The sequence below is a fragment of the Ursus americanus genome, chromosome X (genome assembly GCF_024610735.1).
Source record: "Ursus americanus isolate L20-20 chromosome X, mUrsAme1.1.p, whole genome shotgun sequence".
In the NCBI taxonomy this organism is placed as follows: Eukaryota; Metazoa; Chordata; class Mammalia; order Carnivora; family Ursidae; genus Ursus; species Ursus americanus.
In genome coordinates, this window is record NC_142164.1 from 18618255 (window position 1) to 18906612 (window position 288358).

General features: G+C 39.0%; 2 protein-coding genes, 1 long non-coding RNA gene and 1 pseudogene across 4 annotated transcripts; 1 reads left to right on the forward strand and 3 right to left on the reverse strand.

Annotated features, from left to right (window-relative positions):
* Positions 1-55094: 55094 nt before the first annotated feature.
* Positions 55095-218934, forward strand: LOC123791295 (uncharacterized). Of its 2 annotated transcripts, XR_015723244.1 has the most exons (4): positions 55095-55717; positions 57525-57662; positions 212572-213435; positions 214778-218934. It is a non-coding gene; the product is annotated as an uncharacterized LOC123791295 (long non-coding RNA). The 2 variants fall into 2 exon arrangements; XR_015723243.1 differs by having other exon boundaries at positions 55110-55717; positions 212572-218934.
* On the reverse strand, positions 135132-135545 carry LOC123791285 (large ribosomal subunit protein eL30 pseudogene; annotated as a pseudogene).
* A 17909-nt stretch (positions 218935-236843) lies between the features above and the next one.
* On the reverse strand, positions 236844-237782 carry LOC123791293 (olfactory receptor 13H1). The gene has a single exon (XM_045795969.2). It carries the CDS (start codon positions 237780-237782, stop codon positions 236844-236846), a length of 939 nt encoding a protein of 312 aa, XP_045651925.1.
* A 12984-nt stretch (positions 237783-250766) lies between these two features.
* OR13H1 (olfactory receptor family 13 subfamily H member 1) lies at positions 250767-251693 on the reverse strand. Its single transcript, XM_087859751.1, has one exon. It carries the CDS (start codon positions 251691-251693, stop codon positions 250767-250769), a length of 927 nt encoding a protein of 308 aa, XP_087715877.1.
* Between the last annotated feature and the right edge of the window lie 36665 nt (positions 251694-288358).

Consider the following 288358-nt stretch of genomic DNA (forward strand, 5'->3'; position numbering starts at 1 on the left):
TGCCCTCAGGAAAATCTCCAGAAACTTCGAATGATTTGTTAAAAATAATTTTCATTACTTAAACTATTATTTGACTGGGGAGAGGGTAAACTGGAATCCTTAACTGCATTATTCCAGAAGTCCTGCCTCTCAAATAGTATTTTTATACATAGAAACTTCTCTAGAAAATCATCTTGCACCTGTCACCTTTCCTTATTTAGGCAAATTTGAATGTATCCGAAGACTCAGGCTCCCTAGAAGTGATCTAGAAGTTTAGAGATCAGGTGACATGAATAATAACCTCAGAAAGTGGTTGTGTTGAGTCAGTGATCTTCCTGGAATATTCCATTGTTTTGGGGTTTTGTTTTGTTTTGTTTTGTTTTTGACAAAGATCACCAAGGTACTTCTGTTGTCAGGCTAGATAACTTATAGTGTCAGTTGCTATCTATATGATCATGAAAGAACTGGAGGGTGAATGTATCTGTTTGGCAGGAAGGAACACCCTGCCTACCTGGTCTACCTTCGAGTTGCATCCACTGCACACATTTTAGCAATCTTGGCGGTAAATCTACATTTACCGCCAAATCTTGTCTTACATGACTCTGTATATAGGATCCTAGAAAAATCTGTGTTGATTTGGAAATGTTTTTAGACATGATGAAGAGAAAAGTCTCCTGCATTATGAATGGGGCTGTTATTGATTTGATGCCCAATGTCTGTTTTCTTGAAAAATTTATATAGTGCCTTCAGCAATCAAAGCATTCTGCTAGTTTATTGACCCCAGCTCATCAAGCACTTCTCTTCCCTTCTCAAGAAAAATGAGGCACTTTGCTTCTGATAAAGGACCAATTAACTGTGGTCTCTGCATAATATTTGAGAATTCTACTTGTTTCTATTACTCTATATGTATAAACTTCATGGAACAAGGATCTTCGAAATTTTAGCTATTTAAGGTCTTTGTGATGTTGCCTTTGTGTTGTGATGATAAGCCCATGTTAACAAAGATAAAATAATGTTTGAGTATGCTTCAGTGAAATTCTTTGGCTATCTTATCCCCAGCCAAGATGTCTTATGCTGATAGACAAAGTGCTCCAAGGGATCTACAGTGAAGAACTCCCATGAACAATATAGTGATTCATCAATTCCATACATCACCTAGTGTTCATCACAAGTGTACTCCTTAATACCTATCACCTATTGCACCCATTTCCCCACCCTTCTATTGTACACCTGAAGCTAATATAACATTGTATGTTAACTATACTGGAATTAAAATTTAAAAAAAGAAACTCCTATATACGTCAGAAATGTCATCACTTCCTGGGATCCGTTCAATAATACTTAAGGAAAACACTTCCTCCCCATTCCCCAGGCAATGGAAGACAGACTTCTGTCATCTTTTCTATCTTTAAAAGATAGGTTAGGGAAGGAAATTCTGCCCCTTTGTCCATTCTTCTACTTGCTTCTATCTAATGAAGGAAGGATATACTAATATGATTGGTGATTGCCTGACATCCATTGAGCCACACTTAACAAATGAGGAAAGTAACAGTGATTCCAAAACAGGATTAGTATTACTGTTTCTCTCTTTCTCCCTTTAACTGCCTTATTCATGGCTTGGTAAATGTGTAAGCAGTTATCTGCTACCATGTGTAAGCACACATACATGTAAGCATACCTGGGGCAGGGCCTACAGCATGCCTTCTGTATGGAAACTAGATCTTCTCTCACTCTCACTCTTGCTCTCACTCACTCACATTCTCTCTCTCTCTCTCACACACACACACACACGCACACACATGTTCACACACACTTGTTCGCACTGTTGCTGGTGACTGTGGTAACTATATGGGTAAGGCAGACCTCTGGTCTTTATAAATGGCTTTATAAGTCAGGATCTACCATATAGATACAGCTCTCTGCACAGACAGGTCTCAAAGTCTACTTTCAGCAAGGTAATAGGAAGATGCTGTTTTGATCTCAAGATCCAGCTACATTCTCCAACCTAGCTTTAGCAAGAAAGCTGTATGTTTGGGGGGTTATCGAGCACTTGCCCTGATCACTAATAAAGCTGATACTCTGATTCCCATTTAACTATCAGTCACCATGAAGAATTTTTTTTGCATTAGGCTGAACCCAGAATGGAGAAGGGGTGAGACTTAGTTCTTTCCTCCAATTAACAATGGTTACTAACAATCCATTCCATAATTCTCTGTTTTGACAGCCCTAGTAAACAACTTATTGAAAAGAGGACAAGACTGTATGGGTCTTTGAAATGGCAAGTCTTCGAGTTCCTTGACATCTTTACCTCTGCCCAGATCAATCATGATCTACTGTGGCTTTGTACTCACAAAATAAATTGAATCTAACATCATGATGGGGGCTGTTTTTATCCCACCAAGACTCTGACTCCAGCAACCTCCACCCCGGAGCCTGATTCAACCAAATCCTATATATCTGGTAAACAAACCTGGTATAAGATATGATCTCATCTGGAAAGTACTGAATAATGATAAGGATGATTGTACACAGCTGTACTCCTGACAGAGAAGACCTATACCCATGAGCTTATGGGTATAAGGCAACTTATAAACAATACCACCACTATGGTCCTTTCAAAATAGTGACTAAAGTCACCTAGACTTTTAGCAATTTCATGTTTTAAATGATCATTTCGAGTGACATCTTCACCAGGATCAGGAACAGGATGGGGTGACCCACGTAATCCTTTTATACCCCTTCCCTACCATTCTTAGAGGTCATTCTTGTTTTTATCGCCAACATTGCCTTTTCACACAGTGCTGGCATTTTTCCAGCAGTGATGGATATTCTTCTCATAACACATTTAATATCTTGCATCTGTCTTCCATAGCATCTGCATTACGAGATGCTGTAACAAATTACCACAAAATTGGAGGCTTAGCAAAACAGAAATTTACTCTGTCATAGTTCTGGTTTAGCTAGAAGTCTGAAATCAAAGTGTCAGCAAAGCCACATTCCCTCCCAAGACTCTAGGGGAGAATCCTTCCTTGTCTCTTCCAACTTCTGGTGGCTATGGGCATTCCTTAGCTTATCACAGCATAGCTCCAGTTTCTGCCTCCCTCTTCACATCGTCTTCTCCCCTGTGTCTCCCTTTGTGTCTTCTTTTCTATTATAAGAACACTTATCAGATTTAGGGCTCACCCTAATGCAGGATGATCTCATCTCAAAATTCTTACTTTAATTACATCTACAAAGACCCTTATTTTAAGTAAGGTCACATTCTGAGGTTCCAGGTGAACATATCTCTTTTGGGGGGGGGGAACGCCATTAAACCCCCTACAGCGACCAAGCACCATTTTGTATTTTCAGAAACTTGTTCTATGCATGGAGCCCCTGGTTTGTATTCTGAGTTTTGAGGGTGTTCTTTCCCATTTATAGTTACACTCAACTCTGAGATCTGCCACTTCATACTGTTTTTCTAGCTTTGATCTTTGGCTTCTGTATCAAGATTCTTTTGGCTACAAACATAGATGGCTTAAACAAGAAAGGGGGACTTACTGGTTCATGTTAATGAAAGTCAAGGTATAATAATGGCTTCAGTTGTAGCTTGATACAGAGGCTCAAGTGATAATATTAGGGCAACTTTCTGTGAATATCTTAGCACTGCTTTTGTCTTTGCTCTTTTTTCCAGATTGGCTCCTGTTTTTGTAACAAGTTGGCTGAAGCAGCCCCAAGTTTCACATTCTCATACAACCAAAGTCAGTGGGGGGAAAAAAGTAGTTCTACCTCTCAGAAATCTCAGTAAAGGACTCATGGCTTCTCATTGGTTCAGAGTAGGTCACATGCCAATCCATGAGGTAATCACTATGGCCAGGGATATGCTGATTTGCTTGGGCCAAACAAGTTCCACTCCTAGAACTGAGAGTGGAGGTCAATTCCAACCAAACCAAATAGACTGAAAGTTGGGCAAAGTGGATCATGAAGCAAAAGATGAAATTATATTTCTGTAAGACTGGAGAATGAATATTGTGGGGGTATCAGTGTCCACTGCAGCTTCCCTCTTAATAGTGACTTGGGTTCTGTCTTTGGCTAAGCTATCATTTGCAGTGCTGGATAAATATATCATTTCAGTCCATGACTTCATGGTATCTTAACGAAGCTGAGTCCTGAGATTTGCTTAGGCTTTCTGCCAGAATCACTGCCTATGGGCTACACAGTCAGTATGTTCTGCTCAGTGCCCCAAATATCACGCACGTATGAAGAGGATACCTGGTAGAACTTTTCTTCTGTCCTATGTTCAACAGGTGTCCAAAACACAGCCTGGCTTTCCTAAAAGTAAGGATTGAGTAGATTTTCAGAGCTAGTGCTCTCTCTAGCAGTATGTCATTTGGTTTTCTTTGTGGATGTGATTCTGGGATGAGCGTTAAAACCAAAAACTTTCTATCTGGGTTATCATGGAACCCTAAAAACCCCAAAGGACGTATCAAGTTGAAATTCTATGACAGAGCTAATCCTAAAAAATCGAGTACCGTAATCAGTCATGAGACAAGATGGTTCCTCTAGGCTCTTAATATTGCCTTATATTGTGTGAGCAATTCCTGCCTGCATCTATTTCAGCCACAAACTGCCTCTATAATACACATGCACCCCGGCCCAGGGATTCTCATGCACAAAAGAATGGCTCACTGTGTTGTGTCGGAAGTATGTGTCTGTATTCAGTAAGGGCAAATTCAATTAGAGTAAGCTAGGAGGGGGAAGATTTGAAGAGCATCTAAAAATACTGAAATGCCTCAATTGCTGCTGGCATCCAAAAGAGCAACATCTCCTTGCTTATTTGGTTAAGTGGGTGAGGGGTGACGTAAATTAGTACAATAAAATAATAATTACTGTTTATTAGTTAATGGCTATATGATAGGCAGCATACTAATGCCCCATTTAAATTTTTAGCAACCCTATGAGGTGGTTATAATTACTGTTTACTAGCCTGGACTGAAAGAGATAGAGATGGGACAAAATTGAGGAAGAATGACTTCAAGGCAGAGCGTGTATGCCAAGGCTAGAAAGGATTAGCCTACCACCCCCAAAGGGCTCAGAGGTCCTAATATTTACATGAATACCTCCTTTGAAGCCTGGTCATGTTGATGGTCATGTTGATGACCACAGTAGAGATACCTAAACTTTCTTGGAATTCTCAGAGGATTGGAATGGGTTTATAATGTAAGACTTGAAAACCCACCAACTGACTTTGTACTCTAGGAGGACCGGAGGCTACTCCTTCAATAAGGGATGCACTAGTGATGGAGACATTAGTATCTTTGAGTTCAGCGATGGTTGTTATTTGTAGGCTGGGTTTGATAGTATGAGATTCTACCGTGGAAGTGGGCTCTATAATATCAATGTGGATGATGAGATGCTGGCATTACAGAAGCTAGATGGTAACTCTGGGCCACCAACCATTATCAAAATAAAAGGTAGCAAAAATGGAATGGTAATCAGAATGCCTTGACACAGAAATCTCTGGCAATCAAGATAGATCATGCTGGTCCTAAATGGGAAGTCAATGAGAGTATTGCTTAATTTGGTTATAATAAAAAAATGGAAAGCTTCTAATTGAAAGGTTGCTGTCAGATGCCACAATGGAAGATTGCACTCCCTCACACAATTTCCAGATTAAATCAGTTCATAGACATATTGATTCAAATGATGCTGGGTCACCTCACATATAAACAGTGACTGTTCCTTTGATGTTTCCCCAAAGAGGCCGTTAGCCATTTTCCAGGATAGTTGTACACTGGACAAAAGGGGATATTTGGATTCTAAAACTGTCAGAGGTTTAAGCTGACATTGATCACAGAGGATGTAAAACATCCTTATGTTCCTCTGATTAGTGTGGAGTCTCTCCGAATCCACAGAAGGAAGGGAGTTTCAGCCCAAGCCCATCTCACAGTGGGTCAGTGGGTCCACATACCTACACTGTGGCTCTTATCTGATCTTTTAGAATATATATATAATTGGGCTACACGTTCTTAGATGCTGGAAGCCCCCTTCAGTTGTTTCTCTGATCCATGGATTAAGGATCATTATAGCAGAAAGGACCAAGTTAGAACCCATCGACCTTTCCCCACCAGAAATTTAAAACAGAAAATTATCATATTCCTAGAGGCACTGCAGAAATTAGTGTCACCATAGAAGATTTTGAAAATGTGGTCTTTTCTCTCAGTGGTCTCTGTAAAACCACATGGTTCATGGCCAATGACAGTGATTACTGTAAACTTAACCAAATGGAAGCCCTGATTGCAATTGCTGTGCTGGATGTAGTATCTTTATGAAAGCAGATCACCCTAGTTTCTAGCACTTAGTGTACAGCTATTGATTTGGAAGAACGCTTTCATCTTGATGCGTATCAGCAGAGAGGATTGACAGCAGTTTACATTGGAAAGACAGTTTCAAACACTCTCTTTCCTCAGCACTGTGTGAACTCATGTTCATAGACAGAATATAGTCCATAGGAACCTTGAATTATCTCAAAATTCCTGAGAAGTTATTTCTGTCCACATCATATTAATTGGACCTGCTGAGCTGGAGTGGCAATTCTCCTAGACAATTGAGTAAGACACGGGTCCAGAAGGTGGGAGATAAACCTCATAAGGATTCATGGTCTTGTCATATCGGTAAAATTATAGGATGGTCTGGAACCTGCTGGGATATTTTCCCCAAGGACAAATTGTTGAACCATGGACCCATACCACCAAGAGAGGAGGACCTCACTTAATTTGGCCCTAATAGGAACATAATAGTACAGACCTCCAGGGCTCTGGAGGAAGACCATGACATCCATAGCTCAGGAATGTTCTGTTTAAAAATGTATCAGAGAAGAGCCACAGTGTAGGTGTGTGGACTCACTGACCCACAGATTCCCACTGACTCTTGGCTCAGGTCTTGATCTCAGGGTCATGAGGTCAAGCCCCACGTCAAGCTCATGCTCAGCACAGAGTCTGTTTGAGACTCCCTCTCCATCTCCCTCTGTCCCTCCCCCTGCTCTCTCTCTCTCTCTCTCTCTCTCTCAAATAAATGAATAAATCTTTTTTTAAAAAAGAAAATAAGATATTGGAACAAATAAGCTTCCAAATTCTCATAAGATATTTAATTTCATGAAAGTACAAAGAATTTGATTTCCTAACAGCTATAATTAACTTCAAACATTTCTGATTTTCTAATTTTTATTTAATATTTGAAGTAATTTTATTTATATAATTTGTGGTGAACTCAGTCATGATTTTATTTTGATAAATAAATAACATGCTAACTAAAACATGTATTTAGGGAATGAGTATCTTTTTTCTATTTCACATAAAAGCTCTAGCTCTTGGGCTAGTGGTGGCCCTGAGTGGGTTACCTTTGGTGACACAGATAAGGAGATTGGATAAGGGAGAAGAGTACAGGTAGATGTAAATTACTGTTAATATTCTATTTCTTGTTTGGGGTGGTAGGTTTATTGGTGTTCAATTAGGAGTAGATATATAAATAAATGAAAACACATGTGTGAACTAGTGATGATAAAGTATCATGAACTGAAAGTCATAATGAATTAGGTTTTATGTACTAGAGGTCTATCAGAAATATGTTTGTGGAGCAAGATCTAAAGAAATTATGTTCCATGTGCAACAAGAGAAATGATACGGTACACAGGGACTTGTATCAATCCTAAAAGTTTAAACTTTACCTTTGCCCTCCTTTTGCCCCAATAAAGAAGGATATAAATGTAGAGCAGTTTACAAGAATCCCACCAAGCAGTCTGGGTGGGAAATTTATAGAGTGTGAGTAGCTCATGGGCCTGTTTCTGGCAGGCTGGGGAAGTGTTTCAAAGGAGCATCACACTGGACAGATGAACCATGAAAGGAGCCAAAGAGAGTAAGAAGGATTGGTGGATTGGTACCAGGACCACAAAACAAAGGAACTAATTAATCTCTATCAGAGATGGCAATATGTGGCAAATATCTCTTGTTTCCCTTGCACACATTATTAACCAATAAAATTAACCATTTTATCCCACTGCACTTGAAATGTGCCTTCTTAATTCTTTTCAACATAACACTCTGAGTGGTCAGAGTTAACAAATGAGGTGTAACCTATTTGCCATCTGCAGTCTGTAGACACTATATCAGATGATTACTCTGAAGAGATGATAAACCAATAAGCAGAATGCTAGCTAGATGTAGGATGTTGGAAAGTCAAGAAAGTTACATGGGGCATCATACTGGAGTAGTGTAGCAGAATAGGGCCATGGAACAAGGAAGAATTGGTTTCAAGTTGGTTAAAAATAAGGACTTGAAGAGAAGAGACCTAAAGATGGTAGCCCTACTTTCAGTGTGATTATATTGGGAACTTTTTTTTTTTTAAGATTTTATTGTTAAGTAATCTCTACCCAATGATGTGGGGTTTAAACCCACCACCCTGAGATCAAGAGTTGCACACTCTACTCTCTGAGCCAGCCAGGCACCCTACATTGGAAACTTGTAAATGAGCCCAGTAATCTCCACTTTAGTAGTATCTTATTTTGTGAAGATTACGTAAAATTCATGGCCACAATGAGGGGAATGTATAACCTAGTATGAACCTGTTTTTCTTCCTCCATCAAGAGAAGATGACCATTAGTTACTACTCTTCAGAGTTACATTGTTCATCCAAGATTAGCCTTAGAACCATACCACACTACAGGTGCAGTTACAGGAATTCTCCAGAATCATCTACAGGCTAACTTATAGAAGAAGGTAACTTTGGTCAGGTGGTGTTAGAGGGTACATCCTTGGTGAAAGTGAATAAGTGGGCCGAGACTATATATTTATGGCCTCTCTATGTAGTCTTTCTGTCTCTGTCTCTGTCTCTGTGTGTATGTCTCCCTCTCTCTGTATTTCTATACATATATAATATATATACATATGAAATATATATTATATACCATATATTTGATATATATGAAATATATATACATTATATACATGAAATATATAAATATACTATGTATATACTCATAAAATAGGGAAGTTCAAACTCTATAGCAGTGCTATTTAGTAGAACTTTGAGTTGAAGAAAATGTTCCATATCTGTGCCGTCCAATATGATACCCAGTAGCCACAGGTAGCTATTGAGAACTTGAATTGTTGTTAATGCGACTGAGAATCTGGAGTTTTAATATTATCTCATATTAATTTAAATATAAATCACCAACTGTGGCTACTGGCTGCCATATTAGACAACACAGCATTATAGAGAGTCATATCTGGTATCTTGAGTCCTTCTTGCATTGATTCACTTTATCGCCTTTTCCTAAGACCCTGATGGACTCTCTGAGATCACTAGGATTCTGGTAACTGAGTTAGAACATCACTATGTAACTATTCTGATGATTTATTTTGCTTCTTTTATCCCATGTTTTCGAAATGGTAACCACTCTCCTAACTACCCCTCAAGAGCATTCACAAATTCATGTTTAGTTTATCTATCCTGACCTTTCACCTGACAAACTTCCCTAAGAATGGTAGAACCTTTTTTGTGGCCAAGGCATTCCAGCAGCTCTAGATTTTGCTTAAGTTTTCAAACCCAGCCCCCAGCAACCTGTCTTGTCTACAAAGTAGGGACACATGTCCCCACCTGGGGAGCATCGACAATCTTTTTGTAAGACGATCTCAGAAGACTTTGGCCCATGCGTGTACATCTTGAAGAAGCCATTTCCAGCTGTAATCAACTGCCCTGCATATGAATGAGAATTGTTGGTTTTAGAGATTGGAGGAACCATTCCCAGGAGGCCCAGCAGTGGTGACCATGAAATCATAAGACAGCAGCCTGGAAAACTTCCAGGTGATGTGGAAGTCCAGCCAGTGCCAGATGTGGTAGACTCCCATGTTTGGGAACCCCACAGCTGCTTTCATTCTGTTGAGCATGTTTTCCCTTCCTTTCGGTAGACCACCAGCTGTTTTCTGTGCCTCAACTCAAGTTACAAGAGCAAAATTCACTTCAGCCCTGGGAAAACGATCCCTCTTAGCAACTCCATAGCAAATTCCTGAGGAGATGACCTCGATTACAAACTGTCTCAGTTAAAGTGGCCTTATTGGGCTTATTTAGAACAAAACTGTAACAGCTTCCATTGCATCTGTAAGTGGTGTAATTTGAGGAGGGGCTCCTCATAGTGTGAGTTCTGGGATTCTGGTTCACAGGGTGTAATTAGAGGCATAGCCACCTAGCCAGGGTTATTTGGAGGGCAGTCCCTGCAGGCACTAAGTGGCAGGTGTGAGTGATCTCAGTGACAGCTGCCCCTAAAATATACAGTGCCCATAAGACTATATGCACGTTATTTAGAAATTAACCGAATGCTCTTCTTTGTTCTCCACAGAAATCTTACATTTTCCCCATGTTGTCCTGGACAACTTCTTCCAAGTCAATAATTGGAAGTCGTTAAAGCAGTCCTTCAAAGATGTTCTTAGATCTTCAGTTGTTAGTGCTCAGTCTCACACATAGAGATATTGTAAAGAGCCACTGTGTACGTAGTGAAGCATGAGGGGCCTTGACTGCTAAGATTTTGCTTATCAGAGAGTCACTTTAGTGATGGAACTTGAGGGTCTTTTGAGAATAGATGAACCATAAGGGGGATTGGTTGGTGGGGAGAGTCGTTTTTGTCTTTAGACTTAAAGGAAATAGCCAGGCTCCTATGCATGACATGTAGTTTGTGTTCAGCCTAGTGGGACCTATATTAAAATTGGGCCACTACAGAGAAGATTAGCTTGTCCCCTGTCCACTGAACCATGTGATTTGGGGAGCAGGTGGTGCCATGGGCCAAGTTCATTCTAACATGTAGACTATAACGTATTCTTATGTTATATGAGAATGTTGCATATCCTCTTATGACACGTAAAAAGTTATGAGGTACATCTGTGCATACAACATGGCAACAGTTAAACACATGATCTGACAAGTGCTGTCTATGTGGTGTTGCTTCACTGGCTATTCAGATGTGGTCTAACTTGTGGGATAGCCTCTCCCATTAGTGTGTCTCTAGGGAGAGCTGACTCAATAGTGGGACTAGAAGCAGGGAGAATCCCCGTACTACCCGACTTCAGTGTTTACAGGTGAGACAAAATTCCTGCAATTGGCCACATAAGAACAAAACGTGTACATAATTTAACCACAAGGTGACAACCTTTAGTTGACATTAGACAGAGACAGTTAAGAGGCTGGAGACATTCAGAAGGTGACAGTTACCTCTTTAATATGGAAGCTTTTATGCATTGGTGCGGTAAAATGAAATACAGTAACTTATATGGAAATATTTGGGGAGTCATCTGTCTCCAAGGAGAATTGAGGGCTTGCCTTGTGTGACTTCAGTGAAAAAAAAGGCAAGAGGGGCGCCTGGGTGCCTCAGTCAGTTAAGCGTCCGTCTTTGGCTCAGGTCATGATCCCAGGGTCCTGGGATCGAACCCTGAGTTGGGCTCCCTGCTCAGTGGGGAGCCTGCTTCTCCCCCTTCCTCTGTTGCTCCCCCTGCTTGTGCTCTCTTGCTCTCTGTCTGTCAAGTAAATAAATAAAATCTTTAAAAAGAAAAAAAAGGAAAAAAAGGCAGGAGCAGGCTGTGTCACTACGAAGCCAGTCCCAGAGGGGGCAGCAGAGTCTGGCAAAAGCATTGCATGGTCATGGGGGAGCAGCTCCTATCTATCTATCTATCTATCTATCTATCTATCTATCTATCTATCATCTATCATCTATCTAATTTTCCAGCTTTACTGAGATATAATTGACATATAACATGGTGTAAGTTTAAGGTGTACAATGACTTAACTTGAAGCACTTATGTATTGCAATCTGATTACCACTGTAGTGTAAACTAACAACTCCATCACATCATGTAATTACCACTTCTTCTTTGTGGTAAGCACATTTAAGATCTACTCTTTTAGCAACTTTCAAGTACACAGTACAGTGTTGTTAGGTATAAGCACATTGCTACACATTACATCTCCAGAACTTATTCATCTAACTGGCAGTTTGTACACTTTGACCAACATCTCCACATTTCCCCCACCTCCTGTTAACAATGGTTCTACTCTCAGTTTCTGTGAGTTTTGCTTTTTCAGATTCCACATGTAAGTGAGCTCACACAGTATTTGTCTTCCTCTGTCTGACTTATTTCACTTAGCACAACGATTCATTCATGTTGTTGCAAATGGCAGGATTTCCTTCTTTCTCATGGTTCAATAATATTCCATTATCTATCTACCTATGTGTCTGTCTAATCTATCATTCATTTATTTAATCTTCCAGATTTACTGAGATATAATTGGCACATAGCATTGTGTAAACTTAAGGTATACGCATGTTGATTTGATAGACATATATTGCAATATGATTGCATCTCTATTCATCCATTGATGGACACTGAGGTTGTTTCCCAATCATGGCTCTTGTAAATAATGCTGAAATCAACATGGGAGTACAGCTACCTCTTCCACATCCTGTCTTCATTTCCTTTGGCTATATACCCAGAAGTGAGAGTGCATGATCATATGGTAGTTCTATTTTTTTTTTTAAGATTTTATTTATTCGACAGAGATAGAGACAGCCAGCGAGAGAGGGAACACAAGCAGGGGGAGTGGGAGAGGAAGAAGCAGGCTCATAGCGGAAGAGCCTGATGTGGGGCTCGATCCCATAACGCCGGGATCACGCCCTGAGCCGAAGGCAGACGCTTAACCGCTGTGCCACCCAGGCGCCCCTGGTAGTTCTATTTTTAAGATTTGAGGCACCTTCCTACTGTTTTCTACGTGGCTGCACCAGTTTGCATTCCGCCAACAGTGCGGAAGGGTTCGCCTTTCTCCGCATCCTCGCCAGCATTTGTTTTCTCTTGTCTTTTTGGTGATGCAGCTACCATCTACTGAGCACCAGCTAGGTACTGGCATTTCATTTAATCTCCTGTCATTTGCATTTCATTTAATTTGCTTGCCCTTCGTATTTGCAGCTCAGCACATTTCCAGCAAATCAACCCATTACCTCTCTAATTCTCCACACCTGGGCTGCTAAAAGCTACTTGAGAAAATTTTCAAAAACCTGTGGATTGGTGTTCAACCTGCGTTGAGCTCTCTTTACATTTTCTGGCAATTGCTCTCAATATCCCTAAGCCACATCTTAAGATGTGGTCCTCTGACCAGCAGCATCAGCATCACTTGAAACTTGCTAGAAATGCTTATTCCTGGGTTGCCTGGGTGGCTCAGTCGGTTAAGCATCCAACTTGGTTTTGGCTCAGGTCATGATCTCAGGCTCGAGCCCCATGTCAGCCTCCATTCTCAGCGAGGAGTCTGCTGGAGATTCTCTCTCTTTCTCTCCCTCTGCCCCTCCACCCCCCACAAAATAAACAAATAAATCTTAAAAAAAGAAATGCTCATTCTTAGGCCTTACCTCAGACCTGCTGAATCAAAAATTCTGGGGGTGGAGCCTCAAAGTCTGTTTTAACAAGCCCTCCAGGTGGGACCTCTGGGCGGCTCAGTCAGTTAAAAGTCTGCCTTCAGCTTGGGTCCCGGTCCCAGGGTCCTGGTCCCGGGGTCCTGGGATAGAGCCCCCATGATGGAGCCTTGCATCGGACCCCCTGCTCAGCGGGGAGTCTGTTCCTCCCTCTGCCTCTCCCCGCTACCGCTCATGCTCTTTCTCAAATAAACAAATAAAATCTTTTAAAAAACCAAAAAACAAAGAAAACCAAGCCCTCCAGGTGATTGTGATGCCCGCAAGTTCAAGAACCACCGTTCTTGAACTCAAGAATCAATTCCAAATTTTTATCAGTAGTTTCGGCCTCTCTCCAGAACTCCAGGCAAACATATTGACTCAATCAAAAAACATTTGAGTACCTATTCCCTGCCTCAGTATGACATCACTAACTTTAGCCCTAACACCTAGAAGTCATTCTTGATACTTCTCCGTCTTTATACCCAACACTCTTTGGAGTGAAGATTTCACACAGTAGATTTGGAAAAGACACAAACAAAATTCACAAAGGGGAATCGGGATAAAGATTGAGAAGGTTTGGTCAAGAAAGATCGCATTCACTCGAGACTGGATTAGTGTTGAGGAACAGGAATGGGACAAAGTAGGAAGGAAAAGACCTAGTTTCAGGTACACTATGAATGTGGCATGTCAGATGTCACGGGGACCTAGCTGGCTGAGAAAACAATGAACAAGAAGAGGGACATTATACAATGTATATAAGATCTCATGGGAAGAAGGATGAAAGGAATCACAATCTTGCCTATGAACTCTCAGGGAGAACAGAAATGCTAAGCTCATAAATGTGTATGAGGATTGGGAACAAAAATGACCAGAAGAGTTACTAAAGCACACCATGGAAGAGAAGGCAGAGAAACAGGGGAAGGGAAAGAATAATTTTAGTTTATTCTTTTTATGAAAAATTGATGTGATGGAAATTTAATATTTGTAAAAATGAGGTTTGAGAAAACATTTATTAATATTTATTACATGTAAAATACTTTAAGAAGTTGTAAGCTCAAACAAGAATAATTTATGCAATAGTACTTCTAAAATTATAAGTCATTTTCATTACAAAGGATAATTCCTATCATGAGATGGAATCACCTTAACATGGGATTTGCGAGTCTATTACACATTAGTTCAAAAAGGGTGGCTGCATATAAAATGAGATCTGAGGAAGAATTCCTAGATTATGGATGCACAAACCCTATCTTGCATATTAATTCCATTCATCTTGTGTGACAGTTCCAAGAAGGTGTAGGTCACAAAGAAATTGCAGTTCACACCCCAAAGAAGAACTTCTCACAATGGGCTGCTATGGTGGTTCTCCCCAGTGGTACTTATTCTCTGTGAACTATTTTGGGCACACTTGTGGCTCTAGGGCTCAAAGTGGTTTCCCAAAGTGCATATATCTTGCCGTTTATCAAGATAAATACAAATGAGTTCTCTGTTCCATTCTCGCTACAACTTTGGAGGGTTTGTAGCAACGTGTTAGGCTCTACTGTACATTTATACAATTGCTGTAATAAGGGCTTCCTTCTCTTTTCATCTTAGAACTTAAGAAAGCAAGAGAAGCTGGTAAAGTTGTTTACTCCATCCCGAAGAAAGGTATTTAAACTAGGTTACATTATGTCAATATTTCTGGTCAATTCAGCCACACATACAATTAAATAGTCCTGCTACTTTCATAAAATGACATAACTGGGCGATTGACTAAAACTTTGGCAGAAAGAAGCAGTTTTATCTTTGCCTATATGCTGTATTTTCCCCACAAAATAATTTTGCCAGTTTTTAAACAAATTGGCTGGCCAATCTATACTCTTTTTTTTTTTTTTTTGTAAATTTAAATTCAGACAACCAGTTATAATGTCAAGTGAATGCCTTGAATTACTTTTGCTTTTTAACCAGTTTTTCCAGCTGTCATTTTAGACACATCCTACTATGTTAATTAAACTATCTATATGCTGCTCAAACAGCCGGCCAATTCAGTGAAAGCCAAACTGGTAACTGTGGCATGAAATACACCAAACATCTGATGGATCCACTGAAATCTCACTCTTTACTCCATTGTTCTGTCACCTGTCTTCTCGACAAAAACTTAGTATGTTTAGAGCCTCCGTCTCCCTATAGGTCTATGCAAACTCTGATGAATCAAACTGACTTCACAGAGACAATGGTTACCAGAAATTATGAGGTTGGCCTAGGTAAGTTGGAGTATGCGTGGTCCCAGAAGCCTCTAGAAAAAAGTAAGACAGACCCAATCAGTTTTGCACGATTTAGATAGGTCCTAGAACAGATGGACCATCGATGAGCCTTTCAGCTTTAGAATTGTCTTATTTCGACATAGCGTCCAATCCCCTTAAGTTGCAGATAAATAAAATGTGGTATATGCACACAAAGGATTATTATTTAGCCATAAAGAGGAATGAAGTGCTGATGCGTGCTACAGTATGGATGAACCTTGGCAACATTATTTTAAGTGAAAGAAGCCAGTCACAGATGGGCTGGTAATACAGGATTCCGTTGATAGGAAATGCCCATAATTGGCAAATCTATAGAGATAGAAAGTAGATTCATAGCAGTTTAGGACTGGAGGGGGGATTGGTGATCTGGCGGTGATAGTTGAATTGTGCAGGGTTTCTTTTTGAGGTGATGAGAATATTGTAAAATTGTGGCAAGAGTTGCACAAGCCTGGGAAAATACTAAAAATCATGGAATGCTACAATTTAAAAGGGTGAATTCTATGGCATGTGGATCATTTGTCAGTAAACCTGTGATTTTTTTAAAATCCCCGAAAGTCATATAGTTGTAACAATGCTTTGTCCGACTGTATTCTTCTAGGCCTTTACAGGCTACACAGTCAAGTGGGAAAAGAAAACGGGAGATTGGGAGTCATTAGTCACTGGTTTCTCATACCTGCTCAGTTAGTTACTAATAAGCTGCACAATCTGGAAAAAGTCAATTTCCTCATATATGAAATGGGAATATCACCTAACCCCTTAAGGATTGCTTCAAAAATGAAATGAGATTCTTTCAATAAAGAGCCTAGCACAGTGCTTGGCACATTTATAGCCACCCAAGAAATTTTAGTTCCCCTTCCCTTTCCATTCCCGTGTGGAATTTCTCATCTGCTTAGATTTCCTACTTGTGAACGTGTGCCAAAATGTCATTTCATCCTGTCTTTCCTTGTGAGGTTACCACATAACCATCAAACAACAACCTGAAGTGTGAGGTTTGAATAACACCTAAAGAAAACTTGACCATGTAAGTCATTAAAATGTGTCTGTATATGAGTGGAAAAGACACAAAGAGAAATGAAAATCAGAACTGGAGGACCCCAGCAGAGGAGTGCACCTCATTGGTAACAGAAGCGTTTTGCAGTTGGCGACACCCCCACAAATGACTAATCTCCAAGAAGAAATTTGATTCCTTCAACGGCAGGAAAAGAAGTTTAACACAGGCAGCTGTGGCCATAAATCTTCCTATCAGTTGTGGTTATAAGGCTGGAAAATCTTGAGTTAACTGTGCTGGTGCATCTTGAGCATGTATTTCTACTGGTTTAAATACGTTTTTGCTTTATGTACACAGAGATAGCTTGTAATAAAGCTACCATTCAACACTGGTGTCAGAAAACCACCAAAAAGAACTCATTTTCTAGCATCTATGGTAATAATATAGATGCCAGTTCCTGACCCACAGTTTTCCTTTCTCTGTACAAATATTAAAATAATATTTCTGTCTGCAGTGTTCAAGATGGTGTCTCCTCAATCCCAGCCACAGAGAAATAAACTAACGAGAGGCCTTTTTGATGATTTGTACAATAGTTAAAAGTTAAGTAATTGTTAAAGTAGTCATATTTGCCAAAAATGTAGAGTCTACTGAGAGACCCCCAAATACTGAAGGAGGTTAAAAAGAATCCACAGTTCAAGCACAACTGTGGAAAGTCTTGTGGTGATTTAAAAATTGGTAGCTTCGGCCTCAAAGTAATGTTTCCCCTTTAGGAACATGAAGGAGTATGCCCTTGCTTTGCAGTTGAATTGCTTCCTACAAACATGACTTGGGGGGTGGAGGAGTGGAGAAAACAAAGGTGGTGGAAGACTAGACAGTTGCCTAACTAAACTAAAACTAACTAAAACTAGTTTACCTAACTAAAACGAATGTTCACTTCCATCCGAATGTGCTTATTGAGAATTTGTAAGAATGGTTACTTTGGCTATGATTCTGCATAAACAAGATCTGCTCTTTTTCTAAGAGAAACTTTTTTTTCTCTCTGGGCAGGTTTTGATTCATAAGTGTTCAAGTAGTTCCATGAGGAGGTCTTCTCTTTTTTTGTACTTTTTTTTCCGGCTTTATTGAGATATAATTCATAGATAACATTGTGTGCATTTAAGGGGTGTGATGTTGTGATCTGATACATGTATATGTTGCAAAATGATTAATACAGGAGGGTTAGTTTACACCTCCATGACCTCATGTAATCACCATTTCTTTTTTATGGTGAAAACATTTAAGATCTACTCTTTCAGCAACTTTCAAGTATATAATACAGTGTGGTTAACTCTAGTCACCATGCTGATCCCCAGAACTTATGCGTCTTCTAACTGGAACTTTGTACCCCTTGACCAGCATCTCCGCATTTCTCCCAGCCCCCCAACCCCTCACAACCACCATTCTACTCTCCGAGTTCAGCTTTTTTAGATTCCAAATATAAGTAAGATAGTACAGTATTTGTCTTTTTTCTGTCTGACATATTTCACTTACCGTAATGCCCTCAAGATCCTTCCATTTTTTTGCAAATGGCAGAATTTCCTTCTTTCCCATGGATGAATGCTATTTCTGTATATTGTATCTTTTTCATCCATTCATCTGTAGATAGACACTTAGATTGTTTCCGTATCTTGGCTATTGTGAATAGTACTGCAATAAACACAGGAGTGCAGATATCTCTTTGAGATTTTTATTTCATTTCCTTTGGATATATATTGAGAAGTAGGATTGCTAGATCACGTGGTAGGTCTATTCTTCTTTTTTGAGGAATCTCCATATTTCCCATAGTGGCTACACCAATTTACATTCCCACCAACAGTGCACAAAGTTTCTCTTATTCACAACCTTGCCAACACTTACTAGCTCTTGTCATTTTTTTCCTTTTATTTATTTATTTTTAAATCTGAGTATAGTTAACATACAGTGTTACATTAGTTTCAGGTGCACAGTATAGTAATTAAATAAGTCTATACATTACTCAGTGCTCATCACAATAAGTCTACTCTTTTTTTTTAAAGATTTTATTTATTTATTTGGCACAGAGAAAGACAGCTAGCGAGAGAGGTAACACAAGCAGGGGGAGTGGGAGAGGAAGAAGCAGGCTTCCAACGGAGGAGCCCAATATGGGGCTCAATCCCAGGACTCTGGAATCATGCCCTGAGATGAAGGCAGACACTTAACGACTGAGCCACCCAGGCGCTCCCATAATAAGTCTACTCTTAATCCCCTTCACCTATTTCACCTATCCCCTCCACCTCCCCTCTGGTGCCCACCTATTTGTTCTCTACAGTGAAGAGTCTGTTTTTCCCCCCTCTTTTTTTGTTGTTCTTTTGTTTTGTTTCTTAAATTCTATGAGTAAAATCCTATGATACTTGTTTTTCTCTGACTTACTTAGCATTATACCCTCTAGATCCAACCATGTTATTGCAAATGGCAAGATTTCGTTCTTTTTTTATGCTTGAGTAATGTTCCATTTTGTGTCTATCCCACCTCTTCTTTATCCATTCATTAATTGATGGGCACTTGGGTTGCTCCCATAAACACAAATATAGTCAACTGATCTTTGCAAAATGAGCAAAGATAATTCAATGGAGAAAGGATAGTCTTTTTAACAAATGGTGCTCAAACAACTGGATATCCACATGTGAAAAACACAATCTAGATATAGTCCTACACCTTTTACAAAAATTAACTCAGAATGAACCAGAGACCTAAATTTAAACATGCAAAGCATAACATTTCTAAAAGATAGCATAGAGAAAACCTGCGTTATGTTTGGTTTGATGATGACCTTTTAGATACAACGGGAAAAGCACAATTCATGAGAGAAAAAATGGATAAATTGCAGTTCATTGAAAGTAAAACTTGTGCTCTATGAAAGACACTGTTCAGAGAATGAAATTATAATCCACAGACTGGGAGAAAATCTTTGCAGAACACATATGTGATAAAAGACTTATATCTAAAATATATAAAGAACACTTAATACGCAATGAGAAGGAATCATATGATCCTCTCAATAGATGCAGAAAAAGCATTTGACAAAATACAGCATCCTTTCCTGATTAAAACACTTCAGAGTGTAGGGATAGAGGGTACATTCCTCAATCTCATAAAAACCATCTATGAAAAGCCTACAGCAAATATCATTCTCAATGGGGAAAAGCTGGAAGCCTTTCCCTTAAGATCAGGAACACGACAAGGATGCCCACTCTCGCCATTATTATTCAACATAGTACTAGAAGTCCTTGCAACAGCAATCAGACAACAAAAAGGGATAAAAGGTATCCAAATCGGCAAAGAAGAAGTCAAAATGTCTCTCTTCGCAGATGACATGATACTCTACATAGAAAACCCAAAAGAATCCACTCCCAAACTATTAGCAGTTATAGAGCAATTCAGTAATGTGGTGGGATACAAAATCAATGCTCAGAAATCAGTTGCATTTCTATACACGAATAATGAGACTGAAGAAAGAGAAATTAGGGAATCCATCCCATTTACAATAGCACCAAAAAGCATATGTTACCTTGGAATTAACTTAACCGGACTCATAAAGGATCTATATTCTAGAAGCTACAAATCACTCTTGAAAGATATTGAAGAAGACACAAAAAGATGGAAAAATATTTCATGCTCATGGATCGGAAGAATTAACATAGTTAAAATGTCCATGCTACCCAGAGCAATCTACACTTTCAATGCCATCCCGATCAAAATACCAATGACATTTTTCAAAGAACTGGAACAAATAGCCCTTAAATTTGTATGGAACCAGAAAAGGCCCCGAATCGCCAAGGAATTGTTGAAAAGGAAAAACAAAGCTGGGGTCATCACAATGCCGGATTTCAGGCTGTACTACAAAGCTGTGATCACAAAGACAGCATGGTACTGGCACAAAAACAGACACATAGATCAATGGAACAGAATAGAGAACCCAGAAATGGACCCTCGGCTCTTTGGGCAACTAATCTTTGACAAAGCAGGAAAAAACATCCAGTGGAAAAAAGACAGTCTCTTCAATAAATGGTGCTGGGAAAATTGGACAGCTACATGCAAAAGAATGAAACTTGACCACTCTCCTCACATCATACACAAAGATAAACTCTAAATGGATGAAAGACCTTGATGTGAGACAGGAATCCATCAAAATCCTAGAGGAGCGCATAGGCAGCAACCTCTACGACATCAGCCACAGCAACCTTTTTCATGACACATCTCGAAAAGCAAGAGAAAGAAAAGATAAAATGAACTTGTGGGACTTCATCAAGATAAAAAGCTTCTGCACAACCAAGGAAACAGTCAAAAAAACTAAGAGGCCGCCCACGGAATGGGAGAATATATTTGCAAATGATACTACAGATTAAAGGCTGGTATCCAAGGTCTACAAAGAACTTCTCAAACTCAATACACGAGAAACAAATAAACAAATCATAAAATGGGCAGAAGATATGAACAGACACTTTTCCAATGAAGACATACAAGTGGCTAACAGACACATGAAAAAATGTTCAAAATCATTAGCCATCAAGGAAATTCAAATCAAAACCACACTAAGGGGGCACCTGGGTGGCACAGCGGTTCAGCGTCTGCCTTCGGCTCAGGGCGTGATCCCGGCGTTATGGGATCGAGCCCCACATCAGGCTCCTCCGCTAGGAGCCTGCTTCTTCATCTCCCACTCCCCCTGCTTGTGTTCCCTCTCTCACTGGCTGTCTCTATCTCTGTCGAATAAATAAATAAAATCTTTAAAAAAAAAAACACACTAAGATACCACCTTACACCAGTTAGAATGGCAAAAATGGACAAGGCAAGAAACAACAATTGTTGGAGAGGATGTGGAGAAAGGGGATCCCTCCTACATTGTTGGTGGGAATGCAAGTTGGTACAGCCACAAACAATGTGGAGGTCCCCTAAAAAGTTAAAAATTGAGCTACCCTATGATCCAGCCATTGCACTACTGGGTATTTACCCCAAAGATACAGACATAGTGAAGAGAAGGGCCATATGCACCCCAATGTTCATAGCAGCTCTGTCTACAATAGCTAAATCGTGGAAGGAGCCGAGATGCCCTTCAACAGATGACTGGATTAAGAAGTTGTGGTCCGGGGCGCCTGGGTGGCACAGCGGTTAAGCGTCTGCCTTCGGCTCAGGGCGTGATCCCGGCGTTATGGGATCGAGCCCCACATCAGGCTCCTCTGCTATGAGCCTGCTTCTTCCTCTCCCACTCCCCCTGCTTGTGTTCCCTCTCTCACTGGCTGTCTCTATCTCTGTCAAATAAATAAATAAAATCTTTAAAAAAAAAAAAGTTGTGGTCCATATATACAATGGAATATTATTCAGCTATCAAAAAGAACGATTTCTCAACATTTGCTGCAGCATGGGCAGCACTGGAGGAGATAATGGTAAGTGAAATAAGTCAAGCAGAGAAAGAGAGTTATCATATGGTTTCTCTCATCTGTGGAACATAAGACCTAGGAAGATCGGTAGGAGAAGAAAGAGATAAAGAAAGGGGGGTAATCAGAAGGGGGAATGAAGCATGAGAGACTATGGACTCTGAGAAACAAACTGAGGGCTTCAGAGGGGAGAGGGTGGGGGAATGGGATAGGCTGGTGATGGGTGGTGGGGAGGGCACGTATTGCATGGTGCACTGGGTGTTATACGCAACTAATGAATCATCGAACTTTACATCAAAAACCAGGGATGTACTGTATGGCGACTAACATAATATAATAAAAAAATATTTAAAAAAATACGCAATGAGATGGAAATGCACAACTAAAAAGTGGGCAAAAGACCTGAAAGGACACCTCACCAAAGAAGATATAGAGATGACAAGTAAATATATGAAAGATGCTCAAACTATCATTGGGGGATTATAAATTAAAATAACAATGATCCACCACTACATATGTATTAGAATGGCTGACTCCTAAACACTGACAACACCAAATCCTGGGAGGATTGGTAGTAACAGGAACTCTTCGTCATTGCTGGCGGCTGGTAAAATTATTCTCTATGATACTCTAATGGTTGATACATGGCATTATACATTTGTCAAAAACTATAGAACTGTATAATACAGAGAATAAACCTAATGTGAACTGTGATCTTTAGTTAATAATAATATATCAATATTTGTTCATCATATTTCACAAATGTACCACAGTAATGCAAGATACTAATAGGAGGAACTGTGGGCCAGGGAAAAGGAGGCTATGGAAGCTCTGTATTTTCTGCTCAAGTTTTCTGTCAATGTAAACCTGCTCTAAAAAAAAATAGTCTATTAAAACATCAACAGTAAACACATGACAGACTAGGTTTGGCCTGCAGGCCATAGTTTGTCAACACCAGATTCAGAATCACCTTTATAGAAATATCCTCATCCATGTCTATGTGAATCCAGGAACACAGCTTCCACCCTCTACCCTTCTTTCTCCTCTGTTAAGTTCTCCCAGCTCTGAGCTTCCACACATAGGTTGGGATCCCCTTAACCTCTCTTTTGTCCTGGCTTCCTTTCAGGATTATTTCTTTAAACAAAAGATTTTGTTTGAGAGAGAGAGAGACAGAGAGAGAGAGCATGAGCGCAGGAGTGCAGGGAGAGACAGAAAGCATGATTATTACTTTTTTTAAAAGATTTTATTTTTTTTGAGAGAGAGAGCTCATACAAGCAGGGTGGCGGGGCAGAGGGAGAAGCTGAGTCCCCAGTGAGCAGGAAACCCAACACGGGCCTCCAACCCAGGACCCTGAGCTCATGACCTTAGCTGAAGTCAGATGCTTAACTGACTGAGCCACCTAGGTACCCCGGATTATTTCTTCCAATCTTTGTCTTTTATGATCTGAAACAGGGACTGGCTAACTTTTTCTGAAATCAGTCACTTAAGAGATAGGTTAGATTTGGCATGCCATAAGTCTCTGTGGCAACTACTCCGCTCTGCCGTTGTAGCACCAAAGCCGCCTTAGACATTACATAAACAAATAGACATAGCTGGACTCTAATAAAACTTGATCTAGGAAAACAGGTAGTGGGCTGCTTTTGACTCACATGCTGTAGTTTGCCAACTGCTGATCTAGATGGGATGCTGACTGGGGCACCTGGGTGGCTCAGTCGCTTGGGCGTCTGCCTTTGGCTCAGGTCATGATCCCAGGGTCCTGGGATCCAGCCGCATGTCCGGCTCTCTACTCAGCAGGGAGCCTGCTTCTCCCTCTCCCTCTGCCTGCCACTCCCCCTGCTTGTGCTCTCTCTCTCTGTCAAATAAATAAATAAGTAAATAAAAAATTTTATAAAAAATAAAATATATATATTAAAAAGTGGATGAAAGTAAAGTGAAAGAAATAAAATAAAAAAATAAAACAGTAGATGGGATGCTGATTATTCTTGAAATCATATCCTTTAGCCCACACACCAGATTGCATTTGTTTTTTGCATTATACTAATTGGGAACTACCCATCCCCTACGGGTCACAGCAAACAGTGGTTCCTTACACATCCATGGGGCTTGTGTCCTGTTTCTAACAGAACTCCTTTGCGGCACTCTGTGTCCTCTGAATCCTCATACAACTAAGGCCTAGAAACAACCTGTTGATCCATACTCTGTAGTCTCAGAGCCCTCCGAGAAGGTTGTTTCTGAGCTTGCCAGTTTTCATATCCCCTACTCCTGGAGTGAAATTTCTGCCACTTTAATTATGAGATGATAGCAATGGGCAAGGATTAGCACCCATGATGTGAAAGTTCAGGTTCTTTTCGTGAACCCAACTCTTACCCAGATGCATTGACAGTCATTTGCCAAAACAGTCTAATCTCCTTTTGCACCAGAGGTTATGAGCCTCCCTGGATGACTGAAGGCACTGCTGGCAATGGGCACTTGTTAGGAGCAGGCGACTGAGAGGAGAAACTAGGGAATAGGGCACGGGGGATCCCTGCAAGATGATGAGTGCAAATGACTACTCTAGCTAAAAGAAGGAGTAAACCTAGCAGGCATATTCATTGTTCATGTCCCCCCTTGACTTTAGCATGACTGCTACATTTGAAAAAATGCACAGAATTTGTATTTCACCCAAATTTCAGATTAACCAAAACATGAAATTCTACAGGCAAAGAGACAGAAAAGACACATGCTGCATGATCTCACTTAGATGTGGGACCTGAAAAGGCTGAACTCATAGACACCGAGAGTAGGAGTGGTTACCTGGAGCTGAGGGGTGGGGGGATTGGAGAGATGTTGGCCAAAGGATACAAACTTCCACTTACAAGATGAATACATGCTGGGGACCTAATGTGCAGCGTGGTGATTATAGTTTATAATAGTGTGGATATATTTGAGAGTTGTTAATAGAATAGGATCTTAAATGTTCCCACTGCAAACAAGAAATGGTAATTAGGTGTTGTGAAGGAGATGTCAGCTAATGCTACAGTGGTAATCATTTCGTGGTATGTAAGTGTATCAAATCATCAAATCGCACACTTTAAATTTAGACTGTGTTATATGTCAGTTATAAACGAATCCACATCCTGAATTTAAAGAACAACTTAGTCTAAAAGTTCTGAGGCGAGATTTCTTGTCCTGGTTTTGCCTGAACATGCTGGACTTTAGTTTCTATGAAACGAACGGATCTCATTAGACAATTATTGTTTCTAATCAACATTTTCTCCAGTCAACAGAGAAAACATGGAGGCCACAGAAAACCATAGGTAATTGAACAAGAATCACAGAAAATTCCACCATTTGGTTGTGACCATTAACTACACTTGGGCTCTTTTCCTATTCCTATGCTATTTTCAGTCATGGTGTCACAGTATACAAATTGTGAACTGCTTTACCACTGAAGAATTTTCCCATGGTACTAGGCAATTGTTCAGAACTCTTCTAGCTCTATGATTACAGGTATGTTTGGTTTCTTATGGTCGATACAAAGACCATCAAAAATCATGGTGAATAATATTTGTCGTTTTCCAATAAACAAGAATTTTAATATACAGCTTTTCATGGAAACTACATAGAATAACTGTAAAAACAAATTATTTGTACGTGTAGAAGGAATTATGAAAATCCTTTACTTATACTTGTTAGCCATTGATTGGGTTATGGCCTAAAGAACAGTCCAGGATGATGAATTGAAGAACAGATTGTACCATTCCTTTCTCCCCAGGGAGAAGTATATGATACATAAGGCTAGAAGTTACCTTTTATGAAAATTACTGGAGATGAACAAATATAATGTTTAGAAAAACTAGAAAACTCCTCTGATTTAGGAAGCTTAAAGTTATACGCAACTAACGAATCATGGACCTTTACATCAAAAACCAGGGATGTACTGTATGGTGACTAACATAATATAATAAAAAATATTATTATAAAAAAATTAAAAAATAAAAAGCTTGGGGAAAAAAAAAGAAGCTTAGAGTATAATTTTAGTACCCGGTAAAATAGTGAAACAGTATTGCTATGTGGAATAGAATGAAGATGGCTGACTTTGAGAATGAATTATGGCAGACTTTATGTGACAATAAAACAGTATTGAGAAATCAATAAAGCAACATTGGAAGTTTGGACTTTGGCCAAATATTGAACGAGCACCTCCTGCATGCAAGGCATTGGCCCTAGGCATGTAGCATCTAAGGAAAATCAAAGCACTGTTACTGCCTATAGGAACTCACGGGTGAGTAATGAGATGAAGGGTAACATTTGGACACAACTAGCCAGAAGGTGAGGCGCAGAGTAGTAAGTGTGCTGGCAGACAGGCACTTGAGGTGTTCTAGGAATTTCTTTCTTCCGTGGACTTGGAGCAATGTCCCAGTGCATCATTCCAGCCCAGGAGAGAATCCTTGGGCTGAGCAGTGTCACATATAAACAGAACGCGTGGTAAGCTTTCCTTCCATGTAGCAGAGACCTGACGTTAATTGCAAATGTAACTCAAGAGCAGCGGCACCTTTACTAAAACAGCGAGAGGAACACTCCTCAAGTCCAATTATTAAAAAGGCCAGGGAAGGAGGTGGAATCACTCCTGCCAGGGGACGTGGTACCAAAGGTTTCAAAGTTGCAAAGGGAAACCATTTCAAAGCCTCCAGGATTAGGTCCCAGAGAAGCAATTAGAAGGACTTTCACATGAAAGAGTTCAGAAGTATTTACAAGAACATGCCCAAGACAAGGGAGTTTATTTCTGGACTACGAACACTGAAGTTGCTTTCCTCCTTAATTAAGTCTCTAGATCTTTGGAAACATAAAGGATTTCATTACCTTCCTGGACACTTTGGCTCTAAATAGTGTGGGAATCCACCATTTTCATCTAAATGGCACCAAGTGCCAGGATAACAGGCCAAGCAAGTCTGCAACAGTCACCTGGGTGAGTCTAAATCTCTGGATGGTTGACAACAATTGATTTAGTTTGATGTCCACATCCTTACCTCAGGGTAACATACCTTGACTCCTCAGGTAGAACTCTGGTTCCTTTTCTTACGCTCACACTTATCCCTCTGTGCTTTACTTATCTGTTTGCTTGGGTATCTCCCCCACCGGGCCTAATTTTAGGAGGAGAGACACTGTGTCCTTGCTCACCGTGGTTTCCACAGTATCTAGCACAGTGCCTGGAGCATTACTACACAATAAATATTCATCAAAGGAAAGAACGCTAGGACAACCTGTGCTGGGCCATCACTAAGTGGCTAAGATATGCTATGATATGGTATGATAATGCCATGGGAAGGCAGTCGAGAGAGAGCTCTGCCCAGGGTCAGCCAGGTCCTTGGAGATTTGCCTAAGTTGGTGGCATCATGGCTAGAGCTGCCCTGCTATGCAAGGACTTTTTCCTTATTTCAGTTGAAGATGCTCAGGAGTGATGGGGGTGGGGAAGCCAACTTGATCGATATTCTGATACCATTTCCATTCCCAAATGAGGACCTTGGAATCCATGTCCTACAACTTCCACATTTTAAAGATGGAGAAACTGTGGCACGGAAGGCAACAGCTGCCGTTCCTGAGGCACTGGCTAGCAGAGGAGCCTTTCACACGCATGTCTCCAGACATCCTGGCCGGTGCTCTCCCCTCTGCAATCGGCTGCCTCTCCTAAGGCCTGGAACTCAACAGGCCAGCGTTTCAAGGGCAGCTCCACAAAGGAGGTAGCCCTGTGGCTCTGGGCGATCTCTTCCCCCTTTTCCCACTTCCGTGGCCCCAGTGGGGAAATCGGCCTTGTAACATATGCCTCCCGGGGCCGTGGTGAGCTGGCCTTAGAGGAAGCAGTGCTTGTAGTGTTCCTGATGGAGTGCCTGTTACATAACTGGTTCCCGACTCTTAAGTCCCTTCTCTTCCATCTGGGCACGTGGGACCTTTCAGGCCACACAGACATGAAGAGTGTCTTTAGTGGTTGGGAAGAGTCAGCTACGCAGAGGGTCTTGGCTGCTCAGGCCCATCTCATCCTTCAGGAGACACAGGTGGAGCTCAACCCTGCATCCGTGTGCTCTTGCTCTGAAGAGACTCTCGTCCTTGCTCACTCCTGACACCCCCCCCCCAAGGAAACACAGCCTTCAAAGCAGAGACTTTCCAATTTTCCTAGCAAAGTGAATGAAAGAACCTTTTGGGGGAATAAAGTGGTTTCTTTTTAGCTCCACTTGTTTACTTTTCCATAAGCTCCCAAGATGGCTTACATGTTAGCTGTTAATCACACCATCTGTTCAAACAGTACTTCAGTAAATGATTCAATTCATACTCTTCTTCTAAAAGAATCTTTTTAAAGGATGGTGTTTATGTCTCTGTTATCCTTCATTTGGCAACGTAGTATGAGCTATGTTAACTTCGCTCTCATCGTAAACACATATTGAATCCTCCACTTCTTAACTGTAGAAAACAAGACAACTCTTCTGCTTTTGTTCCACTTGACTCTCGGCTGAAGGGGAGAGGGTGCTATTTATCAGACAGAGATTCTGTATTTTCTAAAAAGAAAGAAGTGAAGACAAGAAGTTCCAGCCAATATTTTCTCGGCTATCTTGAATTTAGTAACAGTGACTAGGTTCCAAGCTACGTGAGACTGTTCAGGCCAAACCCAGACGAACAGAGCGTCCTTAGCCATTGGGAAGCATCCACTCTGCTGGGGAGCCTGGCTTTTCAACTGCATCTCATCTTTCAGGCAATGTTGCCACCGGTTTAGAGAGGTACCTGGGGGAAAGGGCCTGGATCTGCCCAGCAAGTCCAGGCCCAAAACTTAGGTGATAGCAGGCCTGGGCAGGAAGTAAAAGGTCTGGTGGGGCTTTTGGGAAAAAGAGAAGCCCTGGAGTTAGTAGGAAAGCAGGGGTGGACTCTTCCTATTGTTGCAAAATGCCCTCTGGACCCCTGAAGGCTCTGATTCCATGTGAGTGTCTGAGGAAGTTCACACAGCAGCATGGATTTGTCCTAGTGCTGGCCTATATAGAGGCCATTCTCTCCTGCTTTCTGAGATGTGTAGCTTCACGGAAGCAGGGCTACATTGTGCAATGCTTTACAAAGTTTAAGGCATGTGCAAAAGAGGCATATGTAAATTCGTGTGTGGGGACCTTGATGAAGGAGGAACTGACTCTCTAGGCCTTCTTAAAGCCTTCCAAGAACTGGACCCAGCCCATGTACACGATCTAACGCTTACTGATCCCGTGATATACACATACTACTGTTCCCATAAACAACTCATTTATTTCCCAATCTCTGCCCAGGATTGATGCGGTATCTGCAAAATGCACGTGGTTCTCAGCTAATGGAACTCCTATCCAGCCCTGGAAACTCAGCAAAAATGTGTCTTCTAATATGGGCCTTCTTCAACTGTGCTTATCTGGGCTGGGAGAATCAGTGCCTCCTTCATCAGTGCATGGATATTAACCTGTTGAATGCATTTACCATCCTCATCAACAGATACCATGAAGTCTACCTTGGAGAGAACAGGAGAAACTGCTTCGATTTCTTTATTTCCTTTCTCTGTCAGCTCTCCTGCTCGGTGTTATGAGATAGCCTAGAGGAGTCATCATTATGTTGATATCACTCAGAACATTGCACAGGACTCTTACGGTGATGGCATCATGCTAACTGGAGATGATGAGCAGAAAGTAGAAGGTACTCTAGATACCTTAGTAAGACACACGCATGCCAGAGAATGAGAGCTAGTTCCCATGAAATTTGGGAGCCTGCCTTATTAGCGAAGTTATTAGGCATCTAGTGGCCTGAAATAAGTAGCTGTGCCTTTTTGCAATACACACCCAAGCAAAGAGCATGGTATTTTGTAGGCTTCTTTGGATTTTGTAGAGAACAGATATCACATTCAGGTGTGCTGCTCCAACCCATTGACCAGGAAGTCTCTCATGGTGCCATTTTTGAGTGGGGCCAATGGGAGTAAAGGCCCTGCAGCAGAGCCGGACTGTCAAAAAAACTGTCCTACTGATTGGTTGTTGGGGTCCAGCAGACCCAAGTGTATTAGAGTTATCGCAGTGTCTGTGGCGGACAGAAATTCTCTGTGTAGTCTCTGGCAAGCCTCAACTGGAAAATTACTGCCACCTAGACCCCTAGAATTTTTGAGTAAGGCATGCCCTTTTTTTGTCAGCAACTCTCCGGTAGAAAAGCAAATCCTGGTTTGCTACTGTACCCTTGTAGAGACCGAACATTGGATTATGGAATACCAAATAACTATTTAACCTGAATTTCCCATCATGAAATATGGTTGTTAACCCATCAGATCATAAAGTTGGATCTTATAGCAGTATTCCATTGTAAAATGAAAATGGTATAAAAGAACAGAGCTGCGCAAGTATGGAAGGCATTAGTAAACTGCACGAACAGATGGTTTGGAGTTCCACTGTACATGCTTCACTGCTTTTCCTGCAGCCCTCATAGAATTTCCTATGACCAGTTAACAGGGAGAGTAAAGAATGGAACTGGTTTATGTATATCTATCTATCTATCTAGATCTAGATCTAGATCTAGATCTAGATCTAGATCTAGATCTAGATATAGATATCTGCATGGTTTGCTGCAACCAGGCAAAAGTGGGTAGATGGTACATTGCAGCCTTCCTCAGGATTAGCCTGGAAGGTCAGTAGTGAAATAGTACTACTGGTCAGAACTCCAAGGGTGTCCACTTGAAGGAGAAATGGCCTAGAATATTAATCTATTTGTGGACAGTAGTTAATAGCTTGACCAAACTGCTCAGGGACTCGGAAAGGTCAATATTAGAAGTTTGGCCCCTAGGAAGTGTGGAGAAGAATTAGACAGATGGGCCTCTCAGAGTGGGCACAGAGTATTAGGTATTTATGTTCCATGTAAGTGCCCACGTGATTATATCCACTGTAGACAGGGCTATCAATACTCAGCCAGACAAGGTGTGGTAGATTGCAAAATGACCACAAACTCTCCCCGTTCCTAAATGCATGCCTTTTAGCAATAGTGATTTTGCCACTCTCCCCATCAAGAGGTGGAGCCTATTACTCCACTCTGAGTCGCGGCTCGACCACACGACTGGCTTTGTTTAGTGCTGCTTTAACACATGTGATGCGTTCAGAATGCCGCGAACTGGTGCCTTCTCTCTCTTGCTGAGTTTGGAACTCTGAGACCATCTTCGCCTGGATGAACCTTAGGTAATTTACTGAAGAGGCCATGTGGAGAACTGGGATGTTTCAGTCAGCAGCCTTCCGGTCACCATATATGTGAATGAAGCCTTCCTAGATCATTCAGCCTCGTTGCCAACTGACCACACAAATCATGTGAGGTCACCCAAACCAGAAGGATCACCCAACCAATCCACAAAATCATGGGAAATAAGTATCTATTGTTTTCAGCCAGAAAACAGAAACTTTTTTGTACAACACTTAGTAAATAAATTTGAAAATGCAGATAATTTTTACTATAATTCAGCTTGCTAAATTGACTGCAGTAGAGAAGGAAAGTCTAGTAGGCCAATTGCGAAAGAAAGTTAAATAAACTTAGATAAGGATCTCCCTCCCTCCGATAAATGCCACCAGATTAAGAAAATTCTACAAAACCTTCAAAAATAATGTGATTCCAATGCAACTTAAACAACTTCAGAGCATAGAAAAAGAATCAATGCTTTCAGATTCATTTTGTAAACGTTTTCTTTTAAAATTATTTTGCCCAGAAATTTTGGAAGAACAGTACAAAAAATTATCATATACCCTTCATGTAGACTTCCCAATTTATTTTTTTATTATTTTTTAAAAGATTCACTTATTTATTGTAGAGAGGGGGGAGGGGCAGAGGGAGGGAGAGTCCTAAGCAGAATTCTGCGCTGAGTGCAGAGCCCCACGCAGGGCTCAGTCTCATGACCCTGAGACCACAACCCAAGACCACCACCCCAAGACCACGACCCGAGCCAAAACCAACAGTCAGATGCTCAACCGACTGCGCCACCCAGGCACCCCAGACTTTCCAATTTATTCTGCAGGAAGATGTCCTGCATTTATTTAGTTGTCGTGTCTCTTTATCTTTAATCTGAAACAGTTCTTCAGTCAGTCTTTTATGACTCAAATTTTTGAAGAATACAGTTCAGTTATATTTCAGAAAGTTCTCTCAATTTGGACTCATGTGATGTTGCCTCAGGATTAGATTCAGGTTATCCTATGAACTTACTTTGTTTCCTTCTCATGGCATACTATCAGGAGACACATGGTATTGTTTATTTCAACATTAATGATGTTAACATTGAATACTTGCTGATGATGATGTATGTTGGGTTTCTGCACTGGGAAATTAGTATTTTCCACTTTGGGACTGTGGAAATATCTTGTTTCTCATACAATTTCTATCTAATAGTTTTAACAAAACTTTCTCATATTATTAAGCATGATGGATTCTTAAAAACTTTTAAGCCTAATTTCAGACGTACAGAGAAATTGAAAGTATAGTACTTATCACCCAGATTACCAACAGCTTGTTATTACATCTGCTTTATCATTCTCTCTGTGTGTTTATGTATGTATATGTGTGTGTGATATTTTTTTCTGAACCACTAAAATAAGTGGCAGTACTTCAGTTTATATTCCTTAAGAGCAAGGTCATTCTCTTTTAAAACCACAGCACAATTACAAAAACCCAGAAATTAACATGAACACAGGACTGTTAGCTCAGCAACAGACCTAATGCAAATGTTACTAATTATCTCAACAAAGTCCTTTATAGGAAAAAGAAACTTGTAGATCATGAGTTGCATTCAATTGTCATGTCTCTTTACTTAGTCTCTTTAATCTGGAGCAATTCATCAGTTTGCCTTTGTCATACCTTGAAATTTGTGAAGATTACATGGCAGTTATTTTGTAGAATGTCCCTCAATTTGGGTTTATCTGATGTTTCCTCGTGATTAGATTCTCGTTATGCATTTTTGGCAAAAAATATCACAGAAGTAATGTGTTCTTCTCAGTGCATCATATCAAGATGTAGAAAATGTCTGGGCGCCTGGGTGGCACAGCGGTTAAGCGTCTGCCTTCGGCTTAGGGCGTGATCCCAGCATTCTGGGATCGAGCTCCACATCAGGCTCCTCCGCTATGAGCCTGCTTCTTCCTCTCCCACTCCCCCTGCTTGTGTTCCCTCTCTCGCTGGCTGTCTCTGTCTCTGTCGAATAAATAAATAAAATCTTTAAAAAAAAAAAGATGTAGAAAATGTCACTCTGTCCTGTTACTAAGGTTAACTTTGTGATCATTTTGATCATTTCCTTAAAGTGGTGTCCGCCAGGTTTCTCCACTGTGAAGTTATAATAATCCCCTTGTAAATAATAAATATTTTCTGGGAGATAATTTGAGACTATGGAATTAACTGGTTATACATCAAACGTTTGCCCCTAGTGTAAGTATACATTGTATACTGAATCAGTTATTATTATGATGGCTGACAAATGGTGATTTTCTAATTCCATCATTCCTTCTCTACTTCTTAGTTCATACTCCATTGTAAGAAAAAGTTTTTCCTTCTTCTGCATTTATTTATTTATTTATTTCAGGAGATAGAATTCTTATTTTTTTCAGTGGATTATAATCTGGTTTTGCCATTATTTAATATTGATGCTCAGATTGTCCCTGATTTGGCCATTGGTACACACTTTAAGCTGGCTCTTTGTCCTTCTGACATGAACCTGCCATTCTTTGGCCACTTTCTTCTTTTCTCAATAGCATGGTATGCAAAGGTCATCATGTGCTTTCCCAGTCCCAGCTCTGGGATCAGCCAGTTCTCTGAAGAATTTTGTTTCCTTGTGGTACAGAATGGTATCTCTGAAATAAGATCTGAACACTAAGTATGCCAATTGCCAGTGTGGTGTCACATTTCTAGGCTTTCTCCATAGACAGAGATAGGAAGCATGTGTATGTATATACATGTATGTACTTCAATGCTTGTATATCTAAATGTATATATGAATGTGTATATATATAAAGAGACATGCATCTATATCTTTCTATAACAGTGTATCTATCATCTTATCTATAGTTACTTCAAAAATGAATTTTGTGTAGGTTTCCCAGTAAGTTTGTTCTTTATAGTTACACATTATCAATTCTGAACTGTTTTTAGTAAATTTTAGTATTAAGCAAAAAGTAAATATATTTTGATGATAGAAGCCAAGTTTCTCGTTGTCAGAGAAGGTAGTTACAAATATGAAAAGGAGAACACTAAATAGAACCATGTTTTGTTAGATTAGTAGTAGTATGAGCTCGATGTTTTTTTTTTTTAAAGATTTGATTTTTTTTATTTGACAGAGCACAAGCAGGGGGAGCAGCAGGCAGAGGGAGAGGTAGAAGCAGACTCCCCACTGAGCAAGGAGACTGACACGGGGCTCAATCACAGGACCCTGGGATCATGACCTGAGCTGAAGGCAGACACTTAACCGACTGAACCACCCAGGCACCCCAAGCTCAATGTTTGATAGAAGATAGATAGATAGATAGATAGATAGATAGATAGCATTTCCATTGCTATGTCTTCAGGTTCACTAATCTTTCACCATGGCTAGGGTGATGTTATTCTCATCCAGTGTAGTCTTCATTTTAAATATTATAGTTTTTATCTATAGAATTTTGACTTGGGCTCTTTTTATATCTTCCATGTCTCCTTTTTGTTCTTTTGAATACAGACATACAGTTATAATAGTTATTTTCATTTCCTTTTCTACCAGTATTACCAACTCTGTCAGATTCAGGTCAATTTCATTGTTTTCTCCTTCATTTATGCGTTGTATTTCCCTGATTCTTTGCATGCCTATAATGTTTTGTTAGATATGAGACACTGTGACATTGTGACATTTTACTTTGTTGGATACTAGATATTTTTGTATTTCTGGAAATATTTCTGACCTTTTTCCTAGGATGCAGTTTAGCTACTTGGAAAAAATCAGGTTCTTTGGATTTGTGAGCACCAGAACCATGTTTAGGGGAGGAGTAATTATGCCACACTACTGAGGCAAGAACTTAATGAGGCCTGCACCCAATGCCATGAATTGTGATGTTTTCAAGGCTCATAGGTACGAATAGGTTCTATTCTCAGTTTCACATGAGTGCTGGGTACTGTTCCCTCTAGTCCTTTAGGATAGCTCTTTCCATAGTCTTGGGTGGTCTCACGCATCATACATATGTATCCCTGCAGATCTCCTAAGTTTTCTGTGTGCAGTCCCCTCCCTGGTAATCTGTCTAACAAACTTTAGCCACTTCATTCTTCCCAACACTCCTTCCCATCTCTTCAATTCAGGAAGTCCACCAGGCTCTGTTGATGAGACCTGGAAACTTTCTAGGCAGCAAACTGGGACAGTTGTGGGGAATATATTTTCTGTTAACTATCTTTATGGGTCATTGTCCCTTGTAACCTGAAGTCCAGTGTCTTGATAATCATTTTTCATTTATTTATACTTTTTGGTTGTTTAGGCATGAGAGTAAATTGGTCTCTATTAATCTACACTTACCAGAAGTGGGATTTCCTTCTTTATAACTTTACATATTATAAGCATAGTTGTTTTGTGATCTGTGTCTAATAATTCCATTGACTGAAATTTTGTGTGTCTCTCTTCAGTCTATTGTTCTGCTTATTCTTGCCCAGGTGCCTTGTTTGTTTATTTGCCTGGTTATTCTGGTCTATATCCTTTAACAATTATCTGTAGAAGGAACTTTAGGCTAGGATGAGGTCACGTTCCTCCAGAGAGGATTTCCATTTGCCTCTGCCAGGTGGAGTACTGAGGGGATAATCGGGTGTACTCTCAGTGGAGGACAACCTTAAATTTTCAGGCTTGAGATTGCCTAAATATCAGGGAAGTAGAGCCTAAGATGAACTTCTGTGTGAGGGCTGGGCCACAGGCTCGGGGCGGGGGGGGTAGTCTTTTGGGTGCCAGCTAATTGAAGGAAGGCAGTCATGTTAGACTCCCTCGTTTTTATACATCTCAACCTTTGGTTTATGCTTCTCTTATCCGAAGAGTTTATGTAAACAATGTTCTGATTTGGAAAATGTCTAGGTCTCTATTTTCTCTTTATTTTGTCCAGGTAACATCTTACTCCCTTTTCAGCTTTTCAACTGTTTAAAGAAGGTATTCTTTACATTTCATCCAGGTTTTTAAAAGTTTTTTTTCAGGGGCACCTGGCTGGCTTAGTTGGTGGAGAGTGTGATTCTCGATCTTGGGGTTGTGAGTTTAAGCCTCACGTTGGGTGTAGAGATTACTTAAAAAATAAAAATAAATTTAAAAATAAAAGTTTTTTTTCCTGAGGGAAGGCTGGTATGAATAACCTAGCCTATCTTAACAAAAATCTAGACGTTTGCCATGGATTTTTAGAGGATGTCTTAAGACATTGGTACAGAGGGAGTCGCTAATGAAACTGTTCAACCCAATCGTGCATGATCTGGTCACTTTTATCTTTGCAAGCACCCTCTTCATGCTGGGCCTTGTTTTTCCACTCACTGAAATTATTCTTGAAATACGTTCATTAGGAACACCTGGTTCTATTTCTTAAGTTTATATGTAATTTATTAGCACGAGTCATTGTGTGGACACATCTGGTTGATTATGCAACACAGTTGACAACTTCTGGTTTGGTGTGCTCTCTAATGGGCCTTCAGGCTGCTTTTTGGAGGAAGGTGCCTGATTCTGCTCTGAGGCTCTGCCCACGAGAGACTGTCTGCATTTCCAGTTTTCTTAGCTGTGGTTCAGCTAGCACAGTGAACAACTCAACGTGGTTAACATACGAAGCATTTAAGACATTCCTCAGTGTTTGCCTAGAAAAGTAGCTGAATGTGGGAACCTGGGAGCTGTGTAAGGTCTTCCTACTTGAGTAGGAAAAGCACAGTGCCTGCTGGCTACAAGTGTAACTAGTGTCCTAAGAGCAGCATTTTATGCATGGGCCCGGAAGCTGTGCTCTGAGGGTCAAATATTTACACCAGAGGGGAAAAGTTTCTATCTGTAGATCAAGGGAGTTTCTACTTTCTCTAACGTTCTTTCTCTGGTGTTCTCAGAGAACGTTGAGACTCGAATAATAATCCACTGTCAGGCCTGTCTCAACCCAGAGCATAACAGCAGCAACAGCAACACCAGGGACCAAAAAGAACTTAGCAACCACCAGACAGCTGATGAAGTGCGGGGCAAAGTCCACAGTCAGAACGTAGGAGCCCTACGTGGGAAATGCCGAAAAGATAATAATAATAAAGAAAAGGAAAGAAAAAGCTAATTACTGAGACCTTACTCCAAGGATCCAAGAGGACGAATTAGAATAGCTAACATATACTGAGTACTTACTATGTGCCAGGTATTATCATAAGTGTTTTAGAAATACGGAATCATTTCATTCCCATAATAGCCCCATGAGGTAGGTACCATTACAATTCTCACTGTATACACGAGGAAAGGTAGGCACAGAGAGGCTAAGTAATGAGCTCAAAGTCACACAGCTACTAAAATGTGGCCCATGTCCTTAGTCCTGCCCGCGGTACTCCCAGATGATGGGTTATGCTGAGGTCCAGAGAGAACCTGGCTCGCCATCCACTACCACCTGGAGAAGGGAGGCTGCAGGTTTGGGGAACACAGGGACGGCAAAGGCAGCTATTGGCGGCACCTATCCTACAGGATCCCTACGCACCGTGATCCGGCAGGGAGAGGATTGCCAAAGGAGAATGCCGCAGGTGTGAGCAGGGAGTAGCTTCCAGCCTTTATTCCCTGTGAGCGGTGTGTGTGGGGTTGGGGGCGGGCAGACCTGGGGCCACTCTTTTGTCCCAAGCCCTAATTTCACCCCTTGGGCAAGGACAAACTGGACCCGCAGAAAGGCTGCCCCCAGCCCTAGAGGAGAAGGTGAGGCGTCCTGCCCGGTCTCTGTCGGCATCTAGCGGTCACCGGGGCATAGGACACCCAACTTGATGCTGGCAAGTCAGGAGAACAGGAGGGCAGAGCAGGGGTTCTTCACCTGGGGGTGCAGGGAAGGGCGGGAGGCTCTGCGAAAGCCACCCCCACCCTCCCCTTGAGTCATATGTGAAAACAATGCTGGGGCCTCTCCCCGTAGCTGTCATCAGGTCCTCCGCGACCTCTGTGCCGGGCACAATTTAAGAACCACAGCTGGAGGGTCGGAAAGTGGTGTCCCAGGGAGAAGCTGGCTCTGGGCTGAGGGCCCTCCCATTGCGTCCTCACCCTGGTGGGCAGAGAGGCCGCAGCCGGGGCCCCAGCACTGCTCTCTCTGCTCCAAAGAGCAGCTCTGGGTGAAATGGCACCGATGGGAACTTCTTGGTGGCAGTGAGGCCCTCAGAGGACAGGGACAGGCCATCCCTGACAGAGGCCTCTTAAGGCCCCTCACCTTTTCTTGGCCATCCGGGCCTGGCCTGGAAACACTTGGAGCCTTTCTTCTGCTCAGCAGCTGGGTCCCCTCTCAGCCCCAACTGGTCCCACCATGCTCTCCTTCCTTACCTTTGGTGTCAGACCTGGGACCCTGCCCCCTCCCTTCTCTGGAGCTGCCACCTCCCACTCTACCCTTTGGGTTCCCTTACACACCCCCAAGCATGGCTGCAGAGAGGGCCTGCCACCCCAGCTCTTTCCTGCTTGGGCCCCAGATGGCTAGCACGCTGAGAAGTCTGCTTCCAGGGCTTCACTCTGTGTGAAGGCTAACAAACGCAGGAGCCACACACAGCAAAGAACCTTCCAGAGGTCTCAAAGTTACCATTGTCCGTCTGCAGGTTCCTGCTCTCTCTGGGTCAGTGTTGACACCTGGAAGCCCACTTGGGCTCCTGCCCTCTGCTCTTCTCTGAGGGTTGGCTCACTGTACCTTCCCTGCTCCAGTTTGCTGTCTTGAAGGGTAATTGTGGCCTAGCCAGGATATCCAGACAGAAAGCTAACTGGGTGCTCCCTGTGTCCAGTGTGCAGTAGTTGTCTCCAGTTTGGATGGAGGAAGACTCCAACAGCCCACAAGAATAGACGGCTGAGACCCAAAAGGCAAGCATTGATGAAATTGGAGAAGTAATCAGAAAGCAGGAGGCAGAAAGCAGGCATTAGGTTGATGGTTGTCACCTGGAAAAAATTTTTTAATACTGATGCCAGGGTTTCAACCCAAACATAAAATTAGAATTTTCAGTATGGAGTATAGGCTGTGTTGTTGTTGTTGTTGTTGTTGTTGTTGTTGTTGTTGTTGTTTTTCAAAAGCTTCCTATGTAATTTGAAGGGGCTTCCAGGGGTAAAAACATGGCACTAGGTGATCAGATGAACTCAATTCAAGGTGCAAAAGGAGGTCTGGTCAGGAAGTTGGCGAGGCCCTGAAGACATTGACCCAGGTCCTGAGTACTATGGTGGTACAATGGTTGGTGATGCAGCTCTGCTGAACCCCTCTCTGAAGCCCTTTTATGATTCCTGTCCCATGGACACCCTAATACAGAACTTTGAGAAGGTCAATGATGCGTGTGATCATTGGGGATGAGAAGCCTCCTTGAAATGTGGCAGCCTCCAAGGCCATCCTGTTGGTCCACACACTGTCCAATCTTCTGGGTCGTAACTTTACACCCATGAATACCTCTCAGTATAACGAAAACACAGAACGTCTTAAATGCTAGCAGGACATTGGAAGTAATTAAAATGGCTGTACATAGACTACCACGGAACAGGATTAAATCACTGTATGATTTCTCATCCCATTGCCAAGTAATGTGAGAATCAATCATTCATATCTTCCCCCATCGCATCTGTTTCCAATACCTAAAGTTCAGGCTTTTTCTGTACCTTCTTCCTGCAGCTTCTACTTCATTCCATCCCAAACCCAGACTGAGGTGCCTACATCATCCCTCTTCCTTTGTAAACAAACAAACAAACAAACACACTATTTTACTACCAGTTGATGTGCAAAACAATTTTCCTAACACCTCTTCTCAAATCCTCAAGGCATACATCCCCATGCCTCACTTTCCCTTTACCAAATATCTGCCCCTCACTTTGTCTCGCAACCCCACCCCATTCCTCATCCTATATAAAATCGCTTTTTAAAGACATATTACCAAGTAAGGTATAAACTAGGTATCTCTAAACCTGACATTCAAGCCATTTATAATCTTCAGCATATCTCTCAGCCCTACCCACTGAGTGCCTCAGCTTTTGTGATGTCATTTATTTTTTTTTAAAGACTTTATTTCGGGGGCACCTGGGTGGCTCAGTTGGTGAAGCATGTGCATTCTGCTCAGGTCATGATCCCAGCATCCTGGGATCGAGCCCCGCATCAGGCTCCCTGCTCAGCTGGGAGCCTGCTTCTTCCTCTCCCACTCCCCCTGCTTGTGTTCCCTCTCCCGCTGGCTCTCTCTCTCTCTCTCTCTCTGTCAAATAATAAATAAATAAATCTTTTAAAAAATTAAGACTATTTCAGAGAGAGAGAGAATGCACGCAGGAGCGAGCACAAGTATAAGCGGGGGAGAGGGGCAGAGGGAGAAGCAGACACCCTGCTGAGCAGGGAGCCCAATGTGGGACTCCATACTAGGACCCTAGGATCATGACCTGAGCCTATGGTAGACACTTAACCAACTGAGCCACCCAGGCGCCCCATTAAATAAACTTTTAATTTCAGAATAGATTTGTATTTACAGAAATGTTGCAAAGATAGTGCAGAGTTCACGTATCTCTGCACCCAGTTTCCTCTATTATTAACATCTTTAAATAGTGCAATGCACTTGTCACAGTTAAGGAACCAGTACTGATACATCATGTTCGCTCGAGTTCACACTTTCTTCAGATCTCCTTAGTTTTTACCTAGTGTCCTTTTTTTGGGGTCCAGGATCCCATCCAGGATACCGTTACATTTAGTCGTCATGTCCTCTAGGGCTCCTCTGAACTGTGAGCTTCTCAGACTTTCCTTGTTTTTGATGATCTTGATAGTTTTATAAAATACTGGTCAGATATTTTGTATAATGCCCCTGTGTTGGGGTTTGTGTGTTATTTTCACGATTAAACTAGGGTTATAGATTTTGAGGAAGAAGATGATGGAGCTCAAGTGCCATTTTCATCACATCATGTCAAGAGTATGTATTGTCAACAGAACTTAGTGTTGAAGTTCACCTTGATCACCTGGCAGGGGTTTTTCAGGCTTCTTCACGATACAGCTACTTTTTCCCCCTTTCTCTTATACTGTAGTCTTCAGAAGGAAGTCACCATGATCAGCCCGCATTCATGGAGCAGAGAGTTATGTTCTCCCTTCTTGAAAGCTGAAATTATTTGGGATTCTTTCCATGGGAGATTTGTCTCTTTTCCTTCACTTATTTATTCAATCATGTATTTAGATCAGTGTGGACTCTTGGATATATTTATTTTATATGTTGAGTTATAATCAAATACTACTCCATTTTGTTCCTGAAATTGTTCCCACTTTGGTCATTGGGAGCTTGATCTGTTGGCCTCTATATCCCTTAGACAACTCCCATCAGTGCAATTTTGGGAGAGAACTTTATTAGTTTCTGGCACTGGAAGATGCTCCAGGTTCATCTTGTATATTTCCTGCCCCAGTCCTAGAATCAGCCCTTTCTCCACAGAGTCCTGGTTCCTTTTATTGGAGAATGGTATTAAAAACCAAGATTGGGGCCCTAGGTGTGTTCATTGCTACTGGACTGCTCACTTTATTTTTTGAACAAGTAATATGCAATGCAGGTATCTCTGAACCTGACCTCAATCCATCCCTGACCCTCCATTTGTTCTGTAATCTAATTCCAACATAGACCCCCAAACCCATCCCTTATGTAAAAGCAGTGCTTTCTACTACCAAATAATATAGCAAACAAACATTCTGATGGTTGTAAGAGAATACCCTTTGATTATATGTAAAAATCACTGTATTTCACAGCCAACTAGACATCTATCCCCATCACTCCTTCTGTGACCCCACCCTATCTGTCCTATGCACTGTTTTCCTGACGAAGTAATATGTAAAGTATCCATCCTTAGCACATTCCTTATCCTAACACTTTTTGCAGTGTCTCATCCACTGCTGACTTGACCTCTGTCCCTGACCCCAATCCAATACCTTACCCTGTGTAAAATCAGTATTTTCAATGATCAATTATATAGAAAACAGATGTCCCCCATCCTTCACAAAATTCCAGATCCATCCCATTCCTGACTCTTAGCCTAATGCTCATGTGATTAGTCATGATAATAAAGATTCTGTTTTATGAGCAGCTAATCTGAAAAATGGACACACAACCCATCACTGACACTCACTTGATCCCTTACTGCTGCTAAGCCCTGTTTCAGTAATAAATTACTCCTTTTCAATGTCCAAGCAGTGTTCAAACAGCCATCCCCGATTTCATCCCATCACTGATCCTGATACCATCTTGAACTCTCACCAACTATTGGACACACCCCTGCTCCATTGTCCCCTGTAATACCTGTGATTGTGTGATAAGCAGGTTATATGAGAAAGACATATCCTTAATTTTGAATCCATCCCTAACCATCATCCTATTTTACATCGCTCTTTTTACTACTAGTAATGTTATAAACAGAAATCTCTGATCCTTATTCACGCCATCGACAGCTGCTGTGTAATTCTTCCATTTAAGTAAAACCACTACTTTATTTTATCAAGTAGTCTGCCCCCCGAAAAGCACTTCTGTGATGCTCACCATACACTTGACCGTCACCCATCCCTAAACCTTATACCACACCTGCCACTCAGTCTTCCTAATCTTCATGTCACCCCTGAGAACCATGCTATTCTACATGTTATATAAATTCCCCATTTTCCCAATTACCAAGTAACACAGCAGACAGAACTGATTCTTGTGTACCTGATGCTGACCTCACCCTAGGCCCCTACATCATCTGTTAATATAAAATTTAGAAATTAAGTGATGCTTGAAACAAATATGCCTGACCCTTACTGCATCTCTAAAACAAGATGATCTTACGCTCTCTGCAAAAATCACTTTGAAAACATTTGCAAGAAAAATGCAAAGCAGTCTTTCTTCAACCCTTATTCCATCCTTGACCTGTTCCCCCTTTTTTCTTTTTTTAAAGATTTTATTTATTTATTCGACAGAGAGAGAGACAGCCAGCGAGAGAGGGAACACAAGCAGGGGTAGTGGGAGAGGAAGAAGCAGGCTCATAGCGGAGGAGCCTGATGTGGGGCTCGATCCCAGAACGCCGGGATCACGCCCTGAGCCGAAGGCAGACGCTTAACCGCTGTGCCACCCAGGCGCCCCTCGTTTCCCTTTTCTGACACTCTTCATCGCTATTCCTTATCACATTGCTTCACTGACAAAAACCCTCAACCTCACCTCATCTCTACTCATAAACTCTTTTTTTAAAATAAAGATTTTATTTATTTGTCAGAGAAAGAGAGAGAGGCAGACAGAGGGAGAGGGAGAAGCAAGCTCCCTGCTGAGCAAGGTACATGATGTGGAGCTCGATCCCAGGACCCTGGGATCATGACCTGAGCCGAAGGCAGATTCTTAACCGACTGAGCCACCCAGGCGTCCCACCTACTCATAAACTCTTTTTTTTTTTTTAAGATTTTATTTATTTATTTGACAGAGACAGAGACAGCCAGCGAGAGAGGGAACACAAGCAGGGGGAGTGGGAGAGGAAGAAGCAGGCTCACAGCAGAGGAGCCTGATGTGGGGCTCGATCCCACAACGCCGGGATCACGCCCTGAGCCGAAGGCAGACGCTTAACCGCTGTGCCACCCAGGCGCCCCTACTCATAAACTCTTAATGAAATCCCCTATACAATAGCATATCCTATTTAAAAATTACTATTCTTAATTACCAAGCAATTTGGGAAGTCAGTCTTGATACACAACTAATCCCAGACCTTCTCTCTACCCCTGATCCTCTTACCTTGGAATATTATTTGTTTAAACATATATATATGTGTGTGTGTATATATATATATATGTATATATGTGTGTATATATATGTATATATATGTACATACATATATATATAAATGTGAGAAAGAGAAATCTCTCATTCTGTGAAAAATTGTGGTATCATTACCAAGCAATATGCATCATAGTTCAGAGACCAAAAGGGGGATTTGTAACACTGGGCCTGTTAAATGAATGGATATGAATAGACAACTTCACTTATAAAATGGTCAATTTCAGCCACTGGAGTCAAAGGTGGCACTTTCTGTCTAGACTTCTCTGTTCACGTTGGTGATTGTTGGTGGATATAATTCAGCTCCATAAATGCGAATTGGGAAAAAAGAAAACATTCTGGGAGAATGAGGTTGGAGGTGTTATCGAATGTGGGTCTGTGCATGTGTGCATGTGTGTGTGCGGGGGTGTGTGTGGGGGAGTTCACTTCATTTTTATTGTTTTGTGGGGGTTTTTTTGCTCTTTTTTGTTGTGTTTTTTTTTAATTGAAGTATAGTTGACAGACAGTGTTACATTGGTTTCAAGTATATGCCTCTTTCTTCCCTCCTCCTTTCTCCTTCTGCCCTCTCCACTCTTATCTTCCCTGTAACTGCCATTTATGGTCCTTCGCTCTCATCTTCCAAAACCTGGATGCAGACAGAGGTGTAATAATCACTCCCCGCTCCCTTCCCTGGTACCCCAGATGACCAGCACCCAGCCAACTCTTTTTTATTTTATTTTATTTTATTTTATTTTATTTTATTTTATTTTATTTTCAAGATTTTGTTTATTTGAGAGAGAGAGCACACGGGGAGGAGCAGAGGAAGAGGGACAAGCAGACTCCATGCTGAGTGTGGATCCTGACGTGGGGATCGATCGCAGAACCCTGAGATCATGACCGGAGCTGAAATCTAGAGGCCCAACTGACTGAGCCACCCAGGCACCCCCAGACAACTCTTGTTTTAAAGATACAACTATTGACCATGCTGGGAAACATCCAGTGCATAGCAGGGCTATCACTTGCAGAAAGAAGAGATTTAAATGAACAAACAGAGTTCTCAACATCAACACCCTGGTTCTGAAGTTCCCAGCTGCATGTTGACTCCATGGTAGTCCCCAAACCAAGATCCCAGTGATCTTTTGCATTCTGCTTTGTTTTCTCATCCTCTTAGCTTGCCTTTTGAGAGATGAATATCTGAAGATAGAAAGTAGTTGGAACTCCAGGAGGTGTCCCCTTGATTATGTGTGACAGTGATCTGAGAGGCTCTCCAGAAAGTGTGACCAACTACCCCCAATTCACCAGGCCTCTACCTTTCATTCAGGAATGAATTCTGTTGATTTCATATAAAATTATATCACAAATAAAGTTATAACTTATGTCTAGAGGTCATTCTAATATACTCCTGGGGCCTGGCCTAACATAAATACTAGTCTGGACCATCATATGATTACTTCAGTGATGCCATCCTCATGAAGAAAAGGTGCACATTTGACCACAGTGAGGTTTCTAGAAAATGCCCTTTCTTTAAGTAGGAAACAATGTGGGTGAAGATATATTCAGTCCTAGATGCAGGGGACAGCAAACTCTTTCTGTCAAGGGTCACATAGTGAATAATTTAAGCTTTGCAGGCCATATATAGTCTCTGTCACAGATTCTTTATTTTTTTAAACAACCCTTTAAATATTTGAAAACTATTTTTTAGCTTTCAGACCTTATAGATACAGGTCACTGGTCAGATTAAAGTGGTGGGCCATAGTTTTCCAACCCTTATATAGAGAGTCAGTCTAACCTCGTAAATCCGTCAAGGCCCTCCACCATTTCGTGGGCTCTCCACATTACCAGTAGAGGTTTATGATGAGTTTACCTTCTCTGACTACCTGAAAAGGGCCTGTGGAATTGCGTTTTGTGTATAGTGTGTGGGAGGCATTAAGTTTCATTTGTACGCATGGGTACTCAATAGCTCTGAGACCACTTATTGAAAAGGCAGTCATTTCCCCACAGACTTGAAATGCTACCACTGTCATACATTACATGCCTCATTCAGAGAGCAGTGGATTTCTCATCAGTAAATACAGAGGCTGGAAGACAATGGAAGATCCTCTGGAAAGTGTTGATGGAGGAAAAAATCAACTCAGAATTCTGTTATCTGGTGAAAATATCCTTCACAAATAAAGGTGAAATAAATGTTTTCAGACAAGATGAAACTGGGATTATTTGTCACCACCACGCATGCACTAAAATAAATGCTCTAGCACATTCTTCAGGCTGAGGAAGAATGACACCAGAAGATTACACAGATCTTCAGGAACCAATAAAGAACATTAGAAATGTTCAGGGTGCCTGGGTGGCTCAGTTAGTTAAGCATCTGTCTTCAGCTCAGGTCATGATCCCAGGGTCCTGAGTCAAGTCCTGCCTTGGGCTCCCTGCTCAGTGGGGAATCTGCTTCTCCCTCTCCCTTTGCCCCTCCACCGGCTCGTGGTCTCTGTCTTCTCAAATAAATAAATAAAATCTAAAAAAAAAAAGAAATTTTGAGTATTTGGGTAAATACAATAAACTATTTCTACTTAGTTCCTTTAAAATACATATGAATGATTAAAGCAAATATCCTAAGATTATTTTGTGGGGTTTATGGTGCATATAGATGAATTACATGTGACAACTACAGCATAAAGGACACTGGGGAATGGGACATGAACTATTATTGTTGTAGGGGTTCTCTATTCTACATGAAGTGGTAAAATTTGGACTCTAGGTACATTATGAAAAATTAAGGATATGTATTATCATTTCATTAATTTTTTCTATTTACCCATTTTATAATGTATTAATTTTTGCTCTTATATTTATTATTTCTCTTCTTTTGCTCTCATTGGGGTTAATTTGCTCTTGCTTTTTGAACTCCTTAAGGTGGAAGCTTCAATCACTGGTTTTAAAACATTCTATTTTTCTAATATAACCGTTTTAGAGCTATACATTTATACCTTTGTATTGCTTTACCTACATCCTACAAATTTGGACATATTTTCATCATTTGCAGTTCTACAGTATTTAAAATTTCCATTATATTTCTTTTTTTAACCCATGAGTTACTTGGAAATGTGTTGTCTAATTTCAAAATTTTTGGAGATTTTTCATATATCTTTGTTTTTTTAAATTCCTAATTTATTTTTGTTGTAGTCAGAAAACATATTCTGAATAATTTTAGTCTGCCTTCAGCTCAGGGCATGATCCCGGCGTTGTGGGATCGAGCCCCACATAGGGCTCCTTCGCTGGGAGCCTGCTTCTTCCTCTCCCGCTCCCCTGCTGTGTTCCCTCTCTCGCTGGCTGTCTCTCTGTCACATAAATAAATAAAATCTTTAAAAGAAAAAAAATTTGACACTTGTTTTTATTCCCAAGAAAATGTTTTTGCCGGTGATTGTTCCATGTGCATTTAAAGAGAACATGTATTTTCCCATTGTTGTGTGGTGTTTCTATAAATCAATTATATTGACTTGTGTGATACTATTATTCAAGCCTCCTCTATCCTTACTGATTTTCTGTCTACTTGGTTTTATAATTACTGGGAGAGGAGTATGAAATTGCGAACTATAATTGTGGATTTGTAGATTTCTTCTTTTAGTTCTGTCAGTATTTGCTTAATAATTTTGGAAACTCTGTTTTAGTCAAATCTGTTTAACAATGTCTTATTTCCTTGATGAATTAAGCTTTCATCATATGAAATATCCCTCTTTCCCTCTGATAATACGTTTTGTCCTGAAATCTGCTTTCATGACATTTATGTAGCTACTTTAGCTTTCTTATTAGTGTTCATATGATATAACTTTTCCCTTTGTTTAATTTTAGTCTGTCTGTGTTCTGCAGATTTTATATATATATCTATATAGTTCCTTTTTTGGGGGGGTAGATTTAACATATATTAAACATCGGTCTTATTGATGGGTTTTCCTTCCTTATCCTTATTGGCATTTTCTGCCTTTTAAATATGATTGGAGTTTATTCCATTTATATTTAATATTCATATGGTTGGGTTTGCATCTACCATTTTGCAGTCTTGTCTATTAGTCTCATCTGGTCTGTCTTCCATCTTCTGAATTATTTAGGTGCTGTTTAACATACCATCTTATTCCCTCTCTTGACTTACTAGATATACCACTACTTGTGGTAAATGCTAGAGATAAAGTCACAAAACTTTTATTATATTCTACATATTCTATATATTCTTTATATAGAATTCTCTCTATATGTAATACATATTATATAATATGTATTATATTATTTTATTATATTCTACTGTCAAATATTTTACAGTTTAGGTATAAAATAATGCAACAAAGTTATAAGAGGATACTTCCTTACTCAAATATTCTGGTTTTATTTACAAACATTTTACTGCTACATGTTTTATTTATTTATTTATTTATTTATTTATTTATTTATTTATTTATTTAAAGGTTTTATTTATTTGTTTGAGAGAGACCAAGAGGGAAAGCATGAGCAGGGGTGAGGGGCAGAGGGAGAGGGAGAAGCAGACTCCCCACTGAGTGGGGAGCCCCATGTGTTGTGGGGCTCAAGTCCAGGACCCCAAGATCATGAGCTGAGCTGAAGGCAGACACTTAACTGACTGAGCCACCCAGGTGCCCCCTGCTACATGTTTTAAATACAACAATGTATTGCTGTTGTTTTTATTTTATGTAGCCAATTTCCTTTAAAGAAATTAAGAATATATAAAGCCTGTTTTTTAATTTACCCACATGTTTAGTTTTTCCAAAACTCTTCATCTCTTCTTGTCGTCCAGAGTTTCCATACGTTGTCATTAAACTTCAGCCTGAAGCACTTCCTTTAACATTTATTCTAGAGCAGGTGTGCTGGTGATGAATTCTATCAGCTTCTGTTAGATTGAAAATGTTTTTATTTTGCCTTTACTTTTGAAAGCTGTTTTTTTTTTTTTTCTGGATAGAAAATTTGGATTGACGGAGTTTTCTAATAGCAATTTATAGATGGCATTCCTTTGACTACTTTGAATCAAATTTAATGAGAAATCATCTGTGACTCTTACAGCTGTCTGCCTCTGTAATCAGTCTTTTTATTCAGCCTACTGTTAGGATTTTCTCTTTATCAGTGGTATTCAGAAATGTGACTGTGTTTTTCCTTATTTTAGTCTTCTTTGTGTTACTTGGGTTATTTGACCTGCTTCAATCAGAACATTTACCATTTTTACTGAATCTGATAAATTACTTTTATTTCTGCAGATTTTTTTTCTGCCCTCTACACTTGCCACTTCTCCCTTTTCCTTCATTAACACAAGTACATGAATGTTGGTTTGATATTATCTCAAAGGTCACTGAGACTCTTTCCATCTTTTTAGCCTCATTTATCTTTGTGCTTAAGATTGGATGATTACTGTTATGTTTTGTATGCACTGATATTCTTTCTGCAGTGTTGAATATGCTATTCAGCATCCAGTGACTTTTTCATTTCATGTAATCTTTTCTTTTTAGAATTTCCATTTACTACTGATTTTTTGTTTCTTTTTTTTAAAAAAGATTTTATTTATTTGAGAGAGAGAGTGCAGAGTGGGGGATAGAGGCATACGGAGAGGGAGGAGCAGGCTCCCTGCTGAGCGGGGAGCCCAATGTGGGGCTCGATCCCAAGATCCTGGGATCATGACCTGAGCTGAAGGTAGATGCTTAATCGACTGAGCCACCCAGGCGCCCCTGATTCTTAGTTTCTGTTTGTTTATTTACTTTTCTGTTTTGCTCTCTTATTGTTGTCGGGTTTTCCTTTAAATCCATGAGTGTATTTATAAGCGCTCTTTTCTAATCCCTGTTTGTTCATTCAATTTATTTGGCTACATCTGGGCCAGGTTCTATTGATTAATTTTTCTCTTGGTTACGGGTCACATTTTCATGCTTCTTTGTACATCTAAAGTTTTGGATTGCACACACACACACACACACACACACATACTCCTGTAAACATATAAAGAAATCTTCAGACTTCATACAGACTAAATTCTAATCTCTGTATCTCATACCATTGATTTGGAGGAATAAATCAAATTATCGGATCTTTGAGTTCAAACCTTTCAGTTTGCCATGAAAAAGAAACAGAAAATAAAAGACTGTTTTCTCTACTTTATGATTGCCTACAACCATAAACACATTTGGATTCTAAAGAGTGAATATGCACGAAACAAAGGATCTGGCAGGCTTCTAAGCAAGCTCCTGCTAGGACCTACCTCTCAAGAATGCAAGGTAGATTATGTGTTAGTGGTATCTCAGCAAAGCTGGGAGGAAAATAAAGAATACAAAGTAGAACCTACATGTTTTAGGCCTGTGTCAAGGATTGAAATTTTGAACACAAATAAGAGTTACTTTGAAATGTACAGAAAACAAGAAAAAATGGTCCCAATATAAATTTAATGAAACTGCACGTTATAAAGGATCATTTATTGTAAGATGCTATTTTTCTATAAAAATAGATACAGTTCTATGTACATGCTGGAATGATTACATGTCCTCCCTTTAATGATCATGTGTTCAAAAGCTTTGGGTAAATTATTATTTAACATAAAATCCAGTTTTCTTAGGTATATTTAATAACCTTTGAAGTGGCCTTTCCAAAGAAGACTTGAGAAAAGCATGAAAAAGGGGAAAATTTCAAACCACAAGAAAATCCAATATATAGATCATGTCAGTTGAAATTTATAGCAAAAAAACTCCAGTGTACAAGCATGGACACACACACGCACACCTGCACGTAAGCACACACACACACACAAATACAACGCCTATAGAAGAAAGGGCACAGTGGAATAGATTGCCATATCAAGTGAGTTTATGTAATTGAGAGTATCCTCTTTTTCCTGTTTTATAATTGCTCAATTTATCATGTCTTTGCCAGATGCATATATTATCATTAGAATTTGATCAACAACAAAGGAAATTTATGAGTATACATTATCCAATGCTGAGTGAAGAAAACGATGTCACAGAACTCCACCTACAGTATAACCACAGTATAATTGAAGAAAATAAATAATGATATGTTCATCTGTGGGTGAATGTTTGTGTGTTTCAAGCACCTTGTGAGCAAATAAGGGAGTTTATTGATGAACAGTAGGCTACATTAATTTGATTAAATAATATCAGCTTTCATGAATGGTGGTACATCTTGTTTACAACATTTGAACACATGTACCCATTAAGCTGTCCATAGTGGTTCTCTTGGGATAGCTCAATTTGGGATGAAGTGTTTCTGTATGTCTTTCAGAGATTTGTGTATTCTGCAAGATTCTTCACAATGTTTATAATTCAGTAGCAAATCCAGAACCAATATGTACAGAAAAAATTATTGGTGGCAATTTGCTGCATTGACCACCTAAGACCTATATGAGCATACACAACAGGATTGAGGATACACCATATTTTACAAGTTCTTGTCTGTTTGATAAGGCATTACCTGTGAATTCCTTGTACTTCTTTATAAATGGCTGCCATACCTGGGCGTATTGTTAAGAAGCATGTCTAATTTTGAGGGGTGCCTGGGTGGATAAGTCCGTTAGGTGGGCGACTCTTAATTTTGGCTCAGGTCTTGATTGCAGGGCCCTGTGATCGACAAGCAGACTCCCGGCTGAGGGCAGAGTGAGTCCTGTGTCTGGCTCTGCCCTGAGCGGGGAGTCTGCTTGTCTCCCTTTCCCTCTGCCCCTCCGCTCCACTCACTCATGCTCTCTCTAAAATAAATAAATAAATCGTATTGAAAGAAGCATGTCTAATTTTGAGAAATTCTAAACATAAGAGGCTACTCTTTTAAAAATACCAATATTTCAAAGAATATTTAATGATGTTTGGAAAGTACTCCAGTTACAATGAGTGCAGAAAATAAATATGAATACCAGCAATATGAAGGAATTTTAATTTTACTTTTTAAGTTATTAGTATTTTGTATAAGTTAGAGGTGAGAATGACATTTTGAAAGTCTTTATTCTTGTTGGGATTGTACTGCCTTTATTTTCGGCCTTATGATTTCTTAAAATTTGAACGGTTTGCCTGCAGCAGGTATTCCTTTTGTAAATCTCTTGGATAATAAGGCTCTGCCCACAAGAGAATAAAGAAATTCCAAGTTCTCTAAATATATATGTGTATGAGCATATGAAAATTGTATCAAATAATGATGAACATTTTCTTCAAAACTACCTTCAGGGACACCTGGGTGGCTCAGTCAGTTGGCCGTCTGCGTTCAGCTCAGGTCATGATCCCCGGGTCCTAGGATGGAGTCCCACATCAGGCTCCCTGCTTCTCCCTCTGCCTGCAGCTCCTCCTGCTTGTGCTCTCTCTCTATATATAAATAAATAAAATCTTAAAAAAAAAAACCAACAAGCTACCTTCAGCATTCATTCAGTTATGTTTAAAGAGAAACACACATATTAGTACATTTGTATATATCCATCTATATGTGTACACACGTGTAAAAATTAAATGTATTTTTAATCATGGTGATTATTCCAGTAAGAATGCAATTAAACTTCACCCAGATTTCACCCTGTCTGTCCATATATGCATGGGTGTGAGTTTGGGCGTGTGCATGTGTATCTGTATATGTGCATGTGATGTATATACAGGCCTATCTGATTTTACTGTGCCAACCTCTGTTGAGCTTCACAGATACCGCAGTGTTTGCAAATCGAAGGTTCGTGGCAACCCTGCACTGAGCAAATCTGTAGGCACCATTTTGCCAACAGCATTTGCTCAATTAGTGTCTGTCTGTCACATTTTGGTAATTCTTGGAATATTTCAAACTTTTTCATTATTATTATCTTTGTTATGGCCATCTGTGATCAGTGATTCCAATTCATTCAGATGATGGTTAGCATTTTTTAGCAATAAAGTATTTTTAAATTAAGGTATGTACTTTTTTTTACACATAATGCTATTGCACATATAATAGACTACAGTATCGTGTAAACATAACTTTTATACGCAGTGGGAATCCAAAAAAATTATTTGACTCACTTCATTGTGATATTTGCTTTATTATGGTGGTCTGGGACTGAATCCACATCTCTGACATATGCCTGTGTATATATACATATATAAACTGATATTTCGCTTCATACACAACGATAAGTTTACATTAAAATTGAATTATTCATATATCGTATTTTGGATCATATTCTCATTTCTGTTTCCTAGACAGTTTGTCATTATCGTGAAAAATTTGCAAGACCTGAGTTTTAGTAAATAAATAAATATGAAGGGAAACATTGATGAAAGATTATTGATCACTATAAAAAACGCAAATGCTTTCACCTTGGAGCTTCAATAGAATACAAAGATTTGTATTTGATAGACTACACCTGGATCACAATGTTAGAATGATGTACACACGAGCTTTATTTACTTGTTCAGTAATGTAGTCTGTTATATTTTTAATAATAAAATATTAAGATTAAATTTTAATTTATTTTGTTTTGGGGTTGGGGGGGAAGGAGAGGGAGAGGGAGAATCTTAAGCAGGCTCCATGCCCAGCCCTCAGCCCAACGCAGGGCTTGATCTCACGACCCTGCAGTCATGACCTGAGCCAAAGTCAAGAGTTGGACGCCCAACCAATTGAGCCACCCAGGTGCCCCAAGATGAAATTTTAAATAAAAATGTAGGTTAAATTTTTGAGAAGGGGAAAAATCCCCTGTGTTTTCTGAGGCACACTTGTGTAGTTGTGATTCAGTAGTTGTTTAAGAATATATATGTATATAGATTATACATATATGTTGGCATAATAAAGATTAGAAAATGTAGATCTTCAGATCATGATACCTGAGGTGTGGCATTAAATTTCATGTTGTTAAATAAGTGTCTTATGAACTGAACATTTCTTCATTGAAATCCTAATATTTTTAGTGAATGTGGCAATCCACAAATTCTTTGCCCATGTTTTATTTACTAAAACTCAGGTCTTAAAAAATTTTAATGAAAATATGATACAAACCAGGACATACAAATACATCTCATTTTAATGTAAACTTGTTGTTGTGTATGAAGCTAAGTATACCTGTTTCTGTGTGTATATTGAAATGAATGCGTGAGTATATGGAAACTGAGTTTTTATGTGTACACTGAAACAAAATCCAAATGTTTATCAGTGGTAGTAACAGATACTGTTTATGACAGCACTTTACTCTTGATCAGCATGTGGTTATTTCCTTTGCAAGCACCAAGTCTTAGTTACTTATGAGAAAATGCTGTTTAACTGATCCAGAAGACATAATCACTGACATACACGTACACAGTAAAATCATAGGGAAGCCACTGAAGGCCATGTAATAACATAGGAACATGCCTGTGCTCCAATGTTAAATGATGAAACCATGAACCTAAATTATGTCCCCTCTGACTGAAATGTATACACACTTGAGTATGTGTATCATTCTAGATGTAGCATGCAGTCTTGAGAGCCATCTAGATACTTTTCTTGGGGTTCCTGACAAAGAATTGCTTTTCCCTCAATACACCAAGGACTAGTGCCCTTGCCAGAAAATGTAGGAAGACTTCTAGGGAACTTGGGAAGTGAGCCAGGTCAAGAACCACTTGTGTTGGTGCCTAGATTTGCTCTTCTCCAAGCCCTTAGGAGGAACCATTTTTTCCCCCTTAGGCCTAGATCCCTGAGCTTTGCTCCCTGATATCCCAAGACAATTTGGTACCAAGAGAAAACACTGGAGATACAGTGCTGAGTGAAGAAAAAAGTAGAAGGGCAAAAACTAGGTAAGTAGAAATTGAGTTCTTGAATGGGAGAGATGCCTGACGAGAATGTAGGTTTAGGCCCCAGTGTGACTGCAGATGGAAATCAAAATCAAAATCAGGATAGTGTGTGAGCAGGTTTTTTCACACTAGGCAAGAAGCAAGGAAGCCATATTTCCTGCCTCCTTTGTCTCTGGTCATATTTTTTTCACACCGGTGGGGCGGGAGAAGAGGGCATGTGGGCAGTCTTAGATAGAATATCCGGAACAACACTGCCATCGTGAGGAAATCTCTGGAAAAAGCCCCAAGGCCTCTCCTCTGAAATGACTTTTACTTTGGAAAGGTCCATTCAGTGGGGAGGCTGAGGGGCCGCCCCGAGCCTGAGACGAGTACCTCCTCCAGAGGCCTACCTGGAGCTCTGGATAAAGGTGAGCTCCAGGTGTAGGAGGTGGCTGGTGGGGAGGCAAGGCTGTGAGCAGCTGCCAGGAAGTCGGGGCACAGGAAGTCGTGGGGTGGGGTCTTGGTATTCGCCTTGTGTGGGCGGGACTAGAGGAAACCACTAACAGACAAAGTACTGTGCTTGTGGGTCTCACAGCCCCTCTGAGCACGTGGCGTTCCCTTGCCCTGGGCCCTGGGCCCTTTTTGGTAGCAGAGTCTGAGAGCAGAGGACAGGACAATCTCTGGTGGCTTATAGCACAACCCAGTGTGCTTGCTGGAGGTCTCAGGTACACCCAAATTGGAGCTGGAAGAGTGGAGACAAATGAAACTACCTAGCCAAGCCAAGAACTGTTAGCACTTCTGCTACAAGATCAGACTTTGCACAAACTGATGGGAACCAAAAACAAGTGAAGAGGATTGAAGATGAACCCACATTTCAAAAGTCCTTGTCTGCTGGAGGTGGCATTACCTGTGACCTCGCTTCACATCTTCATACATGGCTGTTGTAGCAGGTACATTGTAAAAGCATGATTGTTTCTAGAAATGCAAAAACAGGTGGCAAAATTTTAAAACATGTCGAAATTCCAAAGAATATTGGATGATGTTTTAAAAAGCATTCAAGGTACATGGCAGGAAAACTTGTTTTAATGCTTGAAGTAGAGGGAATTTGAACATTATTTTTTAGAAGTACATATATGTGCAAAGTGAAGAAAGATAAGGATGCGTGGCAAGGATATTTTTAAAGTGGTTATTCTGATCGAGGTAGCATTTGTTTTCTACTTTATAATTTCTCAAAATTTGAATGCTTTGAGAGTAGCAAGTATAACTTTTGTAATTTCTTGGAGTAGAAGGGTCTTCTAGGGTAAAACATAGAAACATTTTCAAGCACTCAAAAATACATTGATAGGCAAGTATGCAAGCGGTTTAAGGTGGTGCTCAAGACTTTGTGCACAACTGTACCCAGTATGCGTCCAGTTATGTTTAAAGAGAAGCATGCCTGTGTGTTTAACATTTATTTATATATGCATATATATGCATGTATTTAGATATAACATGTATATATGCAAACATTTTAAAAAGCAATATATTCACAACGATGGTCAGTTGCTTTTCAATGTGAAATTCTCAGTCAACATATTTATATCCGTATTTACATTTATATAAAAGAAGACTTTAGTGAAAAATTATAGCTGCATGCAAAGGGTGTGAATGTATCCACCTAAGAGTTTTCTTAGGATGTACATCTGGGTGACTGAATTTAAGAGACAACCAATTTTCAACCTTCACTTATTGAATTATATTTTTCTTTACAGTTTTTAAAGAACATTTTAAGGTTAAAAATTTGGTGTAAATTTTGAGAAGTATAAAAAAAGAAACCCTAATGTTCTGGGAAGTGAGTATTTAGTATCTGTTCCAATGGTAGTTTTAGAGCATATATATGGCATCATATTAATGATTAGATAAGGCAAGTCTCAAAATAAGATTCCTGAGTGGTGGCATTATAGGCATTTGATGTCCTGTGTTTGAATAAAACCAGATTAAGTGAGAACCTAATTAATATTCTTAAGTAATGAGACAATCGAGTAGTTCTTTGCAAGTATTGTCTAAAATCCAGGTCTTGCAAATGTTTCATGATAATTTCAAACTACCCAGGAATCAGAAGTGAAAATTTTGAATCTAAAACATGATGCCTACATAAATCCAATTTAAATGTAAATTTATTGTAGCTTATTGCATAAATACAGAACCATGTGTGTGTTGAAATAATGGAAGTAAATGTGTGAAAGGTTATCAGTGCTCAATACAAGATTTTATGACAGTCCTTTTTTTTACTCATGGTTATTTTTGGAATCATTTGCAAGCACCATGTTTTAGTTACATATGGGAAAACACTACAAGACTGATCCCTAACAATTAGTGGCATGTATAATGTCATAATAACATTTTACAAATCATAGGAAGCCATTGAAAGTGATACAATCATAAGCATTGGAACATGGTTGTGTTCCACTGTGAAATGATGAAACCATGAGACAAAATTATATCTCTTCTGACTGGAATTTGTATATGTTCCAGTATATGTGTCACTCCAAGTGGAACATTGTATGGGAATCAGACTTGAGAGTGCTCTGGACCCTAATCTTAGGGCTCTAGCCAGATGGCTCCCTCCTGCTCCACAGGCAAGGCCTGGTGCCCTCATAAAATGGAGGAGGATTCCCAGGGAACCAGGCAGTGAGCTAAGTCAAGAACCACGTGGCCTGGTGCCTAGATTTGCTCTTCTCCATGCCCTTATTCCCATCATTTTCTTCACTCTCTTAGCCCTGGATCCCTAGGAATTAACCAACTGAAGCAAATAACATGGGAAAATGTTGGAGATCGAAGCAGAGTGAAGGAAGAGCAGAGCTACAAAGCCTTGGTAGAATGGAAGTGGAATTCTTGAAAACACGGTTGATAAGGGTAGGTGGTTTAGGCCTCTGATTTTTGAGTGAAAATAGGAGCTAAAGTTCATCTGGTTCAGTAGATTTTCCTCAACTAGGCAAATGGCTAGACGACTTTGTTTCCTGACTCCTTTCTTTGTCTCTTGATGGCTTTTTTTTCGTATTGAATGGGCGGGAGTGGAGGGTGGAGCTGGGTTAATTGACTTTTCTAGAGCAATACTGCCACCAAGAGGAAGTGGTTTGACAAAACCCAGTGATGGTAGAACTGTGAGGCCCAGCAGTTGAGAAAGGTTGGCCTTTTAAGAGGTTGAGTGGACTCTGGCCTTGAGCTGGCCCTCCTTCTCTTCAAATCTGAAGCAGCTGGGTCTAGTTGTCCTTGAGGCTGTTCTTGGTGAAGGACAGCCACAGGGGGATTCGGAATCATTTGCGAAAACATGCTTCAATGGTCAGGTACCCTATGAAGGTATATAGTGCCCTCTGACCTCATTACTCTGCTTCAGCTAAGCAGATAGGTGAGAAATCCTGACGCAGATGACTAAGCTGCCTGTGTGGAGTTAATAGTTTGGCTTGCCCGTAGGCTAGACCGGGGAAGCTAGATGTGTGAAGATAGTGCTCCATTATCTGCATTTTGAATTGTGGGTGACAGGTGAGGTAGCCCTAGCCCTGGAATTCCTCAAACTGAAGAATTTTGTGTTTACATATTTTGGTTTACATGAAGAGAGAATATTTGGCCAGGGGATGGAAGCCTAAAGCAACAGCACCTTTCTGAGTCCCAGGAATTCAAGCATGACACCATGACCAGTAACAGGAGATTGTAACTATTGCCAAGCCTAACTACCACTCAGCTATTGACACTCCTCTCAGATCAAAAGCTGTTTTAACATGAAAAGTTTAAAAAAAAAAAAAAAAAGCACCCAGTAGGAAAAGTGGTAAAGAAAATAGCAGGCACTTCCCAGACAATAAACTCCCCAGTACCACATTAAATTGTGGTTCCACATGGTCTCCCATAATGCCCCTCATTCTTCATCATAGCCCTAAGCAAGCCACTGAAAAAGAAGCCATTATCACCCAGTTTGTGTAATGATTTGTAGAATTGGACAGGCTCCTACCAGGTGAGAGGCATTGTCAATTGGCTCAACTCTTTGGAGGTCAGTTGGTCGAGAGCAGTTTATCTTTCTTTCTTTTTTTTTTAATTTTTTTTTATTATATTATGTTAGTCACCATACAGTACATCCCTGGTTTTTGATGTAAAGTTCGAGGATTCATTACTTGCGTATAACACCCAGTGCACCATGCAATACGTGCCCTCCTTACTACCCATCACCGGTCTATCCCATTCCCCCACCCCCTCCCCTCTGAAGCCCTCAGTTTGTTTCTCAGAGTCCATAGTCTCTCAGGCTTCATTCCCCCTTCTGATTCCCCCCTTTCTTTATCCCTTTCTTCCCCTACCGATCTTCCTAGTTCTTATGTTCCATAGATGAGAGAAATCATATGATAATTGTCTTTCTCTGCTTGACTTATTTCACTTAGCATTATCTCCTCCAGTGCTGTCCATGTTGCAGCAAGCAGTTTATCTTTCACATGGGAATATCCTTTGTCCAGAGACTTTGACTTGCAAAAGTGATCACATAGCCACATTCCCACAGGAAAGCAGAGAGCTAGAGCCAAGGAGGATTGTTGAGGTTTCCTTTGCAAGTGTGGATAGCAGGGAGGGGCAAAGGGTCCATTTTCTGGGTTCAGCTATAACAGGTAGTCTTTGTAAGACCTTGGAAAGATTGAAATCCATTCTCTGAGTCTTTATCAGGAGAGATGTCCATAACTTTGATTCCAAGAAGAAAAAGCAAAGTGTTGGAACTTTGGGATCAAACCATCCTAGGAGTCTAATACAAATGAAATGGAAAAATAAAGCCTGTTTTTCTCTGCTTATTACCTACATGATTAATTCAAGTTGAAAATATAAATACATAAGAATTAAAAAAAATGAATGGGCACAAGGGAGGTATCTGGAAAGCATACAAACAGCTAACAGTGACTAACTAGAATTTCTAGAGTGATGTTTCCAGTGGCTTGCCTTCAAGTTTTAATGTTATGTTGTCTAATCTCCAAATGTTGAAAGTGGGAAAAGCTGATATTCGAAAATTAAAAAAAAAAAAATCAAGAAACCAACATTTTACTAATATGCAGTTAAGAAAAGAGGATATCAAAAGATCTATTTTTTTTTTAAATGTGCACAGGGCTATGTCCATGCAAGATTTAAAGGCCTCAGACTTAATTGTTATGCAAACTGAATGGTATTTCCAAATTCCACTTAACAGAAAATGCAAATTTCTGTAGCATATTTTTTTTTTAAGATTGATTTATTTGAGAGAGAGAGAGAGAGAGAGGGAGAGCGTGCACTAGCTTGGGGGAGGAGCAGAGGGAGAGGAAGAAGCAGACTCCTTGCTGAGCAGAGAGCCCAGGGAGCCTGGGGCTGGATCACCCTGGGACCTTGACCTGAGCTGAAGGCAGCCGCTTAACCAACTGGGCCAACTGGGCCACCCAGGTGTGGTTCAGCCACCCAGCCCCTCTGAAGGATATTTGATGTCGTATGAAGAGGCTTATGTGATATAAGACTTGAGAAAACATTAATCGAAGGAAGCAACTTAAATTACAAGGATATTCCATATGTATCATGAAGTTCAAATACCAGGAAATCCTGACAGTCTGCACACATGTGCCCACACATAGCCAATTATGTAATGAATAGAACATAAAAGAGCAGAATGCAATAGATCCAATATCAGTGACCTATTTATTGAGTTCCTGTGAGTTAAGAGTATCATGTCTTTTTTCCCTATTTGCTCAGTTTACTGATTATTTTCCGGATGCAAGTTATTCTTATAATTTGATCAACAATGAAGGAATACTAGGGGATTTAACCATGAAACACCCTCAAGTTGTTCGTGAATAGTAAATGCTGTTGGCAAGTACCCGCTGTGCAATGTTGAGTCAAAAATTCATGCTACCAAAATCCATGTACAGTGTGAAGAGGTTGGATTCGAAAACATAGAAACATTTAGAGTTTGTGTGTGTGTATGCGTGCATGCGTGTATGCGTGTGTGTGTGTGTGTATAGCATTGTGCTGAGGAATATAGGGATATAATGGTGAGATGTAGACTAAATCTATTTAGCTCTCATGAATAATTGTATATCACTTATAATGTTTAAACCAACATACTCGTCAAGCTGCTTATTAATAGTGGTTCCCTTGTGAAAGAGGGATCTGGGATAAAGTGTTTCCATTTGTTCTTGACAGACTGTATTTTCTAAGAGATTTTTCAAGAAGCTGGTAATATATTTGTAATTTGAGAGCCAATCCAGAACAAATATGTGCAGAACTTACTCATGTAAACCTGATTTGTTGGCCTTTTGAGACCTAATATGTTTATATCTCTAATTGCTCACAGAAAACAAGAGGATTCAGGACACCCTGTTTTGAAAACCCTTGTCTGCTTGTGTGACATTACTTGTGATTTCACTGCACTTTATACATGGCTAATGTATCTGGCAATTTTGTAAGTAGGAATGCTTAATTCTAAGAAATGCCAAAAGATTAGAGGCGACATTAGAAATTGGAAGTATTCCAAGGAATATTTAATGATATTTGCAAAGAACTCTATAATTGGTGAAGAAAGTATGTTTGCACATTGAGGTACAAAGGAACTGAGATTTTAGGTTAAAAAATATATGAGCACAGGAAGGATGTGAGAATGTATGACAAAAACAGTTTACAAATTGTTTCTTCTAGTTTTGATTGGTGCCATTGGTTTTGGCTTTATAATTTCTCAAAATGTTAACAGGTTGCCGACAGCAGGTGTCACTCTTTGAATTTCTTAGGAGACCTCTTGAATAAAATGTAAAGAAATTTCAAACTGGGGAAAATAATATATTGATATGAACCATACAATTTGCATGAGGTTATGCAGAAGATTTTGTGCAAAACTACACCCAATCTGAGTCAAATTATAATCAAGGAGAAACGTGTGTATGTGTGTGTGTGTGTGTGTGTGTGTGTGTGTGTGTGTAGTGTGTCTATTAAATAAATGGGGCAATAAAAAGCATTTTTTGTAATTTATTTACTGAACTGAAGACTTGCAAATGTTATATAATCTCAAAATGCCAGGAATCAGGAGGAAAATTTCTTATGCAAACCATAATGTACTAACATCCAATTTTAATATAAATTTATTGTTTATGAATGTAGATATAGTACTCTGTATTGCAAGGAGTGGAAAGACATCATCCAAAAGGTTATCAGTGGTCATAGTAAATTTTATGGCAGTGCTTTACTCTTGATCAACACATGGTTAATTTTGAATCCTTGGCAAGTATGTCTTAGTCACTGATGAAAGTGGTTTTCAGACTGATCTCTAAGGGATAAATGGTAACACACATACATCCTCAATAAAGTCCTAGGAGAACAACTGAAGGCCATTTAGTGACATGGGCAAGTCCTTGTGGTCCAAATGATAAATGGGAGCATGAGACAAAATTCTGAGTAACCTCTGATTGGAATATATATATCCTGCCATGTGGGGCAGTGGATGGCAGATAGTGATGAAAGCGATGTGGGCCACCCCTTTTAAGGCCCCAGGCAAATAAATGGCTGCCAACCATTGAACACATGCTTACATCTTTACCCAGAAAATGTAGAATTCCTTAAGAGCAGTAGAGATGAGCCAGGCAAGGAAACGTGGATTGATAGAGATGCCCTCCGGGTTGACTTTCCAGCATTTTCTTTTTCTGTTTAGGCCTGGATCCTTGAAATAGACCACTTGACAACGGAAAAATGCTGTAGATGTAATGCTGAGTGAACGAGAACAAAAATATGAAGATTAGGCCTAGTGGAAACTGAACACTTGAAAGAGAAGAGGCCTGATAAGAGTGGTTAGTTTTAGGCCTCAGTTTCATTTCGGATGAAAACCAAAGCAAAAGTGCCTCACTGTGAGCAGGTTTTCTTAAACTGGGCCAGACACTAAGTAACCATATTTTTGGGAGCCTTTGCCGCTTAGTAGCGTTTTTTCAGACAGGACGGGCGGGTGAAGAGGGCCTGAAGGAAGGAGGCGGCCTATTTGCCTGCAAAGCTGGTGCACTACTGCCATCGTGAGGAAATCGTTTAAAGACAACCTCCGCCGTTATGGCTGTTTTCCTGAGGACTTTCGGTTTAGAGAGGTCCCTTTGGTGGAGAGGCTAAGCAGGCCCTGAGCCCAAATTGGACCTCTCTAGTTTCTCTGAGTTATTCGAGGTGCTGTGGCCAAAGGCCTGATAAACCGTATGACAAAGCTGAGGTCCAGGAGTAGGAAGTGGTTAGTGGGGAGTCGGGCCTGACCGGGCCGCCACCTGGAAGTCCTGACACCGGAAGTCGTGGGGGCAGGGCTTTGGTTTCCTTCAAGTGTAAGTGAGCATTGGAAGGAGGGCCTGCGATGTCAGTGCAGGTCTTGTTGACGTTTGTTTCCTGTCCCTGCCCTTCAGAAGGTGAGGCAAGCCTATTCACAGTGTCCTGGAGCCTTAGAATTTGACTTCCTAGGGCTAACAGCCTTGCAGTGTATAAAACAGTCTTAATTTGAGGCAGATGTGCGTGCTGGGGGATCTCAGATACGAGATTCCATAACCTACTGCTTGAGCAAGGACAAATAGAGAAGCATTGGAAGCCATCCTGCCAAGCCAGGAAGCCCCCAAACTTCTGCTAGGGAATCAGAGGCATACGCAGAGTGGGCAAAAACATACAAGGAAGGCTAGAAGGAATTGTCTGAGCCCAGAGGCAGTAACAGCAATTGCTTGCATCTTGTTTCTCAAATCTTAGCGGAAGGCCTGCCAACAGAGCTCTGCTCTCAGTTCTCTTGCTGGGCTTGGGGCAGAGGGAGGACTTAAGCTTTAGTTGTCCCAGAGGATGATGAGGTCCTTGAGGCCTAGCTATTCCCCTCATACTTGCTCTTCTCTGTCACTGCTTCATAAGTTCCAGATGAAGATGCCCAATAAGCGTGACAAGAGTCTTTGGGGGTTGAACACTCTCACACCCATACTTCTTGCTTCCAAGATGGCAATGGATGCCTAGAATTTCTTGGGATTCTGCCCCAGTTGAAGACCACCCTGGTGCCCTTCACCTTTCCTTACTCTGTCTGCATTTGACCTTTTAGAGTAGTTGACGGTGATTTTGTCTTGTGCGTGGTGGTAGCTTCCTGTGACTGAAAATAATAATTTCTGTTCTGCTCCATTTAAACCAATGGCAAATGGGTAAAGAAATTAAAGAGAGAGTTTACAAAAGAAATCCAACTGTTCATAAGTGAAAAGACACTCAAATTTACTAGTGTTCAGGAACTGTAATGGTCAACAAACATTGTGTTTATGTGTATATCATTAGTTTATAAATATATGTGCCAATGCTTGTATATATTTATTAAACTACGCATACATATGTATGTTACATATATATATTATATGTGTATGCATATTAAGTTATATATAATTTCTAACTGTGTACAGGTATATGTATACATGTATGTGTACATACGTGTATGTATATATATATATATATATGTACATTAACACACACAATTAAATAAATTCTGTTAAGTCTTTTTTCCCCAAGGCCTAGAGCAAAGTCTGGAACTTGGCAGGAACTAGTTACATATTTTCTGAATGAATCTATGATTGCCTACACATATTGAGAGATCTGGAATGAAAAACATCAAAGTGCAAATAGTAGTTACCATACTATCATATACTGCTTAGGAATGGGTGATCATACCCCTTTTTAATTTTTATTATTTTGGTTACATTTTTTAAATAAGAAAGCGTGCTTTTTAAAAAAAATAAGGAACATTTATTTCAATATACTTAAAAATAAAATCCCAGGTTATTAAATATCATCAGTAATAAGTCATTTTTTTTTTAAAGATTTTATTTATTTATTTATTCGACAGAGACAGCCAGTGAGAGAGGGAACACAAGCAGGGGGAGTGGGAGAGGAAGAAGCAGGCTCATAGCAGAAGAGCCTGACGTGGGGCTCGATCCCACAACGCCAGGATCACGCCCTGAGCCGAAGGCAGATGCCCAACTGCTGTGCCACCCAGGCGCCCCAGTAATAAGTCATTTTAAAATGCACATCTATTTTTGTGTCTCTGTTTCTCTTATAGATATTTTAATAGTTTTAAAAATTGAGTATTGCTTTAAAAAATTGTCTTCTGAAGACTAATGACATTGTGAAAAGTTAATGATGTCAAGAGAGTGTGAAAGTGAAATTTAAGTTTTCCCCACAAATAATAATACACATCTAACCCACCCATACAGATAATATGTAAGAAAAGAATAGAGCAAAACAAAACCTGTCAGTGCCCATATTAAGATGATACGATCACGGGTGTTCTTTAAGTGCTCCCCGGTAATAACTTATTTTCATGGTGCCTATATTACATGTGCAATTTAGGCCAAATGTAAAGTGATTTCCAAAATAAAGGGATAAAAGAATTATTAAGCTTACAAAGGGTATTACATTACACGGGAAAGTACTCATGACACAATATAAGATGTAACCAAGGTATGATTTCTAGGTAATGTGGCAAGTTGAACACTGGCATCTAATTTTTCCTCCCAATTCTCCTCCAAAGTGAAGACAATGGTTTTTCTAAAAGGTATAAACTCAGTACAGAAAAAGTAAGAGAAGAGACCTCAGAAATATTTAGAAGCTGAAAGCAGATGGAAAATGATGAGGACAAGAGAAAAATTAATCCTGATATAGTAGAAGGGAAAGTAGAGAACTAACCTGATTTAAACCAAACCAGACTTTCACTGTGTTCAAATTATACCTCAACAAACCCGACAGTGCCTCTCCCAAAGAAGGAGGAGAAGAAACAAGATGAAGAAGAGGGGTAAGAAGGAGAGAAGGCAATTGTGACATAATGAGAAGATTCTCATATAATGAGAAGATTCTCATATAATGAGAAGATCAGAGTGCCTCCCTACCTAAAGAAAATACAGGCAAAAAGGCTAAAATAAGGATTCTCTGGACCGAGGACCAGCACACACAGTGGCGGGCTGGGTCACCTTACTGGAAACAGGATGAGTAAGTGCTAGATGCTAATAAACACAGTCCTCTTCTCCACGAACAACAAAGCTTTTCCACTCCAGAGGGAAGGATGGTCAAAGCCTTCTCTGGGGAATTAAACTTCCAAGCCAGATCACTCTACAGTGAAGTCCAGAAGCAGTGTATAATCACTCGGAGTTTCCAAACAGCATTTAAATCAGTCTAAGATTGAGTAGAAAACTGAGGACTCTCAGGTATCTAAAAGGAGCCATAACAAAAAAGATACAGACCGAGACATTGGAGAACTATCTTGGAGAAGACCAACTTAAAGGAAGAAGAGAACTTTAAAAATTAATTATTATCAGTACGGTCAAACGGGCCAGAGGTAATATTGCCACTGTGATAGGAGAAAAGGATACAATGAAAAAAATAAAATTACGATGAAAAGGAACACTACAAGTAAAAATGACATAGCAGAAATACAAAACTCAACAAGGCGTTTGGAAAAACACTTTACTTGTAATACCAAAAGAGAAAAAGAAAAAGAAAAGAAAATTAGAGTGTATCTGTAAATGTCATTGATTATCTCAATAATAGGAGTTCCCAGAAATTTCACAGGAATGGAATATGATATCCCACAGTGAAAGGGCCCATGAGGTTGCCAGCACCATGGGTGAAAAGTAGAGGACATATTGGGAAATTTCAGAACCCTGGTAACAGAGGGGAGATCGTATAACTAACATACAAACATGAAGAATCAGAATGACTTTGAAATTCTGAACATCAACCCCAGAATCTAGAATGTAGTGTTGTCTTCAAAATTCTGAAAAAACATTATTCACCTTAGAAATTTTATACACAGAGAAACTTTTCACTGAAATGTAAGGGTAAAGATATTCTCAAATATGCAAGGTCTTAAAGATTTACTTCCCATGTAGTTTTTTTTTTTTTAATGCTGCCGTAGCTTGTGCTTAAAAAAAGAAAAAAAGATTTAGAAACAGAGGAAAATACAGGTTTTATGAAACCAGAGATCCAATAAGGAGATATGAGAAGGGAATCCTCAGAATGTTGATGAAAGGAGTATCAGAATGATGGTTAAGCAGCAGACATAAGCAAAACCAGAACACATTGGAGGTGGTCAGAAAACTATGAGGTAAATTTTGCCAAGATCAAATTGATACAAATACTTAATATGAGTGAAACACTTGAGATATTTTAAATAGCTTGTATACTTTCATAGACTATGTAACAAATTTGTTATACTCACTATGCATGAATGAAATAGGATTTTGAATAACCTGTTTTCATCATCATATATACGAAGTATATGGATGTATATTTCTTTTAATTTTTAAATTAGGCTTCATACCCATCATAGGGTCAAACTCAACGAGCACGAGATCAAGAGTCACACCACTCTACCAACTGAGCCAGCCAGGTGCCCCATGGATATTTCTTAAATAATCATGATAAATTAATGAAACAAATGGATTTATGTGTTTAATGCCTGGAAGACAAAACCCTGAGAATAGGCAACGATTTTGACAAGATGTTATTTATACAATATGTGAACAAAAAATAATACAAAATACATATTAAATACGAACCCATTTTATGAATAAAAGCTCTAGGTGATATTTGCAAGGAAAAGAGCCATGAAATTTTAAAAATTCTAGTTGTTATTTATGAAAAGTAGAATTATGACAATTGATTTCTTACTCAGAATCTCTTTAGTTTTGAATATTTTAAAGTGGCCTTTATCTCCTTTATATATGTGGGGAAATAAAGCTATTCTCATAGTAAAAAATTAAGAAATTGGAAATTACATAAGGATATGGATTCATGTAAAATAATGAATATGTTAAAGATATAGGACAGGGGCGCCTGGGTGGCACAGCGGTTAAGCATCTGCCTTCGGCTCAGGGCGTGATCCCGGCGTTCTGGGATCGAGCCCCACATCAGGCTCCTCCGCTATGAGCCTGCTTCTTCCTCTCCCACTCCCCCTGCTTGTGTTCCCTCTCTCGCTGGCTGTCTCTCTCTGTCGAATAAATAAATAAAATCTTTAAAAAAAAAAAGATATAGGACAAAATTAGATTCAGTATGATCCAACACATATTTTTAAAAATTCACACATACACACACAAATATATCCACCAAAAGAATACATTTCTGTTGACAGAATTAAGTATTAAAAAATATGCCAATGTATGTAAAACTAAACAAATTACTAAACAAATATGTGTGAAAAACATTTAAAATGTATATAAAATAAAATGTAGTAGTTCCACTTGAAAAGCAGACATTGGAAACAACATGAAAATTCAAAATATAGACATGAATGCAGTTGAAATCTAGTATTATGCTCCCAAGATTCACTAGAAATAGAATAATCTTTTATCTGTTCTAAGATGGAGAAGCAGAAATTAGCTCCTGCTTGGGGTGCCTGGGTGGCCCAGTCAGTTAAGCATCTGATTCTTGATTTTGACTCAGATCATGATCTGAGGGCCATGAGATTGAGCCCTTAGTCAGGCTCTGTGCTTAGCACAGAGTCTGCTTGAGATTCTTTTCTCCCTCTCCGTCTGCCCCTCCCCCTGCTGAACTCCCCTACTCTCGCTCTCTCAATAAATAAATAAAATCTTAAAAAAAAAAGAAATTAGCTCCTGCTATAAAAGTAATAGAAATGTGGGAAAAATCATCAATACACACATTTTTTCATTAAAAAATTAATCTAAAGGTATATTTGGTACCCCATGTAGGATGTGTCACAAATCAATGAAGAGTTACATAGGTCTTCAGAAAAGAATCTTTGGAGCTGAGCCAAACAATAGCCTTCCACTAAGCATAGAAGCACTAGTGTGTCTTAAGATTCCCTGGGAAGCAAAGAAACCAAATAAAGGCCTGAAGAACAAGTGACGAGAGAAGGCCTCCCCTAGGCATGGAATTCCAGTATTTTCTTCTGTTTAGTCCTGGTTCCCTGAGACTTGTCCCTAGAAGACAACTTGATAATTGGGAAAATGCTAGAGAACTAAGATTGAAGAAGAGCTGAACTCTGAAGCCAAGATCTGGTGGAAAGGTAACGCCTGAGAAAAGAAGATATCTGATGGTAACGAGTGGTTTAGGCTTCAGTTTGGTTGTAGATGAAAATTGAAAGCTAATCACAGTAGTAGGAGCAGGTATCCTCAAACTGGGCAATAAATAAGGCAGATCTGCTTCCTGGTGCTTTTGTATTTTGTTAGCGTGTTTTCAGACTGGATGGGAGGGCGAATAAGGCTGCCTTGGGGGTGGGGTGGGGCAGGGCTGGTTGAAGTTTCTAGAGCGCTACTGCCATCATGAGGAAATCATTTGGTGAATTACCAAGTCGAGGGTATTTCCTTCCAGGAAGACCCAGAAGATGAAGGATATTGGATCCGTGGGGAGGTTGGGCATCCCCTGGCTCCAAGCATTGCATCCTTGCCTTCATTTCTGAGGCCTTCCAGGATATGTGGATAAAGGTGTGATATCATTGTAAGAGCTGGCTAGTGAGGCTCCAGGACTGTAAGGACAGCTACCAGGAAGTCCAGGCACAGGAAGTTGTGGGGAGGAGCTTTGGTGTCCACCCAGTGTGGGCGGGATTAGAGGAGGGGACTCGCAACCAAGTGCCTGGTTTATGATCTTTGCCTTCTTTCTCTGCCCCTTGTACATGAGGCAGACAGTCTGGGACATAGAACTCTAGCACAATCCATTTGGCAGCAGTATCAAAGCTGGGGTAGGGGAGAATAATCTCACTTACAGATCATCAACTGTTATAAAATTAAAAGCCAAAGGAAAATAATCTAGCAGCAAAGGGGAAAAGAATACCATGGAACTGAAGTCTATCGGCATAGATTCTCAAATTCACCAATACCCAAGTAAACTTAGAATTTAAGAAGTTCTCAAATACCTCCTCCCCTACTCCCCTACCCCCCCTACCGCCTACCCACCAATATATCCTGAGCAAACTGCTGAAAATGAAGCCATCAATATTGCCCAGTTTATGTGATCATTTGTAGAAACAGACAAGCTCCTTTGTGTGGGAAGCATTGTCAGTTGGTTTAACTTGTTGGAGTGTTATTTCTGTGCCCCAGTTAACTTTTCATATGAGTAATACCCTCTGTCCGCAGACTGCCTATCAAAAGTGACCACACGGACACATTCCCGTAGGAGGCATGTAAGCATTCAAATGAAATAAGTTTGGGAAACAGTGCAAGAAAGAAGATCAAAATACCAAAGCTTGTTTCTATGGATTGCTCAGCCTTTCTCTAAGGGTTGTATATTGAGATCATCTCAGATACAGAAGAATGAGTGGCACTAAAAGAAGCAAGGGTTAAGGGGTCCTGATGTGCTCAATTCCCCAGAGGAGGATATCTTGTCAAGTCTATAAGGAATCCTCACCAGTAAAAAGGCTAAGAAGCAGACACAGAATAATACTTGCTGACCTGAAGGACCTCATCTTCCTTAGGGGAAAATCAACTGTGAAAAGAACCGTTTCTGTCCTCTGTGAGTAATGAGATGAGTCTCTAAGTGGATAGGCCCTCACACTGAGCCCTAGGAAAAAGCTGAAAAGCCATTACCTCCTGGGTTCAGAAAATACCTCCAGGCCTTCTTCTCCAGTCTTGGTTTGCATCTGGTTTTGTGTTGACACTAACATGAATTGGAGGGTAAGCAGTTCACTCCTGTTGATGTTCTGGAGTTTATTGGCTTGGCATGGCAGAGGGGCATGCACTCCTGCTCAGGCTGTCCTTGCTTTAGGCAATGAGGGCACTAGACTTCTGTGTGTCCCTGAGAACTCCAGGTTGCAGACTGGCTGCTGTTAGATGTCACAGGGAATGAGATTTCTGTCCCCCATCCCAGCTCTGACTGTGTTGATACAGAGAGGGCCCAGGCCCAGAGTACAGGGACACTTGTGCCAGCCCAATTGCCTCATTTTCTAGGGGTCAGGGCCAGGAGACAAATGCCCACAGACAAATGCTCTGAGTGGTTTCCTGTAGTCCTGCCCACAGTGGGAGGAAGCTAAGGCCCTGCTACAGTCCTTGCCCCTCACTCAGCAGCTTTTCTTCCAATGTTCTTCCTTTTTCCGGAACTTCTAGAAAGCCTCAGAGTTCAAATAAAGGATACCCAGTTTGGTCACGATCAATTCAGCCTTTGAATTAGCCAGACCTTTCTTAACTGCTAGATCTCAACAGGAATTCACACTAACAGCTTTGGTTTTTGTAAAACTACTTCCTCGTGATGGCAGTATGGCTCTAGAAGAGCCAACCAGCCCTGCCCCCAGGTCTTCTTCTCCCACCCATCCAGTTTGAAAAAAATGTCACCTAGCGACAAAGGCACCAACAAACATGGCTGCCTTGAATCAAATCCAATTTGGGGAAACTGCTCACAGTGTTGCACTTTTGCTTTTGGTTTTAATTTGAAATCGACATGCACCCAGCTCCAGCTGTCCTGTCAGGGTGGTCCTGGAACATAGTACCCTGGGACTCCGAGCCTGTACCCTCACCAGCTCCAGCTATCCCACCAGGGTGGCCCTGGTGCAGGGTGCCCCAGGACCTCCAGCCCACACCTGCCACAGCTTCAGCCAGACAGCTTATTTGCCAGGCAAATGCAGTATACATGGACATTACTACATAAGGCCATTCCTTCAAGACTAGAGAGGTAGTTGGTTCACTTTTTTTTTTTTTTAAAGATTTTTATTTATTGATTCTACAGAGATAGAGACAGCCAGCAAGAGAGGGAACACAAGCAGGGGGAGTGGGAGAGGAAGAAGCAGGCTCATAGCGGAGGAGCCTGATGTGGGGCTCGATCCCAGAACGCCGGGATCACGCCCTGAGCCGAAGGCAAACGCTTAACCGCTGTGCCACCCAGGCGCCCCTGGTTCACTTATTTTATAGACGCACAGAAGGTGAAACAAAATGAGATAAGAATATGCTCCAAACAAAAGGACAAGAAAAAACTTCAGAAAAAGAACTAAATGAAACAGAGATAAACAATCTACCTGACAACGAGTTCAAAGTAATGGTCATAAAGATGCTCAGCAGAAATGAGAAGAGTGGATGAACTCAGTGAGAACTTCAACAAAGAGATACAAAAAGAACCAGAGTTGAAGAATAAAATAACTGAAATAAAAAATACACTAGAGGAAATCAACACCAGATGAGAGGATGCAGAACAGCAGTCTGGAAGACTGAGTGATGAAAAACACCCAAGCTTTACCAGTAAAGAAGAATTAAAAAGTAAAAGAGATGAGGATAGGCTAGGTTAAGGGACCTCTGGGACAACATCAAGTATACTAATATTAGCATTATATGGGGTCACAGAAAGATAAGAGAACGAAAGTGGTGGAAGACTTATTTGAATAAATAATAGCTGAAAATTACCTTAACTAGGTGAAAGAAACAGATATCCAGGTCTAGAAAGCACAAAGAGCCCCAAATAAGAGGAACCCATGGAGGTCCACACTAAGACACGTAACAAATAAAATGTCCAAAGTTGAAGATAGAGAATCTGAAAAGCAGCAAGAGAAATGCAACTAGTTGCATACAAGGGGAACCCATCCTCCATAAGGCTATCAGATTACTTTTCAGCAGAAATTTTGCAGACCAGAGGGAAGTAGCATTCAAATTGCTAAAAGGAAAAAATCTACAACCAAGGATATCCTACCCAGCAAGGATATCATTCAGGATTGAGGGAGAGATAGAGTGTTCCAGACAAACAAAAGTTAAAGATGCCCATCAACCACTAAACTGGCTTTACAGGAAATGTCAAAGGGACTTTAAGCATAAAAATAGAGGCCATAATGAGAAGAAGATTTTGGAAGGAAAAAAATTCTCTGGTACAAGCAAATATGTAGTAAAGATAATAAGTACACCAATCATTTATAAATTAATATGAAGGATTTAAAAAGTAGTAAAATCAATTGTTTTTTTTTTTTAAGATTTACTTATTTTAGAGAGAGAGCATGTGAGTGGGGGAGAGGGAGAGGAGAGAGAGGATCTCAAGCAGACTCCCTGCTGAGTGGGCAGCCTGAAGTGGGGCTCTATCCCTTGACCATGAGATCATGACCTGAGCAGAAATCAAGAGTCAGATACTTAACCAACTGAGCCACCCAGGTGCCCCAAATCAATTATATCTTAAAATTAGTTAAGGTATACACAGAATAAAAAGATGTAAAATACTGTACCATTTACATAAAACAGTAAGGAAGGAATAAAAAGGTAGTGCTTTTAGAATGTGTTCAAACTTAAATGAACATTGACGTAATACAGACTGCTACGTACATAGGATGTTATATATGAACTTGAGAGTAACCACAAACCAAAAACTTATAATGGATAGACAAAAAATAAGGAAAACGTAATCCAAACATAACACTAAAAGTCATCAATTATGAGGGAAGAGACCCAGAGAAGAAAGGAACAGAGGAGAACTACAAAAACAATGAAAACAATTAAAATGTCAATAAGTACATACCTATCAATTACTTTAAATGTAAATGGCCTACATGCTTCCATTGAAAGACATAGAGTGATGGAATGGATAAGAAAAAACAAGACCCATCTATATGCTGCCTACAAGACACTCGTTTCATACCTAAGGACATACAGACTGGAAGTGAAAAGATGGAAGATATTCCATGAAAATGGAAGCAGAAAAAGAGCTGGGGTAGCAATACTTATATCATGCAAAATAGACTTTAAAACAAAGACTATAACAAGAGACAAAGAAGGGCATTACATAATTATACAGAGATCAGTTCAGCCAGAGGAGATCATTATAAATACCTATGCACCCAACATAGGAGCACCTAAATATATAAAGCAAATCTTAACAGACATAAAGGGAGAAATTGGCAGTGATACAATAATAAAAGGGGACTTTAGCAACCCAGTTACATCAATGGATAGATAATCTAGATGGAAAATCATTGAGGAAAGAGTGGCTTTGGATGACACATTAAACCACATGGACTTAACAGATAAATACAGAATATTCCATCCCAAAACAACAGAACACACACGTTTCAAGTGCCCACAGAACATTTCCCAGGATAGATCACATGTTAGGCCACAAAACAAGTCTCATTAAATTTAAGAAGATTGAAATGATATCAAGCATCTTGTCCAACCACAATGATATGAACCTGGAAATCAATTACAAGAAAAAAAAAAAAACCTGGAAAAACAAACCTGTGGAAGCTAAACAGCATGGTGCTAAACAAACAAAGGGTCAAAGAAGAAATCAGAGGAAACCACTAAATGCCCAGAAACAAATGAAAATGGAAACACAATGGTTAAAAATCATGGGGATGCAGCAAAGCAGTTCTAAGAGGGAAGTTTATACAATATAGTCCTACCTTCAAAAATGAGAAAAATCTGAAATAAACTAAACTAATAAACTATAAACTAATAAATAAACTAAATCTAAACTTACACCTAGAGGAACTAGAGAAAGAAAACATAAAGCCCCAAATTAGTAAGAAGGAAAAAAATAATAAAGATCAGAGTGGAAGTAAATGAAGTGGAGACTATAAAAAAAACTTTAGAAGTGGTTCTTTGAAAGGATAAACAAAATTGAAAAACATTTAGCCAGACTCATCAAGTAAAAGAGAGGACTTGAATAAATAAAATCAGAAATGAAAGACTAGAAATTAAAACCAATAGCACAGAGATACAAAGGATTACAAGAGACTACTATGGAAAATTATATGCCAACAAACTAACTGGACAACCTGGAAGAAATATATGGATTCCTAGAAACATATACTCTTACAAGACTGAGTCAGAAAGATATACTAAATCTGAACAGACCAATTACTAGTAACAAAATTGAATCAGTGATTTTTTTCTTAAGATTTTATTTATTAATTAGAGAGAGAGAGAGCACAAGCAGGGGAAGAGGTGGAGGGAGAGGGAGAAGCAGACACCCCTGCTGAGCTGGGAGCCCAACATGGGGCTTGTTCCCAGGACCTGGAGTTTACGACCCATGCCAAAGGCAGACGTTCAACCATCTGAGCCATCAAGGCACCCCTTGAATCAGTAATTTAAAAACTCCCAACAAACAAAATTTCAGAGCCAGATGGCTTCACAAGTGAATTTTACCAAAACTTTAAGGAAAAGTTAACAAAACTATTCCAAAAAATAGAGGAGGAATGAATTGTTCCAAATTCATTCTGTGAGGCCAGAGTTACCCTGATAAAAAAAAAAAAAAACAGATAAAGACACTACAAAAAAAGAACATTACAGGCCAATATCCCTGATGAACATAGATGTAAAAATGTTTGACAAAATATTTGCCAACTGAATTCAACAATACATTAAAAAGATCATTCACCATGAACAAGTGGGATTCATTCCAGGGATGCAGTGATGGTTCAATATCTGCAAATCAAAAAATGTGAAACACCACATTCACAAAATGAAGGATAAAAGTTATATGATCATCTCAAGTGAAGAAAAAGCATTTAGCAAAATTCAACATCTGTTCATGATAAAAATTCAACAAAATAGATTTAGAAGGAATATACTTAAACATAATAAAGGAGGTATACAACAAGCTCACAGCTAACATCATACTCCGTGGTGAAAAGGTGAAAGAATTTCTTCTAAGATGAGGAACAAGAAGAAGATGTCCACTCTTAACATTTTTATTCAACATAGTACTAGCTGCAGCAATTAGACAAGAAAAAGAAATAAAAGGCACCCAGATTGGTAAGGAAGAAGTAAAATTATCATGATTTGCAGATGACATGATACTATACATAGAAAACCTTAAAAGACTACCAAAAAACTATTTGAATTAATAAATGAATTCAGTAAAGTTGCAGGATACAAAATTAATATATGGAAATCTGTTGTGTTTCTACACGCGAAAGCAAGATAGCACAAAGAGAAATTAAGAAAACAGTCACATTTACAATTGCATAAAAAAGAATAAAAGACCTAAAAATGAATTTAATCAAAGAGGTAAAAGACCTGTACTCTGAAAAATATAAGACAATGATGAAATTGAAGATGACAAAAATAAATGGGAACATATATGATGTTCATGGATTGAAGAATTAATATTGTTAAAATGTCCTTACTACTCGCAGTAATCTACAGATTCAGTGCAGTCTCTATCAAAATACCAAATAGTATTTATCACAGAACTAGAACAAATAATCATAAAATTTGCATGGAGCCACAGAAGACCTGGAAAAGCCAAAGTTATTTTTAAAGAAGAACAAAGCTGGAAGTGTCACAACCCCAGATTTCAAATTATACTACAAAGCGATAGTAATTGAAATGGTGTGCTAGTGGCAGAAAATAGACACATAGATCAATGGAACAGAAGAGAGAGCCCAGAAATAAACCCATGCTCATATGGTCAATTAATCTACATCAAAGCAGGCAAGAACGGGTAAAAGACAGGCACTTCAATAAATGGTGTTGGGAAAACTGGACAGCTACATGCAAAAGAATGAAACTGTTGTACTTTCTTATGCTATACACAAAAATAAACTCAAAAAAGATTAAAGATATAAATGTAAGGCCTGTAATGATAAAATTACTAAAAGAAAATGTAAGAAGTAATCTCTTAGATACCTGCTTTAGGCAATATTTTTCTAGATCTGTCTCAAGCAAGGGAAACCAAAGGAAAAATAAACAACTGGGACTAAATCAAACTAAAAAGTTTTGGTGCAGTGATCGAAACCATCAACAAAATGAAAAGGTGACCTAACAAGGGACGTCTGGGCGGCTCAGTCAGTTAAGCAACTGCTTTTGGCTGAGGTCATGATCCCAGGGTCCTGGGATCGAGTCCCACATTGGGCTCCTTGCTCAGCAGGGAGCCTGCTTCTCTCTCTGCCTGCTGCTCCCCCTGCTTGTGTGCATGCTCTCTCTCTCTTTCTCTGACAAATAAATAAATAAAATCTTTTAAAAAAGGAATGAAAAGGCAACCTAATAAATGGGAGGAGATATTTGCAAGTCATCTATCTGATGATGGGTTGATCCCAAAAACATGAAGAACTCAGAAAACTCAACACTAAAATACAAATAATCAGAATGGCTAGTATCAAAAAGATAAGAAATAACAATTTCTGGCACGGATGTGGAAAAGGGGAACTCTTATGCACTGTTGGTGGTAATGTAAACTGGTGCTACCCGTATGGAAAACAGTATGAAGCTTCCTCAAAAAATTAAAAATAAAAATACCATATAGCCCAGTAATTCTGTGTATTTACCTAAAGAAACTGGAAGACTAATTCAAGGAGATATATGTAGTTCTATGTTTATTGCAGCATTACTTACAATAGCCAATATATAGAATCAAACTGTGTGTCCATTGATAGATGAATGGGTGAAGAATAGCGTAGTATTTCTCAGCTATAAAGAAGAACAAAATCTTGTCATTCATGACAGCATGGATGGACCTAAAGGGTATTATGCTAAGTACAATAAGTCAGACAGCAAAAGACAAATACCGTGTTTTCACTTTTAAATAGAATCTAGAATACAAAACAAATGAACAAACAAATGAAATTTGAAATGGACTCATAAGTACATAGAACAAAATGGTGGTTGCCAGTTGGAAAGGGGTTGGGGGATTGGGTGAAATAGGTGAAGGGGATTAAGAGGTACAAACTTCTAGTTATTTAAAAAAAGTTACAAGAGGGGCGCCTGGGTGGCGTAGTCGTTAAGCAGCTGCCTTCGGCTCAGGTGGTGATCCTGGTGTTCTGGGATCGAGCCCCACATCAGGCTCCTCTGCTGGAAGCCTGCTTCTTCCTCTCCCGCTCCCCCTGCTTGTGTTCCCTCTCTCACTGGCTGTCTCTCTGTCAAATAAATAAATAAAATCTTTATAAAAAAAGTTACAAGAATGAAAAGTACAGCATAGGGAATATAGTTAATAATGTTGTAATAACTTTGTATGCTAATATATGCTAACTACACTTTTCACAGTATGCATTTTGCTACATATATAATTTGTTGAATTACTGTTGTACACCTGAAGCTGATATAATATTGTATGTCAGATATACTGCAATAAAAAATAGGAATGGTGCATTTTTAGTAAGGAAATTGGATAATTAAGTACAGAATATAAATTGTATAATCTACTTAAGTGATTATATAGTTTATTTTTCAAGTTGAACAACTGCTGTAAAGTGTGACTTTATGTGTGACATAAGAGGAATGTTCACCCTGTTTACAATTCCAAAGTCTTGAGAGAAACACTGACCACATCTTTATAATTTCCTTATCATGTTTTATATTTATCTAAATATCTTGATACATTTAAATTTACATATATACATACATATTTATAATAATTGTTTATTTTCTTGCATATATTTTTCATTTTATAGCTCTTTTGTATTTTATGAGCATTTTTATTGTATACTTTTGTTATCACAAAGTATCATTTAAAAATATGAACAAAAACTATTTTTCTATAGAGGAAATATAACCTTTTTTCTGTATGGAATATTTAGTTAATATGGAATTCTGATAAGGGAATACAAAGTGACCTAAAATACTACTGTAATCTGTGTTTGTTTTTTCCTTAAATATAACTTGGATAATAATGTATGTTGTAATTTTTTTTCTTGCTCACTTAATTTCCTTTTCTTTACACACTCTTCATATTCTCCACTTCTTCTCCATCCCTCAAATGGCTGACCTGTACTGACTACATAATCTCGCCGTATTATTATAGTCTGCCATAGAGGGTTCTTGCAGGGTTTCAAAGATAGGTTGAGTTATTTATTTAATCACATAAATGGATTTGGCTTCATGTCTTGATCAAGTATCACCACTGATCTTAGCAGTATCCCGGAGGAGTAATGGAATTATTTGGTAAATAGCCAGAATGAATACCGTAATAGCGTAGGGAAGAAAAATATTTTTCCATCTTGCCTTCTACGTTTGTGGCTGAGACACCCCTGTCATAAAAAGGAAAGACTAACAGGAGAAAAAAAAAGTTTAATAACGTATATACCCACCTGCATACATGGGAGAGACCCAGGAAAATCGAGTAACTCCTGGAAATGGCCAAAGCCATCACCTTAAATACCACCTCAGCTAAAGCCAAAAGGTGTTAGGGGTAGGGAATCGGTTGTGGTTTACCAGGAAACGCTCAGTAAACAAGGATATTGTTGTTATGCAGATTTAAGCCTTTGTTTTGTCCCTTGATAAGAGTTTACAGATTGAGTCAGACCCCTCTTACTGGTATGCAATAAAGATACCCTTACAAATGGTGGTTTTCCTTATAAATGTAAATAAATGTCTTTTACAAAAGGGTAACATCAACTTGGTTCTTAGAGTTTCTCTCTTTTTTTTTTTTTAAAGACTTTTTATTTCTTTGGGAGAGCAAGCGTGAGTGGAGGGGAGGAGCAGAGGGAGAGAGAAAGAGAAAGAGAAGCAGACTCCCTGCTGAGCAGGGAGCAGGACTCAGGGCTAGATCCCAGGACTCTGGGATCATGACTTGAGCCGAAGGCAGACACTTAACCGACTGAGCCATCCAGCCGCCACTCCTGTCTGTTTTTTTAAAAAAATAAAAATAATCCTATGCCAAAGAGGCATATTTGGGGTGTCAAATTATGCTCATCTTCAATAGCATACAGAAAAGTGAGAAACAATATCAACACACATGCATCCATTTATACAATTAAGCATTGTCGGTATTTTTCTGACTCTTGAAAAATTGGGAGGTGAATGTGGCTCCATTCCTCTCCATTTTCAATTCCAATTTATCTGTTCTTTCTGAGCCAGTTGAGTTGTTGGGTCTACAGGTGGCTGAGTATGTGTCTTTTCTGGGAATTTCTCCCTTGGGCTGCTTAAGTAAAAGAAAATCAGCTTAGGGGGACTTTGCAGTTTCAAGGCTTCCAGTGAAAAACAACAGCTTGTGGAAAGGGTTTGACCTAAGAAACAGGTAGACTAATGATTGAAGGTCAAACAACTCTGACTTATTTCTCCCTATTGTTCCTATATGCCAAAAATCCAAGATAGAACTGAATTTGTTACCTGAGCTTTCCCTGCACGCGAGGCTCAGAGAATGCAAGAAAGCCAGGAAAAGTTGGGAGGCTTCCTCAGGGTGTCTCAGAAGTGGGCTTATAGCTTGCCTCTCTGGTGCTTAATAGTGTGAGCTCTGAAGTCAGGCTAATGTGATTTAAAAATTTGTCTCTAATTTTTACTAGCTCTGTAACCTTTGACAAGCTATTTAAACTTTCTCTGCTACCTTTCCTGAATTACTAACTGGTAAGAATCGTACTACTTATCTAGAGGGATGTTGTAAAGAGTCAATTTAAGAATCTTTATCAAGATCCTTGAGATATTCACTGGCTCATCGTAAGTGCTCAGTAATTGTTAGCAGTTGTCGTTGCCTAGAAATGCGCTAATCCTGCCCTTGAATCTTCAGAATTTTCTTATTCCTTTTAAACCTGGCTCCTTGAGACTTGATCTGACTACTTGATAATTGGGAAAATGCAGGAAACGTAAAGCTGATATGAAGAAGAGCAGAACTAGGTCAATTTGAAATTGAGTTCTTGCAAAAGAAGATGCCTGATGAGGGTGGGTAGTCTAAGCCTCAGTTTTGATTTCAGTTAGCAACCAAAAGCAAAGAACAACAGTGGTAGCATCTTAAAACTGGGCACAATTTAAGGCGGCTATGTTTCCTGGTGACTTTGTCTCTTACTGGCATTTTTTTCAGACTCATAGGGCTTGGGAGATGAGGCCTGAAAGTCAAGGCTTTCCCCTCCTTCACCCCCCCCCCCCCCCACATCTGGAGCAATACTGCCATCATTAGAAAATAGTTTGAAAACATCATAAACCATTACAACTTCATTCCCTTTTGGCCAAAAGTTGAAGGTCAGGCCTATGCAGTTAGAACAGGCTTGGACCTAAGCTAGGCCTCCCTTACGTTCTTTTTTTTTTTTAAGATTTTTTTTTTTATTTGACAGAGAGAGAGAGCACAGGCAGGGGAAGTGGCAGGCAGAGAGAGAGGGAGAAGCAGGCTCCACACTGAGCAAGGAGACTGATGCTGAGTTTGATCCCAGGACCCTGGAATCATGACTGGAGCCAAAGGCAGACACTTAACCACTGAGCCATCCAGGCTTCCCTACTCCCTTGTGTTCTCTGTATATTTACAAGACAGTTGAACACCGGTGAGATCTTGCTGTACAGCTTGGAGAGGGAAATGCTAGAACTGAATCAGTAGCTACCAAGAGGTCCTGCATAGGAGGTCATGGGTAAAGCCTTGTTTTCCACCCAGTGTGGACAAGATTAGAGAAATCCATATGACATGAATTGGAGAAGGTGGGGAGAGAGAAAGGGGAAGAAAGAATAGTTGAGGAAGTAATGGCCAATGCACACATCCAGGAAGCTCAATAAACTCTGTAAGATAAAACCAAAGATGATCCACATTACAATCAAACTGGCAAAAGCCACAGATGAAGCGAGAAATTTGAAAGCATCAAGACAGTCTCATAATATGCAAGGTATCCTCAATAAGAGTAACAGCTGGTTTCCCTTCAGAAATTACAGAAGCCAAGACATTTAGAGAACATATTTAAAATTCTAAAAGGAAAAAAACACCAACCCTGTCAACCAAGGATTCCATACCCAGCAAGACAAACTTTCGAAAATCCCAGTGAAACTAAGACATTCCTAACGAAGAAAAGCGGATGGGAGTTTGTTGCTAGAGGACTTCCCATACCAGAAATACAGAAAGGAGTCCTCCAAGGAGAAATGAAGACTCCAGATAGTAACTCAATGCTGTATGAAGAAATAAAGAGCAAGGATAAAGGTAGCTACAAAGTTACATATAAAAGCCAGAAGCATTGTTTTTTTTTTGTTTTGTAACTCCATTTGTTTTCTATATGATTTAAAAGGCAAGTACACAAACAATAATTAATTGGGCACACAATGTTTGAAGAGGTAAATTTATGAAAATAATATAAAAGATGTTGAAGCTGTGTAAATGAGCAGGTTTGTGTAGTATAAAAACTATTTGTTATTTAAGTGAAATGATGGCTATACTGTTAAGATAGTATTTGCATTCCCCAGGGTAACCATTAAAGAAAACATTTTAACTATACAGAAAAGGAAATGAGAAAGGAATAGAAGTGCTACACTGGAAAAAAAAAATCAATCACAAAAGAAGGTACTAACTTAGGAGTTGAGAAGAAATATTTCTAAGATATAGAGAAAAAAATAGCAAAATGGCAGTAGTCTTTCATTAGGAGTAATTAATTCAAATGTAAATACATTAAAATCAACAGTTCAAAGGCAGATATTGGGAGAATGGATTTACAAAAATATGACCCAATTATATGCTGTCTAAAACAGAATCCTTTTACATCCAGTTTGAACATAGGTTAAGAATAAAATGATAAAACATTCTATGCAAATAGAATCAAAAGAGAGAACACCTGACATAATACACATTATTTTTTTTTAAGATTTTACTTCTTTATTTATTTAAGAGAGAGACAGCTTGTCCGACCAGGAGGAGGAGCAGAGGGAGAGGGACAAGCAGGCTCCACACTCAGTGGGACTCCATCCCACAACCCAGAGATCAGGACCTGAGCAGAAATCAAGTCAGAGGCTCAAGGAACTGAGCCACCCAGGAGGCCCTGACATACTAGACCTTAAAACAACAATTCTTTCAAGAGAGAAGGAGGGACATTATATATTGATACAGCTTTAGTATATCGTGAAGATGTAACAGAAACACCTGCACTTCACCAGCATCCCAAAATTTGTGAAGCAAAAACTGAACCAAACCAAAAGGAGAAATGAGTTCTACAAAACTAGACAGAGACTTCAATACCCACTGTAAATATGGGACAGAAGACCTAGGCTGAAGATAATCATGGAAATAGAGAATGTGAACATTGTTCTCAAGTACGCATGGAATATTCTCCAGAATAGATGGAATGTTAGACCAGAATACAAATCTCACCCAATTTTTTAAAAATCCCCCAGATTTGAAAAAATTAAAATCATACGAAGTATCTTCTTCAATTACCATGGAATGAAATTATAAATCAATAAAATAAGAAATACTGGAAAAGTCACTGTATTAGAGTTCTTCCGAGAAACAAAAACTATAATATACATAATTATATGATATGTTAATAATATATCAGTATATAAGATAGATAATGACATACTATAGTATGTAATATGTTAACGTGTATTTGACAAATAATCGTATTATTTATTAAAGTACATGTATTATGCCATAGATGTTATTGTATAAATTTGTTCAAGTTGAAATTGAAACCTGGAAAAGAGAAGATGCCCAATGAGGGTAGGTGTCTCAGAACTTCATTTGATACCTAATGGAAACCAAAAGCAAAACGCTGAGAGAATGAGCAAACCAAGCAAGGTACAGGGCAGCCATATTTTCTGGTGTTTCTATAGCTCCATGGTGTTTTTTCAAACTCGAAGGGCGGGAGAAGAATGAGTGGAAGCCGCGCTACTTGGCTTTCGTAGGGCAATACTGCCATCGTGCGGAAATAGTTTGATCAACCCCAAGCCCCACATGGTTCTTCCCTGCAAGACCGCGCAGTTGAGGGATTGCAGGCCAGTGGGAGGCTGAACAGGTTCTGGACCCAAGCCTGGCCTCCGTACCTTATTCTCTGTGGCCTGGCAGGATACGTGGACAAAGTCAGGGTCTTGGTGTGGCGTCCGCTAGGTTAGAGGCCAGCATCCTGCCAGCTGCTGCCAGGAAGTCCTAGCACAGGAAGTAGGGAGGTGGGCCCCGGTTGCCTAACAGTGTGGGCCAAGAGTTCAGCCAAGTGCAGGCCTTGGGGACAGTTGTCTTGAGCATGTGCACTTTGGGGGTTAGACAGGCTGGCGCTGCCTGTGTTGGTGGGTCTGGGCTCACTGTGACAGCAGCGACAGGGCACAGGCCACTGCCAGGCCCCATTTGTGGCCACCATCACTGATGGAGTTGAGGCACACTGGAAGTCTAGAGTAAGACTTGTCTGGAGCAAGAAGAGCCCGTATAGAAGGAACGGGGGTACACTGACATGCCAGTGTGGGCCAGAGCATCGTGTAGGAGACTGGATTTGGTCGAGTGGAGGAAAACCACAAATGGAATGGAAGGCCTTGAGGGATTATCTGAGCCCCCCAGCTAGCAGTTCCTGTGGCTCTGCAGGCTCATGGTGAGGTCCAGGGTTAATTCCTCTCTCCTGACAGGACTCTGATGTCATTGAGCTCTTGCAAGGAGAGCAGAGAGGTGGTGTGTTTTGGTTGGTATGCCCCTGAGAAGGATGGCAGTATTGAGGCCTGAGGAAACCATTCTTGACCTCATACTAGTTAGTGTTCTTCTCACTGCCAGCCTCATACATACCTGCTGATGGAAAATTCCTCAATGACCTTACAAGGTATCCGGCCTTTTGGTGTGGAGACCTCCAGATACCTCATTGATGAGGTACAGGTGAATATACGTGAGGTTCAGTGGGGTGGAGTCCGGAGCCCACGACCAAGAAAGAATTCTTGGGCGTCTTTGGTGCAAAATGGTGGCTTATTAAAGCACGGGGACAGGACCCGTGGGCAGAAAGAGCTGCTGCCCCGGGTTTGTGAGGAATGGCCTATTTTATACCTTCAAGTGGGGAGGGGGCTAGGGATAGCGTAAGTCTCTAAGGAATTTTGGGAGCAAGGTCTCCAGGACCTTCAGGGGGCTAGCTACTGTTGGGAAAGGGTCGTTTATTACCGTTTAATAAAACCTTAATCATGAGACCCTTCAGATGTGTTTCGGTGGGCCATATGCTTGGGGGATGATTGCCAACATGTATCTTGGGGGGGGGGTTAGAGATAAAGGAAGTTTCCAAAGGAATTTTTATACCTTAAAGTAGACTGACAGGATCTTGGTGGAGGGGAGGGACTCAGGTTAGGACTGCCTTTTGCCCTTAGCAAAGTATTAACATCCAGGCAGCTGAGTTCCTAGAGGAATGTCACCATGCCTGTTTCAAGGACTTGTCAATGGGCTGTAGGTAGTAAGGACTGTTTCTTTGTCCTTCAGGGCAGCCAGGAGTGCCTGAGGAATGTTGCATACATCCCATGGCGGGGGGGGGGGGGGGGGGGGGGGGGGTTGTTGCAGGGTGTCAGCTTCTGCTTTGTCCTCAGCTTGCCTTCCGTTCCCTCATCATCATGACTCATAAGTGTAGAGTAGAGAAGCGGGGCTACAGTGTCATGGGTGCCTCTCCCCTTGCGGTGGTGTTCTTCTCACGCTCTGTTATGTCAGTATCCGAATTCTTAAAGAAAGGAAATCGTGTTGGCTTGGTGCTCTGCTGTGACATTCCAGTGGTTCAAGATCTGTTTTAGGTATGGCCTCTACTGGCTCTGATGACCCAGGCAAGCACTCCACTTTGAAAGGTATGCTTCTGTCAACACGGAGAAAGAGAACTAGCTTTTGTGATAGCCCCCACTTTGCCTAGCTCTCTTGTAGGGTGGTCATGGTTGAGTTCACTGATGGTGAGTGGACGTTGGTGCCATTAGCCGCTCTAAGTTCCTCGGAGATCCTTTGGGAAACTTGCCTCATTTCTTGTGAAGGAGAGAAATGATCTCAAACCTGCCCCTGTTATTTCAGCCATAGAATCTGGACCAGAGGAGCTGGGCTGCCTCCTGTGGAGGAGTAGTTTGCCGTGACTGTTTTCTTGGAGGAGTTAGCCATGTGTGTGGAGATAGTGTCCCGTATCTGAAGGTAGAACTGTAGTTGCTCTTAGTCCTGGAATTTTTTAGGCTCAAGACTGTTGTGTTCATCTCTTGCTGACTATCTTTAATAGAAGCCGTGTGCCTAGCAGTGGTTGCAAGCCTAAGGCAATCACACTTATCCTAGTCCGAGTGATAGCACCAAGAAATTTCTTTGGCATTTCCTTTGTAAGCATGGATAGTGTATGTGTGTTGTGTGTGTTTTGGGGGGGCTCAATGAGTCTATCATTCTGGTTGCTTATGCATCAATTCAGTGGAGTTATATCAGGTATTCAGCCTTCATGAAGACTGAATTCCATTCTTTGTCCTGATAGACATTCCCTGCCTGTGATTTAGGGAGAAAAGCAAGCTGTTGGACTTTGAGGATCAAAACATAAGTTTTCTCACACCAGGTAACAGAAGTGGCAAACAAATTGCGTTTCACTCTACTTCTAACATATATGATAAGTATGAGCCAAATATGCAAAATTTTATGTATTCGAGAAAGCCAATATTCACTTTGGGATATATGTTTAAAAATTTGAACAACTAGGGGCGCCTGGGCGGCACAGCGGTTAAGCGTCTGCCTTCGGCTCAGGGCGTGATCCCGGCGTTCTGGGATCGAGCCCCACATCAGGCTCCTCTGCTGGGAGCCTGCTTCTTCCTCTCCCACTCCCCCTGCTTGTGTTCCCTCTCTCACTGGCTGTCTCTCTCTGTCAAATAAATAAAAATAAAATCTTTAAAAAAATTTTTTTGAACAACTAAAGGTGTCCCCTTTTATTTTCAATTTTTTATTTTAATTCTAGTTAGTTAACATATATAGTAAAACTGGTTTCAGGTATAGAATTTAGTGATTCATCCCTTATATGTAACACCCAGTGCTCCCATTACAAGTGCCCTCCCTAATCCCCATCACCCATTTAGCCCAGCCCCTACCACCTCCTTCCATCAACCCTCAGTTTTTCCCTATTGTTAAGAGTCTTATGGTTTGCTTCCCTCTCTCTCCTTTTTCCCCCTTTCTGTATGTTCATCTGTTTTACTTCTTAAATTCCACATATGAGTGATATCATATGGTATTTGTCTTTCTCTGACTTATTTCAGTTTGTATAATAGTCTCTAGCTCCATCCACTTCATTGCAAATGGCAAGATTTCAATCTTTTGATGGAAGGTGTCGTCCTTTATAAAGCCATGTTTTTGAGGGTATACATGTTTTACCTGTATATATAGTAAAGGTTTGAAATGTTGACAAACAAGGCTTGGTTTTGATAATGTTCAGTGTAATATTATATTTTTTACAAAAGACACACAGCACTGTGAACATGATGGGATGATTGAATATTTTGTTCTTCGTAGTCCAGGAAACTGGAAGCTTCTAATAAATCATTACTTAACACAAAATCCAATCATCTAAAGTATATTTAATGACTTTTAAGTAGCCTCTCTATGTAAGAGCTAAGAGAAATGATAGAAGGACAAATCTTAAACCACAAGGAAATTTCAGATAAATGATGTAATCAGAAATCTGAAAGAAATAAAGTTTTCATGTACATACACACCTGCTACAACCCCTACACAAATATAAGTAGAAGGAGCAGAATACAATAAATAAAAATACTAAGTTATTGAGCTTCTGTGATAGGGAATATCCCTTGTTTACTTTTTATAATTTTCAATTTTGCATTTCTTTGCCAGAGTTTATATTTAGGATTTCAGCAATAGGAAAGAAATGTTAGGAGTTTTTAGCAAGAAAGCACTATCCGTTACCTCACGAAGAGTTAATGCCAGTGGAAATTTCCCATTACCTAATAATACTCTGTGAAATATCCATGCAGTAAATTCTACCTATAGTGTGGCCAGGATGGAATTGAAGAGAGATTTGTTGTAATTATCCATATATGTGTGTGTTTGTGTGTTTGAACACTCCTTTGAGCAAACAGAGTATTTTGATGAGCCTTTAACTATTTCGTTAAAGGGTGTCAGCTTTCATGCGCAATCTTATAAGGTTTGAATGTGTGTATCTATCAAATTGCTAATGATGGTTGCCTCAGGAAAGTGGGATGTGGGATAAAGGGTTTCGCTTTGTCCTTCAAAGATTTGTGAATTTTAAGAGATTTTTCAAGAAGCTGTCACATGAAGACTTTGAAGAATGCCTAATGACATAGGAAAGTGTTGTTTTCTAATGTTAAATGATGAAACCATGAGACAAAACCCTGCATAACTTATGAGTGGACTTTATACACATGCGAGTATAGGTGTCATGCCATGTAGAGCAGTGTACGGATACAGTGATGTTGAGCTCTTTGGGCTTTCTTCCATACTGCTTCCAAACCTTTGTCTGTGATTCGGCCTATGAAACGAGAAAATGGAGGGCTTCCTGGTTGCCTGGGTAGGAACCCAAGTCAGAGACCGCTTGGATTTGTGAATTGGCAGCTGGAGATGATCTGCAACAGACTTCAGGCAATGTCTTCTCCCTTTTCTGCCTGGATTCATTCAGCGCTTGAAGAGGATGATCTGATACCAGGTGAAAATGCTAGAACAGTAATGTTCAATCAGGAAAAACTGCCACACATAGACCAGTTTGGGTGGGAATTTCCGAAAAACAAGATGCCTGACCACAGTTAGTCGTTTTAAGACTTCAGTTTTATTTCCGATGGAAATGAAAATCAAAAATGCAGCAGTGTGAGTGATCTCTAAATCCGGCAAAATGCAAGGCCACCATGCTTTTTGGCGCCTTTGGCTCTTGGCGTTTTTTCAGACTCAATGGGTGGGAGGAGAGGGCGCGTAGCCAAGGCTTGCGGCCATATCCAGAGTACTACTGCCATCGTGAGGAAATAGTTTCAAACACCCAGTGTTGTTACAGCTTTCTTTGTGAGGCCTACCAGGTGGCCCAGCAACTGTGCTTGCCAAAGGTCTCAGCTGCGCCCAATTGTCTGGAGGCCCATTGCTTGGAACCAGGAAGTTCTGAATAGAAGTTGAATCAACCAGTCAAGTGAAGAAGGGTTAGGTATTTTTCTTGTGGAGCAGATTTGCATAAATATGAGCACCAAATCAGTGAACAAGACCAAAGGTTAACCTACATTTTAAAAGTCCTTGTCTGCTGGAGGTGGCATTACCTGTGATCTTGTTTCACTTCATACATGGCTGTTACAGCATATAAAGAAGTGTGATTGCTTCTAGAAATGTCAAAACAGGTGGCAAATGTGACATCAGTGAAAATGGTGGCATTGGAAACTTGAACTCTCTATCCTTCCACAAAAACACTCAACAAGCTAGTAGATGGGAATTTCCTCAACGTGATAAGGGGCCTTTGTGAAAAACCCACACAGCTGATGGTATACTCAAAGGTGAAAGACTTTACCCCGAAGATCAGGAACAAGATAAGAATGCCCACTGTTGCCAATTCTATTGAACATTGTAGTAGAAGGTTTACCCAGGGTAATCAAACAAGAAAATATATTAAATGAACGCAAATTAGAAAGAAGTAAAATGATCCCTTTTCACAATAACATAAGTATATTTAAAGATAATCCTAAGAAATCCACAAAAATAATATTAGTACTAATTAATGAATTTAGCAAGTACTACAGGATAGAAAAGCAACTCACAAAATCAGCGTATTTGTATACACTAGCAAGGAACAATCCGAAAATGAAATTAAGAAAACAATTCTGTTTACAATGGCATCAAAACGAGTAATATACTTAGGACAATTTGCACGTTGAAAATTGCCAAAGGAATTAAGGATGAACTAAATAAATAAAAAGATGTCCTTTGTTCATGGGTTGGAAGACTAAATATTGTTAAGATGGCAGGACTACCCAAAGACATCTATAGATTCAATATAATCTGTTATCATTATCCCAAAAACTGGTTTTGCAGAAAATTTTTATGGAATTGCTTAAGACCTCGTTAGCTGAAACAGTCTTAGATAGGCAAAAACCAAGCTGGAGGTTGCACTTCCATATTTCAAAAATTACAACAAAGCTACTTTAATGAAAGTAGTTTGGTACTTAAATAATAGACACAAGGGAGCACCTTGCTGTCTCAGCTGGATGAGCGTTGGACTCTTGAACTCTGGATTGTGCTTTCGAGCCCCATGTGGGGTGTAGAGATTACTTAAATAAATAAAACTTAAGAAAGAAAAAGAATAGAAACATGGGTCAATAAACAGATTAAGAGTACAGAATAACCCCATACACTATGGTCAATTGATTTTCAACAAAGGTGTCAAGATCATTCGATGGGCAGAGAATAGTCTCTAACAAATGGTGCTGAGACAACTGGATATCCACATACAAAAGAATTCCTTTAGACCCCTACTTTACACCATATGCAAAAATTAACTCTACATGGGTCAACGTTCTAAATGTAAATGGTGAAACTATAAAACTTTAGAGGAAAATATAGGGGCAAATCTTCATTACCTTGGATTGATAATGGTTTCATGATAAGCCACCAGAAGCACAGGCAACAAAATTAAAAAAATGAATTTCATCAAAATTAAAAAACTTGTGCGTCCAAAGACTCTATCAAGACAATAAAAAGACTCTGCATAATGGGAATATATATTTGCAATTCGTATATCTGACGAAGTTCTAATATCCATATATATAAGGAACTTACACAACAACAAAAAGACAACTCAATTTTAAAAAATAGGCAATGGACTTGAATATATATTTTTCCAAAGGAGATATATAAATGGCTAACAAGCACATGAAAAGATGCATTAACATTACTCAAAACAAAAATGCAAATTAAAACCACCAAGTGATACCCACTCCATGCCTAGTAGAATGCCTATAATAGCAATAAAAACCCTACAAGTGTTGGTGAGTATATGGAGAAATTGGAGCCCTCATCCAGGTGCAGGAAATGCAAACTGTGCAGTGGCTATGGAAAACAGTTTAGCAGGGCTTAAAAAATTTAAACATAGAATTACCATAGGGCACAAAATTCTTTCAAGAATTTTACTATTATAGCTTTGTGGCCAAAGGTAGGATCCTTTCATTTGATGATAACAAGAATTGCAGGTTAACTGTGAAAATAAAATACTATCTGGAGTTCTTGTAGACTTTACAAACCAAATAAAATTAAATATTTAATGAAATGTCAGTTTACTTCCAACCAATGCAAGCAAAAAAAAAAAAAAAAAATGCCAAGAAGGTTTGTAAACAATCCTTAACCCTAGGTCACTCACCCAGTGAAACTGCTGAAGGTGTAACAAGTAAAGCAGAAGGACTAAAAAAAAGAATTGCCATATGACCCAGCAATTCCACTCCGAGGCATATATCCAAAATAATTGAAAACAAGCATTCAAACAAGTACACGTATACACATGTTCATAGCAGCCTAGTCACAATAGCCAAAGGTGGACTCAAGCAAAATGTCCATCATTTAATGAATGGATAAACAAAAGATGCATACATACAATAGATATTTTTTTTTGCTGTGAAAAGAAATGAAGTACTGAAGATGTTACTACATGGTTGTATCTTGAAAACCTGCTAAGTAAAAAAGGAAAGACACAAAAAAACCACATGTGGTATGATTCCATTTACGTGAAATAACCAGAATAGATAAACCCATAGAGGCAATAAGCAGATTAGTGTTTGCCAGGAGCTGAGCAGAAGAGGGAATAGAAAAAGACTACTTAATGGGTCTAGGGTTTCCTTTTAGGGATAATGAAAATGATTTGGAAGTAGAGATAATGCTTGCACTGCATTGTGAATATACTAAAAGCCGCTGAATTATATACATTAAAATGGTATAATGCATGAATTTTACCTAAATTTTTAAAAGTGGCAATATTTTTAAACATGTCAGTATTCCATAGAATTACTAATGATATTTGACAAGCATTCAAGCGTAGTAAAGAAAATTTGTTTTAACAGTTATGGTACTGGGAGGCTAAACATTATTGGATAAAAGTGCATATTATATGTGCATAGGGAAAGGATGATGGCAAAGACGTTTTAAAAGCGGTTATTTCTTCTCACCGATAGACCTACCATATAATTTTTTTAAAGAGTTTTTTAAAAAATTTATTCATTTGAGAGAGAGAGCACGAGCAGGGGGAGGAGCAGAGGGAGAGGGAGAAGCAGACTCCCCGCTGAGCAGGGAGCCTGATAAGGGGCTCCATCCCACCCCCCTGGGATCCTGGCCTGAGCCAAAGGCAGACGCTCAACCCACTGAGCCACCCAGGCACCCGCTACCATATATTTTTGACTATAATTTTTTAAATGTGTTCTAGAATAAAATATAAGAAAAGTCAAGCACTCAAAAATATATATTGATATATTGATGAAATGATATAAGGTGGTGCTAAAGACTTTGTCCAAAGTACAAACAAGCTCTGTGTCTTAGTTACTAATGAGGAAATACCCTGATGCTAATAATCCTTAAGCAAAAAATAGTGACAAACATACAAAATAAAGTTGTAGGAAATCATCTTAAGGCCATTTAATGCATGGAAAATGCTTGTTTCCCAATGATACATGATGACACCATTAGACAAAATCATGTGTCCCATCTGGAATTCATAATAATTTAAGTATGTGTCACTCCTCCTAAGTATTGCCTGGTATTCAGGCATGAGAGATATCTAGACCTTACTCTTAGAGCTCCACCAAATGGCTGCCTCCAGCTCAACACACAGGCCTAATATTTGGAGACCCCAGGGAACTTGGGAACCGAGCCTGGATAATAACCACTTGGCCTGTTGCCTAGATTTGCTCTTATTCAAGCCCTTAAGTATAATCATTTTCTTTTGCCCCATACCACCTCCCCCCAAATTTGATAGCTTGAGAAAATGCTGGCAATATAATGCTGAGTAAAGAGCAGATATAGGAAAACTTCATCAAGTTGAAATTGAAATCTGGAAAAGAGAAGGTGCCCAATGAGGGTAGGTGTCTCAGAACTCCATTTGATACCTAATGGAAACCAAAAGCAAAACGCTGAGAATGAGCAAACCAAGCAAGGTACAGGGCAGCCATATTTTCTGGTGTTTCTATAGCTCCATGGTGTTTTTTCAAACTCGAAGGGCGGGAGAAGAATGAGTGGAAGCCGCGCTACTTGGCTTTCGTAGGGCAATACTGCCATCGTGCGGAAATAGTTTGATCAACCCCAAGCCCCACATGGTTCTTCCCTGCAAGACCGCGCAGTTGAGGGATTGCAGGCCAGTGGGAGGCTGAACAGGTTCTGGACCCAAGCCTGGCCTCCGTACCTTATTCTCTGTGGCCTGGCAGGATACGTGGACAAAGTCAGGGTCTTGGTGTGGCGTCCGCTAGGTTAGAAGCCAGAATCAAGCCAGCTGCTGCCAGGAAGTCCTAGCACAGGAAGTAGGGAGGTGGGCCCCGGTTGCCTAACAGTGTGGGCCAAGAGTTCAGCCAAGTGCAGGCCTTGGGGACAGTTGTCTTGAGCATGTGCACTTTGGGGGTTAGACAGGCTGGCGCTGCCTGTGTTGGTGGGTCTGGGCTCACTGTGACAGCAGCGACAGGGCACAGGCCACTGCCAGGCCCCATTTGTGGCCACCATCACTGATGGAGTTGAGGCACACCGGAAGTCTAGAGTAAGACTTGTCTGGAGCAAGAAGAGCCCGTATAGGCTCTTGCCAGTGTGGGCCAGAGCATCGTGTAGGAGACTGGATTTGGTCGAGTGGAGGAAAACCACAAATGGAATGGAAGGCCTTGAGGGATTATCTGAGCCCCCCAGCTAGCAGTTCCTGTGGCTCTGCAGGCTCATGGTGAGGTCCAGGGTTAATTCCTCTCTCCTGACAGGACTCTGATGTCATTGAGCTCTTGCAAGGAGAGCAGAGAGGTGGTGTGTTTTGGTTGGTATGCCCCTGAGAAGGATGGCAGTATTGAGGCCTGAGGAAACCATTCTTGACCTCATACTAGTTAGTGTTCTTCTCACTGCCAGCCTCATACATACCTGCTGATGGAAAATTCCTCAATGACCTTACAAGGTATCCGGCCTTTTGGTGTGGAGACCTCCAGATAGCTCATGACTCATAAGTGTAGAGTAGAGAAGGGGGGCTACAGTGTCATGGGTGCCTCTCCCCTTGCGGTGGTGTTCTTCTCACGCTCTGTTATGTCAGTATCTGAATTCTTAAAGAAAGGAAATCGTGTTGGCTTGGTGCTCTGCTGTGACATTCCAGTGGTTCAAGATCTGTTTTAGGTATGGCCTCTACTGGCTCTGATGACCCAGGCAAGCACTCCACTTTGAAAGGTATGCTTCTGTCAACACGGAGAAAGAGAACTAGCTTTTGTGATAGCCCCCACTTTGCCTAGCTCTCTTGTAGGGTGGTCATGGTTGAGTTCACTGATGGTGAGTGGACGTTGGTGCCATTAGCCGCTCTAAGTTCCTCGGAGATCCTTTGGGAAACTTGCCTCATTTCTTGTGAAGGAGAGAAATGATCTCAAACCTGCCCCTGCTATTTCAGCCATAGAATCTGGACCAGAGGAGCTGGGCTGCCTCCTGTGGAGGAGTAGTTTGCCGTGACTGTTTTCTTGGAGGAGTTAGCCATGTGTGTGGAGATAGTGTCCCGTATCTGAAGGTAGAACTGTAGTTGCTCTTAGTCCTGGAATTCTTTAGGCTCAAGACTGTTGTGTTCATGCTTTGCAGTCCATCTTTTTTAGTGGCCAGGTACCTGGTAGTGCCTGTAAGCATAAGGCATTCCCACTTACTGAAGTCCTGGGTGGTAGAGCCAAGTTTTATTGATATTTCCTCTGTAAGCATGGATAGTATGTGTGTGTAGGGATGGGGTGGGGGAGGGATCCCTCATTCTGTTTATTCATGGATCAATTCAATTGAGGTACACCAGATAGTCCCTTTAGCCTCTACAAAGCCTGAATTCCATTGTCTTTGTCCTGATAGGCAGAGACATTCCCTGGAGTGATTTAGGGAGACAAACAAACTGTTGGACTTTGAGGATCACACCATAAAATTTGCTGATAGCAGGTAAGAGATATGGAAAAGTAAAGGGTATTTTACTCTACGTCTAACATATGTGGTAACATTGAATGAAACACATTAACCCATGTTCTAGAGAGCCAAAATTGTGTATATAACAATTCAAACAAAACATCTAATGTTCTTAGGTCCAACACCTTACTTTGCAGATCAATCTTTTCAGGGTGTGTTTCAAGTTTTTGTACCATATATATAATGCATGCTTGAAATACTGAAAAACAAGTTTTTAACTGATAACATGTAAATTCATTCCCCTCAGAGTAAACACCTGGTCTGATCCAAACCACAGTGTAATATATAAATCCAATTTTAGTACAGATTTTTTATGTGTGTGTGTGAAAGTAAATCTGGAAACATATGTATTGATATATGATATAAATAATCCATTGTGATATAAATAATCCGTTATCAGTCGTCTTAACAGGTTTTAAGATAGTGTTGTTTTTTTTTTTTAAGCTCTTGGTCATCACATTGGTTATTTTCTGGATCTTTGGATTCACTCTTCTTTAGTTTACTAAGGAGAAAATATGATAATCCTACATCTAAGAGATGAAGGGTAACACATACAAACATACACGGAACACCATAAAGTCACAGGAACTAACTAAATAATGTTTAATGGCATGGGAAAGACTGTCCTAATGTTAAATGATGAAATCATGAGATAACTGTGACCTCTATTTGGGATTTATACATATGTAAGTGTCTGTATCATGCTATGTGTGGCATGCAGTAATGACAATTGTCTGGTCCCACCTTTTATGGCTTATGCCAAAGGGTTGCCTACAATTCAACACAAAAGGTGACAAAATGAAGAAGGGCTCCCAGGTTGTCTAGGAGGTGAACCAGGTCAAAGATCACTGGAATTTGTGAATTCTTGGCTTGAGATTCCAGCCTTCAGGAAATTTCTTCTCCTTTTTATATCTGAATGTACCAAATTTATCCCTTTTAAAAAAAAGATTATATTGGGGTACCTGGGTGGTTCAGTTGGTTAAGTGTCTGCCTTTGGCTCAGGTCAGGCACAGGTCATGATTCTAGGGTCCTGGGATGAAGCCCCATGTCAGGCTCTCTACTCAGTGGGGAGCCTGCTTCTCCTTCTCCCTCTGCCTGCCACTCTCCCTGCTTGTGCATATGTGCTCCCTCTCTTTCCCTCTCTCTCTCCCCCCCTTCCTCTGTCAAATAAATAAGTAAATAAATAAAATGTTTTGAGAGAGAGCACACAGGTGCTGGAGCTCAGGAGTCGGGGAGGGGCAAAGGGAGAGGGAGAAGCAGACACCCCCCCCCCCAATTTATCCCTTGAAGAAAAATATTTGATGTCATGGGAAAATTCTGTACATGTAAATCTGAGAGAAGTGAAGCAGACCAGCATAGACAAGGTTGGGTGGAAATGTCATTTCTGACAGAAGAAAGTGCCTGATGATGGTAGGTGGTTTTCTCTATCAGTTTCATTTCAGATAGAAAATAAAAGCAAAAGTGTGGCAGTGTGAGCAAGTTTCCTCAAACCAGACAACTTGCTAGTAGCCATGTTTCTTAGTTCTTTTGTCTCTTTGTGGTGTTTTTTCAGACTGGAAGGGCGGGGGCGAAGAGTTCTTTGAGGATGGGCCTGTTGGCATATCTGGAGCTCTACTGCCATCGTGAGGAAACAGTTTCAAAACATCCCAAGTTGTTATAGCTTCCTTCCCTTGAGGCCAACCAGTTAAGGAAGGTCTGACCTATGAGGAAGTAGAACAGGCTTGAGTTCCAAGCTGGACTCTTGACTACTCCCCTAAGGCCTAACAAGACACCTGGACATTGGCAGTATCTGGATGTAGAACCTAGAGACCTGGAGAATGAGGGGACTACAGTGAGCTAGCAGCTTCCAGGAATAGGAAGTCATGGGGCAGGACTTAATCTTCAAGGGCAAGACTAGAAGAATCCACCCAAAGACAAATGTAGGCTCTTGTGGGCATTTGTCTCCTGTCCTTGCCCCTTGCAGCAACAGTTAGCAGGCTTTCACATGATGTCCCTAAGCTATGGTGCTTAAGTCCCTTGTGGCTGAGGTGTCAGAGTAAGATGGACAAACTTGTTTCAAGGGAAGTTTAGCAGCATTTGGTATGATTGCTGTGGATCTCAGATCACACAAAATTCTGGAGCCCCACTGCCTGATTAGGAGTAGAGGCTAAGCCATTCAGTCTAATTTTGGCTAGTTGAAGAAAAAAAAAAAAAAAAGACCTACCCCACCTTGATTTTTCAAGTATCAGAAGAGGGGAGGGCATAAAACTATTTATTGGCTTTTCCAGGGGAAATCAAAGTCCATCATAGGGGCTCCAGCTGCCCCTCTGGTCCCTCCACCACAGGGTTGCACTTTAGCACACTAATGATTTTGAATGAGAAGTTACTTAAGAAACAGCTGGTGTCAAAAGAACAATCTGACTCCCCTTTGTCTCCAGAAATCAGGAAAACATCAACTATGTGTAAGGTATCCTCCCTGTATCAGGTGAAAAGATGTCCTTATACCAAAGATAAATATTCAGAGCCAAGAAGCCTGTGTAAACAAACTTTGTTACTTTTAACTAATTTACTACTCCAGTCCAAATTCTCTTTAGAATTCCTTACTGATTGAAGCTCCTGAACATGTTTTCTTTGTCTTGTCAATTCCTCACAGATTTATTGTCTTTGTCTAAAAAGTATAAAAACTGCCTGCCTGGTCATTTCTTTAGTTCTCAGTTTCATTATTGGGCCTCTGTGAGCACATAATTCAACTTATTTTTTCCTCCTATTAATCTTTCTCATGTCAATTTAATTGTTATACCAGCTGGAAGAATCGTGAATGGCATATAAGAATTTTCCTCCCCAACACCTTGAAGTCTGCAACCACTAATCCATTATACCAATCAATGTTCTCTATTCTCTGGTTTATACCTGGTTGGAGACAAAGATGTCTCATAGGCTTGTCTTGTGATACCTGAGATTAGATGAAGACTCCCATCAAGTTTTTTATCTAGGCCTGAGTAATCGGCTACAAATCTATTGTAGCTGGTTCCTCCTAGACTTAAAAGAATTCTTCCTGTTCTTCCTCTCCATTTGGTATTCCCATTTATGTGTGTGCATCTGTTCTGCTAGCCAAAGTTACACTGGGCTCTAGTATTGTGTGTGGTCTGTGATCCATAAGCATACCAGATGTTCCTAAACTTCCCTTGAAACAAGCTTGACCGTCTTACTCTGACACCTCAGCCACAAGGGACCTAAGCACCATAGCTTAGGGACATCATGTGAAAGCCTGCTAACTGTTGCTGCAAGGGGCAAGGATAGGAGACAAATGCCCACAAGAGCCTACATTTGTCTTTGGGTGGATTCTTCTAGTCTTGCCCTTGAAGATTAAGTCCTGCCCCATGACTTCCTATTCCTGGACCTCCTGGAAGCTGCTAGCTCACTGTAGTCCCCTCATTCTCCAGGTCTCTAGGTTCTACATCCAGATACTGCCAATGTCCAGGAAGAGTCCAGCTTGGAACTCAAGCCTGTTCTACTTCCTCATAGGTCAGACCTTCCTTAACTGGTTGGCCTCAAGGGAAGGAAGGTATAACTTGGGATGTTTTGATGAAACTATTTCCTCACAATGGCTGTAGTACTCCAGATATACAAACAATTCCTGCTGCTAGTCCTTCTCTTGCCTTTACAGTCTGAAAAAACACCACCAATACACAAGGCATCAGGAAACATGGCTATTTAGCTTACAGTGCCACATTTTTGCTTTTACTTTTGCTGAAAAACGAAATTCAACTGAGTAAATGTGAAAATCTAATTGGGTTTATTAAGTGACTCATGAATCAGGCATCATCCCATCCAGCAAGGAGAGAGTCTGAGGAGTGGTACAAAAGGGAAGGTTTTTTATAGCCAGGTGGGTGTGGCAAGGAAATTATTAGCAAAAGAAAAGAAAGAATTTTTTTGAGGCTAAGACATCTTTTTTGGGGAGAAGAGAGACTGGCAGTATTTCTATCATGCAGATAACCTCATTAGTGCTGATCTGGAATTTCAGATAGAATGTTAAAAGGTTACATTCCTGAGATAAGTTGAAACTACAATTGAATCTTGGTTTGCTGTCCTGGGGGTAGGGTGCAAATGACTTCATTGTGGGCTTCTTCTTCTTTTTTTTTTTTATTATATTATGTTAGTCACCACACAGTACATCCCTGGTTTTTGATGTAAAGTTCCATGATTCATTAGTTGCGTATGACACCCAGTGCAACATGCAATACGTGCCCTCCTTACTACCCATCACCAGCCTATCCCATTCCCCCACCCCCCTCCCCTCTGAAGCCCACAGTTTGTTTCTCAGAGTCCATAGTCTTTCATGCTTCATTCCCCCTTCTGATTACCCCCCTTTCTTTATCCCTTTCTTCTCCTACCAATCTTCCTACTTCTTATGTTCCACAGATGAGAGAAATCATATGATAATTGTCTTTCTCTGCTTGACTTATTTCACTCAGCATTATCTCCTCCAGTGCCGTCCATGTTGCAGCAAATGTTGAGAAATCCTTTTTGATAGCTGAATAATATTCCATTGTATATATGGACCACATCTTCTTAATCCAGTTGCATGTTGAAGGGCATCTTGGCTCCTTCCACAATTTAGCTATTGTGACAATGCTGCTATGAACATTGGGGTGCATATGGCCCTTCTCTTCACTACGTCTGTATCTTTGGGGTAAATACCCAGTAGTGCAAAGGCTGGATCATAGGGTAGCTCAATTTTTAACTTTTTAAGGGACCTCTGCACTGTTTTCCAGAGTGGCTGTACCAACTTGCATTCCCACCAACAATGTAGGAGGGATCCCCTTTCTCCATATCCTCTCCAACATTTGTTGTTTCTTGCCTTGTCCATTTTTGCCATTCTAACTGGCGTAAGGTGGTATCTTAGTGTGGTTTTGATTTGAATTTCCCTGATGTCTAATGATTTTGAACATTTTTTCATGTGTCTGTGAGCCATTTGTATGTCTTCATTGGAAAAGTGTCTGTTCATATCTTCTGCCCATTTTTTGATTTGATTATTTGTTTCTTGTGTATTGAGTTTGAGAAGTTCTTTGTAGATCTTGGATACCAGTCTTTTATCTGTAGTATCATTTGCAAATATATTCTCCCATTCCGTGGGCTGCCTCTTAGTTTTTTTGAAATAAAAATGATATCAACCTGAGACCTTAAGTCATCCACCCTCATCAGACATCTTTGTCTTTCAGAAATTAAATCTCTACTGTACCTAGCCTGTGCATTTCTGCTTTTCTTCATTTAGCATTTTATATCCAGTATTTTCCCTTGGCATCATGTTTTCTGCCTGAAGGGCCACATCTGAGACATCCACTTTTAAGAGAGAGAAGAAATTGTTGGAAGTTACTTTAGAAGAGGGTATCTCTAGACATCCCCCTTACTTTGGAGGCTTTCAGAGATTCTGATTTCATTTTGTTATCAAGCTCTGATACCTTCTTTTTATGGGAAGTAACCTTTTACTAAGTGCCACAATAAGGCCTAATTAGTTGTCCTCACTATATTCAAAACAATATTTCACATAGAGTGACACATTTCTGTACATTCCTTTCATAATAGATATGTTTTTTAATGTAGTGTATACTTGCTGTGGGTCTCATTTAAATCGCAACAGAAATACTTCCCAATTTCATTAAATAGCTTTCTCTTCCTTCTGTACCTTAGGATCTTTTCTTTATTATTCATTGATCTGTGTTGCCATTTTTTGAGTAGAAAATACCTTCTTTTTGTAAATGAATTGAGAAAATAAAGGAATGCTCTGCAAAAAAGAAAATCACTCATGTAAATGTTAAAATAAGTACTGATTAGATTCATGGATATTCACTTCTGATTCTTTTGTGTTACATATACACCAATCTTTAGGTTCTTGTAGAGGACAGAATCAAATTATTTGATCAATAAACATAAATTATTTATTAAACATAACATCTTATATTCCCACAATTAGAGAATGAGAATTTATAATAATTTCTCAGAATATTTCTATAACTTAATCATTTGTCACAAAAATCATTTAATATATCAAAATAGATATTTTGTAGTCTACATTGTCCATTGACCAATAATTTTAGAAATAAGTAGTGAAAAGTTACCAAATCTTAACCTAATATGAAATTAAGTAACATGACTTAGATTTCCTTTGACTTAAATAGGAAATAAAAAGGGAACTTACATAACAGCCTGGAAAGAATTAAAGAAAAAAGATATCAAATCAAATTTCACTGTTTAGATGCTTTACTCAAAGGAAAGGTTTCCAGGTGCCGGGCTGGCCCGGTCGGTAGAGCCTGCAACTCTTGATCTGGGGGTTGTGAGTTGGAGCACCATGCTGGGTGTGGAGCCTACTTAAAAAAAATTTAAAAAATAAATACAAAGGAAAGTTTTCATCTATATAGCATTTTACGTTTTTTTTTAATTAAAGAAATAAGAAAAGAATGAGCTTATTTTACTAAATGTTAATATACAAAGAACCCCCTCCCAAAAATGGAAGGGTTGAGTCAATCACTATAAAAATCAAGGTACAAAGACAGAAAGCCAAAAATGCAATAGAGATAATAAATGAATTCCAAATTAATTCTTTGAAGATAGCAGTAAAATATAACGACTTATTGTAAATATGATAAAGAAATAAAATGTTTAATATTCATAAAATAAGATTCAAAGTTAGGCTTCCTTAAATAGGCAATGTTAACTTTGAAAAAAGCACTTCTAGCCCTGGCCAAGTGAGGATATTAGAAAATTCTCTAAACTACAAAGCTGTACAAAATTGACAAAAACAACCATTTTTGTGCTCTGGAAATCAACTAAAAGCATTCAAGAATATTAGTCTTTGGGTAAGGAATGTTGGAATCTGTGTTATTCTGGCCTGGACCGTTCTCATCCACCTCCTGCTTAGCTCCATCAGTAAGAAGGTTCTACCAAAGTGAAATAAAGAGCTTCCTAGATAAAGACCAAGAAAAGTCCATGCTAGCAGACCTGTATTATAATAAATACCAAAGGAAGTCTTTCAGTCTGAAAGGAAATGACTGTGGATGGTGACCTGAATCCAGGAGGAGAAATGAAGAACACAGGAAATAGTAAATAGCTAGATTGATGTAACAGACTCTATATTTTTTTCTCTTTAATAATTTAAAAGACACAAGACCATATAAAGCAATAATTATTACACTGTGTTGTTGGCTATGTATCATATATTGATGTAATATACATAATAAGTACAAAAGTTCAGGGGTATGAAACTGTATAGAAGGAAATTTCTCCATTTTACTGGAAGTAAGTTAGTATTAATCTGATGGATATTTTCATAGGTTCAAATACATACTGTAGGAGAACAACCACTAAGAAACTAAAATATATAGTTCAAAATTAAAAGAGAAATTAAGGGGTCCCCAGCTGGCTCAGTTGGTAGAGCATGTGACTCTTGATCTCGGGGTTGTGAATTCAAGACCCACATTGGATGTAGAGATTACTTTAAAAAAAATCCTAAAAAAGATATAAAGGAGAAATTAAAATGGTACATGTAAAAATAGTAAACATAAATGAAGGCAATGAAGGTAGAATAGAGCAACAAAAAAAAGGCAGTAGACAGAAAACAAATAGCGCAGTGACAAATTGAAATCCAACTATATCAATAACTACGTTAAATTTTAATGGCTTAAACACCCAAATTAAAAGGCAGATATTATTAGACTGGATAAAAAAGTAAGATCCAAGTATGTGGTGTTTATAGGAGACATTAAATTCAAAGACACAAATAGGTTGGAAGTGAAAGGATATAAAAATATATATCATGTTGATGATAACCGTAGTAGGGTTGGTGTGTCTATAGTAATATTGGAAGAAATAGATTTAAGACAAGACTTTGAGGGGTGCCTGGGTGGCTCAGTTGGTTAAGCATCTTCCTTTGGCTCAGGTCATGATCCCAGGGTCCTGCTCAGGGGGGAGTCTGCTTCCCCCTCTCCTTCTGCCCCTCCCCCCCACTTGTGTGCTCTCTCTCTCAAATAAATAAATAAAATCTTTTTTTTTTTAAAGACAAGACTTCAAGACAAGGAATATTATGAAACACAAAGAGGGAAGTTACATAATGAGAATAAAGTCAATACAAAAGGAAGATATAACATTTATAAATGTATACCTATCTAACAAAATATACAAAGCAAAAAGTGGCAGAAGTAAAATGAGGAATAGACAGATCAACAAACAATAGTGAGGTATTTTGATACCTCATTCTCAATAATTGGAAGAATTAGACAGAAAATCAAGAAAATATCAGAAACAAACTTAACTAACTTGACCTAACTTACCACACAAAGCCTGCAGCATATACATTCTTTTCAATTACACATGGAACGTTCTTTATGGACCAAAAAATAAAACTCAGTGTTCCTAAATATTGAAATCATACAAAGTATATTCTGTGATCACAATGGAAATAAATTTGAAATTAAAAAAATAATCATAGGATAGCCATAAATATTTGGGAATTATACAGCACATTACTAAATAACTGATAGGTCAAGGAAGAAATCATAAAATTATAAAATATTTGGAAACTAAGGGAACGTTTAGAAAGAAATTTATAGCTTTAAAGACCTACATCAGAAAAGAAGATTCCAAGGCAGTAATTTATCCTTTAAGAACCTAGATAAAGAAGAGCAAAATAAGTCCAAAGCAAGAAAAAGAAAAGAAATAATAGGGATTACATTCAAAATCAGGTAAATATAAAAGTAAAGCAAGAGTAGAAATCAGCAAAATCAAAATTGGTTCTAAGAGGAAAAAATCTACAAAGTTGAGAAATCATTAGATAAAAAAAAAAAAAAAGAACAGGCACATAGTATCAAAAGTAGCAATGACATTGGTACATCACTACTGATCCTACATAAATTAAAAGGATTGGGATGGAATATTATGAATAATAGTATGCCAGCAAATTAGACAACTTATGTGAAATGGACAATTCCCATGAAGATAAAAATCAAAAACACATTTAAGAAGAAATAAAAAAATATGAATAGACCCATGACACAAGTAAATAGTTTAAATTAGTAATCCAAAATATCTCCACTAAGCAAAACCCATATTCAGGTGGCTTAACTGCTAAATTCTAGTAAGTATTTAAAAGAAGTAATACCAATACTTCACTAATTGTTTCAGAAAATAGGGGCTAAGGAAACATTTCTCGACTCATCCTGTGAGATCAGTATTCATCCGATGCCAATGCCAAAGACCTCAAAAGAAAAGACTATAGACCAATATATTTTTCATGAACATGACACAATGATACTTAAAATATTAGTAAACAGTGCAACAACATATAAATAGGATGACATACCATGAACAAGTGGGCTTTATCCTATGAATGTAATGTTGGCTTAATCATCCAATGATAATGTGCGGTACAATAGTAATAGAATAAAGGATTAAAAGTACATGATTTTCTCAGAAGATGCAGAAAAGTGTTTGATAAAATCCAACACGCATTTATAATAAAAAGGCTCAAGAACCTGGGAATAGAGGGAAACTGTCAATCTGATAAAAGGCATGTATGAGAAACTCAGAGGTAACATTATACTTAATGTTGAAGAAATGTATTATGTTCCCTTAAGATTGCTAACAAGGCTCAGATGTTTCAACACTTTTTCCAGATCTGTTTCAACACTTTACTGGATGTTCTAGCCAGTAAAAGAAGGGGAAAAAAAAAGACATTAAATATATCTAGATTGGAAAGGAAAAATTAAAATTGCCTTTGTTCTAGAAAAAAGTCAAGGAACAAAAATTACTAGATGTACCAGTGGAGTTTAATAAATTCACATGATACAATATCAATATATAAAATTGATTATATTTTTACATATTAGCAATTAACAATCTGAAAGTTGAATTAAGAATACAATTCTAGGGCACCTGGGTGGCTCAGTCAGTTGAGCGACTGCCTTCAGCTCAGGTCATGATCCTGGAGTTGCAGGATGGAGTCCTGCATCAGGCTCCCTGCTCAGTGGGGAGTCTGCTTCTCCTTCTGAGCCCCCCCCTTCTCATGCTCTCTCTCTCTCTCTCAAATAAATAAAAATCTTGAAAAAAAAGAATACAATTCTGTTCACAGTAGCATCAAACAGAATACAATACTTAGGGTTAAATTTGACATAAGAGTTGTACACTGAAAACGACAAAACATTCCTGAGAGAAATCAGAGAATATCTGAGTATATGGAGACACATTCCATGTTCATGGAGTGAAGTACTTACTGTCAAGGTGGCGGTCATACCCAAATGATCTGTAAATTCAAGCCAATCTCTATTTAAATCCCAATAGATGTTGACAGGGTGGTCCTAAAATTTAGATGGAGATGCCAATGACCTAGAATAGCCAAAACCAATTCTAAAAAGTACGATGTTGGAGGACTTACACTAATTGCAAAACTTACTATAAGACCACAATAATCCAGACAGTGCCATATTGGCAAAATTACAGGCATATGGATCAATGAAATGGAATTGAGATTCCAGAAATAAATCCTTATATCTACATTCAACTGATTTTGGCAAAGATACCAACACAAATCAGTGGGGAAAAAGATGGTCTTTTTAATGATTCATGCTCGGACATTTGGCTAGCCACATCCAAAAAACAAATTTAAACCCTTACCTCACATGACAACTACAGAGAAAAGTTAAATGTATAAGCAAACTATATAAAACTTCTAGAAAGAAACAGGAGGAAATCTTTGTTTTGGGTTAAACAAAGATTGACAAATTGGACTCAGATTTCATAAAAATTAAGAATTGCTTTTGAAAAGACACAGTAAATAGAATGAAAAGGCAAGCCACAGTTTGAGAGAAAATATTTGCAAAACATATTTAGTACAGGACTTGTATGCAAAATATATAAGGACCTCTCAAAACTCAGTAAGAAAACAAAAAATTAAAATGGGTATCTTAGTTTGGGCTACTATATCGAAAGTACCATAGATTGGGTGGCTTAAACAACAAACACTTATTTCTTTTTAAAAAATATTTTATTTATTTATTTGTTAGAGAGAGAGAGAGAGAGCACAAGCAGGGAGACTGGTAGAGGGAGTGAGAAGCAGACTCCCTGCTGAGCAGGGAGTCCGATGTGGGGCTTGATCCCAGGACCCTGAGATCATGACCTGAGCCAAAGGCAGATGCTTTTTTTTTTTTTTAAAAGATTTTACTTATTTATTTGACAGAGAGAGAGACAGCCAGCGAGAGAGGGAACACAAGCAGGGGGAGTGGGAGAGGAAGAAGCAGGCTCCCAGCGGAGGAGCCTGACGTGGGGCTCGATCACAGAACGCCGGGATCACGCCCTGAGCCGAAGGCAGACGCTTAACAACTGAGCCACCCAGGCGCCCCCAAAGGCAGATGCTTAACCAACTGAACCACCCAGGTGACCCCAAACATTTATTTCTAACAGTTCTGGAGGCTGGCAAGTCCCAGATCAAGACACTGCAAATCTGGCATCTGGTGAGGCCCCTCTTCCTGGCTTGTAGAAGGCTACCTTGTCATTATATCCTCACATGGCCAAAAGAGAGAGATCATCTCGTGTGTAGTGTGTGTGTGTGTGTGTGTGTGTGTGTGTTTAAGATTTTATTTGTTTATTTGAGAGAGAGAGAGCAAGACCACACAAGTTGGGGGGAGGGGCCGAGAGAGGGTCCCAATGCTGAGCATTGGGGGTGCTGAGCAGGGAGCCCAACGCAGGGCCCGATCCCAGGACCCTGAGATCATGACCAAAGCCTTAACCGACTCAGCCATCCAGGTGCCCTCTTGTGTGTCTTACAAGGGCACAAATCCTTTCATGAGGGTTCCACCCTATGATGTAATTACCTCCCAAAAGCTCCACCTCCAAATACCATCAAGTGGAGATTAGGCTTCAACATATAAATTTGGCGGAACAAAAATATTCAGTCCAGGGACTCCCTCTGCCTTCAGCTCTCTCTGCTTGTGCTCTCTCTCTTTCTCTGACAAATAAATAAATAAAATCTTTAAAAAAATATTCAGTCCATAGTAATGGGCAAATAAGTTAAATATTTTACTAAAGAAGATATATTTATAGCTGATAATTACATGAAAATATGCTCAAACTTCACTAGTTGTTAGGAAAATGTAAATTGAAACCATAATATTATGCCACCACAGACCCATTAGAATGGCTCTAATTTTATTTTATTTATTTTTAACAATTTATTTATTTATTTGAGAGAAAGAACAAGAACACATGAGTGAATGAGGGGCAGAGGGGAGAGAATCTCAAGCAGAATCCCTGGTGAGTGTGGAGCCCAAAACAGGGCTTAATCTCACAGCCCATGGGACCATGACCTGAGCCGAATGTTTAACTGACTGAGCCACCCAGGTGCCCTGGAATAGCTATAATTTTAAAATAGATAATTCCAAGTATTGTTGAGGGTGTGGAGAAACTAGAACTCATACATGCCAGTGGAAATGTAAAATTATATTGGCACTTTGGAAAATTGCTTGACTATTTCTTTAGAAAGAAAATGTGGGACACAAAAACTAAAACAAGTGGGACTACGTTATATTAAAGAGCTTCTGAACAGCAAAGGAAACAATAGATTGAAAAGGCACCCCACAGAATAGGAGAAAGTATTCACAAGCCATATATCTGTTAAGGGGTTAATTCCAAAATATATAAAAAAACTCTTACAACTCAATAGCAAAATTAAAAAAAAAAGTAACTAATCCAATTAGAAAATCAGCAAAGGTCCTGAACAGATATTTTTCTGAAGACATACAAATGACTAATAGGTGTATGAAAACATGCTTAACATTACTATCCATCATGGAAATGAAAATCAAAACCACAATGAGATGTCACCTTATACCTGTTAGGATGGCTGTTATCAAAAGGACAAGAGATAGAAAGGTTGGCAAGGATGTGGAGATAAGGGAACTCTTCTATACTGTTGGGGGGAATGTAAAATACTATAGCCACTATTGAAAATAGTATGGCAGTTCCTCTAAAAATTAGGAATTGAATGACCATATTATTCAGCAATTCCCTTCCTAGGTATACCACTCTGAATAGGCTGATTTGAATTTCTTCAGAAGATATTTCTTCTTCAGATATTTCTAAGAGATATCTGCACACCCATGTCCGTTGTAACATTGCTCACGATAGACCAGGTATGGAAACAATTTAAAAGTCCCTCAAAGGATAAATGGATAAAGATGTGGAATTTTATTAAGCCATGAGAAAGAAGGACATTCTGCTAATTGTGAGAACATGGATGGACCTTGAGGGCGTTATGCCAAGTGAGATTAGTCAGAGAAAGACAAATATCGTATGACGTGACTTAAATGTGGCCAAACTCATGAAAACCATAGAATGGTGATTATTATAGATTGGTTGGTTGGGGAATTGGGGAGATGTTGTTGCAACTTGTAGAGAAATAAGTTGTGGAAATTGAATGCACAGCATTGTCTTTTGTGCTGGTCTCAGCCTATTGATAGTGATGCTATTGGTTTGAAATGCCTGGGGCACTCTTGTGCAACCCTGGCAAGCCCCCACAGATGTCTTCCCTTTTGGAACCAATGTTGTGGCTGGACAGGCCCTTGTGGTTCTTCGCATGATTGCGAGATGCACTGCAGCAATAGCCATCAGTAACCTGCCCCGGGCTTACACTACGCACAGCTATGATAGTCAACAGTACTGTTTTATAAACTTCAAAGTTGCTAAGAGCGTAGATCTTAATTGTTCTCACCACAAAAAAAGGAAGGGTGATGATGTGTCATGACAGAAGTGTTAGCTAATGCTGTAGTGGTAATCCTATTGCAATATATACATGTATGAAACCAATATATTGTACACCTTAAACTTACACAATGTTATATGTCAATTATATCTCAATTTTTAAAAAATAATAAAAAACTAGAAGTTTAGGATATGGCCCTGCTATTCCCTTTGAAGGTATCTACCCACAAGAAATGAAAATATTTGTCCACACAAGGATATACATGAATTTTCATAGCAACATTATTGAGAGCAGCTACAAGCTAAACAGTCTAATGTCTATCACCAGGTAGATGGGTAACCAAAATGTTGTATGTGTCTCTAATGGAATATGAGTCAACAATGAAAAGGAATGAACTACTAATAAATATTACAACATGGATGAACCTCAGAAACGTTTCACTAAGTGAAAAAAGCCCAATTTAAAAGAAAGCATATTGTATGATTCCGTTTTATTAAATGTCAAAACAAGGCAAAGTTATAGAGACAGAAAGCATATAAATGTTTGTGAATGGATGGAGTTGGGAGTGAGAAAGTAAACGCAAAATTTGCAAATTAATTTCAAGTTTAATTGCAAATTAATTGTGCAAGTTGCAAATTAATTGCAAGTATAAGGAAACTTTCAGGTGATTGAAATGATCTAAAACTAGATTGTGGTAGGTGTATAACTATAAATTTACTAGAATTCATTTGAGTTTTATACTTATAATTTTATGTATGTAATTTTATGGTATGTAAATTACCCTCTGATTAAGTGGTTAAAATTTTTAAAAAATGAGAAAATAGAATAATTACACATACAGGAAAGGTAAAAGTGATGTGATTTCCTCTAGAAATTTTTTTGTCATTGTATTTGAAAAATGAGAGGAAATGGATGATTTTTTACAGAATTCATTTATTCATTCAATAAATCTTTATTGAGCACCTATTCCATTCTAGTGATATTCTGTTTTCTGCTGTTAACAGAATGAACACAGTCTGAAATTAAAGGGATCCCACTATGTTATGGCCCAGGGAATTATTTTAAGGAATAAATCAGTAGGCAATTAGTAGAGACTTGCTGCTGGGTGTGATACCACCAAGGGCAGACAGCTTAAGAAGTGAAAAGAAGTGAAAGAGACTGACAGCCTAGCTAAGACTGCTGTCATCCTAGGGTGACTGTGTGTGTGTGTGTGTGTGTGTGTGTGTGTGTGTGTGTGTGCCCAAGGCTGAGCCTTTGGGGGAGCGATGTCACAGGCTGTGCATTGCGGGAAGAATCAACTTCGCTGAACTCGTCTAGCCAAGGCACCAAAGTGAAAAATAAACAACGATAAGTAGCCCAAGTCTATGTGTGGGGGATCAGTATCCAGAGTTGATACAAAATATTATTAACATGTTCAGTTTTCATCAAAAATAAAAGACATGGAAACAAACAGGGACGTGTAACCCATTTGTAGGGAAAAAAGCATGGGTGAGAAACTGCTTTTGCGTGGGCCCAGATGTTGGACCCATTAGGCAAAATCTTTAAAGCAGGTATTATAAGTATGTTAAAAGAACTAAAACCATGTTTAAAGAATTAAAAGAAGGTGTGATGACAATGTCTCATCATAGAGAGTATCAGCAAAGGGAAATGATAAAAGAGATCCAAAGGGAAACTGGAGTTGAAAAGCACATTCACTGAAATGAAAAATTCACTAGAATAATTTAACAATAGATTTGAGCTGGCAGAAGAATGAATGGGGAAACAAAGATAGATCAATAGAGACTATGCAATCTGAAGAGAGAGAAAAGATGGAAGGAAATTAACAGGACCTCAGAGAAATGTGAGACACCATTAAGTACCCTTAAGTGTACCAACATACACATAATAGAAGTACCAAAAGGAGAGGAGAAAAAGATACAGAAAAAAACCAATAATAAAATAATGACTGAAAACTTTCTAAACTTGATGAAAACATTAACCTACATACCAACAAGGTCAACAAACTCCTAAGAAGGAAAAACACGAAGAGATCCACAGCTAGATACTGTCAACACAAAATGAACAAAGTTTTTAGAATTTCTAAAAAAGCGAAGAGAATTTTAGTTGAGCCCAAGTGAGGACACCTGTCTGAGATACACAATTTTGGCAAAGAACAGAGTGCTCTGGAGAAGGAATGTTTAATATAGAGTTATATATGGTTTTTTTTGTTACATCAAGAGACAAATTATCATGACAAAGTACATTCCAGAAAATTACAGACTTTATCTTATGCTTTTAGTGTGTGTGAGGTTACAGGCTCCGGAGGTATGGGAATGGAATTTAGGGAGATATTTATTCTTAGCTTTAGTTTGAAATGTTTTTTTTTTTTTAGGTTATTTACTAATGAAACAGATGTACAATGTGTGCTTGGGGCAGAAATAGAGCCCATGCTTTGACGTCTGGTGATGTCATTCTGACCTTGGTAAAAGTTAAAGTATAGCTTCCCTGGGAGCCCAGGAACAGGGCCCACAAACATTAAAAGAGTTATAAATTTCCTTTATTAATAAATCACAGCCGAAGTGTTGAGAGACAAAGAGAAAAACTTGAAAGAATCAAGAAAAAGATGACTCCTCATACACAAGAGAACACTGTGTAGTCGTACCCTAGCAGACTCTAAGCCACGGGTGGGTGATGGTCTGGTGGGACCAAAGAAATGACCCAGAAACAGCAATGGAGAAGTCCACTGCTGGAATCTACATGCAACAAGCTTTTATAGTGTAGCAACTTAGCCTAGCAACTATCTGTAGCCCTTCCCCTCCTTGTACAGCCAGTGTTCCAAGGAGATCAAAGCCTGCCATCTGAACATTCTCTAAGGGAGATGCTTTGGGTTGGCCATCCCTGAAGCCCTGACCTTGAATACAAAACAACACATTTTTCTACATGTTCTGCCTGATAAGAATATAGAGGGAGGACAAGATCGCAACATTCTCAAGATAGTGATTAACAGGGACGTTCAGGGTGTGCTTGCACAAACCGGCCTTCCAGTATGTACTATACAAACCCCAATAACCTTAAAGGCCAAATTTTTATCAGAAAATAAAAATGCAACATGCAAAATCTTATGGAATGCACCTAAAGCAGTGCTTAGAAGGAAATTTATGGCTGTAAATGACTATATTAAAAAAGAACATACTCTCAAATCAATAACTTAACCTTTAACCTTAAGAGACTAAAAAGAAGAGCAAACTAAACTACATCAAGTATAAAAAAATAAAGATTAGGGCAGAAATAAAATAGAAAATAGATAAATGACAGACAAAAACCAATGACACTAAAAGTGGTCCTTTGAAAAGATCAACAAGGTTGATCTTTTGTTTAGCTAGATTGATCAAGAAAAAGTAGACAATTCAAATTACTCAAATCAAAAATGAATGAGGGACATCAGGACGAACATTGCTGAAACAAAAAGGATTAAAGGGAATACTATGAGCAGCCTGATGCCAACAAATTGTGTAATGTACATGAAATAGACAAACTGTAAGAAAGACATGAAAGACTAGAATTGACTGTAGAAGAGAGGAAATCTGAATAACTATAACAAGTAAAGAGATGGAATTAGTAATCAAAAAATTTTCTACAAAGAAAAACCCAGGGCAAGAGGCCTTCACTGGTGAATTCTACTGAATGTTTAAAGAAGATTACCAAAGTTTTGCAAACTCTTCCAAAGAATAACAGAGTGACACTTCCCTACTCATTCTATGAGGACAGTGTTACCTAGACACCAAAGTTAGATGAGATGTTACAAGAAAAGTAAGTCCAGTATCTCTTGTGAATATAGATGGAAAAATACTCAACAAAGTACTAGTAAACTAAATCCAGCAGCATATTAAAAAGGGTTACACACCATGACCAAGATGTGGGATGTATCCCAGTAATGCAAGTTCGGCTTAACATATGAAAATAAATGAATGTAATACATCATATAAATATAGGATAAAGAGTTATAGAATAAACTACAAAAAATAGGTCATCTCAATAGATAAGGAAAAAGCATGTGAGAAAATCTAGCATTCTTTCATGATAAAATCATTCAACAAACTAGGAATATAAAGAAACGTTCTTAGCCTGATAAAGAGCATCTACAAAAAAAACCACTGGTAGCATATTTGATGGTGAAACACTGAATATCTGCCCCCCCCAAAGATCAGGAAAGCAACAAGAATGTTCATTCTCACCACTTTTATTAAACGTTGGACTGTATATTTTAACCAAGTTTATTAGGCAAGGCAAAGAAATATAAGGCATATAAATTAAAAAGCAAGAAGGAAACCTGTGTCTATTTGCATATGGTGTGATCATGTATAAAGAGAATCCCAGGGTAAATCCACTAAAAAACCTACTGCTCTAATAAACCAATTCCAAAAGATCATAAGACATAAATTTAATACATAAAAATTTGAGTTCTATACACCAGCTATGACATTCTCAAAACGAATGGAAAGCAATTCTATTCATAATAGCTTAAAAGATTAAAATAGTTATAAATTTAATAAAAGAAATGCAACACTTGTATACTGAAAATTGCAAAACCTTATTGAAAGATATTAAAGATCATTATTAACAGAAAGTCAACCCATGTCTGTGGGTTAGAAGATTTAATATTGTTAAGATGGCAGTATTACCCAAATTAATCTTCAGGTTCTGTATGATCCCTATTAAAATCCCAACTGAAAGAGTTAAGATGGCAGAGGAGTAGGGGGACCCTAAGTTTGTCCCGTCCCTGGAATACAACTAGTTATCAAATCATTCTGAACACCTAAGAAATCAATCGGAGATCTGAGAAAACAAATGCTGCAAGTTTACCGGTAGGAAAGCGACCACTGTTTCAAATATACAACCTAACCTTACATCTAAAGGAGCTAGAAAAAGAACAGCAAATAAAGCCTAAATCCAGCAAGAGAAGAGAAATAATAGGATTAGGGCAGAAATCAATGATACAGAAATCAAAAAAACAGTAGAACAGATCAATGAAACTAGGAGCTCGTTCTTTGAAAGAATAAGATTGATAAACCCCTAGCCAGACTTATCAAAAAGAAAAGAGAAAGGACCCAAATAAATAAAATCATGAATGAAAAAGGAGAGATCACAACCAACGCCGAAGAAACACAATTAGAATATAATGAGCAATTGTATGCCAACAAATTAGGCAATCTGGAGAAAATGAATGCGTTCCTAGAAACATATTAATTACTGAAATTGAAACAGGAAGAAATAGAAAACCTGAACAGACCCATAACCAGCAAGGAAGCAGTAATCAAAAAGCTCCCAACAAACAAGAGCCCAGGGCCGGATGGCTTCCCAGGGGAATTCTACCAAACATTTACAGAAGAATTAATACCTATTCTGAAACTATCCCAAAAAATATAAAAGGAAAGAAAACTTCCAGACTCATTCTATGAGGCCAATATTACCTCGATCCCAAGACCAAAGATCCCATCAAAAAGGAGAATTACAGACCAATATCCTGATGAACACGGATGCAAAAATTCTCACCAAGGTACTAGCTAATAGGATCCAACAGTACATTAAAAGGATTATTCAACATGACCAAGTGGGATTTATTCCTGGGCTGCAGGGGTGGTTCAACATCTGCAAATCAATCAATGTGATACACCACATTAATAAAAGAAGGGATAAGAACCAGATCATCCTCTCAATAGAAGCAGAAAAAGCATTTGTCAAAATACAGCATCCTTTCTTGAGAAAAACCCTCTACCATGTAGGGATAGAGGGAACATACCTCAACTTCATTAAAGCCATATACAAAAGACCCACAGCAAATATGATCCTCAATAGGGAATAACTAAGAGCTTGTCTTCTAAGGTCAGAAGCATGACAGGGATGTCCATGCTCACTGCTGTTCAACATGGTACTGGAAGTCCTAGCCTCAGCAATCAGACAACAAAAAGAAATAAAAGGCATTCAAATCAGCAAAGAAGTGAAACTTTCACTCTTTGCAGATGACATGAAACTCTATCTAGAAAACCCAAAATACTCCACCAAAAAATTGCTAGAACTGTTAGAAGATTTCAGCAAAGTCACAGGATATAAAATCAACACACAGTTGTATTTCTATACACTAACAATGAAGCAGCAAGAAAGGGAAATCGAGGAATTGATCCCATTTACAATTACACCAAAAATTATAAGTTACCTAGGAATTAACCTAAGCAAAAAATTAAAAGATCTGTACTCTGAAAACTATAGAACACTTATGAAAGAAATTGAGGAAGACACAAAGAAGTGGAAAAACATTCCATGCTCATGGATTAGAAGAACAAATATTGTGAAAAGGACGCTGCTACCCAAAGCAACCTACACATTCAGTGCAATCCCTATCAAAACCCCAACAACTTTTGCAAAAATAGAAAAATCCATCCTAAAAACTTAAATGGACTCTCAAGGGACCTTGAATAGTCAAAACACTCTTGAAAAATAAAACCCAATTTTATGCTTTAATAATTCCTGATTTAAAAACCTATTGCAAAGCTACAATAATAAAAAATGGTGGTACTGGCATAAATACAAACATATAGAATAGAAAGCTCAGAAATAAACCGTTGTATATATGGTCATATGATTTTTGACAATGTATCGAGACCATTCAATGGGAAAAGTGCAGTCTTTTCAATAAATGGTGCTGGGAAAAGTGGATATCCACATGCAAAAGAATAATGATTCTTACCTTATGCCATACAAAGATTAACTCAAAATGGATCAAAGACTTAAATTATGAAACTCTAAGGAGAAAACATAGTGGAAAAATCTTCATGACGTTGGACTTGGCGAAGATTTCTTAGATATGACACCAAAGGTATAGGCAACAAAAGTACAAATAGATAAATTAGACTATACTGAAATGTAAATCTTCTGTGCAGTTAAGGACACCATCAACAGAGTGAAAAGGCAATCTACAGAAGGGGAGTAAACATTTGCAAATCATATACCTGAAAAGGGGTTAATATTCAGAATATATATGGAACTTCTAAAACTGTAGAAGTTCTTCTAAAAATGTAGACATGCTAAGTGAAATAAGTCTGTCACTCAACAAATACTGTATAATTCTAATTATATGAATTATCCAGAGTAGTCAAACTCATAGAAACGGAAAGCGAAATGGTGCTTGCCAGGAGCTGGGGAGAGGGATAAATGAGGAGTTGTTGATTAATGGATATGAAAAAGTTCTGGAGATTGGTTGCACATCAATGAGAATATACTTAGTACTGAACTGTACACTTTAAGTGAATAAGTTGGTAGACTTCATATTATGTGTATTTTACCACAATTAAAAAAAGTTATTCTTATGCATCAAGACTGGTGAATTTAAATCATGTTCTGGAGATAATATAATACGTTGCTAGCCTAACAAGGTGATAAAACTGCTTGACCACTCACTTTGTATTGCTCACTCTAAGTATAAATACTGTGTTTTTTGTGTTATGCATTATGTCATAGAATCAAATTTGAATTAAATTCTTGTTCTAAGATTTCAACAATAATTAGAATTATGAAGTCATATTAAGTCTGAAGTAAAAGGGACCATAGTGAGTCTTATCCTTCCAGGGACTAAGCCCTCTCTGAAAGTGAGTATGGCCCTTCATACAGGGCCCCGGCTCTTGCTGACTCACTGAATGCAGCAACAGTAGCCAAGTAGATTAGTGTAAACAAATAGAAATTTCAGATATGGATCCCAGTGTATATGAGTTAATATATGACAAAAGATGTGTTTTGTGTCTGCCTGCCAGACACAATGTAATATAATGTATATAATGTATAATGTATATAAATGTAAATATAAATAAAAATCACTTATAAATGATGCTAGGATAATTGGATATTTATGGGATAAAACTAAGCCAGCCTTTTTTCTTATACCTCTAGAAAAATAACATACAGATGGATTGATGCCTTAAATAAAACAATACAATATTGTAAGAAAACTGGGGATGCTAGTTCATAATCCTTGTATAGGAAAGGCCTTCATAAGACAGGTGACCCAGAGGTCACTAGTCATGAAAGCATGGGCACATTCAAATCCACTAAAATTAACAACTTTATACATCAAAAATCACTAAAGACAAAACCAAAAGAGAAACAGTAAACTGAAATCCATGGTGTACATGTTACACAAAGACTAACGTATCTTGATCAGAGTAAAGCAAACGAACCAGTGGAAAAATGGATAATGAACAAGATATTCTCAGAAGAGAAAATATAGATGTCTCATAAGCACATGAAAAGAGGGGGCGCCTGGGTGGCTCAGTTGGTTAAGTAACCAACTCTTGATTTTGGCTCAGGTCATCATCTCGGGGTCCTGAGACTGGGTTCCGTGCTCAGCTGGGAATCTGCTGGAGATTCTCTCTCTTCCTCTTCCTTTGCCCCTCCTCCCACTCAGGTACTCACTTTCTCTCAAAAAATTCTTTTTAAAAAGAAAACACATGAAAAGTTGCTTCCTTATCGGTGAGGGGCATGCAAAATGGAACAATAAGTGAAGGAAACAAAACATCCCCTGCTGGTGAAAATGGAGAGGGAGAGAGCCATGCGCATGCTGTTGGGGTGTGTATGGGGTGGGGGGTAAATTACTGAAAGCTTTTTATGAAATTGTTATAGTAATGTCTGACAATAGTAAAAATACACGTGTTCTTTTATGCAGCACACTTACTTTGGGGAAGCAATCTTTTGGGAACAAAAGCACTAATGCACAGTAATATATGTACAAAATGTTTATTGCAGCTTTATTTGTGCTGTCAAAAACTTGAAACCAAACTGAAGTTTTGCCTAGAAGGGAAAGGAATAGTTGAATAAAATTTGATTCAATCTGGTATCAATTATTAGGCAACCGTTAAAAACAATTATGTATATATAATATGTAGAATCAGTTGACTTGGATGGGTATCGATCATATACTAAGAAAAACGATCCACAGAGTAAATGATTGCAGTTTTGCAAAAACAAGCAGTAATCACCTATTTCTGTTTATACAGCATTATGCTCACTTTGAAGAAATGGAGAAATTACTTTTTCTTCATACATCTTTTATAGCATATATACTTTTGTAATTACATTTTAAAATAAATACAATTTTAAATTATAAATAAATGTTAGATACTTGTCTTTATGTTCGTATTTTTTTTCTTTTTTGCAAGAGGGAATTATCATTTACTAAACTTTGACTTAACATCATAGTTCCGCATTTGTTCAGTGGAGAGAGGTGTTTGTGAGTATATGTTAAATTGCCTGGGATGGGTTTTGTTTTTGTTTTTGTTTTAATTTTTTTAAGTGTAACTGCCTCTGTCGTTTTTTCCTCCCACCCTTCCAAGGATGGTGGGTGCAAGTGGGCAGGGCATTTGTATTTTTTAAGTTTCTTAAGTGTTTCTGCTCTGTCCCCTGCCCCACAGTCCCTGCTTGACAACCACCGAGTCCCTAGCTGCTGGTGCCCTGATTGAAGCTCGAAATTGTGGCTGGGTTTTAATAAAATAATGCATTTTCCTAAGTAAGAAAAGTCATGTCTTATTTTTTTTGGAAGTGTGTTCTCTGGAGGAAAAGAATACCTTACAATTTCCACAGTTTGTTTTGTAATTTTGTTCTCTGTGAGAGACCTTTTGGCATTTTTAAAAGCACCTGTAGGAGAAATGCTTTTAAAGCATTAACCAAATGGACGCCTAAGAAATAACGTTTCTGAATCTCATTTTTATTTTTAAAAATTTTTTAAAGATTTATTTATTTATTTGAGGGGGTCGCAGAGGAAGGAGTAGAGAGAATCTCAAGTACGCTCCCGGCTGAGCTGAGTGTGGAGCGAGGGTCCCTGCGCAGGGCTCCATCTTAGGCCCCAAGATCAAGGATTTGAGTGGAAATCAAGAGTCCGTGGCTTAAGGGACTGAACAATCCAGGTGCCCCTCTGAATCTCATCTTCAGTGAAGTTACCTTCAACAGTTCTCAACACACTGGGTCGTTGGTACCACGTGAAAGCAGCCCTCTAACTCCTTTGTGGGGTTTAGTCTCATTCATTTCGACCAGTCCTTGTTCCCGGTTTACTTTGGAATCTTCCTGCTTTCTGGACTGAACGTTGCATTCCCTCGGGTTACAGCAGTGTCCCTTCGTTCAACTGAGCTACTGTCAGACCGGATGTTTCATACGGCTTTTGAAGTTCTGATCTTTGCTACTTGGTTGCATCGGTTCTAGGAGCATTGTGAACATACTCCCGAAGTCCCTCACCCAGAGCTGCTCTTTGGAGCAGAGAGAGCAGTGCTGGGGCCCCGGCTGCGGCCTCTCTGCCCACCAGGGTGAGGACGCAATGGGAGGGCCCTCAGCCCAGAGCCAGCTTCTCCCTGGGACACCACTTTCCGACCCTCCAGCTGTGGTTCTTAAATTGTGCCCGGCACAGAGGTCGCGGAGGACCTGATGACAGCTACGGGGAGAGGCCCCAGCATTGTTTTCACATATGACTCAAGGGGAGGGTGGGGGTGGCTTTCGCAGAGCCTCCCGCCCTTCCCTGCACCCCCAGGTGAAGAACCCCTGCTCTGCCCTCCTGTTCTCCTGACTTGCCAGCATCAAGTTGGGTGTCCTATGCCCCGGTGACCGCTAGATGCCGACAGAGACCGGGCAGGACGCCTCACCTTCTCCTCTAGGGCTGGGGGCAGCCTTTCTGCGGGTCCAGTTTGTCCTTGCCCAAGGGGTGAAATTAGGGCTTGGGACAAAAGAGTGGCCCCAGGTCTGCCCGCCCCCAACCCCACACACACCGCTCACAGGGAATAAAGGCTGGAAGCTACTCCCTGCTCACACCTGCGGCATTCTCCTTTGGCAATCCTCTCCCTGCCGGATCACGGTGCGTAGGGATCCTGTAGGATAGGTGCCGCCAATAGCTGCCTTTGCCGTCCCTGTGTTCCCCAAACCTGCAGCCTCCCTTCTCCAGGTGGTAGTGGATGGCGAGCCAGGTTCTCTCTGGACCTCAGCATAACCCATCATCTGGGAGTACCGCGGGCAGGACTAAGGACATGGGCCACATTTTAGTAGCTGTGTGACTTTGAGCTCATTACTTAGCCTCTCTGTGCCTACCTTTCCTCGTGTATACAGTGAGAATTGTAATGGTACCTACCTCATGGGGCTATTATGGGAATGAAATGATTCCGTATTTCTAAAACACTTATGATAATACCTGGCACGTAGTAAGTACTCAGTATATGTTAGCTATTCTAATTCGTCCTCTTGGATCCTTGGAGTAAGGTCTCAGTAATTATTTATTTTCCTTGGCATTCCGCGTTTGTAGCTCCTAGTTTTTGATTACGGATTGTAACTTTTCTTTAAATTCGTTGGCTTGTTTAATCTTATTATCTGTTAGAATGGGTCTGCTCCGATAAAGGACAACTTTGGGTCTATAAAATTCTATGCAAGCTCCTCGCTTTGTCAACTGTGTCTGGGTTGTGACAGCTCTGACAGTATATTCCTAGAGTCAGTATTTTCTGGGACAAACTAGAAGCTTATCTCTTCACCCACCCCTGTGGTATAAATATTTGACCCTTGAAGTGCACGTTCAGAGATCATGTAGAAAATGTTGGCTCAAGCTTTCCCCAGAAGATCCTGTGTCCACTCAAGTGCGCAGTACTGCTTGATAATGACCAGTCGTGGGCCCCAGGGTTCCCCAAAGCTGACCTGCCGTGCAGAATTGTGCGCAAAGCTTGGGGTGACCCAAGATTTCCTTCTTGATTCTGTCCTTAATTTTCTTATTTGTCTTTTTAAAAATTGAGATATAATTCATATACTATAAAGTTCATCCTTTTAGAGCACATGATTCAGTGTTTTTAAGTATATTCACAAAACTTTGCAGCAGTTACCACTATCTAATTCTGGAACTTTTCATCAACCCCAAAAGAAACCCCATGCCCATTAAACACTCATTCCCAATTTCCCACCCCTACCTCTAACTCCTGACAACTACCCATCTGCTTTCTGTCTCTATGGTTTTGCCTGTCTTAACATCTCATACAAATGGAATGTGACTTGTGGCATTTGTATCTGACTTCTTGGACTTAGCATCATTTGTTCAAAGTCCATCCATGTAGCCACAGGTATCAATACTTCATTCCTTTTTCATGGCTGGTAAATGGAAAAACAAAATGTGGAAAGCCTCCTTTTTGAGGCCTACGAGTAGGTAGAACAAACCTGAGTTTCTAGAATTGGTAGAACAAGTCCCCATACAACCTGTGCCTTCTGTTTCAAGACCAGAACCCCATGTTCTCTCAGTTTTGCCATTTTCAGAGCGGAGCCCTTTTGTTTGCACACTGTGGCGGTATGGCAGCTCAATTCCTCACCTCCACCCCAACTGGCTCTCATTGCTATTGAAACGATCTGGTGGGGATTTACGTGGACCCTGTTCTCTGAACTCTGAGATGGCCTAAACTCCTCAAAAGGACTCACTTTCTCAGCCCAGCTCCAGCCAAGAGATGTGTCTTTGTAAGCAGGGGATAGGCTACTGAGGCTCCTGCCTATGGGTCAGTGTTCCATCACTTTGTCCTGGGGGACAAAGCCATCAAGGTCAGAGCCAGTCCTGCCCTTAGAGAATGCTTGCTGTCCTGCCTCTACCTGCCACTCACCACCAAGCTGCTTTTCTGGTCTCACCACCTGTAAAAGTGAATTGCTTGTCCTCAGTCCTATTTCTGGGGCTGGGTGTCATGTGTACTTATAACCACAAGAGGTCAATAGAGAGCTTGGCTGGACGTCGCCTTTGTCTCCGGGGGCTGACCCCAGCTGTTTCATTCCTCCGAATTATATTCATTCCACAATACTTAGGAAGCCCCTACTATGTCACGTCCCTGGGTGAGACTGGGTCACAGAGTTCACAGAATGACTCAGGCTACAGTATGTGCAATCTGAACTCTATAAACAAGTAGCTTCCAAATACCACAATCTCATTCTTTTCTCCAAAGAGAGAAACTAGAGAAATGGAACCTCCTATGGTGAACATTCTAAAGACCCCTAGACACGCTTAGGTCACTTTGATTTTCCACAGCCTTGTCCCCTCCCTACAAAGCCACATGTCACAATGCTCTCCGTATCACATCATACCTAATTAGCTCTCCTGTGTTATTTCTGTGGCCCCAGAGATGCTGTATTATTGTGGAACATGAGTTTATCCATGGGCTCAAGATAAATTCTCCTGAGGCCCAAATATTGTGTATTGCAATATTTTCCAAGGCAGGGGCCATGCATTTGTCATGTTTTATTCATATATTATGTCAGTATTTGTGAGTACCTACTACTTGCCAAGCACTCTGTTAAATTATATGTATACAATAATGAGTTAAAACAGAATCCTCACGCTCATGGAGTTTCTATCTGTGCCTTGTGCAATGCTTGGTATATATTAGAAGCTTAGTCAATGTTTGCACCATTGTTTCTTTATACTTTCATTGTAATTATATTCAAGATGTGATAATGGTTTTAATTCTGGCCCACTCTAGTAAAATGCCTGCATGGCAAAACACATTAATAGCACTTTCAGTGAGCTTCCAAGATTTGGCTGAAGGACATATATTTAATGGATTTAAATGTTAGCAAATCTTACTAAGAGGATTACCACGGGCAATTTCAAAAGATTATGATTTAGGGTTCCTAAGGGAGGTGAAGGAGCCTTAATACCAAAGGTAAAGACTTTTGCAATGCTTGCTACTACTTTAACATACTGGAGATCCAATACCTTGGCCAGTATGGATTGTAACTTTTCTTTAAATTAGGTGGCTTGTTTAATCTTATTTTCTGTTGGAATGGATCTACTCTGATAAAGTATAACTTCGGTCTATAATATTCTGCCCAAGTCTGGTTATCTTCTTAAGGAGTTTCACAGATGTGGGTGTTTTTTAACCTAGCCCTGAAAGAATGAGAAAATTCAATTTTTCCCTCATATTTCAACATATGTCACCCAGAAATTACCAGGTGAGCCAATATATACAATGAGGTAAAGCATTGGGTTTTGTATAAAAACATTTGAGTTTAAGCCTTGCCTATTCCATTTACTAAATGTGTAACCATGCTAAGAAGAAATATTTTACAGAAATATTGGAAGTACCAAATGAGGTGATTCATGGGGAAATGTTTTAGAAAACGGCACATGTAGGTCTAAGATCTGTCAGTCTCAAGAATCATTATCAGATTAATTAATAAATTCAGTAAATATATACTGGGGACCTACTTTGCGCTGGGTCCTGTGCTCTGTGCTAGGCACATGGTAAACATTTCAACATCTTAAACCCTAGCGAGTAACAGTCTATTTGGGAGGCACTCCTATGAACAAACGAGGTAATCATGCATTGTCAGGGCTGTGATAGGCGAACACAGAGTATAGAGCATACCTGGCCAGGCCGACTTGTATAACGGCAAGGCCAGAAAATGTGATTGTTAAGAGCATGCTCATTTTTTTATAATAATTTTTTATTATGTTATGTTACTCACCATACAGAATATCCTTAGTTTTTGATGCAATGTTCCATGATTCATTACTTGTGTATAACACCCAGTGCACCATGCAATACGTGCCCTCCTTAATACCCATCACTGGCCTATCCCAATCCCCCACCCCACCTCCCCTCTGAAGCCCTCAGTTTGTTTCCCAGAGTCCATAGTCTCTCATGGTTCATTTCCCCTTCTGTTTACCCCCCTTCATTCTTCCCTTCCTTCTCATACCGATCTTCCTATTTCTTATGTTCCATAAATGAGTGAAACCATATGATAATTGTCTTTCTCTGCTTGACTTATTTCACTTAGCATAATCTCCTCCAGTCCCATCCATGTTGCTGCAAATGTTGGGTAATCGTTCTTTCTGATGGCTGTTTTCCACAGTGGCTGTACCAACTTGCATTCCCACCAATAGTGTAAGAGGGATCCCCTTTCCCCACATCCTCTCCAACATTTGTTGTTTCCTGCCTTGTCAATTTTTGCCGTTCTATCTGGCATAAGGTGGGATCTCAGTGTGGTTTTGATTTGAATTTCCCTGATGTCTAATGATTTTGAACATTTTTTCATGTGTCTGTTAGCCATTTGTATGTCTTTATTGTCTTTAGTTTAAAATCTAACCTGTCTGATATGAAAATTGCTACCCCATATTTCTTTTGAGGTCCATTGGCATGAAAAATGGTTCTTCATCCCTTCACTTTCAGTCTGGATGTATCTTTAGGTTCAAGATGAGTCTCTTGTAGACAGCAAATGGATGGGTCATGTCTTTTTACCCGACCTGCAACCCTGTGGTGTTTTATGGGAGTATTTAGGCCATTCACATTGAGACTGATTATTGAGAGAGATGATTTTAATGAGGTCATGTTTCCTGTGAAGTCTTTGTTTCTATAGATTGTAAATTTCTGTGCTGTATCACTCTTGGGGCCTTTTTACTTTTATAGAACCCCCCTTAATGTCTCACGTAGGGCTGGTTTGGTGGTTACTAATTCCTTCAGTTTCTGCCGATTCTGGAAGGTACTTATCTCTCCATCAATTCTGAATGACACCCTTGCTGGATAAAGGATCCTTGGCTGCGTGTTCTTCTCAGATATAGTTTTGCTAATACCGTGCGAGCCCTTCCTAGCCTGCCAGGTCTCTGTAGACAGGTCTGACGTTATTCTGATATTTTTCCCTCTGTACGTAAGAATTTTCTTCCACCTGGCCTCTTTCAATACTGTATCCTTGGATCTAATATTTACGAATGCACTATGACGTGATGTGCTGTAGGTCTGTTGTCATTGACCTTGGGAGGGGTCCTCTCTGCCTCTTGGACACGAATGCATTTCCTTTGCCAGATTACGGAAGTTCTCAGCTACAATTTGTTCAAATATCTCTTCTAGACCTCTCTCTTTCTCCGCCCCCTCAGGGATGCCGATGATTCTGACATTGGAACATTTCATTGAGTCAGTAGTCTCCCGTAATCTACATTCTTGAGATTGGATTTTTTTGAGCCAAGTTTCTGTTTTAACTTTTCTCTTCTACCATCCCATTCTCCAATTCACTAATTTGTTCTTCTGCCTCATTTACCTTGGCTGTCAGAGCGTCTAGTTTAGACTGCATTTGATTCATAGTATTTTTAATTTCTGCCAGATTTGCTCTCATCTCTGCCCTTAGAGATTCTATATTCTCGTTAATATTTTCCTTAATATTTTATTTCCAGCCTACACAACATCTTGACCATTGTTCCTCTGAACTCCATTTCTGACAATTTGGTTATATCCATATCCATCAGTCTGTGGCAGAGGCCACAGAGTCATTATCTTTTCTTTGTTGGGGGGATTTCTCCTCCTCGTCATTCCGATGAGGAGAGGTTGCGGGGATGCACAGAGCTCAAATTATTGACCGGGACCCATGCAGTGTGCACTTGTTTTATAGGGACCTTAGGAATGTAGGCTTCCCAATTTTTCAGCCTGCCTTCTGGGGGAGAGGTCTGCCACACTGATATTCAGGCAACCCTGTTTGGGTAGAGTTGCCCTGCCCCTGCGAGGGGGAATGGGGATGGGCACAATGCGAACCAGAATTTCCAGGCTTTTGTTCTTTGGCGGCTTTCCCTGGCAGTTTTCTGTAACTCTTCCGAGAGTCAGAGCAGAGTCCTAGCCTCTGTCTCAGAACAGAGAGATCGCAGTCTGCTCTCCACTGAGCTTTCTGGCCACTTTAAGTCTGTTTCTGTCGGTGCTGCTAAAAACCGTGAGCATCCGGGGTTGTGCGCCCCACAGCCGCTCTCCCAGCCCTCACTTCCAGGGCCCGCATGTCTCTGTCCTCTGTGTTACTAACACCGCCAGCTGCCCCGCCCGTGCGCGCTGCCGAGCTCCCTGTTTCAGTGTGGTTCGCGGGTGCTCTGGAGCGCCGGCCAGTCTCACGCTCTCAGTCTGCTTTCTCACGGGTGCCTATCGGCTTATCTGACCAGCTCCCCAGTGCAGGTGGCTACCGCTTCCCAGCGCCCGAATGCGGTGGCTCCCTCCCCCTTCCATTTATCTTCCGATATCTGTGCACAGATTCACGGCTCCCTGCTTCGTACCTCAATACTCAGCCCTGGAGATGTTCGTTTGTAGAGATCCAGATGTATCTTCCTGCGTCTCAGGCTGATTTCCAGTGTGCTCATTTAAATACTGGACTACCTATGTGACGAAAGTTCTCTGTGTTTCAGTTTCTTTACCTGGGAAAGAATGGATCATAGTGGTACTTAATTTATGGGATTGTTGTGAGAACGATGTGAGTGTGTCACATGCAAAGCACCCAGGACAGTACGTGTTATGGAGTAAGGAATACATAAATGTTAGTTGTGTTTTTTTTTCTTTTTCTGTCCCTCTGGCCGCAGTGTCAGGTAGAGCTTCTTAGAGGCTATGACCCATGGACTTCATCTTGAGTGATGAGCATTTTCTTACCAGGTGGACATTGGGAATAAGGGGGATGCTATGACCAGACAATGGTGAACTTAGGAGGCTCTTGAGAAGATGTATAGAAGGAGGCATACAGCATCCTGCAAGAAGATCGCAGTTCTTGAGGGGAACCTCACAAGAAGGAAAACCACAAGTGGAGTGGTGGAGATGGCAGGAGCTGCAACATGGAGGTCATCAGGTTTCAACATTGAGACTTGGCCAGGTGGCTGATGGGGAGAAGATATGCAAGTTGAATAAGAGGGAAATGTCCAGGAAGAACCTTCAGGTTTGTGACCTTGTGGAATTGGGATTATGGTGGGTGCCCATGACCAAGGGATATAGGAGGTGTGTCCTAGCCTGAGTTCACTACAAAACAGAGACTGAAGTAAAGCTGTTGTGCTAACGGTTTCTTGAAGGCTGCAATGACAGAGCAGCTAGAATGAGCAGAGAAAGGAAATGAGGCAAGGAACGAGAGAAAGCAAATACAAAGCAGCACATCACAGATATTTCTACAGCTTCTTGAGAAAACACAGCTGGTTGCTTGTTCACATTGGATGTGTCTGGGTAAGCACTATGAAACCACCTTGGTTCAGCTGATTAACTCCCTTGAACTTCTAGGTTGTGTCACCTCACTCCTTTAAGTAATCATCTGAAAGTTGGAACCCATAGCCCATGTTATGGCACTACATTTGAGGCTAGAAGTGGGAAAGCCAAACTTTCCGTGAGTCTGATAGGGTCAGAACTTTGATGAAGCTGTTGTCATTGGTTTTTCTCTTTTAATTTTTAAATTCTACACTAGTAAAAAATTTTAAATGTTATAGTAGTTTCAGGTGTACAACACGGCGATTCGACAAGTTTATACATTATGCTATGCTCGCCGCAAGTGTAGCTGCCATCGGTCAGCATAGAATGCTATTACAATACCATTGACTGTATTTCTTACACTGTGCCTCTTATCCCTGTGACTTATTCGTTTCATAACTAGAAGCTTGTCTCTCTCACTCCCCTGCACCCATGTTGCCCATCCCCCTCCCGCCTCCGTTCTGACAGGCATCAATTTTTTCTCTGTATTTATAGATCTGATTCTGCCTTTTCCTTGCTTGTCTATTCATTTGCTTATTTATTTATTTATTTATTTATTTATTTATTTATTTATTTTTTAGATTCTACATATGAGTGAAATCATAAGGTATTTGTCTTTCTCAGTCTGACTTATTGCACTTAGCATAATACCCTCTAGGTCCATCCATGTCGTTGCAAATGGCATGAGCTCATCTTTTATTTTATGGCTGTGTAATTCTCATTTTCATTGCAACAGTCATAAAGAAGGATCTGCTGGATGCGCTTCTGGGTGTCTCAGTCATTAAGCATCTGCCTTCAGTGCAGGTCATGATCCCAGGGTCCTGGAGTCGAGCCCTGCATCGGGCTCCCTGCTCAGTGGGGAGCCTGCTTCTCTCTCTACCCTTCCCCCTTGCTCATGACCTCTCTCTCTCTCATGCTCTCTCTCTATCAGATAAATAAATGAAATCCCTAAAAAAAAAAAAAAAAAAGAAGGATATGCTGGAGCTTGGATCTCAGCCTAGGGGATTCCATGAGAACTGAGGTTATTAGCAGACAAGGTGACAGTGGTGACAGCTAGATATCTCGTTTGAGCAAGTGGCCAAGGACCTGGCAGGCCAAGGACTCCTCTTGTGTAAACTGAAAAGGGCATAAATACAAGATGCTACAATCTACCCCTCGGTACTATAATTTGGAGCCTCCATTTTTGAGAACAACGTATTCTCATTTCTTTTCTGGTTGAAGAAACAGTCCTTCACATTGGTGGCCAATTATATTCTCCTGAAAAGGATGATTATTCTCCTAATGACAGTTAGTACGCCAAGATACAGTTCCTGCTATTGTATCTGGTCTCAGAACCATAACTTATATTAATCATCTCCCTCTCCAACCATTATGTTTATACTTTCCTCATAATAAACTAACACCTTGGCTGATTTAGGTTGCTTGCTTGGTGGTGTGACCCAGACCTTCATCCCAGAGGGGTTTGAGCAGTTAGTTGCTTTTCCCTTTTTGGGTCCTGGGTTGCTGCAATTTGATATTTACAGTTATCATTGGGATAGATTCATTAAGAAATGTTGAGTTTCAAACAGAATTCTCCCTATCTGTGTGCATAGTACAGCCCTAACTCCTGATAGAAATTAGGGTAATTACCTCAGTAAGTATAAAAGTTTCTTTCTTTGCCTGTTGTTCCACTGGCATTAAGATCCCAAAGTTATAAGATGGGAGTTGCAGCTTCTAGTTCATTGAAACATTTACCGTGTCATCAAGTAGAAGTTGCTCCCAACCTTGGAACCATTATCTCAAACCCAGCATAGCTTAGGTTTGCAGGAATGGGGAAACATAAGTTCCACAAGTGGGTCACTGGAGTAATAGTCAGAGGAGCCACTCTTACTACTGCCCTTCAGTTCCTGGACCTAAATTTTTAAGCTATTCAAGAAAATAATATATTGGCTATGATTTCAGTGATTATACTACATCTTAAGATATTGTGACTGAGCTGGTGCCTTAGCTTATCCTTCAACAGGTCTGTCTACCGTTGTCTTAGGCTTGTTGATTCTGGGTGTTGAGATACATGACAACTCCCGGGATTCTCATGTCCATGAGCCCATTGTTGAACCTCCTTTGCTGTAAAGTGGTCCCTTTGATATTGGGTATTATCATGCATAGTTCAATGTCAGTTGATCAGAATTTTCTCAGCCTTTGCATGGTGGGGATGCTGGAAGTTCTGCAGATAGAGAAGGCAAACACATACCTGCTTTATATATCTATTCAGATAGAGATGAATTGCTGTTTTCCCCGCATTGGAAGGGGTCTGATGTAACTGATCTTCAACTAGTTGTCTGGCTGATCTACCTGAGTAATGGTGCCATACTGGGGACAAATACTCTCAATTTCTGCTGCTGAAATTTTGGCATATTCTGCAGTTGTTGGGTTCACGTGTAGCTGGTATATCCTTTTTCCATGAGCATATTATACAAGTACTGGGGTAGCTGAGAAGGGACATGGGCTGAGATCCACTGAATGAGTCTCTTGTGCACATGGTTGTTAAGAGATTTCTCTGTGATGTATATTATTTGCTGGGTATTAACTTGAGACAAATATCTGTATGTTTTGTGTCCATTTCCATAGATCCATCCATATACCTCTTCCTTATACTCAATCTTCCGGTTTTGGCCACTTGAATGAAGTTGTAATATGGCAGCAGCCATCTATTTCTGGCTAGTGCTAACATACTATGCTGACCGATCTGTAAATCAGGCAACAAAATTAGGTGACATGGGCATCTTGGCCACCTATTCATGTAGTTGATTCATACTTTCTGGACATGCTTGAAGCTGGTCCCAAATGCATTGCTTTGGTGTACATGGTGGACTTGTTAATGCCATGATCTTATTTATGGACATTTCTCTTTGCAAAGTCTCTTGGTATCCTATGGTCAGATGCCCAGTGTTGACTGGACATAGTAACATAGCAGATGTTTGGAAACAGAGTAGTTCTCTCCCACAGAGGGCTTGTTATTCTCTAGAGTTCTAGGTGTCTATTTTATGACTGTCCTACTGGGGACAAATAAATGCTGCTCCTCTCTTGGTGGTAAGAGCTACAAGGTGCAACAAATTGTTCTTTAGAAAAATACTAGTGTCTTCCAAGACATACCCTGCCTCTGTTAAAACTTCACCAATATGGCAGGCTGTGAAACTTTATGTGGTTTATTTACCACTTTTTGGCAGACAAGTGAACCTCTAAAAATTTCAACAGTATGGTAGGTCCACAAATCTTATAAAGCTTACTTCCCATCTCTTAGTATATAAGTGTCTTATCCAGGCATCTCAGGTATCTGTCATTTCCAGCTCAACAGGTCCAATTAAAATGAAGTGGACCAGAATGATTTTCTGAAGAATTTCAAGATATTCAAGGTCCCTGTGGACAATATTATGTCAAAGAGCCAGAGAGTTAACATACCACTCAGGCAAGAGGGTGTGTGTACTCAGCTATTCCTGACATCCAAAAGTAAGTTGCTTTCAATCCTCTCTACTGATGTATGTCACAAAGAAAGTATTCAGCCAAATCAATAGCTTTGTACTAAGTGCCTGTGATGATGTTGATCTGCTTTTATAAAGAAAGTACATTTTTTAAAAAAGTACATCCAACATAGCAACTGCAATCAGGCTTCTATTTTGTTAAGTTTATAATAGTCCCCTGTCACCAGGCATGAACCACCTGATTTTGCAAAGGCCAAGCTGAAGAACTGAGAAAAATGTAAGTGGATCTGTCTAGTCCATCTTTTTTAAATCTTTGATGGTGACACTAGTTTCCCTAGTGCCTTTAACAATGTAATATTTCTTTTTATTTAGATTTCTGGAAGGGGAAGTTCTGGGGGCTTTCACTTGGCTTTTTCTATTTAAATGGTCCCTTGTCCACAGATCAGAGAAGCAATGGGAGAGATCTTGCAGAATCTAGGAATGTGCATCCCAATTATACATTCAGAGACCAGAGAAAGAGGAACAGTGTGGGTGTGTGGACCCGTTGACCCGCTATGAGATGAGTATTACTTTCTGGACCAGGGTTTGCATTAGATTGAATCACATGAAATATTCTTAGCTTGAAGACTTTGAAGGACTTTTAAGTCCTACAAATTTGTACCTAAATATCCATGACCTCAAACCATCAAACCAATGTCCAGAGAAAGTATGTGAGTTAAATATAGTACTTGAAGAGTATATACATTTCTATGCACTTGTCTACAAAGGATATCCTCTTTGAAAGCCATTAGGAGTTTCATGCTTGCATTTTGCATCATCAGCCATCTCCATTTTGACATCAAGCACTGGTCTATATCAGAAGGGATTACATGATCTACAGGATGACCTTGAGCTGGGCTGAGGATCTTTCTGTGATTTCTATCTACAAGTACTGCTAGCCAGTGTAAACCATTGAGTAAGAGATTCAAGCTGGTTCTTCTGTCACATCTACTACACCTGACCTTGTTGCAAATTCTAGGGCCAGTCCTAGGTTCATTCTAAGTTAGATAGGTTACAAAACCTACCACATTTCACTTCCAGCTCGTCATTTCTTTACATATAGTCCCCAACTTCTTATAACCACCTTTCATAGAGCTCACTCATTTTTCACACATTTATATTCCATCTGAGTAATCAGAGACAATAAACTGGAGTATTTATGGCAGAATATCTGTTTCTTGCCACCTTTAAGACCCACTGGCAAAAGGACTGAAACTGATATGAATAGTGATGTTGATTCCCATGAGCATTCTTCTAAGGTATGATTGTGCCATATGGCAACTTTCTGTGTCAGAATGAATTTCAATCCAATCCTACCAGAAATATAACTGTTTTTTTAAATAAATAATTCAACTTATTTCGATTTTGACAGAGGAGCAGAAATGCAATTTTCATCACTTTGGGCTTTTTTCCCTTTTTTCCAAGATTACATCTATGTTTGAAGGAGGGGTTTCAATACATTGGGTAGGAAACTAGTCTCAGTAATTTTCTGGTCCTTGGATATTTGTCACTCAGATTTTTGCTGAGTAAACCTCATTGCTGTTTTAAAGACCCCTCCATATCTGAACTGTTCATACTACTTTCCCCTGTATATGCATTTAATTGTGATAATAAGAATACAATAACTCACAAGTAATAATGATATTATTTGTAAATATATTCTTCTGTATTATCTTGAAAAGAATGAATTTGAAGTTGGGTGTCTTAAACTGGAAGAATATGATCCTCAATAATAAATTGATGCAAATAAAATATTCAAAATGTCAATGTATTTTAAAAAGTTTTAAATTGTGGCAAAAATACATAGCATGCAATTTACTATCTTAGCCATTTTAAAGTGTACGGTAAAGTATGTTTAAGTATATTCCCATTGTTGTGCAAAGATTTCCAGAACTCTTTTCATCTTGTAAAATGGAAACTCCATGCCCATTAAACAATAACTCTATTTCCCCTACCCTCCAGGCTCTGGTGATCATTCTTATACTTCTGTTTCTAAGAGTTTGACTACTCTAGATACCTAGTATAAGTGGCATCAAACAATATTTGTCTTTTTGTGACTGGATTATTTAACAGCATAATGTTTTCAAAGTTCATCCATGCTGTAGCATGTGAAAGAATTTTCTTCTTTTTATTTTTATTTTATTTTTTTATTATAATAATATTTTTTATTATATTATGTTAGTCACCACACAGTACATCCCTGGTTTTTGATGTAAAGTTCGATGATTCATTAGTTGCGTATAATACCCAGTGCACCATGCAATACGTGCCCTCCTTACTACCCATCACCAGCCTATCCCATTCCCCCACCCCCTCCCCTCTGAAGCCCTCAGTTTGTTTCTCAGAGCCCATAGTCTCTCATGTTTCATTCCCTCTTTTGATTACCCCCCCTTTCTTTATCCCTTTCTTCTACCAATCTTCCTAGTTCTTATGTTCCATAGATAGGAGAAACCATATGATAATTCCCTTTCTCTGCTTGACTTATTTCACTTAGAATTTTCTTCTTTTTAAAGCTGAATAATATTCCATTGTTTGTATCTACTGCATTTTATTTATTCATTTATCTGTTGCTGAACATTTACGTTGTTTTCACCTCTTGGCTATTATAAATAATGCTTCTATGAGCATGGAAGTGCACATATTTCTTCGAGACCTTTCTTTCAGTTCTTTTGGGCATATACCCAGAAGCGGGATTGCCAGATCATATGGTAGTTCTGTTTTTAATTTTTCAAAGAAACACCACCCAGTTTTCCATAGCAGCTGCACCATTTTACATTCCCACCAATGTAGGGTGGGTTCCAGTTTCTCCAAATTTTTGCAGTCATTTGTTATTATTATTATTTTTGATAGTAGCCATCCTAATGGGTATGAGGTATTCATGCTACTTTTGTTTCTCCTTTTCAGTGCATGGGAATAAACCTCATTGCAGAGTCTGTTATGGGAAAATTAGAGTTGTGGTTAAGCCTTCAACTACATACTTACATTATCTGTATCCTAGTAAACCATGCAGTGTTGGTGCCATAGTTCACATACCTCTGTATTTCCCCAATCTCAAAGACACACCAGGGGGATTACAGCCCAGGCACTAGCATTGCCATCTTGATCTGGGTTCACATTTATGCCCATGATTAGGATGAGCAAAATTTGACTAGAGTACAAAATGAGGATTTCACATTCAGTTATAGATACTTTTTAAAGTGTTCTCTAAAGCAATGTACACATATTTATAATATTTGCTACGTTCCTACTGTGCAAAGTGCAATATCTGAAATACATAAACTGTTTAATGAATATTTGTCAGTGTAGGTGGAAGAGAGGGAGAAATGATAGGAAAAAGAACTAAGGAGAATGAGAGAAGCAAGGAGGAATAGGGGAAAGAATAAAATAAGAAAAAAGAGGAAGGAAGGAAGAAATGGAGGAAGAGAGGGAGAAGGAAAGAAGGAAGGAAAAGACGTCTACTGGTTATAATTTTCAGGTATGGAGTATGGTTAAAATTTTTTTTTCATATCTTCTGCCCATTTTATGATTTATTTGTTTCTTGTGTATTGAGTTTGAGAAGTTCTTTGTAGATCTTGGATAACAGCCTTTTATCTGTAGTGTCATTTGCAAAGATATTCTCCCATTCTGTGGGCTGCCTCTTAGTTTTTTTGACTGTTTCCTTGTCTGTGCAGAAGCTTTTTATCTTGATGAAGGCCCACAAATTCATTTTTTTCTTTTGTTTCTCTTGTCTTTGGAGATGTGTCATGAAAAAAGGTTGCTGTGGCCGATGTCGTAGAGGTTGCTGCCTATGCTCTCCTCTAGGATTTTGATGGATTCCTGTCTCACATCAAGGTCTTTCATCCACTTGGAGCTTATCTTTGTGTATGGTGTGAGAGAGTGGTCAAGTTTCATTCCTTTGCATGTAGCTGTCCAATTTTCCCAGCACCATTTATTGAAGAGACTATCTTTTTTTCCACTGGATGTTTTTTCCTGCTTTGTCAAAGATTAGTTGCCCAAAGAGCCGAGAGTCCATTTCTGGGTTCTCTATTCTGTTCCATTGGTTTATGTGTCTGTTTTTGTGCCAGTACCATGCTGTCTTTGTGATCACAGCTTTGTAGTACAACTTGAAATCTGGCATTGTGATGCCCCCAACTTTGTTTTTCCTTTTCAACAATTCCTTGGCGATTCGTGGCCTTTTCTGGTTCCACACAAATTTAAGGGCCGTTTGTTCCAGTTCTTTGAAAAATGTCATTGGTATTTTGATCAGGATAGCATTGAAAGTATAGATTGCTCTGGGTAGCATGGACATTTTAACTATGTTAATTCTTTCAATCCATGAGCATGGAATATTTTTCCATCTTTTTGTGTCTTCAATGTCTTTCAAGAGTGATTTGTAGTTTCTAGAATATAGATCCTTTACGTATCTGAACAGACACTTTTCCAATGAAGACATACAAATGGCTAACAGACACATGAAAAAATGTTCAAAATTATTAGCCATCAGGGAAATTCAAATCAAAACCACACTGAGATACCACCTTACACCACTTAGAATGGCAAAAATGGACAAGGCAAGAAACAACAATTGTTGGAGAGGATGTGGAGAAAGGGGATCCCTCCTACATTGTTGGTGGGAATGCACGTTGGTACAGCCACTCTGGAAAACAGTGTGGAGGTCCCTTAAAGAGTTAAAAATTGAGCTACCCTATGATCCAGCCATTGCACTACTGGGTATTTACCCCAAAGATACAGACATAGTGAAGAGAAGGGCCATATGCACCCCTGTGTTCATAGCAGCATTGTCCACAATAGCTAAATCGTGGAAGGAGCCGAGATGCCCTTCAACAGATGACTGGATTAAGAAGTTGTGGTCCAGGGGCGCCTGGGTGGCTCAGTCGTTAAGCGTCTGCCTTCAGCTCAGGGCGTGATCCCGGCATTCTGGGATCGAGCCCTACATCAGGCTCCTCTGCTAGGAGCCTGCTTCTTCCTCTCCCACTCCCCCTGCTTGTGTTCCCTCTCTCGCTGGCTGTCTCTCTGTCTGTCAAATAAATAAATAAAATCTTAAAAAAAAAAAAAGAAGTTGTGGTCCATATATACGATGGAATATTACTCAGCTATCAGAAAGAACAAGTTCTCAACATTTGCTACAACATGGACGGCACTGGAGGAGATAATGCTAAGTGAAATAAGTCAAGCAGAGAAAGACAATTATCATATGGTTTCTCTCATCTATGGAACATAAGAACTAGGAAGATCGGTAGGAGAAGAAAGGGATAAAGAAAGGGGGGTAATCAGAAGGGGGAATGAAACATGAGAGACTATGGGCTCTGAGAAACAAACTGTGGGCTTCAGAGGGGAGGGAGGTGGGGGAATGGGATAGGCTGGTGATGGGTAGTAAGGAGGGCACGTATTGCATGGTGCACTGGGTGTTATACGCAACTAATGAATCATGGAACTTTACATCAAAAACCAGGGATGTACTGTGTGGTGACTAACATAATATAATAAAAAAATATTATTATAAAAAAATTTTTTTAACAAGCTGTGGCCAATTTTATTGAAGAAAAATTTTGCGTGATTTACTTTTCCCCAGTGTGTTCTGGCATGCTTCTAATGATATCAGAATCACCTGGATCAATGATAACCAGTGTGCTTACTCTGTATTATTTCCCACATGCTGTGCCCAATTCAATATTATTGCCACTGTAGTGATGGACACCAGTTTTGGCCAACATGGCATAGTATTCTATTTCAGATTTCCTCAAGGCTGGGCAGTTGTTGGCGAGGATGACCAGTTTTGCTTTGCCGTGTCTGATCATTTTCAGAGTCTGCTTGTAGCCCAGCATGTACTTCCCACTTTTCATAATGAGCTGGAGCCTAGTGTTGATCGACTCCAGCGACTTTTTCATTTTCTTTGAGGCCACCATCTTCCTGCCTTAGATGCGGGATGGCCCCAACCAAGAGCAGCCGCCACGATGGACCGGAGAGAGAAAGTCTGCTTAAAATTTTTTAAACAAATATTACGCAGGTAATTTTGAAGCATAGTAAGTTAAGAATAACTGGTATAGTCTAAGAAAATAAGAAGTCCTGGGAAGGTCAGATCATGAGACATACCAACATTTAAGTAAGGGAGAGAGAAAGAGACTCCGGTAAAGAGAAGGAAAAGCAACAGATAAGGAAATAAGAGTAAAACCATGAGATTGTGGCATAACGGAGCTCAGGGAAGAGAAAACTTCTAGAAAGTCATATTTAACACCATCTAAGGTTGTGAGAAGTCAAACAAGGTTAGACCGAGGCATGCTTAATCACAATGACAAAGTCGAAGACATTTCTGAACTTTTCCAGAGCTATTATTGTGGAAGTATAGGTGTTTAAGTTGTAGATTTGAAGTAAATGGGAATTGAGTAACTTTAGCAAGTGTAGACTTCTTGTTGAAGAAGCCAGTACAGAGTGACAGGTTGAAATTATAGGAAATAAAGCAAGTAATTAATGAATAGAAATCCCAGAAGAGAAAGGAGGTGGTGTGACTAAGAAGACAAGTAGATCTATCTATGTGAAAGAAAGAAAGAAGATACAGCCATGCAGAACCAGGTGTTGCAGGTGCCTGAGTTTAGAGTTAAATAGGTGGCAGGTGGAAGAGTATAGAAGGGGTTAATATTTATTTGTTTTAATTGTATTAATGGCTTAATATTACACAGTTGTTGGGTGAGAACGTAGGAGGTAGAAATTGGGCTGGGGGGGCTTGAGAGAATTCACAAACATTTGGAATGTTGGTTGCTAGAATGCTAGAAGGGAATGGAAACTGACCTGAAACAAGTCAAAAGAGAGGACCAATTAGGCCCAGCTGAGTTTGGAGGCCCTGAATCAGAATCAGGCTTTTTCTCCAGCAGTGTCCAGAAACTCAGACACAGGAAAAGAGAAATATGGGTATGAGACTAACACTGGGGTTTGATTTTGCAAGGGAGGTGTCCTTTAGCCTGTTGGAGCAGAAAAGCAGTTGCAAATGTATCAGTGAGTATGTGCAGGTGAACAACTGCAGGCTCCAGTATCAGGAAGGAAAGGCTGGCAACTGGGGAAAATGGAGGGCGGACAAGGGACTGCAGGGGTCTAATGTGGTGAAAGAGCCGTGTGCTAAGTCGTTAATGAATGTTGACAAGGGCTAAGGCATAACCATGAAGATGGGTGACGAAAGTGGTAGTCAACTGCTGATAAGTCCAGCAGTTGATATGGAGGGATGGAGTGCTTAGACTGATGGATTGTACAGTAGCAGAACTAAGAACAAACCCTGTTAGCTTTAAATTCCCAGTGCATCCCAAATCCAATTTCTGCTGCAGGTTCAAATGCAGAAAGTTTCATGAAACTGTCACTCTTATTAAAAACCAAAACAAACTGAGTAAAGTACACAATCATAGTGGTTTTTTCAAAGATTTTATTTGTTTGAGAGAGAGAGAGAGAGCACAAATGGGTGGAGGGGCAGAGGGAAAAGGAGAAAATCTCAAGCAGACTCAGCGTTGAGTATGGAGCCCGACGTGGGGCTTGATCTCATGACTCTCAGATCATGACCTGAGCCGAAACAGTTAGATGCTTAACCATATAAGCCACCTAGATGCCCCCACCATCATAGTTTTAAAAAACATGTCAGCGGGCTGAAGACAGAAAGTAATCCAATGAACTAAACTCCAGAAAATGAAGAGCCATTTGCAGAAGGAAAACACTTATTGCTGTGCTTGTCTCTGGTGGAATTGCAGTAGAAGGAGGAATTCATTATAGACAGTGTAGGGAGAATAAGGTAAAAATACAAGTTTTTAACAGCTCCTGTGAAATGACAGCATCAGAGAGGCAGGGAAGGCCAGAGATTTAATCCATATCTAGGGAATGTGTATGTATTGGATATTTTTCCTTTTTCTTTCCAGATTCATTTTCCATTCGTCTCCACCCTGCTGTACACCCAGGAAGGATGGCTTCTATTGTCTACAACAAAGGACTTCCTTACCTTTTGTTTCCTTGTTGGGTTTGGCCAAAGGGAGACTTAGGTAGGATATTGGAACATGGGGAGGAATTGAAGTCAGAGTGATTTGTTCCTCTGGCTCCCTCCTTGTGGAGTCACTATTGTTGACTTCCATTTGCCTACTGAAGGCCGCTACTCCTGTTAAGTTACCTGAATATATAGCTACCCATTCTGGGTTCCAGTTACCACCCTCTTACATCTTCAGGCCTAGGTATGGTAACCTCTTCCCTTTTGTCAGTAATGGAACACTGCTCTAAACCAGGTACATTTCTCTAAATCTTGCCCACACTTTTATTCATGGTCACTTTATGAAACTATTCTCAAATAATCCACTGTGAGTGTGACATCTGTTTTTCTCAAGGATCCTGACTGATATGATAAGGCATCTAAGGTCAAGAGTAGTCTTGAGCAGTGTATCCACTATGACAAAGTAGAACATAGCCCTAGATGGAATGAAAATAGAGTTCAGGGAAAGTGTTGCCTAGGGGCCCTTGGGGACCATAGTTGAATAAATTAAGTGTTTGGGTTCTTTCCCCTTCATGTTTGTAGATCATTCATTTCCATAACTTGAACAAACTGTGCTAGATGCAGGCCACCCAGTCTCTGTACATCACTTGAATATTTTGAAATTTAGTTACTATAGCAGTGGCTCTTTCTCTCCCCTCCTGCTTTATTGATATATAATTGACATAAAACATTGTGTAAAGTTAAGGTGTACAATGTGATGCTTTGATACACATATATATTGCAAAATGATTACCACAATAAAGGTTAGTTAACACATTCATCACCTCACAGTTACCTTTTCTTTTTTTGTGGTGAGAAGTTTTAAGATCTACTCTCTTAGCAACTTTCCAACTATACAATACAGTGTTGTTAACTATAGTCACCATGTCATATATTACATTTCCAAAGTTTATTTGGTTTATAACTGGAAATTTATGCCCTTTGACCACCTTCACTCACCCCCCCCTCCTGGCAACCACCAATCTACTGTTTCTGTAAATTTGGTTTTTTAAGATTCCACATATAAGTGAGATCATACAGTTTGTCTCTCCATGACTGACTTATTTAACTTAGCATTAGGCTTTCAAGTTTCACCTGTGTTGTCACAAATGGCAGAATTTCCTTCTTTATTATGGCTGAATAATCCATTGTATATACATACATTTTCTTTATCTGTTCATTTGTTGATGGACACTCAGGTGGTTTCCATGTCTTAGGTGTTACAAATAATGTGGCAATGAACATGGAAGTGCAGATATCTCTTCAAGATAGTATTTTCATTTCCTTTAAATAAATACCCAGAAGTGGAATTGCTGGATCACATGGTAACTCTGTTTTTTTTTTAAAGATTTTGTTTATTTGTTTGACAGAGAGAGACACAGCCAGTGAGAGAGGGAACACAAGCAGGGGGAGTGGGAGAGGAAGAAGCAGGCTCCCAGCAGAGCAGGGAGCCCGATGTGGGGCTCGATCCCAGGACCCTGGGATCACACCCTGGGCTGAAGGCAGACACTTAACGACTGAGTTTTTAATTTCTTGAGGAACCCCCATACTGTTTTCCATAGTGGTTATACTATTTACATTCCTACCAACAGTGCACAAGTGTTCTCTTTCATCCACATTTTTGCCAGCACTTACCTCTAGTCTTTTTGATAATAGCCACCCCAACACATGTGAGGTGAAACCTCACTGTGGATTTGATAGGATCAGTGATGTTGAACACATTTTCATGTACCCGTTGACCATTTGTGTATCTTCTTTGGAAAAATATCTATTCAGATCCTTCGTCCAACTTTATTTTTTTTATTTTTTTTAAACATTTTTATTTTTGTTTATTTTTTTTATATTTCTTTTCTTTTTAAATTTTTTTTATTATGTTACATTAGTTACCATACAGTACATCCTCAGTTTTTGATGTGGTGTTCCATGATTCATTGTTTGTGTATAACACCCAGTGCTCCATGCTATATATGTGCCCTCCTTAATACCCATCACCGTCCTATCCCAGATCCCCATCCCCCCTCCCATCTGAAGCCCTCAGTTTGTTCCCAGAGTCCATAGTCTCTCGTGATTCATTCCCCCTTCTGTTTACCCGCTCTTCATTCTTCCCTTCCTTCTCCTACCGATCTCCCTGCTATTTCTTATGTTCCACAAATGAGTGAAACCATATGATAATTCTCTTTCTCTGCTTCACGTATTTCACTTAGCATAATCTCCTTTTAAAAATTTAAATTCAATTAATTAACATAAAATGTATTACTGGTTTCAAAGGTACAGGTCTATAATTCATCAGTCTTATATAATACCCAGTGCTCATTACATCACATGCCTTCCTTTATGCCCATCACCCAGTTACCTCATCCCTCCACCCCCTTCCCCTCCAGCAACCCTCAGTTTGCTTCCTATGATTAAGAGTCTCTTATGGTTTGTCTCCCTCTCTGGTTTCATCTTGTTTTATTTTTTCCTCTCTTTCCCTATGATCCTCTGCCTTGTTTCTTAAATTCCACATGTCAGTGAGACCATATGATAATTGTCTTTCTCTGATTGACTTATTTCACATAGTATAATACCCTCTAGTTCCATCCACATTATTGCAAATGGCAAGATTTCATTTTTTGATGGCTGTGTAATGTTATATATATACCACATTTTCTTTATCCATTCATCTGTCGATGGATATCTGGGCTCTATCCATAGTTTGGCTATTGTAGACATTGCTGCTGTAAACATTGGGGTGCAGGTGCCCCTTTGGATCATTACATTTGTATTTTTGGAGTAAATACCCAGTAGTGTGATTACTGGGTTGTACGGTAGCTCTATTTTCAACTTTTTGAGGAACCTCCTTACTGTTTTCCAGAGTGGAAACTTGCATTCCCAGTAACAGTGTAGGAGGGTTCCCCTTTCTCTGCATCCTCATCAACATCTGTCATTTCCTGACTTGTTAATTGTAGCCATTCGGACTGGTGTGAGGTGGTATCTCATTGTGGTTTTGATTTGTATTTCCCTGATGCTGAGTGATTTTGAGCATTTTTTCATGTGTCTGTTGGCCATTTGGATATCTTCTCTGGAGAAATGTCTGTACATGTCTTCTGCTCATTTTCTGATTAGATTATTTGTTCTTTGGGTATTGAGTTTGATAAGTTCTTTATAGATTTTGGATACCAGCCCTTAATCTGATATGTCATTTGCAAATATCTTTTCCCATTCTGTCAGTCGTCTTTTGGTTTTGTCGACTGTTTCCTTTGCTGTGTGAAAGCTTTTTATCCTGATGAAGTCCCAATAGTTCATTTTTACCTTTGTTTCCCTTGCCTTTGGAGACATGTCTAACAAGAAGTCTCTGCTGCCAAGATCACAGAGGTTGCTGCCTGTGTTCTCCTCTAGGATTTTGGTGGATTCTTGTTTCACATTTAGGTCTTTCATCCATTTTGAGTCTATTTTTGTGTATGGTATGATGAAATGGTCCAGTTTCATTCTTCCTCATGTGGCTGTCCAATTTTCCCAACACCATTTGTTGAAGAGACTGTCTTTTTTTCATTGGATATTCTTTCCTGCTTTGTCAAAGATTAGTTGACCATAGAGCTGAGGGTCCATTTCTGGGTTCTCTATTTGGTTCAATAGGTCTATGTGTCTGTTTTTGTGCCCAAACCATACTGTCTTGATTACATCTTTGTAATAGAGCTTAAAGTCTGGAATTGTGATGCCACCAGTTTTGGTTTTCTTTTTCAACATTCCTTTGGTTATTTGGGGTCTTTTCTGGTTCTGTACAAATTTTAGGATTATTTGTTCCAGCTCTGTGAAAAAAGTGGATGGTATTTAGATAGGGATTGCATTGAATGTGTAGATTGCTTTGGGTAGCATAGACATTTTAACAATATTTGTTCTTCCAATCCATGCACATGGAATGTTTTTCCATTTCTTTGTGTCTTCCTCAATTTCTTTCATGAGAAAGAAATAGTTCTATAGTTTTCTGAGTACAGATCCTTTGCCTCTTTGGTTAAGTTTATTCCTAGGTATTTTATGGTTTTGGGTGCAGTTGTAAATAGGATTGACTCCTTAATTTTTCTTTCTTCTGTCTCATTGGTTGTGTATAGAAATGCAACTGATTTCTGTACATTGATTTTATATCCTGCCTCTTTGCTGAATTCCTGTATGTTCTAGAAATTTTTGGAGTGGAGTCTTTTGGGTTTTCCACATAGAGTATCATGTCATCTGCGAAGAGTGTGAGTTTGACTTCTTTGCTGATTCAGATGCCTTTTATTTCTGTTTGTGTCTTATTGCTGAGGCTAGGACTACTAGTACAATTTTGAACAGCAGTGGTGATAGTGGACATACCTGCCATGTTCCTGGGCCTTAGAGGAAAAGCTCTCAGTTTTCCCCATTGAAAATGATATTCTCTGTGGGCTTTTCATATATGGCTTTTATGATATTGAGGTATGTTCTCTCTATTCCTATACTGTGAAGAATTTTTTTTTAAAGATTTTATTTATTTATTCGACAGAGATAGAGACAGCCAGTGAGAGAGGGAACACAAGCAGGGGGAGTGGGAGAGGAAGAAGCAGGCTCCTAGCGGAGGAGCCTGATGTGGGGCTCGATCCCATAACGCCATGATCACGCCCTGAGCCGAAGGCAGACGCTTAACCGCTGTGCCACCCAGGCGCCCCTACTGTGAAGAATTTTAATCAAGAAAGAATGCTGTTGTTTGTCAAATGCTTTTACTGCATCTATTGAGAGGATCATATGGTTCTTGTCCTTTCTTTTATTAATGTAGTGTATCACATTGATTGATTTGCAGATGTTGAACCACACTTGCAGCCCAGGAATAAGTCCCACTTGGTCGTGGTGAATAATCATTTTAATGTACTGTTGGATCGTGTTGGCTAGTGTCTTGGTGAGAATTTTTGCATCCATGTTCATCAGGGATATTGGTCTGTAATTTTTCTTTTTGTTGGGGTCTTTGGTTTTGGGATCAAGGTAATGCTGTCCTCATAGAATGAGTTTGGAAGTTTTCCTTCCATTTCTATTTTTTGAAACAGCTTCAGAAGAATTGGTATTCTTCTTTAAATGTTTGGTAGAATTCCCCTGGGAAGCCATCCAGCCCTGGGCTCTTGTTTGTTGGGAGCTTTTTGATTACTGCTTCCTTGCTGGTTATGGGTCTGTTCAGGTTTTCTATTTCTTCCTGTTTCAGTTTTGGTAGTTTATAAGTCTATAGGGATGCATCCATTTTTTCAGATTGCCTAATTTGTTGGCATGTAGTTGCTCATAATATTCTCTTATAATTGTTTATATTTCTTCAGTGTTGGTTGTGATTTCTCCTCTTTCATTCATGATTTTATTTATTGGGTCCTTTCTCTTTTCTTTTTGATAAGTCTGGCTAAAGGTTTATCAATCTTATTAAGTCTTTCAAAGAACCAGCTCCAAGTTTCATTGATCTGTTCTACTGTTCTTTTGCTTTCTATTTCATTGATTTTTGCTCTAATCTTTATTATTTCTCTTCTCTTGCTGGATTTAGGCTTTATTTGCTGTTCTTTCTCTAGCTCCTTTAGGTGTAAGGTTAGGTTGTGTATTTGAGACCTTTCTTGTTTCTTGGGAAAGGCTTGTAGTGCTATATACTTGCCTCTTAGGACTGCCTTTGCTGTATCCCAAAGAGTTTGAACTGTTGTGTTTTCATTTTCATTTCTTTCCATGAATTTTAAAAATTCTTCTTTAATTTCCTGTTTGACCCATTCATTCTTTAGTAGGATGCTCTTTAGCCTCCATGTATTTGAGTTCTTTCCAACTTTCCCTTTGTGATTGAGTTCCAGTTTCAAACCACTGTGGTCTGAAAATATCCAGGGAATGATTCCAATCTTTTGGTACTGGTTGAGGCCTGATTTGTGATCCAGTTTGTGATCTACTCTGGGGAATGTTCCATGTGCACTGGAGAAGAATGTGTATTCTGTTGCTTTAGGATGGAATGTTCTGAATATATCTGTGAAGTCCATCTCATCCAGTGTGTCATTCAAAGCCCTTCTTTCCTTGTTGATCTGCTTGGGTGATCTGTCCTTTGCAGTGAGGGAGGGGTGTTAAAATCCTTTACTATTATTGTATTATTATTCATGTGTTTATTTGATTTTGTTATTAATTGGCTTATATAATTGGTTGCTCCCAAGTTAGGGGCATAAATATTTACAATTGTTAGATCTTCAAGGGGGACAGACCCTTGAATTATGATATAGTGTCCTTCCTCATCTTTTATTACAGTGTTTGGTTTAAAATCTAATTTGTCTGATAAAAGGATTGCCACCCCAGCTTTCTTTTGATGTCCATTAGCATGATAAATGGTTGTCCACCCCCTTCCTTTAAATCTGGTGGTGTCTTTGGGTCTGAAATGAGTCTCTTGCAGGCAGCATATTGATGGGTCTTTCTTTTTTGTCCAATCTGATACTCTGTGTCTTTTGATTGGGGCATTTAGCCCATTTACATTCAGAGCAACTATTGAAAGATAGGAATTCAGTGCCATTGTATTACCTGTAAAGTGACTGCTATTGTATATTGTCTCTGTTCCCCTCTGGTCTATATTACTTTGGGGCTATATTACTTTTGCTTAGAGGATCCCTTTTAATATTTCTTGTAGGGCTGGTTTGGTGATCACAAATTCTTTTAGTTTCTGTTTGTCCTGGAAGATTTTTTATCACTCCTTCTATTTTGAATGACATCCTAGCTGGATAAAGTATTCTTGGCTGCATATTTTACTCTCTTAGCACCCTGAATATATCATGCCAGTCCTTTCTGGCCTGCCAGGTCTCTGTGGATAGGTTTGCTGCCAATCTAATGTTTCTACCCTTGTAGGTTACAGACCTCTTGTCCCATGCTGCTTTCAGGATTTTCTCTTTGTCTCTGTATTTTGTAACTTTCACTATTATATGTCGGGGTATTACCTATTTTTATGAATTTTAAGGGGGGTTCTCTGTGTCTCCTGGATTTTGATGCCTGTTTCCTTCCCCAGATTCGGGACGTTCTCTGCTATAATTTGCTCCAATATACCTTCTGCCTCTCTCTCTTTCCTCTTTTTCTGGTATCCCAATTATTCTAATATTGCTCTGCTTTATGGTATCACTCATCTCTTGAATTCTCCCCTAATGATCCAGTAGTTGTTTATCTCTTTTTCTCAGCTGGTTTATTCTCCATTATTTTGTCTTTTATATCACTAATTTTCTCTTTTGCCTCATTTGTCCTCGCAGTTAGAGCCTCCATTTTTTACTGCATCTCACTAATAGCCTTTTGATTTCGACTTGGTTAGATTTTAGTTCTTTTGTTTCTCCAGGAAGGGATTCTCTAGTGTCTTCTCTGCTTTTTTCAAGCCCAGCTAGTATCTTTATCATCATTATTCTGAACTCTAGTTCCGACATCTTATTTATGTCCATAGTGGTTAGGTCCCTGGCAATCAGTACTGCCTCTCGTTCTCTTTTTTGAGATGAGTTTTTTCATCTTGTCATTCTGTCCAGAGAAGAATAGATGAACAAGAGAACAAAATACTAAAATGGCAACAATGACCCCAGAGAAATATACACTAAGCAAATCTGAAGAGACCTGAAACCAGGGGGGAAAAGAAAAGAAAAGAAAAGAGAATATAATCAGACAGGTGAGCAGAATAGAGCAATACACTGGATTCTGTGTGTATTTTGGTCTTTTTTTTTTTTTTTTTAGAAAACTAGGTCCTAAAATTGTAAAGAAAGAAACACTTATATATGTACAAAAATAAAATTAAATACAATGAAAGGATAGAATGTAACTGTAAAAATGGAAATTAAAAGACAAGAAAAAACAAAAGAGAAAGCAATAGCAACAACAAAAAGGAAGGGATATAAACAGACAGGTGAAGAGAACAGAGCAATACACTTTCTCCTAAGTGTATTTTGGTCAGTTTGTAAGAAGAAACTACATTGCAAAATTGTAAAGGAAGAAAAACATATATACAAAAATAAAATTAAATACATTGAAAGGATAGAATGTAACTGTAAAGATGAAAATAAAAGAAGACTTTAACAAAACAAAACAAAAACAAAAAAAGGAAGAAAAAAAACAGAAAAGAGAATATGATCAAGCAGGTAAATAGAACAGAGCCATACACTAGATCTTGGGTGTATTTTGGTCTATTAGAAGAAACTGCATCCCAAAATTATGAAGAAAGAAAAACGTATATATACAAAAATAAGATGAAATACAATGAAGGATAGGATGTAAGTGTAAAAATGAAAATTAAAAAAGATTTAAAAAAGGAGTTGATAAAATAAGAAATTGGTTGGAAAAGAAAAGAGAACAAATTAAAGTTGAAAGACTAAAGACTCATGGGGGAAAAGCCATGAATTCTAAGTGCTGTATTCAGCGCTGGAGTTTTGCCATTCTCATTGATCAGTAAACTTGGTATTGGCTGGATGTTCTTGCTGATCTTCTGGGGGAGGGGCCTGTTGTGTTGAGTCTCAGTTGCCTTTGCCCCAGGCGGAATTGCTTCCCCCTTGCCAGGGGGCCCCCCCACTAAGTAATCTGCTCCAGTTTTTTCTATGTGGCTTTTGTTCCCTGAAGGCTTTCCATACAGCTTTAGAGGATGAGAACAAAAATGGTGGCCTCCCAGTCTCTGGCCCCAGAGCCGAAAGCTTGGGACCCAACGCCTCAGTGCACCCTCAGGGAAAAGCAGTCAATCACTCCTGTCTCCCTGGTCTCTGGCCACACTCTGAGCTCACCCAGCCTGTGACTGAGCATTTCCATCTCAGGCACATGACCCCGTTTCAAGTCTTCAAACCCTGCAGACTCCTGCGCTGCACTCATGCATCCTGCTCCTGTGCTGCTCCTCCCAGGGGCTCTCCCTGGTTCTGCCCCTTGTTGCGCTCTTGCTCAGAGAGCAGTCGCCCAACTTTGCCGTGGTTCAAGGTTTATGTCAACCCCGAGCTGAGAGTGCACTCGGGCTCACTCTTTGCAGCCAGCTTCCCCACTCCAATGCCTAGGAGCTCTGCTGCACTCGGGCACCCCCAGTCTTCCTGTGACCCCCCAGGATCCTGAGACCACACTGTCCCAGTGAGGGTTCCACCCCCACTTAGCCACCTGAATGACTTCTCTCACCGGAGCAGACTTCTAAAAGTTCCGATTTTGTGCTCCTCTGCTCTATTACTTGCTGGTAGCCAGCTGACAGAGGCTCCCCCGCAACGTGGTCCATCTTCCCATATATCACCTCGGATTCACTTGTCTGCACCTCCTACCTTGCAGAAAGTGGTTGCTTTTGTATTTGTAGAGTTTCAGCTATTCTTTTCTCAGATCTCCTGTTGAGTTCGTGGGTGTTCAGAATGGTTTGATAGCTATCTAGCTGAATTCCTGGGACCAGAAGAAATTAAGGTCTCCTACTCCTCTGCCGTCTTGGACCAGGGACTCCTTTGCCCAATTTAAAAATCTAATTATTTGTTTCTTTGCTATTGAGTTGTATGAGCTGAGTGCTGCTTGCTGTAAGCCCTGCCCCCTTTCTCAGTCTGTCTGATCTCTGGTAGTTGAGCCCCAGAGATTCCCCCAGTGATCCCCATGATGTGAGAATTGAGTGGGCCTCCCCGGAAGTGTCATGCTAACTCAGGGAGCTCGATATCCACCTTGGGCTCTCTTTTCCCACTGGAGAAACCATAGGCCCAGGGGAGCTCTGTCAGTGTACCACTGTGTTGGCTTGTGGGAAGGGTGATGTGGTCAAAGTGAAACTTCTCTTTCTACCTTTCCAATGTGCTCTTTCTCAGTCTCTGTGGTCAGAGAGGTGCCTTAACCTCATCCCTGGGGTTTGGGATTTTCACAATGGAGTCTTTTCTATGGATAGCTGCTAGTCAGTTTTCTTATAAGGGAGACTGAAATCATGAACAACCTATGTCATCATCTTGATGATATCACCTCAACAGTGGCTCTTTCTAAAGCACTGGGTAACTCAGTCCCAAGGATGTTTACATAGAAGAGAGGCAAGCACAATATAACAGCGCAGATTCTTTTGGCACCAAATTGTTTCATTTATGAATGGATGAATGGGCCCATGAGTCAGGGCATTTCATGCTTGGGTGATGGAAAAAAAAAGCCATCAGGGGCACCTAGGTAGCTCAGTTGGTTGAGAATCTGCCTTTGGCTCAGGTTGTGATCCCAGGGACCTGGGATCAAGTCCCACATTGGATTCCCTGCTCTGTGGGGAGCCTGCTTCTCTCTCTGCCTCTCTATGTCTCTCATGAATAAATTAAAAAAAATAAATATTTTTTAAAAAGCCATCAATTCTCAAAACTTGTTCCCCTTTGAGAGTTAGCTAGTTGAATAGCAAGGAAGTTTGTGATAATACTGTCAGTTGGTAGTAGCATGGCAAATTGAGAAACTTCAGGGTGACTTTTGATGGTTGGCTGGGGAAAAACAAGTCCATCTAGGACTTAGCCTGTATCACTTTTACTTGAGTCACTTTCACCTGCATCATTCACCATGGAAAATATATATGCCACAGGGACTTGACCCCAGGCTGCTCAAAATGCATACTTTTTCTGGTTTCCATGGAGATGGTTGCAGTGAGGCCAGCTTGGGTCATGTACAAGGCTGTGTCTGGGGAGTACATTAGAATTGTGTCTGTGACCAATTCCACTCCCTTTCCAGGCTGGAGTGTACATTACTCTTATTTGGTGCTAGAATAGTTGGGGGCATGGAAAAGGCCAAAGGGCATGCTTTGGTTTTTGAAATGGCCAAGCCTTCTCTGAATTGTAGAGGAACACTAGTTAGAATATAGACATAAAGCAGAAATATTGACAGATGAAAAGGTGGGTAAATTTTGTCATAAACTGGAAAAGCTAAGCAGGAGAGGAGCCACAGACTGTGAGGTGCAGTGCGAGCAATAAAACACCCAGAGGCTTAGTGATCAAGGGATTACTCTGTCTGGATTGCCTCAGAGACACCTGCCACCCACTGGGGAAAGGGACATTCAAGGCACTGCATGAGTTCCATCTTCAAGATGAGAACAGGAGCTTTCAAGGGGCATAAGATATACCTGGAGGTGGCAATTAAGAAATTGGGGATGGGAGGAAAGGAGGAAGTGCCACCCAACTCAGAAGGGAGTTTTGAATGATAGAAAATGGGGATGGTGAAAACTCTGTTCTATAACACACTGATACTCCTCCAGGTCTATTAAGGTTCATATATTCTATTTTCCAGTGTGATCTCCAGTAAAACCCTTAAACAGGGAAAATCCTGTTTCTGCAGTATTATCTTGCCATGCTTGAAGGTAGAAATAGAAGACATGGGAGAGAGAGAGAGAAGAAAAGAGAGAGAGGAGAGAAGACTAAAAACCCCAAGGTCTTAAGCCAAAGAAGGGCATGTACCCAGAAGCAGTTGATCAACAAAAAGACCTCATCAGATTACACTGACAGCTGGTTAATAGAAGAACCATGAGACCAAGCTGCTATAAAGATATAGAAGAGTTAATCAGAAACTAGTTTTTATGAACACAAACCAAAAATCTATCCTTTTCATGAATGGTCTATGGTGCTTTGGTGTGCTGAAAAGTACCTTCTTGTAGATCTGTGTGAAAGTAGACACTAATGTGAAGCCAAATAGCTTCATATTTGCTAATTCATTGAATTCCAACAACAGTTCCAGGAAATGGGTACTGTATTTATATTATCACCTTAGATATGAAGAAAGCATCATCAGATAGGTTAAGAGTCCCAGATAGGTGAAGTGATTTAAGGTAAGTGATATAATTATTAAGTGACAGAGCTGAGTTTCTCTGGACATTTTTTTTTTGAAGGTCAACCTTTTTCTTTCTCCTTTATTTTTTGTTAGTCATGGTTAGTGGCTGAATTTGTATTTTATTTTAATTTTTTTAAGTAAAATTTTTTTATATTATGTTAGGCATTTTTCTCTGGATTCCTGGTTAAATGCTCTGTCCTTTTGACCATAGCCTCCTCATATTGTTCCCTGTAGAAATTCCAAATGTAAAAGGCACATTTAATGAAAAGACGTTCCAACTGGCATAAGTGGCAGAAAAGAAACCATTGCCTTGCTTCTTTTTTCATGTTTAAGACCTTGCCTTACCCGTCAGACTCAATGATGGGTGCTGCTTTTCTGGCTCTGACTTCCAGCTTTCCTCATTGATTAGAGTTTAAACTCTTCTTCACTTCTTTGCTTTAGGCTGCTCTGGGTAAACACCTCATTGGATCCAGATGAGTCTCAGAGCTCTACAACTTAAACACACTGGCTCCTTTGGCCATGAGCTCTGCTGGATTCACTCCAAATCCATATGTGGTGGTGGGGCCTTGGTAGACATGCATCTTAGGTGACAGGTAAGCTTGAGTTGTTCCTGACTATGCTATTGAGGTTTCTTAGAATGATGAGGTATACACGCTCTCCATAGCTACTAATTAATCAGGGATATCTGAGATCTAATGTGGAAGCAGCTCATAAATAAGAAATAAAATAAATAGCTAATTATTAATAATTAGCTCATAAACAAGAAATTAAAATATGATGCTATAGGGATGGGCATGAGTGAAAATTGGGGAAAAGAGTGTCTAAGAGGAATGGGGCAGGTTGTTATATATTTTTTTAAGTTTTTACTTGAATATCAGTTAGTTAACATACAGTGTAATATTAGTTTCGGGTGTACAATATAGTGATTCAACACTTCCATACATCTCCCAGTGCTCCTCACAACAAGTGACCTCCTTAATGTCCATCACCTGTTTAGCTCATCCCCCACTCACCTCCCCTCTGGTAACCATCAGTGTGTTCTTTATAGTTAAGAGTATGTTTCTAGGTTTGCCTCTCTCTTTTTCCCTTTGCTCATTGGTTTTGTTTCTTAAATTCCGCATATGAGTGAAATCATGTGGTATTTGTTTTTCTCTGACTGACTTATTTCACTTACATAATACTCTCTAGCTGTATCCATTTCATTGTAAATGGCAAGATTTCATTCTTTTTATGGCTGAGTAATATTCCATTGTATATATGCCACCTCATCTTTATCCATTCAACAGTTGATGGACACTTGGGCTGTTTCCATAATTTGGCTATCATAGGTAATGCTGCTATAAATATTGGGGTGCATGTATCCCTTCGAATTAGTGCTTTTGTATTTTTTGGGTAAATACCTAGTAGTGCAATTGCTGGATCATAGGGTAGTTCTATTTTTAACTTTTTGAGGAAACTCCATCCTGTTTTCCACAGTGGCTGCATCAGTTTGCATTCCCACCAACAGTGCAAGAGAGTTCTTTCTCCACGTCCTTGCCAACACCTGTTTCTTGTGTTTTCTAATTTAGCCATTCTGACAGGTGTGAGTTGATATCTCATTGTAGTTTTGATTTGCATTTCCCTGAGGATAGGTGATGTTGAACATCTTTTCTTGTGGTAAACCTGTATGTCTTCTTTGGGAAAATGTCTATTCATGTCTTCTGCCCATTTTTAAATTGGGTTATTTGTTTTTTTGGTTGTTGAGTTTTTTAAGTTCTTTATGTATTTTGGATACTAACTCTTTATCAGAAAAGTCATTTGCAAATATCTTCTCCCATTCTGTAGGTTGCCTTTTAGTTTTATTGATTGTTTCCTTTGCTCTGCAGAAGCTTTCTACTTTGATGTAGTCCTAATAGTTTATTTTTGCTTTTGTTTCCCTTGCCTCAGGAGACATATCTAGAAAAAGGTTGCTATGGCCAATGTCAAAGAGGTTACTGCCTATGTTCTCTTCCAGGATTTTTATGGTTTCAGGTCTCACATTTAGGTCTTTAATCCATTTTGAATTTATTTTTATGTATTGTATAAGAAAGTGGTCTAGTTTCATTGTTTTGCATGTTGCTGTCCAGTTTCCCCAACCATTTGTTGAAAAGACTGTCTTTTTTCCATTGGATATTCTTTCTGAGTAGGTTTTATATTAATATATGAATACTGTAGTAAATTCTGTGTGTGCTGTCCATATACCCCGTTTCCCCCCTCAGGACCAAGGTGCTTATTACTCTAGCTGCCAGTAGTCTCGCATGTTGACAGCTCAGCTCTGAATTCCTCCTCACAAATTGCTTTCAAACAAATGGAGTGACTGGTTCTAATATTATGACTTCCTCTCCAGGGTTAACCTGTATCCACTGACTGGTTGAAGTAGGAGTCTATAGGCCCAGCCCCCCTGCCCTTTGTGTGCCAACTTTCCAAGTCCACCCCAACTGTAGAGCACCCAATAAAATTGGCTGAGTCCTCATTGTGACTGTATCACAGTTCAGCTTTTCTCTCTCCTCAGCATGTTTTCCTCACTCCTTTGCAAGGGTTGTTAAGCACACTCCCCAATAAATGTCCTATGTGCAAATCACCTTTTCAGAATCTGCGCTCTGGGGAACCCATCTTGTGGAAGTTAGTTCCAGGTGTGGTCCTGGGAAACAGCACTAAAGTAGGATTTTCAGTTAGATACTTGCTGGCTATCTGACATATAAGAACCCATCACTGATGGTAGGTGGAACACTGACAGCCTCTGTCATGCATTTGTTAAAACTTCTGGCAGTGGTGAACTAGGAATGGATATCAATACAAGGCACTACTAGTAGGTACAATGTCTTCAATATTTAAGAGATATGGAGTAAATAGTAAATGTGAAGACTAACATGGGATGGCTATTATTGGAGTTATTGATGTTTGGAGAAAGATACTCAAACGCTGAAAATGATTAAGCACTAATTAAAGGCTGCAGTGCCTAGGTGGCGCAGTCGGTTAAACTTCTGACTCTTGGTCTCAGCTTAGGTCATGGTCTTGGGGTTGTGAGATGGAGCCCAGCGTGGGACTCTGTGCTCAGGGTGGAGTCTACTTGAGATTCTCTCTCCCTCTGCCCCCCCCTCAAAAAAATAATTTAAAAAACCTCTAAAGGCTGTGCAAGCCAGAGATCCTCCTTAGCAACATATAAAAAAATGTCCTCATTCAGCCTGAGGACAGACAAAAACTGAAGATCAGCCCAGTACTGAATTATAAAAGTAACAGAACAGAGAATGTTGAATTCTCAGCCCTGGCAAGTTTGCTCTGCCATACTCAGGGCCCTGACTCAGAGAGAAACTCAGAGGAGGTTACTGGTGTCAATATACACAAAAACTTTACATCTAAAGACTCCCCTGCACATTCTGAGTATGCAAAAGTGACCCAATCCTCCATGTTAAGGACTGATGTTTGTGGACAATCACAGAAAGGCAAACTGTGCCAACTCCTCCCCCTCCTAGAATCTACACTCACCTCCTCTTTTTACCACCAGACCAATAACTAGCATTAAAGTCACAACATAACCCAGCCAGGGATTTGCTAGTCTTGCTAGGATAAAGAAGGAATTATACCACAAAGCAGTTATAGTACCTAATCAGTATTTATTGATAGTAGCTAAGAGAATATGTATGGGGCTGGATTCTGATGGTGCTGGATAAGGTGTAGGATGGAACATAAAGTTGGAGAAGGGATATTTTTAAAATATGGGAGTACTCCAGTGATACAGTATTTAATATCTTGGTAAAGATACCAAAGACCAGTGCTAAAATGCTGCTAGTAACTTGAATAAAGCAGTGTAAAGTAAAAAGGCCTGAACTGCTGTGGCAGATGGCAAAAAAAAAGGAATCAAGGCTCAAAGAAATGAGCATGCTAGGGTACATTGTACATACACTCTAGAGTATACATGTTATGTAGGCTGGAAAACTTATCACATAATTATGTTCTTTAGGAGAACCCTGAGAACATTCCATCAACCAAAGCAAAAAGAGTTGCACTCCTTAATACCGGTGATGAGTATTAAGGAGGGCACATATTGCATGTGCACTGGGTATTATACGCAAATAATGAATCATGGAATATTGCACCAAAAACTGGAGATGTACTGTATGGTGACTAATATAACAAAATAAAAATTATATATATATATAAAGAGTTGCACTGACAGCCACTTTGAAAAACAGTATGGATGTTCTGAAAAAAATTAAAAATAGAATCACCATATGATCCAGTAATTCCACTACGGGGTATTTACCCAAAGAAAACAAAAACACTAATTTGAAAAGATATATGCATCAAAATCATTAGCCATCAGGGAAATTCAAATCAAAACCACACTAAGATACCACCGTACGCCAGTTAGAATGGCAAAAATTGACAAGGCAAGAAACAAAAATTGCTGGAGAGGATGTGGAGAAAGGGGATCCCTCTTACACTGTTGGTGGGAATGCAAGTTGGTACAGCCACTCTGGAAAACAGTGTGGAGGTCCCTTAAAAAGTTAAAAATTGAGCTACCCTATGATCCAGCCATTGCACTACTGGGTATTTACCCCAAAGATACAGATGTAGTGAAGAGAAGGGCCATATGCACCCCAATGTTCATAGCAGCATTGTCCACAATAGCTAAATCACGGGAGGAGCCGAGATGCCCTTCAACAGATGACTGGATTAAGAAGATGTGGTCCATATATACAATGGAATATTACTCAGCTATCAAAAAGAATGATTTCTCAACATTTGCTGCAACATGGACGGCACTGGAGGAGATAATGCTAAGTGAAATAAGTCAAGCAGAGAAAGACAATTATACGATTTCTCTCATCTATGGAACATAAGAACTAGGAAGATCAGTAGGAGAAGAAAAGGATAAAGAAAGGGGGGTAATCAGAAGGGGGAATGAAGCATGAGAGACTATGGACTCTGAGAAACAAACTGAGGGCTTCAGAGGGGATGGGAGGTGGCGGAATGGGATAGGCTGGTGATGGGTAGTAAGGAGGGCACGTATTGCATGGTGCACTGGGTGTTACACGCAACTAATGAATCATCGAACTTTACATCAGAAACCAGGGATGTACTGTATGGTGACTAACATGATATAATAAAAAAACATTAAAAAAAGAAAAGATATATGCACCCCTATGTTTGCTGCAACATTATTTACAATAGCCAAACTATGGAAGCAACCCAAGTGTCCATCCATAGATAAATGGACAAAGAAGAGGTCACATGCACACACTGGAATATTGTTCAGCCATAGAATGAATAACATCTTGCCATTTGCAACAACGTGGATGGATCTAGAGGGTATAGGCTAAGCAAAATAAGTCAGTAAGAGAAAGACAAATACTATATGATTTCACTCATACGTGGAATTTAAGAAACAAAACAAATGAGCAAAGGGAAAAGAGACAGAGAAAGAGAGAAACAAATCAAGAAACAGACTCTTAACTATAGAGAGCACACTAATAGTTACCAGACGGGAGGTGGTTGGGGAGGATGAGAGAAATAGATGCTGGGGAGTAAGGAGGGCACTTGTCATGATGAGCACCAGGAGATGTATGGAATTATTGAATCACTATATTGTACACCTGAAACTAATATAACACTATGTGAATTATACCATAATTTAAAAAATTAATTAAAAATAAAGAAAAGAATGTGGGGGCGCCTGGGTGGCTCAGTCAGTTAAGTGTCTGCCTTCCACTCAGGTCATGATCCCAGGGTCTTGGGATTGAGCCCCAGGGAGCCTGCTTCTCCCTTTCCCTCTGCTGCTTCCCCTGCTTGTGCTCTCTCTTTCTCTCCCGTGCTCTCTCTCTCAAATAAATAAATAAAATCTTAAAAAAAAGAATGTGTGTTCTGCAATCATTGTATGTAGTGTCTTATAAATATCAAAGCTACTTCATTGACAATGTTGATCAAGTTTTCTATATCTTAATGAATTCATGTATTCTTGTTCTATTAATACTGAGATGAGACTCTTGACATCTCCAAATATATTTGGGATTTGCTTTATCTCCTTTCAGTTTTGTCAGTTTTTGCTAAATATATTTTGAAGCTTTGTTTTCTGGGTGTATACACATGCAGCATTTCTGTATCTTCTTGATTAATTTACTCTTTTATCATTATGAAATTCTCTCTATCTCTGGTAATAATTCTTGTCTTGAACTCTATTTTGTCTGACTTTAATACAGGTGCATCAACTTTTTTGAAAAGATAGGGGTATGAATAGTTTTTCCACCCTTGAAGTTTTTTTTTTTTTTTGAGGTATGATTGACATACAACATTATATTAGCCTTAGGTGTGCAACATAATGATTTGATGTTTGTATATACAGCAAAATGATAATCACAGTAAGTCTAGTTAAATATATTACTATATATATATATATATATATATATATATGCGGAATTCTTTTCCTTGTGATATGAAGTTTTAAGATTTACTCTCTTACCAACTTTAATATGCAGTACAGAATTAACTATAGTCACCAGGCTGTACATTACATCCTTGAATAACCTGTGTCTTTATATTTACAGTGTGTTTCTTGTAGATTGCATATAGTTGTCTTTTCAAATCCAATCTTAAAATAGCTACCTTTAATTGAGATGTTTAGAAAATCTACATCTAACATCATTTCTACATTGTTAGCTTAATTCTTACCATCTTGCTGTTTCCTTTCTAATTGTTTTGCATGTTCTTTGTTCATTCTCCTTTCCTTAATTTTTCTTGATTCTTTTTTACTACACTATTTTATCTCCAATTGGCTTATTACCTAAAAAATTTTTAGTAGTATCTCTGGTTAAATATGCATCTTTAACTTATCATAACCTACTTTCAAATACTATAATACTATGTCACTTCATGTATAAGAAACTTGAAACAGTGTATTACCAACTCTTCCTTCACATCTTTTGTGTTATTTTGTATTATATAGTTACACATGTTGCAAATTCAACAATAAATTGTTTTTAGTTTTGATGTAAACAGCCAATGAAATGAAAAAACACCCCACCTTTTTTTTTTATAGTTACTCATATAGAGGTGACCCCTAACTTCTGATGGTATGACTTAGGATTTTTTGACTTCACCATAGTGTGAAAGTGATATACCTTAAGTAGAATCTGTACTTCAAAATTTGAATTTTTATCTTTTCTTGGGCTAGTGATATGTTGTACAATACTGTCTTGTGATACTGGGCAGAGGCAGCTAGCCATAGCTCCAAGTCAGCCACGTGATCTCCAAGGTAATCAATGAATACACAATCATTCTGCACCCATCCAACCATTCTGTTTTTCACTTCCAATACAGTATTCAATAAATTACATGAGCTATTCAACACTTTATTATAAAGTAGGCTTTATGTTAGATGATTTTTGCCCAGCTGTAAGCTAATGTAAATGTCCTGAACACATTCCAGGTAGGCTAGAGTAAGTTATGATATTCTGTAGGTTAGGTGTATTAAATGCATTTTTGACTTACAATATTTTCAACTTATGATGGGTTTATCAAGACATAACCCCATCAAAAGTTGGGGAAAATCTATACACTATTTCTGGTGCTGTTCATTCCATTGTATATATCTGAGATTTTAATCTGCTATCATTTCCTTCAGACTAAAGGCCTTCCTTTTATCATTCTTATAGCTCAGGTCTTATGGTATCAAACTGATTCAGTTTTTGTTCATCTGAAAAATTTCTTTCTTTTTGCCTTCACTTTGAAAAATCAATTGTATTGACACATAATTTACATACCATAAAGTACATTCATTCAAAGGGTTCAAAGAATTTTGATGAATGTATATGCCTGTGTAACCAACACTGCAATCGATATATAGTAAATTTCCATAATCCCAAATATGCCTTTTTGCCCATTTGCAATTAATGATACCTCCAACCCCAGGAATGCATATCCATCGATCTACTTTCTGTCACCATAGATTGTCCTTATTTTTTCTAGAATTTTACACAAGTGAAGTAATTCACTATGTGAATTTTTCTTTTCACAAGCTTCTTCTACTCAGCATGTTTTTGGATCTACCCACATTGTCAAGCATATCAATACTTGCAGTAGATAGAATTTCAAAATGAGCCCCAAGATTCCTGACCCCTAGTATACATACAGCTTTTTCTAAGTTATGCAATCAAGCCCTCATCTAGGTGCTACTTTCAAGGGATTTTGCAGATGTAATTAAAATCCCAAATCATTTCACTTTAAGACAGGGAGATAATACTAGATGAGCCTGTATTTAATTTAAATTCCACTTTGATTCCAATTGACCATTGTTAGTATATAAACATACCATTGATTTTTGTATATTCAACTTGTATCTTCTCTCCTTATTAAATTCACTTGCTAATTCCAAGAATTTTTTTTTTTTGGTAGATTCTCTAGGATTTACTACATTCCCAATTATGGGGATGTAGACATTTTACTTCTTCCTTTCCAATCACAATGACTTATATTTCTTTTTCTTGTTGTATTACCCTGGTTAGAATGTCTTGTTGACTGCTGAAAGGAAGCAGTGAGAGTGAACATCTTTAGCTTTCCTGATTAGGTGGACAGCGTAAAGTCTTTTATCATTAAATATGATGTCAGCAGTACATTTTTTTATAGGTATTCTTTATAAAGTTGAAGAAGCCTCCTTATATTCCTAGTTCACTGAGAGTTTTTGTCAGGAATAGGTGTTGAATTTTGTTAAATGACTTTTTTATCTTTACAGATGATATTTTTTTTCTCTGCCAATGTGGTTGTCACAGTCAGTTTGAACTGCTATGACAAAAATATTACAGACTCCATGGCTTATAAACAACAGAAATTTATTTCTTATAGTTCTGGAGGCTAGGAAGTCTAAGATCAAGGTGCTGGCAGATTCTGTGTCTGGTGAGGACTCACTTTCAGGTTCATAGATGACTGTCTTTTTGCTGTGTTCTCATGTGGCAGAAGGGGCAACAGAGCTCTCTGGGGTCTATTTTATAAGGGCACTAATTTCATTCCTGAGGGCTCCACCCTCATGACTTAATCACTTCTCAAAGGGCTCACCTCCTTACACCATCACAATGAGGGTTAGTTTTCAACAAATTAATTTTTGGGAAGCACTGCCATTCAGTCTATAACTATGATGAATTACACAGGTTGATTTTTTGTTGAGATATAATTCGCACACCACAAATTAACAATTTTAAAGAATACAATTCAGTGCGTTTAGTATATTCACAATATTGTGCAACTGTTATAACTAATGCCTAAACATTTCATCACCCCCAAAAGAAATTCCATACCCATTAGCAGTCGCTCCCCATCCCCCCATCTCCCACTCCTTGGCAACCACTAATTTACTTCTTGTCTCTGGATGTGCCTATTCAGAACATATCATATAAAAGGAATCATATAATATGTAGTCTTTTAAATTTTTGATTTCAATTTATGTTTTAAATTATTTTTGACATATGAAAAAATGCACATAATATATACACCTTCATGAGTTTAGAGGTAATTATACTGTGAAACAATCACAGTAATCTATCCAGCTCATCCTTAACCATTTATCTGTTCATGGACACTTACATTGTTTCCATATCTTGGCTGTTGTGAACAATGCTGCAATGAACATGGGAGTGCAAAATGCTCTTTGAGATACAGATTTAACTTTCTTTGTATAAATACTCAGAAGTGGGATTGCAGTATCATATGGTAGTCCTATTTTTAATTTTTTGAGGAACCTCTATACTGTTTTTGATAAGAGCTGCAGCAGTTTTCATTCCCACCTACTGTGTGCAAGGATTACCTTTTCTCCTGTCCTTGCCAATACTCGTTATCTTGTGACTTTTTGGTAAGAGCCACCCTAGCATGTATAAGGTGATATCTCATTATGGTTTTGATTTACACGTCCTTGACGATGAATGATGTTGAGCATCTTTTCATAAAGCTGTTGGCCATTTGTATGTCATTTTTGGAAAATGACATATTCAGGTCTTTTCCCCATTTTTTTTGATGGGGGAGATTATTCCTCTTACATATTTTTCGTGCATATGGTTGACTAACCATTACAACCATTACATTAGTATTTAATAACCAATGTATTCTGGTTAAAAATGTGGAAAAATACAAGCAAAACAATCGGCTAGGCAGTCAGCTCAGTATATTATTATACTCTGATTTCATTATGGATTATTTTGAATGAAAGTGGATACTACAGAAATTCTCAGTTAACTTTGGCTTTCTTATTAGAGTACAACTGACTTTATTCCCCCACCCCCAGGTTCACTGAGATATAACTGACATATAACATCGTGTATGTTTAGGGTGCACAATGTGATGATTTGATATGTGTATGTGTTGCAAAATTGTTACCACAGTAAGGTTAGTTAACACATCCATCACTTCACCTTGTATAGTTACCTTTTCCCGTGTTTGGTAAAAACTTTTAATATTTACTCTCTGCAACTTTCAAGTGTACAATACAGTATTGTTAACTATCATCACTATGCTGTACATTACATCCCCAGAACTTACATATCTTATAACTGGAAATTTGTATCCTTCAACCAGATCACCCATTTTCTCCACCCCCATGCCCCAGCAATCCCCAATCTACTCTCCGATTCTATGAGTTTGATTGTTTTAGATTCCATATATAAGTAAGATCTTATCTGTCTTTCTACATCTGACTTATTTTGCTTAGAATAATGGCGTCAAGGCCCATCCATGTTGACACAAATGTCAGGATTTTATTTTTTTAGTGGTTGAATATTTTACACACACACATATGTGTATAATCACATTTTCTTTGTCTCTTCATCTGTCAGTGGGCACTTAGGTTGTTTCCTTGTGTTGGATGTTGTAACTAATGCAGCAATGAATATGGAGGTGCAGATACCTCCTTGAGATAGTGATTTCTTTTCCTTTGGATATATATTCAGAAGTGGAATTGTTGGATCATATGGTAATTTTATTGTTGATTTCTTGAGGGACCTCCGTAATGTTTTCCATAGTGGCTATACCAGTCCACATTCCCACCAACAGTGTACAAGGATTCCATGTCCATTTTTAAATTAGGTTATTGTGTTTTTTTTTTTTTTTTGTTATTGAGTGGTAAGAGTTACTTATATATTCTGGTATTAACCGCTAATCAAATTTATGGTTTGCAAATATTTTCTCCCATTCTGTAGGATGCCTTTTCATTTTGTTGATGGTTTTCTGTGCCATGCAGAAACTTTAGGTTGGTGTAGTCCATTTTATTTATTTTTGCTTTTATTGTCTGCACTTTTGTTTTCATAGAAAATTGAGTAAATTATTTTTTAGAATGATAACAAGCATTTATCACAAGTTCAAAAGAATGAGTTAACTTTTGTATAAAGTGTGAGTCTTTGGTTGTGGTTCACTTTTTTCCCTTTGGATTTCCAATTGTTCCAATACTATTTATTTATTTATTTATAATTTTTATTTTGTTATATTAGTCACCATAGAGTACATCCCCAGTTTTTGATGCAATGTTCCATGATTCATTATTTGCATATAACACCCAGTGCACCATGCAATATGTGCCCTCCTTGATACCCATCACCGGCCTATCCCAATCCCCCACCCTCTTCCCCTCTGAAGTCCTCAGTTTGTTTCCAGAGTCCACAGTCTCTCATGGTTCATCCCCCGTCTGTTTATCCCCCCTTCATTCTTCCCTTCCTTCTCCTACCAATCTTCCTGCTATTTCTTATGTTCCATAAATGAGTGAAACCATATGATAATTGTCTTTCTCTGCTTGGCTTATTTCACTTAGCATAATCTCCTCCAGTCCCGTTCATGTTGCTGCAAATGTTGTGTAATCGTTCTTTCTGATGGCTGAGTAATATTCCATTGTATATATGTGTATATTTACCTCAAAGATACAGACGTAGTGAAGAGAAGGGCCATATGCACCCCAGTGTTCATAGCAACATTGTCCACAATAGCTAAATTGTGGAAGGAGCCGAGATGCCCTTCAACAGATGACTGGATTAATACTATTTATTTTTTAAAATGCTATCTTTCCTCCAATGAATTGCTTCTGCACCTTTGCCAAAATCATTTGGGCATATTTGTGTATATCTATTTCTGGGTCCTCTATTTTGTTTCATTGATCTATGTGTCTATCACTCTGCTAATACCACACAGTCCTTATTACTGTGGTTATATAATAAATCTTGAAATTGGATAGATTGATTGCTCCCACTTTGTACTTTTTCAAAACTGTTCTTAAGCTATTCTAGTTCCTTTGACTTTTCATATAGATTTTACAATAATTCCTACCAAAAACGTAGGCAAGATATTTTTGTAGATATATTGTTTATATCTCTATATATAGTAGATATAATCTACAAAAGATCTTGCTTGGGTTTTTGGTAAGAATTATGTTACATACGTATATCAATTTGGGGAGGATTAACACCTTTATTCCTTTGAGTCTTTCAATTCATAAACATGCCATATTTTTCTATGTATTTAGATTGTTTTTTTATTTCCTTCTGTAGTTTTCAGCATACAATTTCTTTACATGTTGTTAGGTTTACATCTAAGTCTTTCACTTTTTTCACAATAGTAAATGATACTATATTTTTAAATTTAAATTTTGATATCCACTTGTTCACTAGCTTATTTGATGGCAAGTTGATCATGAAATGAACAGTGTTTTGTCCTTACTGGAATAGACACTCTGGATAAAGTTTGCCTTCTCTGTATGCCATGCTTCTGCCAAAACTACCATTCATGGACTTACAGAATTCCTCATGTACTGTAATGGAATTCCACACATCATTGCTTCTGATCCAGGAACTCGCTTTGCAGCAAAAGAAATGTGGCAATGGCCCCTGCTCATGGATTTCACTTGCCTTATCATGTTCCTCACCATTGTGAAGCAGCTGGCTTGATAGAATGATCAAATGGCCCTTTGAAGCCTCAATTGCAGTGCCAACTAGGTGGCAATACCTTGCAGGACTGGTGCAAGGTTCTCCAGTAAACTGAATATGCTCTGAATCAATGTCCAATATATGGTGGTATTTTACAGGTAGTCATGATTCACGGGTCCAGGAATCAAAAGGTGGAAATAGGAGTTGCACCACTCATTATTACCCCTAGTGACCCACTAGCAAAATTTTTGCTTCTTGTTCCTGTGTGCCAAGCCTGGAGGAAAAGCTATGGTACTTACCAACCTAAGCTGCTGTCTGTGTTTTACTTAGCCTACTAGACTGTGATGGACCCATCCAAATTCCAAGACTGGCAGGGTAGAAGTCAGTCCTCTGGGGAGGCCTCTCAGGAAAGCTGGGGTGCTGGATGTGCAAACCATCTTTTTCCCTTCCCCCAGAAAAGCCAGGAATGTGAGGGTCTCTTTTGATCATATGGCATTGCACCAGGGGCAGGGACTTGGGCAAGGTGTCTCGAATCTCCTCACCAGCTTCAATGAGTCTGGTTTCACAGTCACTCAGAGTACAGGAAACTTTCACTTCATTTCTGGATTTCTCACAAATCAAATTTATCCATGAATAGTTGCTAAATTGGTATGTTTGTCAGGGGAAGGATGGTCCAGGGCTTCCTACACACACACACACACACACACACACACACACACACACACACACGCACACACAGAGGAGAAAGTGATGTGAAGATGCAGGCAGAGATTGGAGTGATGCAGCCACAAGCTAAGGAAAGCTGTCATCTGTTAATCACCAGAAGCTAGAAAAGGCAAGGGACATACTGTATAGAACCTCTGGGGAGAGAGCAGCCCGATGGCACATTGATTTTGTGCTACTGGCCTCCAAAATTATGAAGGAATAGATTTCTATTGTTTTAAGCCATCAAGTTTGTGATAATTTTTATAACAGCCATAGGAAACTAATTCTTCTGAAATCTGAGTGCTCCAGGTTTCAGTAATACTTATCCACTTAAGCTAGATGGAAGTCAAATGTGTCCCATCCTTGTGTGTGAGCACTAAGAATTATTCAGTTGAAATCTCTTTATTAATGTTATTTGCCTAGCCTTTTGGCATTTCAGTCTATGAACACACATCTTAGTATGCAACAGAATAGTCCCAGGGAACCCTTAGCAGATTTCTGGTGTGATTTCTCTGCATAGTTTCCCCTCTCTCATACTCTGCTTTGAAAATTCCCGCTGTCTTAACTTCTATAAAATACAGTCTCTGTCTTCTCAACTTATTCATACTGTTTCACTCTACTTGGCTTCCCTCTACATATGCCACACTTCAGAAAGTGCCTGCAGACAAAAAATAATGGTGTGATTATAGGGCTTATCTTGGGGTCGGTTGGGGAACTTACCTTATAGCTTGAAAACCATCACATAATGGAATTATAGCAGAGATATGCAAAGTCATCTTAAAGAGCAAAAATAGGCAGAAAACTTAACTGAAGGCATTAATAAGGGAAAAAAATGTGTCAACCCAGAGTTGGTTTGATCCTGTTGAGAGCACCCAGAAGAAGATGAATTAAAAAGGAAAATGTTGGCAGGGAGAATTCTAAACTTGTTCAGAAAGAATGTGTCCAAGAGTTATATATCTTAACTTCTGGTAGTTGTAACCAAAATGAAAAACCAAGAGCTTCAGGGACCAAAGATAGCTAATGCAAGAGGAGGTTATTTGAACTAGATTCAGATGCTTGCTGTGTCTCCCCGCCCCCAGAGCTCTTTGATGCAGTTACAGACGTGGTAGGTAGGTAGCACTGAAATATTTTGACGTTATCACACTACTTCATTACCTTTTTCTTTGGTAGAGGCAGGTCAGAAATCTGACTTGTGGAAAAACAGTGCCTTCTGGAAGATTTTTCTGAAAGTGTGTTTCTATGGCTGCTTCTGTGGACCATAGTGTTCTCATTTGGTTTGGTAGTTTTCCTGCCAAAAGTCTAGCCCTCTCTCTGTGATGTACTCTGGTTCTCCTTGCTAGTTTGTTGGGTCTGTTTGGGGGTGGGTAGTGAGCCTAGGTCCACAGTTAACAGACATTCTAAAGAATGGTGGAAAGTAAAATATATGCAAATGAAGAGGGCAGTTGGAATCAAGAGAGCGTGGTAGTTGACTATCACCTCAAAAAGTCCCAAGTAATCATCCCTCAGCACGGATGGTAGGTACTTACCTATATGAAGTTATATAGAATTTCTCATATGTATATCCTCCCCCAATATATATCAGTCCTTGGCTTCAAGCCCTTGTGAAGATCTTGCAGTTCTCATAGTACTGACCAGTTAGTGAGTTTTAGTTGTTTTGGGGATAGAAAACATGGTTGCTTTGTAGGAGGTGTTTCATGTAAAAGAATGTTTTATTTTGCAGTCAAACTCTTCTGAGTTGTCAGTAGATAGAACATCAGAAGTTATTCCTCAAAAATTTGCTGTGCTCCATTTAGTCAATAATAGTGGATGCCATTATGAAGGGACCTCACTAGTACTCTTCAAACTTGACTTTAGAGTTGGAAACTTCAAAGATCCTGGAAGCTAAATAGATCAGTAATTTAAATTATTAACGGATACTAAAGGATTGAGAACCAGAATAGGGATAAAGTGTGCCATCTTCAGTGAGGAAATTCCATAATGACCACACTGAAGTTATGGCAGTGGAAAGGGAGCAAGTTAAAGGTAAATTCTAATGTTGTGGAATCCTAGAGACACACATAGGGGCTGTGGGCGGTATATTATAACCTCGACTTACCAAAGGTATTTTTATTTTAGCCACAGGTCTCCCAGATGCTATCATATTGGAGGATGTTATAGTAGGTATGGATTCCCCAAAAGTCTATGTAAACTTTGATCAGTATCTTGAGTGATCATTGGACATAAAAGTGTCTTTGCATAGTCATGGTATTTGAGGAGAGGCTTTCTTTCTTTTTTTTTCTTCCCCCCCAGCTTTATTGAGGTATGATGGACAAATAAAAATTATATATATTTAGGTTGTACCATGAGATTTATTTTAAAGATTTACAAAGTGATATATATATATATATATATATATATATATATATATATATATAAAGTGAAAAGATTACCACAATCAAGTTAATTAACACATCGTCACCTCACATGGTAGCCTTTTGTTTTAAAAGCTCTAACATGTGCAAGGTGTTCTGCTAAGCCCTCTATATGTATGATGTTATCTACTCCTTCATATTATATTACCCATTTACATCCTTTATGTTGTCTCATTTACTCCTCACACAAATCTATGGATTAGGCACCATTCTTTTTTATATATATATATAATAATTTTTTATTATGTTATGTTAGTCACCATACAGTACATCCCTAGTTTTTGGCGTAAAGTTACATGATTCATTACTTGTGTTTAACACTCAGTGCACCATGCAATAATGCCCTCCTTAATACCCATCACTGGCCTATCCCAATCCCCCACACCCTCCCCCTGAAGCCCTCAGTTTGTTTCCCAGAGTCCATAGTCTCTCATGGTTCATTCCCCCTTCTGTTTACCCCCCCTTCATTCTTCCCTTTCTTCTCCTACCGATCTTCCTATTTCTCATGTTCCATAAATGAGTGAAACCATATGATAATTGTCTTTCTCTGTTTGACTTATTTTGCATAGTATTATCTCCTCCAGTCCCATCCATGTTGCTGCAAATGTTGTGAAATCATTCTTTTTGATGGCTGAGTAATATTCCATTGTATATATGGACTACATCTTCTTAATCGAGTCATCTGTTGAAGGACATCTCGGCTCCTTCCATGATTTAGTTACTGTGGACAATGCTGCTATGAATATTGGGGTGCATATGGCCCTTCTCTTCACTACGTCTGTATCTTTGGGGTAAATAAATACATAGTAGTACAATTGCTGGATCATAGGGTAGCTCAATTTTTAACTTTTTAAGGGACCTCCACACTGTTTTCCAAAGTGGCTGTACCAACTTGCATTCCCACCAACAGTGTAAGAGGGATCCCCTTTCTCCACATCCTCTCCAACATTTGTTGTTTCCTGCCTTGTCATTTTTTGCCATTCTAACTGGCGTAAGGTGGTATCTCAGTGTGGTTTTGATTTGAATTTCCCTGATAGCTAATGATGTTGAACATTTTTTCGTGTGTCTGTTAGCCATTTGTATGTCTTCATTGGAAAAGTGTCTGTTCATATCTTCTGCCCATTTTTTGATTTGATTATTTGTTTCCTGTGTATGGAGTTTGAGAAGTTCTTTATAGATCTTGGATACCAGTCTTTTATCTGTAGCATCATTTGCAAATATCTTCTCCCATTCCGTGGGCTGCCTCTTAGTTTTTTGACTGTTTCCTTGGCTGTGCAGAAGCTTTTTATCTTGATGAAGTCCCACAAGGTCATTTTTTTTTCTTTTGTTTCTCTTGTCTTTGGAGATGTGTCATGAAAAAGGTTGCTGTGGCCGATGTCAAAGAGGTTGCAGCCTATGTTCTCCTCTATGATTTTGATGGATTCCTGTCTCACATCAAGGTCTTTCATCCATTTAGAGTTTATCTTTGTGTATGGTGTGAGGGAGTTGTCAAGTTTCATTCTTTTGCATGTAGCTGTCCAATTTTCCCAGCACCATTTATTGAAGAGACTGTCTTATTTCCACTGGATGTTTTTTCCTGCTTTGTCAAAGATTAGTTGCCCAAAGAGCCGAGGGTCCATTTCTGGGTTCTCTATTCTGTTCCATTGGTCTAGTTGTCTGTTTTTGTGCCAGTACCATGCTGTCTTTGTGATCCCAGCTTTGTAGTATAGCTTGAAATCCGGCGTTGTGATGCCCCCAACTTTGTTTTTCCTTTTCAACAATTCCTTGGCAATTTGGGGCCTTTTCTGGTTCCACACAAATTTAAGGGCTCTTTTTTCCAGTTCTTTGAAAAATGTCATCGGTATTTTGATTGGGATGGCATTGAAAATGTAGAGTACTCTGGGTAGCATAGACATTTTAACTATGTTTATTCTTCCTATCCATGAGCATGGAATATTTTTCCATCTTTTTATGTCTTCTTCAATGTCTTTCAAGAGTGATTTGTAGTTTCTAGAATATAGGTCCTTTACGTCTCTGGTTAAGTTAATTCCGAGGTAACGTATGATTTTTGGTGCTATCGTAAATGGAATGGATTCCCTAATTTCTCTTTCTTCAGTCTCATTGTTCGTGTATAGAAATGCAACTGATTTCTGAGCATTGATTTTGTATCCCGCCACATTACTGAGTTGCTCTATAGCTTCTAGTAGTCCAGGGCCTGATGGATTCCCCAGGGAATTCTACCAAACATTCAAAGAAGAAATAATACCTACTCTCCTGAAGCTGTTTCAAAAAATAGAAACAGAAGAAAAACTACCAAACTCATTCTATGAGGCCAGTATTACCTTGATCTGCAAACCAGGCAAAGATCCCATCAAAAAGGAGAATACAGACTGATATCCCTGATGAATACGGAAGCCAAAATTCTCAACAAGATCCTAGCTAATAGGATCCAACAGTACATTAAAAGGATTATCCATCAAGACCAAGTGGGATTCATCCCTGGGGTGCAAGGCTGGTTCAACATTTGCAAATTGATCAGTGTGATAGATCACATCAACAAGAAAAGATTCAAGAACCGTATGATCCTCTCAATAGATGCAGTAAAAAGCATTTGACAAAATACAGCATCCTTTCCTGATTAAAACCCTTCAGAGTGTATGGATAGAGGGTACATTCCTCAATGTCATAAAAACCATCTATGAAAAGCATACAGCGAATATCATTCTCAATGGGGAAAAGCTGGAAGCCTTTCCCTTAAGATCAGGAACACGACAAGGATGCCCACTCTTGCCATTATTATTCAACATAGTACCAGAAGTTCTTGCAACAGCAATCAGAAAACAAAAAGGGATAAAATGTATTCAAATCGGCAAAGAAGAAGTCAAACTGTCTCTCTTCGCAGATGACATGATACTCTATATGGAAAACCCAAAAGACTCCACCCCCAAATGATTAGGCACCATTCTTACGCCTATTTTGCAGGTAAGGAAACTGAGATACAGAGTGCAATAGACTTGCCAGGTACTGTGTTAAAGACTCTATACCAGTGGCTATCAACCAGCAGTGATTTTGTGCCCCCGTTCCCCTATGGGAACATTTGACAATGTCTGGACATATTTTTTGTTTGTCACATGATGTTGGGAGTGTTGCTTGTGGTATATAGTGGGTAGAGACCAGGGATGCCACTAAACATCCTACAATGTACACGACAGCACCCCAGGACCTACCCCTGACAAAGAATTACCCAGCTTGAACTGTTACTAGTGCCCAGGCTGAAAAACCTTGCTGTATACAAGTGATCTACTTACTTTTAAATTTTTTTGTCAGAAAAGGCTATTTTTTTTCTTCCAAGATTTTATTTAAATTCAAGTTAGTTAACATACAGTGTAGTATTGGTTTCAGGAGTAGAATTTAGTGATTCATCACTTACATATAACACCCAGCACTCATCACAAGTGCGCTCCTTAATCCCCATCACCCGTTTAGCCCATCACTCACCCACCTCCTTCCATCAACCCTCAGTTTGTTCTCTATTGTTAAGAGGCAAAGCATAAGAGACTCTTAACTATAGAGGATAGGCTTTCTAAATAGAGGGAAGCCTATTAGTCTGTTCTTTCCAGTTTTGTTTTTGGGTATACCCGACTTTTAGTCCAGCACCAGCATGGATTTCCTCTGCCAGATTATTTTGTTTAATTATAGCTGGAGATGGATGCCCCTTAAAGTTATCAGTTTGGATAATCTACCAGGCAGGGCCTCAAAACCTGACAATCCGGGCTGTCTGGTAAAATCAAAGGATTCCAGGAATGTGATCTACCTAGCATTGTACCAGTGCCTGATACATAGTAAGCACTCTATTAATTGTACAGCTGGTGCAAGCTGGGCTTCTCGGTCTGCCTAGTCCAGGGTCCTGATGTACTTCTGCCACAAGTTATTATCTATATATAATTGGAAGGACTTGGTCTCAGGCTTAGAGAAACAATTCAAGTACTTGATGTAACCATGAGCCTTAGATCCCAGATTAATCATACTCCCATATAGTTTTGCCTTAAATTCTGAAAATGCCTTTTGGTAAGTGACATATTTGTCTGGAATCCCAGGTAAGGAAGTGACACATGGTGTAAGGCCCTAATGGGCATAGCTAGAACTTAAGGTGGAAGTCCAGTATATGGTGAAGAACATAGATTTCCTTATGATATAGTGAGGTACTTGAATCTTACTCTGTAAAGGCAATAGACAAGGAAGTGGATGTGAGCAGCAACACACTGATAATAATATTTTTTTCATGTTATCTCATGAGTATGTCAATTCAATTATCTCTGTCCCTCCCAACATGAGACATCTAAGAGAGTGTCCATTTAAACTAGGATGACCTTGGTATCTGGTTACCAGTATAAAGGCCAAAGCATACCACCCAGAATTCTGTTATAGAATGCCTTCCTCATTGCCTTTCACAGGTAAGGGTAAAAGATGAATCTTTCACTCTCACCTGAGACCCTGGTTAGTATACCAACGAGTTTCCAGTGGTGGAGGTGGTACCTGTGAACAAAGTGATTAGCCATGTAGTAGGTATTCAGAGGCTAGTGTGTTCAGGAGGTCTGAGGCATGGGTTCCTTTCTTTCTCTAGTTTTGCAGACACATTGGTGTTCATACCCTGAGACTTGTTATTTCTGAAAAAATAACAGGACTCTGATCAATCCATCTTGTAGTTTCCCCTGAGACTTGCTGAGAATCCAGACCCGCAGGGCTTATTCTTTCCACTCAACAAATGGCATTATAGGTTATCTCCTACCTGGTGGGGCTACTGAAAAAATATTTCGCAAGCTCAACTCTCCTCATTCCCTGCCAGAATCGGAAGTACCTATAGTCTCTCCTAATCTGGGGTTCCATGTTGTTTGTGAATTTCTCCAAAAGTGAGAATGGCAGGGCAGCGGTGCTGGTTGAGAGCAAAGGTCCCTAATTCTGTTCTCTCTTTGCCCCTGAATGCATCATGCTGAGCACTTGAGGGCACCCTTGTGCCATTAGGAGTTCAGAGTTCCAGGTTTCAGTAGAACCTGCAATAACTCCTGGAATGAGGAGAATTTTCTCTGGTCTCCTGAAGGATTTATCAGATGGTGCCATTGAGGCCTGGGCTGGGTTAAGCGACAGGAGGAAGAAGATTAACTACTGCTTAGGAATTCAGGTAATGGTGGCCTAACTTTTTAGGCAGAGCTCCTTGGGCCACAGGCATGACAGAAGGCATTAAAGGAGCCAATTAACAGGGACATATATATTTTCAACTACCATCTGCCTGCAGATTTCAAAATATGTATTTCCAGATTTTTCTTCTGAACTTCAGGTATATATGCAACCAGCTTCTGGATCTATAGTCACCTGGATGTCCACCAGACATATTCAACTCAAAGTTTCCAAAATGAAACTAGTGTTTTCCTTACTCTCCTCACCACCCACTCTCCTCATACTTATACCCCATGCCAAAACCTTACCTATCATACTCCTTCTTTGCCTCACAGACTTGCTCATTTTCCAGTATTCCCCATCTTAGTAAATAGTACACCTTGTTCATGTCCTCAAACTGGTGGTATCATCTTTGACACATTCGTCTTCCCGTCTTCTTTCTCATCCAACCCCATTCGTTTAATTCTATTTCCTAAGTATTTCTTGAATTCACATACTTTTCCAAATTCCTCATCACTGGCTACCATTTTCTCTCACCTGGATTACTGCAATGGCCTTAAAGACATTCTCCTCAAATGCAGTTTTGACTTCTCCACCCAGCAACCAGAGCTTATCTCAAAGGTAAATCTAACCATGTTACTTCTCTGCTTGAAATCATTTAATGGACATTCTTAGCCTTCAGGATAATGTTTAAATGCTTTAACATGAGATTCATTCATATTTCCTTGGGAGCATCTATTCTGTGCTGTGTACTATGTTAGAGACATTGAGAATGAATTCATGAATGGAACATACAATCTCTGCTTTCACAAACTTCATTATTACAGTCATAACATGTGTGGAGCTTACAGTATAGTGCCACTAAAGGCCACATGTGATCTGGTTCCTGCTCCCTGCTCCAGCTTCTTATCTTGCCATTCTCTCTTCTGTCCTATCTCGCCATCTCCTCACTACTCCTTCAAACTCTGTAGTCCAGCCAAGCAGAGCTACTTGCAGTTTGTACACGCTTCTCCTCTTTCATGCCTTCACTCCTTTGGACAGGCTATTTTCTTTCTATGTGGAATACCTGCCACAACTTCTCCATCAGATAAAATCTTATTCATCCTTCAAAGCTCATTTCAGATGTCATATCTTCTAGGAAGCCCTCCTCGGTTCCCCTTATCCTCCAAGCCCCTGTTGGATGTTACTGTAATGCCATACTATCTTGTGTTTACTGTCGTAGCATTTTCCATACTGCATTGTAATTGTTTACTTCTTTTTCTTTCCACTTTTTGTGAGAACCTATTTCACACAGACCTTACCCCAGAGTATAAGTAGAGAGCTACTTTAAGTTTCTCATGTTTGCTGTCTCTTAATTTTCTTTGTTGCCAGCTTACTTGGCCTTATCCCACTCAAGGTCTTTAACCCAGTTGTAACTTGTGGCCCTCTGTTCAGTGTCTTTCATTTTAAGTTACTTCCCCCAGCACTGTTTTTTAGAAGTGCAAGGGGTAGACCAATAACAGGCTGTGGAAAAGATTTATCTGCCTGCTTTTCAACATTCCAGTCTGGGGACACTTTTCCCAACAACTAGAAATTGAACAATGATGATGTAGGGCCAAAAATGGTATGCCTTATCTCTGACTTTCTAAACAAGCTCTGGGAGACCCAGTTGTTCTTCAATTTGGAATTTTAAAAGACTAAAGATGAAAGCAGACTTTTCCATTTCAATTACAGTGTCATATCCTTTGGCCTATGCGGGGTTCCAGTCATATTTTAGTATTTCTTGAATGATATTCTGTATGATCTCCTAGAATTGGGACCAAAGTTGTGTTTGAATGACGTGCTCATTCAGACTTCCATGTACAGTCTCACACCACCTTCTACTCCAGCTGTTTTTTTGCTGCCCTTCCACTTTAGTCCTTTCTCTATCCTTACCTAACATCCAATGTATTCAAGAAATTCTGGCAAGTGTTTGATGACTCTGGAGTGGAAGTGCTGTGTAATTTCATAGATATTAGTGGTTATTTAACTTTGGTGCACAGGAGGGGCACATGATTCAGCCTGGAGTGAGGATAGAGAGCCACACTCAGTAGAAACTCACTGCTCTAGTTCCTATAGGATCCTGCCTTGTTTTTACTTGTTAGTTACTATGTACACACATGCATGTCTACATACACATATCAAACATACATGTAGACACCAGAAAAGCCCAAAGGGCCCATTTTATGGTGAGACACAGCCACAAGGTTGTGCCAGAGTTGCTAACTAGCATGCATAAATGCTCAAAATTCATTATTATGCCCAGGTGCTTCACACTGTACACTAGCAGGAAACAAAATGAAATGACTTGTACTGGGGAATTGTTAGGTGGTGACAGACGAGGCCTGATGTGCCTCAAGGGCAAGGAAACACTGGGAACTGAAAGAAAGCAGCACAAACATTCTTAGGACTAGAGTGGAGACCTTCCTTGCCGAAGCTTACATGTCCTTGCCACTGAGAGTAGCCTCGTGGATTGTTTTTTGGTTCTTGTTTACAAAATGTATTCAAATTAATAAAAGAGTCTCTTTGAATCTTATATTCTAGAAACATTTATTCAGCCTCTTCAAATGGTAAGATGACTGGGTGCAGCTGTCATAAATATCCTTGAAATAGACCTCACAGAAGGTCTATTTGCTTTTACCTGAACATGTATTCCTAACTTGTTGCTTAAAACTCTTTGCTCTTCCTATCATAGCCAAGATTTTGGAAAATCCCTAACATTTTTGTCTCCTTTCATGCACAAACTGTTTTGTACTTCTGACTCAGGTTATCATTTAAAGTTGAACCTTAGTTCCAGAAAAATCATCCTGTAGAGCAACATTTCCATAGAGTCCTGAGGAAAGAACCCTGAACACACTACTTCTGTTAAAGGAACCATAGTAGACTTATTTGGAAGAAAACAGTAAAACTATTTTGATTATGTCTGTACGTGTGGCAAGATTTCTGTCATTCACAGGGTGTAATGAGAGGCACAACCACATAACAAGGGTTATGCGAAGGGTAGTCTCTGAAGGCAGACACCCATTTGGCAGATGTTATTTCAGTGACAACTGACCATGATGCAGTTCAAAGGATCTTGGCTGTCAAGATTTTGCTTTTGGAGGAGCTCCTTACATGATGGGATTGGAGAGGCTTCTTCCACCTGGTTCTTTTTCAGGTAGTTGTATGTGACGCACATCTGGGAAAATATGGATATAACATATTCACATATGACATATAGGATGATATGAGGTTTATTTGTACATACAGTATGGCAACCATTAAACACATGATTTGAGAAGCTATTTATGTGTGGTATGGTTTTATTTGCCAAGCAAATGCAATCTTATTTGAGGGACAGCTTCTGCCACTGGCGTAAAGCTAGTGCCACTCAGCTCAGTGGTGGGACAAGAGGCAGGGAAGGTCCTCCACACCATGTGATCTAAGGCACACAGGGTACTTAAAGCACAGTGGCTTATTTAGTGATATTTGGAGAGTCACATGTCTACAGTGTGGGTTGGTATGACTTCAGTGCAAAGGTAGGAGCAGGCTGTGGCACTATAAAACTAGCCCTGGAGGAGGGCAGCAGAACCTGGCAAAAGCACTACATGAACACTGAGATAATAGCAAAGATGCTATTAGCAGCAAAACAATGGAAACAGAACTAGCTACCACTTATTGAGCATTTACTATATACCAGGAAGTGTTCAAAGCATCTACCCCCTATACATGTTTTCAGTATTTCACTTAAACCCAACAACGGCTCTGGAAAATAGATATGATCCTCTTTTTGCATAGAAGAAATTAAAGCTCAGTGAAGTTAACTATGCCAAACTGTGCAAATATTAAATGGTGGACGTGGGTTTAGAACCCAGGACTCTCTTACTCCAAAGCCCATGCTCTTTCTGTTAGACTGTACAAGTTTCAAGAATACTCTTATTAGTTTTAGATCAATTTAGTTCTAATCTTTTTTCTCTTGGCTTTTACCAGAAGAAGGATCACTTATCAGCGGCAGAGTAGAGAAATACTGATCTGTAGGAAGAAATACAGCAATTCGAATAAACTAAAATCCCATTTAGTCACCAAAGTTTCTCAATTACCCTCAATCAAATGTCTCTGTAGGTCTCTCTAATCCATTTCCTCTTCTTTGTGACCACCTCTGTATAGGTCCTCTTATCCATACTATTGGAATAACTTCTTAAGTAACCTCTCTGCCTCCAATATCTCCTCCTATTCTACCCTCCACAGATATTCCCTAGTGATATTTTCAAATCAAGTCATTCTCATCCTCAAAACCCTTCAATGAATACCCTTTGCCAAAGGAATTGAGAACACCAATAATTAGGTTCCTCATAAACTTTTCCAGCCTCATATACTATGCTTTCAGCCATAACAAACTCCTATAGTTTTTCAAGCACAACATACTCTATTGAGACATTGGAATCCATCTCTACCTTAATTTCACCTGAATTAATTCAACTCTTTTTCTTTTTTTTAATTTTTTATTATGTTATGTTAGTCACCGTACAGCATATCCTTAGTTTTTGATGTAGTGTTCCATGATTCATTAGTTGCGTATAACACCCAGTACACCATGCAATACATGCCCTCCTTAATACCCATCACTGGCCTATCCCAATCCTCCACCCCCCTCCCCTCTGAAGCCCTCAGTTTGTTTTCCAGAGTCCATAGTCTCTCATGGTTCATTCCCCCTTCTGTTTACCCCCCTTTCATTCTTCCCTTGCTTCTCCTACCGATCTTCCTGCTATTTCTTATGTTCCATAAATGAGTGAAACCATGTGATAATTGTCTTTCTCTGCCTGACTCATTTCACTTAGCATTATCTCCTCCAGTCCCATCTCTATACTTAGACCTTATTCAGGCCATTGTTTCCTACATGTAGGCTTCTAAGTATTGCTAAGATGAGATATCACAACTATATGGGTTTGTGCTTCTTAATACTTATGGCTTTTGAGCTGTCTTTGACCTCCATGCTGTGTGATCATCTGATGTTTTCCTAGAGTACTCTCTTCTCCATTTCCCAGAATAGCTTGTTGGAACCTCCAAGAGCCTCCTTCCATCTTCTACTTCATCACTTCTACTTTCACTTCCAGTAATTGACCTCCCTACTATTCCAGAGAATAGAAGTTTTTCCCTTCTTCCTACAAACATGTACACATTTGACCCATCACTGACTCCTTCCCTCCTGCCTCAGTGGAAAAGTATCCTCATTATGCCTAAGAAAAATCCTGCTACCTGTGCTCTGGGTTTCATTTCCTTCAATTTGCTCTAGAATTAAACCATTTGCTTTGTTTTGTTTTGTTTTGTTTTTAATATGTCACTTCCTTTTCTACTGCCTCTTATCCCATATATTTTCAAGTTTTTTCCCACTATGCTATCCCTTCTCTGGCATTCACTTTCTATCACAGTTCAACCTTTTGAGAAATGTAGCAGTCACTAGCTATAATCTTCACTAATCAGGAAAGTCTGTGAAAAGGAGTTAGAGATTCAGGAACTTTATGCTGAGGGAGAGAAAAAAATGGATGTTAGGTAAGGATAGAGAAAGGACTAAAGGAAACTAGTAAAAGTGGAAGGGCAGCAAAAAAACAGCTGGAGTAATATATATATATATATGTTATACATGATACACACACATTTTCTTTGTCTATTCATCTATCGATAGACACTTGGGCTTCTTCACATCTTGGCTATTGTAAATAATGCTACTATAAACATAGGGGTGCATGTATCCCTTTGAATTAGGGTTTTTGTATCCTTTGGGTAAATACCTAGTAGTGCAATTGCTGGATCATATGATCGTTTCATTTTTAACTTCTTGAGGAAACTCCTGTGAGGTGATATCTTATTGTAGTTTTAATTTGCATTTCCCTGCTGTTGAGCAATGTTGAGCATCTTTTCATGTGTCTGTTGGCCATCTGGATGTCTTTTTTGGAACAATGTCTATTCATGTCTTCTGCTCCTTTTCAATCGGATTACTCATTTTTAGGGTGTTGGGTTTGATAAGTTCTTTATGTATTTTGGATACTAATCCTTTATTGGATATGTCATTTGGAAATATCTTCTCCCATTCAGTAGGTTGCCTTTTAGTTTTGTTGATTGTTTCCTTCACTGTGAAGAAACTTCTTATTTTGATGTAGTCTCAATAATTTATTTTTGCTTTTGTTTCCCTTGCCTCAGGTGACCTATCTAAAAAAAAGTACTCTTCTAGGATTTTTTTATGGTTTCAGTTCTCATATTTAGGTCTTTAGTCCATTTTGAATTTATTTTTGTGTATAGTATAATAAGTAGATGTTTTCCAGTTTCATTCTTTTGCATATTGCTGTCCAGTTTTCCCAGCACCATTTATTGAAAAGACTGTCTTTTCCCCATTGGATATTTCCTGCTTTGTCAAAGATTGATAATATTGACCACATAATTGTGTGTTTATTTCTGGATTTTCTACTCTGTTCTACTGAACCACGTGTCTATTTTTGTTCCAGTATCATACTATTTTGATTAATACAGCTTTGTATTATAATTTGAAGTCCAGAATAGTGATGCCTCCAGCTTTGCTTTTCTTTTTCAAGATTGCTTTGGCTATTTGGGGTCTTTAGTGGCTCCATAAAAATTTTAGGACTGTTTGTTCTAGCTCTGTGAAAAATGTTGTTAGTATTTTGATAGGATTGCATTAAATGTGTGGATTGCTTTGGGTAAACAATTTAACAATATTTATTTTTCCAATCCACCATAATGGAATGTCTTGCCATTTCTTTGCATCATCTTCAATTTCTTTCATCGGTGTTTTATAGTTTTTAGAGTACAGGTCTTTCACCTCTTTGGCTAGGTTTATTTCTAGTATCTTATTATTTTTGGTGCAATTGTAAATGGGATTGTTTTCTTAATTTCTCTTTCTGCTGCTTCATTATTGGTGTATAGAAATGCAACAGATTTCTGTAGAATGATTTTGTATCCTGTGACTTTGCTGGATTTGTTTATCAGTTCTAGTAGTTTTTTGGTGGCGTCTTTCAGGTTTTCTATATATAGTATTATGTCATCTGCAAATAGTGAACATTTTACTTCTTCCTTACTTATTTGGATGTCTTTTATTTCTTTTCTTTTCTTTTGAGAGAGAGAGAGCATGTGTGAGCAGGGTGGAGGAGTGGCAGATGGAGAGAGAGAATCCCAAGCAGGCTCCACACCCAGCACAGAGCCGAACACAGGAATCAATCCTACAGTCCCGAGACCATTACCTGAGCCAAAATCAAGAGTCAGTGCTCAAGCAACTAAGCCACCCAGTCGCCCCTACCTTTTAATTTTTTTTTAATTTTTAAGGCTCATAGTGGTGCTATTCATGATGCATGAAATGCAATAGTATGTCTAAAGGAGTAACAGGTGATGAGTGAACTTCAGAAATCATGAAAGGAGCCAGAGGACATTCATTATATTTAAATAAACATTTAAATAAACATTAAATAAATGTTATATTTAAATAAACAAAATACAATTTTATATGCCACACAAAGTTATACTGGGTCAGAGAAGGGAGCTGTCATACATGAATAAAACATAATTATGTGACTCTAGACCCTGCTCTCTTCGTATCTCTGTGCTCATTAAATGTTGAAAAGAAATTAATGATGTTCAGGATGAAATCACCTGACCCTTGAGGCCCTTTATTACATCTGTGCTAAAGACCCTGCTTCTGAGAAAATACACATTGAATGTAAATGAAATTGCATGTAAAAATGAAAAAGGAAAGGGTACTCTAATGACCCAAGTTTCTTTCAAATCCTTATTGCTAAATCCTTAGTTCAGTTCTACAATAGGTCTCAGATTATTAACAGCCTCCCAACTGACCTTATGTCCAAACTTATACCTCTTCAATCAATATTATACTTTTGTTGTAAAAGTGAGCTTTTAAAAACACAATTCTGCACATGTTACTGATCTGCTCAAAAAATCTTTAATGATTGCCCACCACTTATAGCAAGGCTCAGCAAACTTCTTTCTGTAAAGGGCCAGATAGTAAATATTTTAGGCTTTGCAGGCTACACACAGTCTTTGTAGCATAGGCTTCTTAGTTGTTGTTGTTTTTCTTACATCACTTAACAATTTAAAAACCAATCTTAGCTCATGGGCTGTACAAGCCAAGAGCTGGATTTGGCCCTTCAGGCCATAGTTTGTTGACCTGCAGAGTAAATAAAGTGCTAGCTCCTTAATATAGCATAGCAGTCTCCCCGTAATCTGGCCTACTGTTTTCTTCTCAAGTTTTATATATTGCCAAAACACTTCACACACCTTCTGCTGTGGGAATTAAATTGTTGGCAGTATCTGAAAGTACAGCAAGCTGGGTTTTGTACCTCTGTACTTGTTCATATTGCGTCTATTAAAATTGTCCTCCTTTATTCAACTGGCAAGCTACTCCTCTCTCAAGACTCTACTAAAGGTGTCATCTCTTCTATTAAATATTTCCTGACTGCCCATTTAGAATTGGTCTCTGTAACCTGTACAAATATGGATCATAGTATCTTCAGCACGTCACTGTGCTTATTTACTCCCCAACTCCAACGCAAATCTCTCAAAGGCAGAAAACGACATACTTGGGTTTGTATCTCTAACATACAATAGCCATTTAGTAAATGTTTGTTAAATGAGTGGCCCCAGGCATTGTGTTAGCAAGTCATCTAACACCAGCAACAACATAAAGAGAAATGAAGAGAGATCAGCAGTCCTCTGAATTGTGCATGTCCCACACAGAGAAGCAGGTTATTACTTTTGTTGTTTCTAGAGAAGCTCCCTGATTCCCACTCTTACATCTTGTGGAAATTTCCACATACACTCATCAGGGCATGAGGGTGGTTACACAGATCCTCATGGCAGACTTTTTCTTGAAGCAGTAATGCCATATAACAGTGCCTGTGTTTTTAGAATCCAACTGTGGACTCAAAACCTATCTTCCAATAAACATACTTTAAAAAATATTCCTAAGGCTTTTAGTATTATTAGTGATAGAATGGTGACCTAAATAGGTGTTGGTGAACTGCCTTTGGAATGTAGCTACTCTGTCTCAGTGGGGAAAACGTGCTCTGAGTTCCAAGTTGATGACTTATGAGTTAACTTTTGGACATAACCCATTCCTAAGTTTGGGGCTGTCTCTACTTAAAATATATCAAGCATAGGTCAGAGGAACTGGAATAGGAGTCAACCAGATTAAAAGTAAAGCCATAAAAGTGAAAGCCAAAGAGAAATATGATATAACTGTGTTTCTAAAACTAGAGAATGGGGTGGTGAGGTTCCTTGTTGTACACTCTGGAGAGGACAATGCATAAGGAAATTGACTTTAAAAAACAAATTATAGGAGTATTTGGGAACTTTCAGACCATTGCAATAATATCTTAGCAATTTATGAAAAATTGCTATTCAATAAATAGCAATTTATTGAATTCTTACTATGTACCAGGAACCACTCTAAGAATTTTATGTAGATTATCAATCTCTCTCTGTCTCTCTCTCTCTCTCTCACACACACACACACACAGAATGATTTCTTTACCACTTACCAGGGGTAAATGGAGTGTGAAGCTTACTCCCTGATTATTATAATTTTCTGCCCAAAGATTTTATACACACACACACACATACACACAATGATCAACCTTTGGAAAGTAAAGAAAGAGGCCCAGGATAGAAAATAGTGTGACCAGATATCTATCTACCCAAGAGAAAAGTGTGAGAGGAAAGAAAACGTTAGAAGCAAGAAATAACTACCTTCTCAATGTGCTATGACAGAAAAATTCCAGAGTCAGTCAAAGTTAAGATGAGAAAAAGAATCAACAAATTACCGTAATACAAAGTATACAATACATGTTGGCTGCCAACAATAGGAAGTGCATATGGCATCATATTAAATAGGGAAGAAGAAGAAAAATAATAACAATCTTGGCCATGAAGACTCTTGGGTAGAGCAGAAATGCTAAAGCTCATGAATGTGTATGAGAAGTGGGAGTAGAAATGGCCAGAGGGTCACTAAGGCACATCATGGAAGAGAAAGCAGAGAAATAGGAGAAGTCAAAAGAATAACAATTTCAGTTTAGACATTTTTGTAAGAAATTGATATGATGGAAATTTAATATTTGTAGAAGCAATGTTGGTTGGGAAAAGATTTATTAATATGTATAATATGCAAACTACTTTAAAATAAGAAATTGTAAGTATAAACTAGAATAATTTATTTAAAAATGCTTCTTAAAGGATAAAGTGCTTTATACGTACAAAAGATACTTCTTGTCATGAGATGTTATCACCTAAATATGGGAATTAAGGGGTTATTTGTCCATTACATTCAAATTAGAGCAAACACCTATAAAATGTGATGTGAGGAGCAAATGCTATACAATGGTTGTATAGCTAGTGTGATATATATGAATTTTATCCACTTTGTGTGGCAAGAAAGATGTTTGGTCACAAAAAAACTTTATACCTCAGAACAGATGACTGGATTAAGAAGTTGTGGTCCATATATACAATGGAATATTACTCAGCTATCAGAAAGAACGAGTTCTCAACATTTGCTGCAACATGGACGGCACTGGAGGAGATAATGCTAAGTGAAATAAGTCAAGCAGAGAAAGACAATTATCATATGATTTTTCTCATCTATGGAACATAAGAACTAGGAAGATCGGTAGGGGAAGAAAGGGATAAAGAAAGGGGGGTAATCAGAAGGGGGAATGAAGCATGAGAGACTATGGAGTATGAGAAACAAACTGAGGGCCTCAGAGGGGAGGGGGGTGGGGGAATGGGATAGGCTGGTGATGGGTAGTAAGGAGGGCACGTATTGCATGTGCACTGGGTGTTATATGCAACTAATGAATCATGGAACTTTACATCAAAAACCAGGGATGTACCGTATGGTGACTAACATAATATAATTAAAAAATATTATTATAATAAAAAAAGAAAGAAAAGAAAGGAACCTGTCCCTGATGGACTACTATAGATGTAGCATTCACCTTTGCCTATCTCCTATGATTATTCTCTCTCTGAACTATTTTGGGCACATTCATGGCTTCAGGTCATGACTTGACAGAATGTTAACATTTATGGTAAATTTATTAATGAGTGTCTAGTAGTGACCTTGTAGAATGTTCACCAAGATTTTTAATGTTGTTTGTTTTAAAAAAACATAAATTGAAATTTTATGGACCAAGTTTTCGTTGTTTTTCCTGCACATTGAAGAGGTTTAAAGAGAGCCATTAGGATTTTTCGCTTTCTCTGGCTAACTTCTTAAGTGTAGCTTTTACATCCTTGCTTCTCGGTGTAAATGAGGGGAATTAATACGGGAGTAACTGCTCCATAAAATATTGAGAAGAATTTGTATTCTTCCTGAGATTCCTTTGATTGAAATTTCAGGTACATGTAGATAGCTATACCATTAAATATGGTGACCACAGTTGGATGGGGTCCACAGGTGGAGAAAGCTTTGAGCCTGGCCTGACAGAGTGGATCTTCAGCATGATAACTACAATGTAGAAGTAGGAAATGAAGACAAAAGTGAAAGGCAGGGGCAGCGTGACCACCAGACCCAGACTCAGACAGGAGCATCAGAGCAGACGAGCTTCAGCAGGGCCTGAATCTCACAGGTAAAATGGTTGATGATATTCTGTCCACAATAATAAGCAGGAATTGCAATGATTGGTAAGACTGCTACTAAAAAGGCACTGGCCCAGGTTCCCAAGGCCAACTGCACGCAAACCAGATTATTCATAATGGTGGTGTAATGCAGGGGATTGGAGATTGCAACAAACCTGTCATAAACCATGACAGCAAGGAAGAGACATTCTGTCATCCCTAGAAAGAGGGATGTGGTCATCTGGGCATAACAGCTGGCATAGAAAATGATGGGGAAGTCCCTGAAGCATTGGGCCAAGACATATGGTTCCCAGATGGTGGAGTAACAGATACCAAGGAAGGATAAATTACTGAGGAAAAAATATGTGGGGATATGAAGTTGAGAATCCCATCTCACTACAACAATAAAGCTGTTCCCAAACATTGTGATCAGGTATAAAAACAGCAGTCCCAAGAAGGCAGCCTGGATTTGAGGCCGTTGGGAAAATTCAGTGAGCAGTCATCTTAGAGGCATTGTCTCTAGACTGCCCATTTAGTCATCTCAAGTACTGGGAAAGACAACAAAACGTAATGTCACCTATGTTAGGAAGTAAGAGGAATAGCATCTTAGTAGCCTGATCATGTTCTAGACTTCTGATTAATTATTGTGTGTCATTTGTTTTACTGGGTTAGACTCAGCTGCTCAAGTATCCAATGATGAAAATACAGGTTCTCTTTGCTTTTCTATCTTGTAGAAACATGTAAGATTAAGTTGTTCAGACTGTGTTAGATCCCAATAGAGGTACTTAATATCTGATCAAGTAAGACAGTCATTAACATTCAGTTAAACAAAATTATTTCACTCATAAAGGGGCATTGCTAGATGATTGACTTTATTCTTGACAAAAAAGAGGCAAATATGCTATATCTTCCCACCAAACATGTGCATTTATAGACAGCTTTATTGAAGTTGGTTCACTGATTAACAAACAATAATTTTTAACTTTAAGCTCAGTGATCCAATTGTGAATGCTTGAAATACTTATTTGCTTTTCAACTCCTTTTTTTTGCTTCTTCTGTGTCATATTAAAACCACATATGGATGGCAAATTAGAAAGTGTATATGTAGCTAAAGCAATCAGTCAGTTCAATGGTAAAACAGCACCAGCCAAAATGACATGAAATAAATGAAGTGACTTGTGGATTTACTAAAATCTCACACTTTATTCAATTGTTCTGACATCTGTCTATAATGACAGAAGCTTACTATGTGCAGATCCTACCATCTCCATATAATTCCAAACAAGAGCTTAAAGAGTGATGGGAAAATCTTATTAGATAAAGGATTTTATGAAGACAACGGTTACCAGAAATTCTGAAGACAGACAAGTCAAATTTTAGAATACATGTTTCCAGAAATGTAGAAAGAAAGAAAGAAAGAAAGAAAGAAAGAAAGAAAGAAAGAAAGAAAGAAAAAGAAAGAAAGAAGAAAGAAAGAAGGAAGGAAAAGACAGAGCCCCGTCAGTTTTGTGTGATTTCGGTAGGGAGTGCAACAGATAACCCATTGAAATTTATTTCAGCTCTAGTATTTTCTTATTTAGACATAATTGTGTCTTTTTTATGTATTGTTGTGTTAATGCTGCATATAATTGGGTAATACTTCATACCCAAAAGGCAGAATGTTAAAATACAGAAAGAAAGTGAGAGAGTCAGTAGGATCTAAGCCTAAATTCTGGTTCAGCCACTAATAAGCTGCACAACTTGAGAAAGTCAGTTTCCTCATATATGAAATGAGAATATCACCTAGCCTCTTGCAGGGTTGTTCCAAGAATTAGATAAGATTATGTCTATAAAGAACCTAGCACAGTGCCTGGCACAATTATTAGCCCCACAAGCTATGTTAGCTCTGTTCTCACTTTCACATCCCATGTAGACCTTTCCTTCAGCTTGAATTTCATCCTTGTAAACATGTGCCAAAATGCCATTTCATCCTACCTTTTTTTTTTTGGTGAGATTATCATGTTATCAAAAACAATACCATCTGAAGTTTTAGGTTTGAGTAACAACAGAAGAAAGTTTGACTGTGTAAGTCATTAAAATTTGTTCCTGATGGTAGGCGGGAAAAGACACATAAAAAGATGAAAATTACTCACTGACTTAGGGCTGGAGGACAGCAACAGAGAAGTATACCTCATTCATAACAGAAGCACTTTGCAGTTGGCAACACCCCCACAAATGACTAATCTCCAAGAAGAAATTTGATTCCTTCAACTGCAAGGAAAAGAAGTTTAATACAAGCAGCTGTGGTAATAAATCTTCCTATCAGTTGTGGTTATAAGGCTGGAAAATCTTGAGTTAACTGTGCTGGTGAATCATGCACATTTATTTCTACTTGTTAAATATATTTTTTCTTTTATTTACACAAAGATGGCTTGTAATAAGGCTACCATGAAAAGTTGGTGTCCAAAAAACAATAAAGAAATTCACTGTCTAGCATACATAGTGATAATATAGTTCATGCCAGTTCATGACATGCAATTTTTCTTTGCCTGTACAAATATGAAAATGAAATTTCTTTTTGAGGTGTCCAAAATTCTGTTACTTTGTTCCCAGCCACAGAAAAATAAATTGAGAAGATGTCCTTTCTGAATACATGTAGATATTTTTAAAATATCGGTGTTTGCCAAAAACGTATATAGTGTACTTACAAAAATATTTAGGTAGCCTTAAAAGAAGACACAATTCAAAAGCAAGAAGGAACTTTGGAAATTTGGATAATGGTGTGGTGGTTGAAGAATTCATGACCTCAGTCTTGAAGAATAGTTTCCACTTTCGGGATTTAGGAAATATCCCTGTTTTGTAATTTAGTTGCCTAATACAAACATAGAGAAAACAAAGAAGGAGGAGAAAGCTTCTGCTATATTTCACTTATTAAAATAGTGCTCACTTTCCTTCTAACCTGGTTAATGAGAATTTCAGTGAATGTTCCGTATAGCAGTCATTCTGGTTGGTAAATATGGTGGTGTTGGGTAACCACAGCCAGCCTTCCTCAAGGAGAAACTTTCTTCTGTCTGAGCAGTTCTTTTCTGCTAGCGAATGAAATTTTCAGGTAGTGCTATGAAGAATTTATATTGAGGAATTTTGGAGAACAAGATGTACATCATAGGATGATTGCATAACTTTTGTGTTTGCTGGGTTCTGCAAATGATATGTTGTGTTGGTCAGTCCAGTTCCCTTCCAAGTATGATTGTGGGTTCAACAGAGATTAAATTAAGTTTTATTTTTGTTTAGTTTTTTTTTTAACTTAAGGGACTTTGGACCCTATATAATGGAAGTAAGACTGAGTGTACACTTTAGAGACTGTAAGCCCCTAGATTTAGTGACCATATCTGAGTTGCCTCTGCTTTGTCTGGCATTCTACTTTACACAGAGGAAAGTCTTGGAAAATGTTTGCTGAAATAAAAGCTCCCGATGTCAGTTTGACTGAATGGATTCTTCCATTAAGGTATTTTTATATTGCATTTAATGATACTGTTTGGGGCCATCTGACCCTGAATAACTTTTTCCCAAAATTTGTACTCATCAATTTTTGGTACAAAAAAAAATGTGTTGATTGATAGAGCAGTGCTCTATAGAAAGATGACAGAAGAGGTGGACTTTCAGCCAGACAGTCACTTCCTATTGGGCATTTGTGGTTCACTCCTTCCATAGAGGGTTGATGGTAAGGGTCTGCCTATGTGAGTTACTCATTCCTCAAGAATTTTCTTTGTACATATATACAATGGAATATTACTCAGCCATCAGAAATTATGAATACCCACCATTTGCATCAACATGGATGGAACTGGAGGGGATTATGCTAAGTGAAGTAGGTTAAGCAGAGAAAGGCAATTATCATATGATTTCACTCATATGTGGGATGTAAGGAATAGAGCAGAGGACCATAGGGGAAGGAAAGGAAAACTGAAGGAGGGGAAATCAGAGAGGGAGACAAACCATGAGAGACTATGAACTCCGGGAAACAAACTGAGGGTTTCAGAGGGGATGGGAGTGGGGGGATGGGGTAACCGGGTAATGGACATTAAGGAGGGCACGTGTGGTGATGAGCACTGGGTGTTATATGCAACTAGTGAATCATTGAACACTACATCAAAAATTAATTATGCACTATACAGTGGCTAACTGAACATAATAATAATAATAAGAAGAATTTTCTTTGTGATTCTATCTTAGGGACCTTCTCACCCCAAAATATTAAAAATATATTGAGCTTGCATGGAAATCCACAAAATATGAAGGAGGATAAGATGGAGAACATTTACAAGAGCATACAAATTGAGAGAAATTGTAGTGCCGTCCAGGAAATATTTCACAAAGGACATGGTTGATGCTTCCCTAATGAAGATTACAGAACTGGCATAGATGCAAGCTACAGTAGGGATGGAAGGCATCAGATGTCCAGGCATCTGATGGAAGTCTCATTCTGCTAAAAGCAGAGCATCTGATAAACTTGGGATTTGCCTTACTGAAAATTTCATTTCTCAGAAGGTTAAAGGAGCTTTGAGGGGAAATGATGCTATGGACTTAATTATGATAGAATGGACCAGAATCTTGGGAGAAAATAACCATATCGTCTGGGAGCTCATAAAATAAAGGAATTCTATGGCTAATATTTCTAAAAGGAAAGTTGGCTGTGAGGCCATAGATCTCTTTTCTCTAAATCTTTTAATTTCAAATTTCTTGAAGTCTCTTACGATAGACCAGAGACAGAGAATCACAAAAAATTTAAGATGAAAATAGACCTTTTCCACTTTAAGTACACAGCACAGAGCATGAAAGCAGCACAGACTCAGCTCTCCTGGGTGAAAGCAATACTTGTCTAGCAATCTCATATGGCCTAACTGACAGCAACTTTCTTTCCTTATGATCAGTCTACTAGATCCATCCCTATTGTATACTGATCTGTGTGGCCTACTCAGAAGGTTTACCAGGTAACTAATTTTTACTTATCTTGTGGATATTTTTTCTTCAGAGCTTTTTGATGTTTATATGGAAGGATTCAAATCTAGGCTTCATGGTCATGCAGAACAATTCATTCATTTATCTATTCAACAAATATTTATTGATTTCTTACTATGTGTCAGTTCTGTTCTATTTGCTGAGGATATAGCAATGAACAAAAGAGACAAGACTTCCCTTCTTATTTAACTTGTATTCTATGGGGATGAGACAGAAAACAAGTAACAAATACAGTGATTCAGATAGTAATAACTGTTAAGATGAAAATAAAACAGGGTGATATGAAAGAGCAATGGAACAAGATTGTTATTATAGGTGTTTGCTTTCAAGGAAGGTGATGTTTGAGTGGGGACAAAAATGACACAAAGTAGCTATGTGAAAATTTAAGGGAAGAGAGTTTGAAGGAGAGGTAACAGTAAGTTCTAAGACTAAGGCAAAAGCAAGTTCAACTGTTTGCCAGATAGGAGGTAAGTGTAGCTGAAGCACAGTGTAGGGTGACCAATCTTCCTGGTTTGTCCTGGGCTTTCTTGATTTTTACCACTGAAAATTTCATGTCCCCAGAAACTCTTCAATTCCTATGTCAGGTTTAGGATTACCACAGAAATTCATTAATGATATCAACCTCACAGAATATTTTTCTCCAAGCTAACCATGCTGTGGTCCTTCCATCTCAATTCAGATGATATAGTTCATTCCAAGACCTCTCAATAACAAATTCAGATTTACTCCTGAAAATACCTAGATCTACTTCTGATTTTTTTCCAGTTTCCTCTTGAAGAGTGGTCCTTTGAACCAGACACCCTTCTGAAAGCATGGAATGACCAATGTCCATCATGGAGAAACTACAAATTGTGGCAGCATTCTTGTACTAATCTTGTACATCCTAGGATAGCCAATTATTTTTAGTGGTATTATGTTTAGCAAGGAAGTAAGGCCCCTAACCTTGATTTTTCCACACAAACTACTCTGAAACCAGTTACCTCATTTTCTCTGTGACTGTACAACTGATTTTCTTTCAACCTCAAGGTTCAGCTTTATGCTTTGCTAAACAATGCTTTATCTTGTTCAATTTGGCTTGGAGTTCCCTTCCACTGAGGTCATCTTGGATGCTAATTCTGGTATCCAAAACTTTACCTAAGCACTTCTTACTTTCTTCGTATCGCTCAAAATTTGGCAAATTTGTCTTCTGGGTTTTTATCTACGTCATTTGACAAAAATGTTGAACAGAGCAGGGCCCCAGGCATGTCACTGGAGACATCCTTCCAACATAGGATTAATCCATTAATCAATATGTAGGGAAATTTGCTTAAGCAGGTATTAAATCTTAAAATTTCAAGTCTACTATGTTACCCATGATTTGGGATATGGCATGTAATTATGAGGTCAAAATATTGCCTAAAGATAAAGTTCCTCTCATTTGCTCTTGCAGATTACTGGCAATAAAAGATGATAAGACTGGAAATGTGGCTGAAACAGCTGAAGGACAGTAGGTACACCTAGGAGGGAGAAAAAGAACCCTCAAAGCTGGTTCACATGGGCTTACAATTCGGGAAAGACCAGAAGAGGAGGGGGCTTGAGGAGAAATGAAGAGTTAAATGTCTGAGCCTGTTATTAAAGTTTTTTGTAATAATGCTACAGCCATAGATAATATACAAACAAATGGGTGTGATTGTCTTCCACTAAAATTTCAATTAAAAAAACACAGGGCACCAGATTTGATGGCCAGGCTGTGGTTTGCCAATTTCAGCTTTAAATGATTCAGAATCAACTTTATAGAAATATCCTCCGTGTCTATGTGAATCCAGGAACACAGCTTCCACCCACCACCCTTCTTACTTCTCTGTTAAGTTCTCCCAGCTCTGAGCTTCCACACATAGGTTGGGATCCCCTTAACCTCTCTTTTGTCCTGGCTTCCTTTCAGGATTATTTCCTTAAACAAAAGATTTTATTTATTTGAGAGAGAGAAAGAGAGAGAGAGCATGAGCGCAGGAGTGGGGGGAGGGACAGAAGGCAAGATTATTATTTTTTTTAAAGATTCTATTTATTTGAGAGAGAGAGAGCTCGCACAAGCAGGGTGGTGGGGCAGAGGGAGAAGCTGACTCCCCGCTGAGCAGGAAACCCAACACGGGGCTCCAACCCAGGACCCTGAGCTCATGACCTCATGACCTTCTGACCTTCTGACTCATCTGACTTCAGCTCATGACCACCAAAGTCAGATGCTTAACTGACTGAGCCACCTAGGTACCCCGGATTATTTCTTCCAATCTTTGTCTTTTATGATCTGAAACAGGGACTGGCTAACTTTTTCTGAAATCAGTCACTTAAGAGATAGGTTAGATTTGGCATGCCATAGGTCTCTGTGGCAACTACTCTGCTCTGCCGTTGTAACACCAAAGCCGCCTTAGACATTACATAAACAAATAGACATAGCTGGACTCTAATAAAACTTGATCTAGGAAAACAGGTAGTGGGCTGCTTTTGACTCACATGCTGTAGTTTGCCAACTGCTGATCTAGATGGGATGCTGACTGGGGCACCTGGGTGGCTCAGTCGCTTGGGCGTCTGCCTTTGGCTCAGGTCATGATCCCAAGGTCCTGGGATCCAGCCGCATGTCCGGCTCTCTACTCAGCAGGGAGCCTGCTTCTCCCTCTCCCTCTGCCTGCCACTCCCCCTGCTTGTGCTCTCTCTCTCTGTCAAATAAATAAATAAGTAAATAAAAAATTTTATAAAAAATAAAATATATATATTAAAAAGTGGATGAAAGTAAAGTGAAAGAAATAAAATAAAAAAATAAAACAGTAGATGGGATGCTGATTATTCTTGAAATCATATCCTTTAGCCCACACACCAGATTGCATTTGTTTTTTGCATTATACTAATTGGGAACTACCCATCCCCTACGGGTCACAGCAAACAGTGGTTCCTTACACATCCATGGGGCTTGTGTCCTGTTTCTAACAGAACTCCTTTGCGGCACTCTGTGTCCTCTGAATCCTCATACAACTAAGGCCTAGAAACAACCTGTTGATCCATACTCTGTAGTCTCAGAGCCCTCCGAGAAGGTTGTTTCTGAGCTTGCCAGTTTTCATATCCCCTACTCCTGGAGTGAAATTTCTGCCACTTTAATTATGAGATGATAGCAATGGGCAAGGATTAGCACCCATGATGTGAAAGTTCAGGTTCTTTTCGTGAACCCAACTCTTACCCAGATGCATTGACAGTCATTTGCCAAAACAGTCTAATCTCCTTTTGCACCAGAGGTTATGAGCCTCCCTGGATGACTGAAGGCACTGCTGGCAATGGGCACTTGTTAGGAGCAGGCGACTGAGAGGAGAAACTAGGGAATAGGGCACGGGGGATCCCTGCAAGATGATGAGTGCAAATGACTACTCTAGCTAAAAGAAGGAGTAAACCTAGCAGGCATATTCATTGTTCATGTCCCCCCTTGACTTTAGCATGACTGCTACATTTGAAAAAATGCACAGAATTTGTATTTCACCCAAATTTCAGATTAACCAAAACATGAAATTCTACAGGCAAAGAGACAGAAAAGACACATGCTGCATGATCTCACTTAGATGTGGGACCTGAAAAGGCTGAACTCATAGACACCGAGAGTAGGAGTGGTTACCTGGAGCTGAGGGGTGGGGGGATTGGAGAGATGTTGGCCAAAGGATACCAACTTCCACTTACAAGATGAATACATGCTGGGGACCTAATGTGCAGCGTGGTGATTATAGTTTATAATAGTGTGGATATATTTGAGAGTTGTTAATAGAATAGGATCTTAAATGTTCCCACTGCAAACAAGAAATGGTAATTAGGTGTTGTGAAGGAGATGTCAGCTAATGCTACAGTGGTAATCATTTCGTGGTATGTAAGTGTATCAAATCATCAAATCGCACACTTTAAATTTAGACTGTGTTATATGTCAGTTATAAACGAATCCACATCCTGAATTTAAAGAACAACTTAGTCTAAAAGTTCTGAGGCGAGATTTCTTGTCCTGGTTTTGCCTGAACATGCTGGACTTTAGTTTCTATGAAACGAACGGATCTCATTAGACAATTATTGTTTCTAATCAACATTTTCTCCAGTCAACAGAGAAAACATGGAGGCCACAGAAAACCATAGGTAATTGAACAAGAATCACAGAAAATTCCACCATTTGGTTGTGACCATTAACTACACTTGGGCTCTTTTCCTATTCCTATGCTATTTTCAGTCATGGTGTCACAGTATACAAATTGTGAACTGCTTTACCACTGAAGAATTTTCCCATGGTACTAGGCAATTGTTCAGAACTCTTCTAGCTCTATGATTACAGGTATGTTTGGTTTCTTATGGTCGATACAAAGACCATCAAAAATCATGGTGAATAATATTTGTCGTTTTCCAATAAACAAGAATTTTAATATACAGCTTTTCATGGAAACTACATAGAATAACTGTAAAAACAAATTATTTGTACGTGTAGAAGGAATTATGAAAATCCTTTACTTATACTTGTTAGCCATTGATTGGGTTATGGCCTAAAGAACAGTCCAGGATGATGAATTGAAGAACAGATTGTACCATTCCTTTCTCCCCAGGGAGAAGTATATGATACATAAGGCTAGAAGTTACCTTTTATGAAAATTACTGGAGATGAACAAATATAATGTTTAGAAAAACTAGAAAACTCCTCTGATTTAGGAAGCTTAAAGTTATACGCAACTAACGAATCATGGACCTTTACATCAAAAACCAGGGATGTACTGTATGGTGACTAACATAATATAATAAAAAATATTATTATAAAAAAATTAAAAAATAAAAAGCTTGGGGAAAAAAAAAGAAGCTTAGAGTATAATTTTAGTACCCGGTAAAATAGTGAAACAGTATTGCTATGTGGAATAGAATGAAGATGGCTGACTTTGAGAATGAATTATGGCAGACTTTATGTGACAATAAAACAGTATTGAGAAATCAATAAAGCAACATTGGAAGTTTGGACTTTGGCCAAATATTGAACGAGCACCTCCTGCATGCAAGGCATTGGCCCTAGGCATGTAGCATCTAAGGAAAATCAAAGCACTGTTACTGCCTATAGGAACTCACGGGTGAGTAATGAGATGAAGGGTAACATTTGGACACAACTAGCCAGAAGGTGAGGCGCAGAGTAGTAAGTGTGCTGGCAGACAGGCACTTGAGGTGTTCTAGGAATTTCTTTCTTCCGTGGACTTGGAGCAATGTCCCAGTGCATCATTCCAGCCCAGGAGAGAATCCTTGGGCTGAGCAGTGTCACATATAAACAGAACGCGTGGTAAGCTTTCCTTCCATGTAGCAGAGACCTGACGTTAATTGCAAATGTAACTCAAGAGCAGCGGCACCTTTACTAAAACAGCGAGAGGAACACTCCTCAAGTCCAATTATTAAAAAGGCCAGGGAAGGAGGTGGAATCACTCCTGCCAGGGGACGTGGTACCAAAGGTTTCAAAGTTGCAAAGGGAAACCATTTCAAAGCCTCCAGGATTAGGTCCCAGAGAAGCAATTAGAAGGACTTTCACATGAAAGAGTTCAGAAGTATTTACAAGAACATGCCCAAGACAAGGGAGTTTATTTCTGGACTACGAACACTGAAGTTGCTTTCCTCCTTAATTAAGTCTCTAGATCTTTGGAAACATAAAGGATTTCATTACCTTCCTGGACACTTTGGCTCTAAATAGTGTGGGAATCCACCATTTTCATCTAAATGGCACCAAGTGCCAGGATAACAGGCCAAGCAAGTCTGCAACAGTCACCTGGGTGAGTCTAAATCTCTGGATGGTTGACAACAATTGATTTAGTTTGATGTCCACATCCTTACCTCAGGGTAACATACCTTGACTCCTCAGGTAGAACTCTGGTTCCTTTTCTTACGCTCACACTTATCCCTCTGTGCTTTACTTATCTGTTTGCTTGGGTATCTCCCCCACCGGGCCTAATTTTAGGAGGAGAGACACTGTGTCCTTGCTCACCGTGGTTTCCACAGTATCTAGCACAGTGCCTGGAGCATTACTACACAATAAATATTCATCAAAGGAAAGAACGCTAGGACAACCTGTGCTGGGCCATCACTAAGTGGCTAAGATATGCTATGATATGGTATGATAATGCCATGGGAAGGCAGTCGAGAGAGAGCTCTGCCCAGGGTCAGCCAGGTCCTTGGAGATTTGCCTAAGTTGGTGGCATCATGGCTAGAGCTGCCCTGCTATGCAAGGACTTTTTCCTTATTTCAGTTGAAGATGCTCAGGAGTGATGGGGGTGGGGAAGCCAACTTGATCGATATTCTGATACCATTTCCATTCCCAAATGAGGACCTTGGAATCCATGTCCTACAACTTCCACATTTTAAAGATGGAGAAACTGTGGCACGGAAGGCAACAGCTGCCGTTCCTGAGGCACTGGCTAGCAGAGGAGCCTTTCACACGCATGTCTCCAGACATCCTGGCCGGTGCTCTCCCCTCTGCAATCGGCTGCCTCTCCTAAGGCCTGGAACTCAACAGGCCAGCGTTTCAAGGGCAGCTCCACAAAGGAGGTAGCCCTGTGGCTCTGGGCGATCTCTTCCCCCTTTTCCCACTTCCGTGGCCCCAGTGGGGAAATCGGCCTTGTAACATATGCCTCCCGGGGCCGTGGTGAGCTGGCCTTAGAGGAAGCAGTGCTTGTAGTGTTCCTGATGGAGTGCCTGTTACATAACTGGTTCCCGACTCTTAAGTCCCTTCTCTTCCATCTGGGCACGTGGGACCTTTCAGGCCACACAGACATGAAGAGTGTCTTTAGTGGTTGGGAAGAGTCAGCTACGCAGAGGGTCTTGGCTGCTCAGGCCCATCTCATCCTTCAGGAGACACAGGTGGAGCTCAACCCTGCATCCGTGTGCTCTTGCTCTGAAGAGACTCTCGTCCTTGCTCACTCCTGACACCCCCCCCCAAGGAAACACAGCCTTCAAAGCAGAGACTTTCCAATTTTCCTAGCAAAGTGAATGAAAGAACCTTTTGGGGGAATAAAGTGGTTTCTTTTTAGCTCCACTTGTTTACTTTTCCATAAGCTCCCAAGATGGCTTACATGTTAGCTGTTAATCACACCATCTGTTCAAACAGTACTTCAGTAAATGATTCAATTCATACTCTTCTTCTAAAAGAATCTTTTTAAAGGATGGTGTTTATGTCTCTGTTATCCTTCATTTGGCAATGTAGTATGAGCTATGTTAACTTTGCTCTCATCGTAAACACATATTGAATCCTCCACTTCTTAACTGTAGAAAACAAGACAACTCTTCTGCTTTTGTTCCACTTGACTCTCGGCTGAAGGGGAGAGGGTGCTATTTATCAGACAGAGATTCTGTATTTTCTAAAAAGAAAGAAGTGAAGACAAGAAGTTCCAGCCAATATTTTCTTGGCTATCTTGAATTTAGTAACAGTAAATAGATTCTAGCTACATTAGACTGTTCAGGCCAAGCCCAAATGAACTGAGCATCCTTAGCCATTAGGAAGCATCTGCTCTGCTGAGGAGCCTAGCTTTTCAGATGCATCTCATCTTTCAGGAGGCCAAGCTGACCCTGGTTTAGAGAGATACCTAGGAAGATGTGCCTGGATCTCCAATTTTCCTAGCAAAGTAAATGAAAGAACCTTTTGGGGGAATAAAGTGGTTTCTTTTTAGCTCCACTTGTTTACTTTTCCGTAAGCTCCCAAGGACTCAGCAAGTCCAGGCCCAAAACTTGGGTGGTACCAGGCCTGGGCAGGAAGTAAAAGGGTGAGTGGGGCTTTTGGGGAAAAGAGAGGCCCTGGAGTTAGTAGAGTGAGAAGTATAATATAGTAGAGGTAGACTTCTTATTGTTGCAAAATGTTCTATGGACCTCTGAAAGTTCTGTATCCATGTGTGTGTCTAGGGAAGTTCACCCAGCAACATGGATTTGTCCTAATGCTGGCCCATATAGAGGCCATTCTCTCCTGCTTGCTAAGACTTTAGCTACATGGAAGGAGTGCTACATTGTGCAAGCATGTACACAATATAAGACTTGTACAAAGTCAGCATATATAATCTTGTGTGTGGGGACCTCAATGAAGAAAGGATTTTTTCTTCATGCCAAGAGATAAAAGATAGTTGAAGCAGGCTCAGATTAGAGGAGATAATCTTGCTGGGTTTCCAAGGTTGGATAGTTCACTAGTTCTAAATACACACATTTTGCAGAGACTACATCAATATTGTGCATAGAGTTGGAAATAAATGTAGTGTTTGTGGGAATGGTAATATGTTTGTGTGGTTGGATCAGCAGCAGTCAGGACACCTGTGTGGGCTAGGTTCAGATCTTTGAAGGTCTTAAGTGTCACAATGAAGAGTTTAGCTTCTTGCCTTCACATAACTGGACATCACTGAGGACTCTGACACAATCGCAGAAAGATGTGTGACACCATAGAGTAGAGCCTATTTTGGAGTGGGTTGCCCATGAGACCATGTCTCACGTTATTGCAATAGTCAAAGCAAGAAATGATGAGGGCTGAAGTTAAGGAAGAAGCAGTAGGACGAGAGACTAGGGATGGATTTGAGATTTATCACAGGCATAGAATAGGCAGAACTTCAAGGATAATTGAGGTTGTAGTGAGAGAGGAAGAAGATTAGAAGATGTCTCTTAGGTGGATTGTGACACCATTCAATGAGATCCAGAAAACAGGATGAAGGGGAGATTTGGGAGGATAGGTGAAGCTGTCTGTTTTTAAATGGTCTGATTTGGGTTGTCTGTAAAACTCTGAGGTAGATATGGGTCCATTTTCCATGAATGAATGTGACTGGAGTTCAGAAGAGATGTCTGAGCAGTAGGTAGAACTTTGGTAGTTATTACTCTAAATAATTATCAGGCAGTGTCCATGAGTTTGACTTGCTCCAACCAACATCTTCTGCTCAGCTTGCTTGGAAAAGCCATGTTTAACCCAGGCCATGATATTTCCTCTCCTCATGGTTTGGGGTGGAGAATTAAATTAATTATAAAGCAATAATCACCAAGTATGCAGTGAATAATAATAAATCAGTATGTAGGTAGTAAAGGAATTAACAATATGGGTTTCAACAGTAGGGTTGAAAATTCCATAAATATCTATATTCCCTAAATATGTAGGAAGGTATCCTTATTCAGACATGTTGAATATTGAAACACTGTAGGATTTAAGAAAGAAAAAAAATGAGCAACGGGAAAAAAAAAAGAGAGAGAGAGAGGCAAACCAAGAAATGGACTCTTAACTATAGAGAACAAACAGGGTTACTGGAGGGGAGGTGGATGGGAGCATGGGTTAAGTGTGTGATGGGGATTAAGAAGGGCACTTGTCAAGATGAGCACTGGGTGTTATATGGATGTGTTGAATCAATATATTGTACACCTGAAGTTAAAAACTTAAAAAAAAAATAATAAAAATAAATATTATGGAGCGAGGCATAGTTACCTTCAAAGGGACATGGCAAACTGGTAGCGACAATGTATCCGAATCAGTCTCAGCTTCAAGGGATAAAAAACTTAGTATTGAGGGGTTTAAACAAGATGGATGATTTTTTTGTGTCTCACATAACAAATAACTGAAGATGATAGGTCCAGAATAGCTATGGTAGTCCTACAATATTCATGGATTCATATCCCTTCCAGCTAACCATTCTGCCCTCGTCCTCACAGAACAAAGAAGGTTCCTAGAGCTCTAGGTATCACATTTACATTCTACACATCGGGATGGAGGACAGGGAAAAGATGGGGGCTGATTTGCTTCTATTTAGGACTTTCTAGAAAGTTCCCACAACATTTTTACTTCTACTTCATTGATAAGAATTTGGTCACCCAGATGCACTTAGCTTCAAAAGAAGCTGGGATCTACAGGTTTTTTAAAATTTTTTTTTAATTTAAATTTTAGTTAATTAACATACAATGCAATATTGGTTTCAGGAGCAGAATTCAGTGATTCATCAACAATAGCCAAACTGTGGAGAGAGCCCAAATGTCCATCAACAGATGAATGGATAAAGAAGGTGTGGCATATATAAACAATGGAATATTACTCAGCCATCAAAAAGAATGAAATCTTGCCATTTACAATGACGTGGATGGAGCTAGAGAGTATTATGCTAAGTGAAATAAGTCAGTCTGGGGACTATAGTTTTTTAGCTAGATATGTTGCCACCTGAATACAATTCAGTAATCTATAACCAAAGAAGATTGGGAGAATAGATAATGGTATAGATAACTAGCAATCTCTGCCACAGGACATAATACCAATTTGGCCCCATTTGGTGTAAAGAAATACTGAAAGAAAGAATCAAGAAGTGCCATGGGAAGATTTCCAGTCAGTCTGATAAGCAGAACATAATATTTTAAGAAGGGTTGTCCAGGAAAACACTTGACATCAGAGAGATCCAACATGATTTATCAGGGTTGGTCTCACAGGCACTTAAAGAAGAGTAAAGATGGGGCACCTGGGTGGCTCAGTTGGTTGGGCATCTACCTTCAGCTTAGGTCATGATCCCAGGGTCCTGGAATCGAGCCCTGCATTGGCTTCCCTGCTCAATGGAGAGCCTGTTTCTCCCTCTCCCTCTGCCTGACATTCCCTCTGCTTGTGCTCTCTCTCTTTCTCTTTGTAAATAAAAACAAAAACCAAAAACCCTTAAAAAAGAGTAAAGAAAAATATGGGAACAAGTAATGTTTGGAAACTAACCCAATCAAGTTGTGTATACCAGACAGGTCAATCAATACATAGAAGGGCCCCAGTCATAGTATCCCATTGCAGGATAGGCTGCTAATACATGGATGGTGGTGGTGATGGTAGAGGACATTGACTGACAAAAGCACAGCAAGGTCTGAGTCCTAAAAGGAGTGAGGTACTAAGCAGATGTCTAAGGCAGAAGCATAAGTCCAGAACTGAGACACAAGTTAAGAGTGGATTATCAAAAAGACAGACTGGTTGTGAGTCCCTAGGAGGGACCTTAGAAGAGTGGTTCCCAAAATTTTGGTTTCACATGCAAAGTACATTTTTTTTCAAAGTGAACCTGCCATAGTGTTGGCAACTTTGTATTTGCTAAGTAAGGATATATTAAAAACAGAACAACCAACTTTCCACAATTTATAAACCTTATTATTTCATTGTAAAGACTATTTTCAGGTAAGAAATTAGAAAACAAATTCAAAGCAAAGAAAAACTCTTGTCCTAAATTCAAAATGTACAGAAGGGCAATAAAAAGGCTCCCTCCTACCCCTCTTCCTTCATCACCCAGTTTCCTTTTCTGGAGGCAGCCACCATTATCTGTTTTTTAGGCATCCTCCCAGAGATATTCCATGTATAAGTAAATAAATACATGTGTGTGTGTAATATTCTATGCCTGCTGTTTCTACTAAAAACAATATCTTGAAAAGCATTGCATGTCAGTACATAGAGAATTTTCTAATTCTTGTTATGTCTTCATAGTAGTCCATTGTATGGACTTATCAAATTTAAGTCATTTATTAAAGGACATTTTAATTATTTCCAAGCATTTGCTATTCTAAACAGTGCTTCAGTGAATTGACTTAGAACACTCTTTGAAATGGAATGAAACTAAATCTGAAGAGCGCATTACTTTACTTTCATTTCTTTTCACTTCCACACAGACTGGTAAAAACTTTATCAGCACCAGCACCTTTTTATGTACTTGGGAAACACTTTTCTGCAGTTCTCCACATCCTTGAAGTCATTCAGGCTTGTGAAATGGGCCGTTTGTTTTTGACTGTCAGTCACTTCCTTTATGAAAAAGTGGAATCCATCCACAAAAGTGGTCTAGCTCACCAAGCAGGGTCTCTGTTTTTGTTTCCATCTGCTTGTTATACTGTTTTCCCTGTGTTGAAATATTTTTCCTATTTGGTTTTTCCTATTGTCTTTTGCAACCAGCCACTCTCCTAACATGAAGAGATTTGATATGGCTAGACATGGGATAATTAAAGATGCCAGATGTAGCAACAAAAGGACAAGACTTTGAATACTACTCAGGCATTTGGGTGGATTTGGCACAGGGAGAAAAGGCCATCCTCTGGTGTTGGGATATATTAAGCATCTTTTTTGTACATCCTGGTTTCACTTATACATTATTCTAGCTGTCACTATGGTGATCAGCTATGTGGGTTCCAACATACTTCATGCAGGTGCAACCAGACAATACCTTACCTTATGCCTTCGTCATATGCCTCTTAACTCCTGAGCTAGGATTTACTAGTGAACACTACTATGAGACCAACTTTGGTGCCTACATATATATGTACAACCTGAAAGCATGAAGGACTGGGTGAATGGGTGAATCTTTATCCATTGGGAGATAAGAGATAGAGACTAAATTCATCCCCCTGGAGGCAGTGCCAAATAGTGGCTAAGGGTCCTGGAATCATGCAGTTTGAGCTCAAATCCTGGTTCCACCATTTATATGCTGTGTGACCATGGGCAAGTTGCTTAACCTTTCTGGGCTTCAGTTTCTTCATTGGCTAGTGTGGAGAAGAATACTGCCTACCTGAGAGGGTTGGTGTGCGGATTCCACAAGATGACATATATAAAGCATTTAGCATAGAGCAGGGTATGGAGTAAGTACTTAGAGAAAGTTGGTTAATTATGATCTATTCACCACATCACTGTCTTCCAATTTGCCTTCAGAAATTTGGAAAAAAAATTCATCCCTCTGTTTCCACCCATGAATGGGATGGGGTTTATACAACATCTTAATTCAACTGGATTAAGCAAAGATTCTCACTTAGTGGAGGTCAGCTTGAATCAGCTTTCCCTGCTTTCTTGATTCATTATCCATGTCCCTCTTTCTTACTCTCTGAAATTGTACTCCCAATATAACATCTGCCCCCAATTACTCTGCCTCAAATCTAGGTAGTAATATGAGATAAGACCTTACAGGTAGACAATCACCACTCAGGAATTTTGACAGCAGAAAGGTGTACTCTAGGGGTGCCTGGTGGCTCAGTCATTAAGCATCTGCCTTTGGCTCAGGTCATGATCCCAGGGTCCTGGGACTGAGCCCCACGTTGGGCTCCCTGCTCAGTGGGGAGCCTGCTTCTCCCTCTCCCTCTGCAGCTCCCCCTGTTTGTGCTGTCTCTCAAATAAATAAACAAAATCTTAAAAAAAAAGAATGGTGTACTCCAGGTCAGGTAGGGTTCTAGTCTCTGGATGGAGGAGGGAACATTGCTTGTAAAAGTAAGGCTGCTCCTGAGTCCTAGAAGGCCTTGACTACTAGGCAGCTGACCATGACCTAAAGAACTAATTGGAAAAAAGTAATGGAAATTAACTGGGATACAGGCTTAAATATGGAATAGAAGTTGATTGTCCTGATATTGAATCAAAAAAGTATTTAGATTTTATTATATACTTCTTGCCTAAGTTCAAGATTGAAATTAGGGTGGGGCTCAATATGTAGACAGGTAGGCAAAGTAATCCCTGCTGTGTGAAAAAAAATATTTCACAGACCAAAGATTGAGAATGACATAGAAATTGACAAGAAAGGCAGCATTCCTAGTTTGATGATCCCCTGGTAGATGGGATGAAACAAATAATATACTTCTCATGCAAACCCCATGTTTCTTGGTTTAGCATTTCACTTTATGACCCATATGAATTTCTTCACCTGTTTGATTAGAATACTTGAACATGCCACCAAAACGAATGGCAATCAGTTTGCGTTACAGTTTACTTTAAGGCACAATCTTAGATGTACCGTGGAAAGTGGGGCTAATATTTGCCTTATCTATCTCATAAGCTGGCTGTGAGTATGAAATATTATATGTGAAAATAATGTGTAATTTGCTGTGTTATGTAAATGCTAGCTACCATTACAAGAAAGTATCTTTAGTACTGAGGGGAATAGAGCTCCTTATATGATTTGCCTTAAGTTTTGCATATGTTACAAATGCAATAATGTTGGTTTCAGGGTGGGCAAATTTCATAGATTTATGATGTTAGGTTACTGGGCCACTACTTTGTCCTTTCCAGCCTGATGCCAAAAATATGGCTGTTAAGCCCCTGTCTAGGCATCAAATGCCTCATTTATCCTCTGGGGAAGTCCCAGTTTAGATGTCATTTTGCAAACAACATCATTAAGGATAAAGAAAAGCATCACTAAATCATTTGCATGTAAGCTATAGAGTCCTGAATGATCCAAGGCAGAAATCTGTTCTCTGTGGAAAACTTTATTCTTTATTCTCAATGTTATAGCAAAACATAAGAATTATAAAATAAAATGTCTAAATGTTTAAGGACTTCTTTTTTAAGATTTATTTATTTATTTGAGAGAGAGAGAGAGCACAAGCTGGATTGAGAGGCAGAGGGAGAGGGAGAAGCAGACTCCCCACTGAGCAGGGAGCCCAACGCAGGGCTCGATCCCAGAACCCTGAGATCATGACCTGAGCCAAAGGCAGACGTTCAACCGACTGAGCCACCCAGGCACCTCAAGGACTTCTGTGTGATTTTATGTACATAAATTTTTCTCTATCCTCATCCTCATTAAACTGTTACCTGATACTGAAAAGTGTGGTCAACCTACTGATAGCATTGGAATCACCTGGAAGCTTGCCAGAAATCTAGAAATACAGAATTTCAGATTATAACCTTGACCTATTGAATCAGAATTTGCATTTCATCAAGATTCCCCATGTGATTCATAAAGTTTGAAAACCAGGCTCTACGCTAACCTGCCCTCTTAAGTCAACCCACTTCAATCTTCTTAACCCTTTAGGTTTTATTCCTGTGCTTCATTCTGCTATGATCTGGGATCCTTACAGCAATCCCTGACTCTAGCCCTCTGGACAAGTGTTTCCTTGTAGTATATGTGTGCCCCCCACGTGTCTGAAATCCCACTTTTCCCAATGCATGTTGATTTACCAACCAATTTGGTGTCCCTGTTGCTTTCAACATATAAATATATACTGTGTACATTGCAGCTCCCTACCTCTTTAGAACACAATCTCACACCCCTACCCATTCAACTCAGCCAGTACTGAGTAAGCCAGACCAACTCCATAGGAAGGAAGGGAATAGGAGAAAGCCAATTTGGCAGTACCCTAGAGGTTACCTAGAATAGATGGGGTATGCACATCTGAATCTTGTTAAATTTTTTATTCCTCTAGTCTTAGGTTTTCAGCAGCCATCTGGTCCTTTTCAGAATATAAGTTCCTGGAAGATATGCAGAGATCTCCCTTTATTTTTGCACTCTCATTTCTGTTTGTGGGCAGGGATGTGCTAGGGTAGAAAAAAACAAAGCAATAGCTGATCTAAAAGTTATCCTAATCTGGCTCTGGAAATTACAAACTTGTTGCAGCAAACATATCAAGATAAATGGCATACCCAGGCAGAATGTGGAGTGTGCCTTCCTGCCATATCTTCCCTCCCCCCCATCAGGTGAACACCATGGCTACCTAGCTGGTTAAGGGCTAGTATGTGAAATTTGTTGCTTAGTGGGTTAGCATCACAAGTGTTTGTGACTATCCTTTCTCTGGGAAGGGGCAATTTATAAGCAAGGGCATACTGTTTCATTTGTATATAAAAGAACAGTTTCCCTCCTTATGTGGTACCACAGAGATTAGACTGTCCACTCTATTGCAAGTTCTAGCACCCACTTTTCCTTGGTTATGATTATAATCAATGAAAAATAAATTCATGCACTAGAGAAACATCTTCAGGATCCATGTTCTTAAAGATGAAACTGTCATGGAAAAGAGTCTTGACAAAAACTGACCTCCATTCAACTGGGTCCGAGATAGGTTCATCTTTTATTCAATTCTGTTTTGTGGACAATTGTGAGGGAACAAAGGACTGGTGACTCATTGAAAAGGATGCTGGACAAGATCCCTGCAGCCATCAAACGGTTATCCTTACTTTGATCACCTTCATTAGAGCATCTTTCAACATCCTGGTTTTTCATTTTTTTTCTTTTTTATAATTTTTATTTTGTTATATTAGTCACCATACAGTACATCCCCAATTTTTGATGCAATGTTCCTTGATTCATTATTTGCATATAACACCCAATGCACCACACAATATGTGCCCTCCTTAATACCCATCACCGGCCTATCCCAATCCCCCCCCTCCCCTCTGAAGCCCTCAGTTTGTTTCCCAGAGTCCATACTCTCTCGTGGTTCATTCCCCCGTCTGTTTACCCCCCTTTCATTCTTCCCTTCCTTCTCCTACTGATCTCCCTGCTATTTCTTATGTTCCATAAATGAGTGAAACCATATGATAATTGTCTTTCTCTGCTTGGCTTATTTCACTTAGCATAATCTCCTCCAGTCCCGTCCATGTTGCTGCAAATGTTGTGTAATTGTTCTTTCTGATGGCTGAGTAATATTCCACTGTATTTATGGACCACATCTTCTTAATTCAGTCATCTGTTGAAGGGCAGCTCAGCTCCTTCCACAATTCAGCTATTGTGGACAATGCTGCTGTGAACATTGGGGTGCATATGGCCCTTCTCTTCACTATGTCTGTATCTTTGGGGTAAATACCCAGAAGTGCAATTGCTGGGTCATAGGGTAGCTCAATTTTTAACTTTTTAAGGGACCTCCGCACTGTTTTCCAAAGTGCCTCTACCAGCTTGCATTCCCACCAACAGTATAAGAGGGATCCCCTTTCTCCACATCCTCTCCAACATTTGTTGTTTCCTGCCTTGTCCATTTTTGCCATTCTAACTGGCGTAAGGTGGTATCTTAGTGTGGTTTTGATTTGAATTTCCCTGATGGCTAATGATTTTGAACATTTTTTCATGTGTCTGTTAGCCATTTGTATGTCTTCATTGAAAAAGTGTCTGTTCATATTTTCTGCCCATTTTTTGATTTGATTATTTGTTTCCCATGTATGGAGTTTGAGAAGTTCTTTATAGATCTTGGATACCAGTCTTTTATCTGTAGTGTCACTTGCAAATATCTTCTCCCATTCCGTGGGCTGCCTCTTAGTTTTTTTTTTTTGACTGTTTCTTTGGCTGTGCAGAAGCTTTTTATCTTTTTTTATAATAATATTTTTAATAAATAAAAATAAATGAGATCAATAAGCCACTGAACTGGGCCCAGCCTGTACAACTGGAGAATCTATGGTGTCATAATTATGAGGAATAAGACATGGCAGAGAGAAACAGAAGTCCAGAGAAGGCAGAGGGAGAGAAGAAACATCTAGGAGAAAGAGAGATCTAGGGGGTAAACTAGGAGAATATCAAGGAAGAGAATAAGCAAAGAGATGGAAAGAGAGAGAAGGAATTATGCTTATCAAAAGAGAGGCAGGGCACTGGGTAAGCAACTTCCCTTTCTCACCAAGTTTTAAATTTAGGATTATGGTCATTACTTATCTCCACTTCCACACTCCCTGTTAGCTCCTAAATTCAATGCATATTTTTTAAAAATACACTTTATTGAGGCATGATTGACATACAAAAAGCTGTACATATTTAGTATATACAACTTGATGAGTTTGGAGGTAAGTATATACCTGTGAAACCATCACCACAATCTAAGCCATAAACATATCACTTCCAAAAATGTCTTCCTGCCCTCTTTATTATTATGATTGATAACAATACAACATAAGACCTACACTCTTAGTAATTTTTAAAGTATACAATACACTACCATTAACTATAGGCTCTACGTGGTATGGTGGTTCTCTAGTACTGATGACCTAGAAATTCCACTTCTATATCTGAAGGCATTTAAATTGGGAGCTCAAAGAGATATCTGCACTTCCATGTTCATTGTGGCATTTTTCAGAAATAGCAAAAACATGGAAGCAACCTAAATGCCCGTTGGTGGATGAATGGATAAAGAAAATGTGGTATATTTGAGGCAGTCAAGGTTCATGGGAACAAGCCCCAAGTGAAAAACATTGTACACCTGGGGCACTTTCTGTTGGTGGTTGTGGTTAAACTGCCTCTCTTGCACAACAGAACCAGAATGCCTCATGAATGCAGCCCCAGATACAAGTCAAACTTAAAATAGGGGATACTGGGCTCCAGAAAGCACCAATGATCTGCCTGAGTTGTCTTCCAGCCAATCAGGAGGAGGGAACATTCTATATATAAACAGAGCCTCCCCTCTGTTTTGGGAGACAAGCCTAACTATTCTCTGTTGTTGCTTTGTCTTCCTTCAACTCAAGTTGTAGCTCCAATAAAGCCTTACCTGTGCCTTTGATCTTGGAGTCCCACCTCATTTTTATGGTTGTCAGGCCTAAGAACCCGAATCTGGTAACATATACATACAATGGAATATTATTCAGCTTAAAAAAGAAGGAAATCCTGCTATTTGTGACCACATGAATAAACCTGGAAGGTATTAATGCTAAGTGAAATAAGCCAGGCACAGAAAGACAATACTACATGATACTACTTACATGAAGAACCTAAAATAGTCAAAATCATACAAGCAGAGATTAGAATGATGGTTGCCAGGGACTGGGAGGAAGGAGAAATGGAGAGGTACTAGTCAAAGAGTACAAAGTTTCAATTATACAAGATGAGTAAGTTAACTCACAGTTTCTGTTTCCATCACACAATTGAACCTACTAGAACATGACCCAATGTACTACTAATGGCTGAATCCAGTGTTCTTTCTCTATCTTTAATTAATTCTAACACTTTTTACCATTCTCACATATTGAAATTTTTCTTCCCTGTCTTCTAAGATTAATTTTCTCTCAATTCACCCCTCACCTTTTTGATTATTGTTTTACTATGTCAGCTCCTTCTTTTTTCTGACTTCTAAATATATGCATTTCTCAAATATCTGTAGTATTCACGATAAGCTAGCTTACTCTATAGCAACAAACAATCCTCAAATTATGAATGGCTTGAAACAACAAAAGTTCATTTCTTGCCCATGCTACAAATCTATCAGCAGTGGGTCTCTGCTCACTGAAGTTACCTAGACACCCAGACTGATTAATATTCTTCTTGATGATGCTTTAATGATTGCTAAGGCAAAAGAGGCATGTTGAGCCATGCATTGCCTCTTTAAGCTTCTGCTTGCAAGTAACGTAAATCTCTTTTATTCATGTTTAGTTGGCTAAAGCAATCATATGGCAGTGATGCCATGTATCTGTAAATGTCAATGATGTCATGTATCTGGTAAAATGTGAGAATAGGAGAGCTTTTGAAAGACTCAAATGACCACCATATATTCCTTCCTAATTCCTATAACTTTACTCTTTCCATAGATGGTCATATCTGGCTTTATGACTTTGTATAATTCTTTGTATTCATGGCTTCCAAGTCTTATAGCTACAGGTCAGGTACCTTTCTTTAGCTGAAAAGTCATATGTCCATTTGGCTCCCCAAGCCCCACACTGTTGGAAACTAAAATTAAAAAAAATTGAAATATACTTGTCAGCATCCTATTTTAAAACAAAATTTCTCAACATTAGCTGCAACATGGACAGGACTGGAGGAGATAATGCTAAGTGAAATAAGTCAAGCAGAGAAAGACAATTATCATATGATTTCTCTCATCTATGGAACATAAGAACTAGGAAGATTGGTAGGGGAAGAAAGGGATAAAGAAAGGGAGGGTAATCAGAAGGGGGAATGAAGCATGAGAGACTATGGACTCTGAGAAACAAACTGAGGGCCGCAGAGGGGACGGGCGTGGGGGAATGGGATAGGCTGGTGATGGGTAGTAAGGAGGGCACGTATTGCATGGTGCACTGGGTGTTATATACAACTAATGAATCATGGAACTTTACATCAAAAACTAGGGATGTACTGTATGGTGACTAACATAATATAATAAAAATAAATAAATAAATAAATAAATACATAAATAAAACTATTATTTTTATTTCCTACTTCTAATGGCACCTGAATTTTCCCAATAAACCAGGTTGGGAATCTTAGTCATCATCCCTCTTTCCTTAAATTTCTTATATGGAAATATAAGTCACTATGGATCGTTGATTTTTACTACTGCATTGTGTCTTGTGGCTCCTCTGTTCCTTCCCTGTTACAGATTCCCTTGTCAAACTCTTCTGTGTATCTTTCACATGGACTCCTGCAATTTGTTCCACAATAGATTTTACCCTTTTTAGTATGTGCACCCCAATGTTTGTAGCAGCATTATCAACAATAGCCAAATTATGTAAAGAGCCCAAGTGTCCATTAACTGATGAATGAATAAAGAAGATTAAAGAAGATGTGGTATGAATGACACACACACACACTAGAATATTACTCAGCCATCAAAAGAATGAAATCTTGCCATTTGTAATGACATGGGTGGAGCTAAAGTATTATGCTAAGTGAAATAAGTTGGTCAGAGAAAGACAAATACCATATGATTTCACTCATATGTGGAATTTAAGAAACAAAATGAACTGGCAAAGGGGAAAAGAGAGAGGCAGACTAAGAAACGGAGTCTTTTTTTTCCATTTTAAAAATATTTTATTTACTTGAGAGAGAGAGAGCATGCACACGTGGTGGGGAGGGGCAAAGGGAGAGGGAGACAAGCAGACATGGTGCAGAGCAGGGAGCCAACATGGGGCTTGATTCATGACTCTGAGATCAGGACCTGAGCTGAAACCAAGAGTCAGATGCTTAACCAACTGTGCCACCCAGGTGCCCCTCATTTTAACCATTTTTAAATATAAAGCTCAGTGGCATTGATTTGGATATGTACTACATTTTGTGTATCCATTCATCTGTTGAATGGGTTGTTTCTACCATTTGGCTATTGTGAATAATGCTGCTAGGAACATTGGTGTACAAATGTTTGAGTCCCTGCTTTCAATTTTTTTGTGTATATACGCAGAATTGGAATTGCTGGATAATATGATAATTCTATGTTTAACTTTGTAAGGCACTGCCAGACTGTTTTCCAATGTGGCTGCGCCATTTTATGTTCCTATCAACAATAACAATATATGAGGATTCCAGTTAAGAAACAGTCTTAACTATAGAGGACAAACTATGGTTACCAGGAGGATGGGTGAAACAGGTGATGGGGGTTAAGGAGGTCACATGCCATGATGAGCACTGGGTGTGGTATGGAAGTGCTGAATCACTAAATTGTACACCTGAAACTAATATTACACTGTTCGTTAACTAATTGGAATTTAAATAAAAACTTTAAAAAAAAAGATTTCACCTTTTTCATCTTCCCTGGCCACTTTTTTCCAGAATAATCTTATGTTTTGATTATATCACTCCTTTATCCAAAACCCTTTCATTCTCCACTGCCTCCAAAATCAAGGCATAATTTCTTAACCTGACATTCAGTACCTTTCATTATCCTTTATTTTCTGTCCTACCTAATATTTTGTTGGTTGTATTCACTAATCCCTGGTTTCTCTTTTATTTGTTTGCTCTCTATGATGTATGTACCCAAAGTCCCATACATATTTAGAATGACCAACATTCCCTACTTGCCTGGGACAGAGGGGTTTCCTAGGATACAGGATTTCCAGTGCAAAAACCTGGGAAATCACAGGCAAACTAGGATGAGTTGGCCTCCCTAGATTTGACATACTCAGCATTCTTTTTTTTTTAATTATGTTATGTTAGTCACCATACAGTACATCCCTGGTTTTTGATGTAAAGTTCGATGATTCATTAGTTGCGTATAACACCCAGTGCACCATGCAATACGTGCCCTTCCCACCACCCATCACCAGCCTATCCCATTCCCCCACCCTCTCCCCTCTGAAGCCCTCAGTTTGTTTCTCAGAGTCCATAGTCTCTCATGCTTCATTCCCCCTTCTGATTACCCCCCCTTTCTTCTTCCCTTTCTTCTCCTACCGATCTTCCTAGTTCTTATGTTCCATAGATGAGAGAAACCATATGATAATTGTCTTTCTCTGCTTGACTTATTTCACTTAGCATTATCTCCTCCAGTCCTGTCCATGTTGCAGCAAATGTTGAGAAATCCTTCTTTTTGATGGCTGAGTAATATTCCATTGTATATATGGACCACATCTTCTTAATCCAGTCTTCTGTTGAAGGGCATCTCGGCTCCTTCCTCAATTTAGCTATCGTGGACAATGCTGCTGTGAACATTGGGGTGCATATGGCCCTTCTCTTCACTACGTCTGTATCTTTGGGGTAAATATCCAGTAGTGCAATGGCTGGGTCATAGGGTAGCTCCATTTTTAACTTTTTAAGGGACCTCCGCACTGTTTTCCAGAGTGGCTGTACCAACTTGCATTCCCACCAACAATGTAGGAGGGATCCCCTTTCTCCACATCCTCTCCAACAACTGTTGTTTCTTGCCTTGTCCATTTTTGCCATTCTAACTGGCGTAAGGTGGTATCTTAGTGTGGTTTTGATTTGAATTTCGCTGATGGCTAATGATTTTGAACATTTTTTCATGTGTCTGTTAGCCATTTGTATGTCTTCATTGAAAAAGTGTCTGTTCATATCTTCTGCCCATTTTTTGATTTGTTTATTTGTTTCTCGCTTATTGAGTTTGGGAAGTTCTTTGTAGATCTTGGATACCAGTCTTTTATGTGTAGTATCATTTGCAAATATCTTCTCCCATTCCGTGGGCTGCCTATTAGTTTTTTTTTACTGTTTCCTTGGCGGTGCAGAAGCTTTTTATCTTGATGAAGTCCCACAAGGTCATTTTATCTTTTGTTTCTCTTGCCTTTGGAGATGTGTCATGAAAAAGGTTGCTGTGGCCGATGTCGTAGAGGTTGCTGCCTATGCTCTCCTCTAGGATTTTGATGGATTCCTGTCTCACATCGAGGTCTTTCATCCATTTGGAGTTTATCTTTGTGTATGATGTGAGAGAGTGGTCAAGTTTCATTCTTTTGCATGTAGCTGTCCAATTTTCCCAGCACCATTTATTGAAGAGACTGTCTTATTTCCACTGGATGTTTTTTCCTGCTTTGTCAAAGATTAGTTGCCCAAAGAGCCGAGGGTCCATTTCTGGGTTCTCTATTCTGTTCCATTGGTCTAGTTGTCTGTTTTTGTGCCAGTACCATGCTGTCTTTGTGATCACAGCTTTGTAGTACAGTTTGAAATCTGGCATTGTGATGCCCCCAGCTTTGTTTTTCCTTTTCAGCAATTCCTTGGCGATTCAGGGCCTTTTCTGGTTCCATACAAATTTAAGGGCTTTTTGTTCCAGTTCTTTGAAAAATGTCATTGGTATTTTGATCAGGATAACATTGAAAGTGTAGATTGCTCTGGGTAGCATGGACATTTTAACTATGTTAATTCTTTTGATCCATGAGCATGGAATATTTTTCCATCTTTTTGTGTCTTCTTCAATGTCTTTCAAGAGTGATTTGTAGTTTCTAGAATATAGATCATTTACTCAGCATTCTCCAGTCATGCCACTTTCTATGAATTTGCTCACATCCCTCTGACCAGAATGGCTGCCCTTCCATATTCTCTCCATTAAAATTTAAGCAGTTTAGTTCTCAATGTCTTCCAAGAAGTCTTTCTCCCAAGTCAGAATTAATATTTTCCTCTTGTGCTCTCACTTCCTCTAGTTTGGTTTTTTTCCTCCTCTGTTATAACACATACCACTTTCTTCAATAAATTGTAGTTAATTGAGTATTTATAGTACGTATTCATCTCCTCTTTGTAAACCCTTTGAGGGCAGGAATGATGTATCATTTATCTCAATACCTGGTATAATGCTTTATCTACTTTAGGGATAAATAAATACTTGTTTGATGAAAATTAGGGATCAAAGAGAAAGGTGAAGGCCAAGAAATGAAGAAATGTGAGTAGAGAGGGGTTATAGAGTGTGGAAGAGACATCTCAAGCATGTCCTGCTCTTTTCTCTTGCAATGATATCCCACCCAAAGATTTTTCTTAAAAACCATCCAAAAACAACCAGTAATCTACTTAGTAATTGGTTTTCAAAAAAAAAGTAATTGGTTTTCATCAACTTCTTACTAATTAGCTAGTCTTGTTTACTGTTTACCTCTGCTGGAAACACTAATTATTTACCTACTGTTCTCTACAATCCAACATTATACAACTGTTTTTTCCCTATTTTCAGAAGCTCTTACCCCCATATCACTTTTAGCTGGTCACTTTTTATCCATTCATGGTAGGCATCCTCTATCCCCACCGTCTCTACCCCTAAAACTTTCACCAGTACTAACACAGGAAAGTTTCTGCTTCATTGTTTCTGCTACCATCTTCAGTCCCAACCCACTCATAACCTACTTTGGGGCTATATGATAATAGGATATTCTCTAAGATTACACTTTCAGAGTGGAGTGTTGGGGTAAAAACACCTAAAATTAGGGAATTGGTTCTTCCATTTTAATATCCTTTGTCTCTGTGTGCTGGTCTTAGTTTGGGGAAGTAAGTGGGAGTTATGGGGAAGCTTGCATTGAGAATGCTTGGTTTTAGATACTTATTGTGGCCTTGATCTACATTGTAGGTCACGGTTCCCCTTTACTGAGCTAAACTTTTTTTTTAAGTAAATTAAATTGAACAAATGGATATTGAGCATCTGTAATATGTGTGACACTGTGCTACCTACTGTGTTCTTACAGGACTACACACATACTTCTGTTAGAGCATTCTGTGTATTAAATTGCAGCTGTGGTTTAGAGTTTGTTTTTTTCACTAAACTGAGACTGAGAATATATTTTTTCAAGTGTATCCAGCGCTCAATACAGTGCCAAGGACAAAAGCGGTGCTTGATAAATGTTGGAAGGATAAATGTATAGGCACTTTAAAATAAAAGCAGAAAGAAATGAAAGATATGGTCCCTCCTCTGGAAGAAGTCACCAAGCAGGTAGAAAGAGTGAAGAGCTCTAAATACAAATAACTGTAAACAAGTCGGACAAACAACTCTTGCCATTCTGTTATATAGAACCCAGTGAAAAACTGCAAGATTCATTTTCACCAGGAGATCTTGAGTCTACTTAAATTTGAACTCAATGACTTAATAATGGCTTATGACAGGTTTATCTTTGGTCCCAATTTTCACATATTGTCTTCAAGTTAGGCTTTTATTTTGTCTTAGAAATTCATGATTTGATGACCAGCTTCATTTTTATGCTAACCAATATTTTTTCTCACCATGGATAGAGGGACTAATATTAAAAATCAAAGTAGGTTTGTTGTTTTTGTTGGGAGAGGAAGAGGAAAAATGAGAAGGAAGAAGCATGGTAACCAAATTTTCTGAGTCTAACACTGATATGGATATTCTGACAAATATGAGCCAACTTTCAGGGACACCTTGATGGAATATTAGAGCTGGGAATTATCTCAGATAATTGAAATTTGAGGGACAATGTGATGTTTAAGTGTATGGGCTCTGAAGACGGACAGTGTTTTGAATCTTGGTCCTGCCACTTCTATGTAACCTTGGCCAAACCTCTAACTTCTCTGAACTTTATTTTTGTCATCTGTAAAATAATTTTTATGTTAGAGTGATGTTATAAATATTAAATGAAATGATGCATAAAACATTATCCTCAGTATACAGTAAGCACTCAGTAAATTTATTTCTATTCTTCTATTATTACAGATCCTGAATATGATGCCCAAGTGACACAGGCATTGACTACAAGTTGGACAAAATGGCCTTTTAGTTTATCCCAGGCCTGAGACTCTGAGTTTGTAATTCTTTGGCTGGGGGGAAAGTAAACTTTACTCACTAATGCCTGTGCTGATCAGATAACCTCAAAGCCCAGACACACTGTATAATTCTCCGACAGCAATAACTCAGCTGGCAGTTCCCAGGCAGAGACGTGGGAGAAAGTCCAATATCCGGGAAGCGCTAGGATCTACAACTTCCTGTGGCCTGCCTAGTGAAATTTGACCAGATAAGAACAGTTAATAAGAAGTTCTTGAGATAGAAAATCTTCTTTTATTTCTGAATGTGGGTATATTGATGTTAAATACCTGAATGGATGAGGTTAATTTGAATAATCTTCTATTTTTGCAAGAAATATGGGAAAATGTTCAGGAAAAATTGAAAAACTCTTCACACTTATGGCATGAACTGAAAGAAGTATTTTATTATTCTGAAAAATGATGACTCCACTGTTTTGTGTGAGGGTAGAAGCTTTTAAGGACTGGACCCTGAGGCACCCCATTGTGGTGCCTGGGAAGATATCAAGAGTCATATTCTGGACCTGCCTTCTGTAACACTTTGCAAGTCATGCCAGAGTCCCATCAAGGCTGAACAATTTGCCTTGAGGTCCCTAAACTTTTCCAACTGCAATTAATGACTTGAAAAAGAAAACAAACATTGCAATGAAAGCATTTAATGGCTATAAATTCAATTGCCAAGAATTTCTTCTCTTTTGAATACTCAGAGGAATGGATCCCTGGGCAATGACTTATTATTTCCCTTGCCTGCACTGCAATGATTACAGAGACTGTCCAGGTAAATATTTTGATAACTAGATATTTCTAGTGATCCCTCCCTCCTTTCTTATCTTGAAACAATTTTATAACTGTGATCATATGCCCCCTTTCTCCTGTCATCATGCAGGAGTGAACTTATAACTATATAATATAACTATAAAACTATAATATATATATATGTAAATAGTTATAACTATGTAACTATAAAATGTCAGAAGCTGTATTCATGGCTCAAACTCCCTTTGTAAGCAAACCCAAGCTACGGGCCTGATAAAGATTTAGCAAGAAAGCAGTATTGCTTAGTATTTGAGTGAGAGCTCTGTTGTCAGGTGATTCTGAATTGAATTCCTGGCTCTGCCATTTAATAATTGTGTCACTTCTGTTCATCTTAGTTTCTTCATCTGGAAAACAGATATGATTATAGTCATACTTATCTAATAGGGTTGTTTCAGGATAAAATAAAACAATGCACAGTGATGCCTCATTAAAATGTTCAGTAAATAGTAGCTACTATTATTGAGAAGCAGATTTCCTCATCACGTTCACAAGATGCGAGGATGTAGTGGAAGTGGTAACTGTGAATATAAGTACTTTATGAAGTATGAGGTGTTTCTGAGAGTATACCATTGATTTTTCTGTTGAGTTGGCATATCCTAGTATTAGAGGTATTTGTGGAGGGCTGCATTTGTGGAGGACCTCCGCAACTCCTGGGACTACAGCTATATTAGTGGATGCTTGGATAATAAGAATTTAAACACCAAAATCCTTGGTCATTTAAGTAAAGTAGGTTAAAAAAAATAACCATTAGTTATATTTCAAGACAGGATAAACAACTGGGTTATAATACTTGTGCCTGTCTTACTGTTTTACTTCTCCAGCAAAAGGTTGACAGTTCCCTATTTGGCTTTTGCATCAAACATAAACCCAACAAGATGATAGAAATGCATTTATAATTCTTGCTTTTGGGAATATGGCTTGGATAAGTTGGAAAGTAAAGTTGAGGCATTCTGTGAAGAACTCCCATTCTTGTAGGAGTTGGAAACACATCTGAGATCTGCACCTGAAGAGAGAAGGGAAGCTGGAAAACACAGTGGATTGGCTTTTCATACACCTGGGATTGGACTGAAGTGGGATTAGATTGATTGGATTGAAGTGCTAAGAATATGGAATTGTCCATTTTTGTTGTTGGAATATCAGTCGCCTAGTATAAAGGTGTTTGCTGAGACAATGAGATCTAGGTCTTAAGGCACCTGCATGAACTTGACACAAACCTGGGGAATCCATTTGCCTCTGCCTCTCTAAGACTCAGGTTTTCTTTTCTTTTTTTCTTTTTTTAAAGATTTATTTACTTATTTTTACAGAAAGAGAGAGTGAGCGAATGCAAAGGGGGAAGAGGGAGAGGGAGAGAGACTCCTAAGCAGACACTGCGCTGACCATGGAGCCTGATGTGGGTCTCTATCTCAAGACCTTGAGATCGGGACCTGAGCTGAAACCAAGAGTTGGACGCCTTAACCAAGTGCACCACTCAGGGGCCCCTTTCTTTTTCTTTTTTAAAAATCAAAGTGAAATTTATGTACAGTGAAATACACATATTTTAAATGTAAAACTGATGAATTCTGAAAAATATATATACTTATGTAACCACAACCTCAGTAAAGGAATGGAATATTTCTACAATCCCCCCAAATTCTCTTGTATTCCCTTCCTGTCAATTTATACTGCAAGTGGCAATCACTGTTCTGTTTTCCATTTCCCCCAGAATAGCTTTGCCAGCTCTTAAACTTCATATGCATAAAAGCATACAAAATGCACATTTTTTGTATCTAGCTTCTTGTACTTAACATTTTTGAGATTTATCCATGATGTTGCATGCATGTATTAGTTGTTTCTTATTACTGAGGAATGTCCATGGTATGAATATACCACGGTTGGTTTACCTATTCTTATACTGATAGAATTTGGGTTGTTTCTGATTTGGGGCTATGTTGAATAATGCTGCTATAAGCATTTATGTACAAGTCATTTTGTGGACATATGTTTTCAGTTCTCTTTGGCAAATATCTAGGAGTCTAGGGGCTGGATCAGAGCAGATATAGGTTTATTTTTTTTTTAAGTTTACAGATTTTTTTGGAAATTGTTTGTAAAATTTTACTGGCTCACCAGTGATACATAAGAGTTCCTGTTGCATCACACCCTTGCCAAAAACTGGTGTTGTTGGTATTTTTTATTTTAGTCACTCTGGTGGATGTGTGGTAGTATCTCATTGGTTTTTTTAAAACTATTTTGAAATTATTGGATCATATGGAATTTCTATTTTTTTTAAAGATTTTATTTATTTATTCGACAAAGATAGAGACAGCCAGCGAGAGAGGGAACACAAGCAGGGGGAGTGGGAGAGGAAGAAGCAGGCTCATAGGGGAAGAGCCTGATGTGGGGCTCGATCCCAGATCGTCGGGATCACGCCCTGAGCCGAAGGCAGACGCTTAACCGCTATGCCACCCAGGCGCCCCCCTGGAATTTCTATTTTTAACTTTTTGAGGAACCTCCATATTATTTTCCACAGTTGCTATACTAACTTACATTCCCACCAACAGTGTACAGGGTATTTACCCAAAGAAAATGAACACACTAATTCAAAAAGATACATACACTCTGGTGTTTATTGCAGAATTATTTACAATAGCCAAGATATAGAAACAACCTAAGTATCCACTGATGGACAAATGGATAAGAAAGATGTGGTATGTATTCATAATATTACACAGCCATTAAAAAAAAAGGATGAGATCATGCCATTTGTGACAATATGGATGGACCTAGACGATATTATACTAAGTGAAATAACTCAGACTGAGAAAGCCAAATACCACATGATTTCACTTCTAGGTGGAATCTTAAAAAAAGCAAACTGTTGGGGTACCTGGGTGGCTCAGTCACTTAAGCATCTGCCTTTGGCTCAGGTCATGATCCCAGGTTCCTGGGATCGAGCCCTGCATTGGAGCCTGCTTCTCCTTCTCCCTCTGCCCCTCCTCCCTGCTTGTTCACTCTCAAATAAGTAAATAAAATCTTTAAAAAAAAAAACAAATGAATAAACAAACAAACAAAAGGCAGAATCAGACCTGTAAATACAGAGGACAAAGTGAAGGTTGCCAGAGGGGAGAGAGGTTGGGGGGGGATGGGCAAAATGGATGAAGGGGAGTGGGAGATACATGCTTCTAGCTATGGAATAAATAAATCACAGGAATGAAAATCACAGCATAAAGAATAGAGTCAATGATATAATAGCATCAAATGGTGACTGATGGTGGCTACACCTGTGAACATACCGTAACATATAGAGAAGTTGAATCACTATGTTGTACACCTGAAACTAATGTAACAATGTGTCAAATATACTCAAAAAATTTAAAAAAACTATTTTGAAATAACTTTAGATTTAGAGAAAAGTTATACAGTATAGGCAGTTCTCTTACAGTTTCACCTTAAATTACCCTCTTATTGTGGTTTTAATTGGCACCTTCCCTAGTAACATATAATGTTGGTGGGTTTCATGTGACTACTGGCAATTCAGTCTTCCTTTGTGGAGTATATGCCCAAATCTTTTGCCTTTTTTGTTGGGTTGTGTTTTTGTTATTGATTTTTAGAAGCTTCTTGTATATCCTAAACATATTTTTATCAGATTAGAAACATTGTGAATATTTTCTCCTAGTTGGTAGTTTGCCTTTTCATTTCCTTAATGGTATTTTTAAAGAACAGAAGTTTTAAATTTTGATGAAGTTCAATTTATCCATTTTTAAGTGATTAGTGCTTTTTGTGATCTGTCCAGGAAATCTTACCACTGCCAGTGTCATAAAGATATTTTATATTTTCTTTTAAAAGCTTTATAGTTTTAGCATTTAGTTTAGTCTATGATCCATCCTCGATTAGTTTTAGAGTATGGTGTGAGGTAAGACTAGAGGCTCACTTTTTATACATATCTATATTAGTATCTATATTCACTTTTAGGGCTGTCATAACAAATTGCAACAATCTGAGTGGCTTAAAGCGACATAAATTTATTATCTCACAGTTCCAGAAGCCAGAAATCCAAAATCAGGGTGTGCACAGGCCCCGGGGAAAAATCCTTCCATACTTCTTCGGGCCTTTCATGGCTCCAGCCATTCCCTGGTTTGTCACAGCATAACTCCAATCTCTGCCTCCCTCTTTGCATGGCCTTCTTCTCTGTGTGTCACTTGATTTCTCCTCTTCTTGTAAGGACATCAGTTATTGGATTTAGAGCCTTTTCTAATTCCAGCATGGTATTGTCCTGAGATCCTTACCTAATTACATCTGCAAAGAAACTTTCTCCAAATAAGGTCACATTCTGAGCTTTTAGGTGGACATAAATTTGTGTATGGGGGATATATTCAACCCGCTACAATATCCAGTTGTTCCACCACCATTTATTGAAAAGACTGCCTTTTGGTCATTGAATTACCTTGTAATCTTTGTCAAAATTTGATAGCCTTTATAGGTGTGGCTCCAGTTGTGGACTCTGTATTCTAATCCATTTTTCTATTTATTTATGTTTAAAGCAATGCCACTCTAAATATACCTTTAGAGCAAGTCTTAAAATCAGGTGACGTGAGTCATCCTTACTTTATTTTCATTTTCAAAGTTGTTTGGCTATTCTAGGTCCTTTGTTTTTGATATGTATTTTATTTTATTTGTATTCAAGTGTAATTAACATAGTGTAATCAGTCATCATCATGATAAGTGTACTCTTAAATCTCTATTTCACCCTGTTTTTGATATGTATTTCAGCAATTTCTACAAAAATTCCTTGGGGATTTTGACTGGATTGTGTAGAACATACAGATAAGTACAGAGAGAATTACCATCTCATAGAAATGAAATTGACTTTTGTACGTTGACCCTGTAGTCAGTGAACCTTATAAATTTTATTGCTATTAGCTTTTTATTTTCACAAATGCCTTAGAATTTGCTATCTACAAGATTTTGCTGTTTGCAAATAAAGACAGTTTTCCAGTTTGATGTCCTTTATTTTTTTCTCACATATTTTACTAGTAAGAGTGCAACACAGAATATAAGAGGTGAGAGTGGACACATTTAACTGGGTCCTAAGCTCAGGTGGAGATAATTTAGTTTTTCACCTGAATGATACTACCAGTAGGGCTTTTGTTTTTTATGTTTTTGGTAGATACTATTAATCAGGTTGAGGATGCTCCTTTCCATTTCTAGTTTGCCAAGAGTTTTTATCATTAACAAGTGTTGAATTTGAACATATTCTTTTTCTGCATTTGTTAAAATAACATATGGCATTTCTCTTTTATTCTATTTATATAGTTAATAGCATAGCTTTAGTTTTTTGAATACTGAATCTACCTTGCAGTCCTGCGATAAACACATACTCATAATGTAGTATCCTTTCAATATATTCAATTATATTCAATTTGCCATTTTTTTGAGGATTTTTGTATCTATGTTCTTGGAGGATGTTGATCTCTTGTTTTTCCTTGTAGTGTCATTGTCTGATTTTATTATTAATGTAATAATCATAAAAATACTTTGAAAGTATTTTGTTTTCTTCTATTTTCTGAAGGAGTTTGTATACCATTGATTGCTTTTCCTCTTAAATGTTTGGTTGAATTTGCCAAAAAAGTTTTTTTGATCCTTGAGTTTTTTTTTTTCTCTTTTCAGCTTTACTGAGATATAATGGACATATAACATTATAAAAGGTTAAGGTGTATAAAGTGTTGACTTGATATGCTTATATATTGCAATATGGTTATCACTGTAGCATTAGCTAACACTGCCATCAAGTCACATAATTACCATTTCCTTTTTGTGGAAGTGGAGTTTTTGTTGTTGTTGTTGGAAAACTTTAAACCACTAGTTCAGTTGTTTTAATTGTTGTAAAGTTATTCAGGTCAATTTCTTCTTGGGTTAGTTTTGTTCTTTTATATCTTTGTACATTTCATCTAAATTATCAAATTTATTTGTTTAAAATCTCCTTTTTCTTTTTTATTATTTTAGAACTATAATGATGTCCCTTCTCTTATTCCTGATGGCTATGTTTTTCACTTTTCTTGAATAGCCTAAATAGATATTTATCAATTCTATTGATATTTTTAAAAATTGACTTTTGGTTTACAAATTTACCTCTAAGCACTGCTTTAGTGGCTCCTGCAAATTTTGATAAGTTGTATTTTAATTATAATTCCATTTAAAATATATTCTTACTTCATTTGTATATTTTCTATGACCTTTGGCTTATTTAGAATTATGTTTCTTAATTTCCAAAAATTTGTGTCCTTCCTAGGTATCTTATTATTATTGATAAGTATAATTATTGATAAATTTAATTCTGTTGGTTCCAGAAAACACACTATATGATTTAAATCTTTTAAAATTTATTGTTTTATACTACAGCGCACATACAATTCTAGTGTAAAGAATATGCATTATACATTTATCGGGATTAGTGTTCTATAAATATCAATTAGGTCAAGGTATTTATAGTGCTGTACAGATCTTATATTTGTTTGCTAGTTGTTTTTGTCTAGTTTTCTTATTAATTGCTGAGAAAGGAGTGTCAAAATCTCCAACTGTGATTGTGAAACTGTTCATTTCTCCCTTCGATTTTGTCAAATTTTACTTCGGGTATTTTGAAATTCCACTATTAGGCACATATATATTTATGATTGCTATTTCTTCCTAATTAATTGAGGCTGTTAGCGTTATGAAATACCTTTATCTCTGTTAACACTTTTTGTCTTGAAATCTGTTTTATCTGGTATTATTATAGCCACTCTAGTTTTCTTACCTTTATTTTTGTCTTTATATGCTTTTATAACCATTTACTTTCAACCTGTCTTTGTCTATATATTTAAGGTGCTTTTCTTATTAACAAAATATATTTGGGTTTTGCTTCTTCTGTTCTGAAAATCACTGCATTTTAATTTGAGTGTTTAATACTTAAGTGCTTAATGTAATTATTGATATTGATATATAGCTCATTTTATTATTTCATTGTTATTTTGTCACCTTTTAAAAATTCTTTTCCCTTTTGTCCTCTTTTTATAAATTTTTTGGAATTATTCAAGTATTTAGCATTCCATTTTTAATTTTGCTTATTGATTTTTTAAGCTACATTTCTTTTATTATTTTTAGTGGTTTTTCTAATGCATAGATTCCAACTTTTTAAATAATTTGTATCATACCATCTCCAACTTTGTTAACCATTTTTTTCTACCATCTCCAAGCCATTGAATTTTCATTTCAAATAGTATACTTTTCAGTTCTAGAATTTCCATTTGATTCTTTTTCACAGTTTCAAATTTCATGTTGGGATACCCATTTGTCTACTTATTTTGGCTACTTTTTCTTTTAAGTCCTTGAACATACTTTTGATAGTTTTAAAAATCATCCTTCTCTGCTAATTCAACATCTGGATGATTATGTTCTCTATTTCTACTCACTTTTTTCTTTTCTTTTTTTTTAAAAGATTTTATTTATTTATTTGTCAGAGAGAGACAGAGAGCATGAGTAGGGGGAGGGGCAGAGGGAGAAGCAAGACCCCCGCTGAGCTAGGAGACCAATGTGGGACTCCAACCCAGGACCCCAGGATCATGACCTGAGCCAAAGGCAGATGCTTAAACAACTGAGTCACCCAGACATCCCTCTACTCACATTTTTCTTATAAATTCGTGTTACATTTCTCTCTTTATTCACATATCTAGCAATATTTGATTGCATAATGGATACTACTGATGATATTTTATAGAGATTTTTTATTCTCTCATTTTCCTCCTAAGGACATTTTGATTTTTGTTCTAACTGACAAATTATAAGCTTATCATCTTGAGCTTTTGGAGCCTTCATTTTACTTTGTTGTTGGAGTCTGATTCTGTATTGCCCTTAGTCTTGGGGTAAATCTTTAATCCTTGGACATAGTCTTTATTCCTAAGGCATGGTCCTTTGAAAGTTTTAGTAGAAAGCCCAAGATATTTACAAATGTTTTCTTTTTTTATCATTAATTTTTATTTGTTATACTTTATATTGTTAAAGAGCTGGACAGTTCTTTTCTGTACTCATTCCTTTGTTTTATGCAATATAAAAAAAAATTCCTGTGACTTTGAGTACTTATACAGCTCTTCCTAATTGCATCTCCCTGCCACCGTTGTTTATAGCAAGCCTGAGTCAAAAAGAACTGCTTTTTTTTTTACAGGCGTTAAGTCTAAATACAATCAGAGCCTCAGTCCTTGACAAGACTCAGCTCTGCAGTTATCCACGAACTGTGTGACATTCATCTGATCACCTGTCTCCCCCAAAGGGCCATTTTCTCATTTCCAACCCTTGAGCAGGTGCTACTTACTCTGCCGGGAGTTCACCTCCCAGTTATTCCTTCTCATCCTTCACCTGCCCATCCTGACAGGCCACGCCGTTACGTGACTCCAAGATCATGGACCATCATAGGACTCGTTACAATGTGTTTTTACTGCTTCTCTTCCTCTGCTGTGAGACTGTGCTATGAGGCAGAGATCAGATCTGACTTAGTCACGCCTTGCCCCATGCCTAACAGATGATAGGTGAACAATGAAAATTTGTTAAAGGAAACAGAGTGATTTTCCCCTCAGTGAAGGCCAAGGGCAGGACAGAGCAAGCCTGTGCCCCTCGTAAAGACATGATCTTGCTTACAGCATCACAGAACAGCATTGGTAGGATAAAATAGTTGAAAACTATATTCGGTCTGCTGAAGTTTACCTGTCTGTTTAGGAATATTGTGGGTTTTTTTTAATAATAATATTTTTTATTATATTATGTTAGTCATTATACAGTACATCCCTGGTTTTTGATGTCAAGTACGATGACTCATTAGTTGCGTATAACACCCAGTGCACCATGCAATACGGGCCCTCCTTACTACCCATCACCAGCCTATCCCATTCCCCCACCTCCCTCCCCTCTGAGGCCCTCAGTTTGTTTCTCATAGTCCATAGTCTCTCATGTTTCAATCCCCCTTCTGATTACCCCCCCTTTCTTTATCCCTTTCTTCCCCTGCTGATCATCCTAGTTCTTATGTTCCATAAATGAGAGAAATCATATGATATTTGTCTTTCTCTGCTTGACTTATTTCACTCAGCATTATCTCCTCCAGTGCCGTCCATGTTGCAGCAAATGTTGAGAATTCATTCTTTCTGATAGCTGAGTAATATTCCATTGTATATATGGGCCACATCTTCTTAATCCAGTCATCTGTTGAAGGGCATCTCGGCTCCTTCTATGATTTAGCTATTGTGGACAATGCTGCTGTGAACATTGGGGTGCATATGGCCCTTCTCTTTACTACGTCTGTATCTTTGGGGTAAACACCCAGTAGTGCAATGGCTGGGTCATAGGGTAGCTCAATTTTTAACTTTTTAAGGGACCTCCACACTGTTTTCCAGAGTGGCTGTGCCAGCTTGCATTCCCACCAACAATGTAGGCGGGATCCCCTTTCTCCACATCCTCTCCAACAACTGTTGTTTCTTGCCTTGTCCATTTTTGCCATTCTAACTGGCGTAAGGTGGTATCTTAGTGTGGTTTTGATTTGAATTTCCCTGATGTCTAATGATTTTGAACATTTTTTCATGTGTCTGTTAGCCATTTGTATGTCTTCATTGGAAAAGTGTCTGTTCATATCTTCTGCCCATTTTATGATTTGTTTATTTTTTTCTTGTGTATTGAGTTTGGGAAGTTCTTTGTAGATCTTGGATACCAGTCTTTTATCTGTAGTGTCATTTGCAAATATCTTCTCCCATTCCGTGGGCTGCCTCTTAGTTTTTCTTTAGTGTTTCCTTGGCCGTGCAGAAGCTTTTTATCTTGATGAAGTCCCACAAGGTCACTTTTTCTTTTGTTTCTCTTGCCTTTGGAGATGTGTCATGAAAAAAGTTGCTGTGGCCGATGTCGAAGAGGTTGCAGCCTATACTCTCCTCTAGGATTTTGATGGATTCCTGTCTCACATTGAGGTCTTTCATCCATTTGGAGTTTATCTTTGTGTATGGTGTGAGGAGAGTGGTCAAGTTTCATTCTTTTGCATGTAGCTGTCCAATTTTCCCAGCACCATTTATTGAAGAGACTGTCTTTTTTCCACTGGATGTTTTTTCCTGCTTTGTGAAAGATTAGTTGACCATAGAGCCAAGGGTCCATTTCTGGATTCTCTATTCTGTTCCATTGGTCTGTCTGTTCTTGTGCCAGTACCATGCTTTGTGATCCCAGCTTTGTAGTATAGCTTGAAATCCGGCATTGTGACGCCCCCAGTTTTGTTTTTCCTTTTCAACAATTCCTTGGTGATTCGGGGCCTTTTCTGGTTCCACACAAATTTAAGGGCTGTTTGTTCCAGTTCTTTGAAGAATGTCATTGGTATTTTGATTGGGATGGCATTGAAAGTGTAGTAGTTTTCTTATTATTTTTTTCTATAAATGCACAGTTCATTTAAGTATTTAATGGGCATTTGTACATAAAAATTGGGACTCATCTGTCCATGACACTCTTATTTTAGGGATTTTTCCTTCAATTTCTAGCCTCCCTGCCAAGTCCCAACTCCAGGCCAGCTCCTACCCCAGGCCAGATTCCAAATTGTTTCTTTAAAAATTTTTTTCAAAAGAAAAAAAAATAATCTTTGTATAACATATCTCACAGGATAAAATGTGCAGATGCATTTATAAACAAAGGTGAGAATGTACAGTTATTTGTGGTTTCTAATATAACACATATCTCAGTCTCTGGAGGTGGGTCTGAGTAAACTTGGGAACAATAGTAATCTATCTATAAAATGGAAAGTAATGTCTATCTGAATTTTACTTCATAGAAAATGCTAGTTTTCTGGTCAGTCTTCTGTTCTCATTTTTCTTGACCTATCAGCAGCATTTGGCAGAGATGATCATTCTCTTCTTGATACCCTTTGCTTTTTTTGTTTTCTAGGTTGATGCACTCCTCTGATTTGCTTTATAACTCACTGGCCACTCTATTTCAATATTTTTTGCAAGTTCTTTTCTTTCTTTTTTTTAAAGATTTTTTAAAGATTATTTGTATGAGAGAGAGAGAGAACGAGCATGAGCAGGGGGAAGGGGCAGAGGGGGAGAAGCAGACTCCCTACTGAGCATGAAGGCCAACACAGGGCTGGATCGCAGGACCCTGAGATCTTGATCTGAGCCAAAATCCAGAGCTGGCCACTTACCCAACTAAGCCACCCAGGTGCACCTTTGCAGGTTCTTTTCTCCATGACCTATCAAGGTTGGATTTCCTCAGGTCTCAGTTCTTGGATTTTTTTGTCTTCTGTAGCTACTTATCTCTTGGTGATCTCATCCAGTCATATGGCTTTCAATATACTCTATTTGTTAACAATTTCCATTTTTACACTTCCAGTTCACATCTCTTTCCTGAGCTCCAGACTCATATATTTAACTGAATTGTCTCTTTTTTGTTTAATAGGCATTTCAAAATTAACATGTGAAAAACTGAAATTTTGATCTCTACACTTCCTCTCTCCACAGTATTCCCTAGTATCCCATATTTCTATTATCCCCTATCTTCAGTTGTTTAGAGCATAAACATTTGAGTCATCTTTAACTCTTTCTTCACATTCCTGTTCAATTCATCATTGAATCCTGGTTACCTTTCTTCTCCAAATATTTCAAAAACCCTGTCACTTCTCACCACTTTCATTTCTACCTTGTTTAAGCTACCATCATCTTTTACCTGGGTTTTTGCAATATCCTTCTTTTTTAAAATAATTTTTATTTTGTTATATTAGTCACCATATAGTACATCCCCAGTTTTTGATGCAATGTTCCATGATTCATTATTTGCATATAACACCCAGTGCTCCATGCAATATGTGCCCTCCCTAAATACCCTTCACCAGGCTAGCCCATGCCCTCACCTCCCTCCCCTCTAAAACCCTCCATTTGTTTCCTGGAGTCCATAGTCTCTCATGGTTCATTCCCCCTTCTGTTTGTCCCCCCTTCATTCTTCCCTTCCTTTTCCTATTGATCTTCCTATTTCTTATGTTCCACAAATGAGTGAAACCATATAATTGTCTTTCTCTGCTTGGCTTATTTAACTTAGCATTATCTCCTCCAGTCCTGTCCATGTTGCTGCAAATGTTGTGTAATTGTTCTTTCTGATGGCTGAGTAATATTCCATTGTATATATGGACCACATCTTCTTAATCCAGTCATCTGTTGAAGGGCATTTCGGCAATATCCTTCTAAGTAATCTCTATGCTTTTATCCTTGCCCCATTAAAATAAATTTTTCCTACAACAGTCAGAGTAACCCTTTTAAGATGTAAGTCAGATCATTCCACTACTCAAACTCTTTTAAAGAGTTAGGAATAATTCTAAGAGTATGTTGATGGGCTTTTAAGGTTTAAAGGTGTAATTTGTATGATAACAATATTACAAATGAAGGGGGAAGGAACCAAGTTTTATATAAGAGCAAAGTTTATTTATACTGTTGAAATTTAAGTGTTACCAATCCAAACTACATTGTTATACATTAAGATGTTGATTGTAACCCCTAAAGCCACCATTAAGTACATTACTCAAAAAAATGTATTAAAAGAAACAATTGATTAAAATGAGATATAAGAAATTTTATGTTTAACACAGAAGAAAACAATAATGCAGGAATAAAGGAACAACTAAGATATAAGTCATAAAGAGGCACCTAAATAACACAGTTGTTAAGCGTCTGCCTTCAGCTCAGGGCGTGATCCGGCATTCTGGGATCGAGCCCTACATCAGGCTCCTCTGCTGGGAGCCTGCTTCTTCCTCTCCCACTCCTCCTGCCTGTGTTCCCCCTCTTGCTGGCTGTCTCTCTCTGTCAAATAAATAAATAAAATCTTTTAAAAAAAAGATATGTCATAAAGAAAAGAAATAGCAAATGACAGATCTAAGGCTTACCTTATCAATAATAACATTAAATGTGAATAGACCAAACATGCCATTGGAAAGTCAGAAATTGGCCAAAGGGATTAAAAAAAAATCAAAACATAATCCAACCATATGCTGTCTACAAGAGACTCACTTTAGATTCAAAAACAGATGTGTATTGAAAATAAATGTTTGGAAAATATATACACCATACTAATAGTACCCAAAATAGAGCTGCTAAACCTAAACTAATATTAGACAAAGTAGACTTTAAAACAAACATTGTACAAAAAAAATAAAATAAAACAAACATTGTTACTATAGACAAAGAAGAACATTTTGTAATGATGAAAGTGTCAATCCATCAAGGAGAAATAACAATTATAAGCATATATACATCTAATAAAAAGTCAAAATTAAGTAAAGACTGAAGACTCCAAGAGAGGAATAGATAGTTCAACAATAATGGTTGGAGACTTCCATACTCTATTTTTGAACATGATAGAACAACTAGACAAAGATAAACAAGAAAGTAAAAGGCTTGAACAACACTATAAACTAATTGGATCTATCAAGATCTTACTGAACACTGTACTCAAAAACAACAGAGTAAACATTTCTCTCAAGTGCACATAAAACATTTCCAAAACAGATCATATACTAGGGAATGCAACAATTGTCAATAAATGTAAAATAATTGAAACCATATGAAGTATGTTTATGATCATGATAGAACAAAATTGGAAATTAATAACAAACATGTGGTTTTTGTCTTTTAATGCATTACAGTGATTTTCAGATATTAAGCCAAACTTGCATTCCTGGGATAAATATCACTTAATGATGGTAATATAATATAATATATAATGCTGAATTTGGTTTGTTAGTATATTTTAAGGATTTTGGAGCTACATTCAAAAGGGATACCAGATTGTAGTTTTCTTGTGACTTCTGTCTGATTTTGATTTCAGGGTAATATTAGCCCTATTGAAGGAGGGGAATTATTCTTCTATTTTTGGAAAATTTTGTATAGGATTGGTGTTGATTATTCTTCAAATGTTTGGAAGAATTATGCAGTGAATCCATATGGGTATGGCTTTTACTTTGTGGAAAGATTTTTTACTATTAATTCAATCACTTCACTTGTTTATCCAGATTTTCTTTCTTCTTGAGATAGTTCGTGTGTTTCTTGAAATCTGTTCTTTTCATTTAGTTTATTAATTTTTGGCATACAATTATTAATAGTATTCCTTTATAATTATTCTTTTGTTTCTAAGGTTGGCAGTGATGTCCCAAATTCCATAATTCCTTTCCTGATTTTAGAAATTTGAGTTCTCTCTCTCTCTTTCTCTCTCTCTCTCTGGTAAATCAAGGTAAGAGTTTATAAACTTTTGGACCTTTCCAAAGAATAAACATTTGGTTTCAGTGAATTTCTCTATTATTTTTCTCCTCTCTATTTCATTTATTTTACACAAAATTCAATATCTTTTCATGATAAAAACTCTCAGCAAACTGTATTTAGAGGGAAGTTACCTCAACATAATAAAGGTCATATATGAAAATCCCACAGCTAACATCATACTTGATGGTAAAAAACAGAGCTTTTCCTCTAAGATTAGAAACAAGCTAATGATGCCCAGTCTCACCACTTTTATTCAACCTATTACTGGAATTCCTGGCCACAGCAATCAGAGAAGAAAAAGAAATAAAAGGCATCTAAATTGTTAAGGAAGAAGTAAAACTTTCATTATTTTTAGATTACATGATACTATACATAGAAACCTCTAAAGACCCCGCCAAAACAACTATTAGAAGTAATAAATGAATTCAGTAAAGGGGCAGGTTACAAAATTAATGCTCACATATTGGTTGTGAATCTATACACTAATAAGAAAGTAGCAGAAAAAGAAATTGAGAAAACAATTCCATTTATGATTACACCAAAAAGAATAAAATACCTAGGAATAAACTTATCCAAGGAGGTGAAAAAAATGTACTCTGAAAACAATAAATCATTGATGAAAGAAATTGAAGACAACACAAACAAATGGAAAGATATCCCATGCTTGCTGTTTATAAGAATTAATATTGTTAAAATTTCCATACTACCCAAAACAATCTACAGATTCAATGCAATTCCTATTAAAATACCAACAGCAGTTTTCACAGAACTACAACAAATAATCCTAAAATTTTTGTGGAACCACAAAGGACCTCGAATAGTCAAAGCAATCTTGAGAAAGAAGAACAAAGCTGAAGGTATCACAATCCTAGATTTCAAGATACACTACAAAGCTGTGGTAATGAAAGCAGTATACTACTGGCACAAAAATAGACACACAGGTCAGTGAAACAGAATAGAGAGCCCAGAAATAAACCCACATTTATATGTTCAATTAATCTATATGAAAGAGGTAGGAATACACAATGGAGAAAAGACAGTCTCTTCAACAAATGGTGTTGGGAAAACTAGACAGCTACATGCAGAAGAATGGAACCGGACCACTTTCTTACACCATACATAAAAAAGAACTCAAAATGAATTAAAGACCTAAATGTGAGACATGAAACCATAAAATTCCTAGGAGAAAACATAAGCAGTAATTTCATTGATATTGGCGTTAGCAACGTTTTTCTAGTTATGCCTCCTTAGGCAAGGGAAACAAAAGAAAAATAAACTTTTGGGACTATACCAAAATAAAAAGCTTTGCATAACAAAGGAAACCATCAACAAAACTAAAAGGCAACCTGCTGAATGAAAGAAGATATTTGTAAGTGATATATCTGATAAAGGGTTAATATCCAAACTATATAAAGAACTTGCACAACTCAACACCAAAAACCCAAATAATCTGATTAAAATGGTCAGAAAATCTGAAAAGACATTTTCCCAAAGAAGATATACACATGGCCAATGGACATATGAAAAGATGCTCAACATCATTAATCTTCAGGGCAAATCAAAGCCACAGTGTGATATCACCTTACACCTGTCAGAATGGTTAGAATAAAAAATTTAAGAAATAACAAATGTTAGCAAGGAAGTGGAGAAATAGGAGCCCTTGTGCACTGTTGGTGTGAATGTAAACTGGTGTAGACACTGTAGAAAATGGTATTACAAATAGAAATATTATACGATCCAGTAATTCCACTAGTGAGTATTTACCCAAAGGAAATGAAGACACTAATTCAAAGAGATATATACACCCTTATGTTTATTGCAGCATTATTTACAATAGCCAAGATAATAGAAGCAACCCAAATATTTATGGGTACATGAAGGGATAAAGATGTGGTGTATATATATAATGGAATATTACTTAGCCATAAAAACGAGTGAGATCTTGCCATTTGAGACAACATGGATGGACCTGAAGGGTATGATGCTAAATGAAATAAGCAGACTAAGAAAAACAACTACCATATGATTTCACTCCTAGGTGGAATCTAAAAAAACATGAATAAACAAACAAAAAGCAGAATCAGACCTGTAAATACAGAGGACAAACTGATGGTTGCCAGAGGGGAGAGGGGTGGAGGGATGAGAAAATGGGTGAAGGGGAGTGGGAGATACAGGTTTCCAGTTATGGAATGAATAAGTCATGGGAATAAAAGGCACAGGATAAGGAATATAGTCAATGATATTGCAAAAGTATTGTGTGGGTGACAGGTGGTGGGTACATTTGTGGTGAGCACAGCAAAACATTTAGAGAAGTTGAATCCCTGTGTTGTACAACTGAAACTAATGCATTGTGAGTCAACTATACTAAAAAAAAAAAAAGACTATGTGGTACTCATATAAGGGTAGGCAAATTGACCAATGGAGTAGAATTGAACATCTAGTAATAAACCCATATATTTTTGGTTATTTTTGACACAGGTGCCAAGACAATTCAGTGGGGAGAATGATAGTCTTTTCTACAAATGGTGTTGGGACAAGTGGATATGCACATGCAAAAAGATGAAATTGAACCCCCCCCACCAGACACCATATACAAAAGTTAACTCAGAATGAAGCAAAGTCCTGGGGCACCTGGGTGGCTCAGCTTGTTAAGTATCCAACTTTTAGTTCAGCTCAGGTCTTGATCTCAGAGTCTTGAGTTGGAGCCCATGTTGGGTGAGGAGCTTACTTAAAAAAAAAAAGGCTGCAGTCCTAATTGTCAGGGTTAAAATTTTGCAACTCTTAGAACAAACGTAGGTGTAAGTATTTGTGACATAAATATTTTGGTATGAATATTTGCGACACAGGCATAAATATTGGACAGTGATTTCTTAGATATGGTACCAAAATCACAAGCCACACACAAAAAAACCAACAAACTTGACATCAAATTAAAAAGATTTTGTGCTTCAAAGGATACTACTAAGAAACAAAGACAGCCCACAGAATGGGAAAAAATATTTTCAAATTAGATATCAAATAAGGATTTATATAAAGAAGTTGTAAAGAGCTTTTACAACTCAATAATAAACAGACAAATAACCCCATAAAAAATGGGGAAAGGATCTGAGAATACATTTCTCCAAAGAAGATAAACAAATGGATAATAAGCACATAAAAAGATGCTGGCTAACTGAACATAATAAAACTAAAACTAAAACAAAAGATGCACAACATCATTAGTTATTAGGAAAATGCAAGTCAAAATCACAATGAGATACCAATTTTAGTCCACTAAGATGGCTGTAATAAAGTAGGTGAACAACTTGTTGCATTGGCTAAGATGTGGGGAAATAAGAAACTTCATATTGTTGTGTTATGGGTTCCCATATTTCTCTAGTTTTGCAGATACACGTGTATTTCCATCCTGAAGTTTATTATTTCTGAAAACAAAGAGATAAGGACTGGATGAATATATAAACTTTGGTATATCCATATAATGGAACATGATTCAGCCATAAACCATTAATCAACATAAAAACCTTGAAAACATTATGCTAAGTTAAAGAAGCCACATATTGAATGATTTCACTTAAAATGTCTTGAATAGGGAAATTCATAGAGACAGTACATTTTTGGTTGCTGGAGGCTGGGGGTAAGGAAAAATGGGGAGTAATGGCTAATGTGTACAGGGTTTCTATTTGGGATGACGAAAATGTTCTGGAATCAGATAGTAGTGATGATTGCACATTTTCTTCAATGCACTAAATGCCATTGAATTGTGCAACCTAAAATGGTGAAATTCTGGCATGTGAATTATGTCCTAATAAAGCTTTTACAAAATGCTGAAGTCCTTACAGCACTCAAGAAGTACCTATGCAATTCGATCCCTTGTTCTTCTCTGAGTTCATCAGCTGCTTTTCTCCTTTTGGTTCACTCCTGTCCAGCCGTATAGCTTCCTTGGTGTTCTTCAAACACATGATGCATTCTCCTGTTTTAGCACCTTTGCCTGGAATATTATTTTCCTGTATATTCACATACTTTTCCCCTTGTTGTTCAAATTCCAAATTCTCTTTTTTTTTCAGTTCTTTTAAAATTTTTTTATTTATTATTTATTTTTTTAATAATTTTTTTATTATATTATGTTAGTCACCATACAGTACATCCCTGGTTTCTGATGTAAAGTTCGATGATTCATTAGTTGCATATAACACCCAGTGCACCATGCAATACGTGCCCTCCTTACTACCCATCACCAGCCTATCCCATTCCCCCACTCCCCTCCCCTCTGAAGCCCTCAGTTTGTTTCCCAGAGTCCATAGTTTCTCATGGTTCATTCCCCCTTCTGTTTAACCCCCTTTCTTCTTCCCTTTTTTCTCCTACCAATCTTCCTACTTCTTATGTTCCATAAATGAGTGAAACCATATGATAATTATCTTTCTCTGCTTGACTTACTTCACTTAGCATTATCTCCTCCAGTCCCAGTTAGGGCTTTTCTGATCACCCTATTTAAAATTGAAGTGCCTATTTTATCTTTCCTTATCCCTGTTACCATGCTTTATTTTTTAGAAACATACCATGTGATTTATGTTTATGGGTTATGTTCCTGCACTATAACATAAGCCTCATGAGTATGGAGACATTTTTACTCATTGATGTATCCCAGAAGCCTAGAACAATGCCTGGTACACACAATAAGTTCCTCTCTGTCTCTTCATCTTTTTCTGTATATCTTTATTAAACATACATTTGTGTGTTTGTGTTTACCTGTTGTGGAAGGAAGGAAAGAAGGAAGGAAGGAAGGAAGGAAGGAAGGAAGGAAGGAAGGAAGGAAGGAAGGAAGGAAGGAAGGAAAGAAAGGAAGGATGTTATACCACCTACCCATCCCCTTGCTCACATAGCTGTAGCTACACTTGTCTTCTTCTTTCTTTAATTTAAATTCAATTTAGTTAACATATGGTGTATTATTAGTTACAGGGGTAGAATTTAGCGATTCATCAGTTGCATATAACACGCAGTGCTCATTACATCAAATGCCCTCTTAATGCCCATCACCCCATCCCTCCACTCACCTCCCCTCCAGCAACCCTCAGTTTGTTTCCTAGAGTTAAGAGTCTCCTTTTTGTTCCTTAAACATGCCCAGTTCTTTCTTCAGGGCCTTTGTATTTTTTCCCTTGTTCTAGTACACTCATTTCCTCAACTCTTCAAACTTCACAATAGCATCTAATGGATCTTCAGTTTCAGTTTAAATATTACTTCTGAGAAATCTTATCTTACCATCTGATTCAAAATAGATCTCACACATCACTCCTGCTTCCTGTTTGTTTCCTTCCAAGTACTTATCATGCTTTTAAAAGTCTTTTATTTATATATGTGATAATCTGTTTAATATCTATTTTTCTATTAAAGTGTTTAGTACCTAAGGTCAGGAACTTTGTCTTTTTCACTGTGAATTCCCAATGCTAGCAAATTACTTAACACATGAAGATACTCAATATGTTTTGTTTTGAATAAGTAAAATAAGGAATAAAAAGAGAAAAAATGCTAAATAACCTCCAACACTTACAGCCAGAGATACATACAAGCCTGTGTATGCTTTCCATAATTCCAGGTATGGGCTTCGGCCAAGTACAGTGTAATAACATTGCCGCACACAGAATAAGCTGGGCATTTCAGTATACAGGCGTCTCTGGTGCCAGAGTTATGTAATATTAGTGATGATAAGAATAGTAAAAATAGCTATCATTTTCATTTGCTTCCCATTTGACAATACTATGCTAGCTGTTTTATGTGGTTTATCTTATTTGATCCTCATAGCAACCCTATGAAGTAGAGACTATTATTATTTTTGTAAAGACTATTACTATTATTATCAACTGCATAGATAAAGATGAGGGTATCAGAGAGATTAAAGTGATGTACCCAAGGTTGCAGAGCTAAAAAGTGGTTTTTTTAAATCTTATTTTTAAGTAGGCTCCATGCCTAACATGGGACTTGAACTCACAACTCTGAGGTCAAGAGTCGCATGCTCTACTGACTGAGCCAGGCAGGCACCCCTATGAAGTGGTCTTTTAAATCTCAAAAGTCTGAATTCAAACGAGGTCTTTCTAACATAAAGTCTGTGTGTTCATGTCTTTATGTATATGTGGGATGGCAAATACAGGTATACAGGGCCATTGACTCAAATATATTAGTGAAAAACTTTATCTGGTGACTATTTTAATCAAAACAACAGTAAAAATATAGCAGGAATAAATGAACAATTTTCTGTGTGCTCCTTTCCATATGATGAACATACAAGATTTAATAGCTCTGCTTTCATGACTTGTAGAAACTCAAGGAACACTTTGCAGATAATTAACTTCATTTTCTTATTACTTAGTACTGGTGTTGACAAATTCACTCAAAACTCAATGATATATTTTTAGCTTTTGAAAAAATATAAATTTCTTTCTTTTGAACACTTCCAGGTGGGCTCTCAAGTGCATTTTCTTCACTCTGCTGCTGCCAGTAAACAGCATGAAGCTCTTTTCTCAGTTATGTCAATCTTTAAGGGGTCAGTTCAACCTTCTAAGATGTCACCTTGTGATTTTGGCATACCTCATGAGAAGATGGTGTGTGGGGAGGCAGAGTTACCCATTATCAGCTGCAAGTCATAAGTGCTGCTTGGCAGAGATAAGAAATTGAAAGATTTCCTAAGGCATAGGTAGTTCCAAAGCATTTCCTATTTATTATAACTCAAACGTGTTTACTTAGTAATACAAGGGAGATTTGAAGAAGACAATGTTCACGATACACATTTAATAGAAAACCACCTTACACACGCATCTCTGATTAGTTGTTCTTACAATCTCTTACACTTTCTATTTATCCAGTCTTGACTTTGTGTCAGAAATCTTCCCACAGCTTGTTCTCCATTTCCAGATATAACATATTTCTCTCTAGAGAGAACCCTGTCTAACGTCTTCCTGAGGTAATCAAAAGGGAAGACATTAGTTCACCTAATTTTCTTTTGCAGCTAAAAAAGGTCCCTGTTTCTCCCCGATAAATTTCTCTCTGTCAGCAAAAGTCACATCTCATTGCTTGTTCTTCTCTACCTCTCCTTAGTCCCTAATGAAAATGATCAAACTCCAATAATTATTAGGTGCAGTTTTGCTCCTTTTTTCCCCTCCTTTTGAGGAATCACATTTGTTTCTTCCCTCTAGTGTTTGACTTTATCTGCTCACCATGTCTTTTTAGTTAATTATTAGTACCTTCCCTTTTATTTCAGGACTGCTTTAGGTTAAATGAAAATTATTAGAAATGCCAGAAATAAAACTTACAGAAGAATTTGTTCAAGGTTAAATCGGTAATGGTACAATAAAATTTGCATAACACCATAAATTACCTTTCTAAAGAGTTCTCTGTTGGGGTTCCCACACTTTTTTTTTAAAGATTTTATTTATTTATTTGACAGAGAGAGACAGCCAGCGAGAGAGGGAACACAAGCAGGGGGAGTGGGAGAGGAAGAAGCAGGCTCATAGCAGAGGAGCCTGATGTGGGGCTCGATCCCATAACGCCGGGATCACGCCCTGAGCCGAAGGCAGACGCTTAACCGCTGTGCCACCCAGGCACCCCACCACTTTTATTATTTTTGTTTTCATTTACAATAGCCTTCTGTCAACTTGTGTTGTTGACCAATTAGGTATTAATCGCTTGCTTACAGAGTGAAATAGAATGGATCAGACTGGGGATCTGCCTATCAGGATGTATCTGGAAACAGTGGTGGAGTCAATCAATGTCAAAATGATTTGGGGGGCTTTTTATTAGCCACAAGTAACCGACTACAGCATTTTCTGTTTCCAAAATTGGACTGATTCATTGTCATTTTGACTCAATGACAAAGACCCTGACTCTTAAAACACAAGTGATCAACTAACACGGGAAACATTCAACCTCATCTCTAATACGACAACAGTGAGAACCTATTTTTTCAGTCTGACATATTACTGTGAATTAATCTAAAATGATACAGTTATTATTAGTACAGACAGGCAAATGAACACTGATACAATGGTTATGGAAGTTAGAGAGTGGACTGACAGTTTTTTCTTTTTTGGCTGACATATATTCAGTGTCCAACACATGCCAAGCATTATGGTAAAAATTTAACATGCATTGCCTCATTTCATTCTCAGAACAACTTTGTGGGGTAGGCACTCTTATAATTCCCATTTCACAGATGAGAACATTGAAGCTGAGAGATGGAAAGGAACGAACTAAATCCCACACAACCGTGAGTGGCAGACTTAAATACATGTTTGCTGATTCTAAAACCCATGCAAGCCCCATTGAGTTGTGGGGATGATAGGTGATTTTTCCTTTTTTCTCTACCTGCCTCTTGTATTTAAAAACAATGAACACTATAATTTTTATATTCCAAAAATACAGTACACATTTGTTGGTTTTTAAAGGAGTTTTAAAGGAGCTAATTTTGCTGTTTGTGAGGTCCACTTTAGAAGCTGCATGCAATTATTCAGGAGTAGGGCATGTTGACAGAGAAAATGGAGCCCTATCTACTTATCAAGACATATAATTGTAGGTTCCATAGGGTCATCATTTCTGGCCTTCAGTATCTACACAGTCTTCAAGGGCTTCTTTCTTCATCAGAAGACCTTTTAAGTGGAAGTTTAGTAATTTTCTTCTCTACCCACTCACATTCATCACTCTGAAGCTTGGATAATGATATACCTCATACAAAAACCATTGAGAGAACAGTTGTCCATTTTGCAACTTTGTTCTTTCTTCTCTACAAAAGAGATCTTAGAATACTGAAATATTTCTCATTCAGTAAAACAACATAGAACTACATAGGATTAAAACATACTAATTACTATTTTGTTTTATAAATTCCCCCACAAGTCTGTTGTATAATTTATTACTTAAATGGGTCGCATTATAGATGTTTAACATGCCTTTTTCAGTGGTGGGATGTTCTTTATCACAGGCCTGTTGGAAATAGAAAAAAAATGCATTTGAAACAAATGACCTTACTAAAATATTGTTTAGTATTTATACCTTGTTATTTTTTACAAGTCCATGTCAACCTGTTGGTCAGATGAACTTCCATGGGATATTCATGTCCTTTTTAGGATTCTTTCTTCCTCATCATTTTTCTTAGGGCATTTTTCACATCTTTATTCCTCAAGGTGTAAATGAAAGGATTCAACATAGGGGTTACAATGCCATAAAATGCAGAGATGACTTTACCATGGTCCTGGGATTCCCTTGACTGAGGTTTCAGGTACATGTAGATGGCTGCTGCATAAAATATGGTGACGACAGTCAGGTGGGATCCACAGGTGGAGAAAGCTTTGAGCCTGGCTTCTGCAGAGTGGATCCTTAGCACAGCAACCACAATGCGAGTATAGGAGATGAGAATGAAGGTGAAAGGCAGGGGCAGTGTGAAGATGCCAATGACCAGACCCAGAATAAGTCTGGCTGGGCTGTCTGAGCAGGTGAGCTTCAACAGTGCCTGCACCTCACAGGTAAAATGATTGATGACATTGTGTCCACAAAAATGGGCAGGAATTGCAATGATCGGTATTATTGCTAAAAGAAAGGCACTGGCCCAGGTCACTGTGGCCAACTGTATGCAAACTCGGTTGTTCATAATGATGGTGTAACGCAGGGGATTAGAGATTGCAATAAATCTATCATAAGCCATGACAGCAAGGAGCAGACACTCTGTCATCCCCAGAAAAAGAGCAATGGTCATCTGAGCATAACAGCTATTATAGGAAATGGTGGGGTAGTCTCTTAAACCATTGAACAACAAAAAAGGCACCGAATTGCTAGAGTAGCAGATATCGAGGAAGGACAGGTTGCTTAGGAAAAAATACATAGGGGTATGAAGCTGGCCATCAACTCTAACCATGACAATGATAAGACTGTTACCCACCAATGTGATTAGGTAGACTGCTACCATGGTGCAATAAAAGGCAATCTGGGATTTTGGATGATTGGACAAACCCACCAGGATGAATTCTGTCACTTCACTGCCATTACCAGTAACCAAAATATCCATTTTCTTCAATCTGCTGAGAAAGAAGAAATTCAACTTATTTTAATCTGAGAAACATTTATTGAGGGTCTGCTGTGTCCTCAGACCTATGTCAGGTGATATTAGGAAAAGATGTCTACAAAAGAAATGATACTGTTTAGAAGTTTGTGTTCTAATTTGGGAGATAAAACAGTCATACACATCACAGAATTAATCTGCAAAGTAGTGCAGTCCGTTGTAAGTCTTAATTCCCTCATCTATAGAATGAGGGGGGTTGGACTCCACCTAAAACATGCTTTGAACCTTCCCTTAAAGAAACCATGCCAATTTACTGCTCAAATATAATTAGACTTGAATCATAAAATTGCTAATTGTTTTCTCCCTGCTACAGATATTAGCCTGAAATTTGTTTTTAGCTGGTTCATCTACATGATATAAAATTGTGGCCAGTTCACTTTCATTTCTTCCTCACCCTGCACATCCAATCAATCACTGAGTCCTATTGGCTCCTCCTTCTGAATATATTTTAAATCTACCTATAAATCTCCATATCCAAGCCCAACATTTATCTAGTCAGAGCCACCATCCACTAACTGGCCTCCCTACTTCTATTCTTGCCTCTCTCTAGTCTATTCTCCACACAACAGCCAGAGAAACCTTTAACAAACATACATAATTATCACCATATCTTTCCCATGCTTAAAACCACTCTAGGGCTTCTAATTCGCCTTGGAATAAAATCTAACCTGTTTACCATGACCTACAAGACTCTAAATGATCTGACCTCAACCTTATCTTGCACTGTCTCTTCTTGTGCTCACCATGTTCCAACCATACTGTCTTTATGAAGCACTCTAAGCTCATTCTGACCTCAGAGCTTTTGCACATTGTGTTCTCTCTGCTGGAAATATTCCTCCTACCCTCTTTGGTGAACTTCTAGTCATCCTTAGTATCTCAGCTTAAAAGAAATTTCATTAGAAAAGCCATACTTAACTGCACAAAAATGAAATCAGATCTTTTTTGTTGCAATTGTTCATAGCACTCTAAACTTCTCCTGTGTGTCTCTTACTACAGTTTGTATTTATATATTTGCATAATTATTCGATTTCTGCTCCCTTACTAGATTTTCAACTTTCAGAGGGAAGAGGGCCTGACTGTCCCGTGCACTGCCTTATTTTTACCACCTCATGTTGTGCCTGGCATAAACCCACAATATGTGGGTTCAATATGGGTTTGTTGAATGAATCAAGACCAGTTATTTGGCTCTTCTGTCTTCAATGTCATGACTACATTGAATTGGCTGAAGGAAATAAATGTTTGACCGTAAAAAGCCCATGATGAGAAACAGTATCTCACAGTATTCAGTGTTACTAATGGCCTGTTGTTCAGAAATGAACTTTAATGTCTTGTATTTTTTTAGCCCTACAATTTGCTCTTTGCATGGATGGAAGTTGTTATAGTAAAGACAGAAAATGGGTATTATACTGGAATCTGAAAATAAAAGTATTTTCACACTTTTTTCTCCATCCAAATATTTATTTACTTTGTTTGATCTAATTCCATCAAATGTGAATGCTATCACAAACCAGCTCTCTATTAAGGTCAAGATCCTTTTTGGATTGCCTGTAAGAATCCCATCACGTTCTAGCCACAAATCGGAATTTGGGGCATTTGTGGGAGGATCTAGTTTCAGACTCATGAGGCAGGTGTCAAGCCTCGGTGAGTGCAGGCTGTGGATAGGAAGGTTTGTCTTAGGAGCTGGTCAGCAAGAAGGGCTATTCAGGCTCATGATGTAGATAATCTCTTCAGATCCTTTTTCTAAGATAGACTCCAGATCTCAGAAGGTACAAGACCTTTATGGACAAGTAATTCAGGAAATAGAGTAACACTTTGTAATAGGATCCTCAGTAGAACCTAGTACAGGATGAGGGGGCTCTGAATAGAAATCAGAACCAAGGGCAGACAAACTGAAAAAATATTTAACTGCTGCTAAGTGTCTAACTACAGCTGTCCATTTATTACCGGCAGCGATCCTAGGAGGCCCTTGACTACCTCTAATGAGAATTAGAAGGCTTCTTTGTGTTTTATATTCTCCCAGAATTGGGATCAGAAAACAGAATGGATCTGAAAAGGAAAAGTCTTCTTGGAGTAGAGTTATGAGGCTGAGGCTGAAGTCAGGTGATCTTGTCTTTATGCAATGGTGACACCACAACCATAATTTTCTAATAGCATTACAAGAATGGGATTTTCAGGGCCCCAACTTTTTCAAAGGGCACTAAATCTTCACACTAGAATGACAGTATGTTTAATCATGATGCCTTATTTTGATTTACAATCCTCACCATCTTATAGTCCTAACAATCTCAGAACAAATGCCAGTACAAACAGCTGGAAAACAAAGAACACATTTTTGTGCTTACATGATTTGAGTAAATCTCACCAGACTCAGCATATGTTTTTTTAATCAGTAATTCAGTATTTTAACTCTGTGTAAGCCAGAATCTTCCTAAATTCTCTAGACATATGTGGAGATACTCACACATATATTCACTGGTTTTTGATCTTTCAGAAATATTTGGGGCACACTTCAAGGCCTTCCTTCACATGGATTTCCCAAAGAAGTCTGTCTTGGTTTCACCTCCCATGCAAGAGCATGCTTCTCAGGAAGACTCATTCTATTTTTAATACTAAAATTAAGGGATGCTTGGAGCACCTTCCTTTTTTTCTGGGCTTTTCAGAAAGCTCCCAGAAGCTCAAAATATACTTAATGGAATGGGTAGTACTTACAGAGAGGAATTTCTATTATTCATACCAGGCAGTGTAGAATGGTGGTTAACAGCATGAGTTCTGGATCCAAGTTTGAATCCTGGATCCATCACTGATTCACTGTGTAACATTGGCAATTTGCTTAACTTGTTTACACCTTAGTTTCCTCAATTGTAAGGGTGGGACAATTATAGTATCTATTTCAAAGTGTTTTTCTGCTATATATGTACTAGCTATTATTATTTTTAAACAAGGCCTCACTTGGGAAGTAGCACCCATGGCAATGTGGCCACATTGGTTGTTGAAGTGTGGAAAATAATTCAGTGAATGAAGTGAGAGAAATAAGGAAATATGGTCAGATTATGGTGTGAGCCCTCTGGAGACAGAATTTGCATTTTATTCCTTTAACTCCAGTAGTTGACTTAGTTTCCGACACATGGGAGAAACTTAACAATATTTTTGAAATCAAACTGATTTTACTCACCTGAATAGCAGGGGGGGAAAAGGCCATGGAAACAAAAACAAAACCACTAAGGTCTCTAAGAGTTGTGTTGATATAGCCCCTTATGTGTTGCACGATTATTGGCTCACTGAAGTAAGTATTGGAGTCTTTCGAGGGGAGTGACTTACAGGTGTATCTTGAGATCCATATCAAGACTGACCATTCCACAAGTATATGTTGGTTTGTTTCAAGAGACAAATAGAGCTTCTTTCTTTCTTGCCAGGGTATATGTTCTTTACTTGTTCTTACAATGGATTGTGTCTTGATTCTGCTCAACATTTTAGAATCCAGGGAAGAATATTAAACGTTATCTGCTGGTTCCTTCTGAGTTTATTCATTATGGTTCCAAAGAAGTGATTTCACTGAAGAGACTTTAGGGACCAAGTCCCAAAAAGGCAATTAAATCTCAATGCTGAATTGAAGCTGTATATTCATTTGGGAGTGTTATTTCTAAGTTATTAGAATACAAGTATCTTTTGTCTACTAATTCCAATAATTCATTAGTGGGACTGTATAACTTTTTTTTAAGATTTTATTTATTTATTTGACAGAGATAGAGACAGCCAGCGAGAGAGGGAACACAAGCAGAGGGAGTGGGAGAGGAAGAAGCAGGTTCATAGCAGAGGAGCTTGATGTGGGGCTCGATCCCATAACTCAGGGATCATGCCCTGAGCCGAAGGCAGACGCTTAACCACTGCACCACCCAGGCGCCCCCTGTATAACTTTTGACTAACACCATCCACTCCACTTCTGCTATCAAGTTACCAAAGAGTTGATCCACCTCTAGGGTGATTACACAAAGTCCTGTATTTCTTGGGAGGGTTCTCAGCACAGCGACATAAGAAGGCAATGAATGAATGGGGAAGGAGGAGTGACCAAAATCTATTGGGACTCTATAAAAGCTTTCAATTAGACTCAGGTAAATGAAATTCTGTAAACAGCATTTACTGGAGGTGTTCTCTTCTTCTTTATGTTTTCCTGATGTCTCCTAGCCCATCCCAGCCATCTTTGTTTTGAAGTTTCTGTAAATCCTGCTTTTTCCTTAAAATTTCCTACATTAGTTTTGAATTGCTATGGAAACAAATATAATATTGCATCCTCTCATTCACTGCTCCATTGATTTACTTTGTCTGTGCATGTACCTAATTACAATAGCCTTATTGTATTGATTTCTTGCTTAGTTGTGCTCTGAATATATGATGACTTGTTTATTATTTTTACATGTATCCTTGTTAAATTTTTCAACTTAGGCATTAAGATTCTAGGAGCTAGGAATGAAGCATCTTTGCCAATAGTCCAGCTGAGTGCCACTCAAAATGTTTGCAAGGAGATAAGGACAGAATTGAGAGTAAACATTTAGTAACTTTTAAAGTGATTTGACATTGCTGTGACATTTTTATCATATTTTATAAAGTATCAGTCTGTAACAACTGGGAAATTTAAAAGACAGTTGTTCTTTACCACAAATGGTTTAAGAAGTATTTGTTTAGCACTAATTCATTTAACCAATTCTTATTGTACAGATACTGTGTGCCAGAAACTATGCTAGGGAGACAGAGGTGAATAAAACAAACTTCCTGCTCTCTATAAGCTTATGATCTAATTGGGAATAAACACTCCAAGGCAACTAATTATAAAGTATGAAAGATGTTAAATTTGGGGTTGAGCAAAATGTTATTAAGTGAAAAAAATGGAATTAAGTCACCATCCAGGGTTAAGCAGAATAGGATAAGCCCTGGGGAGGGCTTCACTGAGGCAATGACTCTAGATCTGGCCCTTGGAGGCTGACCGAGATTTTGCCAGGCACTGAAGGCAGGAAGAACAGCATGTATAGTAACATAGATGCATAACAAGTTTAGAGAAAGAAATTATTTTTTTCCCTAGAGTATGGGGTCTATGGAGATGAAATAGAAAATGAGGATAGAGAGGTAGCAGGGGCCCCAAATAATGTTGTATATTCTATAGGCAATAGGGAGCCTATTGGAAGTTCCTAATCTTGGACTGGGATTATAAAGAGGGGATTAACATGAAGAGATTTTTTCCCTTTAGAAAAGTCACTCTGGCGACATTGATTGGATAGCTAGTTTAGAGAGAGACAAGATTGGGTTAGAGAAAAAAATGGAGCTTGTTACGGTCATTCTGGTAAGGGTTGATGAGTCCATGAACTAAGACATAAGCATTGAGGACAAAGAAAAGGGGATGGATTTGAAAGACATTTCAGAGGAAAAATCAATGAAATTCATTGAGTGAGTGGTTGTCAAGGGTAAGCGAGAAGAAGATGTAAAGGCTAATGCCGAGGATAATGAAAATCCCATCATATAGCATTTGTAATATGCTTTTAACTTTGTAACATCTAACATCTATGATCTCATTTGCTCTTTCAACCATTCTGTGGTAGGTTAAGGAACATATTTTCCCCCTGTTTGACACATGCAGTCCAGAGAGGTTAAGTGATTCACCCAGAGTTTCATAGCTCATGAATGGCAGAACCCAGACTAGAATCCAGACTTCCTGACGCCTAATCACGCGTTTTTTCTGACTCCATCATGATGTTGTACTGAAAAAGTGCTTGACCTGCTGTGCACATTTAACCAGAAACAATTACTATGTATATTCCTGGTGGGAAAAAGAAAAGAGGAGAGAGAGAAGGCACCCAGTGACATGAGCAATAACTACTTCTGAGTCAGTTGAGAATTCGATAATGTTACTAGTAACTCTATGATAACAATAATAAAAACTATGTAATGTTTATTGAGGACTTACTATGTCCCAACCATAGTTCTCAGCATTTTATAGAAATCAACTGATTTAATCCTCTTAACAACCCTATGAGGTCAGTCCTATGATTGTTTTTTCAGAATACAATTCTTCTGACACCTAGATGTTCTTTCTGATGGGTGCACTGGAGGAGATAATGCTAAGTGAAATAAGTCAAGCAGAGAAAGACAATTATCATATGGTTTCTCTCATCTGTGGAACATAAAAAGTAGGAAGATCGGTAGGGGAAGAGAGGGATAAAGAAAGGGGGGGTAATCAGAAGGGGGAATGAAACATGAGAGACTATGGACTCTGGGAAACAAACTGAGGGCCTCAGAGGGGAGGGGGCTGGGGGAATGGGATTGGCTGGTGATGGGTAGTAAGGAGGGCACGTATTGCATGGTGCACTGGGTGTTATACACAACTAATGAATCATCGAGCCTTACATTGGAAACCGGGGATGTACTGTATGGTGACTAACATAATATAATAAAAAATCATTTAAAAAAAATAAATAAATAAAAACAAATAAATTAAAAAAAGAAGAATTGTATTCTTTTTCAAAAAATTAAATTACATTTTTTATTGAGGTATAATTGACATATAATGTTATATTAGTTTCAGGTGACAACATTATTGTCCAATATTGTATATACTGTGAAATAATAACCACAATAAATCTAGAATTCTAGTCCTAGTCTTGTCACTAACTGTTGACCTTGATAACATCACACTCTAAATTTTTTCATATGTAGATGTCAGTCTCATAATATTAATTGTAAAACTTATTTACTTGTCTCATTAAATTTAGAAGATGATTTGAGGGTTGCCTGGATGGCTCAGTTGGCTAAGCATCTGGCTTTTGGTTTCGGCTCATATCATGTTCTCATGGGTCATGATCTCACAGGTGGTGAGATTGAGCCCCACGAGGGGCTCTGTGCTCAGTGGGGAGTCTGCTTGAGATTCTGTCCCCTCTCCCTCTGCTCTCTCTCACTCTCTCTAAAATAAATAAATTAATTTAAAAAAACCTTAGAAGATGATATGAAGTAATATGCATTCAAAAATAAATTATAAAGTGGGTTTATAAAGTGCTTTATAAACTTAAGAACAAAGAAGATATAAATTCACACAGTAATTTTGGTTATGTACATGTCTTTCTCTCTACCTAGAGAGTGAATTGTTTGAGGGGAGGGAACAAATATGCTTTCCCCATGGCTGTATCCGTGGCAATAGCACAGTACCTGCTGTATAGTAGGTGATCCATAAATTTGTATTGAATTAATGATGTATGGATGGATGCTAGCATGCATGGGTGAAGGAGTAGTCTTGGAATGCACTATTGAAAAAGCAAGTAGGCACTCTAATTCCCGGCATCTGAGGCTCATGTGATCCAGACATCATAATGACAGCTAATATTTATTGTTCTTTAACTATAGTATAGACCAGGCAATTTTCTAAGTGCTTTATGTGAATTGAGTCATACAATTCTTTTTTAAAAAGATTTATTTATTTATTTATTTTAGGGGGAGGGGCAAAGGGAGAGGGGGAGAATCTCAAGCAGACTCCCCAGTGAGCACAAGCCCAACTTGGGTCTCAATTCCATGACCCTGAGATCATGACCTGAGCTGAAATCAAGAGCCAGACACTCAGCCAAGTCACCCAGGTGCCCCAGATTCATACAATTCTCATAACCAAGCTATGAAGTCATATTCAAAACCACCCCCATCTTTTTTTTATTATGTTCAGTTAGCCAACATATAGTACATCATAAATTTTTGTTGCAGTGTTCAATGATTCATTAGTTGCATGTAACACCCAGTGCTCATCCCAATACATGCCCTCCTTAATACTCATCACCCGGTCACCACACATCTTTTTTATAAAGATTTCATTTATTTGAGAGAGAGAGAGAGAGACAGAGGAACAGGGCACAAGTGGGGAAGGGTGCAGAGGGAGAGGGAGAAACAGACTCCCTGCTGGGCAGCAGTAAGGAGCCCAACTCGGGGCTTGATCCCAGGACCCCAAGATCATAACCTGAGCCGATGGCAAATGCTTAGCCAACTGAGCTCCCAGGTGCCCCCAAAACTATCCCCATCTTTTTCAGCTCTCACCTGTATTATAAAACTTAGGAAATACATTTCCCATGCTCCCTTGACAGTAACATTCAGTTTTGGATTTCACCCATAAAAAGTACTCACAGGAAGCTTGGCAAGCATAAGAGAAGTAGATACCACCATTGGTCCTCCTGACATCGTGTTTAGGTGTTGAACAAAGATTTTAGGTGGCTTCTGAGCATTCTTCTGTGAAACATTAACTTTGGTGTGGTCATTAGTAGCAGTTTCCTCATGCTGCTAAAACTTCCTAAGATTTTTGCAATTCCTGCAGCTGTTTGAGGTTCTTGGCAACGTTCCCTTACCAACATTCCCTCTCACTGCCCTTCTAAAGGCATGTATGTCTTTAACTGTCTTTATTAAATCCATCCCTGCCTGAAATAACTGGAGTGGTTTCTGCCTACATGATCAAATGCTGAACACTACAGGTAGGTCCTACTATTAGCCCACTTAGGTAAAGGGATTGAAGCTCAGAAAGTGACTTGAACGAAGAAGTGGCAGAATGTAGACCTGAATCCAAAAAGTTTGGCTCCAGGGCCTGTGCTCTAAATAGTTATACTCTACTGTCTTTCCTCAACTGAAATCCCAAATCCTATGAATGGGACATGGTATCTTTTTCTTAAATCCCCATTGGAAAGTATTATTTAGAGTCGGTTTTTCAGTTTGTAAACTTTCTCCTCAATTTCTGGCAGAATTACCTTAGTTTCAAACCTATCTTTATTTGTTTTCCAGGCTGAAACAAGGTAATCTTCACTACCCAGCTGCTTGGGATGTGGGATGCACAGTGGAATGTTTATCACAGTGCCTGTGATTGATCAAGTGAGAAGTGATATTCAACCTTAGGAGTTTTTAACAATCCAGAATTGATTTCATTTCACAACATCCTCATAGAGTTCATTTTATATTTAAAGTGAATTAATATCAATGTTGAATTAGATAGCCTTTGGGGTTTAGATACCCAGAAACAGAATGTTAGTGCTGGAAGGGCCATACTCCTGTTAACTAGCTGCTATATGTGCCTCCTTCTTCAGTCAAAGCTAACATTTAAAGTCAAGCAGATAGATCTATATATATATATTGATCTGGAGGAATGTCCATGATATATTGCCAAGTGGAAAAAGCAAGTTGCAGAGTAAATTGATAATATGATTCCATTTTTTAAGACAAGAAAAAAAAATCTATACAAAATAACACCTAGATGTAGAATGTTAGAAGTGTAAAGGTCTTTGGGTAACAAAACACAACCTTCCTATTATACTGATAAGCAAATTTGAGGGCCAGAAATTGGTATAACTAAAGTCACACAGCTAGTTAGTAGCAGAATCAATTTCACAGCCCCCATCTTCAGATTCCACTATGCCCCTCTGTCTGTAGGCTGTGCCCCACCAGCAAGTCAATAAAGAGACAAAGCCCCTAGTGACAGAGCTATCATTTTGTTGTAGGGGAACCATTAGTGAAAATATGATTCTCGTTTTGAGCTGTAAAACAACCTGTGATAGAGTATTTCTCCCCTCAAAGTCAGGGTCATTAAAATGAATACTTTTTTTTTTTAGTGGGAAAGTGTCCATTCTATTTTGTATTTTTAAAAAGTTTTAAAATTTGAGTACAGTCGACACACAATGTTACATTAATTTCAGGTGTACAGCATAGTAATTCAACATCACTATACATTATGCTATACTTACCACAAGTGTAGGCACCATCTGTCACCATGTATCACTATTATATCATTGACTACATTCCCTATGCTGTGCCTTTTATTCCCATAATTTATTCATTCCTTAACTGGGAGCCTGTATCTTCTACTCCCCTTCACACGTTTTGCCCATGTTCCCACCCCCCTTCCCTCTGGAAATCATCGCATTTATTTATTTATTTATTTATTTATTTATTTATTTATTTATCTTTATATTTATAGGTCTGATTCCTCTTTTTGTTTGTTTATTCATAAAACATACCTCTTAACATGCCTCCTAATTTATGAATTTCATGGGACATGGTATCTTTTTCTTAAATCCCCAGTGGAAAATATTATTTGTAGCCTATTTTTCATACCTCCTAATTTATGAATTTCTCTCTACCTGAAAGCTTTATTTTTTTCTCTAAAATTTTTATTAATTTCACCAATTTAACTATTTCACAATGTTAATTTGAAATGTTTATTTCAATAGTAAGAAACATTTTGCATAAAGTATGAAACTTGCCCTAGCACCTAGCAATGTTTGGCTGAAAGTAGAAAGTTAATATTTGTTGAATGAATAAATTAAAAATTGGGGGTCACTTGGCTTTTTCCTAAATATTTTTTCTTTTCTTTTTTTTCTAAAGATTATATTTATTTATTTGACACAGAGAGAGAGACGGTCAGCGAGAGAGGGAACACAAGCAGGGGGAGTGGAAGAGGAAGAAGCAGGCTTCCAGTGGAGGAGCCCGATGTGGGGCTTGATCCCAGAACACTGGGATCATGCACTGAGCTGAAGGCAGATGCTTAACGACTGAGCCACCCAGGCGCCCCTAAATATTTTTTTTCTTGATATTAAAACATGGGTTTCAGTGGCTAAGCATACTGTAAAATTTTAAAAATGTGTAATGGATGGAATTTGAATAAATGTTTCACTTATTTGAAAATTAGGCTATTTTGGTAAGTGGTTTATTCATTCTGTTTTCCTCTTTATTTAGTGAGTACAAGTGTGAGACAGGTCCTGTGTATGTCTGGTACTCTCTTTGTAGCACCACACAGTGTCACATCAACTCCCAGCAGTCAGGGTCTGAGGGATGCACTGAACATTTGTTTGCTCCATGGTGCCTTGCTTCACATCTAGGTGTGCTGTGCATTGTATTCTTCTCCTACTGATCTGTCTCTGGTTCTCTATCGGGAGGCCAATTGGGAGATGACTTTTTCATGTTTGGTGGAACTGTCCAAAGTAAAGTGAGACCAGGAAATGGGGTATCTGGGTCTTTAGGCCTAAATCTGCTTCTGGAAAGTTTCACGATCCTGGGAAATTTAAATACTGTTCACTGAGCCTCTGAACTCATCTAAAACTGAGAGATCAGTAGATTGTCGTTTGCTAAAGCTTTTTCTTTTATTTTTAGAACTCCATTTTCAAATGAAATTGTACACAGAAAACTTCACTTCCATTGCCAGATTCCAGGCTCACAACTGAACCCATGGGACTGTGGGAACTAAAGTTTAAAAGCCAGGGTGTCTGGGTGGCTCAATTGGTTAAGCATCTGCCTTTGGCCTAGGTCATGATCCTAGGGTCCTGGGTTGAGGCCAGCATTGGGCTCCCTGCGCAGTGGGGAGTCTGCTTCTTCCTCTGCCCCTCCCACCCCCTGCTTGTGCTTGCTCTCTCTCTCTCCCTCTCTTTCTCAAAAATAAGTAAATAAAAAATCTTAAAAAAACATAAAATTTAAAAAGCCACTGCATTACATGGATTTTTTAAATGTGGTAAATTTGTGCAATGAAATATTGTTTAGCAATAAAAAGGAACAAACTACTGATATAAGCAACAATGTGAATGATTTCAAAAGCACACTCAGTAAGAAAAACCATATACAAAAGAGTACATACACATGATTCCAGTAACAGTCAATTCTAGAAAATCAAAACTAACATATAGTGAAAGAAATCAGATCCGTGGTTGCCAGGGTTTGGGGTAGGGGTAGGGGTAACCTATGAAAGGGCACACGGAAACTTTTGGAGACAATGGAATTGTGTGCTGATTCAGTGGGCATCTCTCAAAATTCATAAAATTACACACTGTAACATAAATTATACCACCATAACGTTGATTAAAATCACGGCATTAAATAATCTTCAAGGTCTCTAGTGTGGGTATAGTGAATAGGATCTGAAATCAGCCAGACCTAGATTTAAATATTGGCTCTGCTCTTTGCTGCCTCTGTGGCCATGGGCAAATCACTTAACCTTTAAAATCTTGGTTTCCTTAACTCTAATACGGGTTGATAATAGCACTATTTCATTGCATTGTTGTGATAATTATATGTGACAATGGATGTAGAGAGCTTAGTTCAGTGTCTGGTATATAGTAAGTGCTCAATAAATGTTAGTTGCATTTATAATTCTATAATTCCAAATAATTTTCTAGACAATATTGACAAAGCTCAGAGGTGGTATATATGTGATCTAAATTTTAATTTTGATTCCACTACTAATTATGTATGACCTTATAGAAGTTTTAACTCCTTCTCTGGGCTTCTGTTTTCTCATTGTTAACATGGGGGATTATGGTATCTTTCTTACCAATTTCATAGAATTACATTAGGAATATGAAATAAAATAACAGACTTGAAAGAAGTTAGGAAAAGAGCAAGAAAAGGGGAAAACCACTTCACACAAATGTAGGAAATGGCTATGATGCAATTTTCTCACGATTCTGAGGTTAAGTAGAGCAAGCCAATTGTGCCTTCACAACAGGGCTTGCTTCCAGTAAAGTTATAAAGTTTCTGAAGTTTGTTTTCTGGTCTTTTATTACACCATCCATTGTCCTATTTTTCCAATTCAGTTATGCCTTGCCTCCTGCTAACAGTCATAGGAGATTTCTCTTACTGCTTAGGTCTCTTCTCTTAGTGGGGAAATGATTCTGATAAGCTGATTTATCTAAAGTTAAGTGAGCTAATGGGTGATCACTAACATGTTATATGTAAAGACAGAGTAAAAATAATGCCTCTAATGGAAATTCACATCTTAGTAGGGGTAATATTTTGGGGTGGGAGAACTTCCTGAAGCTTCTCAACTGATAACCACCTGCTCTACCAAGGGTAAAGTCAGACCCTTTAAACAATTTTTTACCATCAGTGAGGTTGTAGCTGATGTCTCTAAACTTACTTCAGAAGTTTAGAAACAAAGAAGGCTCATGTCCTTTTTGCCATAACTTTCCTCATTGCCCCTCTAACATCCTTGTTCCTCAGGCTATATATTAGGGGGTTCAGCATGGGTGTCAGGGCCCCATAAAACACTGAAATAAACTTGTTCTGATCAGGGGATGACTTGGACTGAGGTTTCATATACATGGAGATGGTTGCCCCATAGAATATTGTCACCACAGTCAAATGAGAGCCACAGGTGGAAAAGGCCTTGAGCCTACCCTGCGCTGAACGAATCCTTAGGACAGTAGTGGCAATTCGGGCATAGGAGAGAAGAACAAATCCAAAGGGTAGGAGCAGGGTGAAGATACCTGTGGTGAGGATCATAAGCTCATTGAGGCTGGTATCAGAACAGGCCAGCTTAAGGAGAGAAAGAATCTCACAGACAAAGTGGTTAATGATGTTAGCTCCACAGAAATGAAGCTGCAGGGATAAGACGAGCATGGCAGTGAGTACAAGTGATACCCCCCACGAGGTAGCAGCCAGCCAGACACACACTGGGCCATTTATGATCACAGAATAGCGCAGGGGATTGCTGATAGCAACCATACGGTCATAGGCCATGACAGCCAGTAAGAGGCACTCTGCTGTGGCCAAGACCAAGGAGACACTCATTTGGGTCAAACATCGTGGGTAGGAGAGGTAGGGATGGGTAGAGAAACAATGCACCAAGGCCTGGGGCATGGAAGCTGTTCCATAGCAAAGGTCTAAGAAAGACAGGTTAGTAAGGAAGAAGTACATTGGAGTGTGGAGGTGGGGGTCAAAGTAGATAAGGAAGATGATAAGTCCATTCCCCAACAACGTGCTCAGGTAAGTTATCAGCACCAATGTGAAAAATGTGACTCTCCACTCAGGATAGTTAGAGATTCCAATAAGGAGAAACTCAAACACTACTGTAGCATTATCTATGGCCATTCTTCCTATTTGCCACTATTCATTGGATGGGTGCCAATGCAGTTGCTTCCTTTTACCTGTAAGAATGAGAATACAGAGGGAGGGCTGGTGTGAGAAAGGTGGGAATCATTAGGGTATACAGGATCATTCTCTGTCTTTTTCAAAAGATAAGGAATACAAATGGGATATCTATAATGAGAACAGAGGCAAAGCTTGAAATTTCCTCCTTCCCATGGAAAATAGGAAATTCCCCATCCTTTTGAAAATGGTTATATGAGAAATTCTCCATCCGTCTTCCACTAGATAAACTTCTTAGGTTATTTTTTTTCAAGTAAGAAGAGAAGAAAGGGAAGCCATCTTCCTGCTTCTCTTACTTGTTCACCATTTTCCAAAACTGAACTTCAGTCAGCTTAAGTTACTAATCTCCAGCAAGAGGGTACCTTCTGACACTTTTAACTAAAATATTGCTTATTCTTGTGTCTGCTGGTCATTCCTAAGTTGTTCATGCCTCCATTTTCCCATTGCACTAGTATCTACCATGGTGCTTGTCATAGAGTGCTGCAAAGTACTTCTTTGATCTGAACTGATATTATGTAAATAGAGTATTTCATGGAATCCTTGAGGTCTGTGAAAACCTGCTAATATTCCTGGTTGGATTTACATTGCCAGCTTCTCCTGTGTTTTTCATGCTCTTGTTTCTGAGCACCAGTTAAGAGTATGAAAATCTACTGTGTTGTTTTAAAAGTGTGGGTGGTAAGAAGAGGGCTTGAATGACCACCCTATCTGAAAAGTCTTTCTCTTTCCACCTTACCACTTTCTTTCCCCTCAGTTTATGTTTTTCTTGTAGCACATTCCAATATCTGAAATTATATTAATACTTTTATTACTTGTTTATTATTTATCTCCCACTCAACTATAAATTTACTGAGGACAGGGACCTTGTCTGCTTTATTTACTGGTGTACCTAGTATGGTGCCTGGGGCATCATAGGGACCTGATAAATATTGAATGAATAAATAAATATATAAATAAATAATATCTGTTATTACCCAGATATTATCCAGAATCTAACTACTCCTCTTGCCACCTGCACTGCCGTCCTTTATTCCAAATCATCACCATTACTCACCTGAATTTTGTTAGTAACTTCCTTATTGGCTTCCCTGTTTTTGGCCTTGCCCTCATTCAGTTCAAATGATTCAGTAAAATTGTAAGTCAGATCAGGTCACTTTTCCATTAAAAAATTTCGGTAGCTTCTCATTTTAACCTAATTGAATGCCAGTCTCCTTATTATGACCTATCAGGCCCTACATGGTTTGCCTTCCAATTACCTCTCTGACCCCAGCTCCTATTACTCTTTTCCTTGCTCGCTTTGCTCTAGTCATACTGGCCTCCTCATTGTTCCTTAAACATTCACAGCACATCCCTTTCTCAGATCCTTTGCTCTCTTTGATCTTGTTCCATATACATGAAGCCCAGATCCTTGCATCGCTTATCATCTTACTTCCCTCAGGTCTTTACTCACAAGGAATCTTTTTAGTGAGTCCTTCTTTGACCACCCTGTCTAAAGGCTCATTTCTAGCCCCTGACATTTTATAGCCCCTTTCCTACATTATTTTTCTCCTTCGAATCATTTCTAGCACATGGTATGTTTTATCTATTAATTATGTTAGTTGATTGTCTCTTTTAACTAGAATGTTAAAAGCTCAGTGAAGTCAGGGAGTTTTGTCCATTTAGCTCACTGCTGTATGCCCAAAACTTAGAATTAGTGCCTAGTACATGGAAGGTGCTCAAGAATTACTTGATGAATGAATGTGTGAATGGAGCTTTTTGCCCATTCCACATTGAAAGAGAACTTCTCTTTTTCTAACTGCTTCTTCCCCTGACATTGCTGTTTATATACCAAACATCCCTTAATGTTTATGTGCTTCTTCATGAAACTAACTCTTCCTTCTTTTTCTAATCCCTTCCTCGAAGTTTCTGCTACTCACTGTCTCTGGATAAGTTCCTTCCCTACACTGGCTTATTGTTGCATTTGCAATTCAGTTAGACTAAGTGATCTGTAAGAGCCCATCTAGTCCTAACATGCTAGGATTCTCTCATTTTCCTCAGCTAAAATGAAGACAAAACAAAACAAACTTTAACACTCCCCACAACATGAGGAATCTACTATATTTTCCTCCATTGTTGGAGAAGCATGTGGAGTAGAGGAGGAGTTTGTTAAGGGATGGAATTTCTCTAACCATCTCTGAAATGGGATACTCTCTTGTCCTTAAAAGTCTTCAGCAAAGAACATTCCATAGCTCCCCCACTTTCCTGTCCTGGCCTCCAAGAACCTGTCCCTGTGTCTCATTCTTTACTTTGTCAGCCTCTCAGACAGGCTAAGTACACAGGAATGATAAATCCGTGGATATAAAAGTGTATGCCACTTAGGAATTGGCAAACACATACAAGGGGTGAGGAGGCTGATGACCTGCCTTCACAGGAGTGTCCCCAGAGCTTGAGAAACCTAGTGCTGGTTCTGTCTTCATTTATATTGGGACCCTGAGAAAGAGGTTTCCCTTGGATTGCCTCTACTTTGCAAGTGAAAATTGAGATAATCATCTCCATAGTGGGAAAATGAAGAAAGATGAGAGTCACAATGAAGACTGTTACTTTAAGTTAGTACAGTCATGCCCTACATTTCCTTGAATGATCTATATTTAATTCCTAATTATCTATACATGCACCATCCACAGTACAAGATCTAGAAAGACGATTGGCAGGCTCAGATGGGAGGATGAACTGGTTTTGTATAGAAGTAGACAGCTGATCCTTATGCCATTTAAAGGTCTCTGTTGCTCCTAGAACTGTTTAAAACACATTGCTTTTGCTGATAAATATTAAATATTGATAAATACATGTTTACTCTCTTTTATATGAATCCATCATTCCTAATGAGCTGCAAGATGTATTGTGTTTCTCCAATATTGAGGGAATGTTTATAACGAATTTATTCCTCAGTATTCCATGAGCCCAGTAGAATAAATTGATGAGCCATTTGACTAAAAATTGGTGATAAGTGTAGGGCTTTGAGAAAACTTGTTTTTAGATGGTGTTAAGCTAACTGATAGATATTGGTATCAAACCCATGACCTTGCCTCCATTAGTACTGTGTCTGGACCCCTAGAAGTTAAAATTGATGACAGTTTCCCTCTCACACTTAAAGTCTACTCAACCCCTTAATTGAGGGGGCTATTTTTCATTAGTCTGGGCCCTGCCCCCCAAAGACAATGTTGACTGTCTCATCCTAGAATTATCATTAAAAGATTCCTGGCAAACTGGGCTCAGCATATTTCCCATCTGAGTCTTGTCACCTGTAATTATTTATACAGCCTAACTTTCCTTTCAACTAATGGCTGCCCCTTGACTTCCTAGAGTTTGCCCACATCTAATAAATGGTCAGATGGAAAAAATGTGGGAGGGGAGGGAAGAAATTGGAGACTTTTCTTGTTACTGACTCACCATTGGAGGTCTTTTTCAAGTACCAGTAGTTGGAGTAGAATGAGATAGCCCAAAAGAATAATTTTCCACGTTGTCAGGTTTGGAACAGTGATCTTTCTGCAAACTTTCATGGTGGGATTTCAAAAGCCTTCCCAGCTTCTCAAACTCCCAAATTCCTGGAAACCTGTGAAGAAAGAAGATTCTTTCAGATTAGGTCAAATCGCAACCACCAAACACTTTGATATGCAGCCTTTGGTAATGGTATCTAATTACATTATTTAATTTCTTAGGCAAACATTTATTTCACTGACATTTGACCCACATACATCCTTGTTCAGTCTCCCTCAGAAAAGTTGTAACATAAAGACAATTGAGGTCATCTGAAAGTTTTGCATCAAGACCTTTAGGTTATTTCAATTTTCAATCTGCTAGGTTAGACATCTTTTGCCTCTTGGCAATACTTATCTGTCATCTTATCCTGATGAACTGGAACTCAATTAAACCAAATTGCTACTTCCCTTTAAAAAGAAGGAAATGATAGCAAAACATGCTGTACCCAGGACTTTAAACTAAATTGGATGATTACCAGGAGACGTCCTGGGCTCTGTACATACACTATCCAGTTTCCTGCTCTTTCCCCACCACCTATTTTCAGTGCCGGAGAGTGAAAATATGCAACCTGAAGACTCCAAGGACTTGTGCATCCCTCCATCAGCAAAAAGATCTAATGACAATCACTTTACTCACTAAAGCTGGAAGACAGACCCAGCCCATTTCCAAAGCATCATACTGGAGTTGAAGCCCAAAAGACTTTTGGTTACCTCTTACTTATCCAGAAAATATAACTACCAGAATCTGCCTTTCGTTGAGCAGTTTGGTTAAGAAATTGTGCCATTTCTCCTCTTCTCTTCATCTAGGTTCAAAATTCATCAATATACGTGTATATGGAAGCTGTCATCAGAGCTCTATCTTTGGGAGCATAATTTGCTCTGAACTAAATCTGTATATCTACATGCTCAGCCTACTCATGATGTGTCTGGGGTACAATTCTCTTCCAGATTCAATTCCAAATCCAGGGAGCAAGTTGATGAGCTGCTCAGTAACTTAAATAAGTTGAGGTTCCAAAGTGCTACCCGATCATTTATCTCACACGTAGAGTTTAAAGTTTCTGATCTTCACCAGAAAGAAATAATTAACTTCTGAGAGCTTCAGGGACCTCATCCCAAACAGGCAATTAAATTTTGCTAAACCAGAGCTGTTTGAAAAAAATGTGGCATTTTGTGTTAGGAAACAAAAAAAAAAAAAAAAAAGAAAGAAAGAAAGAAAGAAAAGAGAAAGGAGACTTTTGAGACCATGGGACTTTTGTATACCACTGCTGGGCTTTCCACAGACCTAAGAAATAATTCTTTTTTATTTTGGTCCATGGTCCCTTCACATTCTTTCTGTATTAAATTGGTGTCATGACAGAGCCTGCCGCTGGTGGAGGAATGTCTACCAGGGGACAGCTGGGATAGAGAGTGCACAGCAGAGGGTGCATGTGTTATTGATTCCTACGTTGAAATAGCCCTTATGTTTGCCTTTTCATTCCTACTTCTGCCACCTCAGCCTGCTCAAACAGCCTCCACGGGCTCCTTTTTACAACTGTATCAAGTCTGTATTCCTTCATATGGCACACAAGGTCAGCTATGGCAGTCCCTCATCTATCATGTAACATTTACTTTTTTATTTACCCATCAAAACGTTTATTCAACAAATATTTAATAAGCACCCACCATGTGTCAGGCAATGTGCTTTGCACTGAGGAGACATGGTGCAAAAAATTGCCAGATATGGTTCCCACTTTCATGGAACTTAGTCTAGTGGGGGAAACTGACATGGCCCAAACAAATGAGAATGTCTACATGCACTGGTGTTAAGTGCAATGCAAACTATACAGTGATACATGTTATTGATTCCCACATCCACTTCTGTCTCCCAAGGCTCTAGGTTGTCTCCACTTGAATCAGATTAGTTCCTTCATTGCTCTGTGAATTCCTTCATGCTCACTCCCACTCCTTCTGCACTGATCATTCTGATGTTCTACCAACTTGGAAAGCAAGGTCCTATCAATCCATCCTTCAACACTTAGCTTAGTTCTTCTGTTATCTATTTTGTTATCTGGTTCTCTCTGTTATTTGACTCTCCAAATATGGCATAGGTAACCTGAGGATAGATCATTGTTTTTCCACCTCTGTAACACTTTTTATGGTAGTAGATACAATATAGGGTAATAGAAAGCAGTCTGAGGAAGTGGTTTAGTCTGTGTGCTCAGAGGCTTACTAGTTCTGTGAACTTGTTCAAGTAATCCAAAGAATCTGAGCTGAATTTCTCATCTTTAGGAAGTGAGTAAATACATGTAAAATACTTAGAAAAGTGCCTGGCACATGGTAAGTCTCAATAAATACTAGCATGTTAGCTATTTTTACTTTTCGCAATGTGTTCACATAAATTGGTACTTATATTTTATAGATGGGAAAATTGTGGTCTAAAGCAATGAAGTGAATTGACTAAAGGTCACACAATTAATTAGAGACAGAGATGGATAGAAAACCCAGGGTTACTTTCATATCACTGACTTTTGAGAAATTATCCCTATGGTATTTTGTTTGATTCTTGCTTTGAGGGCAAAGGTCTCAGATCTGGTACTCAGCAAGATTTTGTCCAGGTCCTTGGGTAACTCAGTGTAACATGATATCAGTACCACATTAAGACACCTGTCTTTAGCTGAGGCTTGTTTCACTGCCAATTAGAAAACAGTAATGGCTAGGATATGGAATCAGTTCCCATGACAGTACTTAACTTCTGTCAGCCTCATGAACTCTGGATGTATCCCTAATGTGGCATTTCTCAAACTGGTCAGGAGAGAGAACCTAAGGAAAGAGTAGACCTTACAAGTTGTTTGACATTGGGCAGCTTACTTGAACTTTCTGGGTCTCGATTTCTCTTGCTTATCACACCATTTCTGGGCCTGTTCCAGTTATGACACCCTTAATTTTAGGGAAATTTTTCCTGTTCAAGGCATTTTTTGATAGTAGGTCATAAATATCTTTCTTGTATATGGAAGGCAACTAAGGAAGTTATCCTAAGGCCTAGTAAAAGGGTTGCGGGAAAGATCTGGGTTAAGGCAAAAAGGAAAACTTTTGTGGATTCTGTTGCTTAGTGTAAGGATGTATCCTGATGGTCAAATGAAGGCTTTAGAATGTTAAATAACAGGAATTACTGCAGGCAAAGGGGAAGAGACAGGGGTTGGGGACCAAGCCGGTGGAAATACATTTCTCTGCTTTGGAAAGATTGTGACTACTATCTCTTTAGTAACTGCTTCTGGTGTACTCTTGAAAAATCCTTAATCAGAGGACAAGGAAAACAGAGAGTGTGTAGTGGATTACAAAGGGCTGACCATAGTATAGGCAATTCCTCAGCACAGTCCTTGGGTGCCTGTCTGGAGTTATGCACAAATCTATAATTCTAATTTAGCAAGTGACAATTCTGCCTTCTCCCTTTTCCTTATATTACAAGGTAGGGCTGAGCTGTGTATTAGGAGCCATGAATTACCAGAAAAGGGGGAAATGAGGTTCTGGAGAGGACTGACCAGCCAAATATCTCATAACAGTCTTTAAGCAGATGTCTAAGGAAATTTGTTTCAACGTTGAGAGATCATGAGGCCATCTTAAACTGGAAAAGTGTTCTTTCTACCTGTGATGCTTTGGATTGGTCCCAAACAGAATATTTCTAATAGCTTTGTGTTTTAGAGATTCTCCCAGGCCCTTGGGGCATGATTAGCCTCCGTGCACTCCTCAAAGTTGAGCAATTAAAAACTACTTCTTGCAAACACCCAAAGATGCCACTTTGGGCATTGTTAAGAAGTTGGCAGACTTGGCAGGTAACTTTACCTAAAACTTCCAACTCCATAATGACATACTAATTGTAACCAATGGGGAAAATGTACAATGCTTTCTAAAGATGAGAGTGGAGAAACTTTGAAGGCTTAAAAACAACAATAACAAGTTCTGTACAAATAAAAGCCAAGCAGTGGGATTTAACTTCAAAAACTTCTTACGACTTTGACACAAGAGAGCTGTACCGAATGTGTTCATCTAAATGACACCCATTTTAGAATATGAGACTTTCTCTTAAATAACCCCAATATAAAAATGCAAATCACTTGTGGGGAGACCTGGGTGCTTGTCTTGGCTCTGTCACAAACTTGCCTTATTATTGTAATAAGTCTATTAGCCTCTTCCCATTTGTGAAATGGTGAACAATAATCCCTGCCCTGGGTACTGCGTATGGGTGTTCTGAGGACGAAATTACATACTGATTGCAAAAGACACTTGAAGATAAATATACCAGTTCATAGAATTATTTTAAACCTATGGTCTGAATGGAATTAGAGCAGGCCTATGGATCTCAGGATTAGATCTAAATTTCATGTAGGACGCACTGGCCTTACTTGATTTGGTGGGGGGAGAAATACATATCCGTGCATAAACAGATTAGCTCATTTATTTTCACAACACCTTAATTTTATAGATTAAGAAAAAGGCTTAAGGAGATGAAATAACTTATATGAAAAGTGATAAGCATTGTGCCCAGAACATAATAAACAATCAATAAGTGGCAATTGGTATTGTGGACTTTCTTAATCATATAGTCATTTGATGTATTCAGGTCAGAAACATTATTGGCTTCTCAGGAGGAACATGATGATGAAAGTATTGGCTTAACATAACTGGTAGGGGATGGGGCAGTATGCTCTATGCAAAAGTCAAGTTTCTAGAAAATTCATATTACTTGATCTATTGATTGATTCATTGATTGCTTTTTTCATGAAAATTTAAATTACTTGATCTATTAATTGACTGCTTCATTCATGTATTCACTTATTAAACATATAGATTATGTACTGTGGTTTCAGACAATATGTTAGAAGCTCAATGTACAGAAATAAATAAGTCTAGGTCCCTAATTTCAATAATTTTATCATTTAGTAAGGAGATACAGATAAGTAAAGTAGTCCATGCAAAAAAAGTATTACAAGTGCTTTGAAAGGAACACCAGCTATAATGGAAAAGAGAAGAGGGGCTGGTCAATTACTGGGAATGACAGGATGTCGGGAAAGATTAGCTGAGAAGGCAAAGCTTGAGCTGAGTCTTTAAGTAAGTAGAGGCTTGTCAGGAAGCATATTGGAAAGTAGAAAGGAAAATCAGAGAGAAAAAGAAACATGTATCAAGGCCCAGAGATGTGAAACTTACTTCCTAGTTTGGGAAACCAAAAGCAGCTCAGCATGGCTGGAGCAGACCACGAAAGAGAAAATAGGGCAAGCAATTAGATTGCAGAGTTAGGCAGGGGTCAGGTAATGAAGGGCACTCACTGAGCTGAGGATTTGGGCTTTGTTCTGAAGGTAGTGGAAAGCCACTGATGAGTTTAAAGAACATATGGTTGGTTTTGGTTTTAGAAAGATCACCCTTCCCAGCATTGTGGAAGATGGAATGGGGGCAAGTCCGGAGACAGCAAGATTCATTGGAAGGTTGCTGAAATAGTCCAGATGAGGCTTAAATCAAAGCTTCGGTGATACCTTCATCTGTGAAATGAAATAATAATTCACAGGGTTTTGTGAAGATTAAAGGAGTTAGTATTTGTTTAGAACAGTGCCTGCTACTTAGGAAGCAGCGTATGTTTCTGCTAAACAACAACAACAAAAAGTATAAGCTTCTTAAAAGCAGAATTTTGACTATCTTATGTACTAATTTTCTACCCGGTCTATATCCTTCTATGTATTTTAATGAAATAAATGAATAAATGTCATTTGTTCTTTCTCCCTCTCTCTAACTTCTGTATTTTTGCTCCAAAGAAAGGGATATTCTTGGATAGTGTAAAATTTTACCCTTTCATTCAACAGAGTTCTAAGACTGAGTTTTCCTTTCTTTTTTTTCTAAACATGTTTATTGGGATATAACTCACTACCATAAAATTCACCCATTTAAAATGTACAATTCAATGGTTTTTAGTACAATCATATATATGTGCAACCATCACTACATTTAATTGTAGAACATTTGTATCACCTCAAAAAGAAACCCCATATCCTTTATCTATCCTCTCACTTACTTCCCAGACCTGCCCTAATGCAACCATTAATCTTTTTGTCCCCATAGATTTCCCCATTCTGGACTTCCGTATGAGTGGGATCATATACTATGTTGACTTCCATGACTGTCTTCTTTCACATAGCACAAAGTTTTTGAGGTTCATCCAAGTTGCAGTATGTATCAGTACCTCATTCTTTCATATGGCCTAATAATAAATGGATATAATACATTTTGTTTATCCATTTGTTCACTGATGGACATTTGGGTTGTTCCATCACTAGAATATTATGAATAATGCTACTATAAACAATGGTGTAAAAATTTTTGTGACATAAGTTTTCATTTCTCTTGGGGATATAACTGGAAGTAGAATCACTAGGTCATATGGTATAACTCCATGTTTTATCATTTGAGGAACTACAAGACTGTTTTCCAACAAGTCATGTTACATTCCCTTCAGCAGTGTATGAGGGTTCTGATTTCTCCATATCCTTACCAACATTTGTTATCATCTGACATTTTGATTTTGGCCACCCTAGTGAGTGTGAAAGGGTAACTTACTGTTACTTTAGTTTTTTAATATTTTCCTGAAATATTACAGAAATTTATTTTTCACAGTTCTGGAGGCTGGAAAGTCCAAGATCAAGGTACAGTATGGTTGGTGGAAAGCCCTCTTCCTGGCTCATAGCCTGCACCTTCTTGTTGTGTCCTTACATACTGGAAGGGGCTAAGGATATCTCTGGAGCCTTTCTTGTAAGGCACTAATCCCATTCATGAGGATTCCACCCTCATGACCTAAGCACCTTCCAAGTCACTACCTCCTAATACTGTCATGTTTGGGGATTAGGATTTCAACATATGAATTTTAAGGAAACATATTCAGACCATAGAAAGCTCCTACATTTAGGTCTTTGGTCCATTTTGAGTTGCTTTTTGTATGTTGTATGAAGTGTGGTTTCAACTACATTCGTTTGCACATGGATATCCAGTTCTTCCAGAACCATTTGCGGCAAAGACTATTCTTTCACCCATTTAGTAGTTCTGACACCCTTGTTAAAAATTATTTGATCACAGATGTTTGGGTTTATTTTTGGACTCTTGGCTCTATTTCATTTATCTATAATGTCTATCTTTGTGTCAGTAATACTCTGTCTTGATTACATTTGCTTTGTAGTAAGTCTTGAAATCAGGAAGTATGTGTCTTGCTCTTCTGTTCTTTTTAACATTTTTTGGCAATTGTGGATCCCTTAAAATTCCATTTGAATTTTAGGATCAGCTTGTAAATTTCTACAAAGAAGTCAGCTGGGATTCTGGTAGGGATTGTATTGAATATGTACGTAAGTTTGGGAAGTGTTGTCATCCTAACAATGCTAAGTCCTCTGATCATTGAGCATTGGATGTTTTCCCACTTATTTAAATCTTCTTTAGTGTCGCCAACTCTGTAGGAGTAGGAATTGTTCTAACCTCGTTTTAGCTTCTGAAGAAACTGACTGAGAGATGTAGTGTCTTCTGAAAGGTCACACAGCTGAGAAGGGAGGGATCCAGGTTTGATTCTCAGGTGTGTTTCAACTCTTTCCAACACACCATACTACTTTTTGAGAAATTTATAATTTATGTCTTATTTGTATGGATTTAAAAATGGTTAAAGTAGGTTGATCCTTCCTGAAAATATTGACAATAAATTTTTAAAAAATTAAAAAATAAATCTTCTTTAACTTAAAATAAATTACAATGTTTTGAAGTTTTCAGAGTATAAGTTTTCAATATTCTTTGTTGCATATTCCTAGGTATCTTATTACTCTTTTTGATACTATTATCAATGGAATTGTATTATTTTTAAAAATTTCAGTATAGTTGACACATAATGTTACATTAGTTTCAGGAGTACAACATAGTGATGCAACAACTCTATACATTATGCTTTGCTCACCACAAGTGTAGCTACCATCTGTCACCTTATAGTGCTATTACAATACCATTGACTATATTCCCTTATGCTGTACCTTTTATTCCTGTGACTTACTCATTCCATTACTGAAAGTCTATCTCCCACTCATTTTCACCCATTTTGAAGAGTATTGTTTTCTTAATTTCATTTTCAGATTGTTCATTGCAAGTGATTTTTGTATATTGATTTTGTAGCCTGCAATCTTGCTGAACTTGTTGATTTTTTCCAATAGTTTTCTAAGTGAATTTTTTTAAAGGAGATCTTGCCATCTAAGAATAAAGATGATTTTACTTATTCTTTTCAAGTCTGTATGCCTTTAATTTCTTTTAGTTGCTTAATTGCCTAGTGTAGAACCTCCAGTATGGTGTTAAATAAAAGTGGCAAGAGTGTATATCCTTGTCTTGTTCCTAACTTAGGGGGAAAGCATTCACCCTTTTCCCATTAAGTATGATGTCATCTGTGGATTTTTCATAGATTCCTTTATCAGGCTGAGAAAGTTTCCTTCTATTCTTAGTTTGTTGTGTTTTTATCATGGAATGGAACATTAAGCTTTCAATAAAATAATATTATGGGCTTTTAATGATATTCCTTTCATTGTTGCCATTTACACATAGACTGGATGACTACATTTTAAGATTTTTTTCTTTGGGACATTAGATAACATGATTCTTTAATCTTATAATAATGAACTTTGACGGACAGTGCCAAATTCTAGTTTCGTTGAAGATGCTGTGTCAAATGCTACTGAAATCATTTGGTCCCTAGTCGGACACTGACAGACATTTTTGATGTGTAAACCCTTTCATTGCATTATTTTCTCCAGTGGATTTTGGTCCATGCTATGCTTGAGCAAAGCCTACTCTGGTGTGATTAAACATTTCTGTGAATGTTCTCATCAGTTCCTTATCCTCCATGCTTGGTGGGAAATGCGAGCCCCGACAAATTGGGTTAGGTGTTAAGTGCCTTAAATTGATTTAATCTCTCTGTTCCAGGAAGCTTGGGGAACTTTTTTTACACTGTCCTGCTTGACAGAATTTCTGGAAATAAGTGAGGGGCCAATATTATCATTCCTAAAATGCAGAAGAGGTGGGTTAAGGAACTTAGTCACCCTGTCCATCATTTTATCACAGAGGTCTCATCACTCCAGTTGTAAAGAAAAGAAGCACTTTAGCTAAAGCTTCCAAAAAAATTGTTTGGGCTGTGTCTTAGTCAGTTTGGATTGCTATAACAAATACTATAGACTGGGTGATTTAAATAACAGGTACTTATTTTTCATAGTTCTGGATGCTGGGAAATGCAAGGTCAATGTGGCAACTGAGTTGGTTCCTGGAGAGGTCCCCCTTTCTGGCTCCCATACTGATGCCTTCTTGCTGTGTCTTCACATAGTGCAGAGAGCTATATCATCTCTTTCATGTCTCTTATAAGGGCACTAATTCCATCATGAGGGCTCTACCCTTATGACATATTTACTTTTGAAAGTCTCCACCTCCACCTATCATCACATTAGGGATTAAGGCTTCAACATATTACTTTTGGGAGGACACAAAAAAGCTGAAAGTTTAAAAAGAAAGAGATCTGTAATTAACATATTATTGCCCTAAAGATGTTATGTTACCGCTAATCTGTGAGAAGGGTTGGGGAAAAGGGATTCAAGTTCCTTTAAATAACTTTAATTCCTCTGTTGACATATAAGCATAAGAACACTAGCAAAACGACAACTAATATTTGCATAACCTCATGCAGTTTACAGAGCATTTTTATATTTACCAAAATGCTCTCAATATCAAAGCTGTGAAACATCCATTTTATAGTGTACTGGGAGGGGCATTTTGAGATGTGGCTTATAGGAAATAATAGAAATCTCCATATTAGAGATTGAGATAAAAGGTTCTGATGTTTGCCCACAACATTTTTAGGTTTACATAATAGCCCTTAAGTATTTTCTAGTTGGGAAGTATGCTTAATGTCCAGACACTTGTCATTGTTGTTGTTATATAAAGTTTTTACTAACTCCCGGTAAAACAATCAAACTGCCATTTAGGGAAGCCATAGGTTTGCCCTCTGGGGATGTAGACCTTAGCCTCTGTCAGGCATCTTGGTGAAAGTAGAAAAGACTAATTTTTCTTCCTATTTTGATTCCCCCTCAAGTCCACCTGGGGTTTAAGACTTTTGATTAGAAGAGACTAAGTCTGAAGCAGCTATAACTTCCTTGAATTGCTGTAACATTGGGTAAATCCAGCAGGGTTTGGCTTTACATTTGAATCAAACATTCAAGGGCTCAGGCAGAAGGCGTATACAAGTTATCCATTTTTACTTTTTCTGATAATGGTTTTGTCTGGAAAAGCTATTTTTATGAACATGAGTTGGCAAGGATGGACAATAGACTGTGGTCACAAATCAGTATTTTCAAACTGAGATGAAACAGTTCCCTCAGGAAATGTACTTTCCTGATCATTTACAGATTTAGACTCTGGAGTTTGCAGGCTTTTCATTCACTCTCTCACACATTCATTCATTTCACTTACTCGTTCATAGAAGCATTTATCGAGTGCCTGCTGTTTTCTCAGCCTGCTTCCAATTATTTCTTTGAAAGGTGGCTCGTTTGGAAGGCTCCTTAAAAGACTGGCAAGTTGATTGGTATTTCTAAGTGCAGTCTGAATGTGTGAAATCAGAAGGTTGTTGGAAAGGGCTTTAGAAATAGGCTCATCACTCCTGCCATTTCCTCTGCCGAGAACTTGCAGGGAGCATCCTGAAAACTAAGGGCCAGGGCAAAAGCCACCTGTGAGGCCCTGCATTTCCTCTCACAAAATCACAGTATATGCCTGGAATGGGCTTCCCACTGGCCCTGTTTGCTTATCCACATGGAGCCTCTTTTTGCCCTTTGGTTTCAGCTTTTGTGTCACACAGGTCCTTGGCAGTTAACATCACAGCTTCCCAGGTGACCGAGGATGGAAGGTTTTAGACTTTGTGTGAAAGTCAGCATAGATCAGAGATTTCAGAGACTAGTGAGGGGGACGTTTCCACAGCAGGGATTTTGGCTGTTCTGATGTTCTTTCTTTTGGATGGCAGAGAAGCCAACTTCTTGGTTAAAAGAAAATCCATGATTTTTCTGAGAAGTTGTACACAGCCAGGAGTTCATGTTATATCAATGTACCTTCCATGTCCATTAAGTAGGATTCATCTGTGTCTCCCCATATAAGTCAGGCTAACCAATTTTTTAAAGAAAACATTTAAATGCATTGGAAAATCTTTTAATTCAAGATGGACAACTGCATCCTTGATGTTGTTTCACCATATTTTCCAAATATCATCAAAATGTCAGAATAACTGTAAGAGTGAAAATAAACCTACAACAGCAATGGGGGATAGAAAATAAAGTTGTAGAAGTGAAAACTATTAGAAGACCAAATGAAGATAATTTGGGACATTAAAAAGCACTTAGGCTGGTGTTCATAATAGTAGGCAGAGGCAAGAATCTTGCAGCCTAAGTTAGAGAAAGGACAGGGCAATGGGCAAAGCAATTGCTGTGTTTTTTTTCTTCTCTGAAACCCTAGAGAAACCTAATGCTCAGAAGTAACAGAGACTTGGCTCTGTAAAGACCCTGGGACAGAACATGGATGGGGCATACATTTATTAATTTGTTTGCAATCTACTCTGTGGCTTTTCATCTTGGCCAATGAAAGGAAAGTAAATATGAAATTATCATATGTAGGATCTATAACCTATGGAGATTTGCTGTTTCCTCAGAACACAGCTCCAGAATAGAGTATTGGAGAGAAACTTCCTTAGAAAAAAAGAAAGCTTCTGGTTATCCAAGCTCACTAGCCTAACACCTCTGTTCACAGCGTATCTTTCTTTCTTTCTTTCTTTCTTTCTTTCTTTCTTTCTTTCTTTCTTTCTTTCTTTCTTTCTTTCAGGGGGGAGAGAGAGAGAAAGTGCAAGGAGGAGGGAGAGAGAGAATCATAAGCTAGTTCCACACCCAGCATGGAGCCCAATGTGGGGCTCAATTTCACGACCCTGAGATCATGACCTGAGTTGAAATCAAGAATCAGACACTTAACTGACTGAGACACACAGGTGTGCCTGTTCACAGCGTATTCTTTTTTTTTTTTTTTATGTTAGTCACCATACAGTACATCCTTAGTTTTTGATGCAATGTTCCAAGATTCATCGTTCGCATATAACACCCAGTGCTCCATGCAATACATGCTCTCCTTAATACGCATCACAGGCCTATTTTTTTTGTTTTTATTTATTTATTTTTTAAAATGATTTTTTATTATATTATGTTAGTCACCATACAGTACATCCCCGGTTTCCGATGTAAGGCTCGATGATTCATTAGTTGTGTATAACACCCAGTGCACCATGCAATACGTGCTCTCCTTACTACCCATCACCGGCCTATCCCATTCCCCCACCACCCTCCCCTCTGAGGCCCTCAGTTTGTTTCTCATAGTCCATAGTCTCTCATGTTTCATTCCCCCTTCTGATTACCCCCCCTTCTTTATCCCTTTCTTCCCCTACCCATCATCCTAGTTCTCATGTTCCATAGATGAGAGAAATCATATGATAGTTGTCTTTCTCTGCTTGACTTATTTCACTTAGCATTATCTCCTCCAGTGCCATCCATGTTGTAGCAAATGTTGAGAACTCGTTCTTTCTGATAGCTGAGTAATATTCCATTGTATATATGGACCACAACTTCTTAATCCAGTCATCTGCTGAAGGGCATCTCGGCTCCTTCCACGATTTAGCTATTGTGGACATTGCTACTATGAACATTGGGGTGCATATGGCCCTTCTCTTCACTACATCTGTAGCTTTGGGGTAAACACCCAGCAGTGCAATGGCTGGATCATAGGGTAGCTCAATTTTTAACTTTTTAAGGGACCTCCACACTGTTTTCCAGAGTGGCTGTACCAACTTGCATTCCCACTAACAATGTAGGAGGGATCCCCTTTCTCCACATCCTCTCCAACAATTGTTATTTCTTGCCTTGTCTATTTTTGCCATTCTAACTGGCGTAAGGTGGTATCTCAGTGTGGTTTTGATTTGAATTTCCTTGATGGCTAATGATTTTGAACGTTTTTTCATGTGTCTGTTAGCCATTTGTATGTCTTCATTGGAAAAGTGTCTGTTCATATCTTCTGCCCATTTTTTGATTTGTTTATTTGTTTCTCGTGTATTGAGTTTGAGAAGTTCTTTGTAGATCTTGGATACCAATCCTTTATCTGTAGTGTCATTTGCAAATATCTTCTCCCATTCCGTGGGCTGCCTCTTAGTTTTTCTGACTGTTTCCTTGGCTGTGCAGAAACTTTTAATCTTGATGAAGTCCCATAAATTCATTTTATCTTTTGTTTCTCTTGCCTTTGGCGATGTGTCATGAAAAAGGTTGCTTTGGCCGATGTCGTAGAGGTTGCTGCCTATGTTCTCCTCTAGAATTTTGATGGATTCCTGTCTCACATCGAGGTCTTTCATCCATTTGGAGTTTATTTTTGTGTATGGTGTGAGATAGTGGTCAAGTTTCATTCTTTTGCATGTAGCTGTCCAATTTTCCCAGCACCATTTGTTGAAGAGACTGTCTTTTTCCCACCGGATGTTTTTTCCTGCTTTATCAAATATTAGTTGCCCAAAGAGCCGAGGGTCCATTTCTGGGTTCTCTATTCTGTTCCATTGGTCTATGTGTCTGTTTTGTGCCAGTATCATGCTATCTTTGTGATCACAGCTTTGTAGTACAGCTCGAAATCCGGCATTGTGATGCCCCCAGCTTTGTTTTTCCTTTTCAACAGTTCCTTGGAGATTCGGGGCCTTTTCTGTTTCCATACAAATTTAAGGACTATTTGTTCCAGTTCTTTGAAAAATGTCCTCGGTATTTTGATCGGGATAGCATTGAAAGTGTAGATTGCTCTGGGTAGCAGGGACATCTTAACTATGTTAATTCTTCCGATCCATGAGCATGGAATATCTTTCCATCTTTTTACGTCTTCCTCAATGTCTTTCAAGAGTGATTTATAGTTTCTAGAATATAGGTCCTTTACGTCTCTGGTTAAGTTAATTCCAAGGTAACATATGGTTTTTGGTGCTATTGTAAATGGGATGGATTCCCTAATTTCTCTTTCTTTGGTCTCATTATTCGTGTATAGAAATGCAACTGATTTCTGAGCATTGATTTTGTATCCCGCCACGTTACTGAATTGCTCTATAACTTCTAATAGTTTGGGAGTGGCTTCTTTTGGGTTTTCCATATAGAGTATCATGTCATCTGCGAAGAGAGACATTTTGACTTCTTCTTTGCCGATTTCAATACCTTTGATCCCTTTTTGCCGTCTGATTGCTGTTGCAAGGACTTCTAGTACTATGTTGAATAATAGTGGCGAGAGTGGGCATCCTTGTCGTGTTCCTGATCTTAAGGGAAAGGCTTCCAGCTTTTCCCCATGGAGAATAATATTTGCAGTAGGCTTTTCATAGATGGCTTTTATGAGATTGAGAAATGTACCTTCTATTCCTACACTCTGAAGGGTTTTAATCAGGAAAGGATGCTGTATTTTGTCAAATGCTTTTTCAGCATCGATTGAGAGGATCATATGGTTCCTGAGTCTCTTCTTGTTGATATGATGTATCGCGCTGATTGATTTGCGAATATTGAACCACGCTTACATCCCAGGTATGAATCCCACTTGATCGTGATGGGGATCCTTTTAATGTACTGTTGGATTCTATTAGCAAGTATCTTGTTGAGGATTTTGGCGTCCATATTCACTAGGGAGATCGGTCTGTAATTCTCCTTTTTGAGGGGGTCTTTGTCTGGTTTGGGGATCAAGGTAATATTGGCCTCATAGAATGAGTTTGGTAGCTTTCCTTCTGTTTCTATTTTTTGAAATAGCTTTAGGAGAATAGGTATTATTTCTTCTTTGAATGTTTGGTAGAATTCCCCAGGAAAACCATCCGGGCCTGGAGTTTTGTTATTTGGAAGGTTGTTTATCACTGACTCAATTTCTTCATAATTAATTGGCCTGTTTAAGAAATCAATTTCTTCCGGTTTCAATCTTGGTAGTTTATAGGTTTCCAGGAAGGATTCCATCTCTTCCAGATTGCTTAGTTTATTGGCATATAGCTGTTGATAAAAATTTCTAATAATCCTTCCAATTTCAATGGTGTTCGTTGTGACCTCTCCTTTTTCATTCATAATTTTAATAATCTGGGTCCTTTCTCTTTTCTTTTGGATAAGTCTTGCCAGTGGTCTGTCAATTTTATTGATTCTCTCCAAGAACCAGCTTCTAGTCCTGTTGATCTGCTCTACTGTACTTCTGGTTTCTGCTTGATTGATTTCAGCTCTAATTTTGGTCAACTGCTTCCTCGTGCGTGGATTAGGCCTGTCCCTCTGTTGCTGTTCCAGCTTCTTGAGGTGAGAATATAAAAACTGCATTTTAGATTTTTCTATTCTTTTGAGTGAGGCTTGGATGGCTATGTATTTCCCCCTTAGGACTGCCTTTGCAGTATCCCATAGGTTTTGGACTGTTGTATTTTCATTCTCATTGGTCTCCATAAATTGTTTAATTTGATTTTTGATTTCCTGGTTTATCGAGTCATTCCTGAGCAGGATGGTTCTTAGTCTCCAAGTGTTTGAGTTTCTTCCAAATTTTTCCTTGTGGTCGAGTTCCAATTTCAGAGCATTGTGCTCTGAGAATATGCAGGGGATAATTTCAATCTTTCGGTATCGGTTGAGACCTGTTTTGTGTCCCAGAACATGGTCTATTCTTGAGAATGTTCCATGGGCATTAGAATAGAATGAGTATTCTTTGGTTCTGGGGTGTAGTGTTCTATATATATCTATGAGGCCCAACTCGTCGAGTATGGCATTCAAAGCCTTTGATTCTTTGCTTAGTTTTTGCCAGGGTGTTCTGTCTATTTCTGAGAGTGGAGTGTTGAGGTCCCCTACTATTAACGTATTTTTATTTATATGTCTCTTTATTCTGGTTAAGAGTTGGCTTGTGTATCTTGCTGCTCCCCTGTTGGGGGCATATATATTTATAATTGTCATATCCACTTGTTGAATACTTCCTTTAAGAATAATATAGTGCCCTTCTGCGTCTCTAACTATAGTCTGTAGTTTAAAATCCAGTTTATCTGATATGAGAATTGCTACCCCAGCTTTCTTTTGAGGTCCATTTGCGTGAAAGATGGTACTCCATCCCCTTACTCTCAGTCTGAATGCATCTTTGGGTTCGACATGAGTCTCTTGTAGACAGCAAATGGATAGGTCATTTCTTTTTATCCAATCTGCAACCCTGTGGCGTTTTATGGGAGAATTTAAGCCATTAACATTAAGACTGAGTACTGAGAGATATGAATTTAATGATGCCATGTTGCCAGTAAAGTCTTTGTTTGTATTGGCTGTGACTTTCTGTTCTGTGTCACTCTTGGGGCCTTTTTACCTTTATAGAACCCCCCGTAATATCTCCTGTAGGGCTGGTTTCGTGGTTACGAAATTGGTTAGTGACTGGCGATTCTGAAATGTCTTTATTTCTCCATCAATTCTGAATGACAGCCTTGCTGGATAAAGGATCCTTGGCTGCATGTTTTTCTCTGAAAGAGCTTTAAATATGCTCCCCCAACCCTTTCTCTCATTCCAGGTCTGTGTAGACAGGTCTGACGTAATTCTGATGCCTTTGCCTTGGTATGCGAGAAATTTCTTTGCCCTGGCCGCTTTCAATACCGTATCCTTGGATCTAATATTTGCGAATTGCACTATGACGTGATGTGGAGTAGGTTTGTCGTGGTTGAGCTTGGGAGGGGTCCTCTCTGCCTCTTGGACACAAATGTTTGTTTCCCTCGCTAGATTAGGGAAGTTTTCAGCTACAATTTTTTCAAATATCTCCTCTAGACCTCTCTTTTTCTCCACCCCCCCGGGGATGCCGATGATTCTAACATTGGATCGTTTCATTGAGTCAGTAATCTCCCGTAACCTACATTCGTGGGCTTGGATTTTTTTAAGAGCAGCTTCTATTTTGGTTTTTTCCTCTATTAACCCATCCTCCAATTCACTAACCCGTTCCTCTGCTTCTGTGACCCTGGCCGTCAGAGCCTCTAGTTTTGCCTGCATTTGGCTCATAGAATTTTTAATTTCTGTCAGATTCGCTCTCATTTCTGTCCTTGGGGATTCTATATTCTCAGTAACCTTTTCGTTAATAGTTTTTTCAATTCTACTCATCATTTTGACCATCGTTACTCTGAATTCCATTTCCGATACTTTGGTTACATCCATATCCATTATTTCTGTGGCAGAGGCCACAGACTCACTGTCTTTTCTTTGCTGGGGGAGGGGGGCCTCTCCTTCTTGTCATTCTGATGAGGAGAGGTTGCGGGGTTGTCCAGAGCCCAAATTATTGACTGGGTCCCAGGCCGTGCCCCTTGTTTTATAGAGATCTTAGGGATGTGGGCTTCTTCTGTAAAGATTTTATTTATTTATTTATGTGGCAGCCAACCAGCGAGAGAGGGAACAGAAGCAGGGGAGTGGGAGAGGAAGAAGCAGGCTCCCAGCGGAGGAGCCCGATGAGGGACTCCTTTCCGGAACGCCGGGATCACTCCCTACGCCTAAGACATGCGCTCAGTGACTGCACCACCCAGGCGCCCGGGTTGTGGGCTTCTTGATTTTTCAGCCTGCCTTCTGGGGGAGGGGCCTGCCACGCGGATACTCAGGCAACCCTGTTTGGGTAGAGTCTCCGCATCCCCTGCGAGGGGGGATGGGGATGGGCACTCTCTGAGCCGGTATTTCCAGGCTTTTGTTCTCTGGTGGCTTTCCCTGGCGGTTTGCTGTGCCTCTTCTGAGAGTCAGAGCAGCAGCGGCCGAATTTCAGCCTCTGTCACAGAACAGAGGGATTGCGGCCCGTTCTCTACTAATGTTCTGGCCACTTTAACTCTGTTACTGTTGGTGCTGCTCAACCCTGCAGCATCCGGGGATGTGCGCCCCACCCCCGGCGTCCTTGCCCTCACTTCCAGGGCCCGCACGTCTCTGTCCTTTGTGTTTCTAAGGCCGCCAGCCGCCCCGCGCGTGCTCTGGAAGCTCCCGGTCTCAGTCTGGATCCAGTGAGCGCACCGGGATTCCGGTGTTCTGCGAGATGCCTGGTGGCACGCGCACCCGGCTCATGGTCTCAGTCTGCTGTTTTGCGGGTGCCTTCCGCGAGCCCCGCCCGCTCTCCCGTGCAAGTGGCTACCACTTCCCGGCGCCCGGACGTGGCGGCCCCCTCCCCCTTCCGTTTATCCTCCGATATCTCTGCACGGTTTCGTGGCTCCCCGCTTCGTACCTCAATACTCAGCGCCGGAGATGTTCATTTGTAGAGATCCAGATGCATCTTCCTGCGTCTCAGGCTGGTTCTGTGGTTGTTTAGGCTGCTCTGGTACCTATCTAGCTCGACTCGGGGGACCGGCTGAAAAAGGGGTCTCCTACTCCTCCGCCATCTTAACTCCCACCGGCCTTTCTGCGGTGGCCCGGCAAGGAGGCTGAGGAGAGAGCGTCGCTGGAGGTGGTGGGGCGAGAGTCCAGCCCTGGCCGCGGGCTCCCTCCCGGGGTGAGCTGAGCCCGTTCACAGTGTATTCTTAACCAAAGATAGGTCCTTATTAAAAGATGAGTAACAATCCAAAAGAACTCAATAGGGCATGTATGCTAAGATATTATAATGGAGAGGTGGGAAAAAAACCGCATAACAAATGAGAGGCAGTTGAAACACACGTAACAAGAAATATGCCACAGAGTAGAAGAAAATATATTGAACCAAGTCTTCTCTCCAAAATCAAATAAATTAAAGAAAATATGCAGTTTCTGAAACAGGACCTCAAAAATGAGCTTTACAAATTCAAAGAAAAGGTAATAATCAGACAACAAGAAATGATGAGCAAATTGGCAGAGCTCCAGAGAGATAGGTAATATGGAAGAATACGAAAATTAGAGAAATGAAAAGCACAATAAAAGCAACAAAAATGAGAGGTTAGATATGCTGAACACACAATCAGAATCACTGTATACACATCAACATCAGTGGCTTGAAATAGATCAAGTTGAAATGGAAAAGAGAGCTGAGAAGATCTGGACAGAAAATCATAAATATGGAAAAGAGTAGAGATACAACAGATGCATAATTGATATTTCCAAAATAGAGAACAGAAAAAATAAAAAGTAGTATTAAAACAAAATTATAACCAGGGTAACTAAAATGCATAGCCTGTCTCTGCTGAGAATTTGCAGGGAAACTTCTGAAAACTAAGAGCCAGGGAAAATGTTACCTGGGAGGCTCTGCATTTCCTCTCTTAAATTTGCAGTCTATACCTTTGATGGGCTTCACACTGCCTATGCTCACTTATCTCCATGAAGCCTCTTATTGCTCTTTGGTTTCAGCTCTTGTCAAGGCATACCCACTAAAGTTACTGTACTTCAAGTGTAAGGAAATAATGCCATGGGTACCCAGGTTACCTTCCATTCCCAGTCAAATCAACTGTAAATGCAAAAGAATCAGGCTGGCATTAGACTTCTACACAACAATAATCAATGCTAGAAGACAGTGAAGGAATGACTAAGATGTCTTGAGGGAAGGAAAATGAGACCAAAAAAATCATACACAGTTTAATTGTCACTGAACATCATGATCACAGATTTTTTTTAGGTTTAATTTTAATTCTAGTTAGTTAACATTCAGTGTAATATTAGTTTCAGGTAGGTGTATGATACAGTGATACAACACTTTCATTCAACACGGGATGCTTATCACAACAAGTGCACTCTTTAGTCCCCCACCTGTTTCTCCCATCCCCCCCACCCATCTTCTTTCTGGTAATCATCAGTTTGTTCTCTATTAGTTAAGAGTCTGTTTCTTGGTTCATCCCTGTTTTTCCCCCTTTGTTCATTTGCTTTGTTTCTTTTTTTTTTAAGATTTTTATTTATTGGGGTACCTGGGTGGCACAGCGGTTAAGCGTCTGCCTTTGGCTCAGGGCGTGATCCTGGCGTTATGGGATCGAGCCCCACATCAGGCTCCTCCGCTGTGAGCCTGCTTCTTCCTCTCCCACTCCCCCTGCTTGTGTTCCCTCTCTCGCTGGCTGTCTATCTCTGTCGAATAAATAAATAAAATCTTTAAAAAAAAAAGATTTTTATTTATTTATTTATTTGACAGAAAGACAGCCAGAGAGAGAGGGAACACAGGAAGGGGGAGTGGGAGAGGAAGAAGCAGGCTCCCGAGGGGGGGGCTGATGTGGGGCTCGATACCAGGACCCTGGGATCACGCCCTGAGCCGAAGGCAGGCGCTTAATGACTGAGACACCCAGGCACCCCATTTGCTTTGTTTCTTAAATTACACATATGAATGGAATCATATAGTATTTATCTTTCTCTGACTGACTTATTTTGCTTAGCATTATACTCTCTAGCTCCTTCCATGTCATTGCAAATAGCAAGACTTCATTCTTTTTATGGCTGAGTAATATGCCATTGTATATGCAAACCAACTCTTCTTTATCCATTCATTAGATGATGGACACTTAGGCTGTTTCCATAATTTGGCTGTTGCAGATAATGCTGCTATAAGCATAAGGATGCATGTATCCCTTCGTATTAGTGTTTTTTGTATTCTTTAGGTGAGTACCTAGTAGTTCAATTTCTAGATCATAGAGTAGTTCTACTTCTAATTTTCAAGGAGCCTCCATACTGTTTTCCAGAGTGGCTTCACCAGTTTGCATTCCTACCAACAGTGCACAAGTGTTCCTTTTTGTCCACATTCTCTCCAACACCTGTTGTTTCTAATGTTGCTGATTGTAGCCATTTTGACAGGTGTGAGGGGATATCTCATTGTAGTTTTGATTTGCATTTCCCTGATGACCAGTGATGTTGAGCATCTTTTCATGTGACAGACATTTTAAACATGGAAGAATGCAGGTGTAATAGTTTCCTATTGCAGCTGTAACAAATCACCACAAACTCCAAGGCTTAAAACAATATAAATTTATTATCTCATACTTTCTGTATTTCAGAAGTCTAGGTGCAGCATAGCTTAGCTGGTTTCTCTGCTTAGGGTCTCACAGGGCTCATGTGATTACATTGAGCCCACCTAGGTAATCTAGGCTAATCTCCCTATCTTAATGTCAGTTGATTAGTAATCTTAATTCCATCAGCAAAGTCTCTCTTACAATTTGACATAACAAAGTCTTAGGATCCCAGGATTGGGGCATAGACAACCTGGGGAGTGGTGGTAGTCATTACTCATCCTATCAGAACAGGTAATAAAATTCCCATAAATCCTACTTTATGAAAAAATCAACCAATTAAGATACACGTGAAAAAGCTTTTACAAAAGGATTGGTGATGAAAATGGAATACATTAAAAAAATACAATGTGGGATATATATACGGTGACAGAACAAAATATAAAAATAACTATATTGTGGGGTTCCTGGGTGACTCAATCAGTTAAGCGACTGACTCTTGGTTTCAGCTCAGGTCATGATCTCAGGGTCATGAGATCAAGCCCCGAGTTGGGCTCTGTGATTAGCAGAGTCTGCTTTGACTCTCTCTCCCTCCTTCTCCCTCCACCCGTCCCCCCCGCTCTCTCTCTCTCTCACTCTAAAATAGATAAATAAATCTTTATAAAATTAACTATATTGCTTAGGGAAAAGATTGGGAGGTACTATAAAAAGCACTATCGAAATATCAGAGCTATAACTCACTAGAAGGTTATTTCTTGTTCACATCACTGTCTGTTGTCTGTTAAGAGACTCTTAAATGACTGTTCTCCACAAAGTGACTCAGGAATTCAAGGCTCTTTTTATTTTTATTTTTTTTAAAGATTTTATTTATTTATTCGACAGAGATAGAGACAGCCAGCGAGAGAGGGAACACAAGCAGGGGTAGTGGGAGAGGAAGAAGCAGGCTCATAGCGGAGGAGCCTGATGTGGGGCTCGATCCCATAACGCCGGGATCACGCCCTGAGCTGAAGGCAGACGCTTAACCACTGTGCCACCCAGGCGCCCCACAAGGATCTTTTTAATGTAGTTCTGCAGTCTTGGAGTCATTCACTTTCAAGTAAATGCGTGGGAGGCGGGGAGAAGCAGGGAAGCGGGACAGCAAGAAGACTCTCATAGAACACTCTATAGAGGCCACACTTGGAAGTTGTGTAAGTCACTCAAGTTCTTTTGGTATAATTGGTCACATGGTCCAACTGAACTGCAAGGAAGGTTGGGAAATGTAGACTTTTTGTGTTCCTAGGAAGAAGGAATGAGACAGTACATATCCACTTTCTGCTACAATAACATTTAATGATATAGGAATGATAATGTTAATATTCTTTCTGATCTAATTCAGCAGATATAAACTGGGAAAGGAGTTAGGAGAATATTTAAGTGTAATTATTCCCTTTCTTTCATAGTGTCTGCTTAAAAAACTGATAAAATAAAATTGTACTTAGTGTATCATTTGTATATATAAAGATGATCACTAGAAATGCTAAAAATATGAACTTAAACTACTGAAATCAGAAGGTGGAGGCAGGAGATTATGCTAAATGAAATAAGCCAAACAGAGAAAGACAATTATCATATGGTTTCACTCATTTATGGAACATAAGAAATAGCAGGGAGATTGGTAGGAGAAGGAAAGGAAGAATGAAGGGGAGGTAAACAGAAGGAGGAATGAACCATGAGAGACTATGGACTCTGTGAAACAAACTGAGGGCTTCAGAGGGGAGGGGGGTGGGGGATTGGGATAGGCCAGTGATGGGTATTAAGGAGAGCACATATTGCATGGAGCACTGGGTGTTATACGCAAACAATGAATCATGGAACGCTACATCAAAAACTAAGAATGTACTGTATGGTGACTAACAACATAATAAAAAATTAAAAAAAAAAAGAAGGTGGAGGCAGATTTGGAGAGGGAAGAAGTATTTTCTTATCTACCATAGTGGGTAGTCACTAAAGTATTTTCTACAGTTGATAGTTAAAGAAACATGATTCAAGTTTATTGTATAAAATCTTCATTATTAAAGTAGCGTTTGTTCATTTCTTCAAGAAAGTCATTTTGCTGAATATGAATATATGTACATGCATATATATGCAACACCAGAGATGCACTCAAAATAAGATGGAGTAGCAGGGACTGGATATGCATCTATCTATTATCTTTATCTATCTATCTATCTATCTATCTATCTATCTATCATCTATCTATCTATCTATCTATCTATCTATCTATCTATCTATCTATCATCTAATCATCTATCTGAGATACACACACACATACCTTGTATATAAATACCTTAGACAACAAAAGACAGTGTTCCATGAAATATGAGAAACAAATGAATCAAACTCTATGATTGCCTAGCTTACTGACTTGAGGAAAAAGTCAGGCAGAACCTGGCAGACATTTGCATTGTGGAGAAAGTGTTGGTAGTCCAGTGAGACCAAAACATCTAGAATTAGCAGGACAGAGTATTGAGGAACAGGGTTGCACAGAGAGGATTCCAGAGAACTGCAAAAGATCATTCTTAGTATTCAGGAGAGAACTGATTATCACATGCATGTAAAGAAACTACCCAAGGCTGGGGGAAAGAGACATCTGAAAATATAGAGGGAAAATCGTCTCTGGAGTTCACACAGAGCCAGGAGTAGTTCTTAGTCCCATAAGCCAAACTGGAAAACTTCATAACTCATGGGGGCATTGGATAGAGTACTCAGAATAGCCTTGCTTCATTCATGGGGCAAAATTAGCTGTAGAATAAATACTGCTCTAGTTTTGCCTAAAAGCTTTAAACAAGATCCAAAAGAATTTAACTCTTTCCAAGTAACTTAACTGTGTCTGAGAACAAAGGTTAAGGATATTTAACGTAATACAAAATTGGGGCACCCGGGTGGCTCAGTCAAGCGTCTGCCTTCAGCTCAGGGCGTGATCCTGGAGTCCTGGGATCGAGCCCCACATCAGGCTCCTCTGCTGGGAAGCCTGCTTCTTCCTCTCCCACTCCCGCTGCTTGTGTTCCCTCTCTCGCTGGCTGTCTCTGTCAAATGAATAAATAAAATCTTTAAAAAAAATAAAGTAATACAAAATTATTGAGCACCCAAACAAGGTAAACTGCTGGTGGGAATGTAAAATGGTATAACAGCTTTGGAAAACAGTTTGACAGTCTCTTAAAAAGGTAAAGTTACCCTTACCATATTATCCAGCTATTCATTATGCAAAAGAAATGAAAATATGTCTATATAGAGACTTGTATACTAGTATTTACAGCAGCTTTATTTGTAATAAAAAGTGAAAACAACCCAAATATCCATTAACATGGATGCATGTTAATGATACCTGCATGAAATGTGCTATATCCACAGACTGGAATACTAAACAATAAAAAGGAATGAAAGGAATGAACTATTGATGCATGCAACTAAATATGGATGTATCACAAAATAATTATGCTGAATGAAAGTAGCCAGATAAAAAGGAGTTCATATGATCTCATTTCATTTGTATAAAGTTCTTGAAAATTCCAGTTAGTCTTTAGTGAAATAAAACAAAACAGTGAGTGCTTATGTTGAGGTGGGGAAGATTGGGACAGGAATGAGGGACTACAAAAGATCATGAGTAAGCTTTTGGACATGGTAGATATGTACACTATCTTGATTGTTGTGATGGTTTCACAGGTGTACACATATTTCAAAATTATCAAGTTATGTATTTTAAATATGTTCAGTTTGTGTATATTAATTATATCTCAACGAAGCTCATAAAAGTGACAATGAAAAATGGAAACTTTTAGTTTATTTTTTTAAATTTATCCATTTAGATGGATAATGATATATTAGTCGAATGAGCCGGGTGCGCGAGCCACCAGGCATCTCGCAGAACACCGGAATCCCGGTGCGCTCACTGGATCCAGACTGAGACCGGGAGCTTCTGGAGTGCGTGGGGCGGCTGGCGGCTGGCGGTGTTAGAAACACAAAGGACAGAGACGCACCGGCCCTGAAAGTGAGGGCTGGGAAGCCGGGTGTGGGGCGCACATCCCCGGATGCTGCAGGGTTGAGCAGCACCAACAGTAACAGAGTTAAAGTGGCCAGAACATTAGTAGAGAACGGGCCGCAATCCCTCTGTTCTGTGACAGAGGCTGAAATTCGGCCGCTGCTGCTCTGACTCTCAGAAGAGGCACAGCAAACCGCCAGGGAAAGCCACCAGAGAACAAAAGCCTGGAAATACCGGCTCAGAGAGTGCCCATCCCCATCCCCCCTCGCAGGGGATGCGGAGACTCTACCCAAACAGGGTTGCCTGAGTATCCGCGTGGCAGGCCCCTCCCCCAGAAGGCAGGCTGAAAAATCAAGAAGCCCACAACCCGGGCGCCTGGGTGGTGCAGTCACTGAGCGCATGTCTTAGGCGTAGGGAGTGATCCCGGCGTTCCGGAAAGGAGTCCCTCATCGGGCTCCTCCGCTGGGAGCCTGCTTCTTCCTCTCCCACTCCCCTGCTTCTGTTCCCTCTCTCGCTGGTTGGCTGCCACATAAATAAATAAATAAAATCTTTACAGAAGAAGCCCACATCCCTAAGATCTCTATAAAACAAGGGGCACGGCCTGGGACCCAGTCAATAATTTGGGCTCTGGACAACCCCGCAACCTCTCCTCATCAGAATGACAAGAAGGAGAGGCCCCCCTCCCCCAGCAAAGAAAAGACAGTGAGTCTGTGGCCTCTGCCACAGAAATAATGGATATGGATGTAACCAAAGTATCGGAAATGGAATTCAGAGTAACGATGGTCAAAATGATGAGTAGAATTGAAAAAACTATTAACGAAAAGGTTACTGAGAATATAGAATCCCCAAGGACAGAAATGAGAGCGAATCTGACAGAAATTAAAAATTCTATGAGCCAAATGCAGGCAAAACTAGAGGCTCTGACGGCCAGGGTCACAGAAGCAGAGGAACGGGTTAGTGAATTGGAGGATGGGTTAATAGAGGAAAAAACCAAAATAGAAGCTGCTCTTAAAAAAATCCAAGCCCACGAATGTAGGTTACGGGAGATTACTGACTCAATGAAACGATCCAATGTTAGAATCATCGGCATCCCCGGGGGGGTGGAGAAAAAGAGAGGTCTAGAGGAGATATTTGAAAAAATTGTAGCTGAAAACTTCCCTAATCTAGCGAGGGAAACAAACATTTGTGTCCAAGAGGCAGAGAGGACCCCTCCCAAGCTCAACCACGACAAACCTACTCCACATCACGTCATAGTGCAATTCGCAAATATTAGATCCAAGGATACGGTATTGAAAGCGGCCAGGGCAAAGAAATTTCTCGCATACCAAGGCAAAGGCATCAGAATTACGTCAGACCTGTCTACACAGACCTGGAATGAGAGAAAGGGTTGGGGGAGCATATTTAAAGCTCTTTCAGAGAAAAACATGCAGCCAAGGATCCTTTATCCAGCAAGGCTGTCATTCAGAATTGATGGAGAAATAAAGACATTTCAGAATCGCCAGTCACTAACCAATTTCGTAACCACGAAACCAGCCCTACAGGAGATATTACGGGGGGTTCTATAAAGGTAAAAAGGCCCCAAGAGTGACACAGAACAGAAAGTCACAGCCAATACAAACAAAGACTTTACTGGCAACATGGCATCATTAAATTCATATCTCTCAGTACTCAGTCTTAATGTTAATGGCTTAAATTCTCCCATAAAACGCCACAGGGTTGCAGATTGGATAAAAAGAAATGACCTATCCATTTGCTGTCTACAAGAGACTCATGTCGAACCCAAAGATGCATTCAGACTGAGAGTAAGGGGATGGAGTACCATCTTTCACGCAAATGGACCTCAAAAGAAAGCTGGGGTAGCAATTCTCATATCAGATAAACTGGATTTTAAACTACAGACTATAGTTAGAGACGCAGAAGGGCACTATATTATTCTTAAAGGAAGTATTCAACAAGTGGATATGACAATTATAAATATATATGCCCCCAACAGGGGAGCAGCAAGATACACAAGCCAACTCTTAACCAGAATAAAGAGACATATAAATAAAAATACATTAATAGTAGGGGACCTCAACACTCCACTCTCAGAAATAGACAGAACACCCTGGCAAAAACTAAGCAAAGAATCAAAGGCTTTGAATGCCATACTCGACGAGTTGGGCCTCATAGATATATATAGAACACTACACCCCAGAACCAAAGAATACTCATTCTATTCTAATGCCCATGGAACATTCTCAAGAATAGACCATGTTCTGGGACACAAAACAGGTCTCAACCGATACCGAAAGATTGAAATTATCCCCTGCATATTCTCAGACCACAGCGCTCTGAAATTGGAACTCAACCACAAGGAAATATTTGGAAGAAACTCAAACACTTGGAGACTAAGAACCATCCTGCTCAGGAATGACTCGATAAACCAGGAAATCAAAAATCAAATTAAACAATTTATGGAGACCAATGAGAATGAAAATACAACAGTCCAAAACCTATGGGATACTGCAAAGGCAGTCCTAAGGGGGAAATACATAGCCATCCAAGCCTCACTCAAAAGAATAGAAAAATCTAAAATGCAGTTTTTATATTCTCACCTCAAGAAGCTGGAACAGCAACAGAGGGACAGGCCTAATCCACGCACGAGGAAGCAGTTGACCAAAATTAGAGCTGAAATCAATCAAGCAGAAACCAGAAGTACAGTAGAGCAGATCAACAGGACTAGAAGCTGGTTCTTGGAGAGAATCAATAAAATTGACAGACCACTGGCAAGACTTATCCAAAAGAAAAGAGAAAGGACCCAGATTATTAAAATTATGAATGAAAAAGGAGAGGTCACAACGAACACCATTGAAATTGGAAGGATTATTAGAAATTTTTATCAACAGCTATATGCCAATAAACTAAGCAATCTGGAAGAGATGGAATCCTTCCTGGAAACCTATAAACTACCAAGATTGAAACCGGAAGAAATTGATTTCTTAAACAGGCCAATTAATTATGAAGAAATTGAGTCAGTGATAAACAACCTTCCAAATAACAAAACTCCAGGCCCGGATGGTTTTCCTGGGGAATTCTACCAAACATTCAAAGAAGAAATAATACCTATTCTCCTAAAGCTATTTCAAAAAATAGAAACAGAAGGAAAGCTACCAAACTCATTCTATGAGGCCAATATTACCTTGATCCCCAAACCAGGCAAAGACCCCCTCAAAAAGGAGAATTACAGACCGATCTCCCTAGTGAATATGGACGCCAAAATCCTCAACAAGATACTTGCTAATAGAATCCAACAGTACATTAAAAGGATCCCCATCACGATCAAGTGGGATTCATACCTGGGATGTAAGCGTGGTTCAATATTCGCAAATCAATCAGCGTGATACATCATATCAACAAGAAAAGACTCAGGAACCATATGATCCTCTCAATCGATGCTGAAAAAGCATTTGACAAAATACAGCATCCTTTCCTGATTAAAACCCTTCAGAGTGTAGGAATAGAAGGTACATTTCTCAATCTCATAAAAGCCATCTATGAAAAGCCTACTGCAAATATTATTCTCCATGGGGAAAAGCTGGAAGCCTTTCCCTTAAGATCAGGAACACGACAAGGATGCCCACTCTCGCCACTATTATTCAACATAGTACTAGAAGTCCTTGCAACAGCAATCAGACGGCAAAAAGGGATCAAAGGTATTGAAATCGGCAAAGAAGAAGTCAAAATGTCTCTCTTCGCAGATGACATGATACTCTATATGGAAAACCCAAAAGAAGCCACTCCCAAACTATTAGAAGTTATAGAGCAATTCAGTAACGTGGCGGGATACAAAATCAATGCTCAGAAATCAGTTGCATTTCTATACACGAATAATGAGACCAAAGAAAGAGAAATTAGGGAATCCATCCCATTTACAATAGCACCAAAAACCATATGTTACCTTGGAATTAACTTAACCAGAGACGTAAAGGACCTATATTCTAGAAACTATAAATCACTCTTGAAAGACATTGAGGAAGACGTAAAAAGATGGAAAGATATTCCATGCTCATGGATCGGAAGAATTAACATAGTTAAGATGTCCCTGCTACCCAGAGCAATCTACACTTTCAATGCTATCCCGATCAAAATACCGAGGACATTTTTCAAAGAACTGGAACAAATAGTCCTTAAATTTGTATGGAAACAGAAAAGGCCCCGAATCTCCAAGGAACTGTTGAAAAGGAAAAACAAAGCTGGGGGCATCACAATGCCGGATTTCGAGCTGTACTACAAAGCTGTGATCACAAAGATAGCATGATACTGGCACAAAACAGACACATAGACCAATGGAACAGAATAGAGAACCCAGAAATGGACCCTCGGCTCTTTGGGCAACTAATATTTGATAAAGCAGGAAAAAACATCCGGTGGGAAAAAGACAGTCTCTTCAACAAATGGTGCTGGGAAAATTGGACAGCTACATGCAAAAGAATGAAACTTGACCACTATCTCACACCATACACAAAAATAAACTCCAAATGGATGAAAGACTTCGATGTGAGACAGGAATCCATCAAAATTCTAGAGGAGAACATAGGCAGCAACCTCTACGACATCGGCCAAAGCAACCTTTTTCATGACACATCGCCAAAGGCAAGAGAAACAAAAGATAAAATGAATTTATGGGACTTCATCAAGATTAAAAGTTTCTGCACAGCCAAGGAAACAGTCAGAAAAACTAAGAGGCAGCCCACGGAATGGGAGAAGATATTTGCAAATGACACTACAGATAAAGGATTGGTATCCAAGATCTACAAAGAACTTCTCAAACTCAATACACGAGAAACAAATAAACAAATCAAAAAATGGGCAGAAGATATGAACAGACACTTTTCCAATGAAGACATACAAATGGCTAACAGACACATGAAAAAACGTTCAAAATCATTAGCCATCAAGGAAATTCAAATCAAAACCACACTGAGATACCACCTTACGCCAGTTAGAATGGCAAAAATAGACAAGGCAAGAAATAACAATTGTTGGAGAGGATGTGGAGAAAGGGGATCCCTCCTACATTGTTAGTGGGAATGCAAGTTGGTACAGCCACTCTGGAAAACAGTGTGGAGGTCCCTTAAAAAGTTAAAAATTGAGCTACCCTATGATCCAGCCATTGCACTGCTGGGTGTTTACCCCAAAGCTACAGATGTAGTGAAGAGAAGGGCCATATGCACCCCAATGTTCATAGTAGCAATGTCCACAATAGCTAAATCGTGGAAGGAGCCGAGATGCCCTTCAGCAGATGACTGGATTAAGAAGTTGTGGTCCATATATACAATGGAATATTACTCAGCTATCAGAAAGAACGAGTTCTCAACATTTGCTACAACATGGATGGCACTGGAGGAGATAATGCTAAGTGAAATAAGTCAAGCAGAGAAAGACAACTATCATATGATTTCTCTCATCTATGGAACATAAGAACTAGGATGATGGGTAGGGGAAGAAAGGGATAAAGAAAGGGGGGTAATCAGAAGGGGGAATGAAACATGAGAGACTATGGACTATGAGAAACAAACTGAGGGCCTCAGAGGGGAGGGTGGTGGGGGAATGGGATAGGCTGGTGATGGGTAGTAAGGAGGGCATGTATTGCATGGTGCACTAGGTGTTATACACAGCTAATGAATCATTGAGCCTTACATCGGAAACCGGGGATGTACTGTATGGTGACTAACATAATATAATAAAAAATCATTAAAAAAATAATAAAAAAAAGAAAAAAAAAAAGAAAAAAAGCTCTAAACAAGACAAGGTGTGTTTATTTCCCATGAATCCTTATGCACAAAATAAAATATCATTAGAGTGTAAAGCTAAATTTATAAGTCATATAGGGTCAAATATAAATGCAGTAAACACTAGGAATCTTTAACACAGATCTCTCAGTCAATAATTGATCACACAGACAAAGAGGTAAGAATAAAGAAGACTTATACAGTCTTAATTTGTAAGAGGTACAGTAAAAAACACATTGAACTATGTACCCTGTAAACAAAGAGTATAGCTTCCTTTCAGGTGGCCATGGTAAATTTGCAACAACCAAATTTCAAAAAAGCCTCAATAAACTCAGAACAGTAAAAATAATACAGATCATATTCTCTGATTAGGGAATGATAAAACTAAAAATTAACCAAACAAGAATGTCTAAGCCCTCTGCTCATCTTAAATTGGATTATTATTACTATTGAGTTGTAGGAGTTCCTTATATATTATAGCCTCTTATCAGATATAAGATTTGCAAATATTTTCTCCCATTCTGTAGTTTTCCTTTTCATTTTATTGTTTCTTTTATTGTTTGCTTTTTAGTTTGATGTGATCCCATTTGTCCTTTTTCACTTGTGTTGCTTATGCTTTCGATATTATACCCAAGAAATCATCACCAAGATCAATGTCAAGATGTCCCTCTGTGTTTTCTTCTGGGAGTTTTACAGTTTTAGGGCTTATGTCTGAGTCTACAATTCATTCTGAGTTTATTTTTGGGTATGTATAAGATAAAGGTTCAAATTCTTTCTTTTGCCTGTAGATATCCAGTTTTCCCAACACTATTTACTTGTATAACCATTTCTTAAAAGAAGACAAATAGCCAAAAGGTGCTCAATATCACTCATCGCTATCCCAATACCCCACCCCCTTCGGTTTACCCCCCCTTCATTCTTCCCTTCCTTCTCCTACCGATCTTCCTATTTCTTATGGAAATGAGTGAAACCATATGATAATTGTCTTTCTGTGCCTGACTTATCTCACTTAGCATAATCTCCTCCAGTCCCATCCATGTTGCTGCAAATGTTGCATAATCATTCTTTCTGATGGCTGAGTAATATTCCATTGTATATATGGACCACATCTTCTTAATCTAGTCATCTGTTGAAGGGCATCTCAGCTCCTTCCACAATTTAGCTGTTATGGACAATGCTGCTATGAACATTGGGGTGCATATGGCCCTTCTCTTCACTACATCTGTATCTTTGGGGTAAATACCCAGTAGCGCAGTTGCTGGGTCATAGAATAGCTCAATTTTAACTTTTTAAGGGACTTCCACACTGTTTTCCAAAGTGGCTGTACCAACTTGCATTCCCACCAACAGTGTAAGAGGGATTCCCTTTCTCCACATCCTCTCCAACGTTTGTTGTTTCCTGCCTTGTCCATTTTTGCCATTCTAACTGGCATAAGGTGGTATCTCAATGTGGTTTTGATTTGAATGTCCCTGATGGCTAATGTTTGGGATAGGCTGGTGATGGGTATTAAGGAGGGCACATATTTCATGGTGCACTGGGTGTTATATGCAAATAATGAATCATGGAACATTACATCAAAAACTAAAGATATACTGTATGGTGACTAACATAACAAAATAAATATTAAATAAAAAATAAAGCATAAGCTTATAGCATAAGAAAAGAAACAAAAAATAAAAATAAAAGAGCATTAAAAAAATCACTCATCACTGAAAAAAATGCAAATCAAAACCAAAATGAGATATAACCTCACACCTGGTAAGGACAGTTATTATCTAAATAAATAAATAAATAAATAAATAAATAAATAAATAAATAAATAAAACACAAAAAACAACAGTGCTATCCAGAGAAAAGGGGACCCTTGTAAACTGTTGGTGGGAATATAAATTGGTACAGCCACTATGGAAAACAGTATGGAGTTTCCTCAAAAAATTTTTTAAAAATTTAAAAAATAGAACTACTGTGTGATACAGCAATCTCAGTTTTGGGTCTATATATCTAAAAGAACTAAAATCAGAATCTTGAGGGGTGCCTGAGCAGCATAGTCAGTTAAGCAGCCCACTTGTGGTTTTGGCTTAGGTAGTGATCTCACAGTCATGAGATCCAGCCCCACGTTGGGCTCTGTGCTCAGCAGAGTCTGCTTAAGATTCTATCTTCCGCCCCTTTCTATAGCTCTCTCTCTCTCTCTCTCTAAAGTAAATAAATAAATCTTTTTAAAAAAGAAAAGAAAATCAGAATCTTGAGATATCTGCATTTCCATGTTCTTTGCAGCATTATTCACAATAACCAAGATATGGAAACAACCTAAATGTCCATTGACAGATGAATGAATAAGGAAAATGTGGTATACAATTAAAAATGAT

Excerpts from the sequence above, each read along its gene's own strand:
- LOC123791293 (XM_045795969.2), bottom strand. The coding sequence starts at position 237,782 with ATGGATATTTTGGTTACTGGTAATGGCAGTGAAGTGACAGAATTCATC.
- OR13H1 (XM_087859751.1), bottom strand. The coding sequence starts at position 251,693 with ATGGCCATAGATAATGCTACAGTAGTGTTTGAGTTTCTCCTTATTGGA.